The sequence below is a fragment of the Sturnira hondurensis genome, unplaced genomic scaffold (genome assembly GCF_014824575.4).
Source record: "Sturnira hondurensis isolate 20B ecotype Veracruz unplaced genomic scaffold, ASM1482457v3 Scaffold0012541, whole genome shotgun sequence".
Lineage (NCBI taxonomy): Eukaryota > Metazoa > Chordata > Mammalia > Chiroptera > Phyllostomidae > Sturnira > Sturnira hondurensis.
The window spans coordinates 2,437,021-2,725,378 of NW_028085172.1; positions in this window are offsets into that span (position 1 = coordinate 2,437,021).

A 288,358-nucleotide genomic window follows, 5' to 3' on the forward strand; every position below is an offset into this window, starting at 1 on the left:
GAAGCAGAGACAAGCTTTGTCTCCTTAGTGGCTCACATTCCAGAAGTTGTTTGCTCAGCCTTAGCCATGGGGGGCAGTTACAACTCCTGAAACAAGGCATATCAGTTCCCAACACCTGGTGCCATAAGTACTTGTCCAGCTACTCTGGTAACCCAAAACTACACAGCATATGAAGCTTACATAGAGGTTAATTCTTCTTCTTCTTCTTCTTTTTTTATTACTTTTTAATTGTTGTTCTAGTAGAGTTGTCTCCATTTCCCCCTACCACTTTCCCCACTCCAGACCTCCCCATTTTCTACTCTTGATTCTACCCTCCTTTGCTTTTGTCCATGTGTCCTTTATAAATGTTCTAGATGGTAATTCTTCACAATACCATGTTCTGTACAACACATGAGAGATTTTATAGGGAAAGTTGGGGACTTGTAGAAGCTCACCAGAGACAAAGGAGATTCTCTAGGGTCAAAGGAGCCAGGAAACATCATTGTTTCCATTCCTATTCACTTCCATAGGGTGGTTGGGGGCTCTTCCTACGTGTTCTGGCCTGCTTGCAAGGTCACTGCAGCATGTACCCAGACACTTTCAGAACCCATTTTGTTGCCAAACAAAGGGAATAAACAGAGTCAACAGGACATTACTGCACATATCTGGCTTTCTCATCCAGAGCTGCTCTGGCTATATAGGCCAGTGTCCCAAACACCTCAGGCACCCATTTGGCAACAAATAAACTGCCAAAACCACCTGGCACACACAACCTACACAGAAGCTGCTTCTATGTGGGGGCTACTTTTTCTAGACTAGAAGAAAAAGCGATTTTGTCTGAGTTAAACAAAAAACATAGGTCAAACAAAGTGAAATGATAAAGAATATCTCAAATGAAGGAATAAGAAAAGTACACAGGAAGAAAAAAAGCAACCTAAGGAATTTGCCTTATAAATAATTCTGCCCAGATTCAATCATAGTGATGCTTACCTAAGTCAGAGTGGAATAGAGGAATTTAGCGAGAACTTCAACAAAGTGTTACAAAGTGAGAAAATATCACACCTGAAGAATACAATAACTGAAATAAAACAGATTAGATGAATTGACAGCAGATTAGCTAATACAAAAAAAATGTATCAGTGACCTGGAGGATGGACTAGTAGAAATCAACCACTCAGAATAAAAATAAAATAAAACAAAAAGAGAGGATAATTTAAGGCACCTCTGGGATAACATCGAGTAGTCAAACACTCACATTATATGGATCCTACTTAAAAAGAGAAAGAAGCAGGAAATTTGTTTGAAGAAATAATGTCTCAAAATGTCTTGGACCTGGGAAAGGAAACAGATATAGAGGTCCATTAAGCATAAAGAGTTCCAAGTAATATGAACCCCAAACAATCCACACAAAGACATTTAAAAGGTGTAATATTTAGAATAGCAAAGGTTAAGTTAAAGAGACTGTAACCGTGACATAACATTACCAATGTAATGTTCAAAGTTATATATTCTGTGTTTTCTAAAAGCATACAATCCACCCTGTGTTTTCTTAGTGGGTGAATCACTCCTGTGCTTTCTTTTCTGGCCAGATCTCATTATACCTGAGCAGCCTGTTCTATAAAGGAAGCTGATGTCTTAGTAAAACCACAGGTGTCTGCAATAAAATCACAGATGGTCTTTTGAAGCATATTGAAAGATAATGCCTACAAGAAGGGAGTGAGCCTGAGCAGGAGCTGTATGACTCCCTTTCAACCTCCTCCCCTTCAGCCTTCTCCCCTTACTCCCACTTTCCTTTCTCAAGAAAAACTGCATGCATGTCTATATTCTCCCAAGTAACTCCCCCTCCCTTATTCCCACCAACTTCCTGTGAGAATCGCTGGCTTGACCAGAGATGTTAAGATGGGATTTTGTAATCTGGAGTACCCCTATCTTTTCAATGTGCCAGAACTTATCACAATTTTATTTATTTATTTTTAGAGAAGTTCAGGGAGGGAGAACAAAAAAGGGAGAGAGACATGGATCAGTAGCTTTTCTCACATAGCTAAATCGGGAATGAACCCACAACCCAGACATGTACCCTGACTGAAAGTCGAACCAGAGACCTTTCTCTTTGAGGTACAATGACCCAACAAACTTAGCCACATCAGTAAGGGCATAGATACTGGAACTTAAATGTACCATTTACCCTCCTACCAGCACCTATTTCACCAGTTTGGCTTCCATGAGCCAGGCAGATGAACTTGGAGTTCAGTTTCAAGAGAATCCTGAAGCATTCAAAACAAAACAAAACTAAACAAAACAAAAAACTCTAAGAGTTTACAAAGAAACCTCATAAGGCTATCAGATGATTTTTCAGTAGCAATTTTACAGGCCAGAGGGAGAAACAGAAAATTATTATAAAAATAGAAAACTACAACCTAGGTTAATTTAGTTAGCAAAATACTCATTCAGAATTGAAAGAGTAACACACAGTCTCTCAGTCGAGCAAAAACTGAAGGTATTTATCACCATTTAATCAGTTTGAAAAATATTTTCTTAAATTTTTAAAAATATTTTTCTAAATTTTATTTATTTTTAGATAGAGGAGAAGAAAGAGAGAAAGAGAAGGGGAGAAACATTGATCTGTGAGATACATTGATCAGTTGCTTCCCACATGTCCCCAAATGGAGACCTGGCTGGCAACTCAGACATGCACCCTGACTGGGAATCAAACCAGTGACCTTTTGGTTCTCAGGCTGGTTTTCAATCCAAGGCCACATAAGCCAGGTCCTAAAACAAATCGTAAAGGTTTTTATATAAGCAGAAAAGAAAAGACCATAATTAGAAATTAGAAAAATTGAGAAAAAAATATCTCACATGTAAAGCCAAATATGTATGTATATATGTATGTATTTATCTAATTTAAATGTTTTATTTATTTATTTTTAGAGAGGAGAAGGGAAGGAGAAAAAGAGGGAGAAAAACATCAGTGTGTGGTTGTCCCTTACATACATCCTGATGCAGACCTGGCTGGCAACCCAGGCATATGCCCTAGACTGGTAATCAAATCAGTGACCCTTTGGTTTTCAGGCCAGCACTCAGTCAAGTGAGTCACACCAGCCGGGGCTAAAGCCAAATATTTAATAAATACAAAGACTCAGACATTTAAATAGCTAATACAAAGATCAAAATAAAAAGTATCAATCTCAACTCAAACTACAATAAGTAGCTAGGAGAAAGACATAATATGAAAAGTTCTAAAACATGATATCAATAACATAAAACATAAAATAATTAAAAAAAACTTTTATAATATATTTAAATTTAAATCTCTTTCAGCTTAAAATAGACTGTTAGCAATAAAAAGAAAGAAGGAGCTCTTACCCTTTGCAACAGCATGGATGGAACTGGAGAGCACAATACTAAGTGAAATAAGCCAGGCAGTGGAAGACAAATGCCATATGATCTCACCTAAAAGTGGAACCTAATTAACAAAATAATCAAGCAAGTAAATATAACAGAGACATTGAAATTAAGAACAAATTGACAGTAACCAGAGGGGATGTGGGAGGTGATAATGGGGGGGGGGGAAGCATTTTCAGGAACAACTATAAAGGACACATGGACAAAACCAAGTAGGGATGGAACCAGGGGAGGGAGTTGGGGATGGCTGGAGCGGGGGGGAGTGGTGGGGAGAAAATGGAGACAACTGTACTTGAACAACAATAAAAAAATAAAACTGAATATTTTAAAAAATTAAAGGAACAAGTTTATGTGCAAAAAATAAAAATAAATAAAACGAGGTACATAAATCTAATGGTAACTACACGCTAAAAAACTACAAAAGATATACAAAGAACAAAAAGATAGAAAACCTAACAAAACACTAAAGAAAAATGACAAACCAACCGGGGCTGGGAGGAAGAGGGCAAAGGAGTAGGATGGAGTGGATTCCAGTTTCCTCTACACACAGGAGAAAAACCTGACCAATCTGTGGAGGAGCAGAACAAATAGCCAACAGTACCCCAGAATATATGAAAATAAGAAACCAGAAATTGTAGTGGACACTGAAAGACCAGAGAGTAAGGAGACAGCTACAGGACAATAAGGACCCAGGGACCTGCTTGGAGACAGTCGGCAGCCTAGGACCACACCTGGTGCCAATCACCTAGTGCCCAGTCTACCATGGACTCTTTGGGAGCAGAGAGCTGGCTGCAGGGTCCTTGGGAGAGAGCCAGGTCATCAGCTCCCTCCCTCCCCAGCCAAGCTGGGTTTCAGCAACACCAGGAGAGACATGTTTGGTTGAAGTTGCAGAGAGGGGATTAAGGACAGTGAGGCAAACATAAAGGCAGTGATCACCTGCAGAGTCTGTGGTCACTGGCTCAGGAGAATTGAGAGTGGCAGTGTCTGGCTCTGACCCTGATAGTCACCGGTGTGGCTGGAGAATTGGGCTGTGTTGAGTGGCAGGATTGAGTGGGAGGAATCTCTCAAATAGTAAACTGTTTGGGATCCTCCTGCCACAGGAGCTTAGCCTATTCCCCACCCAGCCTGGCAGTGATCCCAAGGCTGGGTGGAGGTCCTTACGTTCTCCTACAGCACTGGGAAGGGTTCATGCCCAAACCTAAAGGACTCAGGCAGCCTGGCTAGGCATGCACACTTGCACCCTAGCATACAGCGATGATTCCCATGGAAAGAGTTTTCTGAAGACCCGGATTCCCTGAGTGGGGTGCTGGGGAGAGGTGACAGACTAGCTCTTGGGAGAGTGCTCACGAAACTGGCTGAGTACTCATGGGAAGGGAGAAAGGCCACACCAATGGCCCTTGAGCCAGCTGAAGAAAGCAAGACCATAAAAACCAGTCTGGCCAGCTTGAAACAAACAAAAAAAATGAAGTGATTTTTAAAAAATTTTTAAATTTTATTATTGTTTTACCTTTCTATACCTTTTCCTCTCTTTCCTTCTTTCTTGTTTCATTCCTTCTTCCTTTCCTTCCAGACATTTTGCTTCTTCTTCCCTTTTCCTGCTTTTTTTCCCCCACAAGTGAGACAAAAAACTTGGAACTGTGAAAAGAGCAGAGCTGGTCACAAAGAGGGGGCATCCCAACAATAGAGACAGAGAGACAGATTTCACTTCGCTATAGCAGAGAAACTACAAGTTGCCACATATTTGTATTTTTTTATTTTTTCATTATTCTTACATCTTTTATTTTAATAGCACTTTTGTATCCTTCTTTGTTCTGTATAGTCTCCTTTACTTCACAGGTTATATTGTATCATTTGACAGGTTTCCCCTGTTCTATCTTTCACAGGTTATTGCTAATTTACAGTCCTTCACTTCATTTGTGTTCCTTTAGCACACTACTCAAACTCCTATAGCCCCTATTCTTGTTATCCAGATCACAAAGATTCTGTAATATGATTGTTGCTCTAATGTTATTGTAAATGATAGCTGTTATGTAAAATTTTAAATACTTCATGACACCGCTCTGGGATCTTAGCCCAGTTCACAGTTTCTTGAATTCTATTACTATAGAGTTGTAGAGTTCTATTACACACCACATCTACTTATTATCCTTTGCTCTCACCTTACCTCAAAATCTGACCTCCCACAACCTCACTGCTTTTTAGATCCAACTGACAAGCCTTTTCTCCCCAACGAGAGTCTTATCATCTGTCTGTCCTTTCTAAAAAGTGTCCAGTTGTGTTGAAGATTATGGTTAACACTATACATAGCCTAAAGATCTCCTATTTCTTCTCTACTTGCTGCTACTATGAACATCATAAAATACTCTCTTGCTGCAATAAACCATTTTGCCTTCCCCTCCAACTGATCACACTCACAAAAAAAGAGTAGGTGGAAGTAGTGAACACCAGGGTACCCACTGGAAGAGAAAACCCAACAACAAAGGAACCACCAACAGATAACAACAAAAGAACCTGAAGGAGGGAGTGGAAACCACACAAACTTTAATCCAAGACTATTCTGGAAATACAACTAAACAGTGGAGAAACTACCCAGTGCAAACAAGTGAACAAGAGAAAAAGAGAATCTTCAAAACATTGTACGCATGGAAGAACTAGCTTTGAAACAAGCTTCCCTCACAAGAATAACAAATTAAAACAGGCAGTGGACAAAAGGACCATCAATTATTCAGCTGGTAGGAAGGACCCACAAAAGAAAGAACTAAAACCAACCAAAAATCTAAGACAAACATAGAGGCAGCTTAAAGAATAGCCCAAGACCAGTGAGCTGGGGAGATCAAGGAGACTACACCGCTGAATCTCACACATATTATACCACAGAAGATCATACCATAAACCCAGGAAACCAGAACACAACAATTTAAGAAGTTGAAGCTAACAAGAAGAGTCTCACAAACAATGGAAACACAAATAAACAATCCCCAAAAGAAAGAAAGGAGGAAGCCTAAGAAAGAATGCTAGATGGAACAAAGGAAAGTCAACTATCAGATATTGAATTCAAAGCACTGGTTATCAAGAATTTCAAAGAGCTCACAATGAGCTACCAGAAATTACAGGGGAACTACAATGAACTCACTGCAAACTATATTGACATGAAAAAGGAAATAGAAAGTATCAGCAAGGACCAAGAGGAAATGAAGAATAAAATTTCTGAACTGAAGAACTCAGTAGAAGGAATGAAAAGCAGGATCAATGAGGCAGAAGATCGGGTGAGCAAGCTGGAGGAAAAAGTAGAAAGAAACTCTCAGAAAGACCAAGAAAAGGAAAAGAGGCTCAGAAAGAATGAAGAGGGATTAAGAGAAATGCAAGACAATATGTAACATAATAATTTCTGTATAATAGGAATACCAGAAGGGGAAGAAGAACAAGGGATAAAAAACCTATTTGAAAGAGTAATGATGAAAAATTTCCCTAATTTGATGAGAGAAAAAGTCACACAAATCCAGGAATCACAGAGAGTCCCATTCAAGAGGAACCCAAAGAGGCCCACTTCAAGACACATCGTCATTAAAATGGCAAAATTCCAAGACAAAGAGAGAATCTTAAAGGGAGAAAAAGGAAGTAACATACAAGGGAGCACCAATAAGGTTAGCTGCTGACTTCTCAATGGAAACACTCCAAGCAAGAAGAGAATATCAAGAAATGTTCCAAGTAATGAGAACCAGAGGCCTGCAACTGAGGTTACTGTGCCCAGCAAGGCTCTAAATCAAGAAAGAAGACCAAATAAAAAGTTTCAAAGAAAAAAAAATCTGAAAAAAATACAGCTCCACCAAACAAGCTCTGCATGAGATGCTAAAAATCCTGCTTTAAAGAAAGAAAGGAAAAGAGAGAGAGGAAGAGAGAGAAAATGCAGGTACAAAAATGGCAATGAATGACCTATCAATAATGACTTTAAATGTAAATGAGTTAAATGCTCCAATTAAAAGACATAAAATAACTGAATGGGTTAAAAAGCATGATCCACACCTATGCTGCCTACACGAGACACTTCTGAGGACAAAAGACCCACAGAGACTAAAAGTAAAGGGCTGGGAACAATTTTCCCAAGCAAACAGCCAGGAAAAATCAGCCAAGGTAGCAATACTCATATCATACAAAATAGACTTCACAAAAAGGGCCATAAAGAGAGACCCAGAAGGTCACTTCATAATACTCAAGCGAAGAATCCACCATGAAGAAATAAACATTGTAAATATATATACACCCAACATAGGAGCACCTAAATATATAAAGAAAATCTTAGAGGACTTCAAGAAAGATATTGACAGCAACACAATTATAGCAGGAAATTTAAATACCCCGCTGTCAAAAAAGGACAGGTCTTCCAAACAAAATATCAATGAAGATATTGTAGCATTGAACAATGTCCTAGATGAAATGGACTTCACTGATATATATAAAGCTCTCCATCCCAAAGAAACTAAATACACATTCTTTTCAAATGCACATAGAACATTTTCAAAGATAGACAACATGATAGGACACAAAACAAGCCTCAATAAATCCAGAAAAATTGAAATTATCCAGAGCATTTTCTCTGACCAAATAGGACTGAAACTGGAAAACCAATCCCAAAGGAAAAAAAAAAAACCTAAACACTTAAAATTATGGAGATTGCATAGCATGCTATTAAATAATGAATGGGTCAGGAACAAAATTAGGAAAGAAATAAAAAAGTTTCTGGAAACAAATAAAAATAAACTCACGGCAACAAAACTTATGAGACAAAGCAAAGGAAGTCCTGAGAGGGAAGTTCATAGCAATACAAACCTACCTAAAAAAGATAGAAACATTTCAAACAACCAAACCCTAAACTACAAGAACTTGAAGAACAACAACAAAGAGAGCCCACAGCAAGTAGAAGAAAGGGAATAACCAAGATGAGAGCTGAATTAAATGACGTTGAGATTAAAAGCACACTTCTAAGAGTCAATGAATCCAGGGGCTATTTTTTCAAAAGACAAACAAAATTGAAAAGCCTTTAAGCAGGCTAATCAAGAAAAGGAGAGAGAGGACCCAAATAAACACAATCAGAAATGAAAGATGAGAGATTACAGCTGGCACCAGACAAATATAGAGGATTGTAAGAAATTACTCTGAAGAATTGTATGCCAAGAAATTTGAAAACCTAGGTGAAATGGACAAATTCCTAGAAAAATATAGTCTTCCAAAACTCAATGAAGAAGAAGCAGAAAGCCTGAACAGACCAATAACAACAGATGAAATTGAAGTAGTAATAAAAAATCTCCCAACACACAAGATCCCTGGACCAGATGGTTTCACAGGAGAACGTTTTAAAAAAAAAATTAAGGAAGAGCTAACCCCTATTCCTCACAGACTATTCCAAATAATCCAAAATATTGGAAGACTTCCAAATGTTTTTTATGAAGCCATCATCATCCTAATCCCAAAACCATATAAATATAAAACAACAACAACAACAAAACTGTAGGCCAATATCGCTGATGAACTTAGACACTAAAATCCTCAACAAAATATTGGAAAACTGCACATCCAACAATACATTAAAAAGATCAGACACCATGACCAAGTTAATCTCAGGGATGCAAGGATGGTTCAATATTCACAAATCAGTAAATGTAATACATCACATAAACAAAAGCAAAGACAAAAACCACATGATCACATCAATAAATGCAGATAAAGCTGTTGATAAGGTACAACACCTATTTATGATAAAAACACTTAGCAAAGTGGGAATAGAGAGAGCATTCCTCAATATAATAAAGACCATGTATGAGAGACCTACAGAAACATCACACTCAATGTGCAAAAACTAAAAGCTTTTCCACTAAGACCAGGAACAAGGTTATCCATTTTCATCACTTCTGTTCAATATAGTATTGGAAGTTTTAGCCACAGTGATCAGACAAGGAAAGAAAATGAAAGACATCCAAATGGAAAAAGAGGAAACAATACTGTCACTGTTTGCAGAGGACTCGATAGTGTACATGGAAAATTCTATAGACTCTACCCTAAAACTTCTCAACCTAATAAATGAATTTAGCAAAACAGCAGAATACAAAGTCAATATCCAGAAATAAAAGGCATTTTTGTATACTAACGATGAAGCAGCAGGAGCAAAAATTAAGACAAAAATCCCATTCGATATAGCAAAAATAAAAATAAAATACCTAGAAATGAACCTAACCTAGGAGGTAAAAGACCTATATACAAAAAGCTACACAACACTGAAGAAATAAATCAAGAAAGACACAAACAAATGGAAACGTATACCGTGATCATGGATTGGAAGAATTAACATCATCAAAATATCCATACTACCTAAAGCAATTTACAGATTCAATAAAATACCTATTAAAGTACCAATGGTGTATTTCACAGACATAAAACAAATACTTCAAAAATTTATATGGAACCATAAACAACCCTGAATAGCAGCTGCATTTTTGAGAAAGAAGAACAAAGTAGGAGGGATCACAATACCTGATATCAAACTGTATTACAAGGCCACTGTAATCAAAACGGCCTGGTACTGGCATAAAAACAGGGCATATAGACCAATGGAACAGAACAGAGAACTCAGAATTAAACTCAAGTTTCTATAGTTGATTAATATTTGACAAAGGGAGCAGGAACATAAAATTAAGTAAAAATAGCCTCTTGAACAAATGGTGTTGGTATAACTGGACAGCTACATGCCAAAAAAAAAAAAAAAAAAAAAGAACAAGAAAAAGAAACTCAAGCACCAACTTACACCACACACCAAAATAGATTCAAGGTAGATAAAACACTTAAATATAAGCTGTAACACCATTAAAGTCCTAGAGGAGAACATTGGCAGGAAAATCTCATATATTTCATGCAGCAACATTTTTACTGATATGTCCCCTAGAGCAAGGGACATAAAGAAAAGAATAAACAAATGGGATCTCATGAAAATTAAAAGCTTCTGCATGGCTAAAGAAAACAGCATTAAAATAGAAAGACAACCAACTGTATGGGAAAACATATGTGCTAATGATACCTTAGACAAAGGTTGAATCTCCAAAATATACAAAGAACTTACACTACTCCACTGTAAGAAGACAAGCAACCCAATTAAAAAATGGCAAAACACTTGAAAAGACAATTCTCCACTGAGAACATAAACAGGATCCAGAAACACATGGTAAAATGCTCAATATTGCTAGCTATCAGAGAGATGCAAATTAAAACCACAATGAGATAGCACTTTACACTGGTTAGAATGCCCATTATAAACAAAACAACAAATAACAAATGTTGGAGAGGTTGTGGGATAAAGGGAACCATAGTTCACTGTTGGTGGGACTGCAGACTGGTACAACCACTATGGAAAACAGTATGGTATTTTCTAAGAAAACTAAAAATGAACGTGCCTATTGACCCAGCAATTCCACTGTTAGGAGTATATCCTCAGAACCCTGAAACACCAATCCAAAAGAATCTATGCACCCCAATATTCATAGCAGCACAATTTACAATAGCTAAGAGCTGGAAGCCACCTAGGTGCTCATTGGTAAATGAATGGATCAAAAAACTATGGTACATGTACACAATAGAATTTTATGCAGCAGAAAGGAAGAAGGAGCTCCTACCCTTTGCAAGATCATAGTTGAAACTGGAAAACATTATGCTGAATGAAATAAACCAGGTGGTGAAAGACAAATACCATATGATCTCACCTTTAACAGTAACCTAAAGAACAAAACAAGCAAGCAAGCAAAATATAACCAAAGACACTGAAATACAGAACAGGCTGATAGGGACCAGAGGGGAGAGTGGAGAGAATCACAGAGGAAAAGTGAAGGATTCACAGGAACAAGTATAAAGAACACATGGACAATAACTAAGGTGGGGGGTGGAAATGGGAGGGAGGTGGGTAGTACTGGGGGGTGGGCAAGGCTGGGAATATAAGACAGAAAACTATACTTGAGTAATAGTTAAATTTTTAAAAAAAGTAAAAAAAAATTAAGAGCTTCTTCACTGCTTAAAAAACAGTATTAAAATAAAAAGAGAATGAACTGTATGGGAAAATATATTTGCCCATGATACCTCAGACAAGGGTTTGATCTCCAAAATATTTAAAGAACTTACACGGCTCCACTCTGAGAAGACAAGTAGCCCAATTAAAAAGAGTGTAAAGGACTGGAACAGACAATTCTCCAAGGAGGACATATAGAGGATCCAGAAACACATGAAATGATGCTTAGTATTGATAGCTATCAGAGATATAAAATTTAAAACAACAATGAGATAGCACTTCACACCTGTCAGAATGGCCATAATAAACAAAGCAACAAACAGTAAGTGTTGGAGAGATTGTGGGGTAAATGGAACCATAGTTCACTGTTGGTTGGATTTTAGACTGGCACAACCATTATGGAAAATAGTATGGAATTTTCTCAGAAAAATAAAAATGGACCTGCCTTTTGACCTAGCAATTTCTTTGCTGGGATTACATCCTAAGAACCCTGAAACACCAATCCAAAAGAATCTATGCACCCCAATGTTCCTAGCAGCACAATTTACAATAGCCAAGAGCTGGAAGCAACCTAGCTGCCTGTCAGTAAATGAATGGATCAAAAAACTATGGTACATTTACACGATGGAATTCTATGCAGCAGAAAGAGAAAAGGAGATCCTGCATTTTGCAACAGCATGGATGATACTGGAAGGCATTATGCTTACTGAAATAAGCCAGGCATTGAAAGACAAATAACATATGATCTCACCTTTAACAGGAAGCTAAAGAACAAAGCATAGAAGCAAGCAAATTGTAACCAAAGACACTGAAATAGAGAACAGGCTGACAGTGACCAGAAAGGAGAGGGGAGGGAATTTGAGGAGAACAGGGGAAGGATTTACATGAAGTAGCATAAAGGATACATGGACAAAGACTAAGGGGAGTGGAAATGGGAGGGAGGTGGAGAGGACTGGGGAGGCAGGCCGGGATGGGAATAAAAGATAGAAAACTATACTTGAACAACAATTAAATAAAAAATATTACATAAACACACACACACACACACACACACACGGAAGAAAAACCATAAAACCATCAAGGGAAAATATCAAGATAAGAAAGGAAGAAAAGAGAACTATAAAAAGAACCAAAAAGCAATTAACAAAGTAGCCATCCTGGTAAGTACATACTTATAATTACTTTTAATGTAAATGGATTTAATGCTTCAGCAAAAAGACCAAGGTGTTTGAGTGAATTAAAAATATGTCCTATCTATATCATTATGCTGTTTTTAACAGATCACTCCATGCTATTGCTAAAGGTAGGAGTTCCTTTTCTCTTTCTGCTGTGTATTTTTTTACTGTGTAAATGTAGCACACTTTTTCAACCACTAATTTACTAATTTTCACTTAAATTGTTTCCAGCACTTGGCTGTTGTAAATAACATTGCGGGAACTAAAGAGGATTATGCTGTGTAATAAGTCAGGAAGTGAAAGACAAGTACCATATGATCTTACCTATAAGTGGAACCTAGTCAACAAAATAGAACCAGAGACAAGGAAACAAAGAACAAACTGACAGTGAGTAGAGAAGGTGGGGAGGATACCAGGGCAAAGAAGGGTAAGTTTCAAGTGAAGGAACGGGTATGAAGGGCCCATGGACAAGGACAACAGCAAAGGGGGGAGATTTAAATGTGGAAGTTGGGGGTGGGTAGGGCAGGGGAGAATAATAGGGGAAAATACAGGCAACTGTAATTGAACAATATATATATTTTTAAAGTAACACATGAAATCAAAAGATATTTACAGACTAACAGTGAAAAGATGGAAAAATATATTTCATGCAAAAACAAAAACAAAAAGAAAGCTGTGGTCACAATATTCATATCAGATCAGGTATATCTTTGAAAAAGACACAAAGACCATTACATAATCATAAATGGGGTTAGTCCAAGAAGAGGATAAAATAATCACAAATATCTATGTACCAGCTAAATATAAGAAGCAATTACTAATGTACATAAAAGGAGAAATCATTAATAATTCATTTATAGTAGGGGATTTTAATACCCATGTAAGTCAATGTATAGATCAATTAGACAGAAAAGTAATAAGAAAATAATGGGTATGATGAGATACATTAAAACAGATTTAATAGGCATTTATAGAACATTTCATCCAAAAACTGTTGAATACCTTTTTTTCCAAATGTACATAGACCATTCTCTAAGACAGATAATAGCATTTCAGGCCACAAAACAAACCTTAATACATTTAAGATTATCAAAATCATATGAAGTATATTTTTTTGACCACAATGGCATAAAACAAGAAATTAACCACAGAAAGAAAAGTGACAACACAAATGTGTAGAGACCAAACAACATACCATTGAACAACCAATAGATCAAACAGGAAATCAAATAGAAAACCGTAAACTATCTTGAAAGAAATTAAAGTAAAAACACAGCTTTTCAAAATTTACAAAATTCAGCAAAATCATTTCTAAGAGAAACATTTATAGCTATACAGGCCACCTCAAAAAATAAGAAAAATTCCAATTAAACAATCTAAATCTACATCTGAAGGAACTACATAGTAAGAATAAATATGATCCAAAGTAAAAAGAAGAAAGGAAATAAAATTAGAGTGCAAATAAATAAAATATTCTACAAAACGGTAGAAAAGATCAGCATTCTTTATGATAAAAACTCTCAATAAAGTGTGTGTAGAAGGACATATTTCAATATAAAACACATATAAACATACATTTATACATATAAATATATTTATATATTTAAATATACATTTATATATAATAAGTAAATATACACACATTTATACATAAATACATAAATATATATTCACATATATGAATATATTCATATATATATATATTTGTTTATATATATATAAACAAACCGACAGTTAATACCATACCCACTGGTGAAAAGCTAAAAGCTTTTACTCTAAGTTCAGAAACAAGACAGGAAGGTGTACAATTACCACTTCTAATCAACATGGTACTGAAAAACTAGAAACAACAATCAAACAATAAAAAGAAATAATAAGTGTCCAAATATGAGAGAAAGAAAATTCTCGGTATATGCAGATGATGATACAATATATAGAAAACCCTGAAGATCCCACCAAAAAAACCCTGTTAGAAATAATATATGAATTAATTAAAGTTACCATAAACAGAACAAATATAAGTAAATCCAGTATGTTTCTATACACCAATAATGAGCAATCACAAGGAGAAATTAAGAAAACACTCTCAGTTACAATTGCATCAAAAGCATAAAAGACCTAAGTGTAAATTTAAGCAAGAGTTAAAACACCTGTGCTTTTAAAACTATTCCATTAAAGAAAGAAACTGAATAAGATGCAAATAAATTGAAGGGTAGGCCATTTTCATGGATTGGGAGGATTGATATTGTTAAAATATTCTTACCCACCTAAATTAATATACTGATTTAATGCAATTCCTATTAAAATGCCAATTATATTCTTCTCAGAACTACAACTAATCCTAAAGTTTATGTGCAACCATAAAATGATTCAGGGTGCAGCCAAGAGGTGGGCCCAAAAAAGGGATTTGAAACGGGGTCCAGAACTCAAGGTATCTAAGAAATATTGGAGAGACATACAAGATGTCCTCACCCCTTCCCCCCACAGGTATGAGTTGGGGGAAGGGACACATGAAGCAAGAACATTCAGGGCTGTTTCGTACAGCTGCAGACTTGCAGCTAATCCATGGCATGGTCATTTAATGTATCTATAGCCTGCCGCAGGTCACTTGGATATGTTAAATAGCTGTGGCCATGCTTGGAGCCAGGGGAATGGAAGTCATTCCCCTGCAAGATGTAACTGGGGGGCAGGTCCCCTGAGTTACAGCACCTGCGTAGGAGCTTGGAGAAGATTGGCTCCAGGACATGGGGCCATGATTGCTCAGACTCATGATGGCAGCCCAGTAAATTTGAAATAATATAAGAATGTTAGCAGGTGTAACTGATTATGAGAAGAGTCATAAATGGGGGTACAGAGGAAGATTGGTGTGGGGATTTAAACCCAGACATGGCACCAATTGGCAGAGAAACCTTGAGGCTTAGCCAGAGTGGGGACCCCCGCAACCATGTAAGAAAAAAAAGAGTTATGAGGCTTTTCCAGAGTGAGGACCCCCTCTTGGCTCTGGTGGAAGAAAAGAGATCCACGTGGTTTGGCCAGAGTGCAGACCCCTGTAGCTCTGGTGGAAGAGAGAGCCATGCACTTTTGGTGGAGTACAGACCCCTTTGCAGCTTTAGTGAAGAAAGGGGAGTGCCACGTGGCTTTGCCAGAGTGAGGACACCCTCTTGCCTTGGCCAGAAAAAGAGATCCATGTGGTCTGGCCAGAATGCAGACCTCTGCAGCTTTGGTAGAAGAGGTTTATGAGGCTTTGGGGTGTTCCCTTTGGCCACATGGCCTGGGAAGCAGGAGAGACTTTTCCTGGAGAAATGGGTACAAAGAACTCTTACCAGTAAACCATGAAAAGGTGCCACATGGCTTTGGATTAATTAAAGATCCTGCCTGGATGGTGACAAGCTGATGGTGCCAGCGACCTAGAAACATGGACTTTTGCTTTGTTTCCTGAGTTATGGTACCCTGAATTAGGGCAGTGGGGGAAGGAAGCGCTGTGTGCATCTGTGGATATCCTAAAGGACTTTGATATTTTAATGAAGATGTTAGGTCACTACTTTAAGTCTGTATAGCATTAAATAAATATTTCATTTCCTTTTCAAACATCTCTGGCATCAAGAGATATCTTTCCAATTGGCGGCAGACAATGGAGCCCAGTAGGGGGTCCAGATGGTATTAGTATACCATTCTTGGGGGGTCCCTGTTTTGTTCTGTAACAGGTTTTGGCCTCCCTAGATGGGCCAAATATTGCCCTCCACTTGGACCTCTGTTCTGTAACAAAAATACAAAAAATTCTAGAGAAAGAATAAACTAGGAGGTATTATGCTCCTTAATATCAAACTCTAGTACCAAGGTACAATAATGAAAACAGTGTGGAGACATTGCCAGCCAAGATGGAGGCATAGGTAGACACACTGTGCCTCCTGTACAACCAAAATAAGGACAACAGAAATTTAGAAGAAAAATAACAACCAGAACTGATAGAAAATTGAACTGTATGGAAATCCCACAGTCAAGGTGCTGAAATAGACACATTCACCCAGACTGGTAGGTAGGGTCGAGTCAGGAGGCTGAGCGGAAAGAGGTCGAGGCACAAGAAGTGGTGACACCAGGCAGACAAGGAACTCTGGGTGTACAGATGGCAGCAGGCAGACCCTGGGCATGCAGGCAGCGGTTGGAAGACCCCAAGCATGGGATGGCAAGAGGCAGACCAGACAGTCTCACATTTGCATACAGATAACTGGGGAGCGAGACAGACCATGCAACCCTGGGTCGCAGTGCCAGAAAAATAAAGCCTCAAAACACTGATTGAAAATATCTGTGGAGGTTAAAGCACAGGGAGAGACTCCCAGCCTCACAGGAGAGTTTGATGGAGAGACCTACAGGGTCCTAGAACATACACAAGTCCACATACCCAGGAAATAGCACCAGAAGGGCTCCGTTTGCTTGGGGGAAGCAGCAGAAGTGACTTAGGTTCTACAGAGAGTAGAGTAAGCACCACTGCTCCCTCTTGGACACTGCCCCCACATACGGTGTCACAACCCAGTGACTGTGTTGACACAACCTGGTGAACACCTAAGGCTCCACCCCTCACTACATAGCAGGTGCTACAAGACAAAAAAAAAAATGGCCAAAGCAGAAGAACAGATCAAAGCTCCAGAAATAATACAACTAAGTGACAAAGAGACAGCCAAACTATCAGATGCACAGTTCAAAGCACTGGTGATCAGGATGCTCACAGAATTGGTTGAGTTTGGTTGCAAATTAGATGAAAAAATAAAGGCTATGCTAAGTGAAACAAAGGAAAATGCACAGGGAACCAATAGTGATGGAAAGAAAACTGGGACTCAAATCAATGGAGTGGACCAGAAGGAAGAAAGAAACAACCAAACAGAAAAGAATGAAGAAACAGGAATTAAAAAAAAAATGAGGAGAGGCTTAGGGACCTCCAGGACATCTTTAAACCTTCCTACATCAGAATTATAGGGGTACCAGAAGGGGAAGAGGAAGAGAAACAAGCAGAAAACTTATTTGAACAAATAATAAAGAAGAACTTCCCCAATCTGGCAAAGGCAATAGACTTCCAGGAAGTCCAGGAAGCTCAGAGAGTCCCAAAGAAGTTGGACACAGGAGGAACACACCAAGGCACATTATTTAGCCAAGATAAAAAATGAAGGAGAGAATCCTAGAAGCATCGAGAGATAAGGAAACAATTACTCACAAAGGATTTCCCATCAGGCTGTCAGCTGATTTTTCAAAAGAGACCTTACAGGCAAGAAAGGGCTGGAAAGAAATATTCCAAGTCATGAAAGACAAGAACCTACATCCAAGATTGGTCTATTCAGCAAAGCTTTCATTTAGAATGGAAGGACAGATAAAGAGTTTCTCACACGAGGTTAAGTTAAAGGAGTTCATCATGACCAAACCCTTATTTTATGAAATGTTAAAGGGACTTGTCTAAGAAAAAGAAGATAAAAAACATGTATAGTAAAATGACAGCAAGCTCACAATTATTACAACCACACCTAAAACAAAAACAAACTAAGCAAACAACTAGAACAGAGACAGAACCACAGAAATGGAGTTCACATGGAGGTTTAGCAACAGAGGAGTAGGACGAGAGGAGAGGAGGAAAAGGTACAAAGCGTAAGTAGCATGGATGGTATGTAGAAAATAGACAGAGGGAGGGCAAGAATAGTATGGGGAATGTAGAAGCTAAAGAACTTGTGACACATGGGTATGGACTAAAGGGGGGATGTGGATGGGAGAGGGTGTGCAGGGTGGAAGGGAATGAAGGGGGGAAATGGGACAACTGTCATAGTATAATCAATAAAATATATTTTAAAAAACAGGTGGTACTGAAATTAAAGCAGATATATAAAACCAATGGAATAGAATGGAGAGCTCAGAATTAAGCCTAGATTTATACAGTCGATTAATCTATGACAAACATGAGAAAGATACTGTGGGGTATAAAATCTCTTCAATAAATGGTATTGGAAAAAACTGGACACTTCCCTGGCTGGTGTAGCTCAGTGGATTGAGTATGGACTGTGAACCAAATAGTTGCCAGTTTGATTCCCAGTCATGGCACACACCTGGGTTGCAGACCAAATCCCCAAGTAGAGGCCACATGAGAGGCAACCACACGCTGATGTCCCTCTCCCTTTTTCCCTCTCTCTAAATAAATAAATAAAATTAAAAAAGAAACTTGGACAGATACATGCAGAAACTAAATTGGACCACTTTCTTATTACATATACAAAAGTAAAAGCAGGTATAAAGTAGATAAATGGTATCGAGGAAAAATATAATGAAAAAATTAACCATTACCTCCAAAATGTATAAAAAATGCATGCAACTCAACAGTAAGAAGACAAACAATCCAATAAAAATAAGTAAAGGAGCTGAATAGATAACTCTCCAAGGAAGATACACAGAGGGCCCACAAACCCATGAAAAGATACTCAACATCACTAGCCAACAAAGAGATGCAAATTAAAACTGGTGTGAAGAGATACCACTTCACAGCAGTCAGAATGACCATGATAAAAAAATCAACAAATAACAAATGCTGATGAGGTTGTGGAGAAAAGGAAACCCTTATACAATGTTGATGAGAATGCAGACTGGTGTAGCAACTTGGAAAAACATTATGGAATTTCCTCAAACATCTAAACATGAAACTGCCTTTTGACCCAGCCATTTCACTATTTTGACTATACCCCAAAAATCTTGGAACACCAATTCAAAATAACCTATGCACCCTAGTGTTCATAGCAGCATTATTCACAATGGCCAAATGCTGGAAACATCCTAAGTGCCACCAGTAAATGAGTGGATAAAAAAATAAAAAAAACATGGTACATTTACACAATGGAATACTACACAGCAGAAAGAAAGAAGGAGCTCCTGCCCTTTGAGACAGCATGGATGGAACTGGAGAACACAATGCTAAGTGAAATAAGTCAGGTGCTGAAAGACAAACACCAAATGGTCTCACCCATAAAGGAACCTAATGAACAAAACAGACAAATGAGCAAAATAGAACCAGAGGCATGGAAATAAGAAATAGACTGACAGCAACCAGAGGGACAAGGCCAGTAAGATAAGAGTGGAAAGAAGAGGAAGGGTGTCAAGGAACATGGGTAAATGACTCATGAACATGGACAACAAGTGGTTATTAACTCTAAGAGCAGGGACTAGGCTGGGAGAAGAGCAAAGGGGGAATGATTTGGGTAACTGTAATACAGTAGCAATACAATATTTAATAAAAATAAAATTTAAAAAAATATTAAAATTAATTAAATGTAAGATCTGATATAAAAGTTCTAGAAGAAAACATAAACAGCAAACTTTTTGATATTACTCTTAGCAATATATTTTGGAACATAGCTCCTTGGGTAAGGGCAACAAAAATAAAAGATAAAAAGCTATATCAAACTAAAGATTTTGTGCAGCAAAGAAAGCCATTAACAAGGTGAAAAGGCAACCTCTTGAATAGCAGATGTTTGCAAATAATACACATGGTAGGGGTTAATATCTAAACTATATAAAGAGTCCATACAACTTACCAACAAAACAAACAAACAATCCAATTAAAATATGTGCAGATTACTAGAATAGCCATTACTCCACAGAGGACATACAGATGAGCATAAGACATATAAAAAGATGTTCAACATTACTAATCATCAGGGAAATTATAATCAATGCCACGATGAGCTATCAGCACATACCTGTCAGAATGGTTGTCATCAATCAACAAACAACAATTGTTGTAAAGGATGCAGAAGGCAAAGGATTCTTGGGCACTGTTGGCAGGATTCTAAATTGGTGCAGCCATTGAGAAAACAGTATGGAGGTTCCTCAAAAATTAAAAATAGAGCTGACACACAACCCAGCAACTCTACTGCTGTGTATTAATCCCCCCACAAAAAAATGCTAATTGGAAAAGACATGCATCCCTATGTTCATTACAGCACTAGTGGCAATAACTAAAGATATGGAAACAATCTAGGTGTCTACTGATGGATAAATGGATAAAAAAGTGTGCATAAATAAAATACAATAAAACTCTGCAACAAAAAGAATGAAATATTTTCATTTACAACAACTTGGATGAACTTAGAATGTAATATGCTAAATGAAGTAAGGCATATAGAGAAAGACAAATACCACATGATTACACTTATATGTGGACTCTAAAAAAATAAGTGAATAAACAAAACAAAATAGAAAAACACTCATAAGTGCAAAGAACAAGCTGATGATTGCCAAAATGGGGGAGTGGGCAATGGGAAAAGCATAAAAACATATTTTATTGGGCTGACATGTAGTGATTAAAATAAAGGAAAACACATTGCCCAATTTGATTAGCCAATACTAAATAACAAAGTCAATAAAATAATTTTAAAAAATAAATAAAGTAAAATGAAAGGAGGCTAGTGTGCAAGAAAGAATCAGACATACATGATCTGGAGGACAGTATTCCAGGGAGAGGAAGAGCAAATTCCAAGGCCTTGCTGCAGGACTGAGTTGCATGTTCCAGTTACAGATAAAGGGTCCATTCTTGGAGTGTAGAAAGATTTCCTCTCTTCTTAGCTGGTCACTAATAAGAACTGATACTATTTAAAGCAGAGTGAGGCTAGAGCCCTGTACAAGAAGGACACAATCTTATCTGGAGTCCTGATACTATCATTCGATCTGGGAGGCAGGACCGCCAACCCTGCTCGACAAAAGTCAGTTCTGCAAACCCAGACTAGTTTAGGACCTCACATCCTGGAGGTTCTATATAACCCAAAGAGCAGTTTGTAGTTTTTTTTTTTTTTTTTTTAAATCACAGAGGTTGTCTTTTAATGCATAGATTCTAAGCAAAATTCATTCAATTGATAAAAAATTGATTACCACAATGACTCAGAATTTTCCAGAGGGCACTAAAAATAAAGAAAGAAAAAAAAAAGAGTAAAAGAGCAAAGCATTTCAATTGATGTTAAGCTGACTTTTATTTATTTCCATAGGTCACATTCAAAATTCTTTGCATTTGAATAGTTTACAATGGTTGGGTGTTCGTTATGGAAAAATTACCACCTTTTCACTACTCTTCCAGTTAACTCAGTGCAATTGATGACAATAAGGGAGGCAAATGCAAAACCCATCTGAAGTCCTGCTCCATGGAAAAGCACAGGGTCTCATACATATCAAATGCAAGCATACAGGGTGTCCTTTAATTCCAACGAAATGATTGGCTCCTTCCTTTGCCTTTAATATCCATAATCCCTGCCCCAGGAGGGTAATGGCTAAGTGATATGTGTTGATATTGAAGGCAATACAAACCATAGTATTTCAGGTAAACTTTACACTTGGGAGAGTCATTCATTTTAAGTCAGAAAACAGTTGATCAAATTCTAAAGTGGTGTTCAGGTACTGCAGTTGTCAGTGATGCTTTGTTTTTGTTTCTATTTCATAGAAATATAAATATATAAAGAAATATATAAATATATAAAGAAAGTTATGTATACAATATGTGGCTTATATGATAATATTAGAAATGCCCCACCAGATAGCTACTTGGAGAATTGGGGTATCTCATGTACAGTGACATATTTACTCACTATTTAAAAGTATTGTTTTTTAAATAATTTTATTGTATTTTTATTACCATTTAGTCCCATTATAACCCTTCCCCACACAATCACCACACTGTTGTCCATGAGTCACTTTTCATTTTTGCCCAGTTCCTTCACCCTTTGCCTTCTCCCCACTTAGCTGTCATCCTGCAATCTATGAGTCTCTATTTTTCTTGTTAGTTCAGTTTGTTCATTAGATTCCACATATGAGTGCAATCACATGGTGTTTATCTTTCTCTGATGGCTTATTTCACTTAGCACCATACTCTCCAGGTCCATCCATACTATTTCACAAAAGGCAAAACTTTCTTCTTTTTTATAGCCAAGTAGTATTTTATTGTGTAAATGTCCCATGGTTGTTTTATCCATTCATCTACTGATGAACTCTTGGGTTGTTTCCACATTGATGATTGTAAATAATGCTGCAGTGAATATTGGGGTGCTTATCATCTTCCAAATTAATATTTTGGATTTCTTTGGTTATATTCCCAGAAATGGGATAACTGGGTTAAAAGCCAAATAAGCACTTTTTTCACAGAAAAAAAAAAAACCACCAACAAAATAAAAAGACAACCCACAGAATGGGAGAACATATTCACTGCTACATCTGATAAGGACTTAATATTCAGAATTTATAAAGAAGTTACAAAACTCAACATCAAAAAATGGGCAAAAGACCTGAATAGACACATACAAAGAGGATATACAGATGGCCAATGGACATGGACATATGAAAAGATGCTCACTGTCACTAATCATCAGGAAAATGCAAATTAAAACCATAATGAGATACCATCTTGCAACTGTCAGAATGACTATCATCAGTAAATCAACAAACAAGGGCTGGTGAGAATGTGAAGAAAAGGGAACACTTTTGCACTGTTGGTGGGAATGCAGATGGGTGCAGCCCCTGTGGAAAGTAGTATGGAGATACCTCAAAATATTAAAAAAGTACTATGTTTTTTATCTTTTTAAAGTACTATCTTTTTTAAAGATTGTATTTATTCATTTTAGAGGGGAAGGAAACATTAATGTATGATTGCTTCTTCTGTGTCCCCACTGGGGACCTGGCCTGCAACCCAGGTGTGTGGCCTGATTGGAGATATAACCAGTGGCCCCTTGCTTCAAGGCTGGCACTCAATCCCCTGAGCCACATCAACCAGTACAAAGAAGTACTATGTTTCTTGAAGAAACATTCACTCTTACTCATATATTTTTCCTGCTAGGGTCTGGGGAAATATATGGATACAAGAGATTGAAGTCAGCATCTCAACTGGTTTATACTGAAGAACAACACCTGCAGGTAAATCTGAATCTAGTTAGAGTGGGTTGGGGAAAGGAGCCACAGAGAATTGTTCAGTGCACATACTCATCATCTGTCACTAAAAGAAAACATTTTTGTCATTTTGCATATACATTCAATCGATCATTTAATATTTTCTAGTTGGGTTTTCTAAACCATTTTCAGTTCATGCTTGCCCTCAGACTGCTCCCACTGCCTTAGTCCATGGCTGAAACTGCAAAGATACCCAGGACACCCTTTCTTCTTTCAGGGACTCACAGTCTCCATTAAGAAACAGGGCATTCCTGGGCAGGGAATGGGATGGGTGGTCTCCTCCTGCCTGATGGTCACTGAGTTGTCCATAGTGGATAGGGTTAAGAATCAAAGCTACTCTGACTCACACAGATGCTACAGATGCTATGCTGAGACAATAACATTCTGTTACATACTCAAAAGGATGATAAGAACAAAGAGAATGAGAAAGTTATAATACTGTGGAAACTATGAAAACTGTCAGTAGAAGTGCAAGACTGGAAGTAAGAGAGTATGTTGGGTAGATGTCAGACTGAACACCTGGGGTGCCTGAAAAGGAGGAGAAATACCATGTTAGATATCCAAGTTTCTACATGGCTAAAGAAAACAGCATCAAAATGAAAAGAGAACCAACCCTATGGAAAAATATATTTGCCAATGATACCTCAGACAAGGGTTTAATCTCCAAAATATATAAAGAAGTCACGGGAATCCACTCCAGGAAGACAAACAACCCAATTAAAAAGTGGGCAAAAGACCTGAACAGACACTTCTCCAAGGAGGACATACAGAGGGTCCAGAGATGAATGAAAAGATGCTCAGCATTGCTAGCCATGAGAGAAATGCTAATTAAAGCCACGATGAGATACCACTTTATACCGATGAGAATGGCCATTGCAAACAAAGCAACAAACAACAAGTGTTGGAGAAGTTGTGGAGAAAACAAAACCCTAGTGCACTGTTCATGGGATTGTAGACTGCTGCAGCCATGGTGGAAAACAGTATAGAATTTCCTCAGAAAACTGAAAATGGAACTGCCTTTTGACCCAGCAATTTCACTGCTAGGATTATATCCCAAGAACCGTGAATCACCAATCCAAAAGAACCTATGCACCCCAATGTTCATAGCAGCACAATTTATAATGCCCAAGTGCTGGAGGCAACCTAAGTTCCCATCAGTAAGTGAATAGATCCAAAAACTATGGTACATTTACACAATGGAATTCTATGCAGCAGAAAGAAAGAAGGAGCTCCTACCTTTTGGGACAGCATGGATAGAACTGGAGAACATTATGCTAAGGGAAATAAGCCAGGCAATGAAAGGCAACTACCATATGATGTCATCATTAATAGGAACCTAATAAACAAAATGAGCAAACAAGCAAAGTATAGCCAAAGACAATGAAATTGAGAACAGGCTGACAGTGACCAGAGGGGAGAGGGGAGGGGATAATGGGGGGAAAGGGTGAAGGCTTTACAAGAACAATTATAAAGGACACATAAATAATAACAAGGGGTGGTGGAAACAGGGGAGGGAGGTGGGGAGGGCTGGAGTGGTGATGAGGGGTGGGTAGAAAAGGCAGAAAACTGTAGTTGAACAACAGTAATAAATATGCTGTAAAATAAACTGTAATGTAAACTTCTTTTTTTAAATATGCTCTATTGATTATGCCATTACAGTTATCCCATTTCCTCTCCTTCATTCCCCTCCACCCTGCAAACCCCCTCCTCCCAATTCTTCCCCCCCCACTTTAGTTCATGTCCATGTGTCACAAGTTCTTTAGCTTCTAACAGAATATTATACAGCCATGGTTGAGACTGTATTTTTTATTTTAATATTTATTTTATTTTTTCCATTTCTATTTAGTCCTTTTATACACCCCTCCCCTCAGAAATCACCACACTTTTGTCCATGACCATGAGCCCCTTTTTTCTTTTTGCTCAATCCCTCCACACCCCAACCTCTCCCTAATAGCTATCATCCTACACTCCATCTATGACTCTGTTGCCATTTTCTTTGTTAATTCAGTTCATTCACTATATCCAAAATATGAATGAAATCAGACAGTATTTATCTTTCTCTGACTTGTTTATTTCATTAGTATAATGCTCTCCAGGTCCACCCATACTGTCACAAAAAGTACATTTTTTCTTATTTTTTATGGCCAAGTAGTATTCCATTGTGTAAATGTCCCAGAGTTGATTTATCTACTCATTTACTGATGGATACTTGAGCTGTTTCCATATCATTGCAATTGTAAGTAACTGCAATAAACAAAGGGGTGCTTATGTTCTTTCAAATTAGTATTTTGGGTTCCTTCAGATATATTCCCAAAAGTGATGTAGCTGGGTTGAAAAGCAGATCTATTTTTATTTTTTTTTGAGGTATCCGCATACCACTTTCCACAGTAGTTGTAACCAGTCTGCATTCCTACCAACATGGCAAAAGCGTTCCCCTCTTTCTGTATCCTCACCAGCACCTGTCATTTGTTGACTTATTGGTGACAGTCATTCTGACAGGCGTGAGATGGTAAATTCACAATTCACTCATTGTGAATTTTATTTGCATTTTGCTGATGATTAGTCATGTTGAGCATTTTTCCATATGTCTATTATACATCTGTATGTCTTCTTTTGTTAATGTCTATTCAGGTCATTTCCCCATTTTATAATTGGGTTTTTGTGTTTGTGTGTGTTAGGTTTTGTAAGTTTTTTTGTAAATTTTAGATATTAACCACTTATCAGATGCAGCAGTGCATTGTCTAACAGAAAAGGAAATCATCAACAAAATAAAAAGAGACTATTTAGTAAGAATTTTTAGATATACCTGAAAATGCTCATGAGATACTGAGAAATAGAAAAAAAAAACAGTATGTAAAATTTATTTGCAATATGATATTAACTCTGATTTTTGCTGCATTTTCTAAATTGCAAATAAATAAAATGTATATTTTTGTAATAAAAATAAGGGAATTTTATTGTAATAAGAGATTAGCTTTGGAGAGTTATACTGAGCTTGGAAAACTTTTCTATACATTACTCTGGGAATCTCAGAATAAAATCTAAAGTAGTTTGAAAGCTTTTGGAATACTATAGTAAGTTTTTAATTCATTTGTAAATATGTGTGTGGAATATTTTGTTTTATTCAATAATGTATTGATTTTAATAAGAAAATTGTATTTATGTTCAGAAAAGTAATTATAACAGAAAAGTCCATATACATCATTTCTAATCATTTATTACACGCACAAATAGTCTATTCTTCCAGGCTTTGCAAAATCCATATTTGTCAATGTGAAAATCCTATTATATTAGGTGGTGCATGAGTAGCACAAAGTTTTTAGGATTCAAAATTAAAGGATTCTTAACTCAATGTTTCATTCAAAAGAAAGTATAACTCTAGGAATGTACTTATGTATATCCTGTGGCATTTGTGCCCTTTGACATGTCTGTGATTGTCTTGGTGTAGACTCTGGGGGAGCTTTGTCCAGAGGAGAATAAGTCTACCAAGACACAATCCTCTTGGAGTGGAAAGGTGGATAATCTCTCAAAAGAGAAGTGCCTTGAGTCTGTTCCTCAATGGGCTTTTATTTGGTTTAGTTTGCATAGGAATACAGAGTATATATGTAAAGCTCATCAGTCATTGTCTGGCAGTAATGATAAAGCAACAGATAACAGTCTAAGAACTACGAGGGCTTATTCTGAGTCAGGGTCAGATAGAGTATTGTCAAAAGGCCACAAAATGTTGGCAAACAAACTCATTTTATGCTTGGACACTTATGATTTAAAATGAGGCCATTCTTTGCAAACAGATTTCATAGGATTTTATGCATTTTTTCTTAGGCCTGATTGCCTCAGAAACCACCCATTCCACCACAGGGCCACACCTGCCTCCAGCATTTTTCTTTATTTATTTATTTATTTTTATTTTTTAATTTAATTATTGTTCAAGTACAGTTTTCTGTCTTATATTCCCAGCCCTGCCCCACCCCCAGTGCTCCCCACCTTCCTCCCATTTCCGCCCCCCTCCTTAGTTATTGTGGATGTGTCCTTTATGCTTGTTCATGTGAGTCCTTCCCCTTTTCCCCTATGATTCTCTCCCCTCTCCCCTCTGGTCACTGTCAGCCTGTTCCGTATTTGAGTGTCATTGGTCATATTTTGCTTGCTTGTTTGTTTTGTTGTTTAGATTCCTGTTAATGGTGATATCATATGGTATTTGTCTTTCACCGCCTGGCTTATTTCGCTCAGCATAACGCTTTCCAGTTCCATCCATGATGTTGCAAAGGGTAGGAGTTCCTTCTTCCTTTCCGCAGCATAGAATTCCATTGTGTAAATGTACCATAGCTTTTTGATCCAGACATTTACTGATGGGCATCTAGGTTGCTTCCAACCCTTGGCTATCGTGAATTGTGCTGCTATGAACATCGGGGTGCATATGTTCTTTTGGACTGGTGTTTAAGGGTTATTAGGATGTACTCCTAATGGTGAAATTTCTGGGTCAAAAAGCACGTTCATTTTTAGTTTTCTTAGAAAATTCCATACTGTTTTCCATAGTGGTTGTACCAGTCGGCCATTTTTTCAAGTTTAAAATCAGGTTGGGGGATATTGACAGCCAAGCGGTTAGGATACTTCTTGTAGATAGAATGAGAACACAGGCTATAACAAAACCAAGGGGTAAAGGTCCATCACCCCTTTTCTATAGTCCCCTAAGTCCTTCCCTGATGGCCCCTTCATGACCATGCCTATCTTAGGTTGTCCCTCCCTCGAGGAATCTTACCCATGATTGGCCAACCAGTCATCCACCCGGGCCAAACAGTGTGAAATAAAGGGGGCAGAGGCTTCACCCCTGCTGGAAGGATAAGATTTGTCTCCTTAGTGACTTATGGTCCCTGTGCGTTTTTACTCAGCCTTAGCCATGGGGGTTTACAGCTTCCGAAACCATGCAGGGCAGTTCCCAACAACAGGCACATGTCCCTCTTTGATGAATACGGTCTCCTTAAATTCTACATTTTAATAGAGACACATAGAAGAGTTCACATGTTCTTTCTTGTAATTTCTAAAATTAGAGAACAGCTTGTCAATTGGCTTGTCATATCTATAGAAAAATTTGGGGTGAAGGTAAGGGGAAAAAGCCAACCAAACTAACAGCATTGCTTACAAATTAAAGAACCAAACTTCCTGTGCCTCAATATAATTAAGCAGAAGCCATATAACATCTGAGAAAGACACTCAGCACTGGATAGAAGTGTGGCTAAAGTGACTGACTTGAGTCTCATTTTTATTTTAAAATGGCTTAGCAGATGCATCCATAGATGTTTCATGATCCTGAAATGACCAGGGGCTGTGTGCATCACCACAGCCTTCATTATAGTTACATCTTTTGCTCTGCTACATTTTTTCTCCCCCTAATAGTTCCTTTTCCTCCCATGGCAAAGATTTTAATACTGTATTCAATTTCCCAGTGTACTACCCCACTCTTACCCATATCCTTTTCCTGAGGACTCAGTCATTACCTGGTAGGACAGCTGTTCTGCTCCAGATGTTCAGACCCATTTCCTCTTTGTGGTATATGAGTTAAGTATTATTTGTCTAGTTTCTGTCACGCATATCACCTGACATGCCCTTCTAAATACCATTTTTATTCACACCTGGAACTCATTCAGATAATTGGCTTTAAAAAATGTTTATTTTAGCTATTGCATGAATTGTACTCTTGTAAATAATGTCATGGCCAGACTGGTTTTACAATGTTATCTGATCATGATGACAAGTGTTGTCACTAGAAGATGACATAGGAGTAATGGTTGGGAATAGCAATTTTCATTTCAGTGAATGAAATTGGTTTAGTTTGCATAGGAATACAGGGTATATATGTAAAGCTCAGGATAGACTTATCCTGAGGGAGTGACTAAGAATGGGCACTCCAGACACAATCTGAAAGAGATGAGGGACACAGAGGAGAGTGGCATAGAGAAGGTCATGCAATATAGTCCCTGAGAAATAAGACCACTGCAACAACTAAGTTCTCAACAATTTACCTGCAAGAGAAGGACGTGATAAGGCATCCTGGAGTCATCAGACTGGAGTTTGTGTTCTTGCTGTAACTTTACTTTGTTGTATAAAATTGAGCAAGGTTAGGGTCTGAAGTGCAGGGTTTCTTGGGGACTGATGGAGGAGTGGGGTGAGGATGGAGGAGATATGTCTTCTGACAGCATATAGTGTTAAATTATGAAGAACTCTATGAGTTAAAATAAAATTGTGATTTTATTAGTGGCACCATTTGTCAGAGGTGCCAGAGAATTTATAAGATGACTAAGAAACAACTTGGGGAACAATTTAGGTTAGTCCAGCAGCCTAGGGCCTAGAATGAGACTGTAACAGTGGTAGTTACAGAGAGACAGGTGAAACAACTAAGGAAAATAAATTATATTTAGTTGTTTAGAACAAAGGTGAACTGATGGTGTCAATCATAACATCAGAAAAGGATGCAGTTTGCCCTGGCTGGTGTAGCTCCGTGGATTGAGTGTGGGCCTGTGAAGCAAAGGGTCGTGGTTCAATTCCCAATCAGGGCACATGCCTGGGTTGCAGACCAGTTCCCAGTGGGGGACACATAAGAGGCAAACACACATTGATATTTCTCTCCCTATCTCCTTTCCTTCCCCTCTCGCTGAAAATAAATAAATAAAATATTTTTAAAAAGAAAAGGATGCAGTTTATTTAAAAGACAATAAGAAAGTCTCTTGAAGTCATTTTGGCTCAAAAGGCTTTTGTATCATACAGATGGACATGATCTTCGGATGGTCATATTTGGATCTGGAATCCAACTGCAGGCAGCAATTAGGAGTCATCCTTTGCACAAGAATATAGCTCTGCCTTTAGATATGGACTGTGGATACTTCAGATGAGATGCAGGTAAAGACAAGAGGTCATTGGTGATTATCATGGTGACTAATATTTCAATGGTGCACTTCAGATTTCATTTACTTCAATACACATTTACTTCATTCCACCATAATAAGTGACATATAAATGATTAACATCATGTACATTTTTCCAAGTACAACAGAAAGCTCTCAAGTTTATACATTTTCACATTAAAAATATAGCATAGAGTAATAGATCTAATGACTCTTTGCTATCCTGATTCTGAGCTGCCCAACCATAAAAAATAGGAGACCCTAGAGTTAGCTATTAGAACATCTGCAAAACCAAAACAATCTTCGACACTGTGGATTATGGTTCAATTCCTCTCTTGCCACTCACTTGAGATTCTGGCTATTGGCTTTCTTAAATTTAAATACTCACTCTCTATTTAAAATAATACTTTTACTGTGTCTATATTATAAATATTTGGTTCCTTAATATTTGACAGTAATTCTTACCATGACTTGATCCTTGGGAAGAACCTATCCACCAAATTTTACCTAGCTTTCTGAGCAAGGGGTACAAAACTCTAGTTCTTTGTCTCTCAAAAAATAATCTGTGTTTTTGTTTTAAAAATTATGTTCATTTTAAATGAAAATATTCTAATTATTGGAGTGATTGGCTCGATTACTTAGGAGAACCAAGAAAATCTCTTTAAATTTTCGGGGTAAAAATTGAGATTAAGAAAAAAATATCAGGCTGTGGCTGCATGCTGTCCTTCAAATCAAAGAGTTGCAGGTTCAATTCCCAGTCAGAGCACATGCCTAGGTTGCAGCTTGAATCCATGGTTGGGGCACATACAAGAGGTGACCAAATGATGGTTTTCTTTCACATTGATGTTTCTCTTCTTTTTTTCTCCCTCTCTTTCCCTCTCTCTGAATTCAGTGAAAAAAGAAAAATATATCAAGCTTGGAACATAAAAGTTTAGTGATGGTAGGTAACATGTTTCTGTCTCACGAAAAGGAAATAAACATGAAAGTTATCAGACCAAGCCTCCTGGTCATCTGATTGACTGGCCTCAGTCAAATGACTTAGCTGTGATCAGAATAACTTTTTGTTTTTAAATTGGTGGGTTTTTTTAAAGATTTTTTTATTTATTTATCTTTAGAGGGGAAGGGAAGGAGAGAGGGAGAGAAATATCAATGTGTGGTTGCCTCTCATGTTTCCCCTGCTGGAAACTGGCCTGCAATCCAGGCTTATGCCCTGACTGGGAATCGAATCACAATCCTCTGGTTTGCAGGCCCAAGCTCAATCCACTGAGCTCAGAATTACTTTTAACAAGTATGGCTTCCAGGTGTTCCTTCAGTCTAACTAAGAGATGGGAGAGACCTTCTTTCTTTCAAATCCAGTGTTTTTAACATCTGTTATATGTCCATTACAAAGGCAAACTTTTCCAATATTACAGTCGGTATTATATCAAGAAGGAAAAAAGTTAGTGTTATAAAACTAAATTATATGCTCATTGTTTTTTAAAGACAGTTGGGAAGTTGTTGGTTTTTTTCCCCTTAAATTTCAGGAAACTGTTCAATTTAAGAAATATTTATAGGATATCACCTACCGTGTTTTAGGAGGTGCACTCAGCACCTCCTCTCTGCTAAATCCCTAGGGAAATGATGGTGATACAAATGTAAAGCATCAGTATTCATCAAAGACTTATAGTCAGAAGTAAAGACAAGAGAATGTGGAATGTCAGAATTAGCTATCATTCTTGCCTTTGTCTGTTTAATATTTCTTGTATCCCCGGAATGCGTTTCAGTTGAGCTGCTTTTTGGGGGGCAGGAAAAAACTTTTTAGTACCATAGGAATCTTGAGTTAATACACAGAAACATATATGCATGTGCAAGCACAATGTAGACTGAACAGATAAAACAATAGGCTTGCCCAAGGTGTCACAGGTAGGCACAGGTAACCAGGTTCTTGGTGATCACAGACAAAGAATTGAATAGACCACACAGAGTTTATAGCATAAAGATAGAGCAGAATTATTAAGTCATAGTACACTCCACAGAACATGGCAGCAGGCAATTGCTAAGCAGAGAGTGATCTCATGGGATTGAGGGATTCTATTCTTATAGGGCGGAAGTTTCCTCGATAATTTTTTTTGGTGGGCTTCTATTGCGAATGTACAAGTAGTTGCATTTCAAAGCTACTGTGCATATGGTCTCCCATGATTTTTCTTAGTTGGCCACTGGAGAAGGAGGTCCCACAATGTTAATTTATTATAATGAAGCAGGGGTCCTGTAGCATCTTCTGCGTAGGTTCATTCATGAGTCACCATGATTCAAAGCTTTTCCAGAAAGCAGGAACAACCAGTCTCAGGGGGTCTTTGTCTCATATGGATGTCCTTTATCTTACCTCTGGAGTTTCCTCCTTCCTGACTATCTCCTGCCTCAAAGGCAGTTTCAGAGGTGAATATTTAGATGAACAGGAACTTCTGAGAAAGTTAACCATGGAAAGGTTGAAAAGAAGAAAAAGATACATTGTTAGTCATGGATATCCTTGATCTTTATTATATCTCCTCTTCTGAGTTCTGTATCAAACTTTCTGGTATTTTAAATTATAGCTTCATCTTTGTTTCCCCTGGGATACATTGTTTCACAGTAAAATTAGCTTTATAAATAATGTGACACTATATTTCTTTTACTATATGAGTTACCATATAAGTTTTGCTAGCCTATTCTAAGAATTAACTCTGGCTTGTATGTTGTAAATGTACAACCTATCCTACATTAAGGAGAAGGATCCCTGGAATACTCTACAACTGAAAATTCATTATGTCTGGTAGTCATAAGATGATTCCCAGCCCTCATTGGCAGAGGCACTGATTCCTTTTCATTTATTTTAGATTTTGTTATTGCTTTATTCACTTCCTTTTTTACTTGAGAATATAATAAAAGGACAAGAGAAATATTAAAACTGAGGTTGCCCAGATACACTCCAAGACAAAGAAAGGAGCCCCACCCCATAGCAACCAACCAAATATATACTATGGGGATAAATGGGGAGTGGTTGAAGCCAACTGACAGATGACCAATTTATTTATTTATTTATTTTATTATTTTTTTGAATTTAATTCTTGTTCAAGTACAGTTTTCTGTCTTATATTCCCAGCCCTGCCTCCCCACCCCCAGTGCAAATGACCAATTTGTAAAGACTCATTAAATTCTGGGAACTGAAGCTACAGGTGATGATGTTGACAGGAGAGACCTGGTTCTCCTTGCTGATGCATGTAAAGAATTACATATCGGCAAATCTAGTAGTATGTCATCAGTTTATTAGTGATCTGTTCCCCTGAAAGAGGATAGGACTGGGTAGAATAGGGGGTACAAGGCAAAGTTTCAGGGGAAAGCAGGGTGACAAAAGCAGGAGTGGCTGAAGACCAAGGTGGCAAACCCCTGGGTAGCCTGAGGTCCAGTGGCCAGAGGTCCAGTGGCCAGAGGCCCAGTGGCCCTAGAGCCAAAAGCACTCAGAGCTCCCGAGAGAGAGAGAGAGAGAGAGAGAGACAGACAGACAGACAGACCTTTGTTCTGAGGACTTATATAGATGGTGGGAAAGGAGGGGAAAAGTTACATATTGACTAACGGGTAAATGAGGTGCCAGTTTTACTGAAGGAATGTGACTACCCAAACTTAGGTATCTGTGAGGATCTGTTAACCCAAATACTTATCTCACTCCAGACCCCATGTGTTCATCTTGTTGTAAAACAAATACGTAACAGGAGGCAGTTAATTAAAATTGGGGCACTTAACAAAGTTATTTATGGGCTCTTTGTGTAAGCATCAGGGACTCCCCCATAAAACAGATAGTGACAAGGGGTAGGCAATTGACCAAAGTTGTTTCATGGGCTGTTCTTTGGGCACCAGGGACCCTCTTCCAACATTCAGGCCTTGGGATGAAAGCACAGTTTCAAGGTTTTCTTTCCCATATAGTGGAAATGCTACATAGAATTTCAAGGATTTCCCTTCTTCCTTGCTAACATAGTGTTTCTTGTGATGTCGGGATACCTGACAATGGTATCAGACCAAGTTCAGGACTGCTGAGTTAGCATGTAAGACTTGTCTCCTTCCTCCTCCCTGCCTTGGTTTACTCTTTATTCTATTTAATTGGTAAAAGGTGTTTCCTGGCAACCAGGATGCTAAATGCTGGCCATTAACAGTATTGCAATCTCAGAGTTTTTCCTATGCTGTCTCCTGCCTCAATGCTTCTTTTTCCAATTCACACTTTATTAAGTTTTCCATTTCTAAAACACTGTAGTATTTATTGTCTGGACTCTGATCTGTCACTTACCACAAAGTTAACTGTGAGAATCTATGCACAGATCTTTAATTGGATGTTACATTCTGGAAGGCAGAGACAGACCTTGGCCTTTGCTTCGTTACCCACAGAGCACAGTTCAACGCCTGGTACATGGCTTAGGAAGTGAATGCAGCTGAATGAATGCACTTTCCAGAAGCTACTATAGTTTCTGAAATATTTTATTTGGTTTTCCAGTTATTCCAGGGGTAATTTCCAAAGTCCAAAACTCCAAGTAAAATTTCATGCTTTACACAACCAGTCAGTGAAAACACTTATTATTATGAACCATCAAAGAGTTGAGAACATTTTGTAGCTGGAAAAGCATGAATAAATTAGCTCCACTTTGGGGAACCACTCTGCCTGGTTTCAGGAGTTGTAACTGCCTTCCATGGCGAAGACTGAGTGAGTGACCTCCGGAATTTGAGCCACAAGGAAACAAAGCTTGTCTCTGCTTTCTCCCCTGCCCCCAAAGCATGGTCAGTCAGAGATGGGTATGACTCCTCAGAGGAGAGGCAACCTAAGCCAGACACAATCACTTGGGAGGCCATCATGGAAGGACTTGGGGGGCTGCAACAAAAAGTAAGTGATGGAATCTTGCCCCCTGGCTATTCTGACATAGCCCGAGTCCCCATGTCCTCTGGGAGAAGCTCTTCCAGGCTCTGATCCACTTAAGCCTGAAAACCTGTGATTGAGGAGGTGGTACAGCCTCTTGCTGGCTAGAGCGGGATCTGGACTGATCAGGCATAAGAAAGAATTCCTAAAAGCCCTGTGAGGCCTGCTTTGCTAAGAGTGCTTTCATTAATATGTTAAGGGTCCGAGCAGGAAATGAGTATGTCTCCTAAAGTTTCTGCAACCCCTTTCCTGTCAGACACTGACTCAGACTAAGCCCTCAGATTTCTTTGAAATATTATCTACTGTGTATTACAACCTGATAAAAGCTGTTGAGGAAGGGGCTCCTGGCCTTACTCCTCTGAGAGACTGGCCACCTCTCCTTCCCAAGAAGATCATGTCTTGATAGTGTTTACTTTCATTCATGGCCAACAGGGGGACTTGCAGGCAAAGTTGCCCCCATACTCCACATTAGAAAAGACCCCACTTTGTTTTTGTTTTAATGGACATAAAGAAATGTCTTTCAAGGACTAGTGGGATAATAGGCTTTTAGGGGACAGTGGGGGTGATAATTTGGGAGGTAGAGCTGATCCTTAAAAAGGCATAAGGGGAGAAATTACAAAAATGAGAAATAAGACTAGAAAGGGATACACATGTATTCCTATTCTTTAAGAGCAAAAGGAAGCTGAGATAAAGCTGACAGCATTGACAGAGGCTCAGATTCCTGATAGGTGAAACAGTAGCAGTGGAAGCATTCAGAAATGTAGAATATAGGTGGCATGCTCTGCATGCATACTTTCAAGTGGAGGCACCCCTTAGAAGGCCAAAAATCACAGCAACAGAAATAAAAAAAAGGAAATTTGCCAGCTTTGTCCAAGCCTCTGAAATATCATGAAATTATATGCTTTGATGGTTAAACATGTTAATTTTAAACTGTGACAATAGTGCATATAAGAAACTTGCCTCAAATATGACTATCACCTGAATCTCTAAAACATTATTACATATAGCAATGCACAGTTAGCCATTCCTTCTTTCAATCCTGATTTAATACAAATAGATGGATGTTTAAAAGGATGTATGATTTTACTCACCCAATACCAGTTTTTCTCAACCAATGGGAGGGAAATAACCCAAAGGAGATCAGCATTACAAGGGTGAAATCTGCACAGATAAACTCAATACTTGGCTATGATCTTGTATTTGTAAATAAATGCATGTCATTTTCATACTGCAAACTGTGAAAACTGTTTTCAACATTCTTCTTGATTGGAGCCCTGGCTGATGTGGCTCAGCTGGTTAGAGTGTCATCCCACAGATTGAAAGACCGTGGGCTTGATTCCCTGTCAGAGCAGATACCCAGATTGCATGTTCAATTCTCCAGTCAGGCTGTGAATTAGAAAGCAACTGACTGATCTCTCTCTCTCTCTCTCTCTCTCACCCTGCTCTTCTCTCTCTAAAAGCAAAAAAAAAAAAATTATCTTTGAAAAAAGATTTTAAAAAAGTTTATGTTTGCAGAAACGGTGGATAAGAATAGTTGAGAAACACTAAAATAGACTGAGTTTCTAGTGTGCAGAGCACACTTCTAGTCATTTTTCTCTTCTCACCTTAGTTTACACACTTTCAGCTCCTGGTCACTGCAGAGTGAACTCTCTGTTGTTGTGAGTTATTACACGTAGGCTCCCTCATGCTTCAGTCTCAGGCTCTAGGCAAGATTTTGAAGAAATAAAGATAACTAATGATAAGCCTCTAGCTTCAAGATGCTCGGACTCCAGTAGAAAATGCAGTAAAATACAGTTGAAACACAATGAAATAACTTTTAATCATAGGTTGATGTGCACGGTTATAAGGACAGATACTAAACCTGCACTTGAGTTAAAAGTAAAAATGAAACAGCTGGTAAAATACCTTTAAAAATACTCAGCAAGACAATTACTTCAGCAAACATAGATAAGTAAAGACCACCTCTCCTCAGAGGTTGTCTCATAGGGAACTTTAAGTCATGATTACATCATTTTTTTCTGTTCCTCTTTTACTGGAAACAAATGCTTTCTTCTCAAACCACACATTAGCTTCATCAGAATTTATTGCTGGAAATTCAGCAAAATAATTTATAGGTGAGATGTTTTTAAGTGTTTGATTGAAATTAAACATTGTTGATTTTTGAAACAAAAATAAAAGTTGAAACATAAGAACTGTCATTTTTACTTTTACTACATAGAATGTGGACACACTATTTAAAACCTTTTCAAGAAAAAATCTAAATTAGTTTAATGAAGTGAGATTTTTCTTTCACATGAATAAACATCTCAGTTGAGATGTAGAAAATCATTTATATCCCTATTTATCTCTGTTTTACAAATGGATAGTGGTTTCTCTTCTCCACATGAGTCTGAGAACATTGGTGTGTGACATGGGCTTACCGCACTAGCAAAAAGGAGGCTTATGGTTCAGTTTCTTTTCCTTTCCTCAGCAGTGTTGCCAATGGTCCCAGAAATCAGTGAACTACATTGTGGTTAAAAACAATAGTGTTTCATCAGAAACTGATTTCCAAGAATTAGCCTTTTTTTTTCTTCCTTAAATTATTTAGGCTCATCGATTAAACAGGGCAGCAGGGCACAGTGGTTAAATCTGTCCCTGGACTAAGACTGCTTCTCTAGTACCATCATCAAGAGTGCATACCTATTACCAGGCTTCTCTGAACATCTTCTCCTCTGTGAAATGCAAGCCATAATAAGCTTCCGACATAGGGTTCAGTGAGGATTGAATAATGGACCTTCAGTGCTGAGAACAGTGCCTGGCCAAGAACACATAGGTTTTGGGAAAATTCTCTCAGCTTTCTTGGCAGACCAATAGCTATAAAATTAAAAAAAAAAAGAATAGTACTTATATGAAAATATTGTGGCAATAAGATAAGTTAATATATACACATAACTAAAAGTTTCTATAGGCACTAGATGATATTTTCATTAAACAAATGCTAGACTATGGTATTTATTATATGTCTTGAATTACTTGTGTGGGCTATATATTTTTTAAATTTTCTTTAATTTTATTTTCACAATGATCTTGTGAAGTATTAGTATTTGTTTTACTTATTATGAAACTGAGGATGAAGTTCAGTGGAATTCAGTTACATTGAATCAGTGAGTCAGTAGCTGAAAGAGAATATACTTCAAGATGACTAACAGCAACGTTGTGTTTTATTTTGAGCAACTGGAGTAATTCCAGAAAATTCTAGTTTCAGTAATTTTAAAAAATGAAGTTTTTAGCTATTGCTTGGAAAACATTTCTTGAAGTTAAACAAACCTAATCAAATAATTTTCACTTAAACATGATAATGATATGGCCAACAGAAGCAAATATACAAACGAGTCAACCATAAGACTGACAGAAGAAGTGGGTGTCCTAGCCAACAAAAATAGTGCTTCTTCATTCTTTAGCCACAAGGGCAGTTGGCTTGCGTTGTTTTCCAGAATAACTCACTTTTTTTTAAGGACCCTGCCTTATCCCCTAGAACATATGGGGAAGGCTAATAGATCACTACATTTAACAAAGAGAATAAGGAAGTTTATGGGTCCAGAATTCATCCACTGAAGCAAAGAACAGAAAGCAGGGTTTTGCAACATTTACCACAAGTTTTATGTTAAATATCACCCAGAACTTTCTGAAAGATAACTATAGTAATATATAAGGGAGGGCAAAAGTAGGTTTACACTTGTTAATCATATAAAACACAGAGTTTATTCTTATATTTTTATTTGTTAATCATTTTATTATTTTCCATATAAACAATTATAAACCTACTTCCACCCCACCTTGTATTGGACTACATTTGTAACAGAGAAAAAGGGATATTCAACCTTTACTGTGGATTGTGAGCTCTGATATACGACTGGTGCCAGAGAAACCAAAACACCATCCCAATCTTCCATCTAGTGAGAGCCCTACTGAGGCCACCCATAAATAGAATTCTAGGCCAAGTCATTTCTCAAGTGATTCAGTCTTTCTACAGACCTTTCCTACTGTCATTTCCTTAGTCTCCAACTATATAATTAGAATAAATATATTTAGAATCTGGCAGAATCTCATTTTGGTTCCATGATTTATGCACTAAGAGCCATGATAGTAAGAACTATGTGAAGTTCTTAAAATAGTCATTTGTGACAAACTCCACCCTCAGCAATGGTAGTAAATAGAAGCAATGCATTCTACAGAAGTTGTGGCGATTCAAGCCACCATTAAAAATTTAAAGTTTTAGGGGATGCTATAGTGGTGCTTCCCATTGCAATCATATTTAATTAGCTTGGCTCCCGCAATCACTCTTGGAAAATTTCAGGAGACTACTCTGAACTTAGCCAAATGATAACTATGGTTGCAACTACATATACAATGTGATACTTCTGTTAGATCAGATTAACGTGGCCTTGGCACTGACTATCTGTCTATTACTCTAGTTAGCAGACTCTTCTTAAAACTTATCAGTAAAAAGGGACAGAAGAAACCCCCACCAGGTTTATTGACATACAACACTATATAAGTTTAAGGTGTATGATGTGATGACTTGCTACACATATATATTGTGTAAGGTCAACTACAATAAGATGAATGAACACACACTTTATCTCACATAATTCCCATCTTGTTATTGTTGTTATGATGAGACTATTAATGCTCTACACTCAAAGCAACATATGAGTATAAAATACAATATTGTTAACTACTGTAGTAACCATGCTATACCTTAAATCTTTGGAACTTACTTATCTCATAAATGAAAGTTTGTGTTCTTTGAACAATCTCCCTATTTTCCTCACCCCTTGTTTTCTGGCAACCATCATTCTTCTCTCTTTCTTTGAGTTGAATATTTTTTAGATTCCATATATAGGTGAGAGAACATAGAGTGTTTGTCTTTTTTCAGTTTGCCTTATTTCACTTAGCATGATGCCCTTAAGGCTCATCCATGCCATCACAGATGACAGGATTTGTTTTATTTCTGTGCTTAAATAATAATTCAATGTGCATGTGTAGCATATTTTCTTAATGTATTTATCCATCAATGGACACTGAGGTTGTTTCCATGTCTCAGTAATTGTTTCCATAAACATGAAAACAGAAATGTCTCTTTAAGATTATGATTTCATTATCTATATGGAATTGCTGGATTATAAAGTAGTTCTATTTTTATTTTATTAGGAACCCCCATACTATTTTCCATAGTGGTTGTACTAATTTATATTCACACAAATAGTCAACCTGACTTTTATTTTCTCCGTATCTTCCCCACCAGTTTTTACCTTTTGTTTTTTTTTTTTATGATAAACTTTCAAACAGTGTGAAGTGATAGCTCATTGTGGTTTTGATTTGCATTTACATGATGATTAGTAATGTTCAGTACATTTCTACTACAATTGTTGTCCATTTGTATATCTTTTTTGGAAAATATCTATTTAGTTCCTCTGCTCATTTTTAAATGAGGTTGTTAGTTTCTTGCTATTGAGTTGTATGGGTTTCTTATAATAACCCATCAACAAATATACAGTGTGGAATTCGTTTATTTTTACCATTTGATATGATTTTGTCATTGCTGCTGCTGTTAATTATTTCTTCTTTTGTGCAAGAAGTTTTATTTTTTAATTTGATATAGTTTTACATACTAATTTTTTTCTTTTATTGTTGGTGCTTTTAGTTTCATGTCCCAAAAAAAATATTATCAAGGCCAATGTCAGGGAGCATTTTGCTGATTTTTTTCTAGTATTTTCTGACTGTACAACTCATATTTAAGTCATTAATGTTCAGTAAATTTTGTGAGTAGTATAAAGGAGGGACTATTCAGGTTCTCTCTGTGGTCTCTTATGAATATTTTTATTGTTTTTTTATTTTTGTGAAAATTGTATTGGAATTTTGATAGGAATTGCATTGAATCTACACTCAACTTTAGATACTATGGACATTTTAATATTAACTCTTTTATCCATCAAGAGAAGGTATTTTTTTCCATTTATTATTTCAATTCTTTTCATCAGTATCTTATTATTTTCAGTGTATAGATCTTTCACTTCTTTGTTTAAACTTATTAAGTATTTTCTGGTTTGATGATATCACAAATGTGATTTTGTTTACTTTATTTCTTTTTTGGATAGTTTATTGATATTGGACAAAAATGCAATTAATTTTTACATATTAATTTGTATCCTGCAACTTTTAAAAAGTTGTTTATTATCTCTAACATGTTGTGAGATGAATCTTTAAGATTTTTATATGCAAGATTATGCCATCAAACAAAGAGAGATAAAATTATTCACATAACTGTTATTTTTTTTACTAATATCACTGGGTAAAAATTGCAGTACTATTTTGAATAGAACTAATGAGCATGGACATGCTTGTCTTATTCCTGGGTTAGAGAAAAAGTTTTCAACTTTTCTCACTTGAATATAATGTTTACAGTGTGCTTATCATATATGGCCTTTATTATGTTGAGGTATATTTCTATACCTAATTTGTTTAGAGTTACTATCATGAAAGAATGTAAAATGTATATTCATTTTATAAAATGCTTTTTATGTATGAATAATGATGATTATTTCATTGTGTTTTTCATTCTCTTAATGTGATGTACCACATTTGTTGATTTGCATATGTTGAACAAATTTTGCATCTCAGGAGTAAATTATACTTCATCATGATGTTATAATCTTTTTAATGTGCAGTTCAATTCTGTTCACTAATAATTTGTTGAAGATCTGTGCATTTATGTTTATCAGGGAGCTTTGACTCTGTTTTTTATTATTCTTGAATTCTTATCTGTTATATTCTAATCTGACTGTGGAATCAGGGTAATGCTGAAGCATTTATTTTATGAGGTCATAAACAAATTAGACTGTGTCCTCCTCTTCAAATTTTTGAAAATTTGAGAATGAGTTACATTAATTCTTTTTTTTAATGTTTGTAACATTTACCTGTAAGGCCATCTGGTCCTACCTCATTGTTGGGCAGTTTTTGATTACTGATTCAATTGTCTTACTTCTTACTGGTTTGCTTGAATTTGTATGTCTTTATGATTCAGACTTAGTAGGTTATATATCTCCAGGAATTTAACCATTTTTCTAGGCTGTTTAATTTGTTGGTGCATAATGTTTCATAGTAATCTCTTACGATACTTTGCATTTATGTGGTATTAGTTGTAATAGCTCTACTTTCATTTATAATTTTATTTATATGAATCTTCCCTTTTCCTGATTAAGCAAATTCTGTCAGATCTAGAAGGAATAATGAACAATAGAGAAATAGTGGGGACATTAGTGACCCACTATTAGTGGTAAAAGACATCCAAACAGAAATCATCCAGATATAAAGTCAATAAGGAAATGCTAGACCTGAACTACACTTTAAACCAAATGTTCTGAAAAGACATATATAGAAGATTTCATCCAACAGCAGTATATACACATTCTTCTGAAATGCACATGTAATATTCTCCAGATAATGTGTTAGGTCACAGAATAACTCTCAGGAAGTTTTTGAAATATTAATATTATAGTAAGTATATTTTCTGACCACAATTCTATGAAACCAGAAATCAGTCACAGGAGGAAAACTGAAAATTCCACAAATATGTGGAAACATATTCCTATGTTTCCTATGATTCCACACTCCTAAACAATCTATGGGTGAAAGATGAAATCAAAAGTGTAATCGAAAATATACTGGAGCAAATGAAAATAGAAGCACAGCATACCAAAACTTATGGGATGCAGCAAAAGCCATGCTGAGAGAAATTTATGATAAATGCCTACATTAAAAAAAATCTCAAATAAACAACTTACCTTTACACCTCAAGGAATATGTGTCTCTGGACCCTCTGTGTGTCCTCCTTGAAGAAGTGTCGGTTCAGGTTATTTGCCCACTTTTAAATTGTATTTTTTTTGTCTTCCTGGAGTTGACTCCTCTGAGTTCCTTATATATTTTGGAGATCAAACGTTTGTCCAAGGTATCATCAGAAAATATGTTTATCCACAGGGTTGGCTCTCTTTTCATTTTAATGCTGTTTTCTTTTTTATGCTTAATAAAATATTTAATGCAAGTTTCATAACATTCTGATAGAAAACGTTTTGTGAAAAAGAATTTGAAACACTTGATAAGCTTGGAGATTGGAAAGTAAGAGGAGTTACATCTAGTGAAACCAACAGTCTAAATTATGATATGTGCAACTTCATCACATTGAAATTTTCAAAGATATGTTATTACTTTTTATATTGTTTTCTGTTTTTTAATTTTCCAATTACAGTTGACATACATTATTATATCAGTTTTAGTTGTACAAGTAATTAGACATTTATATAACATAAATGTCTAAATGATCAGCCCAATTAGTCTAGTATTAAAGTTATTTCTAACCTTAGAAAACAAATGTAACAAGAGCCACATTCTGCTATTAAACAGAAATTATGGAAATCATCTTAAATCTCCTGCTCTCTCTTACATGGAATATGAACTCTCTTATATGGAATATGGTCCTAATTTGTGCATAACAGCAGACCAGCTAGAGCTGAAGCTGATGGGGCACAGTGGCAATTCATATTTGCATGCCCAAATATCAGCCTAGTAGGTTACTTCAAGTTACTAGTAAGAAGCAAAATGTTTACTCTCTTTTAGCTTATTCTTCAAAGATAAATCTGAATGCATTCTTTGTCTGAATATTATCAAGACTTGAAGATGTAAATCAAAGAGTTTGGTAAAAGATTGAGCTACTGCGTATGGGATGTTGGCAATTTAGGGGTGTTGCCTCTGGAAGAAACAGTTCTCAAAGTGATCAGAGGCATGAACTCGAGTCAGACTGCCTGAATTAAAATCTCATTTCTGCCCCTAACTTTGTCTTAAACTGGTAATAGGGAGTGATCTTATGTGCTTTCTAACTTACTCTGCATTGTGTGAGCTTGATTAAATGTGAACTGGGTTTCTTCAGGGTGACAAAAACCATTGTACTTCTTCCTTTGATTATATCACTTTTAAAAAATTGTCATGATTGCTAATGTTTATATGATACTAATTATCATCCAGACACTGCTCTAAATGCTCTCTCTATATATTAATGCTGTTTTCTTTAGCCATGCAGATGCTTTTTATTTTGATGATGTCCCATTTGTTTATTTTTTATGTCTCCTGCTCTAGGGGACATAGTGGTGAAAATATTGCTGCATGGAATATCTGAGATTATTCTTTCTATGTTTTACTCTAGGGCTTTTATGGTGTCACAACTTATATTTAAGTCTTTTATACACCTTGAATTCATTTTTTGTGTATGGTGTAAGTTGGTGATAGAGGTCTGGTTTTTGTTTTTTTGTTTTTTGTTTTTGTTTTTTTTTTTTTTTGCATGTAGCCATCTAGATCTCTCAACACCATTTGTTGAAAAGACTATTTTTACTCTAATTTTTGCTGCTGCTCACTTTGTCAAATACTAATTTACCGTAGAGACTTCGGTTTATTTCTGGGCTCTTTCTTCTGTTCCATTGGTCTATGTGTCTGTTCTTATGCCAGTACTAGGCTGTTTTGATTACAGTGATATGAGGTATTGTGATCCCTTCTACTTTGCTCTTCTTTCTCAAAATTACTGCAGCCATTCGGGGTCATTTATTGTTCCATATAAATTTTTGAAGTCATTGGTTCTTTAGGAAATGGTCTTTTTTAGTATTTTATTTATTTTTTAGAGAGAGGGAAAGGGAAGGAGAAAGTGGGAGAGAAACATCAATGTGTGGTTGCCTCTCACGTATCCCCTACTGGGGACCTGGTCTGCAACCTACGCATGTGCCCTGAGTGGGAATCGAACCGGTGACTCTCTGCTTCACAGGCCCACACTCAATCCACTGAGCTACACCAGCCAGGGCAGGAAATGGTCTTTTTACTTGCTGTATCCTATTCCCTTCTCCCCAGCTTTTTAGCATCCTTAAAATACAACACTGCAATTATTGGAGGACAAAGACTAGACTAAACTTCTGTATTATGAAGCACTTTCTATGTGCATTTACCTTGTAAGACTTAAGAATAAAGAAAGGGTATTTAGTCATTTCAATCACACATTCAACAACCTAGCAAGAGGTAGGCTGTTTGGGTGCTAGTTCTGTGTTAAACACTACCTGTTTAGAGTGTCTGCTACAAAACCCAGTTTAAAATAGGTCATCCACAGGTAGATATGGACACATTTTAAAGAAGGGAAATGTGAAAAAAAATTTCAAGGAGTAAAAATCTTAGGTGATATTAGCATCATGACTATGTGGATATAAAGACAAAGTCTTTATATCCAAAGAAAAGAAAAATGGAGAAGTAGAATTTGGGACAAAAAAAGTCCAATTGGGTTTATGATTTCTGAATATTTTTTAATTTTTTACATTTTAATTGTCTTTATATCTTTGCTGTTAAAATTAAATTTATTACCTGTCTTATATTTATCATGTTTTAGGCACTTGTGAGCAGTTTCTTAGTTAATATGGGTATTTGCCACATTTCCAAAGATGAAAATTTAATTACTATTATACTTTGTCCCTTCACTCTGCCAGAAATAATTCATTTTCCTAAAATGAGTCTTCATCTCATGCAATGTAGAACAATCTACTGCCAGCTCATATACCTTCTTTCCTTTTGATGACTGGCTGGCTGGCCCAAGAATTTAACTCAATCTTTCCTCAGAAATTCTCACCCACCCAATGGGGAATGAGCTTTGCAAAAACCTCTGTTGTTTAATCACCATAACTCATGAGGCAATTTAATAGCAACATTTCTTGACCCTGTCTTTATGCAATCCTTTCATGTCATCCTTTAATTTTCTGTATTTTCCCTTGGGAAAACCCTTCATAGTTATGACCACATACCTATTGTTCCGATTGTATACATATTATACATATTATGTATACAATCATGAGTTCAGTTATGGGCTGCAGTTATTACTGAATTGTAATTGTGGCTCTTCTGCCACCCCCCCCCCACACACACACACACACACATCCTCTAGGCAAAATTCCAGAGGAAAAAGCTTGGTGATTAAGGAAAGAGTCTTTATTCAAAAGCAGTCACTTAAGTCTATCAAATCAAAACTTTAATGACTTAAAGTTATAAATTAAGGCTAACCTCTAACACCTGGGTTCCCAAACTGTCACTCCCATGTTAGTTTTTAGCTCTTTTATTTCTCTAGGGTTAGTTTACAAATTAAAACAACACAGTATACAAAAGTTACACAATTTTGGAAGAATAGCTGGCTTCTTCCTCGGAGCCTGTTTCCTCTAGAACACTCAAATAATAATCCTACCACCTTCTGCTAGGTCAGCCTGATCCTAGACTATGCCCAGATTTCCTTCCCATCCAAAATACTGTGGTTTGGAAAACACAGGCATCTTCAGCACGACCTTCTAGGCTTGGTCAAGGAACAGATCCCAAGAGCCAGAGAGAGCTCAACCAAGAACCCAAGAGTATTCCTTTTATTTCTAATTTCCTTGCCCATAATTCCATGTGTTCTGGAGGCATTCAGCTTCTAAGCCAATCCCATCCTAGATTGTTTATCATTGCCTGAAAAGCTCCTCCTACAGACTCTTCTTACTTTTCTCCACTGATTTGGTAAGCTCTCCCTGCATCATTTCCCATTTAACACTTCTGTACATTTAAATTCTTACAGAGGCAAATGGGTGAAGGTTTCATTCTTCTGTAGTTACTTCCTGCTCACCATGGATGTCCTACCTATTCCCTAGTCCAGAGATCCCTAACAGAAAAGGGATCTGGAGTGAAGGGAGGCCTTCATTTGAGGGAGAAGGATCTTACAAAGCCGAGGTCAGTTGACTATCCCTGGGAAGTAGCTTATGCAATGCCCAAAGAATAGACTTGCTGGACAAGTTGGGATCCTTGTCATACTCTGGAGGTGACAAATGGCAAGGTGTCGTGGACCTCTCTGCCTGGTTCTAGGAATTGTAACTCTATCTGCTGTGGCTAAGAGTGAGTCAGTCACCTCTGAAATGTGAGCCACAGGAGACAAAGCTTGTCTCTGATAACAAATGCTGCCTCAGTTTCCTCTCCCTGCCCCCCAAACATGGTCAGAAGTCCTTGATGGATAAGACCCATCAGAGAAGGGGTGACCTAGGCCAGACACAATCACTTCGGAGGCCTTCATAGAAGGACTCGGGGGGCTGTAACAAAGAGCAATGGACTCTAGCCCCCTGGCTTTGACAAGGCCTGAGTCCCCACATCCTCTGGGAGAAGCACTTCCTGCCTCTAATCCCCTTAAGCCTGAATACCTGATGGGGAGGGGTGCAGCTCCTTGCCTTGCTAGAGTGTGTCCCAGGAAAAATCTGGCATCACAAAGAATTCCTGATAAACCTGTGAAATCTGCTCTGCTAAGAGTGCTTTCATTCATCCGTTAAGGGTTCCAGCAGGAAACCCTAAAACTCTGTTGCTGACAGACTCTGACTCGGACTAAGCCCTCAGATTTCTTTGAAATGTTATCTACTGTTTGATCCTTGCTGTCCTGTATTCCTGTGTATTACAACCCAATAAAAGCCCTTGGAGGAAGGGTCTCAACGCCTTTTTCCCATGAGAAACTGGCCACTGCTCAAGGCCTTTTTTCCCCTGGGAAACTGGCCATCTCTCCTCCCCAAGCAGAGCACATCATGTCTCTGTCATGTTTACTCTCATCGGTGGCACACGGGGTGACTTGTGAGGAGAGTCACCTCCTGTGGCTAAGGATGAGTCAGTGACCTTTGGAATGTGAGCCACAGGAGACAAAGCTTGTCTCTGGTAGCAAATGCTGCCTCAGTTTCCTCCCTGCCCCCAAAGCATGGTCAGAAGTCCTTGATGGGTAAGACCCCTCAGAGGAGGGGCCCCCACAGCAAGGGAGATAGAAGGCACAATAAGAACCATCACCAGTGAATGACAAAGGTAGGAACCAATTCCATAATATCTTTGATTAAGAAAAAGTGTCTTTCTTGTAGGAATGTGTGCAAAGCATGTCATTTCTGTCAGAGCCATTTTACCCAGTATAATTAACTCACGGTGAGAAGAAATATTCTAGAATGCCCCCCTTTAACACCACTGGGCCCTTTTTGTTCAAGCTATTAAGGCTGAAAAGAAAACCAGTTTTAAATAAAGCCCAAAGACCACCCCATGATTCAGCAACCCAACCAATTACTCCAGCCAAACCATTGAGTCACAGGAGGTAGTGATGAAGATGGGCTTCTCACGTGAGGCCTATGTTGTGTAAACAACTACCCAGGCACTGAGGTCATAGGCATATGCCCTATAAAAACAAAAATGAGAATACACAGGTTAATTTGTCTAGCAACTCAAAAATCAGTCTCTGAGTCTACAAAACTGTCATTTGAGAAGACATCTATCTAGTTTCCAGAACTTTGCTGAATTACATCAGTGACAATTTTGACAACTACTTCTTGTAAACTGAACATCACTGATGATGTCACAAATCCAGTTTAATTTACAAGTGAAAGCAAAACTTTGAAGACAGTTAGCTGCCCTAGAACAATGTCCACCACTGAGCATTGTGATTTTTTTGCACCATAATTTTTCTCCTTAAAATCACCCTCATTGTCATCAAAGGGTGACAATGGACTTCATTAAGTCCAGTTTTAACTTTTTTGCCTGCTCATTTGCACAAACATAACAAGAACAGCAAATGATCATATAGGATATTTAAGTCTGCTTTGCTGGAACTCTAGAAAGGAACATTTGGACTTATCCTTCAGTCAGCCCTTCAAGGCATAGAAGCCAAGCCACACAACTGCCATACAACTTTGTCTGTGGTTCCTGATTCCCTCAGTTCCTTGAAGTTTCTGTCATGTCTTAAGATTCCTCCTTGCCATCTTTCAGGAAAGCAGTCTTTCTTCCTTTCCTGGAAAGACTGCCATGAACTACATGGCCAGACAATGTACCAGTCCATTTTCCAGGGGGCTTTAATTAGCTTTAAAAGTCAATCTCAGTTCCTCAAGGTTTTCTGGTAACAACAAGAGTCCAGTCATTACCTCTTCGGGCATAACATTCCAGTCAAAGTCCTGATTAATATAACCACCAATGGCAACTGATTTTGTTGGTTTTATGCAAGGAAATCTTACGTCATCACTCATGCTTTCAGAATGCCAAATTCTGGAGGGATCAGGTAGGGAGAAAAATACAAAAGTGTGAAGAAAAATTATTGTCTTAATATTCCCTGAAATTGCATTTCTATGTCTTATACCGTTTATTGCTTACTTTCCCATTTAATGTGAAGTTTTAACTGTCCTTGGGAAACCTTAGTTTTATCTCAGAACAGAAACAAAGCAAAATCAAGATCAAAGAAAAAGTTCCAAAGGAAGAAGGGGGATGGAATAAGCCTTTGAATCAAGTCTCATCTCCCACAGGTCCCACTAACTGGTCATGCAGGTGACGTTTCCTAGGTCTCAAGTGTCCCAAAACATCACTGGTAGTGTAACTCTGTCATCTACCAGTGTGTCCACTGGTCCCTTGACAGAGACATGACCTCTCAGCACCTAGTGTGATGGCAAAAACATGCTTTCTTGCCCCAAACTGGATTCCACCGGTACCAAACAACCCTTCCTAGGTCCCAAATGGCGAAGGCAGTCTAACCAGTTTCACAGATGACCTCTCCTAGGTCCCAATGGCCAAACAGCAGAGACAGAGGATTCTCCATATATCCAAAACAGTAAAGTTTAAACTAGGACCCCATAAGATCAGAAAATAAGCACAGAAACTAAGCAAGCAAAGAATAATGGTACACAAGAGTGAGGTTTTTTCCTCCAGGTTTAAAACTTTCTCAACCTTTCTATATGTCTTTACTCATTCAGGAATAGCTATAACTTACTTTTGATCCTTATTTTTTTTCTTTTTTCTACACTATGAAGAATCATACTCAGACTCAGTATCTGGCAGCTAAGAGTCCCTAGCTTTACAAGTACATTAAGTAAAAGAGATATGCCTCCACTGTGTTGGGGTCACTGTCCTTTTCCAGAAGAGGAATTTTAAATCTCCTTCTGGAGTGCAAGTCCAACTTTCATTTCCAGCATTAACCACAGCAGCAGGGTTTGCATCCTCCACAGATTGTGCCCTTTTTACTTGTGTGTGGTGGATCCAGGGTTTGATTCCCATTAGCTTTAGGGAAGAATATGTTATCAACAGGATGTCACAGAAACTGGTCCACTGTCCTGCTAACTACTGTTCTTGACCTGGAGTCTTCCAGATCTTTCATCTGTCTTTGGTTGTGGAGGCACTAATTGGATTTCTGTCTGTTTCCCTTAGTAGTGTGATTTAAGCCATTTACCCTCTGGTTGGGGAGGATAAGTGTAAACCATTCACTCTTTAGCATCTTTGTTTTAGGGAAGACAGGATTTTCTTCCCTTAATTTTAGGAAGATAGCAATTTACTAGATGGCGATAAACTCTTGGCCATTTAACAATCTACTCAGTTTCCCTGTTCCACTTGCTCTGGTTTACTGGTTTGTCATATATTTATACAACTGATACAATGGCATGAACAAATCCACAAAATATTTTTCTGACCAAAATAAGCCAGGCACAAGATAGTACATACTGTATGATTTCATTTATACAAAACTGTAAAAAAATTCAGACCTAATCTTCTATTTCCCTCATTTTAGCTTTGGGTGTTCCCTTCTCCAGGGGCCCTCTCCTTGCAATAGGCACATTGATTGGCACCTAGTGGGCCTCTCCTCCTTCCTTTAGTGTGCTGTTTCTTCCTTTGGCCTTATCACCCTGTTTCTAAGGACATCATGGCCCGCTTTACCTTCCTTGCTTCCCATGCATTGTGAACTTCGAAAGCTGTGCCCACCAACTGGAAGAGATTTGTCCCCATTGCTCCATCTAACTTCTTGAATTTCCTTCTAATGTCTGTGGCAATTTGCCCAATAAAAGTAATGTTTACCATTCACACATTCTTTTGTGCCTCTGGGTAAGCATTAGTGTGCTTCCTATAGGCCTGATAGATCCTCTAGAAAAATTCTAAAGGATCCTCATCTGATCTTTGTTATACAGCCAGTATTATATTTAGGCTATTTTGCTTGGGGATGTTTAGCTTAAGCCCTTCCAGTATACACTTTCTGTGATATTTCAGGAAGGCTAGGCCTCCACCATTTGGATACCAGTTTGACTCTGTCAAGGAAATTGCCCCAGTTGGGTTGGGCTTCCTATCAAGATTCTCTTGGTAAATATGTTGGTCCTCTTCATTAGCTTCATTTATAACCAGCTATTTCTCATTTGCAGTTAACAGAGCATTTAGGAGAGCCTATACATCAGCCCAGTTTGAATGATGTTTGGCATAAATGAGGGCAATATGATCTGCCATTCTCTAAGGATCATCCCTATGAGGGAAGTTTAAATTCTTTCAATTCAGTAAGTCTGAAGTGGAGAATGGAGTATGAGCCCAATAGTAACCAGCATGTCAGCCTTGCTGATTTACTCCACCTATAGGATATTGCCTCAAAGAAAATTGCCTTGCTCCAGATACAGATGCTCCATGGCCAAATTGGGTACTCTGATTGGTCTTTGATAGGGAGGCCCACTCCTCATCATACAGGAGTGGAGCCATTGCCTCTGTGGTCTCTACTTCAGTGGCAGCTTGCAAAGAGAGTGGTAGTGAGGAAGTTTCTTCTGCCACCAATCCTGGATCTCCTGGGTTCAAAATATTGGTTTATTTTATTCTTCTCCTTTTCTTCCTGTGTCTTACTAACAGGAAGAGGTTTTGAGGCCTCCTCCCTTCTCTGTACCTTCAAGTGATTCTCAGTCTGTGGAATAACCCTATTATACAATGACATAAATGTGTTGATGTAACTAATTTCATCCCATCAGTCTGTTGACAATACTGTTTCAATTGCATGATGGTGTAACTTAGGGAGCCATGCATGGGCCAGCTTTCCTCGTGATCCAAAACATATGTAGGCCACACAGCATTATAACAATTAATCAATACCTCTTTGGACATCAGATAATAGCAGTACATACTTCAGTTATCCAAAATCCTAACCAGTGGCCTCCCTCTAGGAGCCAGCACCGAACTGCCCTTATTGGCCTGGGCATAAAGGCCAAAAGATATAACTGGAAAAAAACAAGAAACCTGAGAACATATGAAGAAAACTAGTATCTGTGACTCCATTATTTCAGAGTACCCACAAGCAAATCTTCTACTAACCCATATTACAAACCATAGTTCCCATACAATGATTTTCTAAAGCTTTCCCAAAGCAGTCCTCATCTGTGACTTGTTTCATGGCCTTTTCCCAGATCCATTTCCTTTTCACTAGTTAGGCATGTTTAGGTTGCCAGCATCTCAAAAGGGTGTGCAGAGGAACTCCCAGAGACTGGCTAACCCACGGTCCCACTCTTGGGGTTGATGAGCCACAGGCAGCTAGGTTCCCACCAGAAGTGCCATTGTTGTTCAGTAACAAAGTGTTGTCTTTTACCTAGTGCCACACATGTCTTTGACTTCCATGCCTGATTACATAGTGGTCGGTCTCTCCAGCTTTAAACCAATAAAGGGCACAGTCAAAATTACTATATTTAACTAATTTGTGTATTCCATCTTATTCACAGGAATAAATACAAGTACAGATTTTAATTGCAAAATATAGACTTTAATCTTTTTTGCAATGAAATATCTCATTCCACCTGGCTGGTGTAGCTCAGTGGATTGAGCGCGGGCCTGCGAACCAGAGGATCGAGGTTCCATTCCCAGTCAGGGCACATGCCTGGGTTGCAGGCTGGTTCCTTGCAGGCCAACTCCCAGCAGGGGACACACAAAAGGCAACCATACATTGATGTTTCTCTCTCTCTCTCCTTCCCCTCTAAAGATAAATAAATAAATAAAATTAAAAAAAAAGAAATATCTCATTCCAATGAACTCTGTATTTTCTCACACATTAATAATGAAGGCCCAATGTGACCTAAATGTTTTCAAGCATAATTGATATTGTCAGCTTTCTCCTCACATGGATTCATTGCTTATGGTGCTTGTTCTGATCAACTTTGCTATAGCTCTTATTGTGTCAGACTCCAGCCAGCAGAGTCTGCCTGTTGTGACTGAAGATGAGAATAAATGCACAGGTGACAGCAATCCTGTGGAGAAAAGGGGGATGGCATAGCCACTCTCTCAAGAGGAGAGCCCCCCGACCCTTGCCTAGACAGGCTTTTATTGTTTTTCTTGGGTCTTACATCAAAGAAGGATTTATTATATATTACATAGAATATTATTGTCCACATTTTAGGTACAATCAAGGAAATTAACAAATGCCTTCAGAAAGGGAAAGGTGGCAAGCTGATTATCTGTGTCATTGAGAAAATTTACACAGGCTTTGAAATTACCTTGAAGATAAACAATACACATCTACTTTTTCAGACCAGGGTGAGGGATTTTTAGCAAGAGGAAGCCATAATTGTCTGTATGCATTTTCTAGGCCTCTTTCTCATGGGAAAACTCGGTTTGAAAGGTCTGGCTCCGGCCTATCACCACCTTTCTGTAGGTTTTTCATATGAATCTGAGTCACATTTGCCAGACCAAAACAAATTGGTCCCCTACACATATTGCTATTATTACTAAATACATTCATTCTTTTTAATTTTTAATTTGGTAACAATATTCTTCTATTTGGATGAGGTATATTCTTCACAGAGGCATAATACTCTTCTTAATAGTGTTATCTCTCTCTACAGAAAGATTGTATACCTCTCTCTACTAGCAAGGATTGTATACCATTTATGAGGATCACATTTCAATTGGAACTGGCTAAAACATTTTCTATGGTTCAAAGTACAGTCTCAAGACAAATGGTATAATAACCATATCCCTTGAGTTTCCTCTGAATCTTCCCCTCCAATGACTTGGTTCAGATTCCTTTACCAAAGACTCTTGTCAAACTGGCCTTCTTCCTGCATGTCTAATCTAGTACGATTTATCCTCCTAATTATGGCAAAATAGATAACTGCCTAAAATATTTCCTTTGATCTTTTTTCTTTCATGATAGCAAAGTGATGAATTTTCTCATTTCTTTCCCTGTGATTGGAGAACATGAGTTATATTATTTGCATACTTTTAAATTTATAAATGTTTGGTTTATGACTTAGGACATGTTTTATCCTTCAGAATTTTTCATGTACACTTGAGACGCATGTGTTGTTTTTTTGTTTTGTTTTGTTTTTATTGTTGGATGGAATGTTCTATAGATGTTTATTAGGACTCAGTGATCTGCAGTTTCACTCAAAACTTCTCTTTTGGTGTTCTAATTGTTCTTTTTATTGTTGTCACAAAATATCAACCATTCTAATTGTTATCATTGAATATTCTATTTCTCCATTTATTTAGGTTAGTTTTACTTTATGTTATTTTGGGGTAGGTTTACATATGTTTAAAATTAGTATATCTTCCCTAATAGATTGGACTTTTATTATTATAATAAGTTTTTCTTTATAATGTTTAAAAATGCCATAAACTCTATTTAATTCTCTTTTAAAACGATTACTTGTTTTAAAGTCTACTGTGTTTGATAGTACTGACACCCCTGCTTTTCTGTTGTTGTTTGTATGGTACATGGTTTTCTATCATTTTATTCTCAATCTGTGTGCTTTTGATTCTAAAGTCTATCTCTTATGGACAGCATACAGTTGGATTGTGTTTTATGCAATCCAAAAGTCTCTGACTTAATTAGATTGTTTAATACCATCACTTTAATGTAGTATTGATATAGTTGAATTTATGTATGCTTTTAAATTTTTTTTCTGTTTATGTCACATTTTCCCTTTCTCATTTATTGTGTTTTTTACACTAAGTTGACATATTACATTGTAGCATTTTAATTTCATTAAAATCATTTTGCAATATTTTTGAGTTTTTTATTAGCTGTGATACAGAGAGATCTGATTAGATTATTGGGGAGGACTAAGGAGAAGCCTTAGCAGGAGGTTGACTGAGGCAATGGTAAACAGTCTAGGACAGGATTAGCCAATAATATGAAAACTTCCAGAATGCATGAGATTGTGGGCCAAAATATTTAAAATAAAAGAAGGACAGAGACTGGCTCTCTTGCTCTCTTCTGTGAGGATGCCTGGATGATTGTGCTGCAGTTGCCTGAATTTCTCAAAGAGTAGTATTTTGGATGGAAGAAGAAACTCTGGGCACACCAAGGATTGGGCTGGCCTGGCAGAGGGTGGCAGGGTTATTTTGGGGGTGTTCTAGAGGGCGCAGGCTCTGAGACAGAAGCCTGCCATTCTTCCAAGATTGTGCAGCTTTTGTATCTTATGTTGTTTTACTTTCTAAATTAATTCTATAGAAATAAGATAATTAATAAATAATTAGAATGATAAGGGAACTCCGGAGTTAAAAAGTTTAGCCTTGCCCTGGCTGGTGTAGCTCAGTGGATTGAGCACGGGCCTGCGAACCACATGATCAAGGTTCGATTCCCAGTCAGGGCACATGCCTGGGTTGCAGGCCAGTTCCCAGCAGGGGACTCACGAGAGGCAACCATACATTGATATTTCTCTCCTCTCCTTCCCTTCCCCTCTAAAGATAAATAAATAAAATCTTTAAAAAAAGGTTAGCCTTAATTGATAGGCTTAAGTGACTATTGCAAATGGAAAGTTGTTATAAAAATTGTGTAGCTTTTGAATAAAGAGTTATTTTCTTTCTCTTAAAAGCTGTGCTTCCAGAATTTTGCCTAGAGGATGGCAGTAGGTAGCAGAATCCCACTTGCTATTTGGTAACAGTTGTGATAGGGTTGACTCTGTATGAAATCAACTTCAAATTTATACTTGCTTGATTCAGGTAACATATAGAAATATTGCTCCTCCGCAGTTCTGTTTTTTTTTTTAATCTTTTTTGTGGCATTATTGTTACTTAGTCCAAGAAAATTCCAGCCATTGTGAATACAGGGTCCAGCACAAATAGCATCACTGCTTTGTGACAAAATCATAAGCATGCAATTCTGTAACATGTCACACTCAAGCACATCATATCACCTTTTAGGTGAAATGTTCACATTAAAACTACAAATTATTACACCCACATTATTACCCTACTAACCACATCAAGCAGATGTTACTTCGGCCCAACCCTGTATAATGAAAACATACTTCCTGACTCAATGTAACTTGGCAGCTGAGGAGAGTAGACTGAAATGTACATGCATAAACAATGGTGACTTCACTGTACTAGTCAGTGGGGACCATAGATGCCATTGTGTGAACCTGTGTACTATGTGGTCATTGCATTCAAAATGATTGAGCAAGTAGAGCAACAAACTGCATCAAATTTTATGGTAAGCTTGAACATTCCTCTGCATAAACTATTCAGGTGATTCAGAAGGGCACAGCTGTGGGCAACTGGTGATTTGCAGCTTCATCATGACAATGTGACTGCTTATGCATAGCATTTTGTGCAGGGGTTTTTTTTTTTTTTTTTTTTTTGGCAAAATGTCATATGTACAGGGGTGGCTCAGCCCCTCTACAGCTCAGATTTGGTGTTCTGTGACTTCTGGCTTTTCCCAAAACTAAAATTACCTTTCAAAGGGAGGAGATTTTAGACCATCCATGACACTCAGTAAAATATGATGGGGCAGGTAATGGCAGTGGGAGAACTATATGAGGTCCCAAGGTGTCTACTTTGAAGGGGACTGAGGCATCATTGTCCTATATGTACAATGTTCCTTGTATCTTTTATCTTCCTCAGTAAATGTCTCTATTTTTCATATTACATGGCTGGGCACCTTCTGGACAGACATTGTATACATTGAATCCATTAATGTTGTGAACACAATAATAAATTCTTAAAATTATTACTTTACAATGTGTCATATATACTTAGCACATTATAGCTTTGCTTTCACTTACCTCCTTTGTGCTATTTTTGGCAAGTACATTACATGTATAGTACATTTCTAAACAGCATTGTCCCATCAATACATTATATACAGCCCTGGCTGGTGTGGCTTAGTGGGTTGAGCACCAGCCTGTGAAACAAAGGGTTATCAGTTGGATTCCCAAATAGGACACATGCCTGGGTTGTAGGCCAGGTCTCCAGTAGGGGGCACACAAGAGGAAACCACACATTGATGTTTCTCTACCTCTCTTTCTCCCTCTCCTTCCCTCTCTCTAAAAATAAATAAATAAATAATCTTTAAAAATACATTATATACATATCATTTTATATTTTTGTTATTAGATCAATTAAGAAAGGAGTTGAGAAAATATACATTTATAATGTCTTATTGTGAAATAACTCTAGAATTTCTACTTGTTTTTTTTTAAATAATGTGTATTGCTTGTTCTTAATCTCTATTTGATATGACCAAAGTTATTTAGGTCAGTATAGTGGTTTTGGAAGTGCTGGAAGTCAGAAGACAGGATGCTAGTCCTTGTTTTGCCAACATGTTCTGTACACAGATTTTGGGTTCTCCTCTGTTAAGAAAAAAAATAGGAAAGTTTTATTATATGATAAAAGTTGCAATTAGCTTAAGATATTAAACAATACAACTTTTACAGATCCAATAATCTAAAATACAAATTGAGACATAACTCTCTAACTTACATCCCAATTCTTGAAGATAGGGAGCAATTTTGTCTTTTCTACTAGCTTATTAAAAATCTCAAGGTAAGTTATTCACATTGCAAAATCATGTTTACAAATTCTTTGCAGGAGGTAATCTTAGATTTTTCTTGAGTTAACTTTACATGTAGCCTATGAGAAATTATTTTTTTGAGCATGGACAGGATCTGAGAGGGCAGAGGGAATGTAGTTGTTTGCTTCAGACCAAACAAATAGTCTAAAAGATATTGATGATAGCTGCTTATGCATATCTCTTCTCAACTCATTGTATAATGATGTTGTATTGGTAGCTTGAAATTGTACTTTGTGAACACATTTATAAATATTTATATCACATAAATCAACAATGCACATTTTCAGTCTTATTTTATCATACCCTGAAGTATTTTATACCATTATTTGGAACAAAGAGAATTGTGTTATCTCTGATAAAGAGATGGAAGTACTTCTCAGCAGCAATCAAATGACACTTTTCCTCTTAGGGTATCACAGTTTGCTGCCCTGAGATTCAGGATCTAAGTTCTTATTGTGGTTTTCCTCTCTGTCAGCTGATATAAACCACTTTATTTTCTTGAATTCCGTATTATAAATTTTAAAATGAAGGGACTAAAATAAATGGAGTCCTGGAAGCTCCCAGTTCTACTGATTGTGATCTCAAGTAGAAGAACTACATGCTGCAGGCTACTTGTCTGACAACACATGCAAAATTATTTAATAGAAAAAGCCTGCCCAGAGAAGATAGCTTCATTGTTTAGAGCATCATCCTATACACCCAAATGTTGCGAGTCTGATTCCCAGTCAGGGCATGTAAGATCCTGAGTCAGGGTACATATAGGAAGCAAACGATCAATGTTTCTCTCACATCAATGTTTCTCTCTTTTTCTTTCCATCTCTCTCTCTTCACTCCTCTGTCTTTAAAATTAACAAATATATCCTCTGGCGAGGGTTAAAAAGAAAAAAAGAAGAAACTGGTTAAGGTCTCTTAAGAGAACAGATATTGGCCTATGTTGTTGTAAACAAACTCCTTTTAGTAGACCTAGGTATCTGTACTGGTAAGAAGTTCGTTTTGTTTTGTTTTGTTTTGTTTTCATTTTTGTACATAAACCTTTTATCTATCTTGGTGCTTTTGAAATTATTTTGAAATTTACAGTCCTCTTTTCCATTTCTTCACATGCTTCCTTTGCAGATGGCCTGGATTAATGATAATCTGAATTTAAAATAATGAATAATCACTTATACTCTAATCCTCATTATCAAATTTTTGTTATCACTTAAATTTATTTTTCTTATTCCTCCACTTTTTCTTTCAGGTACAAATTTGCAAAAATTATAGACAATTTATCCACTTATTTTTGTTGAACTACTGATGCTAAGAAATATCCTCTTTATTTTAAATTGGCAAGAAGGCTGTCCCTAGGCAAGTTATAGAGTACGTGAATCTCACCTTTATCATTCTTTCTATTTTCTATTTCTGATAATAACTGTACTAAAAACAATAGGAAAAAATGCTAAGCAGCCACTACATTTTGAGTTTTTACTATTGCAAGGCACTATCTCATGATGATATAGTATCAACTTCTTTCTCACCCCAGAAAGGCAGGTTACTCTATTCTGATCCTGGTATCCCCTAGTCTAGATCCCTGTTATTTCCACACCCAGAGAGTGACCATATTTCTGATCTCCTTACTCCTTTGAGGCCTTTGTGATTTCACAGCTTTCTAGTCCCTCAAATAATCTCTATTTCCTGTCCCAACCTTTCAATGCTCTCATCTCAGCTGCCTCTCACACAGAAAATCACCTGACATATTCATAGATAAATGTTGTAAATGAAAGTTGTTTTATTCACTATGGGTGATTGAATAAAAGAGAAAGCAGAGATAATACCACGTAGCAACAGATACTTTCCTACATAGCAGAGTATAGCTAAAAGGCAGCCATCACCTATCCTCCTCGTTGCAGTAAGAGCTTTCCAAGAGCATACACTGACACAGTGTGAAGTGTAAGTTGCATAGGAATCAACACCTGTGGAATAAAGTCAAATTGTAATGCAGGCTCACATATTGTCAGCCAGATTAGTGGGAAACTCTGGTGAGAATATTGGCTGATAGCGTTATCTCATGTTGGGTCAAAGGACTTGGATTCTCCCAACTTGCTCAATTAGCATGGATGGGCTACCCCAGAAAAATTGTCTCTTCAGGAGAGGCTATACCCTGCAGCTGAGACTCTAGAATGACTGACATCTGAATGCTATCTGCTGATGGCACATCTACAGGAAGGCAGTGAGTAATTCTTTAACTGGAGACTAGGCAGTATGTCTTCTTCATGTTGACCATACCTCATACACATTTTTATTGTTAATTTCCTCAGTTCAGTGACAGAAGAATTAAAGTTAAGTACATTATGAGCCAACTCATCTTCAGAAAAGTGGTGAATTGAAAAGTTTATATATCCAAAATGTTTTCCATTGTATATCTCTGAGATTTTAGAGTGCTTGAGATCTCTTTCTAGAATTTTTAAGTGACCCAACCCCTAGATCCTTCAAACCAAATATAGAATCAGTTGTCCCTGGATACTTGTTTGGATACTTGTCCCTGGAGATAGTTGTTGACACTCAAAGGTAAAACTCTGAAACTTGGACTTTCTTCTAATTTAACTCTTCTGACATAATTAGTAATTTGTGCCTCAATATTGTCACCAGGTTATGAGGTGCTCAAGTCTGAGGCTATGCCTGAGATATAGGAATGTCACAGGTTTCTATAGGAATGAACAGATGGCAATAAACAGAAACATACATATTAGAATACATATATCTGAAATTATGTATATCAAGAAACAAAAGAAATCCCAAGTGCTTTGTTTAGCAAATCCCAGTACTATTCTTTCACATTTTCTAATTTTCTGTATCCCTTGTCTTCATGGATTCCTCCAAAGCACAACTGTCAGTGGTATCAGAGAGTGTCAGGCACTGCTGGAAAAGACATTAAAAAAAAACTGAAGAAAGTCACACCAGAAGGGCCACTGTCTTCAGAAAAATTCTGATATATGAGCTATTGGCATGCAGCAAGCCATGTGAAGCAAAGCACCTAGGTTCTCCTCCAGAAATATTTTTTTTTTACTATTGCCACTTAAATAAATTAGGGTACTTTGTGATTTGCACCTTGCTTTCAGTGTACTCTTTTAAACTGTCCCAACTACTCTGTCTGGAATCTCAATTTCTTTGCATCTCCCTGGTATCATGAACATTGTAAAGGCACAGGGTATAGTGTGCAGTGGACAGAGGAGAATGGCTAGAGCAATGTTTAGTCCAATTTATTGTTCTTTAAATTATTCTGCTTGTCCTCAACACAGGGAGATGATTACTCCTCTCTCTACTCAATGTGAAGAAACTCCACTGATGCAGCACAGTATTATTCCTGTTTATTTTTAAGGCCAAACCTACTATCCCAAAACTGATCCCCTCTCATCTACCCAATAACTCTATTTCTATAATTACCTGCTTCTTTCATATGGTTTGTTTTTCTCATTGTTTTAGGGCAACATAATTACCTTTAAACATAATATAAGATCTTCCATCTTAAAACAAAATCTCTCTCTTTCTTGATACACACCTCATTTGTATATTTTCATCTCCCTAATGATAAAACCTCTCAAAATGGTTAACTTCTGTGACTCTACTTCTTCATCTACTATTTTCTTTGAGACACTCTAAGTAGGCTTTTTTTTTCTCTGCCTGTTCCATGGAACTGCTCATGTCCTTGTCAACATCAGTAGTGGCTTACATTTTACCACGACCAATGACCAGTCTGCAGTTTCAATCTTATTTGAGCTTTCAGCAACATTTCACCCACTTGATTATTTCATTCTTCTGTAAGCACTTTATCTGGCTTCAAGATACTAATTTCTCCATTTAAAAAAATATGATAGAGGACCCTTCTTTGGTTTTCTTTGTTAGTCCTTAAGGTATCTCATATAACCATATGGTTTAAAATGCTATTTGTATGCTTAAAAGGTTCAAATATGTCCAGCAACAATCAGAAAGACATTTATATAGCAAAGGACTAACAATGCACAGTATATAATTCAAGTCATAACAATATGAACAGCTGTGACTAAGTTTGCCCAATGTCAGACAAACAATAACTACATCACTACCACCTGAGCACCAGTGATTGAAGAGAATATCAGATGTGTGAGGTGATTCTATTTTACCGAGATGTTAAAGTGTAAAAGAAAAATGAGCATTGGAATCAATGAAATATGGCTTAGTCTGTATCCTTATTTGCATGACTGAAACAATGCAAACCTTCCATGCCCCACACAGAATTCTTCCCTTAATTAACCCTCAAATCTACTCTTTCTGCTCTTCTCCCCAGATAACTTATTAGATAAACCATTTTCCCAGTTGTTTAGACAAAAAAAAAAAAAAAAAAAAACAAGCAAGAGTAAAAATTAGCTATTTTTTGGTTTGAACAAATGAATGGATCTGGCCAAATCTTTAGATATATAAATAAATGTACTGCTCCCAGCTCCTCTCCACAGCTGCCCTTGTGTCAGCAGCATTTTCTCTTTTCTAAAGACTCTCCCAATGTTTCTGTACCAAAACCATATTTTTTAACTTAAATATTATCTTATCTCCAGAGTTCACAACTTTCCAGTGGCTTATCTCACAGTTTAAATTAAAGACTAAAGCCTTACTTTGGAATTTAAAACCCAAACTTGTCTAGACTTGCAAGTCCTCCTTTCTCACTTCCTGTCCTGACCCAGCGATAGCAACTTTCTTGCTCTTCCTCAAATAATACAGGATAATTGCTTCTTCAGGCTCTAGGATCTCTGCTTTTACTGTTACCTCTGGTAAAACACCACTTAGACAAACTCCCTTCACTTGTACTCAAATTTCTGCATAAATACCTTCTTGGTCAAAGAAGTTTTATTGACCACTTTAGTTTCTGATTTTTTCTGTATTATTTGTTAACATTTTAATATATGAATATATTATAAAATTCTGCTTTTTATTTTTATTCCTCAAGAATATGAGCTACCCAAGTGAAGTGAAGAATTTAGTCTGTTCTGTACGTGTCCATATGTCTATTTATTTATTTATTTATTTATTTAACTTTTATTCAAGTACAATTTTCTTTCTTGTATTCCCAGCCCTGCACCCCCCCAGTGATCCCCACCCCCTCCCATCTCCGCCCCCCATCTTAGTTATTGTCCATGTGTCCTTCATACTTATTCATGTGAGTCCATCCCCTTTTACTCTGTGCTTCTCTCCCCTCTACCCTCTGGACCCTGTCTGCACGTTCTGTATTTCAGTGTCTTTGGTTACATTTTGCTTGCTTGCTTGTTTTGTTGTTTACATTCCTGTTAAAGGTGATATTATATGGTATTTGACTTTCACTGCCTGCCTTATTTCGCTCAGCATAATGCTTTCCAGCTCCATCCATGATGTTGCAAAGGGTAGGAGCTCCTTCTTCCTTTCTGCAGCATAAAATTCCATTGTGTAAATGTACCATCGTTTTTTGATCCAGTCATTGACCGATGGGCATTTAGGTTGCTTCCAACTCTTGGCTATTGTAAATTGGGCTGCTATGAACATCGGGGCGCATAGGTTCTTTTGGATTGGTGTTTCAGGGTTCTTAGGATATACTCCTAGCAGTGGAATTGCTGGGTCAAAAGGCACGTCCATTTTTAGTTTTCTTAAAAAATTCCATACTGCTTTCCATAGTGGTTGTACCAGACTGCAATCCCACCAACAGTGAACTAGGGTCCCCTTTTCCCCACAACCTCTCCAGCACTTGTTGTTTGTTTCTTTGTTTATGATAGCCACTCTGACTGGTGTTAAGTGGTATCTCACTGTGGCTTTAATTTGCAACTCTCTGATAGCTAGTGATATCGAGCATCTTTTCATGTGTCTCAGGATCCTCTGTATTTCCTCCTTGGTGAAATGTCTGTTCAAGTCCTCTGCCCATTTTTTAATCGGGTTGCTTGACTTCTTTGAGTGGAGTCGAGTGAGTTCTTTGTATATTTTGGAGATTAAACCTTTGTCTGAGGTATCATTAGCAAATATGTTTTCCCAAACAGTTGCTTCTCTTTGTATCTTGATACTGTTTTCCTTAGCCATGCAGAAGCTTTTAATTTTGATGAGATCCCATTTGTGTATTCTTTCCTTTATATCCCTTGCTCTAGGGGACGAATCAGTAAAAATATTGCTGCGTGGAATGTCTGAGATATTCCTGCCAATGCTCTCCTCTATAACTTTAATGGTTTCCTGGCTTATATTTAAGTCTTCTATCCACCTTGAATTTATTTCGGTGTATGGTGTAAGTTGGTGCTTGAGTTTCATTTTTTTGCATGTGGCTGTCCAGTTTTCCCAACACCGTTTGTTGAAGAGGCTATCTTTACTCCATTTTATGTTACTGCCCCCTTTGTCGAATATTAATTGACTGTAGAGGTTTGGGTTTATTTCTGGGCTCTCTGTTCTATTTCATTGGTCTATGTGCCTGTTTTTATCCCAGTACCAGGCTGTTTTGATTACAGTGGCCTTGTAATACAGTTTGATATCAGGTATTGTAATCCCTCCTACTTTGCTCTTCTTTCTCAAAATTAGAGCTGCTATTCGTGGTCTTTTGTGGTTCCATATGAATTTTTGAAGTGTTTGTTCTATGTCTGTGAAATATGCCATTGGTTTTTAATAGGTATTGCATTAAATCTGTAAATTGCTTTCGGTAGTATGGACATTTTGATGATGTTAATTCTTCCAATCCATGAACACGGAATATGTTTCCATTTGCTTGTGTCTTCCTTGATTTCTGTCTTCAGTGTTGTGTAGTTTTCTGCATACAGGTCTTTAACCTCCTTGGTTAGGTTTATTCCCAGATATTTTATTTTTCTTTTTGCTATATCGAATGGGATTTTTTTCTTGATTTCTGCTTCTGCTGTTTCATTGCTAGTATACAAAAATGCCTTTGATTTGTGGATATTGACTTTGTAACCCACTGTTTTGCCAAATTCATTTACTGGTTCCAGCAGTTTTTTGGTAGAGTCTATAGGATTTTCCATGTACACTATCATGTCAACGGCAGACAATGACAGTTTTGCTTCCTCCTTTCCGATTTGGATGCCTTTTATTTCCTTTTCTTGTCTGATTCCTGTCGCTAGAACTTCCAATACTATATTGAACAGAAGTGGTGAAAGTGGACAACCTTTTCTTGTTCCCAATCTTAGTGGAAAAGCTTTTAGTTTTTGCCCATTGAGTATGATGTTGGCTGTAGGTTTTTCATATACGGCCTTTATTATATTGAGGAATGCTCCCTCTATTCCCACTTTGCTGAGAACCTTTATCATAAATGGGTGTTGGACCTTATCAAAAGCTTTTTCCGCATCTATTGATATGATCATGTGGTTTTTGTGCTTGCTTTTGTTTATGCGGTGTATTACACTTACTGATTTACAAATGTTGAACCATCCTTGCATCCCTGGGATGAATCCCACTTAGTCATGGTGTATGATCTTTTTGACATATTGTTGGGTGCGATTTGCCAATATTTTATTGAGATTTTAGCATCTATGTTCATCAGCGATATTGGCCTGAAGTTTTCTTTCTTTGTTGTGTCTCTGTCTGATTTTGGAATTAGGATGATGCTGGCTTCATAAAAAGAGTTGGGGAGTTTTCCCTCCTTTTGGATTTTTTGAAATAGTCTGTGAAGAATCGGGGTTAGTTCTTCCTTAAAGGCTTTGTAGAATTCTCCTATGAAACCATCTGGTCCAGGGCTTTTGTTCAATGGGAGTTTTTTGATTACTTCTTCAATTTCCGCTGCTGTTATTGACCTGTTCAGGTTTTCTACTTCTTTTTCAGTGAGTTTTGGAAGATTATATTTTTCTAGAAATTTGTCCATTTCATCTAGGTTTTCAAATTTCTTGGCATACAGCTCTGCATAGTAATTCCTTACAATCTCTTCTATTTTTGTGGTATCAGTTGTAATCTTACCTCTTTCATTTCTGGTTGTGTTTATTTGGGTCCTCTCTCTTTTTTTTCTTGATGAGCCTACTTAAAGGTTTATCTATTTTGTTTATCTTTTCAGAAAACAACTCCTGGATCCATTGATCCTTAGAATTGTACTTTTAGTTTCTATGTCATTTAATTCTGGTCTGATCTTGGTTATTTCCTTCCTTCTACTTGCTCTGGGATGTCTCTTTTGTTGTTCCTCAAGTTCTTGGAGGTGTCGGGTTAGGTTGTTTGTTTGAAATGTTTCTATTTTCTTTAGGTAAGCCTGTAATGCTATGAACTTCCCTCTCAGGACTGCCTTGGCCATGTCCCATAAGTTTTGGGTTGTGGTGAGTTCATTTTCATTTGTTTCCAGAAAATTTTTATTTCTTCCCTGATTTCTATCTTGATCCATTTGTTGTTTAATAGCATACCATTCAGTCTCCATGATTTTGGTTGTTTTTGTTTTTTCCTGTGGGGTTAGATTCCAATTTCAGTCCCTTGTAATCAGAGAAAATGCTTGGTATGATTTCTATTTTCCTAAATTTTTTGAGACTCGTTTTGTGTCCTATCATGTGATCTATCTTGGAAAATATTCCGTGTGCATTTGAAAAGAATGTGTATTTAGGTTCTTTAGGGTGAAGGGCTCTCTATATATATCAATTAGGTCCATTTCATCTAGAGTGTCATTTAATGCTGCAATATCTTTGTTGATATTTTGTTTGGAAGATCTGTCCATTTTTGACAGTGGGGTGTTAAAATACCCTACTATAATTGTGTTGCTGTCAATATCATTTTTGAGGTCCTCTAGGATTTTCTTTATATATTTGGGTGCTCCTATGTTGGCTGCATATGTATTTACGATGTTAATGTCTTCTTGCTGGATTCTTCCCTTGAGCAATATGAAGTGACCTTCTGGGTCTTTCTTTATGGCCCTGTGTTTGAAGTCTATTTTGTCTGATATGAGAATTGCTACCCCGGCTTTTTTTTTCTTGTCCATTTGCTTGGAAAATTTGTTTCCATCCTTTCACCTTTAGTCTGTGATGGTCTTTTGACCTGAGGTGGGTCTCTTGTAGGCAGCATATGTGTGGGTCATGCTTTCTTATCCATTCCGCTATTCTGTGTCTTGTAATTGGTGCATTAAATCCATTTACATTTAAGGTTATTATTGAAAGGCGCTTATTCATTGCCATTTATGTACCTGTGTTCCTGTCTGTCTCTTTCTTTTCCTTCCTTTCCTTAAAGTAGCCCTTTTAGTAATTCTTGTAGAGTTGGTTTGCTGGAAGCATATTCTTTTAGACTTCTTTTTTCTTGGAAGCTCTTTATTTGGCCTTCTATCTTGATTGAGAGCCTTGCTGGGTACAGTAGCCTTGGTTGTAGGCCTCTGTTTCTCATTACTTGGAATATTTCTTGCCATTCTCTTCTTGCTTGGAATGTTTCCATTGAGAAGTCAGTAGCCAGCCTTATTGGGACCCCCTTGTATGTCACTTCTTTTTTCTCCCTTGCTGCCTTTAGGATTTTCTCTTTGTCTTGGAGGTTTGCCATTTTAATGATGATGTGTCTTGCAGTAGGCCTCTTTGGGTTCCACCTGCTGGGGACTCTCTGTGATTCCTGGATTCGTGCGACTTTATCTCTCCTCAACTTAGGAAAATTTTCAGTTATTACTCTTTCAAGTAGGTTTTCTATCCCTTGTTCCTCTTCCTCCCCTTCTGGAATTCCTATTATTCGGATATTATTACATTTCATGTTGTCTTGCATTTCACTTAAATTCTCCTCATTTTTTTCTGATTCTCTTTTCCCTTACTTCTTCCGTCTGGGAGTTTTTTTCTAATCTGTCTTCAATCTCACTTATGCGATCTTCCGCCATATTGATTCTATTCTTCATACCTTCTCCTGTGTTCTTCAGTTCAGAAATTGTATTCTTCATTTCCTCTTGGCTTTTACTGATGGTTTCTATTTCCTTTTTCATGTTGGTATAGTTTGCAGAGAGTTCATTGTAGTTCCCCTGTAGTTTCTGGTAGCTCGTTGTAAGCTCTTTGAATTTCCTGATAACCAGTGTTTTGAATTCCGCATGTGATAGTTGACTTGCCTCTATTTCATCTAATATTCTTTCTGAGGCTTCCTCCTTTTCTTTCATTTGGGGATTGTTTCTTTTTCTTCCCATTGTTTGTGATACTCTTCTTGTTGTCCTCCGCTTCTTAAATTGATCTGTTCTGGTTCGCTGGGTTTATGGTGTGAACTTCTTTGGTAGGATACCTGTGAAAGTCACTGGTGCAGTCTTCTGCAGGTATCTTGTTGTTCTCCGCTTCCACCTACTCCTTTCTTTATTGTGCGTGTGTGATCAGTTGTGGGGGAGGCAAAATGGTTTATGATAGCAGAGGGTTATTTTATGTTATTTACAGACACGGTGGGCAGAGAAGAAATAGACCATCTCTAGGCTATCTATAGAGGTAACCATTTTCTTCAACCCAGCTTATCACTTTTAGGAAAGGGCGGGCACAAGTTAAGTGTCTTGTTAAGAAGGGGGGCTTGTGAGTTGTATCTAGAAAGCAATGTGGTTGCGGGTGGTCAGATTTGAGGTAATGTGACAGTACAGGTTAGTAACTGGGTGTAGCCCGTCAGTAAATAGAGTAATAGAAGTCAGGCACCTGTAAGGTGGTCTAAGGTCCGAGAGATGTGTTATGAAGTATTACTGTTGTACAGAACAGCCCTTATTTACACTAATATTAGAAGAATACTCAAGTGATAAATTCTATGTGATCTGTCTAAATGGGGGTTATAGAGCTTGGGTAGTATATCAAAGGAAAGCATGTGAAGTATAGAAAATCAGCAAAACACTGTGGAGGAAGGAGCAGTGGGAACCTGTCAGGTAGTACAGTATACCCAGGCAGGAGTAAAAAACGCTCCACCAGAGTTTGCCTGCCCTGGGAGCGCCCGGGCCCGGGCGCGCAGCCGCTTTTGTCTTCACTGGCCTTCTGTATTCCTTGCCGACCTGCCACTGTTTGGTTCCTCCGTTACACTCTTTGGTCTCCTATTTTCATAAATGTTGGGGAACTGTTGGTTGATTATGCTGTTCTTTGGTAGATCTGCCCAGATTTTCCACCAGATGCACGAGAGCTGGGTTCCCTCCGTGCTACTCTGTCGCCATCTTAACCCTCCTGTACTGCCGCGCCATGGACCGCACCTCCTATGCCGTGGAAACTGGCCACCAGCCCGGCCTGAAGCAATCCAGGATGTCCTGGCCCTCGTCGTTCCAGGGACTCAGGCGGTGAGTGGAGAGCATCCCCTTCCCCAGTCCAGCAAGGGATCACCTCTCAAATTCTCCTTCTTGGTCTATTTATCATCAGCAATCCTGGACCCGGGGTCAAATTCTATTCTGGGAATTGGGGGAGGCGAGCAGGTGCGTGTCTGTCCCTTACCAGAGAGGTTAAGATTCAGGTGTGTGTGCGAGACCCTGAAAGTGGAGCTTAAAGGGTGTGTGTGCGTGCGTGTGTGTGTGTGTGTGTGAGAGAGAGAGAGATTCCCAGTTATCTATACCACTCACCACCCCCTTCCCCACCCACTTTCATTCCACACTGGTAAGCGGGACTAAACAGGCCTCCATATCTCTCTTTTTATTAATTTATTTAAAAATATTTTCAAGAGAGACTTCAGAGAAATGGTGGAAAGAAAAATCTCCTTGTTCTTTTCCCTTGAAGTTTCAACCATTTGAGCAGCTATAAATCAACAACAGATTTCCTGCTTAATGCATAAAACACTTAAAGCAATTTGCATATTGAGGATTTTTGAAGAAAATGGCTGCGGAGTAGGAAAGAGCGACATCAGTTCTCATTCCCCTGGGAGAAAATCCTGGCAGATCTTCTGAGGAACAGCACAATCAATTCCCCAACCAACAATTCCCCAGTATTTATGAAAATAAGAGACCAGAGATAGTGACAGACCAGACAGCTACAGGTCGGTGGGGTCTCAGGGATCTGAGTAAGGACTGAGGCAACCCGGCCAGCAGCCCTCAGCCAGCGCATAATGGCCACCGAGCCTCTGCTGCCACAGAGGGGCCCAGAGGGCTTCCATCTGCACTCAGCAACAGGGAATCTGCCAGAGAAGACTCATCAGTAGCCAGGCACCCCAGAGTAAAGTCAAAAGCAGCAGCAGTGGGACTGGTGGCCCTAGGCTGGCACCTAACTGCCTCAGCAGTAGGGGTGTAGAAGCTTTTCTCTATGACCAGCATTGGGGGCTTCTGCCACAGAGGACTCATTAGGAGCCCAGCAACCGGCCGAGCCTTGGGCCGGATGCAGGGTCCTGGGAATAAACTTGGCTCCCTCCCTCCCCATCTAGGTGGGGCTGGGTGGCAGCGGATAGAGACCTGTCTGCCTAGGTTTGCAGGGAGGATGGAAAGGACAGGGGGCTGTGTTCAGTTGCGATCTCTATGGTCGCCAGCCCACCAGCACAACAGCCTGCGAGATCACCAGCCTGGGAGATTTGAGAGGAGCATTGCCCTAACTGGTTGAGTTGGGGATTGGACTGGGCTGAGAGGCAGGCTTTCTGGAGAAGTTTTTATTGGAAAGTGGACTGAGATGTTCTCCTGCGAAAGCAGCTTGCCTTGCTTCTCAACCAGCCACAGGACTGAGAAGAAATAATGCCAGATACCATGGGACCCAGGCACCCTGTCCGGTGGGTGGGCGCCCGCATCCCAGTCTGGTAGCCTGGCTGACACGTGCCGCCGCCCGCGGCAGCAAGGTGTTCGCGAGGTGAGGCGATGGACTTAACTTAATTAAAATAATGGAGAGGTCCAAGTGCTCCTGCCTGGCAAATGGAGAGTTTATTCAAGGAACTGTTGGCTTATATGCAGAACTACAGTGGCCCGAGAACAATGCTGTTTTACAAAAGTTTGTACATTCCCGAAGGCTATCAAGAGGGCAAGATGTTCTCACATCCTGAGAACATTAGCCCACAGATAACAGTGTCCTCAAGATTATCTCTTTCCTGGAACATGACGCACATGCCAAGACCTTGTTCTTTCCTTCAAGGCTAAGAAGGAGAAGGTCCGGAAGATGTCAAGATACCCGCCGGCTCCAGGGACCAGAAACCAAGTCCCACCACCGTTTTCACAGTGGGGGCTCTGTCCGTGGTCCCCTGCGGCCTGGTGGGCTCCCACAGACACGCAGGTGTGAACCTGCGCATACAACCAAGCCCACAGAAAGGTCCTGCTGAAACCAGACAAACCAGATTGGACAGTTTGAAACAAACAAGGGAGGGAGAGGGTTTTTTTTTCTTAACTTTATTTTCAGTAATCATATGTATTTTTAATTTTATTATTGCTTTGTCTTTCAATACTTTGTTCCTCTCCTTTCTTTTTTCCTGTTTTAGTCCTTCTTCCTTTCATCCCAAACTTATCGCTTTTTCCTCCCTTCTCTTGCATTTAAAAAAAAAATATTTGTTTGTTTGTTTGTTTGTTGCTTTCTACACCACTGTAAATACTTCACAACACATATCTCAGGTCTTAGCACACTTTACAGGTTCCTGAATTCTATTACTGAAGTGATTAATTCTACTTGCTCACACGCTACACCTATTTGCTATTCTTTACTCTCACGTTCCCTCAAAATCTGACGGGCTGCAACCTCACTGCTTTCTAGATCCAACTTACAAGCCTTCCCTCACAAATAAGAGACTTATCTTTGATCCATCCTTTCTTAAAAGTGGCAAGTTGGGTTGAAGATTACGGTTAACACTATATGTAGCCTAAAGATTTTCTATCTCTTCATTATTGGCTATGACCATAAATATCATAAAGTACATCCTGCTGTCATAAACCACTTTGCATCCCCCTCCAGCTGATCACACAAACACACAAAGAAAAGAGTAGGTGGAAGCGGAGAACATCAAGATACCTGCAGGAGACTGCACCACTGAATCTCATAGGTATTCTACCACAGAAGTTCACATCATAAACCCAGGGAACCAGAACAGATCAATTTAAGAAGCAAAGGCTAACAAGAAGAGTCTCACAAACAATGGGAAGACAAAAAAAATCTCCCCAAATAAAAGAAAAGGTGGAAGTCTCAGAAAGAATGTTAGATGAAAGAGAGGCAAGTCAACTATCAGATATTGAATTCAAAGCACTAGTTGTCAGAAAATTCAAAGAGCTTACAACGAGCTACCAGAAACTACAGGGGAGCTAAAGTGGACTCTCTGCAAAATATATCAACATGAAAAAGGAAATAGAAACTATCAGCAAAGGCAGAGAGGAAATGAAGAATACAATTTCTAACCTGAAGAACACAGTAGAAGGAATGAAAAGCCGGATCAATTGGATCAGTGAGTTGGAGGACAAAGTAGAAAGAAACTACCAAAAAGGGCAGAAAAAGGAAAAGACGCTCAGAAAGAATGAAGAGGGATTAAGAGAAATGCAAGACAATATGAAACGTAATAATATCTGTATACTAGGAATACCAGAAGGAGAAGAACAAGAACAACGGATACGAAACCTATTTGAAAGACTAATGATGAAAAATTTTCCTACTTTGATGAGAGAAAAAGTCACATGAACCCAGGAATCACAGAGAGTCCCAATCAAGAGGAACCCAAAGAGGCCCACTTCAAGACACATCATCATTAAAATGGCAAAATTCCAAGACAAAGAGAAAATTCTAAATGCAGCAAGGCAGAAAAAAGAAGTAATATACAAGGGAGCCCCACCAAGGTTAGCTACTGAATTGTGAATGGAAACATTCCAAGCAAGTAGAGAATGGCAAGAATTATTTCAAGTAATGTGAACCAACGACCTACAACCAGGGCTACTTTACACAGAAAGGCTCTCAAGTAAGATAGAAGGCCAAATAAAGAGCTTCCAAGACAAAAGAAGTCTAAAAGAATATGCCTCCACCAAACCAGCTCTACAAGAAATACTAAAAGGACTGCTTTAAGGAAAGAAAGGAAAAGAGAAAGACAGAGAGGTACTCAGGTACATAAATGGCAATAAATAAGTACCTATCAATAATAACCTAAAAGTAAATGGATGAATTGCTTCAATCAAAAGACATAGAATAGCTGAATGGATAAGAAAGCATGACCCACACATATGCTGACTACAGGAGACCCACCTCAGGACAAAGGACCATCACAGACTAAAAGTGAAAGGGTGGAAACAAATTTTCCACGCAAACGGACAAGAAAAAAAATCTGGGGTAGCAATTCTAACATCAGACAAAAGAGACTTCAAAAAACGTTCCATAAAGAGAGACCCAGAAGGGCACTTCATAATACTCAAGGAAAGAATCCACCAAGAAGACATTAACATTGTAAATATATATGCACTCAACATAGGAGCACCCAAATATATAAGGAAAATCATAGAGGACTTCAAGAAAGATATGTACAGCAACGCAATTACAGTAGGGGATTTTAACACCCCACCTTAAAAAAGGGACAGATCTTCTGAACAAAATATCAACAATTATAGTGCAGCACTAACCAACACTCTAGATGAAATGGACTTGACTGATATATATATACCTTCATCCCAAAGAAGCTAAATACACATTCTTTTCAAATGCACAAGGAACATTTTCAAAGATAGACCACAGGATAGGACACAAAATGAGCCTCAAAAAATTCAAGAAAATTGAAATCATACCAAGCATTTTCTCTGACCACAAGTGACTGAAATTAGAAACCAACCCCAAAGAAAAAAAACAACCCAATCATGGATACTGAATGGTATGCTATTAAACAACAAATGGATCAAGAATGAAATTAGGAAAGAAATCAAAAAGTTTATGGAAACAAATGAAAATGAACTAAGAACAGCCCAAAACTTATGGGACATGATTAAGGCAGTCCTGAGAGGGAAGTTCATAGCAATGCAGGCTTACCTAAAGAAGACAGAAACACTTCAAACAAACAAACTAATTTTATGCCTGCAAGAACTCGAAGAACAACAACAAAGACAACCCAGAGCAAGTAGAAGGGAGGAAATAACCAATATCAGAGCAGAATCAAATGACTTGGAGACTAAAAGCACAATTCTAAGGATCAAGGAATCCAGGAGTTGTTTTTTTTTAAAGATAAACAAAAATAGACAAGCTTTCAAATAGGCTCATTAAGAAAAGAGGAAAGAACACAAATAAACACAATAAGAAATGAAAGAGGAGAAATTACAACTGATACCACAGAAATAGAAGGGATTATAAGAAATTACTATGCAGAACAGTATGCCACGAAATTTGGAAACCTAGGTGAAATGGACAAATTTCTAGAAAAATGTAATCTTCCAAAACTCAATGAAGAAGAAGTAGAAAGCCTGAACAGACCAATAACAGAAGATGAAATTAAAGCAGTAATCAAAAGACTCCCATCACACAAAAGCCCTGCACCAGATGGTTTCACAGGAGAATTCTACAAAGCATTTAAGGAAGATCAAACCCCTATTCTTCACAGACTATTCCAAAAAATCCAAAATGATGGGAAACTCCCAAACTCTTTTTATGAAGCCAGCATCATCCTAATTCCAAAACCAGATAGAGACACAACAAAGAAAGAAAACTTCAGGCCAATATCGCTGATGAACATAGATGCTAAAATCCTCAACAAAATATTGGCAAATCACATCCAATAATATATCAAATAGATCATATAGCATGACCAAGTGGGATTCATCCCAGGGATGCAAGAATGGTTCAACATCCACAAATCAATAATATAATATACCACACAAATAAAAGCAAGCACAAAAACCACATGACCATACCAACAGGTGCGGAAAAGCTTTTGATAAAGTACAATACCGATTTATGATAAAGACACTCAGCAAAGTGGGAATAGAGGGAGCATTCCTCAATATAATAAAGGCCATATACGAAAGACCTACAGCCAACATCGTACTCAATGGGCAAAAACTAAAATCTTTTCCACTAAGATCAGGAACAAGACAAGGTTGTCCAGTTTCACCACTTCTATTTAATATAGTATTGCAAGTTTGAACCTCAGAGATCAGACAAGAAATGGAAATAACAGGCATTCAACTCGGAGAAAAGGAAACGAATTGTCATTGTTTGCAGATGAAATGATAGTTTACATAGAAAATCATATAGACTCTACCAAAAACTACTCAACTAATAAATGAATTTGGCAAAACAGTGGGTTACAAAGTCAATATCTAGAAACCAAAGGCATTTTTTCCCAAATTTTTAATTTAATTATTTTTCAAGTACAGTTTTCTGTCTATTACTCCCATCCCCTACCACCCCTCGTGCTCCCCCCTCTGTCCCATTTCCACACTTCTCAGTTGTTGTCCATGTATCCTTTATATATGTTCCTCTAAATCCCTCCTCTATTTCCCCTGAAATTCCCCCCCCCTCTCCCCTCTGGTCACTGTCAGCCAAAGGCATTTTGTATACTAACAATGAATCAGCAGAGGCAGAAATCAAGAAAAAAATCCCATTTNATTTCCCCTGAAATTCCCCCCCCCCTCCCCTCTGGTCACTGTCAGCCAAAGGCATTTTGTATACTAACAATGAATCAGCAGAGGCAGAAATCAAGAAAAAAATCCCATTTGATATACAAAAAACAAAAATAAAATATCTGGGAATAAATCTAACCAAGGAAGTAAAAGACCTGTATGCAGAAACCTACACAATACTGAAGAAAGAAATCAAGGGAGACACAAACAAATGGAAACATATACCATGTTCATGGATTGGAAGAATTAACATCATCAAACTGTCCATACTACTCAAAGCAATTTACAGATTCAATGTGACACCTATTGAAGTACCAATGGCATATTTCACAGACATAGAGCAAATAATTTATATGGAACCATATAAATTATGGTTCTATATAAATTCAGAAATACATTCAAAAATTCTAAAAAATCCATAAATTCATAAGTTCATAAATTTGAATTCCATAATTTCAAAAATTTATATGGAACCATAAACGACCCCGAATAGCAGCCGCAATTTTGAGAAAGAAGAACAAAGTGTGTGTGGGGGGGAATCATAATACCTGATGTTACACTGTATTACAAGGCCACTGTAATCAAAACAGCCTGGTGCTTGCACAAAATCAGGCACATAGACCAATGGAACAGAACGGAGAGCCCAGAAATAAACCCAAATCTCTACAGGCAATTAATATTCGACAAAGGGGGCAGATAAAATGGGGTAAAGATAGCCTCTTCAACAAATGGTGTTGGGAGAACTGGACAGCTTGTGCCAAAATATGAAACCTGAACATCAACTTACACTATACACCAATATAAATTCAAGGTGGATAAATTACTTAAATATAAGCTGTGACACCATTAAAGTCCTAGAGGAGAACATTGGCAGGAAAATATCACATATTTCACACAGCAACATTTTTACTAATATATCCCCTAGAGCAAGGAATATAAAGGAAAGAATAAATAAATGGGATCTCATCAAAATAAAAAAAGCTTATGTGTGGCTAAAGAAAACAGTATTAAAATGAAAAGACAACTAAATGTATGGGAAAACATATTTGCCAATGATACCTCAGACAAAGGTTTAATCTCCAAAATATACAAAGAGCTCACAGGACTACACCCGAAGAAGACAACTAACCCAATTAAAAAATGGGGAAAGGACTTGAATAGACACTTCTCCAAGGAGGATATACAGAGGATCCAGAGACACATGAAAATATGCTCAATATCACTTGCTATCTGAGAGATGCAAATTAAAACCACAGTGAGTTACCACTTTACACCAGTGAGAATGGCTATCATAAACAAAGCAATAAACAATAAATGTTGGAGAGGGTGTGGGGAAAGGGTGACTCTAGTCTACTGTTGGTGAGATTGCAGACTGGTACAGCCATTATGGAAAACAGTATGAAATTTTCTCAGAAAACTAAAATTGGATCGGTCTTTTGACCCAGCAATTTCACTGCTGGGATTGTACCCTAAGAATCCTAAAACACCAATCCCAAAGAACATATTCACCCCAATGTCCATAGCAGCACAATTTACAATAGCCAAGAGTTGGAAGCAACCTAGGTGCCCATCAGTAAATGAATGGATCAAAAAACTATGGTACATATACACAATGAAATTCTATGCAGCAGAAAGAAAGAAGGAGCTCCTACCTTTTGCAACAGGATGGATGGAATTGGAAAGCATTATTCTGAGTGAAATAAGCCAGTTGTTGAAAGACAAATACCATATGATCTCACCTTTAACAGGAGGCTAAACAACAAAACAAACAAGCAAGCAAAATATAACCAAAGATGCTGAAATAGAGAACAGGGGGACAGTGACCAGAGGGGAGAGTATTTCAGGAGAAATGAGGGGGGTGGGTTTAGAAGAACAAATAAAAGGGGTGCATGGACGACAACTAGGAAGGGTGGAAATTGGAGGGAGGGGGGAGCCCGGAGGATGGGTTGGGTTGGGAGTAATAGACAGAAAACTGTACTTGAAAAATAATTAAATAAATTTAACAAAAATAAATTTGCACACTGACCCACCTAAAGTTGAGTAAATGGGAGCAAAAGGAAGTGCTTCAAAAGAAAAAGACTCAGAGGAACCTCAGAAGCAACCCTGTAGCAGAAAGCTCACGGCAGGGCTCAACTTGGAGATGGGAAGAATCTGGTCATGGTTAACATCCCCTTCAGTCAGGATGAGTAACGATATCTGGTGGGCATTCTTGGTGCAATTGAACAGTAAAAACAGCCTAGGGACCTTGGCAAGTATATAACACAGGGTTGTGGCCATAGTTGTTAGACAACATTTCAGGCAGTGAGAAGGTGCCACAGAGGCCTGCTTCCCATAGCATCTCAAAACTCTCTTCCCTTCATCCTTGTTATAAGGTTGGGTAGCACATTATCTATACACCTGAGAACTGGTACTACAGAAGTGCTTTTTTCTCCTGAGCTAAGGGACACCCTGGATATCGGAAGTCACCATTACCAGGATGGCAATACAAAACAACAAGAACAACAAACTGGCTGGTTACTCTAACCCGACCCACTCCACACATAACAGCTACAATGAAGACAGCATCTGGGCGCATAGGACAGCACTGGATTTCACAGAAATAATTTAAAAAACAAACAAACTTGTGATTCAGTGCTACCTATTGGACAGTAAGAGAAAGACCTTTTTGTATTAATCTGTAGAAGGGCGAATCCTTTATAGATGTCTAGACAGAGAAGGAACCCATGTGAATAACCAAGGTAGCAAGGTGGCTCAGGAAAAAAAAATCCAAAAAACAACTTTAAAAACATGGAAATATGTGGTAGAAATAACAGAGAATTTAAAATTGCAGTTCTGGAACTATTCAATGAGATGAACAAAAGTACAACAGGAAATATAGTGCACTCAGGCAACAAATCAACAAACAAAATGAATACTTTGCCAAAGATATTAGGACATTAAAAAAAGAACCAAACAATTCTGGAGATGAATAACTCAGTAAAAGACATCAAAAATAAACTAGCAAGCATAATAAATAGAGCAAATTGGATAGAGAAAAGGGTTAGTGATATCAAATATAGAAATTTAGAAGTGACACAGAGGTATGAAGAAAGATACTTGAGTATAAAAAGAAATTTTAAAAACTCTTTGAGAACTATTTGACATCATCAGAAAGAACAATATAAGAAAATAGGCATACCAGAAAATGAAAAGAGGGAGAAGAGAACAGAGAACGTATTCAGAAAAAATAGCTGATTAGAACTCCCCAAACCCATGGAAAAAGCTATATCCTTAAATCCAAAATTCAAACAGAGCACCAAGTTACCTCATTCCAAAGAGACTTTCTCCAAGACACAGTGTATTAAAACTGTCAAAAATTAATGAGAAAGGAAGAATTCTCAAAAAGTTATGAAAAAGAAGAAACTGACCTATAAAGGAAGGCCCATTAATTTACCATTGGTCTTCTAAATAAGATACTCTACAAGCTGGAAGAGAGCAGAGCTAAACATTCAAACTACTGAAAGAGAAATTACCAGCCAAGAATAACACAGGGAAAAGAGTTATTCTTTAAATATGAAGAAGAAATAAATATATTTTAGACATGCAGAAGCTGAAGGAATTTATCAGCAGAACACTTCCATGACAGGAAATACTCAAGGAGGGGGGGGGAGTTTCTACTTGAAACAAAAAGCAAATGTCACAAAATTATGAGCAAGGTCACTAACAAACATGCAGTATAAACAAGGATAACATAACAATAAGCACAAAAGGGGAAGACATAAATTTATGAAATTGCAAAAGAGAGTGGAGATCAGATACAATCACATGAAAAAGAAATACAGTCTATATGAAAACATATCTTTCATAAACCTAATGGTAACCACACAAAAAGCCCCCAACCAGAAACACATGTTAAACACATGTTAAAATAACAAACTACAGGGGAAAGAAATATAGAATGCTACAAACAAAAATAACATACAGAAACATAAAGGAAAGTAAAAAAAATAAATGCACAAAACTACATGAAAACAAGATAAAATAGTTATGGAAAACCCTCATACACCAATAACTATTCTAAAAGTAGAGGGACTAAATTCAACAATAAAGAGATATACGGGGAAAATCTGATTTTTTGAAAGCATATGGTGCCTTCAGGAGACATGTATAAGTTGCAAAAAAATGCAGAGTCAAAATGAAAGGGTAAAAAATAATTTTTCAAGCAAATAGCATCCACAGAAAAGCAGGTGCAGTCATATATATATATATATATATATATATATATATATATATATGTACACACACAACCTTTTTCTCACTAGAAAGAGAATAAAATAAAGCAAAAACAAAATCAGCAAAAGAAATAATTAATCTAAATTAGAGCAGAATTTAATATAGAACAAAAAGACCGTACAAAAATTAATACAACAAAGATTTGGTTCTTTGAAAATATTAATAATATTGCCAAATCTCTGGTAGACTCATTAAGAAAAAAGAGAAAATACATATAATAAACAAAATCAGAAATGAAAGCAGAGAAGTCACCACAGACATCACAGATATACAAAGGATCATACTAGAATACTATGAAAGACTACATTCCACCAAATTCAATAACCTACAAGAAACAGGTAAGTTCCTAGAAATATAGAACTTTCCTAGATTGAATCATGAAGATTTGGAAAAATCTAAATAGATCAACAGTCAGGACATTAAAACAATCATAAAAAATTCCTCAAAAAATAAAAGTTCAGGACCAGATTGAATCACTAGTGAATTTTACCAAACATTCAAAAAAATTGATCTCTATCCTTCTAAGAATCTTTAAAAAATTGAAGAGGCAATACCTTCTAATACATTTTATGAGGCCAACATAACCATGATACAAAATTCTGGTAAGGATAATATACACACCCACTCACACAAAAAGAACTATGGACCAATATCTGTGATGAATACAGTTGAAAAAGTACTAATCAAAAATACTAGCAAATCAAATGCAATACATTGAAAAATAATACATTGCCTTCCAGTGGGGTTCATCCCAGGGGCACAAGGATGGTTCAACATACATGAATCAATCAATGTAATATATCATATTATCAAAACAAAGGACAAAGAACATATGATCTTATCATATGTTTACAGTAAAAATACTCAATAAAATAGGTATAGAAGAAAAGTATCTCAACATAATAAAGGCCATATATGACACAACCTCAACCAATATCGTACTCAATAGTGAAAAACTAAAAATATTTTTTCTAATGTAAAAAAACAAGACACAAATGCCCACTCTTACCACTATATTCAGCATATTTCTAGAAGTGATAGCCAGAGCAATCAAGGAAGAGAAAAAAACAATAAAAGGCAACCAAACTAAACATACCACCAAAAAACTATTAGAAACAATAATCAAATACAGTGAAGTTGCAGGATAAAAAAATCAATGTACACAAACTTACTGCTTTCCTATATACTAACAAAAACTTCAGAAAAAAATAAAATTTTTAAAGAATTTATTTTGCAATTGCAACTGAAGAGTAAAATATGTGTGAATAAACTTAAGAAAGAAGGTGAAGGACTTAATACATATTGAAAAGTATAAAGCATTATTAAAAGACTTTTAAAACCACACAATGAAATGGAAAGATACTCCATGTTCACTGATTGGAAGAAACAGCATAGTTAAAATGGACACATTACCCAAAGCCATATACAGATTTAGTACAATCCCCATCAAAATTCCAATGTCGATTTTTAAAGAAATAGAACAAAATAATCACCAGATTCATATGGAACCTCAAAAGAACCTGAAAGTCAAAGTAATCTTGTGAAAAAATAATAAAACTGGAGGTGTTGCACTACTTGACTTCAAATTATATTACAGAGCTGCAATAATCAATACAGCATGGTACTGGCTGAAGAACAGACACATAGACCAATGGAATAGACTTGAGAACCCAGAAATAAAACCATATATACATGTACAAAATAATTTTTGGCAAAAGAGTAAAAAACACACAATGAAGAAAAGAAAGCCTCTTGAATAAACGGTGGTGGGAAAATTGAAAGGCCACATGAAAATGAATGAAATTAGATTACAGAGTGTTTGTGTGTACAAAAATTAATTGAAAATGATCCAAAGACCTAAATATAATATCTAAAATAATAAATTACAAGGAAGAAAACAGATATTAAACCTATGGACCTTGGTTGTAAGAACATTTTATAAATTTGAGCCCAAAGGCAAGGGAAGTAAAGACAGAAATAAATGGATAGGACAGTAACAAACTAAAACACTTCTGCACAGTAACAAAACCAAAAATCTATGGAATAAGAAAAATATTTGCAAATCACATATATTTTTGGTTTGCAAATAATAGCATCAAGACAGTGAAAAGACAACCACCAGATGAAAGTATTTGAAAATCATATATGTGACAAGAAACTAGTATCTAAAGTAGGGAAATTACTTTTTAATTCAAAAACAACAAAAGAATAACCAGATTAAAATGTGAAAAGAATTTGAGTAGGTATTTTTATAAAAATGCATAATGGGTGATAAGAACATAAAAAATATATTCCACACATTAACCATTAAAAATGCAAATCAAATTTGTGAGATACCACCTCATATGTACTGGTATGACTATAATCAAGAACACAAATAATAACAAATATTAAAGGGTATGTAAAGATACTGGTATCCTCATGCATTACTTGTGGAAACATACATGACAGTAGTATACTTTGAGAAAATGTCTGTCAGTTTCACAAATGGTTAAATAATGCAGTTACCACACAACTAATCAGTTCCACTCAAGCATATACCCATGATAAATGAGAGCATGTCCTCCTCTATTTTTAAGGAAAATTTTGGTTTTTAAATGAACTAATTTAATACCTTTTTAAAAATCTGAACCAGATTGTACCATGGTAGACTACAAAGTTTGTAAGAGCAAAGACTGTTTCTTACTCATTTCCGATTCTCTAGAAAGTAGTAATATTAAGTAGACATAGTATTGGTATAAAGTATAAAGTAAGCTCCTGACATAAAAGTGCAGAAAAGGTATCTCATATAAAGTAAGCACTAGTAATGCTTTTGCCCAGAGGGGTTTCAAAAACCTCTGTTAGTTAATACTTTAGTAAAATTGGTTTAGGATTATTTCATACTTCTACGGGTGAACTTTGAGTTAAGCAGATAGTTTTAGAAAGATTAGGAAAAAGAGAAGTCAGAAAGCTTAAAGGATTTTAGCTTCTCAATTTTCCTGATTCTAGTTAAGACTTTCATAGTAAATTTTGAGTGTCATCAGCTACTCATTTGCCATGTGAGACTGCCTAAATTTCACAAATACCTATTGAAATTAGAATTTTCAAGTGCCCCCAGGTCTATAAAAATATTTCTCAACTTCTAGTTTTTTCTACCAAACTCTTCAAGCTAAAGCCCTCAATATACATTTTTTTAAAAGGTGTATGTATTAAATTCAATAGAATTGGTTGAATTAGAAGAAGCTGGTGGGGGGGAAGGTAATGGAGAAAACAAAGACAGAAGTAGAGGGATGCTTAAAATGCTGAGGCTGGAGAAGAAATCATGCTTTGAACACCATGCAGTTTTGGACCCAGTGTCTCAGGACATGATGCACAATGAGACAGTGTTTGTCTAGAAGTCAAAAGAGAGGCTAATAATTCTTCTCACAACCACTAAATAATATATAAAGATATGATTGTCTCCTGAAGGTCACAGAAGGACCATGAAAATTAGGAGTAATGTATTTAAAATTTTTACTTTAATATATACACATCATCAGGTGTGTAATACATGTTTGTCTTCTTATCAGAAGACTTTTGCTTGAGATGAGGAATTCTACCCTTTTGGGTATAGAACTGTCAGAGATTGGTACTCAGTGCCTGAATATGATACCTCATTATCACAAACATGAGAACAGTTCAACAGTCATCCATCTGCTTTACAAGATTTTTGTCCATTACTCCTCCACTGCAAAGGTCAGCTGCATTTAAGCACGTGGACTACTTGTCACTGTAGTCTTGTAATGCAAGTAGGAACTTCCTGAATATTGATTGCCAGAACTCTTTCATATCTCTACAAAATGCCTTACTGAGGGAGTTAAGAGTGTGCTTTGTCAAAGATGACTGAAGATAACTGATATGTATAAGATCTTAGAATTCATTTAAAAATTAAAATTGTGGGAAGGACTTGGTCTTAAGGCTACTCCTTTGAGCAGAGCTAGGAATTATTTTTACTTGATCTTAAAAATAATATTGTGAACATTATTTATATGTGTGTATATCTCATTAATTTAAAAATTAATATGCACATATTTGAGGCAAAGACTTAAAAATGTTTAACAGTGTTTTTAAGAATAAAGAGCTTCTGCCCTGGCTGGTGTAGCTCAGTGCATTGATTAATGTGGGGGGTGGGCTGGGATGGGAGTGGGGGATGGAAAAATGTACTTGAACAATAATTAAATAAAAAAATAAAAAATAATTAATGTGAATGGACAATATCGAGATATCTAAAGTAAATTCCAAAGTGTTTTTTATATGTGGCTTTCCATGATAAGAATAGAAACAAGCTTTGCTTTTTTTTTAATTTATTTAACTTTTGTTCAAGTACAGTTTGCTTTTGAAAAGTATTGTGTCTCCAGCACCCAGTATTGCTCATGAATTAACTTGTTTTTGTTTTTGTTGTTATTTCTGCCTTGTTCTCTATGACATTTTTTTGTAAATACATACATTTCATACTCTGAAGTACAAGCCATACATCAGAGAAATATGTGTAAAAAAATAGAAACCTTTAAAAAACATGCCTCAAGTGACAGTGTTTTTCATCTTCTTAGTCTGAATTTGTGTCTCAGAATTCAAGGTCCTGTGGGCAAAGTATGAGCTGTTTTGCCACCATTGCTTTTAATATAGTCAAATCAGCCTGGGGAGTTTGTTTTCACTAATAACCAAAATAGAGATCTTCACCCATAAATTTACAATAGTCATGCCTAGATTTCTTGGGTTTTTGTTTTGTTTTGTACACATGTATTTGCCCTTAACATTTAGTTAGGGAAAATTTCTTGCTGTCAAATAATAATTGTTTGTCTTTAATTCTCATTATCACTTTGATTATGTCAGAGGAGGTTTTTTTTATCCTTCATCATCTCCTCTCTTTTTTTCACCTGTAGTCATTTTAAAGAAAGTTGATTGATAGTCACTTGCATTGAATAAACTTGAGTCATTGTGTTTATGAGTTAAGACTGGACTTTGTAGATGCCTTTTCAAACATAATCCCAGACTTCATCAAAGAACAGTAGAAAAATTGAGGGTCAATGTTTCTAAAATGTTACTATGAGTGCCATATCTTTGTTTAATCATAATAGTGATTCATACCCTTCTCATAATTCTAAGTATACTTTCTTCAAACATCCAACATATCAGAGATCTTCTGGGTAGAGCTAATAAGCACAAATCAACAAAAATATTCAGAAGAGGGAAGTAGAAATACTTGTCTTCATGAGACCAATGCCTGATTTCCAGTAGGCACACAGCTTGAGGATTTCTAAATCTATGGCCCATGGAATGTGATTTACTCTTTACCTTGTGACAAGCAGTATATGAAATTTTCTGTTCATCCTGTTTGACTTGTATACATGTGTTTTCATAGTAAATCTTGTGCTAATTTGCTCAACCTCCAAAATCTCACCCTAATTTTAAACTTTTATGGGCATAAGCAATGACCAATTATAAAAAAATCAAACAAAATAATAGTAAAACATTTTTAAACCAGCTTGATTTGTTCTCTATTGTTTTACATCCATCATTTTTTCTCAGAAGTATGATATTAAAGGCTGGCTAATCCCCATACACTTTTTTTAGAATGAAGATACTGTGGTTCTAGTTCTTGGAATTGTGCACATAGCAGGGAATCCTTTGGTGGATATATCCTCTTCATATTTATTTTCTGCAGTCTGCAGTTTTCAGCGAGCTTGTTTATGATTGTCAGCTCCAAAATGCCATGCACTGACAGAATGATCTATGCATTTTTATGTGAGCAGAATGGTGTCTACAGAAAACATCCAATCTGTCCATATACACAGCGATTCTGACACAGACATCTCTTTCTCTCACTTGATTATTTTATAGAGACTCATGTTGTTTGTTTTAGGTAATCACTATGTCAATAAGGGCTTAAACACTTTGAAAGAAAAAAACAAAACAAAGTACCAGAGACTTATTGATATGAAAGCTGGTGTCTTAAAGTAGAAGAATAAATATTAGTAGTGAGGCCTGGCTGGTGTAGCTCAGTGGATTGAGTGCGGGCCTGCAAACCACAGGATCGCGGTTAAATTCCCAGTGAGGCCACATACCTGGGTTGCAGGCCAGTTCCCAGCAGGGGACTCACAAGAAGGAACCATACATTGATATTTCTCTCCTTCTCTCCTTCCCTTCCTCTCTAAAGACAAAGAAGTAAAATCTTAAAAAAATAAATATTAGTGTTGATATGGGGATCAACTGAGGCAGTGAGTAAAATTATTTGATCTGATACTGATTAGAGAGAACATAATAGCTATCATATATAAAGCAACTATGGTGGGTTTAGCTTTGTACTAAGAACTTGTGCAATATAAATCATCCCTGAACCATTTGCTAAGTACCATTTACTAAGAGCCTCATATGCATGTGGCCCTGACCTAGATACCACTCACCATCTCTATTTGTGTAAGAATAGTCTTTATTTTATACATATCGCACTGCACAGCTGCCATGTATTCAATGTCAGTCAGACATCTGGTGTTCTGATTATCTATACCTAATTCAAAGATAAAATAGTGATAATGATAAGACAACACTAAACTTTATTTGTTAAATAATATTTATGTATGGAACACTATGCTAAAGTTTTTTATTACAAAAATACAATGATATTGACCACCATATGATATAGACACATGGATGCTGATGATATTAGCCACTGTATGACAAACAGCTCTACTTGCTAGAGAAGGTGCCAGTGTTATTCAAAGTGGTACACTAAATGTATACAAATTTTGAAGGCAAGGAAAGGGAGGATTAGAGATCGTTAATGTATCACCAAAGTCACACAACTAGTAAATTCAAAGACTTTGTATTGAATCTGGGTTAGGCTAATCCAGCAGCACTATCTCCTTCCATTCTGCTACACAGTGTGTGTGTGTGTAGGTGTGTTCATGAACACTACAAAATCACTCATTTTATGCTTTTCTACAAATCTGAAATAAAGTCTGTTGAAAAAAGACTCATAACTCACAGCTGATTTTTGAAGAACTGACATTACACATTATTTAGAGCAAAAAAAGTCTTTAAAATGAAATCTCATTTATTCAAACCATGATTAAGGTAATAGATTTTATTTGTATTTTAAAATATATAATGTATTCTCCTCATTCAAAAAAACAATATTTTCTATGAACACTGGGATGCATAGGTTATTTTTGGTATAAACCAGACAATGAGGGACAAATACCATATGTTCTCACATTTAATCGGAGCATAATCAACAAAAGAAAAAAATCAAACAAAATATAACTCGAGACATTGAAATTAAGAACAATCTAACAATAGCCAGAGGGGAGGGTAGAGGGGACAATGGAGGGATGGTTGTTTAGGAACTGCTATAAAGGACATATAGGCAAAACCAAGAAGGAGGGTGAAAGCAAGGAAGGGAGGTGGGTTTGGCCCTGGTGGGGGGAAGTGGTGAGGGGAAAAGGCAGACAACTATAATTGAACAACAATAAAGTAATTTTTAAAAGGGATATTTTCTTACTTCATTTATAGAATGTATTGATCAGAATTGAGAAGCCAAGAATGTAGTAATTATATCTATTGGTAGTAAAAATCTAACAATGAAACAATAAAACCAAACTGAGTTTCTGTAAAGCAAGGCTACTAAACAGGGATCACCATTACCTATAGTCAGAATGAAAACAAAATAAATAAAAGGCCACACACATCTGTGGCTGCTTCTGGCACTGATACACTAATCACTATCCTTCTGTTTTGTGAACCCAGATTTAACTAACAACTTCATTACTTATGGTTGACATGTCTGTGATAATTATGATGGCAGCTTTTAGTCTGGCCATACATATAATTCAGTTTCTAAGTCATGAAAAAAATGAGTTTCAGTGAAAGGGTATAAGCAGTTTATCTAGCACATACTTTTGGTCGTGGCCAACATAGGGTATTTTTTTAAATTTTGTGGGGATTTTTTGTTTGTTTGTTTTTTAATCTGACTGTAACTTCGAGAATCTAACATCCCATACCAATATTCCATCATCCATTGGCAATGTGGTCTACCACCGCCGCTCTGGACCTTTCATTTCATATTAACATCTGCTTTCTGACTTTTCCTATGATCCCATGGCTCTCAGCTGTGCCGCCGCCCGCGGCAGCAAGGGTGGTCACGAGGTGAGGCGAGGGACTTAAAGAATGGAGAGGACCATGAGCTCTGCTGGCAAATGGCGACTTTATTCAAGGAACTGCTGGCTTATATGCAGAACTGCAGTGGCCTGAGAACAATGCTGTTTACAAAAGTTTGTACACTCCCGAAGGCTATCAAGAGGGCAAGATGTTCTCATATCCTGAGAACATGAGCCCAAAGATAGCAGTGTCCTCATTACTATCACTTCCTTGGAACATGACGCATATGCCAAGATCTTGTTCTTTCCTTCAAGGCTGAGAAGGAGAAGGTCCGGAAGATGTCAAGATACCCGCCGGCTCCAGGGACCAGAAACCAAGTCCCGCCACCATTTTCACAGTGGGGGCTCTGTCCTTGGTCCCCTGCGGCCTGGCGGACTCCCACACAGGTGATTGCCTTATTTAGGCAAATGCCCTGCCATACCTCTTGTGCCCTGACTCATGATTTTCCTCCAGTAATTAAAAAAGTCTATTTCAATTAAAATAAATCTTTTTCAAAAATATTTTTTCTTTCCCTTTGGATCAGTGATCTCTCTCTATAGCTATTGTTCTATTTATCTATCTATCTATCATCTATCTATCTATATAGGTACATACATATACATTTTATGAAATCACCTTTTCATGCCAATTAAATATGGATAGATCTAGTCCACACTAGTAGATAAATATTTCAGGTTTTTCTGGGGACTTCCTAAATAAAATGAAATGATTCTCTTTCCTCTTTACCACCACTCCATTTCTGAAGTGGAGAGTAACAGAGGAAGTTGCATGCAGAAGCATCCTTTCTGGGTTGATCTTCTCTGGGTCATCAGTGTGTGAGTCACACCCCCACATTAGCATTGTCTTCTTTCACTTTTGTTTTACACTTTTTGGTAATTCATTCCACTCTCACAGAGAAATGAGATTTGAGAAATTACTGAGAAGGGATTATACATAATTACAGTGAGCTTGAAGGGATGCTTGCAGAGGAAACTATTTTGATTCCCTTTGAATAACAATTCATAGACACCCATTTATTCCTAGACCAGGGTTTGAATGAAAAGAAACAAGAGTTATTAAAGAGTTATCTGTAGATGTAAAATGTTCATGAATAATATTTTAGTTATTAGGGAGGAAATGAAGTTATTGTACATAAATGTGCTCACCATTTTAGTATATTATTTCACTTAATTTTTATTTTAAGCCTTTGAAGTAAATGTTAGAATTACTTTTATTTATTTATTTATTTAAATATTTTATTTATTTATCTTTAGAGGGGAAGGGAAGGAGAGAGGGAGAGAAATATCAATGCATGGTTGCCTATTGTGTGTCCCCTACTGGGAACTGGTCTGCAACCCAGGCATGTGCCCTGACTGGGAATCAAACCATGATACTCTGGTTCACAGGCCTGTGCTCAATCCACTGAGCTACACCAGCCAGGGCTTAGAATTACTTTTATTTTTTAAAGGAGGAGATTACATAATAATAAGTTTGTAATTACTTTCAGTTCAGATAACAACTAGGTGGATGAGCATGAACTTGTAACCAGGTATATTTATCTTCAAAGATAACATTTCTATCACACTACACATTTCTTAGGAATGATATTAGAAAAAATGTAAGTTAGCAAAAACTATGTTTTTGTTGCTGATGAATATTCCCCTAGCTCCATTTTTCTCTATACAAAATCACCCCCTTTTACCTTATTAGGTGCTTCATTCATTTGCCAATAATCAAATAGTGCCTATGCCTTTAACATTTGATTTTAAAGAATTGCATGCCCCCCCCACCAAGAAACTGTGAGAAGATAAATTCCATTTATGCTTAAATTTTTTTGAGGCACCAATGATCTCTGAGTGAATGAAAAGTAATTTAAGAGGAGAGGGGACTAGAAGTTACTTCATGTAGAAAAACAATCATCATCTAAGCATGTATCATGAAATAGAGTTTCTTAAAAACTAGAACCCCCACTTTTGGCAGTGCCAGGTAGTGAGGGTACGATCTGCTTCATGCTAACCACATCTATATTATAGGAGTAACATACTAAATACTAGACAAGACTCTTTAAATGGACTAGGGTAGACTGGGAATGAAAAGGTTGGAAGAGGCCCAGAAAATGGTGAGAATACAATTGAGGGCATATTAACAGAAAAGTTGAAAAAAGAAAGAAAATTTAGTTTATGTAAAATTTAAGTTTAAATCCTTTCAAATATTTAGTAGAATAAATTATATGGAATTGTTGGGCTTCTTTTGAACTAGATTTGAGCTTAATGGAAGAAAGGACTTTTAGGTAATTAAAGTTGTCCTGAAATGAAATGAACTGCCTGGTGAAGCAGTAAATTCCCCATTTCTGAAAGTGTGAAATAAGGCACTACATGACCACTTATTTGGAATTTATACATCTATTAGGAAGGGTAACATAGATTACTTAATCGCACTTTCTATTCTGAGATCCTATAATTCAATACTTGGCTATGTCTCTTCCAAGAGTATTTTAACTTGATCACTGTAGCTTGAGCCAACACAATTTGGTGGATCTATGACCAACTCAACAGACTTTTGATTTCCTTTGTCTTCTGACTCTTGAGTTCCTTCTTATTTGTTATATACCTTTTTTTGTATTGACTCCAACTCTATTACAGTTGGAGTCAATACACTGTTTCCCTTATATTGACTGGTAGCTTTTTTCCCAGCTCAGTTTCTTCTTCCACAGAGAGGGAAAAAGGGGGCTATCAACAAGAATATGTACTGAGATGAGAGCCAGTCACTATTTTGAAGAATCATTTTTATTACTTCACCCCTAAATTTTTCTACTTTCTCCTTTACTATTAACAGTTTGAGAAATCATAAAAATTATTGTATAAACCAAAGACTTGAAAGTTAGGACTACATAAAGCTGTTTCTGAAATGAGTCTACAATGTTGTTAGATTTTGAATTCATGGGAAGTGAGCACACATGCATATACAATAAATCTCAATTTATTTAGTCTAGAATATAGTACTGAATAAATACGATGCTCTACAAAGCAAAAGCAGGCATGGCATATTTCATGGGCATTTTATTTACTTCTCATGTCCACAAGAGGCACAGTGCTACTGCTGACTCCACACTGCTAGGGTCTGGAAAGAAGGTTATAAACTAGTTAAGTAATTGTTAAGTCCCTGTAATTTTTACTTTAGTTTAAATAATGCTTTCAGAAAATGCTCAATACCAATCCATATGTTTCTATTTAAATAAACACAATAATCATGAAAACATTAATGGTGCATGGCAACAGGATGAAGTAAAGCAAAGGAGTAGTACCTAGAGTATATTATTAAGAGATTCCAGGCTACTTGAACACATGAAACACATAAATGATTTATTTTGGGCCTTTATTTTAACTTGATGCTTTCATGTTTTTCATTTTTTTATTTGAATACCTTATTTGTTTTATATGTGCTTTGTTATTTTCTGGTTTAAAGATTTCTTTGTCATCTATTGAGCACATTATGGACTCTCAGCTTGCTTTAGGCCCCATGATTGTATTACACTGGCATGCAAATCTTCCCAATCTTCAACTGGCTGCTCATTTAACTTGTCTGTTATTTATCTCTGTTCCAAATCATTAATACAAATGACAAATTAAATGCAACTAACTCTCATATTCATGGAACCTTGCAGGAAGCCTTCTGGCTGAGTAAGCTTCTATTTATCATTGGACTTGAAGCCTGAGGCCTGGCCATTTTTCTTTCCTTTTCTTTTTCTTTAAATTAATTGTTGCTCAAGTACAGTTATCTGTCTTTTACTCCCATCCCAGCCTACCCCGTTCCCAGTGCTCTCCACCTCCCTCCCATTTCCACCCTCCCCTTAGTTTTTTGTTCATGTATTCTTTATACTAGTTCCTGTAAATCCTTCTCCTTTTCCCCTGAAATTCCCTCCCCTCTCCCCTCTGGTCACTGTCAGCTTGTTCTGTATTTCAGTGTCTTTGGTTATATTTTGCTTGCTTGTTTGCTTTGTTGTTTAGGTTCCTGTTAAAGGTGAGATCATATGGTATTTGTCTTTCACATCTGGTCTATTTCTCTCAGCCTAATGTTTTCCAGGATTATCCATGCTGTTGCAAAAGGTAGGAGCCCCTGATTTCTTTCTGCTGCATAGAATTCCATTGTGTGGATGTACCATAGTTTTTGGATCCATTCATTTACTGGTGGGCACCTTGGTTGCTTCCAACTCTTGGCTATGATAAATTGTACTGCTATGAACATTGGTGTGCATAGGTTCTTTTGGATTGGTGTTTCAGGGTTCTTAGGATATAATCCTAGTGGTGGAATTGCTGGGTCAAAAGGCATATTCATTTTTAGTTTTCTTAGCAAATTCCATACTGTTTTCCACAGTGGTTGTACCAGTCTGCAATCCCACCAGCAGTGAACTAGGGTCCCCTTTTCTCCACAAGGTCTCCAACACTTGTTCTTTATTGCTTTGTTTATGATTGTTGGACATTTTTCAATCCAAGAAAAGTGCTTCAAATATAATCCAGATTAAATTCATGGTTTCCAAGTATCTAATAGAATTCAAAGATTGTTGGATATTTTTACTCATTGATCTGTACCAAATTACACCTTCATCTTAAATGCATTATATTCTTGAATCGAATATACTTATTTTTTGTTTTAGTTATAGGTCAAGTTGTTGATATTAAATATGACAGATAATAATGAGCATCCGATGTTATTTCTGCAACTTGAAAGTAGATACCCCAACAAACTCCCCATGCTATCTTTTTAGTGCTTTTCAAATTAGAGATATTCTACAACAAATAACCGTGGCTTGAGAAACGCATCAGTCACAGCCTTTTAAGATACTCAGTCACCTGTCCATTGTCCAGCTCCCTGAACATTTATCTGAAATTTATCAATGCATTTGGTTAGTGAGTCTTAATTGTAGAATGTTTAATATTTACAGAAAGGAAAATTTCTCTTTACAAAAGTCATTTTGAGATATCTCTTTGTAAAACTATTACTTTTCTTTGACAAATCAAAATTAGAATCTTCCATTATATTTTTCTAACATCATTTAATTTTTTATGATTCAAAGATTATTTTTTATTATTTTTGATTATTTTTGTAACATCCTTTAAAATTTTTATATGATTCAAAGATTTACTTAGAAAATTAAGTTTTACATAGATCTTTCTGTATTCTCAGTTAGACAAAATTAAAATTTTCTTGGGCATGTTATTCTTTGATTACTGTCATTTGTTATAATATCAAAATTCAGAAGACCATATAACTTATAGAATTTTGTAATGTTTCAAGATGCTTAGAAATGCAAAAAGACATTAATAAATTTAATATCATTTGTCCATAACTTAGACCTAAACTGGATGTTAAAAAGGAAACTTGTTTGAATTGTATGAAATATTGGGATACATTAACATGAAAGTTGAGAAAAGATGTATACAATAACAGTAAATCATGTTATTAATATATAGTTTTAGATAAATCCTAGACAGAAAATAAGACCTTGCTCTCTGTGATTATTTTAAAATTATTTTGGATTGAGAAGATTGCAGTGAGGTAGGTGGGAATGGAGCCCAGTTCTCCCTGTGCCCAGTTGAAATACCTAGCCCATCTTCTGAAGAACAAAGTGAACAGCCAATGGAATCCCAGCTTAGATGAAATTTCATTAATACGAGAGGCCTGGTTATTCTTGCAGATGCAAGTAAAGAATTACAGTTCAGCAAATCTATTAGCATGCAATCAGTTTATTGGTGACCCATTTCCATGGAGGAAGACAGAACTGGGTAGAGCATGGAGGTACAAGGCAAAGTTTCAGGGCAAAGCAGGGTGGCAAAAGTAAGAGTGGCTGAAGACCAGGGTGGCAAGCTCCAGGGCAGCCTGAAGCCAGGTAGCCAGAGGCCCAGTGGCCCAAGAGTCAAGAGTGTCAACAGTACCCTGAGCCTCCAAAAGAGAGCATTCTTTGTTTGGAGGACTTGTATAGGAGAAAAAAGGGATAGGAGAAAAAAGTTACATATTGACTAATGGGTAAATGTGGTACCAACTTTCCTGGGGGAATGTGACTACCCAAACTTAGGTGTGTGGGGGGGTCTGTTAGCCTGAATCCTTATCTTGCTCCAGACACCATTTGTTCATCTGGTTGTAAAATAAATACATGACAGGAGGCAGTTAATTAAAATCAGGGCACTTTCCAAAGTTATTTATGGCCTCTTTGTGTAAGCATCAGGGACTCTCTTGTAAAACAGAGAATGACCAAGGGTAGGCAATTGACCAAAGTTGTTTTTTTTTTTTTTTTATGGGCTGTTCTTTGGGTACCAGACCTTCTCCTGCATTCCAGATCTTGGGATGAGAGCACAGTTTTAAGGCTTTTTTTCCCAGATAGTGGAAATGCTACATAGAATTTCAAGGATTTCCCTTATGTCTTGCTAATCCAGCGTTTCTTGTGCTATTGGAACACCTGGGAAGTTATTAGACCACACTCAGGACTGCTGAGTTAGCATATGAGACATGCCTCCTTCCTCCCCCCTGCCTCAGTTTACTATTTAATCTACCTAATTGGTACAAGGACTTTCTTGGCAATCAGGGTAGTAGATGCTGGCCAATAACAGTATTGCAGTCTCAGAATTCTTCCTATGCTGTCTCCTGCCTCAGTTTGGAGATCAAAAATTGCAGAGGATATTGAAAAACATAAGGCGAGGATATTGTGCTGGGACAGTAAGGTCCCTGGGATCTGCCTGGGGACTAAAGCTGTTGTGTACCCTGGCCTGGTGCCTGCCACAGGATACTGGGAGGAAGTTAGAGCACCAGCTCCCTCACCTACCAGAGCAGGAGGGCAGCCTGGCACCAGGAGGGACCTGGGTGCTGGAAGTTGCTGGGGACGGGGCAATAGAGATGAAGTGGGAGACACACAGAGGTGGTACACATCCACTGGGATTGTGGACAGCAGCACCAGAGAAACTGAGGTGCCAGGAAACATCTGGAGAATAGAAGAGTTGGTCAGTGTCAGACCCTGACTTTGATAGTCACTGAGCTGGTTGGAAAGTTGGGTTGTGTAAGAAGCCATGTGCTTGTTAATAATGGCAGGCAGCTGCTTTACATGAAACTCTGGAGCAGAGGCTGGCTCACCTTGAGATTGATTTGAGCTGTGCTCTCCAAGAGGCTGGTGGCCAAGTGGAAATGTGTGTCCCTCTTGCTGTGTGCCCAAAGGCTGATTGGAGCTGTAGGACCAAGACTGAGTGGCTGAGTAAAATAGTGTGCCCAAAATTGACTCACAGTGTATGCAGCTGAATGGCTGATTTAAGTCTCACAGAGGACCTGGACCAGAGGCCAGGAAATTGTGAATGTTGTGGCCCAGACACTATCCTCATCCTGTCAAAACCATAGGAAGGGAGAAAATTTAATCTCAGCCTCCCTCTTCCTGTGGCATCCAGGAAGACCAGCAGAACTCACTGAATGGGTTTAAATTCAGCAGGAGGCTTATTTTTTTCTTTCCTCTTTTTTTTTCCTTTTTTTCTTCCCCTAAGTGAGACAATAAAAAATGGAGTTACAAAGGGTCCAGAGACAGATCGAAAGGGGGAGCACAAGGCTAACCACAAAAACTGAGACAGAGACAAATGTCACTTTGCTATCCCATAGAGCTGAAATTTTATTGTGTATGTGTACTATTATTTTGTCATTATTTTTATGACTTTCATTTTATTAGTATTTTTTAAATTTCTCTTTCTTATGGTTAGCTTCATTTATTTATATTTAATTGCAGTGTTTGACTGCTTTTCCTTATTCTCTCTTTATTGTACTTTGATTTTCTTCTTTCACTTTACCCACATTCCAACCACACACAACTCCTTTTTAAACATATTTTATTGATTATGCTATTACAGTTCTCCCATTTTCCCTCTTCACTACCCTCCACACTGCACACACTCTCCCAACCACATCCCCTGCCTTTAGTTCATGTCCATGTGTCATACTTGTAAGTTCGTTAGCTTCTACATACTATTAAGCTTCTCATACTATTCTCGCCCTCCCTCTTTGTAGCTACCATCTATGCTACCTATTCTCTGTGCCTTTTCCCCTTCTCTCCTCCTCTCACTCCCTTGCTGCTAACCATCCTTGTGATCTCCATTTCCTTGGTTCTGTTCCTGGTCTAGTTGTTTGCTTAGTTTGTTTTTGTTTTAGATGTGGTTGTTAATAATTGTGAGTTTGCTGTCATTTTACTATATTTTTTATCTTCTTTTGTCTTAGACAAGTCCCTTTAACATTTCATATAATAAGGGCTTGGTGATGATGAACTCATTTAACTTGACCTCATCTGAGAAGCACTTTATCTGTTCTTCTATTCTAAACAAAAGCTTTGCTGGATAAAGCAATCTTGGATGTAGGCCCTTGCTTTTCATGACTTCAAATACTTGTCTCTAGTCCCTTCTTGTTTGACAGGTGTCTTTTGAGAAATCGGCTGAGTCTGATGGGAGCTCCTTTGTAGGTGACTGTCCCCTTATCTCTTGCTGCTTCTAGGATTCTCTCCTTCATTTTAATCTTGGCTAATGTAATTATGATGTGCCTTGGTGTGTTCCTCCTTGGGTCTAGCTTCTTTGGGACTCTCTGAGCTTCCTGGACTTCCTGGAAGTCTATTTTCTTTGCAAGATTGAGGAGGTTCCTCTTTATTAGTTCAAATAGGTTTTCTACTTGTTCTTCCTCCTCCTCTTCTGGCACCCTTACAATTTGAATTTTGGAATGTTTAAAGATGTCCTAGAGGTTCCTAAGCCTCTCCTCATTTTCCTTTGAATTCTTGTTTCTTCATTCTTTTCTGTTTGGTTGTTTCTTTTCTCCTTCTGGTCCACTCCATTGATTTGAGTCCCAGTTTTCTTCCCATCACTACTGATTTCCTGTACATTTTCCTTTATTTCACTTAGAGTAGCCTTCATTTTTTAAATTTAATTTGCAACCAGATTCAACCAATTCTGTGAGTATCCTTATCACCAGTGCTTTGAACTGTGCATCTGATAGGTTGGCTATCTCTTTGTCACTTAGTTGTATTTGTTTTGGTGTATTGATCTGTTCTTTCCTTTGGGCATTTTCTTTTTGCCTCGACAGACCTATTTTGTATGAGGAGTGGGTCCTTAGGTGTTCATCGGGGCGGGTCAACCCAGTTGCTTGATTGTGATGCTGCATGTGGGGCAGGGGTCAGAGAGGGAACAACGGCACTTGCTCCACTCTCTGCCAGATTTCAATCCCTTCTGCTGCTTCCCCCAAGCAAACTGGGCCCTTCTGGTGCTAATTTCCATGTGGGTGGGCTTGTGTACATTCTAGAACCCTGTGGGTATCTCCAATGAACTGTCCTGTGAGGCTGGGAGTCTCTCCTGGCACCTCAATCTCCACAGGTGTTTTTAATTGGTATTTTGAGGCTTTATTTCTCTGAGCTGGAGTCCTGGGTTGCACGGTCTCTCTCGCTCCTCAGTTTTGCTGGTTTATCTTTGCGTGAATGTGGGACCACCGGGTTAACCAGCTGCCTTGTGCACTGTGCCCCTCCACAATCCGTGGCCTCATTGGATCTGCCCATTGCCACCACGCACCTTGGGTCTGCCAGCCACAGCTTTTTTTGCCATGACCTTTCTCCACCTGACTCCACCCTTCTTACTGGTCTGGATGAATGTGTATATTTTAACTCCTTGGTTGTCAGACTTCCATACTGTTCAATTTTCTGTCAGTACTGGTTGGTTTTTTGTTTGTTTGTTTCTATATTTTTGTTGTCCTTGTTTTGGTTGTGTGAGGAGGCACAGTGTGTCTTTCTACACCTCCATCTTGGCCAGTCTTATAACACACAACTCTTAATCGAGTTCTTTCTATTCTGACTATCCAAATCATATATTTCGTGTCATATTATTGTTGTTCCAGTACTATTGTAGATAATTGTTGTTCCATACAATTTTACATACTACAAAACAATCCTCCCTGATCTTAGCCCATTTCACTTTAACCCTGAGCCTTATTATTGTTGTGGTTAATTCTAGTCTCGCTCATACTACGCCTATTTCTATCCTTTACTCTCACTACATCTCATCATCTAACCTTGTATAAGTGCTCTGTTTTCTAGATTCAACTCGCAATCCTCCCTTCTAACAAGAGTCTTATCTCTGTTTTATCTTTTATAAAAAGTGGCTAGTTGGGAGAAATATCACAGTTAATGCTATACTTATCCAAAAGGATCTCCTATCTCTTCTTTACTTGCTGGTACTTTAAATGTCATGAAATACTCTCCTGATGTCTTAATCTATGTTGCCTATTCTCTGCCACTGATCAACTGCCAACTAGGTGGGAGCTGTGAACATCAGTATACCCAATGGAGGAGAGAGCCTAACAACAAAGGAACAACCAAGAGGTAAAAGCCCAAGTACAACAAGAAAGCCCCCACACACAGAAGAAAGGGAAAACTTAGGCCATCCAGACTAGGAGATGAAAGAGACCACATCAATGAACCCCATAGAATTCCTACTTTAGAAGTTCACCCTACAAACGCAGCTAGCAAAGCAAAACACCAGGAAGTACGGAAACAAACAAAAAGAGTCATCTAAAATGAAGAGACAAAAAAATAACATGCAAGCAAGGGAATGGAAAACTACTCACTGAAAGAGTTACACAAAATAGAGATAACCGAACTGTTGTTACAGAACAGACCTGAGGTGGTATGAATGATATACTACTACAAAATGGACCTTCCTCTGTGCTCTGGAGCCCCCCCACGCCCACCTATTAGGTTTACCTTGCCTGTCACTGGGGAGAGACATCTCTCAAGGACAAAGATTGGTGAAAATAAAATAAATTATTTAAATGGAATTCTATGCTGCAGAAAGGAAGAAAGAGATCCTACCTTTTGCAACATCATGGATGGAACTAGAGAGCATTATGCTGAGTGAAATAAGCCAGGTGGTGAAAGACAAATACCATATGATCTCACCTTTAACAGGAATCTAAACAACAAAACAAACAAGCAAGCAAAATATGACCAATGCCACTCAAATATGGAACAGGCTGACAGGGTCCAGAGGGGAGAGGGGAGATAATCATAGAGGAAAAGGGGATGGACTCACATGAACAAATATAAAGGACACATGGACAATAACTAAGGTGGGGGGCGGAAATGGAAGGGAGGTGGGGAGCACTGGGGGGGCAGGGCTGGGAATATAAAACAGAAAACTGTACTTGAATAAGAATTAAATAAAAAATAAAGAAAAAAAAGTTATACAGACTTAGAGCAATGACTTAATGTCTTCATTAAAATACTAAAGTTCTGCCCTGGCTGGTGTAGCTCAGTGGATTGAGCACGGGCCTGCGAACTACACAATCATGGTTTGATTCCCACTCAGGGCACATGCCTGGGTTGCAGGCCAGTTCCCAACAGGGGACTCATGAGAGGCAACCATACATTGATATTTCTCTTCTTCTCTTCCCCTCTATAGATAAATAAATAAAATCTTGAAAAAATACTAAAGTTTTTTCGAATACCTACAGACACATATGGTCCTTTCTTCTCCTTCTGCCTAGTCTGGAATATTATATCTCAGGAAAAGGAGTAGAAGTCCATGATTCTGGCTCCTGGCACCATCAAGTGTGTTACCATCATGATCTAAAGTGAATCCAAAGATATGTGGCACCATCTCATGGCCCACCAGCAAGATTTCTTTCACTCCTTTTCTTCCTGGCAAAGTGACTTTTGCTTCCTAAGCCACATGGCAAAAAGGAGCAGCCCAAACCCACATGGTTCTGACTCTTGCCCAAGTTATGGGGTCCTTACTGTCAAAGCCTCATGGTCCCCCACGGGCATGGCTGCTATGCCTGGGTTTAAATCCCAATCTTCCTCTGCAGCCCCATTTCTGACTTCCCCCACCTGCCAGCATCCCCGTATTTTTCCACCTTTATTGGGCTGCCATAGTAAGTCTGGGTAGGTGTGGCCCCATGGCATGGGACCAATCATCTCCAAGCTCTTACACAGGCACTGTACCAGTGGGGGTTGCCTCCCAGTTACATCCTGGGTGGAAGTCACTTTCACCCCCCTGTATCAAATCACTGCCACAGCTATTTAACATATCTATGAAAACAGTTAAAGGTTATAGATATGTTAAATAATCATGCCAGAGGTTAGTTGAAATGCTGTTGCTATGCAAAACAGCTCTCAATGGCCCTGCTCCATGTGTCCAGCTCAGACTGGTAGGGGTAAAGACATCATACATATTCTAACATTTCCTGGAATCCTTGAGCTCCAGACCCCATTAAAAAACCTTACCTGCCCCCCCACTCTTGTCTGCACCCTGTTACTCTATCAGATATAGAATTCAAAACAATGGTTATAAAGGTGCTTAAGGAACTCAGACAATTACAAGAAACTGAGTGAGAAATACATCAGCATGAAAACGGAAATAGAAACTATAAACAAAAAACAAGAAGAAATGAACAAATAATTTCAGAAATAAAAAACACACTATAGGGACTGGGAAAGATAGTGATGGAGTAAGATGAAGCAGATTCCATTTCCCATACACATGGGAGAAAATCCTGGCTGATCTATGGAGGAACAGCACGAACAGCCAACAGATCCCTATCATATATGAAAATAAGAGACCAGGGATTGTGATGGACACTGAAGGACCAGATGGTAAGGAGACAGCCGCAGGTCAGTGGGGTCTTGGGGGCCGGAGCAAAGACAAGACCAGCAGTGGCCTCGGTCAGTGCCCAGTGGCCTTGGCCTGTGACCAGAGCCTGGTGCATCTGCCAAGGACTCTTCAGGAGCCCTGGCACCTGGTGGATCTATGGCAGATTCTTTGGGAGCCTCTGGCCTACTTCAGGATCCTTGGGAGAGAGCCCAGTCATCATCTCCCTCCCTCCCCATGTAAAAAAGCTTGGGAAACATCAGAGAGAGACCTTACTGCTTCAGTTTACAGAGTGGGTAATGAGGACAAAAAGCTGTGTTCAACCATGGACTCTGATTGCCAGCCTGGGAGAACTGAGAGGCCCATTTTCAGGCTCTGACTCTGATAGCCACCGGTCTGGCTGGGGGATTAGGCTGTGCTGAGAGGCAGGCTTTCTTGAGAAATGTTTTTGGAAAGTAAATTGAAGGATTCTCCTGCAACAGCTACTCGACCTGCTCTTCACCCAGCCTGGCAGCAATCTAGAGGATGGGCGGAAGCCCTTGAGTTCCCCAACAGAACTGGGAAGGAACATGACAGATCCCGCAGGACCCAGACAGCCTGGCTGGTCACTGTGCCCACACCCCAGCCCACAGCAAGGACCCCTGGGAAAAGTGCTCTGAAAAGAACCCAGATCTCCTTCTTGTGGCTCTGGGGAGAGGAAGTGGGCTAGCTCTTGGGAGAGCGCTCACAGAAAGACCACACGTATTGCCCCTCAGCCTGCTGCAGCCAGAAAAAATGGATTGGCCAGTTTGGAACCAACAAGATATTTTTTTAAAGTAATCTTAATCTGACCATCTGCAAACTCACTGCTTTCTAGATCCAACTCACAAGCCTTCCCTCCCCACAGAAGAGACTTATCTTTTCTCCATGTTTTCCTAAAAATGACAAGTTGGGTTGAAGATTACAGTTAACACTATATACAGTCTAACATCTTCCATCTCTTCTCTATTGGCTGAGACTGTAAATATAAAAAAAAAAGACTCTTCTGCTGTCATAAACCATTTTTTCCTCCCTTTCCACCTGATCACACACACAAAAAAGGAGTAGGTGGAAGCAGAGAACATCAGGATACCTGAAGGAGACTGCACCACTGAATTTCACAGGTGTTCTACCACAGAAGTCCACACCATAAACCCAGAAAGTCAGAATAGACCAATTTAAGAAGCTGAGGCTAAAGAGTCACACAAACAATGGAAGACAAAGAAACAATCCCCAAATGGAAGAAAAGGAGGAAGCCCCAGAAAGAATGTTAATGAAATAGAGGCAAGTCAACAATCAGATAATGAATTAAAAGCACTGGTTATCAGGAAGTTTAAAGAGCCCACAAAGAACTACCAGAAACTACAGGGAAATTACAATGAACTCACTGCGAACTATATCAACATGAAAAAGAAAATAGAAGCTATCATCAAGGGACAAAAGTAAATGAACAATACAATTTCAGAAGTGAAGAACACAGTAGAAGGAATCAAAAGCAGGATCGATGAAGCAGAAGATCGGATCAGTGAGTTGGAAGACAAAGCTAAAAAAAAGAAACTTTCAGGAAGAACAAGAAAGAAAAATAGGCTTAGAAAGAATGAAGAGGGATTAAGGGAAATGCAAGACAATGTGAAATATAATAATATCTGAAAAATAGGAATACCAGAAGGAGAAGAAGAACAAGGGATAGAAAACCTATTTAAAAAAGTAGTGAGGGAAAACTTTCCTAATTTGATGAGAGAAAAGTCACACAAATCCAGGAATCACAGAGAGTCCCATTCAAGACGAATCCAAAGAGACACATCATCATTAAAATGGCAAAATTCCAAGACAAAGAGAGAATCTTAAAGGCAGCAAGAGAGAAAAAAGAAGTAACATACAAGGGAGCCCCAAGAAGATTAGCTGTTCTCTCTCAATGGAAACACTCCAAGAAAAAAGAGAAGGGAAATAAATATTTCAAGTAATGAGAACCAGAGGCCTGCAACCAAAGGCTAATTTACCCAGCGAGGCTCTCAATCAAGAAAGGAGGCAAAATAAAGAGCTTCCAAGACAAAAGAAGTCTAAAACAATGTACCTCCACCAAACCAGCTCCAGATGAGATGCTAAAAGGACTGTTTTAAGGAAAGGAAAGGAAATAAAAGAAAGAGGAAGAGAGAAACACAGGCAAAAAATGGCAATGAATAAGTATCTAACAATAATAACCTTAAACATAAATGGATGAAATGCTCCAATCAAAAGACATAGAATAGCTGAATGGATAAGAAAGCATAACCCATACATATACTGCCTACAAGAGACTCACCTCAGGACAAAAGACCATCACAGACTAAAAGTGAAAGGCTGAAAACAAATTTTCCAAGCAAAGGGACAGAAAAAAAATAGCTGGGGTAGCAATATTCATATCAGACAAAACAGACTTTGAAAAAAAAAAAAGGCCATTAAGAGAGACGGAGAAGGTCACTTCATAATACTCAGGGGATGAATCCACCAAGAAGACATTAACATCGCAAATATATATGCAACCAAAATAGGAGCACCCAAATATATAAAGAAAATCTTAGATGACTTCAAGAAAGATATTGACAGCACCACAATTATACCTGAGGATTTTAACACCCCAGTGTCAAAAATGGACAGATCTTCCAAAAAAATATCAACAAAGATATTGTGGCATTGAACAATGCCCTATATGAAATGGACTTAACTAATATATATGGAGCCCTTCATCTCAAAGAAGCTAAATAAACATTTTTTTTTCAAATGCACTTGGAACATTTTCACAGATAGACCAAATGGTACGTCACAACATGAGCCTCAACAAATTCAAGAAAATTGAAATCATACCAAGCATTTTCTCTGACCACAAGGGACTGAAATTAGAAACCAACCTCAAAGGAAAAAACCCCAAAGCACCCAAAATCATGGAGATTGAATGGCATGCTATTAAACAACAAATGGGTCAAGATTGAAATTAGGGAAGAAATCAGAAAGCTTCTGGAAACAAATGAAAATGAACTCACAACAACCCAAAACTTATGGGACACTGAAGACAATGCTGAGAGGGAAGTTCATAGCGATGCAGGCCTATCTAAAAAAGATAGGAAAATTTCAAACAACCTAACCCTAGACCTAAAAGAACACGAGGAACAACAACAAAGACAGTGCAGAGCAAGTAGAAGGAAGGAAATAATGAAGATCAGAGCACAATTAAATGACAGAGAGACAAAAATCACAACTCTAAGGATCAATGAATCAAGGAGCTGGATTTTTGAAAAGATAAACAAAATAGACAAGCCTTTAAACAGGCTCATTAAGAAAAGAAAAGAGAGGACCCAAATAAACACAATAAGAAATGAAAGAGGAGAGATCACATCTTATACAACACAAATAGAAGGGATCATAAGAAATCACTATGAAGAACTGTATGTCAAGAAATTTGAAAACCTAGGTGAAATGGACAAATTTCTAGAAAATAGAATCTTCCAAAACTCAATGAAGAAGCAGAAAGCCTGAACACACCAATAACAGCAGATGAAATTGAAGCAGTAATCAAAAAACTCCCATCACACAAAAGCCCTGCACCAGATGGTTTCACAGGAGAATTCTACAAAGCATTTAAGGAAGAGCAAACCCCTATTCTTCACAGACTATTCCAAATAATTCAGAATGATGGAAGAATCCCTAAATCTTTTTAGGAAGCCAGCATCATCCTAATTCCAAAACCAGATAAAGACACAACAAGGAAACTCTAGGCCAATATCGCTGATGAACATAGACGCTAAAATCCTCAACAAAATATTGGCAAACTGCACATCCAATAATACATTAGAAAGATCATACACCATGACCAAGTGGGATTCATCCCAGGTATGCAAGAATGGTTCAACATTCACAAATCATTAAATGTAATACATCACAAAAACAAAAGCAAAGACAAAAATCACACGATCATATCAACAGATACAATAAATATTTTGATAAGGTACAACACCCATTTATGATAAAAACACTCAGCAAAGTGGGGATTGAGGGAGCATTCCTCAATACAATAAAGGCCATATATGAGAGACTGATAGCCAACATTATATCAGTGAGTAAAAATAAAAATTTTTTTCACTAAGATGAGGAACAAGACAAGGTTGTCCACGTTCACCACTTCTATTCAATATAGTATTGAATGCTTTAGCCACAGCAATCAGAGAAGAAAAGAAAAGAAAAGGTATCCAAATCAGAAAGAAGGAAATAAAACTGTCATTCTTTGCAGGTAACGTGATAGTGTACATGGAAAATCCTATGAACCCTACTCCAAAACTGCTTGACCTAATAAATGAATTTGCCAAAACAGCGGGATACAAAGTCAATATCCAGAAATCAAAGGCATTTTTGTATGCCAACAATGAAACGGCAGAAGGAGAAACAAGAAAAATATCTCATTCAGTACAGCAAAAAGAGAAATAAAATATCTGGGAATAAACCTAACCAAGGGAGGTAAAAGAGCTGTATACATGAAACTACAGAACTGAAGAAAGGAATCAAGGAAGACACAAACAAATGGAAACATACACCGTGTTCATGGATTGGAAGAATTAACATTATCAAAATGTCCATACTACCCAAAGCAATTTACAGATTCAATGCCTCACCTATTGAAGTACTAATGGCATATTTCACAGACATAGAACAAACACTTCAAAAATTTATATGGATAGCAACTACAGTTTTGAGAGAGAAGAACAAAGCAGGAGGGATCAGAATACCTGACACCAAACTGTATCACAAGGCCACTGTAATCAAAATAGCATTGTACTGGCATTAAAACAGACATATAAACCAATGAAACAGAACAGAGAGCCCAGAAATAAACTCAAGTTTCTACAGGCAATTAATATTCGACAAAGATGGCAGTAACATCAAATGGAGTACACATAGCCTCTTCAACAAATGGTGCTGACAGAACTGAACAGCTACATGCAAAAAATGAAACTTGAATGAAAACTTACACCACACACCAAATTAAATTCAAGATGGCTAAAAGACTTCAATATATGTGGTGACACCATAAAAATCCTAGAGGAGAACATTGGCAGGAAAATATCGGATATTTCACGCAGCAACATTTTTACTAATGTGTCCCCTAGAGCAAGGGATATAAAGGAAAGAATAAACAAATGAAATCTCATCAAAATAAAAAGCTTGTGCATGACTAAAGAAAACAGTATTAAGATAAAAAAGGAACCAACTCTATGGGGAAATATATCTACCAATGATATTTCAGACAAAGATTTAATCTCGAAAATATACAAAGAACTCACAGGACTCCATTCTAAGAAGACAAGCAACCCAATTAAAAAATGGGCAAAGGACTTGAACAGACACTTCTCCAAGGAACACATACAGAGGGTCAAGAGACACATGAAAAGATGCTCAATATTGCTAGCTATCAGAGAGATGCAAATTAAAAACACAGCAAGATACCACTTTACACTGGTCAGAATGGCCATCATAAACAAAACAACAAACGGAAAATGTTGGAGAGGTTGTGGGGAAAGGGGGACACTAGTTCACTGTTGGTGGGATTGCAGACTAGCACAACCATTATGGAAAATAGTATGAAATTTTCTAAGAAAACTAAAAACGAACATGGCTTTTGACCCAGCAATTCCACTGTTAGGAGTATTTCCTAAGAACCCTGAAACACCAATCCAAAGAACCTATGCACACCAATGTTCATAGCAGCACAATTTACAATAGCCAAGAGTTGGAAGCAACCTAGGTGCCCATCAATAAGTGAATGGATGCAAAAACTATGGTGCATTTAGAGAATGGAATTCTGTGCAGCAGAAAGAAAGCAGGAGCGCCTACACTTTTCAACAGCATGGATGGAATAGGAAAGCATTATGTTGAGTGAAATAGGCCAGGCGTTGGAAGACAAATACCATATGATCTCACCTTTAACAGGAAGCTAAACAACAAAACAAACAAGCAAGCAAAATATAAGCAAAGACACTAAAATACAGAACAGGCTGACAGGGACCAGAAAGGAGAGTGGAGAAAAATTCAGGGGAAAGGGGGAAGGATTCACAGAAACAAGTATAAAGTACACATGGACAAAAACTAAGGGGGGGATTGGGAGGTAGTTGGGGAGCACTGGGGTGGTGGGCTGGGATGTGAGTAAAAACAGTAAACTGTACTTGAACAATACTAAAATAAAATAAAATAAAATATAAAAATAAAAAAACAACACTACTTGAGATAAGCAGGTTGGATAAAACACAGGAAGAAATCAGTGGTGTGGAGGACAAGGTAGAAAAAAAAACAGACAGAACAAGAAAAGAAAAAGAGTCTCAGAAAGAACTAACAGGTGGTGAGGGAACTGCAACACAACATGAAACATAATAATATCTATCTAGTAGGAAAACCTGAAGGAGAAGAAGCAGAGCAAGGGATATAAAACCTGTTTGAAAGAGTAATGATGGAAAACAGTGAAATTCAGAATGGGCTGACCATGATCTGAGGGGGGATAGGAGGGGGTTATAGGGGAAAAGGGTGAAAGATTTGCAGGAATCATTATAAAGCACACAGAGACAATAACAAGGGGGAGGGTAGAAAGAAAAAAGGGAGAAAGGGATGAGGTGGTGGAGAATGTTGGGGTGAAAGGCAGAAAAATATACTTGAAAAATAATTGTAAAATGTTAAAAATAAAATAAAATAAATAAAAGTTGGAAAAAATAAAACTTCCCTAATTTGATGAGAGAAAAAGTCACAAAAATTCAGGAAACACAGAGCATCCCAATCAACAGGTACCAAAAGAAGCACAATTCAAGACATATCATAATTAAAATGACAAAATTCTAAGATAAAGACAAAATTTTAAAGGTGGCAAGGGAGAAACAGGTAATAAAATACAAAGGAGCCCCGATAAGGCTAACAGCTGACTTCTCAATGATAATGATTCAAGCCAGAAGGAAATGGCAAGCAATATTCCAAGTAACAAAAACCAGAGGCCTGCAACCAAGACTACTTTGCCCAGCAAGATTCTCAATTACAATGGAAGTCCAAATAAGGACCTTCCCAGACAAAATAAGTCTAAAAAAATACACCTTCATAAAACCAGCTCTTTTGGATTGGTGTTTCAGGGTTTTAGGATATACTCCTAGCAGTGGAATTGCTGGGTAAAAAGGCACATCCATTTTTAGTTTTCTTAGCAAATTCCATACTGCTTTCCATAGTGGTTGTACCAGTTTGCAATCCCACCAACAGTGAACTAGGGTCCCCTTTTCCCCACAACCTCTCCAACACTTGTTGTTTGTTTCTTTGTTCATGGTAGCCATTCTGACTGGTGTTAAGTGGTATCTCATTGTGGTTTTGATTTGCATCTCTCTGATAGCTAGTGATATCGAGCATCTTTTCATGTGTCTCTGGATCCTCTGTATTTCCTCCTTGGTGAAATGTCTGTTCAAGTCCTTTGCCCATTTTTTTTTATTGGGTTGCTTGTCTTCTTTGAGTAGAGTTGAGTGAGTTCTTTGTATATTTTGGAGATTAAACCTTTGTCTGAGGTGTCATTGGCAAATATGTATTCCCAAACTGTTGCTTCTCTTTTTATCTTGTTTCTGTTTTCCTTGGCCATGCAGAAGCTTTTAAGTTTGATGAGATCCCATTCGTTTATTCTTTCCGTTATGTCCCTAGTTATAGGGGATGTATCAGTAAAAATATTGCTGCGTGGAATGTCTGAAATTTTCCTGCCAATGTTCTCCTCTAGGACTTTAATGGTTTCCCAGCTTATATTTAAGTCTTCTATCCACCTTGAATTTATTTTGGTGTATGGTGTAAGTTGGTGCTCGAGTTTCATTTTTTTGCATGTGGCTATCCAGTTCTCCCAACACCATTTGTTGAAGAGGCTATCTTTACTCCATTTTATGTTGCTGCCCCCTTTGTCGAATACTAATTGACTGCAGAGATTTGGGTTTATTTCTGGACTCTCTGTTCTATTCCATTGGTCTATGTGCCTGTTTTTATGCCAGTACCAGGCTGTTTTGATTACAGTGGCCTTGTAATACAGTTTGATATCAGGTATTGTAATCCCTCCTACTTTGTTCTTCTTTCTCAAAATTCCAGCTGCTATTCGTGGTCTTTTGTGATTCCATATGAATTTTTGAAGCGTTTGTTCTATGTCTGTGAAATATGCCATTGGCACTTTAATAGATATTGCATTGAATCTGTAAATTGCTTTCGGTAGTATGGACATTTTGATGATATTAATTCTTCCAATCCATGAACACGGTATATGTTTCCATTTGTTTGTGTCTTCCTTGATTTCTGTCTTCAGTGTTGTGTAGTTTTCTGCATACAGGTCTTTAACCTCCTTGGTTAGGTTTATTCCCAGATATTTTATTTTTCTTTTTGCTATATCGAGTGGGATATTTTTCTTGATTTCTGCTTCTGCTGTTTCATTGTTAGTATACAAAAATGCCTTTGATTTCTGGATATTGACTTTGTATCCCGCTGTTTTGCCAAATTAATTTATTACTTCCCGCACTTTTTTTGGTAGAGTCTATAGGATTTTCCATGTACACTCTCATGTCATCTGCAAACAATGACAGTTTTGTTTCCTCCTTTCCGATTTGGATGCCTTTTATTTCCTTTTCTTGTCTGATTGCAATGGCTAGAACTTCCAATAGTATATTGAATAGAAGTGGTGAAAGTGGACAACCTTGTCTTGTTCCCGATCTTAGTGGAAAAGTGTTTAGTTTTTGTCCATTGAGTATGATGTTGGCTGTAGGTCTTTCATATATGGCCTTTATTATATTGAGGAATGTTCCCTCTATTCCCAGTTGGAAAAGCCAGAAACATTTACTCCAAGAAAAAGGACAGGAGAAAAAAAGCCAGGGTAGAAGTACTCATATCAGACAAAATAGACTTAAAAAAAGGACAATAAAAAGAGACCCAGAAGATCACTTCATAATAATCAAAGGAAGAATCAATCAAGAAAACATAAACATTGTAAGTATATATGCACCTAACATAGCTGCACCAAAATATATAAAGAGAATCTTGGAAGACTTCAAGAAAGATATTGACAGCAGCACAAGTATAGTAGGGGATTTTAACACCTGCGAGTCAAAAATGGACAGATCTTCCAAATAACATATCAACAAATATTTTGTGTCATTAAACAACACCCTAGATAAAATGGACTTAACTGACATTATATATATATATATATATATATATATATATATATATATATATATAGAGAGAGAGAGAGAGAGAGAGAGAGAGAGTGAGAGAGAGAGAGAGAGAGAGAGAGAGAGAGAGAGACAGAGAGAGAGAGACTTTTATCCCAAAGAAGAAAAATACACATTCTTTTCAAATATACATGAAACATTTTCAAAGATCGACAACATAATAGGACACTAAATGAGCCTCAAAAAGATCAAGAAGAATGAAATCATATCATTTCAATTAATCATTTCTCTGACCTAAAGGAACTGAAACCAGAAATCAACCTCAAGAAAAAAAAACCTAAAAAACATTCAAACTCATGGAGACTGAATAGCATGCTATTAAACAATTAGTGGGTTAAGAAGGAGATCAAGGAAGAAATCAAAATGTTTCTGGAAACAGATGAAAATGAATTCACAATAACCCAAAACTTATGGGACACAGTGAAGGCAGTTCTGGGAGGGACGTTCATAAGACTGCAGGTCTAACTAAAAAAAAAAAAAAAAAAAAAAAATTGAAACGTTTCAATAAGCAACCTAATCCTACATCTACAAGAAATTGAAGAACGGCAACTATACAGCCTAGAGCAAGTAGAAGGAAGGAAACAACCAAGATTAGAGCAGAATTATTAGAGACTAAAAGCACAATTCTAAGGATCAATAAATTCAGAAGCTGGTTCTTTGAAAAAGGGACACAAAATAGACAAGACTTGAAACATAGTCATCAAGAAAAAAGGAGAAAAGTCCCAAATAAACACAATCAGAGAGGAAGAGGAGGGGTTACAATTGACACCACAGAAATAGAAGGGATTTTAAGAAATTACTATGAAGAACTATCTGCCAAGAAATTTGAAAACCTAGGTGAAATGGACAAATTTCTAGAAAAAAATATGATCTTCCAAAACTCAATGAAGAAGAAACAGAAAGCCTGAATAGACCAATAACAGCTGACAAAAATTTCAGTAATAATCAAACACTCCCAACACACCAAAGCCCTTGACCAGATAGTTTCACAGAATTCAACAAAGCATTTAAGGAAGAGTTAACCCCTATTCTTCAAAGACTATTCAAAAAAATCCAGGAAGAGGGAAGACTCCTAATCTCTTTTAATGAAGCCAGCATCATCCCAATCACAAGACCAGATAAAAAACACAACAAAGAAAGAAAACTTCAGGTCAATATTGCTGATGAACATAGATGCTAAAACCCTCAACAAAATATTTGCAAACTGCATGCAGCAATACATTAAAAAGATCACGCACCATGACCAAATGGGAGTCATCCCATGGATGCAAGGATGGTATAATATTCAGAAATGAATAAATGCAATACATCACATAATCAAATGGACAGCCAGAAAACACATGATCATATTAATACATGCAGAAAACGCATTTGGTAAGTTATAGCTTCCATGTATAAAAAAACAATCAGCAAAATGGGAATAGAGGGATCATTCCTGAAATAATAAAGGCCATATACCACATACCTACAACTAACATCATACTCAATGGACAAAAATTAAAAACTTTGCCACTAAGTTCAAGAACAAAGCAAGGTTGTCCACTTTCTTCACTTCTATTCAACATAATATTGGAAGTCCTAGCCACAGCAATCAGACAAGAAAATGAAATAAAATACATCCATTTGGAAAGGAGGAAACAAAACTGTCATTGTTTAGAGATGACGTAATAGTGTACATAGAAAAGAATCTTATAGAATCTTATAGACTCCACCAAGTAACTGCTAGACCTAATAAATGAATTTGGCAAAACAGTGGGATATGAAGTCAACACTCAGAAAGCAAAGTTATTTTTGTATACTAAAAATAAAATATCAGAAACAGAAACCAGGAAAAAATCCCATTTGATATAGCAAAAAGAAAAACAAAATACCTAGGAATAAACCCAATCAAGGAGGTTAAAAAACCTTTATTAAAAAAAAAAACTTCATTACAATGAAGAAAGAAATTAAGGAGGACATAAACAAATGAAAACATATACTGTGTGTATGAATTGGAAAAATTAGCATCATCAAAATGCCCATACTACCCAAAGCAATTTATAAATTCAGTTCAATACCTATTAAAGTACCACTGGAATATTTCACAGATAAATAACAAACACTTCAAAAATTTATATGAAACCATAAATGACCCTGAATATCTTCAGCAATTTTGAGAAAGATTAAGAAAGTTGTAGGCATCACAATGCCTGATATCAAACTGTATTACAAGGCCATTTTAATCAATACAGGCTAGTACTGTCATAAGAATAGACACATGGACCAATGGAATGGAATAGAAAACCCAGAAATGAACCCAAGTCTCTAAAGTCAATTAATATTTGACAAAGGGGAAAGCAGCTCCCTTTGTAAAATACTTGTAAAAAAATAGAGCAAAAATAGCCTCTTCAATAAATGTTGTTTGGGGTGCTAGACAGATACATGCAAACAAATAAAACTTGAGCACTAACTTACACCATACACAAAAATAAATTTGAAATAAATAAAATACTTAAATACAAGTCATGACACCATGAAAGTCAAAGATGAGAACATGGGAAGGAAAATCTCAGATATTCCACTCAGCAATATTTTCACTGATATGTCCTCTACAACAACAAACATATAGGAAAGATAAGCAAATGAGACCTCATCAAATTAAAAAGCTCTGTGTGGCTAAAAAAACAGCATTAAAATGAAAAAAAAACAACTATATGAAAAAACATTTCCAATGATACCTCAGAGAAGGTATTGATCTCCAAAATATATAAAGAACTCACAAGATTCCACCCCAAGAAGACAAGCAACCTAATTAAAAAATAGTCAAAGTACTTGAACAGACACTTCTCCAAGGAAGACATACAGAGGGTCAAGAGACATATAAAAAGATGCTCAGCATCACTAGCCATCAGAGAAATGCAAATTAAAACCACAATGAGATACTGCTTTACACTGGTGAGAATGGCCATCATAAACAAAGCAACAAACAATAAGTGTTGGAGAGGTTGTGGAGAAAAGGGAACCCTAGTGCACTGTTGGTGGGATTGAAGACTGATGCAACCACTATGGAAAACAGTGTGGAATTTCCTCACAAAAGTGAAAATGGAACTGCCTTTTGACACAGAAATTCCACTGCTAGAATTATATCTTAAGAACCCTAAAACACCAATTCAAAAGAACCTATGCACCCCAATGTTCATAGCAGCACAATTTACAATACCCAAGTGCTGGAAGCAACCTAAGTGCTGATCATTAAATGAATAGATCCGCAATCTACGGTACATTTACAAAATGGAATTCTATGCAGCAGAAAAAAAGATGGAACTCCTACCATTTGGGATGGCGTGGATGGAACTGGAGAGCCTTAAGCTAGGTAAAATAAGTCAGGTGGTGAAAGACAAATACCACATGATATCATCTTTAATTGGAATCTAATCAACAAAACAAATAAGTAAGCAAAAGATAACCAGAGACATTGAAATTGAGAACAGGCTGTCAGTGACCAGAGGTAAGTGGGGAGGGAATGATGGGTGAAAAGGCTGGAGGATTTACAGGAACAATTATAAAGAACACATGAACAATAACAAGTGGGGAATGAAACAGGGGAAGGAGGTGGGGAGAGCTGGGGTGGTAGAGAGGGTTGGGGGGAAAGGCAGAAAACTGTACTTGAACAACAATAAAAATAAGAAAGAAGATATAAAGTGATTCTGTGATTACATGGTCTAGTCATATCAATTTGTGTCTGATATCCTTATTCTCATAAAACATTAAAACAATGTACCTTCATAAAACATACCTTGTGAAAAATATGTCTTATTTTCTACATGGAAATTGGTAAATTGTCCAATTTAGTCTAAGATTATTAATAACTTTCATATTATTTAAAACCTGTATTGAGAGTGGTGTTATTCTGGACATGTAAGGAGTCCATATAACCAGTTTTTAATGATAATAATTTGGTTTCTTATAAATTTTTATGCTTATATTTCTCTTCAATATTATGTGGAATTGATAGTGTTTTAATAATAGAGATACTTATACACTAAGCCAATTTGAAAAGTTAAGATGAAAATGGATTGTATATATGGGTTGTATATATGAACATTGGTTGTAGATATGTATATCTGAAAAAATTGTAATGAACTACAATATAAAAATCTTCATGTTTAAATTATTCATTTTATTTTCTGGTACTTTTATTAAACTATTTGGGAATATGTTTTTTATGTATTAGTGACAAAATGAGATCAGTTAATCAAATTTATATGTAAATAACCTTTACAGTAAGGATGAGAAGTATAGATTGTTGTACAAGAAAATAGGGAAAATTGAATGACTTTTGATAAGACAGACAAGAATTTTTAAAAAAGAGGTCAGAAGGATAAGTAAGTTTGAAAGAATTTGGGTGTAATGCTTAACAACCTGATTTATTTTATTTTATTTTTTTTTTTACTTTTTGGTTAGGGATGGTGATCTAACTCAGACTTTGGTGAAATACAAATGAAAGCTAATTATCAGGATTTAGTCAAATTTCTGACAGCCAAAACAACAGATAAAATAGCAGCAACAGGCACAAGGCATAATGGCACCACAAACTTATAAAGATTGACTATAAAAAGATCATGATTCAAAGAGTATTTTGAACTTTGACCTAAACAAGTTAAAAAATCATCATCAGAAGTGAACAGACTCAGTTATTTTAGGTTTTGACAAAAATTTTGGTGTCATCTATGTGTAAATTATTATGATGAGGAGGTATGTAATTATATGAAAGAAATTGTTATAGAGAATAATAGTCAACATGATTTGTTTATCTTAAAGTCACTGACTTAAAGTCTTTATTTGTATTAATTCATTTAATCTTTCTATTATCTTTAAGAGACACATTGTATTATTATTCCCATTTAATAGATGACAAAACAAAGGTACTTGGGGCTAACATAATCTCCCCCAATGATATAGCTTGGGATTCAAACCCAGAAAGTCTAACTCATGAGCCTATTTATTTTATCACGGAATTGCAAACACTGGCCTAGTATTTTAATAGGAAAACATATCTAGAAAAAGAGCGAAAGCCAAGGCTCTGGTGAAGTAACTGCAAAGACAGGTAGTATGGTTTCTGTTATATTGTGCTGGTCAGAGTAGTCATAGGCCTGCCCAAGTGAGGGGAAATGAACTGCCTCTTGACGGGTATTGACAAAATTCTCAAAGAGCTTGGATGACTAGAAATATTGCTGTGGCTATTTTTGGAAAATGTAATATGCCACAAATGATAGCATAAGACATGTTTAAAAGAATGGTAAGGTGAGTGATTGTGGGAGCCCGCCAGGCCACAGGGGATCAAGGACAGAGTTCTCCACTGTGAAAATGGTGGCGGAACTTGGTTTCTGGTCCCTGGAGCCGGCGGGTGTCTTGACATTTCCCTGACCGTTTTATCATCTTGTTCCCAGCCTTGAAGGAAATAACAAGACCTTGGCATATGCGTCATGTTCCAAGGATATGAGAACATCTTGCCCTTTAGATAACTCAAGGGTGTGTACAAACTTTGAAAAACAACACTGTTTCCAGTTCCTTGCGGCCTTGCTTCAGGCCTCAGCAGTTTGTATATAAGACAACTGTTCCTTGAATAAAGTTGCCATTTGCCAGCAGAGCATTTGGTCCTCTCCTTTCTTTCAGTCCCTCGCCTCACCTCGCGACCACCCTTGCTGCAGCGGGCTGAGGCAAGTGATGGTCAGGATGGGTAATTTGGTGTTGTATTTGAATTGAATTTTCTTAGGATAGAATGTGTAGACAGTGCATACTTAAGAAGGTTTATGAAAAAGCAATGCACACTGGTCACTCACTTGAGGATTTGGGTAGTTAGAGAAATAAATAAAGAGAATATTAGTTGGGAAGAGCAAGATCAAGTGAGATGTTTCTGAAACATCATCAAAAAGTCCTCAATGCTACAGAAGCCTGAAGAATTGTGCCAAGCATTTCCTGAGCTAAGAGCTGGCTACGGCTTTGCGATAGTACACCTGGATATAAAACTCATCCCAGAATATAGTGAATGCTGCTATACCATTTTGTGAAACATCCTGGCAAATAGGACCTGGACATATAAAGATGAAGAAAACCCCACCTGATTCTTCAGCAACACGAGTCTAATAGAGAAGCAGACATAAGAAGAAACACATAGGGCACAGTGGATAGCTCGAGTACCATGGCGCGAGGCACAGCAAGAGCACTTCTCGCCCAGGAGCTGCCGCACTAGTCCTATTTTCTGCGGCTGTATAAGGAGTAGTGCTTCAGCAGCCAGGGATCTGGAGGAGAACCTGATTTGAGATCAATTCTTGGAGAACCCAAAGAAGTGTGGTGGCAAGTTCCAAGTGGATAGAACCTGAAACCAAGGAAATGGAAGAAAATGGCGGCAGAGTAGGACTGAGCAACTCCAGTTCTCATACGCCTGGAAGAAAATCCTGGCAGATCTAATGAGGAACAGCACAATCAATTTTCCATCATCAATTCCCCAGCATTTATGAAAATAAGAGACAAGAGATAGTGATGGACCAGACAGCTACAGGTCAGTGGGATCTTAGGGAAATGAGTAAGGACAGAGGCAGCTGGGCCGGCAGCCCTCGGCCACCTCCTAACGGTCTCTAAGCCGTGGCTGCTGCAGTGGTCAGGGCCCAGAGGCTTTTGTCTTCGGCCAGCGTCAGGGGCGTTTACCACAGAGGGCTCATCGGGATCACAGCACCTGTGAGTAAAGACAAAAGCAGCATTGGCAAGGCAGTGGCCCTCAGCCAGAGCCTAGCCGCCTTGGAGCTGATGCTGCTGCCACGGTAAGGGTGTACAGGCTTCTGTCTGCAGCCAGCATTGAGGGTGTCTGCTACGGAGGACTCATCAGGAGCCTGGCACCCGGCTGAGCCTTGGGCCTGCTGCAGGGTCCTTGGAAGAAAGCTGGCTCCCTCCCTCCCCATCTAAACTGGGCTGGGTGGCAGAGACCTGTCTGACTAGGTTTGCAGGGAGGGTGGCAAGGACAGGAGGCCGTGTTCAGTTTCGATCTCTGTGGCTGCCAGCCCGCCAGCCCGCCAGCCCCAGGGATTTGAGAGGAGCATTCTCCTAACCATTCGGGATGAGGATTGGGCTGGGCTGAGAGGCAGGCTTTCTGGGGAAGTTTTTATTGGAAAGTCAACTGAGGTGTTCTCCAATGAAGGCAACTTCACTTGCTTCTTACTCAGCCCCAGGACTGGGAAGGACCAGTATCAGATCCCGTGAGACCGAGGAACCATTTCGGGTGGGCAGGCGCCTGCACCCCACTTTCGTAGCCTGGCTGGCACGCAGGTGTGCACCTGCACCTACAACCCAGGCCACAGACGGGTCCAGATGCAACAATACAAACCGAATTGGACAGTTTGAAACCAACAAGGGAGGAAGGGTTTTTTTTCACCTTTTTAAAAAAAACTTTTTTTCCAGTAATCTCTCTCTCTCTCTCTCTCTCTCTCTCTCTCTCTCTATATATATATATATATATATATATATATATATATATATATATAAATTTTATTATTGCTTTATCTTTCAATACTTTGTTCCTCTCCTTTATTTTTTCCTGTCTTTGTCTTTCTTCCTTTCATCCCAAACTTATCTCTTTTTCCTTTCTTCTCCTTCCCTTTTTTAAATTATTTTGTTTGTTCCTTGCTATACCACTGTAAAAATATTTCCCAACACATCTCTCGGGTCTTAGCCCACTTTACAGGTTCCTGAATTCTATTACTGTAGTGATTAACTCTACTTGCTAACACACTATGCCTACTTACTATTCTTTACTCTCACCTTACCTCAAAATCTGACCACCCACAACCTCGCTGCTTTCTAGATACAACTCACAAGCCTTCCCTCCTCAACAAGAGACTTATCTTTGGTCTATCCTTTAGTAAAATTGGCAAATTGGGTTGAAGATTACAGTTAGCACTATATATAGCCTAAAGATCTTCTACTTCTTTTCCACTGGCTGTGACTGTAAATATCATAAAGTACTCTCCTGCTGTCATAAACCATTTTGCCTCCCCCTCCAGCTGATCACACACACACACAAAGAAAGGAGTAGGTGGAAGCGGAGAGCATCAAGATACTGCAGGAGATACACTACTAAATCTCACAGATATTCTACCACAGAAGTTCACACTATAAACCCAGGGGGTCAGAAGAGATTAATTTAAGAAGCTGAGGCTAACAAGAAGAGGCTCACAAACAAGGGGAAGAAAAAGAAACAATCCCCAAATGAAAGAAAAGGTGGAAGTCTCAGAAAGAATGTTAGATGAAAGAGAGACAAGTCAACTATCAGATATTGAATTCAAAGCACTGGTTATCAGGAAATTTGCAGAGCTCACAATGAGCTACCAATGAGACTAGAAACTAGAAGGGAGCTACAATGAACTCTCTGAAAACTATATCAACATGAAGAAGAAAACAGAAACTATCAGCAAAGGCCAAGAGGAAATGAAGAATACAATTTCAGAACTGAAGAACACAGGAGAAGGAATGAAAAGCAGGATGGATGAGGCAGAAGATCAGATCAGCGAGTTGGAGGACACAGGAGAAAAAATTTCCCAGAAAGAGGAAGAAAAAGAAAAGGGGGTAAGAAAAAATGAAATGGGATTAAGAGAATTGCAAGGCAATATGAAATGTAATAATATCCGAATAATAGAAGCACTAGAGGGAGAAGAAGAAAAACAAGGGATAGGAAACCTATTTGAAAGAGGAATTATGGAAAATTTTCCTGATTTTATGAGAGAAAAAGTCACATGAACCCAGGAATCACAGAGAGTCCCAATCAAGAGGAACCCAAAGAGGCCCACTTCAAGACACATCATCATTAAAATGGCAAAATTCCAAGACAAAGAGACAATACTAAAGGCAGCAAAGCAGAAAAAGGAACTAACATACAAGGGAGCCCCAACAAGGTTAGCTACTGAATTGTGAATGTAAACACTCCAAGCAAGAAGAGAATGCCAAGAATTATTTCAAGTAATGAGAACCAGAGGCCTGCAACCAAGGATACCTTACACAGCAAAGCTCTCAATCAAGATAGAAGGCCAAATAAAGAGCTTCCCAGGCAAAAGAAGTCTAAAAGAATATGCCTCCACCAAACCAGCTCTACAAGAAATACTAAAAGGAATGCTTTAAGGAAAGGAAGGAAAAGAGAGAGACAGAGAGGAACTATGGTACAAAAATGGCAATGAATAAGTACCTATCAATAATAACCTTAAATGTGAATGGATTAAATGCTACAATCAAAAGACATAAAATAGCTGAATGGATAAGAAAGCATGACCCACAAATATGCTGCCTACAGGAGAACCACCTAAGGACAAAGACCATCACAGACTAAAAGTGAAAGGCTGGAAACAAATTTTTCAAGCAAACAGTCAAGAAAAAAAAGCCGGGCTAGCAATTCTAATATCAAACAAAATAGATTTCAAAAATAGAGAAATAATGAGAGACACCGAAGGTCACTCCATAATACTCAAGGGAAGAATCCACCAAGAAGACATTAACATTGTAAATATATATGCACCCAAAATAGGAGCACTCATATATAAAAGAAAAATCCTAGAGGACTTCAAGAAAGATGTTGACAGCAACACAATTATACCTGAGGATTTTAACACCCCAGTGTCCAAAATGGACAGATCATACAAACAAAATATCAACCAAGATATAGCTACACTAAACAACATTTTAGATGAAATGGACTTGACTGATGGATATAGAGCCCTTCATTCCCAAAGAAGCTAAATACACATTCTTTTCAAATGCACATGGAATATTTTCAAAGATAGACCACATGATAGGACACAAAACGAGCCTAAACAAATTCAAGAAAATTGAAATAATACCAAGCATTTTCTCTGACCACAAGTGACTGAAATTGGAAACCAAACCCAAAGGAAAAAACCCAAAACACCCCAAATTATGGAGATTGAATGGTATGCTACTAAACAACAAATGGGTCAAGATTGAAATTAGGGAAGAAATAAGAAAGCTTCTGGAAACAAATGAAAATGAACTCACAACAACCCAAAACTTATGGGACACAGTAAAGACAATGCTGAGAGGGAAGTTCATAGTGATACAGGCCTATCTAAAAAAGATAGGAAATTTTCAAACAACCTAACCCTAGACCTAAAAGAACACGAGAAACAACAACAAAGACAGCCCAGAGCAAGTAGAAGGGAGGAAATAACCAAGATCAGAGTAGAATTAAATGACATAGAGACTAAATTCACAACTCTAAGGATCATTGAATACAAGAGTTGTTTTTTTAAAAAGATAAAGAAAATAGACAAGCATTTAAGAAGGCTCATTAAGAAAAGAAGAGAGAGAACCCAAATAAACACAATAAGAAATGAAAGAGGAGAGATCACATCTTATACCACACAAATCAAAGGGATCATAAGAAATCACTATAAAGAACTGTATGTCAAGAAATTTGAAAACCTAGGTGAAATCAACAAATTTCTAGAAAATAGAATCTCCCAAAACTCAACGAAGAAGAAGTAGAAAGCCTGAACAGACCAATAACAGCAGATGAAATTGAAGCAGTAATCAAAAAACTCCCATCACACAAAAGCCCTGGACCAGATGGTTTCACAGGAGAATTTTACAAAACATTTAAGGAAGAGCAAACCCCTATTCTTCACAGACTATTCCAAAAAATCCAAAAGGATGGGAAACTCCCAAACTCTTTTTATGAAGCCAGCATCATCTTAATTCCAAAACCAGACAGAGACACAACAAAGAAAGAAAACTTCAGGCCAATATTGCTGATGAACATAGACGCTAAAATCCTGAATAAAATATTGGCAAATCGCATCCAACAATACATCAAAAAGATCATACACCACAACCAAGTGGGATTCATCCCAGGGATGCAAGGATGGTTCAATATCCACAAATCAGTAAATGTAATATACCACATAAACAAAAGCAAGGAAAAAAACCACATGATCCTATCAATAGATGCAGAAAAAGCTTTTGATAAGGTCCAACACCCATTTATGATAAAGGCACTCAGCAAAGTGGGAATAGAGGGAGCATTCCTCAATATAATAAAGGCCATATGTGAAAGACCTACAGCCAACATCCGACTCAATGGGAAAAAACTAAAGTATTTTCCACTAAGATCAGGAACAAGACAAGGTTGTCCACTTTCACAACTTCTATTTAATATAGCATTGGAAGTTTTAGCCTCAGCGATCAGGCAAGAAAAGGAAATAAAGGGCATTCAAATTGGAAAGGAGGAAACAAATGTGTCATTGTCTGCAGATGACATGATAGTGTACATGGAAAATCCTATACACTCTACCAAAGAACTGCTCGAACTAATAAATTCATTTGGCAAAACAATGGGTTTCACAGTCAATACCCAGAAATTAAAGGTGGTTTTGTATACTAACAATGAATCAGCAGAGGCAGAAATCAAGCAAAAAATCCCATTCAATATAACAAAAACAAAAATAAAATATCTGGGAATAAATCTAACCAAGGAGGTTAAAGACCTGCATGCACTAAATGACACAACACTGAAGAAAGAAATAAAGGAAGACACAAACGAATGGAAACATATACTGTCTTCATGGATTGGAAGAATTAACATCATCAAAATGTCCATACTACCCAAAACAATTTACAGATTCAATGCAATATCTATTAAAGTACCAATGGCATATTTCACAGACATAGAATAAACACTTCAAAAATTTATATGGAACCATAAAAGACCCCGAATAGCAGCTGCAATGTTAAGAAAGAAGAACAAAGTAGGAGATATCACAATACCTGATATCAAACTGTATAACAAGGCCACTGTAATCAAAACAGCCTGGTACTGGCATAAAAACAGGCACATAGACCAAAAGAACAGAACAGAGAACCCATAAATAAACCCAACTCTCTATAGTCAATTAATATTCAACAAAGGGGGCAGTAACATAAAATGGGATAAAGATAGCCTCTTCAACAAATGGTGTTGGGAGAACTGGACAGTCACGTGCAAAAAAAATGAAACTTGAGGACCAACTTACACCATACACCAAAATAAATTCTAGGTGGATAAAAGACTTAAATATAAGCTGTGACACCATTAAAGCCTAGAGGAGAACATTGGCAGGAAAATATCAGATATTTCACACAGCAACATTTTTACTGATATGTACCCTAGTGCAAGGAATATAAAGGAAAGAAGAAACAAATGGGATTTCATCAAAATAAAAAGCTTCTGCACGGGTAAAGAAAACAGCATTAAAATAAAAAGACAACCAACAGTATGGGAAAACATATTTGCCAATGATACCTCAGACAAAGCTTTAATCTCCCAAATATACAAAGAACTCACAGGACTTCACTCTAAGACAACTAAACCAATTAAAAAATGGGGAAAGGACGTGAACAGACACTTCTCCAAGGAGGACATAGACAGGATCCAGAGACACATGAAAAGATGCTCAATATTGCTAGCTATGAGAGAGATGCAAATTAAAACCACAATGAGATGCCACTTTACACCAGTCAGAACAGCTATCATAAACAAAGAAAGAAACAACAAGTTCTAGAGAGGTTGTGGTGAAAAGGGGACCCTAGTTCCCTGTTGGTGGGTTTGCAGACTGGTACAACTACTATGGAAAACAGTATGGAATTTTCTCAGGAAACTAAAATTGAACCTGCCTTTTGACCGACCCAGCAATTCCAGTGCTAGGATTGTATCCTAAGAACCCTAAAACACCAATCCCAAAGAACATATGCACCCTAACGTTCATAGCAGGACAATTTACAATAGCCAAGAGTGTGAAGCAACCTAGGTGCCCATCATCAGTAAATGAATGGATCAAAAAACTATGGTATATATACACAATGGAATTCTATGCTGCAAAAAGGAAGCAGGAGCTCCTACCTTTTGCAACAGCATTGATGGAACTGGAAAGCATTATGCTGAATGAAATAAGCCAGGTGTTGAAGGACAAATACCATATGATTTCACCTTTAACAGGAAGCTAAACAACAAAACAAACAAGCAAGCAAAATATAACCAAGGACACTGAAATAGAGAACAGGGGAACAGTGACCAGAAGGGAGAGGGGAGAGAATTTCAGGGGAAATAGGGGAGGGATTTAGAGGAACAAATATAAAGGATACATGGCCAACAACTGAGAAGGGTGGAAATGGGAGGGGGGAAGCACGGGGGGAGTGGGTTAGGATGGGAGTAATAGACAGAAAACTGTACTTGAATAATCATTAAATAAATTTAAAAAAATAAAATAAAAGTTTTCTGAATCCTTCTTATTTTTTCCCTGTTTTTTAGAAAATGAATAGCCAATAATTCTTTAACATAAAATTCATTACCATATTTAACAATATGCTCATGTGACTTGAAGAAAATGGCAATATAAGAAAATTCACTGACAAATATGGATGCTGTAATCAGTTTTGGCAGCAGAAAATCCAGATGCCTTATTACATCAATGTTTAAGCATAGGCTGGAAAGGAACATTTTAAATTAACGCAGCTACACTAGGAACTTAGTTATGTGAATACTAGAAAATGCATCAATATTTTATTATATTTTCATTTTTCTTTTTTTACTTGTGCAGTTAACGTTGTCCCCATTTCCCCCCAATATTCAGCCAACCCTACCCAATCCCACCTCCATTTCTTCCCACCGTGTTTTTGTCCATAGGTCCATAGGTCACTTATATATGTTCCCTGACCACCTTTCTCCTTCTTTGTCCCGTTATCCCCCCTCACTCCTCTCCTCTCGTTACTCTCAGTTTGTTCCCTGTTTCCATGCCTCTGTTATATTTTGCTCACTTGTATGTTTTGCTGATTAGACTCCACTTTTTAGAAATTATATGGTATTTGTCTTTCACCTCCTGGATTATTTTGTTCAGCATAATGCTTTCAGTTCCATCCATGATGTTGCAAAGTGTAGGAGCTCCTTCTTCCTTTCTGCAGCATACAATTCCATTGTGTAAATGTACCATAGCTTTTTGATCCAGTCATTTACCGATGGGCATCTAGGTTGTTTCCAAAGCTTGGCTATTGTAAATTGTGTTGCTATGAACATCAGGGTGCATAGGTTCTTTTGGATTGGTGTTTCGGGATTCTTAAGATATACCCCTAATAGTGTAATTTCTGGGTCAAAAGGCACGTTCATTTTTAGTTTTCTTAGAAAATTCCATGCTGTTTTCCATAGTAGTTGTATCAGTCTGCAATCCCACCAACAGTGAACTAGGGTCCCCTTTTCCCCACAACCTCTCCAGCACTCCTTGTTTGCTTCTTTGTTTATGATAGTCATTCTGACTGGTGTAAAGTGGTATCTCCTTGTGGTTTTAATTTGCATCTCTCTGATAGCTAGCAATATTGAGCATCTTTTCATTTGTCTCTGGATCCTCTGTATGTCCTCCTTGGAGAAATGTCTGTTCAAGTCCTTTTCCCATTTTTTAATTGGGTTGCTCATCTTCTTGAGTAGAGTTGAGTGAGTTCTTTGTATATTTTGGAGATTAAACCTTTGTCTGAGGTATCATTGGCAAATATGTTTTCCCAAGCTTTTGCTTCTCTTTTTATCCTGATACTGTTTTCCTTAGCCATACAAGGGACATAAAGGAAAAAATAAACAAATGGGATCTCATCAAAATTAAAAGGTTCTCTTTTTATCTTAATACTGTTTTCTTTACCCATGCAGAAGCTTTTTATTTTGATGAGATCCTATTTTTTATTCTTTTCTTTCTGTTCCTTTCTCTAGGGGATATATCAGTAAAAATGTTGCCATGTGAAATATCTGAGATTTCCTTGCCAGTGTTCTCCTCCAGGATTTTAAGGGTGTCATGGCTTATATTTTAGCCTTTTATCCACCTTGAATTTGTTTTTGTGTATAGTGTAAGTTGGTGCTCATCTTTCATTTTTTTGTACATAACTGCATTATGCATTATGCATGAATATATTAAAAAGTACTTTTGTATATACACACTGTTTATGTACATCCAATCCTAATACAAAACATGTTTAAAAAATTGCCACATCTATGTAACACATAACTAAATTTTTGTTGCTGAAAGGAAAAAAAATAAATGTATGTCTTAATATGTTTTGATATATTTCTTTACCATCTTTTCTTATAAAGAATTTTGGTTTCTGTTTTTTCCCTCTGGTAATTTAAGTGCAATTAGGCCACATTTTGTCATTCAGCTCAATTGATAGGTTGCACAGAAGAGAAATTATAATTGTTGCTACCCTGGCAGATGCCCCCACTCCAATAAGCAATTGGCTTCAAGCTGACAGATTCACAGCCTCGCATCTCTCATGTTTGGCTCCCCTTTACCTTGCCAGAGTTATGTTTTAAGATTAAACCCTCAATATCCACCTCACAATGAAGTCATGACTTGGCCTGTCTCAGTAGTGCCTTTCAGTTATCATGATGAACACCTGTCATTTTAGATCAAAATAATTTAAACCACTGTTGTTGTTGTCATTGTCTTAATTTTCTTCCTCTCTCCCTTTCTAAATAAAAGTCAAATGACTTCCCAGTACCCAATACTGTGCTGCCCACACTCCACTACCAGGAAAGGCACACGAAAAACAGAAATGCATAAGTTTATTTATGGTCTCTCTGTTTTGTACCATTCATCCATATGTCTATTTTTATACCAACACCATCCTTTTTGGTTACAGTAACTATAATGATATTTGAAATCAGGAAGTGTGAAACCTTCAGCTATGTTCTTTCTCAATATTTGCTTTGGCTATTCAGAATATTTTGATTCTGTTAAGAATATTCAGATTCATTGAACAGAATATTTCATTTCTGTTCAACGAATTTATTAAAACTATTCAAGAATATACAATGGAGAAGAATAATCTCTTTAATAAATGTTGCTGACAAAGCTAGAAATACACATATGCAAAATGAAACTGAATGTTTATCTTACACCACACACAAAAATCAATTCAAAACAGATGAAAGCCATGAATATAAGAATGAAACCACAAAACTCTTAGCAGAAAACATGGGATTCAACTATATGACATTGATTGGTCTTGGCAATAAATTTTTTTTGGATATGGCACCAAAATCAATATTTTGTGGTTGTATACAAATTTTATATTTATTATTGTTATTATTATTTGCTTCATGTGAAAAATATTACTGAGATTTTGATAAGTGCATTGATAGATTACTTTAGGTAACATAAACATTTTAAGCATGTTAATTCTTCCAATTATGATTATGAGATATCTTTTCATTTATTCATGCTTTTTTCTATTTTTTCATTATTGTTTTATAGTTTTTAGTGTATATACTTTTCACCTTAATGATTAAATTTATTCTGAGGCATTTTATTCTTTTTGATATAATGGAAAATGTGATTGTTTCTTTTTAATTTCTCTTTCCCATTTTAATTATTAGTGTTTGAAAAGAGAACTTATATATTTATTTTGTATCCTGAAACTTTACTTAATTCATTTATTGGTTTTAAAACTTTTGAGAGGTGGAGTCCTTGGTGTTTTCTACATAAAATGTCAACTACAAGGAGAGGTTTTACTCTTTTGTGTTATACTTTGGATGCATTTATTTATTTTTTTGCTTAATTGCTTTCTGTAATATGTAAAATGATAAGATGAACATCATTTTTTTTCTGATATTTGAAGAAAATTTCCAACTTTTGACCTTTGACTAAAATGTTAGCTGTGGGTTTTCATATATGGTCTTTATTATGTGGAGGTTTGTTCCCTCTATCTCCACCTTGCTGAAAGCTTAATCATAAATGGTAGCTGAATTTCTTTTTAAAGATTTCATTTATTTATTATTTTAGAGAGAGGGGAAGGAAAGGGGAAAGAGAGGGAGAGGAACATGAATGTATGTTTGTCTCTTACGTACCCCATGCTCTGAACCTGCCTTTTAATCCAGGCATGTGCCCTGACTGGGAACCAAACTGGTGATGCTTTAGTTTGCAGGCCCTCACTCACTTTGCTGAGCTACACTAGCTAGGGTGGCAATTGAATGTTTGATGTGCTTTTTCTGCATTTATTCAAATAATTATTTTTTTAATATTTTTTATTTAATTCTTGTTCAAGTACAGCTTTCTGTCTTCTATTCCCAACCCTGCCTGCCCCCTGCCCCGTGCTCCCCACCTCCCTCCCATTTCCACCCCCCACCATTAGTTATTGTCCATGTGGCCTTTATACTTGTTCATGTGAGTCCATCCCCTTTTCCCCTATGATTCTCTCTCCTCTCCCCTCTGGACCCTGTCAGCCTTTTCCCTATTTCAGTGTCTTTGGTCATATTTTGCTTGCTTGTTTGTTTTGTTTAGATCCCTGTTAACGGTGAGATCATATGGTATTTGCCTTTCACCGCCTGGCTTATTTCACTCAGCATAATGCTTTCCAGTTGCAAAGGGTAGGAGCTCCTTCTTCCTTTCTGCAGCATAGAATTCCATTGTGTAAATGTACCATAGTTTTTTGATCCAGTCATTGACCGATGGACATCTAGGTTGCTTCCAACTCTTGGCTATCATGAATTGTGCTGCTATGAACATTGGGGTGCATAGGTTCTTTTGGATTGGTGTTTCAGGAGTCTTAGGATATACTCCTAAGAGTGGAATTTCTGGGTCAAAAGGCACGTCCATTTTTAGTTTTCTTAGAAAATTCCATACTGTTTTCCATAGTGGTTGTACCAGTCTCTCCACTCAAAGAAGACAAGCAACCCGATTAAAAAATGGGCAGAGGACTTGAACAGACATTTCTCCAAGGAGGACATACAGAGGATCCAGACACACATGAAAAGATGCTCGATATCGCTAGCTATCAGAGAGATGCAAATTAAAACCACAATGAGATACCACTTAACACCAGTCAGAATGGCTATCATAAACAAAGAAACAAACAACAAGTGCTGGAGAGGCTGTGGGGAAAAGGGAACCCTAGTTCAAATAATTATTTTTATTCTTTACTTTTTTGTGGTGCATCACACTGATTCACAGATGTTGATTCTTGCTTCACTGGAATAAATCCCTCATAATCGTGATACATAATCCTTTGAATGTATGGAAATTTAGTTTGCTATTTTTTGAGGATTTTTGTATCTATATTCTTTTGAAATATTGACATATAATTTTATTTTCTTGTATGTTCTTATGTGGTTTTGGTATCAAGTTAATGATGGCCTCAGACAAAAAGTTTAGAAGTATTCCCTCTTTTTTTTAAGTTTTTTTAAAGATTTTATTTATTTATCTTTAGAGGGGAAAGGAAGGAGAGAAGGAGAGAAATATCAATGTATGGTTGCTTCTCTTGAGTCCCCTGCTGGGAACTGGCCTGCAACCCAGGCATGTGCCCTGACTGGGAATTGAACTGCGATCATGTGGTTCGCAGGCCCATGCTCAATCCACTGAGCTACACCAGCCAGGGCAGAAGTATTCCCTCTTCTATTTTTTAAAAGAGTTTGGGAGGATTGGTATTAATTTTTAAAAAATGCTATGCAAACAAGCAAGCAAAATATAACCAGAGACATTGAAATAAAGAACAAACTGACAATAACCAGAGGAGAGAGGGATAATGGAGGAAAATAAGGAAGGGCTAACAGGGAACATGTATAAAGGACACGTGGACAAAATCAAAGGGGGTAGGTTCAAGGGTGGGAGGTGGGGATGGGTGAGTCCAGAGGGAGTCAAATGGGGGAAATAGAGACAACTGTACTTGAACAACATAAAAATAAATAAATAAACAAACAAACAAACAAAAATAAAATAAATGCTAAGTAGAATTCACTAGTGAGCCTTTAAAGCTCTGTAAATTCTTATTTGGAAGGTTTTTATTGTTGATTTAATCTTATTTCTATTACTTACTCTATTCAGATTTTTTATTTCTTTATTCAAACATGGTTGTAGTACATTTTAAGGTATTTATTTGTGTTTTAAAATTGTCAATTTGTTGACACATAATTGTTTATTATAGGTTCTTAAAATCCATTATGCTTGTGTACTTGTAAGATATCTGTAGTCTCTTTCATTTTTAATTTTATTTACAGGATTCCCTTATTTTCTTAGTTATGCTATTAAAGATTTGTCTATTTTGTTTACTTAAAAATAAGAAAAACTCTTAGTTTTCTTGATCTTCTACATTGTCTGTTTTTCATTTATTTCCTCTGATCTCCTTATTTCCTTTTTATTTACTAATGTTTTACTTACTCGTTTCCTTTTTTTCAAGTTATTTTGAGGTATAAAGTTAATTTGAGGTATAAAGTTAATTTGAGGTTTTTCTTTGTTCTTAAGGTAAGCCCTTACTGATACAAACTTCCATTTCAAAACTGATTTTGCAGTATATATATATTTTGGTACATTGAATTTTTATTTACATTTACATAAGTTCTATTTTTTTTACTTTGATTTTTTTCCTTTTTGACATATTATGACCCAATGTTTGTTTAGACGTGAGTTGTTTAATTTCTATGTATTTGTACACTTTCCAGTTTTCTTTCAGCTGTTGATTTTTACTTTCATGGAATTGTGGTAGAAAAGATGCTAGATGGAATTTAATGTTCTAAATTTATTAAGACTTTTCTAGTTTAAAATATGATCTGTCCTGAATAATGTCCTCAGTAAGTCTCAGAATAATGTGTGTTCTGGTGCAGTTGGATACAATATTCTGTAAATGTTAAGTCAATCATGTGTAACATGTTTTTAAGGTCTGTTGTTTTCCTTTTGATGTTTTGTTCAGATGATTTTTCGATTGTTAAAAGTGGGTTATTATACTCTAGTAGTAGTTTATTTATCTCATTTTCCCCTCAGATCTATTGGTATTTGCTTTATTTATGTATGTGTTTTTATGTTGATTACATTAATATTTACAAGTGTTATATCATCTTGTGAATTGACTCCTTTTTCATTTTATAAATAACCTTGTTTCTTTTAGCCTTCAACTTGAACTCTTTTATCTGATATAAGTGTATGTGCTCCTGCTTTCTCTTGTTCTCATTTTTCTGGAATATCTTTTCCCATCCTTTTACTTTCAGTATGTGTGTGTCTTTAAATATGATGTGAATTTCTCATAAGTAGCATATTGTTATTTTTCAGCTATTCAGCTAGTCTATGTTTTTTGATTGTGTCATTTAGTTCATTTACACAAAGTAAATTTGATAGGTAAGCTTATGCAATTTTGGTATTTGTTTTCCATCTGATTTGTAATTACTTTGTTTATTCTTTTTTTTTTTTTTGCTCTTTTCCTTTGTGATTTTATTACTAAACCAAAAAAGTAAGGTTCATCTGCTTGTCACAACAAAAGCCAAATTCATGAAACAGTTCCTGGTGACAAAAGAACAAGGATTTATACAGATGCTGCACAATGTGGGAGAATAGTGGACTCCCCATCTCAAAGCTCATCTCCACAAAACCAATACAAATCCAACCATCTTCTGCAAGACAAAAACAAAAGGTAGTGTTCAGAGTTCCTGCTTCACTTTAAAGTACCATCATTTGGAGCCGGAGGTGGCTGCTGAGCAATCATCCAGGTAACTTAGCTTGTTCCCAGTTACTGCTTGGTTCATGCTCCCTCCTGGAGGCCATGGGTGATGCCACTGCTAAGGTCACAAGATCATGTGCTCCAAATGAGAAAGCGTGCAAATGCACTGGTGAATGCATAACGAGGTCAGCAAGAGAGAGTGAGTCTCCCTCCTGGAGGTCAAGGGCCATGTCACTGCTGAGGTCACATGGCCCATGGAGAGAACAAGCAACTACACCTATGTGTGTACAGGTCACAAGCAAGAGCCACTAGCAAAGAAGTGCTCTTTGTTTCCCTGGGACTACATTACTTTTGATGTGGGACAGACCAAGTGCTTTCCAAAAATTAATAATCTACTTTTAAAACTTCTATGTTTTATCTGGGTCCATCTCCCAACCAATCCCTTCTTTCCCCAGGCAGGATTGACAGGCCTTTTTGGTATTGTGCTCCCCCCTGAGCCATTTTGATTTCTATTGCCTATGTACCTGTTTCTCCTCAATCCAATTTATAGTATATTACCAGAGGAGTGGGAGGATGGATTTTCCACATGCTCCAAGTAAGAACTTTCACCTGCCACCATCCCAGCTGTTGGGAGAGACTACCCAGGCTCCACTGCATCCCAGGGCTGCATGGCTTCCTTGCTTTGGGGACCGAGGGCTGCATGGCAGAAACTGTACCATGTCTGAGCAGATATTCAGCTACAGCAGAGCCCAACTACCTCTCCCACAGTCTGGAGGAGGGGCACCCTGCTGTCACATGACCTCCTTTAGGGTTTCCCATGCCTCTGGGCCAGGCAGTCACACAGATGAGCAGCCAGAGCACAAGATGGTACTCTGCAGCAAACAGCTGAGCCTCGTCCTCTAAGATGGTTGGCTCTGAGCTCCATGTGCAGAGGGGTACTCCCTTCTCCCTGCAGCTTGGCATAGTATGCCAAGCCTTGAAAGCTTTATCTCCCTGAGAATGGGTGGCCTAAGGGTCCAGGCTCATCCACAGGTAACAATTTGATGATTTTCTATAGTGGTATGCTTAGATCCTTTTCTCTTTATCTTTTTATATTTACTTCAGTTTTTACTTTGTCTTTAATTTTTGACAATTTAGTTATAATTTGTATTGGACAAATCTCTTTGGATTTGTCTATTAACAAACTGTCTTGGCTCTATGGATCTAGCTGTCATTCTTTTCGGAAAGCACAGAAATTTTCAGCCATTATGTTTTTGAATAAATACTCTTCCTCCTCTCTCAATCTTGATTCTCTTTCTGACCCCTTTTTCATTTATGGATCCCTATAATGAATGTATTGGTCATACTGATAGAGTTCAACTCTATCCTTAAGCAATCTTTACTCTTTTTTCATTTTTTAAAAAAAGTTTTTCACCTTGATTGAATAAATTCCACTGATTTGTTGAACTCCTTATTTATTTTTTTTTTAGTTTATTATATTATTTAATTTTGTGACATCTCTTTGGTACATTTTTATATTATGTGTTGTTGAATGCTCACTTTGTTCATGCATTTGTCTCCTACTCAAGTGAGCATCTTTATGACCATTACTTTGAAGTTTTTATCAGGTAAGTCACTTGTCTCTGTTTCATTAAGAATTATTTTTGGAGTGTTTTTTTTTTTTTTTTGAGGGGAGGACATAATCTTTAAATCCTTCCTTTTTTGTGACTCTCTGGTTTTTCTGAACATTGGATAGAACACTCACCTCTCTTAGTCTTAATAGAGTGGTTTCTTGTAGGAGATGACCTTATCATTTAACTTGGTTTGAGCCCTTGGTGGTTTCTCATACCTGTGTGATTTTTCATATTGCCTTCCTTGTTTATTGTTAGTGGCTTCCAGTAGCTGATGGTCTGTCAAGATCTGTCAGTATCCCAAAGGGAATGACTTAGGTGGATATAGGACTACCTAAAAATATCCTTAATGGCAGCCAGACACTCAGGCAGTATTCAAAAATTTGTTTCAAGGAATGATTAGACATCAGTCACTTGTTTGATTCCTCTCCATGAGCCTTGGATAGTTTGCCAGTTAAGAACTTTTGTTTTATGTAAAAAACGTTTTATTACTAAAAAGATTGCATAAAGGAAAGTGCGTACAAACTTAACAAATGTGGCAAGGTTAATATTTACGGCATTTTTATTTAATTTTTAAAATATTTTATTTATTTGTCTTTAGAGGGTAAGGGAAGGAGAGAGGGAGAGAAATATCAATGTATGGTTGCCTCACATGCGTCCCCCGCTGGGAACTGGCCTGCAACCCATGCATGTGCCCTGACTGGGAGTCGAACTGCGATCCTTTGGTTCGCAGGCCCATGCCCAATCCACTGAGCCACACCAGCTAGGGCTTATTTACAGCATTTTTCAATACAGTGCATGCTAATTTTCTTTTTATGCTTCAACAGAATGCTAAAAAAGAGAGAGAAAAAAACAAAAGCATCAGAAAACCTGTTCAAGGAATAATGCTTAATTGGAAACAAAATTAAGAAAATTCTTTAGTCTTTTTTTTCAGAGAAAACCAAAATAAAATATGTTTTGAAAAAATGAATATATAGATACACTGAAGAATATAAATAAATACCAATGGAAAAAATCCAACAAACTTTCAGAGTGTAAACACAAGGTATGTATTGAGGAATAGGTAGTGTTGATAATAGATTTTTGCTTGTTATAGTCTTGTGGGACCTGTGAATGCAAACCCCAGTGTCAGGTAATCAAGGAGTGTGTTCACTGGGTAGCAGCCACAAAATCCAGGGGTGCCAGAAATGTGCATAAGCTCCTTCCAAGGAGGCAGTGTTGACCAGGGAGCAGGTCAGATGGAGAATATGGAGAACAGAACATTTCCACTGACAACCATAGTCTCTAACAAGGCCTGTAGTAATAAGCCAGTCACTTAGACAGTAGCTTTTAAAGTATGCATATAGGCATCTTTTAGGGAAAGACTGGGAGATGGGCAGTTTATTTTGCTCATTTTGTGCTGAGCCCTGGGGGATAACCATAGGGAGTCTTTGTAGACCTTTTAGGAAAATTTTCTAATATTTGATATCATCTTGTGGGTTTGGTGAATGCAAGTCTTGCTGAATTTCAGACCTTGCTGTTTTGTGGACCCATCATTTAGTTAAAAATCTTAAAAGTTTGGGCACTAGATGATGGCCCCAAACACTTCATTCCTTAAAGAGAAAAAAAGGAGTTGTGAGTTTTCTTCCATTTTAATGGCGCTATGTCAGGGGTAGGGTTCATGGTAAGAGTGTGTCTCAGCCTTTCCTTCTCATTTTGAGGTGAACATTTTCTCATTTGCTTAATGTGTAGGAGTCTCTAAGCTAATTTCTGGATTTCTGTTAGAAGTAATTACTTTACATGTAGCTCTAGATTTAGTATGTCTATGGGAAGTTGTAAATTAGGAGACCCCTATAACACCAATTAGGTGGTGATCTCATATTATTATTATTATTAAATATATTTATTTATTTTTAGAGAGAGGGGAAGGGATGGAGAAAGCATGGGAGAGAAACATCAATGTGTGGTTGCCTCTAATGTGTCTCCTACTGGGGCACTGGCCTGCAACCCAGGCATGTGCCCTCACTAGAAATCAAACCAGTGATCCTTTGCTTCACGGGCCCATGCTTAATTCACTGAGCTAAACCAGCCAAGACTATTATTATTATTGTTATAATAATAATAATTATTATTATTATTACTAAGGTAAATGAAATCAGAGTGTTTACCTGAACTATGAAATATACTCTAGCCCCAGCACCTATGCAATGCTTGCCACAAACTTGCACTCAGACTTATATAATAATAAAAGAACTTTTACTCTTTTCCCCTTTTCTTCTTATTTTTCTTTACCTAAATACATGTTTATTAATAATTCACTGGTGCATTAGAAGTGTGTAAAAGCAGATATTATGTTTCTATTCAGAAGTTCTATAGAAGGGAGCAGCTGTAAACAAAATTAATTTAGACTGTGGCAAAGACTAAAAAACATTTATTAAAACTAAAAGAAGCTGCATCCCAGGAGACATAGATTCAATAGCAACCTGAATTTTGTTCTGCCAAGACAAAGGGGATGCCATCTTTTATAACAAAAGTTTCTGCCCAAGTTACCAATTAGGCTAATTTTATGTAAATGAGGTATTCAAAACTATGCATTTTTTATTTAATAGGGAAGGTCTCAGTCTATTGTGAGAAAAATAAAAAGTTTCCCTGCAGTGGCTGACTCAGATGTTTTAAACAAGTGAGCATAGTGTGGGTAGCTGAAAGTTCAGTGTGAGGTTCTTCTCAGTAAGCAGAGTGCATGAGGAGTCCTTGTCAACAAATGGCTACTAGGATGTAATTATTCATAAATCCTTGGCTCTCAGTTAACTATGAGGAATCTATCTCAGCCAATAAATTCATTTTCGGAGTCCACATTGAATGAGTATTTATTCTTGGTGTCCACATAGCTTTGAGCAAAAGCTTTGTTCAGATTATTTAGAAAGCAGGTCATTCTACATGTTGATCCACAGACATGGACCAGCCTAGCACGACCAAGACCTTAATTAAAATTACTTTAAATTATACTTATAATGATTAGGGTGAAATCTGGAGATACATACTTTTAATATTCTCTTTTTGACTTAAGTGATTTGTCACATTTATCTACCATTCTTCTCAAAGTTCAGTGAAATATTAAAGAAAATACACAAAGAAAAATAAGGAACAGGGCAAGGAAAGGAAGAGCACCGGGGATGTTGATGTCATTCTGAAAGACAGAATGGGAATAGGACCTTACAACAGCAGTGAAAATTCAGCTCACAGAACTTAAAGGGGTTTGGAGATTTTGTCTGTCCTTACAGGAGAGAAGTTCTGGTGGGCACAGACAGCCAAAGCAGGAAGAGGGCAGAGATCAGATGAAAACATATATTAGTGGCAGAAATCTAAAAATTTATTAGATTTCCTCTTTCCCTTGGAACTCATTTAGAGTCATCTTATTCATTGTTTGAGCTGTACAGACATACTGGTGATGGACAACACCTTCCCAATAAAAAAAAAAAATACAGTTAACATGACCTTGCCACAACTTTGCTGCACCTTCTTTTGGCAAGGAGAACCAGGCGACCTCCATTGGCACAACTGGGTTTTAGTTTCTGGATCATAGCTACATACCTACCAATCATCTCTTTTTTATGACCTTTTTGAGGAAATCTGGTTCATTGGTAGCGATTTAAATCAAATCATTAGCAAATACAGCATGATGTTTCTTCTGCCGGGGTAGCAGAAGTTTAAGAATGAATTTTGACATGGCACATTTTATGCCAAGATTGTGCAGCAAAGTCTTAGATACAGTAGTTTTTGGAATCCCCAGATCAACTTCTCATTCTTGCATTGTTAGCCACTCATCTTTGTTGACTATAGACCATACACACTCAACATTCACATGTGTTATGCTTGTTTCAGGCATTCCAGAAAGTGTATCAGTTTCAATAGGTTCTTGACCATCTTTGAAGCATTTGTGACACACATTTGTTGGTGCTGCACCCATTGCATCAACTTCAAGAGATTTCTGAATCATCTGAATAGTTCCCATAGAGGAATGTCAAGCTTATTTTGTAAATTTTTTAAAGATTTTACTTATTTATCTTTAGAGGGGAAGGGAAGGAGAGAGGGGGAGAAATATTTGGCTGTTGTGAACTGCACTGCAATGAACACTGGTGTGCAGTTTCTTTTGAATCGATGTTTCAGGATTGTTAGGATATAATCATAGAAGCAGATTTGCCAAGCAAAAGGCAGATCCATTCTTAGTTTTCTGAGGAAATTTCAAACAGTTTTACACAGTGGTTGCACTTGTCTGCACTTCCACCAATAGTACACTAGGATTTTCCTTTCTCTGCAACCTCTCCAACACTTGTAGTTGTTTCATTTGTTTATGATGGCCATTCTAACTACAGTGAAGTCATACCTCATTGTGGTTTTAATTTCCATCTCTCTGATAGCTAGTGCTTCTGAGCATCTATTCATATATCCCTGGGCCCTTTTTTGGATAAGTGTCTGTTCAACCCCTTTACCCATTTTTAAATTGTTCTCTTTTTTGATTGTTTGTTCCTGGAGTGGAGTCATGGGAGTTCTTTATATATTTTGGAGATCAAATCTTTGTTTTAGGTATCATTGGCAGATACATTTCCCCATACAGTTGGTTCCCTTTTCATTTTACTGCCCCCACTTTTTTCTGTGAATCTTTTTATTTTGATGAAGTCCCATTTGTTTATTCTTTCTTTTATATCCCCTGCCCTAGGAGACATATTGGTCAAAGTATTGATGCATGGAATATCTGAAATTTTCTAGCCTACATTCTCCTCTAGAACTTTCATGGAGTCACAACTTATATTTAAGTCTCAAATGCACCTTGAATTTATTTATTTGTATGGTAAGTTGGTGTAAGTTGGTGACTGAGTTGCATTTTCTTGCATGTAGCTCTCCAGATCTCCCAACATCATTTGCTGTAGAGGCAATTTTTACTCCATTTAATGCTTCTTCTTCATTTCTCAAATCTAAATAACCATAGAGACCTGGGATTATTTCTGAGCTTTCTACTCTTTTCTACTGGTCTTTGTGTCTGTGCACACTATGCACACTATCGTATCATCTGCAAACAGTGAGAGTTTTACTTACAGCTTCCCAATTTTTATGCTTTTCATTTATTTTTCTTGTCTGATTACTGTTGCTGGGACTTCAACACTATGTTGAATAGAAGTGGTGAGAGCAGAAATCTGTCTTTTTCCTGATCTTAGAGGAAAAACCTCCTATTAAGTATGATAATGGCTGTACATTTATGCTATATAGTCTTTATTTTCTTAATTTAAAATTATTTTATTGTTGTTCAATTAGAGTTGTCTGCACTTCTTCACCACCACTCTCCCCAACCCCAGCCAAACCCACCTCCCTCTCCTGCTTCCAACTCCCTCTTGGTTTTGTCCATGTGTTCTTACAGTAGTTCCTGACTGCTTTTCCCACCATTGTTGCCTCCCTCGTCCCCTCTGGCTATTGCTAGAAAGTTCTCAATTTCAATGTCTTTGAGTATATTTTGTTTGCTTTTTCCTTTTATTGATTATGTTCCAATTAAAGGTGGCATAATATGGTATTTGTCCTTTACCACCTGGCTTATTTCACTTAGCATAACGCTTTCTAGTTCCATCCATCCTGTAGAAAAGGGTATGAGGTCCTTCTTTCTCTCTGCTGTATAAAATTACACTGTGTAAATGTACCATTGTTTTGATTTACTCATTTACTGATGAGCACTTAGGTTGCTTTCAGCACTTGGCTATTGTAAATTGTGCTGCTATGAACAGTGAGGAGCATAGGTTTTTTTGGAGTGGTGTTTCAGGGCTCTTAGGATATAGTCCCAGAAGTGGAATTGCTGGGTCAAAAGGCATTCCTATTTTTAGTGTTTTGAGAAAATTCCACACTGTTTTCCACAATGGCTACACCAGTCTGCATTTCCAACAACAGCACACAATGTTCCCTTTTCTCCACATCTTCTCCAAAACTTGTGTGTTGATGTTTAGGCTAGCCATTCTGACAACTGTGATATGGTATCTCATTGTGGGTTTACTTTTCATCTCTCTGATGGCTAGTGATGTTGAGCATCGTTTCATATATGTCTCTTGGCCCACTCTATGTCCTCCTTGGAAAAGTGTCTGTTCAAGTCTTTAGCCCGTTTTTAATTGTTTTTTTTTGTTTTGTTTTGTTTTTGTTTTATTTTATGTATTTATTGTTTGTTTATTTGTTTGTATTTCTGGAGTGGAGTTGTCTAAGTTCTTTATATATTTTGGAGATCAAACTCTTGCCCATGGTAGCATTGACAAATATGTTTTCCCATATAGTTGATTATCTTTTCATTTTAATGTCATTTTCTTTAGCCATGTAGAAGCTTTTTAATTTGATGAGGTGTGATTTGTTTATTCTTTCCTTTTTGTCACTTGTTCAAGAGGACATATCAATGAAAATATTGTTCCATGGAATATCTGAGATTTTTCTGTAGATGTTTACCTCCAGGATTTCTATGGTATCACAATTTATATGTAAGTCTTTTATCCGCCTTGAATTTATTTTTGTGTATATTACAGGTTGGTGATCGAGTTTCATTTTGGGGCATGTAGCTGCCCAGTTCTCCCAACACCATTTGTAAAAAAGGCTATTTTTACTCCATTTTATGTAACTTCCCACTTTGTCAAATACTAATTAACCACAGAGACAGGTTTATTTCTGGGCTCTCTCTTCTGTTCATTGGTCTATGTATCTGTTCATATGCCAGTAGCAGGCTGTTTTGATTTCATTGGCCTTGTAATACAGTTTAATATCTGGTATTGTGTTCTTCTTTCTCAAAATTTCTTCAGCTATTCAACATCATTTATGGTTCCATATACATTTCTGAAATGTTTGTTCTATATTTGCCAAATATATCATTTGTACTTTAAAAAGATTGTGTTAAAATTGTTTTGGGTAGTATGGCCATTTTGATGATGTTAGTTCTTCCAAACGATGAACACAGTACATGCTTTCATTTGTTTGTGTCTTTCTAAATTTATTTCTTCAGTGTTGTGTAGTTTTGTGAGTACAATCTTTTACCTCCTTCATTAGGTTTATCTCTAGGTACTTTATTTTTCTTGTTGTTATAACAAATGGGATTTTATTTTTTGATTTCTGAATATTGACTTGTATTCTGCTCTTTTGCCAAATTCATTTGTTTGAATTTGGTAGAATTTTGAGGTCCACTAGGTTTTTAGTGGAGTCTATAGGATATTCTATGTACACTATCATGTCATCTACATACAATGACAGTTTTGTTTCCTCTTTTTTACCTTGGATGCCTTTTATTTCTTTTTCTTCTTTAATTGCTGAGACTAGGACTTCCAATACTATGTTGAATAGGAGTTATGAAAGCAGGCACCCTTGTCTTGTTCCTGATCTTAATGGGAAACCTCTATGCTTTTGCCCATTGAGTATGATGTTGGCTGTATATCTCACATATATGCCCTTTGTTGTGTTGAGGAATGCTCTCACTATTCCCACTTTGCTGAGTGTTTTTGTCATAAATGGGTTCTGTATGATGTCAAATGCTTTCTCCACATCTACTGATGTGATCATGTTATTTTTGTCTTTTCTTTTGTTCATGTGATGTATTATGTTTATGGATTTGAAAATATTGTTCCAACCTTGAATCCCTGGGATGAATCCCACTTGGTTACAGTGTATGATATTTTTAATGTATTTCTGGATGTGATTTACCAATATATTTTTTTTTTAGGATTTTAGCATCTATGTTTACCTGTGACACTGGCCTGGCGTTTTCTTTATTTGTTATGTCTTTATCTTGTTTGGGGATTAAGATGATGCTGGCTTCATAAAAAAAAAGTTTGGGAGTCTTCCATCTTCTTGAATTATTTGGAATAACATATGAAGAATAATGGGGGTTGGCTCTACCTTAAATACTTTGCAGAATTCTCCTGTGAAACTGTTTGGTCCAGGGCTTTTGTGGGGGGAGGTTTTTTGTTGTTGTTGTTGTTGTTTTGTTTTAGTTTTTTTTTTTTAATTACAGCTTCAATTCCATTAGCCGTTATTGGTTTGTTTAGGCTTTCTGCTTCTACTTCATTCAGTTTTGGAAGATTATATTTGTCTAGAAATTTATCCATTTCACATTGCTTTTCAGATTTCTTGGCATATAGTTTTTCATAGTAATTTCCTATGATCCTTTGTATTTCTGTGGTGTCAGTTGTAATTTCTCCTCTTTTATTTCTGATTGTGTTTATTTGGGCCCTCTCTCTTTTTTCTTCATGAGTTTGTTTAAAGGCTTGTCAATTACATTTATCTTTTCAAAGAACAAACTCTTGGATTTATTGATCCTTAGAATTGTAATTTTAGCCTCTATGTCATTTAATTCTGCTCTGGTCTTGGTTATTTTCTTCCTTCTACTTGCCCTGGGCTGACTTTGTTTATCATTGCTACAGTTCTTGTAGATGTGGGGTTAGGTTATCTATGTGAAATGGTTCTCTTTTTGATGTAGGCCTGTACTGCTATGAACTTCCCTCTCAAGACTTTGTTTGCTGTGTCCCATACATTGTGGATTGTTGTCAGTTCATTTTCATTTGTTTCAGGAATATTTTGATTTCTTCCTTAAACTTATTGTCAATCCATTCATTGTTTAATAGCATGCTACTCAATCTTCATGAGTTTGAGGGTTTGGGGATTTTTCCTTGAGGTTGGTTTCTAGTTTCAGTCCCTTGTGGTCAGAGATAATGCTTGAGATGATTTCAATTTTCTTGAATTTGTTGAAGCTTGTTTTGTGGTTTATCATGTGGTCTATCTTTGAAAACGTTCCATGTGCATTTGAAAAGAATGTGTATTTAGCTTCTTTGGGATGAAGGGTCATATATATATTAAGTCCATTTCATCTAGGGCATTGTTCAATGCCACAATATCTTTGTTGATATTTTGTTTGAAAGATCTGTCCATTTTTGACAGTGGGGTATTAAAATCCCCTACTATAATTGTATTACTGTCAATATCTTTCTTAAAATCCTCTAAGGTTTTCTGTATATATTTGTGTGCTCTTATGTTGGGTACATATATATTTAGAATGTTGATGTCTTCTTGATGGATTCTTCCCTTGAGTATTGTGAAGTAACCTTCTAGGCCTCTCTTTATAGCCCTTTTTTGAAATCTATTTTGTTTTATATGAGTATTGCTACCCTGGCTTTTTTTCCTGTCTGTTTGCTTTGAATGCTTGTTTCCAGCCCTTTACCTTCAGTCTGTGTAAGTCTTTTGCTCTGAGGTGGGTCTCTTGTAGGCAGCATATGTGTGGGTCTTGACTTCTCATCCATTCAGCTATTCTATGTCTTTTGATTAGGGCATTTAATTCATCCTAATTTGTGGTTATTATTGATAGGTTCTTATTTATTGCCATTTTTCATACCTATGTTCCTCTCTCACTGTTTTTCTTTTTGTTCTTAAGTCAGACTCTTTAACATCTCTTGTTTGGAAAATCCATCCATTTTTGACAGTGGGATGTTAAACTCACCTACTATAACGGTTTGGGTGTCTATATATTTCTTGAAACCTCCAAAATTTTTAATATATTTGAGTGCTCCTATGTTAGATACATATATATTTATAATGTATATGTCTTCTTGATGGATTCTTCCTGTGAGTATTATGAAGTGTCTTTCAGGGTCTCTTTTTATGGTCCCTTTTGTTTTGAAGTCCATTTTGTGTGATATAAGTTTTTCTATCCTAGCTCTTTTTCCTGTCCATTTGATTGGAATATTTTTTTGGAACCCTTCACTTTCAGTCTATGTAAGTCTTTTATCCTGAATTGGGTGTCTTGTAGGCAGCATTTGTGCAGGTCATGTTTTCTTGCCCATTCAGGTACTTATGTCTTTTGACTGGAGCATTTAACCATTAGCATTTTAGGTTATTATTGATAGGTACTTGTTCATTTTTCCTTGATTGTATCTATGTTCTTTCCCCTCTCACTCTTATTCTTCATATTCTTATAGCAGCCCTTTTAACATATGTCCCAGTGGTGGTTTGAAGAAGGTGTATTCTTGTCTGGGAAACTCCTTATTTTGCCTTCCATTTTAATTGAGAGACTCACAAGAGTAGTCCTGGTTGCAGGTCTTTGCTTTTCATTATTTGGAATATTTCTTGCTATTCTATCCTACCTTGCAGTGTTTCTGTTGAGAAATCAGTTGCTAGTATATTAGACCTCATTTTTTATGTTACTTCTTGTTTCTCCCTTGCTGCATTTAAAATTCTCTCTTTGTCTTGAAATTAGGCATTTTATTTTATTTAAAATTTTGTTTTATTTTTAGAGAAAGGGGAAGGAGAGAGAAAGAGAGGGAAACATTAATACGTGTTTGCCTCTTGTGAGCACCCTACAGAAAATCTGGCCTGTAATCCAAGTTTGTGACCTGACTGGCAATGGAACCAGTGACCCCTCGGTTCTCAGGCCGGTAGTCAATCCACTGAGCCATACCAGCCAGGGTCAAAAATTGGCATTTTAATTATCATGTGTCTTGGAGTAGCCCTTTTGGGGATCATCTTGATTGAGACCCTCTGCACTTCCTGAACTTTTGTTGTTTTTCTCATTGCCAAATTTGGAAAGTTTTCTGTTATTACCTTTTCAAACACGATTTCTATACCCTGCTCTTTTTCTTCTCCTTTCTGGTATTCCTGTGTTTTGAGTGTTGTTGTACTTCATGCTGACCTTCAGTTCCCTAAAGCTATCTTCATATTTTTTGTGTTTTTTTTTTCATGCAACTGATCTACCTGCATATTTTTTAACTTTGTCTTCTAGCACACTAATTCAGTCCCCTGCTTCATTCAGTCTGCTAGTAAGTCCTTCTAGTGTGATTTTATTTCAGAAATTGCATTCTCCATTTCTTTCTGGTTCTTGTTAATAGTTTTTATTTTGTTTTTATTACTGTTTTTCCCCTGTTTTTTTGTAGTCCTCTGTGATTTCCTTGAGCATCCTTATAACCATCCTTTTGAATTATGGATCTGATAGTGTACTTGCCTCCATTTCATTTAGCCCTTTTAGTGGGGAGCCTTCCATTCCTTTTGATTTCAGGTTCTTTCTTTCTCTCCCCATTTCAGGTGAGTCTTTTTACTTATATCTGTGATTCCTGATGCTCTGCTTTCCTAGCTGTCTTTGTAGGTTGAACTTCTATGGCATGAGTTCTGTGGGACTCAGTGGTGCAATTCCTTTTATCTCTTTGTCTGGGTGCTCTAGGGCTGCCCTGTTTTCTATTTGAGAGAGCTCTCTTGTACTTGGGTTTTACCTTTTGAAGCTTCTTCTTTGGTGGATTCTTTCCTCCAGCAGTTTACCAGTATTCACAACTTTCACCTTATCTTTTATGTGATGTGGGTGGGACAGGCTGAAGGTGGAATGGAATGTGACAATGGGAGAATATTGTATAGGATTTAATATGCCACAAAGTGCAGAACATTTAGGAGATTATTTGGAGAAGTATAGCAATAACTATGATATTTCACCCATCTAGCCACTTTTTTATTAAAAGGTAAAAAAGAGATAAGATTCTTGTTAGAGAGGAAATCTTTTTATGAGATGACCCCAGAAAGCAGAGTGCTTATGCAAGCTTAGATGGTGAAATATAGTGAGAGGAACAGATAGAAACTTGGCATAGTTTGCAAGAGAATGAAGTTAACCACGACAGTAATAAAGCTCAGAAAGATAGTAAATTGAACCAAGACTAGTAAAGGGTTCTGTGTGGGAATGGGAAAAACAATAATATGAGAAGAAACATATGATCTGAATAAAAAGTAAAACGGCCAAAATTAGTGTATTATAGGGATATGAGTGAGGTGGGGAAGAGAAATTAAAATGCAATATGAAAGGGAGAACAAAGAAAACAAGCCAGAAATGAAATCAAACAAACAAAACTACATGGAAGGAAGAGAAATTTAAAAAATAATAATAACAAAAATAAAAGTAAAAAATAAAATGCAAGTTCTGTAAGATACTGAAGTGTATTTTGACTCAGTTGTTGTTGTTATTCTTCTGATCTCTCTCTGGATCTGTCTTACATTCTTTCACAGCTCCAGGTCTCATTGTCTTACACTTGGAAGAAAAAGAAAACAAGCAAACAAACAAACAAACAAAACAAAAACAGCTTTCTGCTGAGTTTAAACTCACCAAGTGGTTCAGCTATTCTTCCTGGATGCTGCAGTCAGAAGGGGGCCAAGTTCCTTTTTTCCCCCCTTTTCTGTAGTTCTTCATTGGATCCTCAGTATGGACTCCAATATTTACAAGTGTCCAGCCTCCAGTCCAAGCCCTGAAGCCACTGTGTAGCTCCCACTGTCCATATGTGCCAGACCAGCATCTTTAATCCATCTTGTTGTGCCACCCTTTTATTAGTTCATGAGGTGCACCAACTAGTAGCAATTTGCACTCCTTCTCCCTCTTTACTGGTCTGGGCACTGCATGTTTGCAAAGTTCCTTTGGGGCAGTTTTTTCCTCCTGTTAAATTAAGTCTCTCTGGGAACTGCTACCCCTCTGAACCCCTGCTGCTCCACTCTGATTTGGAGCATGTCATGCCCCTCCTTCTCCCTCTTCACTGACCTAGCCAAGAGGCATGAGAGTTTTTTAAATAGTGGCTGAGCATCTTTTTTTTTAAGCAAATTCCCCATTTGCTCCAGCCATTCTGAACAAGTGCCCAGCTTTTCACACAGCCCAACTTTCTGAACTAGTCCCAAGACTTTCTGGCTCAGGGTCCACTGTGGCCCAACTTTTCTCCCATCTCCAGGTGCCACCTAGCTCCCTAATTTCTCTGATACTGTCCCAGCTGGCAACCACAGTCCACCTCTGTGAAGACACACAGACCACCTCTGAGTGTCTCCTATTCTGACTTTATCTCCAATGACTGCAAGCATCCGGTGCTCTCCTGGTGTGGTACTGGCTTTCCTACTCTGGGAGATGAGGAAGCTGTGAAGTTCCAATTACTGATTCAGCTCTCCTCCAAAGGTCCTCCAGCAGGCACCATCCTTGGCACCAGACGGGGCAACAGCAGCTGAAGTCCCAGGTACCTTACCCTCACTAAGCAATTGTCTTATCATCTATTTTTCAACATCCTCTGCAATCATTGACTTCCTACAAGCTGGGATTCCATTTTATGTTCACTTTGTTCTTCAGAAGACAGGCTAGGTGTTTCAGTCAAGTGCACAAGGGAGTGGGTTCATCTCTCACTTAAATCATCACCATATTTGATTTTCCTTCTCTCTTTTTTTCCTGAGTCTGGTTAAAGATTAGTCAATCTTCATTATCTCTTTAAAACTATCTATTGATTTCATTAATCTTTTGTATTTTTGTTAGTCTTTATGCCATTAATTTTATTCTAATCTTTATTATTTCCTTTTTCTACTTTCTTTGGGTTATGTTTGTTGTTCTTTTTGTACCTATTTTATATGTAAGGTTAGAGTATTTATATTACATTTTTCCTATTTCTTGAAGTAGGCTTATAATGCTATGGCCTTCCCTCTCAGGACTACTTTGTTGTGTTCCATAAATTTTGGGTTGTTTAGTATTCATTTTTATTTCTTTGTAGGTAAACATTTTTTCCTTGATCTCATTGTTATTGAGATCAAGGAAATTCATTGATCTCAATATTTCCTATCCATTGTTTAATAACATGCTATTTAGCCTCCATGTGTCTGAATAATTTTTTAAGTTTTTTTAAATTGTAGTTGATTTCTACTTTTATGCCTTTGTGATCCAAGAAGATCCTTGATATTATTTCAATCTTCTGAAATTTATTGAGACTGGCTTTGTTTTCTGACATGAGGTCTAAGCTAGAAAATGTTGCATGTGCACTTGAAAATGATGTATGTTCTGTTACTTTGGAGTGAAATGCTCTGAAGATACAATTAATTAATTTGATTCATTGTGTCATTTAAGTATGCCTTTTCTCTGTTGATTTTCTGTCTGCAAGATCTATCCATTGATGCCAATGGGGTGATAAAATTCCCTGCTATGACTTTATTGTTGTTGATATTTTCCTTTATCTTCATCAGAATTTCATTATATATTTAGGTGCTCCTATACTGGAATCATTAATGTTTACAAAAGTTATATTCCATTGTTGGTTTGCTCTTTTTATCATTATGTAGTGTCTTTCTTTGTCTCTTTATCTAACTTATGTTTTGAAGTCTACTTTTTTTAATACATGTATTGATTGCTATGCCAGTTTTTTTTCATTTCTATTTACATGAAATAATTTTTTATTCTCTTCATGTGTTTTCTCGTGTGTGCTTTTTTGTTCTGAGGTGCATCTCCAATACTCTGCATGTTTGTGGGTAATTTTTCATATTTATTAGCCACATTATAATTTTTATTGATATATTTAATCATTTTATATTTAAAGTTAAAATTAATAATTACCTTTTTTAAAAAGTAATCTTCACCTGCAGATACATTTGTTTGTATTTATTGATTTCTCTTTTTAATGATTTTTTAGAGTTTACTTATTTTTCAAGTACAGTTTTCTGTCTGTTACTCCCATTCCATCACACCCTCCCATGCTCCGCCCTCCCTCCCATTTCAACCCTTCTTAATTGTTGTCCGTGTATACTTTATATTTGTTCCTCTAAATCCCTCCCCTATTTCCCCTGAAATTCCCTCCCCTCTCCCCTCTGGTCACTGTCAGCCTGTTCTCTATTTCAGTGTCTTTGGTTATATTTTCTTGCTTGTTTGTTTTGTTGTTTAGCTTGCTGTTAAAGGTGAAATCATATGGTATTTGACTTTCAACAACTGGCTTATTTCACTCAGCATAATGGTTTTCAGTTCCATCCATGTTGTTGCAAAAGGTGGGAGCTCCTGCTTTCTTTCTGCAGCATAGAATTCCATTGCATATATGTACCACAGTTTTTGAATCCATTCATTTACTGACGGGCACCTAGGTTGCTTCTAACTCTTGACTATTGTAAATTGTGCTCCTATGAACATTGGGGTGCATAGGTTCTTTGGGATTGGTGTTTTAGGCTTCTTAGAATACACTCCTAGCAGTGGAATTGCTGGGTCAAAAGGCAGGTTCAATTTTAGTTTCCTGAGAAAATTCCATACTGTTTTTAATAATGGTTGTACCATCCTGCAATCCCACCAACAGTGGACTAGAGTCCTGTTTTCTCCACACCCTCTCCAACATTTGTTGTTTATTGCTTTGTTTATGATAGCCATTCTCACCGGTGTAAAGTGGTATCTCATTGTGGTTTTAATTTGCATCTCTCTGATAGCAAGCGATATTGAGCATCTCTTCATGTGTCTCTGGATCCTGTGTATGTCCTCCTTGGGGACGTGTCTGTACACGTCCTTTCCCCATTTTTAAATTGGGTTAGTTGTCTTCTTAGAGTTAAGTTGTGTGAGTTCTTTGTATATTTTGGAGATTAAATCTTTGTCTGAGGTATCATTGCCAAATATGTTTTCCCATCCAGTTGGTTGTCTTTGTATTTTAATCCTGTTTTCTTTACCCGTGCAGAAGCTTTTTATTTTGATGAGATCCCATTTGTTTGCTCTTTCCTTTATATTCCTTGCACTAGGGTACATATCAGTAAAAATGTTGCTGTGTGAAATATCTGATATTTTCCTGCCAATGTTCTCCTCTAGGACTTTAATGGTGTCACATGGCTTATATTTAAGTCTTTTACCCACCTTGAATGTATCCACCTCTTGCCCACCTTGAATGTATTTTGGTGTATTTTGTAAGCCGATGCTCAAGTTTCATTTTTTTGCACGTAGCTGTCCAGTTCTCCCAACACCATTTGATGAAGAGGCTATCTTTACCCCATTTTATGTTACTGCCCCCTTTGTCAAATATTAATTGACTGTAGAAAGTTGGGTTTATTTATGGGCTCTCTGTTTTGTCCCATTGGCCGATGTGCCTGCTTCTATGCCAGTACCAGGCTGTTTTGATTATAGTGGTCGTGTAATACAGTTTGATATCAGGTATTGTGATCCCTCCTACTTTGTTCTTCTTTCTCAATATCGTGGCTATTCTTCTGAGTCTTTTATGGTTCCATTTAAATTTTTGAAGTGTCTGTTCTATGTCTGTGAAATATGCCATTGGTACTTTAATAGGTATTGCATTAAATTTGTAAATTGTTTTGGGTACTATGGACATTTTGATGATGTTAATTCTTCCAATCCATGAACATGTTATATGTTTCCATTTGTTTGTGTCTTCCTTGATTTCTTTCTTCAGTGTTGTGTAGTTTTCTGCATACAGGTCTTTTACCTCCTTGGTTAGGTTTATTCCCAGATATTTTATTTTTGTTTTTGCTATATCGAATGGGAATTTTCTTGATTTCTGGGTCTGCTGATTCAGTGTTAGTATAAAAAATGCCTTTGATTTCTGGATATTGACTTTGTAACCCACTGTTTTGCCAAATTAATTTATTAGTTCAAGCGGTTTTTTCGTTGAGTCTATAGGATTTTCCATGTACACTCTCATGTCATCTGCAAACAATGACAGTTTTTTTTCTCCTTTCCGATTCGGATGCCTTTTATTTCCTTTTCTTGCCTGATTGCTGATGCCAAAATTTCCAATAATATATTAAATATAAGTTGTGAAAGTGGACTACCTTGTCTTGCTCCCGATCTTAGTGGAAAAGCTTTTAATTTTTTTCCCATTGAGTCTGATGTTGGTTGTAGGTCTTTCATATATGGCCTTTATTACATTGAGGAAGGCTCCCTTTATTCCCATTTTTCTGAGCTTTTCCTGCACCTATTGGTATGATCATGTGGTCTTTGTCTTTGTTTCTGTTTATGTGATATATTACATTTACTGATTTGCGGATATTGAACAATCCTTGCACCCCTGGGGTGAATCCCACTTGGTCGTGGTGTATGATCTTTTTGATGTATTGTTGGATCAGATTTGCCAGTATTTTGATGAGGATTTTAGGATCTATGTTCATCAGCGATATTGGCCTGAAGTTTTCTTTCTTTGTTGTGTCATTGTCTGGTTTTTGGATGAGGATGCTGTTGATCTCATTAAAAGAGTTTAGAATATTCCATCTTGTTGGATTTTTATTTAGTACTCTGAGAAGAATCAGGGTTAGCTCTTAATTAAATGCTTTGTAGAATTCTCCTGTGAAATCATCTTGGCCAGGGCTTTTGTGTGCCTGGAGTTTGTTGATCACTGCTTCAATTTCATCTGCTCTTATTTGGGCTCTTCAGTCTTTCTACTTCTTCTTTATTGAGTTTTGAAATACTATATATTTTCTAGAAATTTGTTCATTTCACCTAGGTTTTCAAATATCTTGGCATACAGTTATGCATAGTAATTTCTTACAATCTCTTCTATTTCTGTGGTATCCGTTGTATTCTCTCTTCTTTCATGTCTGATTGTGCTTATTGAGTCCTCTATCTTCTTTTCTTGATGAGCCTGTTTAAAGGCTTGTCTATTTTGTTTATCTTTTAAAAAATCCAGCTCCTGGATTCATTGATCCTTAGAGTTGTGCTTTTTGTCTCTATGTCATTTAATTCTGCTCTGATCTTGGTTATTTCCATCCTTCTACTTGCTCTGGGTTCTTTGTTGTTGTTCCTTGAGTCCTTTTAGGCGTAGGGTTAGGTTGTTTGAAATGTTTCTATCTTCTTTAGGTAAGCCTGTATTGCTATGAACTTCCCTCTCGGGACTGCCTTCACTGTGTCCCATAAGTTTTGGGTTGTGAGTTCATTTTCATTTGTTTCCTGAAACTTTTTGATTTCTTCCCTAATTTCATTCTTGACCCATTCGTTGTTTAATAGCATACCATTCAGTCCCTGTGATTTGGGGTGTTTTGCATTTTTTCCTTTGGGGTTGGTTTCTAATTTCAGTTTCTTCTGGTGACAGAAAATGCTTGGTATGATTTCAAATTTCTTGAATTTGTTGAGTCTCGTTTTGTGTCCTATGATGTGGTCTATCTTTCAAAATGTTCCATGTGCATTACAAAAGAATGTGTTTTTAACTTCTTTGGGATGAAGGGCTTTATATATATATATATATATATATATATATATATATATATATATATATATATATATATAATCAGTGTAGTCCTTTTGAACTAGGGCATTATTCAATGCCACAAAATCTATGTTGGTATATTCTTTGGACGATCTGTCCATTTTTGACAGTGGAGTGCTAAAATCCTCTACTATAATTGTGTTGCTGTCAATATCTTTCTTGAAGTCCTCTAAGATTTTCTGTATATATTTGGGTGCTCCTTTGTTGGGTGCATCTATATTTATTATGTTAATGTGTTCTTTGTGGATTCTCCCCTTGAGTATTATGAAGTGACCTTCTGGGTCCTTTTTATGGCCCCTATTTTGAAGTCTATTTTGTCTGATATGAGAATTGCTACCTCAGGTTTTTTTTTTCTTGTCCATTTGCTTGGAAAATTCATTTTCGTCCTTTCACTTTTAGTTCGTGATGGTCTTTTGTCCTGAGGTGGGTCTCCTGTGGCAGCATATGTGTGGGTCATGCTTTCTTATCCATTCATCTATTCTGTGTCTTTTGATTGAAGCAATTCATCCATTTACGTTTTAGGTTATTATTGATAATTACTTATTTATTGCCATTTTTGTACCTGAGTTCCTCTCTGTCTCTATCTTTTCCTTTATTTTCTTAAAGCAGTCTTTTTAGTATTTCTTGTAGAGCTGGTTTGGTGGAGGCATATTCTTTTAGACTTCTTTTGTCTTGGAAGCTCTTTATTTGGCCTTGTATCTTGATTGAGTGCCTTGCTGGGCAAAGTAGCCCTGATTGTAGGCCTCTAGTTCTCATTACTCAGAATATTTCTCAAATTCTCTTCTTGCTTGAAGTGTTTGCATTGAGAAGTCAGTAGCCAACCTTATTGGGGCTCCCTTGTGTTACTTCCTTTTCCTTACTTGCTGCCTTTAAGATTTTCTCCTTGTTTGGAATTTTGCCATTTTATTTTTTTTTATATTTTATTCATTTATTTTTAGAGAGGAAGAGAAGGAGAGAAATATCAATGTGCAGTTGCCTCTCGCGAGTCCCCTGCTGGGAACTCGCCTGCAACCCAGGCATGTGCCCTGACTGGGAATCGAACCGCGATCATGTGGTTTGCAGGCCCGCTCTCAATCCACTGAGCTACACCAGCCAGGGTGGAATTTTGTCATTTTAATGATGATGTGCCTTGAAGTGTGCCTCTTTGTGTTTCTCTTGAATGGGACTCTCTGTGATTCCTGGTTTTACGTGACTTTTTCTCTCATCAAATTAGAGAAATTTCCATCATTACTCTTTCAAATAGGTTTTCTATCCCTTGTTCTTCTTCTCCTTTTTCTGGTATTCATATTATTCGGATAATATTGCATTTCATATTGTCTTGCATATCTCTTAATCCCTCTTCATTCTTTCTGAGCCTCTTTTCTTGCTCTTTCTGGGAGATTCTTTCTACTGTGTCTTCCAGTTCACTGATCTGGTCTTCTGCCTCATTGATCCTGCTTTTCATTCCTTCTACTGTGTTCTTCAGTTCCAAAACTTTATTCTTCATTTCCTCTTGGCCTTTGCTGATAGTATCTATTTCCTTTTTCATGTTGATATAGTTTGTGGAAAGTTCATTGTAGCTCCCCTCTAGTTTCTGGTAGCTCATTGTTAGCTGTTTGAATTTCCTGATAAGCAGTGCTGTGATTTCAATATCTGATAATTGACTTGCCTCTCTTTCATGTAACATTCTTTCTGTGACTTCCTCCTTTTTTTTTTTTTCATTTGGGGATTGTTTCTTTGTCCTCCCATTGTTTGTAGGACTCTTCTTGTTATCCTGAGCTTCTTAAATTGATCCGTTCTGACTCCCTGGGTTTATGTTTTGAACTCCTGTGGTAGAATACTTGTGAGATTCAGTGGTGCAGTCTCCTGCAGGTATCTTGATGTTCTCCTCTTCCATCTACTCCTTTCTTTGTGTGTGTATTGTCAGTTGGAGGGGGAGGCAAAATGGTTTATGATAACAGAAGAGTACTTCATGATATTTACAAACACAGTGAATAGACAAGAGATAGAATATCTTTAGGCTATATATAGTGTTAACCATCATCTTCAACCCATCTTGCCAATTTTATGAAAGGGTAGACCAATATAAGTCTCTTGTTGGGGAGGGAAGGCTTGTGAGCTGTATCTAGAAAGCAGTGAGGTTGCGGGCAGTCAGATTTTGAGGTAAGGTGAGAGTAAAGAATAGTAAATAGTTGTAGTGTGTGAGCAAATAGTGTTAATTACTCCTGTAATAGAATTCAGGAATATGTAAAGTGGGCTAAGGCCCGAGAGATGTGTTGTGAAGTATTTACAGTGGCAGAGAAAGCAACAAAGAAACAAACAAACATGTTTTTTAAAAGTGCAGGAGAAGGGAGGAAATAGCGATAAGTTTGGGGATGAAAGGAAGAAGGACTAAATCAGGAAAAAAGAAAGGAGAAGAACAAAAGATTGAGAAATAAAGAAATCATAAATTTAAAAATTCTATATGATTACTGAAAAAAAAGTTTAAAAAAACCACACACCCTTTCTTGTTTGTTTCAAACTGTCCAATCTGGTTTGTATGGTTTCAGTGGGAACCCTCCACGGGCTGGGTTGCAGGCCTGTGCCAGCCAGGCTATCAGACGGGTGTGGGCACCAGTCCACCCGACAGGCTGCCTGTGTCCCATGGGATCTGGTAAGGGTCCTTCCCAGTCCTGTGGCTGGGTGAGAAGCAAGGTAAGCTGCCTTCCCAGGAGACCACCTCTGCCCACTTTCCAATAAAAACTTCTCCAGAAAGCCTGCCTTTCAGCCCAGCACAATCCCCAACCCGACAGGTTAGGACAATGCTCCTCTAAAATCTTCCCGGCTGGCGACCACAGAGATCGCAACTGAACATGGTCCCCTGTCCTTGACACCCTCCCTGCCAACCTAGGCCGACAGGTCTCTGTCTGGTGTCACCCAGCCCCACCTAGATAGGGAGGAAGGGAGCCAGCTCTCTTCCAAGTACCCTGCAGCCTGCCCAATGCTACGCCAGTGCCGGGCTCCCAATGAGTCCTCCGTGGCCGACACCCCCAGCCCTGGTGTAGCCGGAAGCCTCTCTACCCCTACCGTGGTGGCAGTGGCAACTCCGAGGGCAGTAGGTATCGGCTGAGGGCCACCGGCACCGCCGCTGCCACTTTTGTCTTTACTCACAGGTGCTGGGCTCCTGATGAGTACTCTGTGGCAGATGCCCGTGTCACTGGGTGCAGAGGGAAGCCTCTGTGCCCAGACCACTTGGGCAGTAGCGGCTCCAAGGCCCTTAGGTGCTGGCTGAGGGGTTCCGGCCCGGCTGCCTCTATCCTTACTCAGGTCCCTGAGACTCCACCGATCTGTAGCTGTCTGGTCTGTCACTATCTCTGGTCTCTTAATTTCATAAATGCTGGGGAATTGTTGGTTGGGGAATGGATTACGCTGTTCCACAGTAGATCCGCCTGGATTTTCTACCAGGAGCTGGATTTCCTCCGTGCTACTCTGTTGCCATCTTTATTGAAAATAAAGAAAGAAGCTTTATTGATTTCTTTTAGGAAACTAAAATGGAAGAGAGAGAGAGAGCATTGATGTAAGAGACACATCAATGGGTTGCCTCCCATATGCACCCCAACCAGTGATCAAAAGCACAACCAAGTTATGTACCTTGACTAGGAATCAAACCCACTGCCTTTTGGTGTACAGGGAAATGCTCCAAGCAACTGAGTCACATGCTAGAGTGGTGGTTATTTGTTTATTATCATTTTATTCTTTATACTTATGTTCTTCTCTCTTTTTTCTTCTTCTTAAAGAAATTACTTTAATATTTCTTGTAATACTGTTTTGGTGGTAAAATTCTTCCTTAGCTATTTTATTTTAGCCTGGGACACTCTTTACTTCGTCTTCAATTTTAAATGATAGACTTTCGATATAGTACAGTCTTGGTTGAAATTCTTTCTTTACATCACTTTGAATATTTTATGACAATCCTTTCTGATCTAAAACATTTCTCTTTAGAAATCATATGAAAACCTATGAGAGTTCCCTTATAGGTAACTATTTTTCTCTTATGGCTTTTAAGATTATCTCTTTGCCCTGTAACTTTGCCATTTTAATTATGATGTGTCTTGGTGTGGGCCTCTTTGGTTGCATCTTGATTGGAACTCTCTGAGTTTACCGAATTTGTGTAGCTTATTCCTTCACCATGTTAAGCAAATTTTCAGCCATTATTTTTTCAAATTATCAATCCTTTGCTCACTTTATTCTAATTTGGTACCCCTGTGAGGCAATGTCGTTATGCTTGTTATTGTTCCAAATGTCCTTTAGACTTTTCTCATTTTTTAAATTCTTTTGTTGTCATTGTTATTGTTGTCAATCTTTTTTGGTGCTTACTGTTATCTTGTTCTCTAAATCATTGATTCAATCTTCTGCTTCATCTCACTTCCTGTTGATTCCTTCTTGTATATTCTTCATTTTAGATATCCCATTCTTCATTTATGGCTGGCTATTTTTATGGTTTCTATGTCATTTTTATTGCTTGCTGTATTGTTTTACGTCATCACTGATATTACCCATTCTTCCCCTAAGATCTTTGAGCATCATTATAACAATTGTTTTAAAATCTGTGTCTGGTATTTTAATTACTTCTATTTCATTTAATTATTTTTCATAGAATTATTTTCATTCAATGCATGTTTCTTTGTCTCCTCATTTGTGTGTGTGTGTGTGTGTGTGTGTTTCACTGTGTATTAGGTAGATCTTTTGTTTGGTGGTTTTGTGTGGTAGATGTCTTATTGGTCTCAGTATTATAGAGTCCCTGGTCACTCAAGTAAATTACTCCAAGAATGTCCCTTGTTTGGGTTATATGTGCCTTCTTATTGTATTTGAGTCTTGAATGCTGTTGGCCCACTCTGAACTGGGGACAAATCAAAAAAATTCCAAGACACCCTGAGGTTGGCATCTACCTGTTTGCGACTCTGCTACCTCCTGAGATTGCCTGGACATCTTCTAGAGTCTAATGAAGAAAGTTTGTAAGGTGGCCCTAAACAGGTTGGGCCCCACCGACCCTTCCACATGGCTCAAGCTTAGCAGGGTGGAATAACAGGTTCAGGAGGATGGGGCTACTGGGTTTCCTACTTGGGGGCAACATGATCAGGTGCTCAATAAAGACTATACCCCTTACTCTAGAGCTATACCACTCAGTCTTTTCTAGGATCTCCAATTTTAGCTCCCTCAGAAGAAGTGCACCACAGATTCAGATTGCATGCAGCTACCTGTTGCCATTGCAGGAGCAAGCAGAGCAGGGAATGGCCACTGGATCTTGGTCAAGGAGATCAAGAAAGCCTTCAATTGGCACCTGCTGGACCATTGGAGGAGGGCAAGCTAAACACCTTCCCTTAACTCTTTAGACATGCCTGATCAAGCCCCAGACTGAAGCCTTGGAGGGAGACATGCTCCAAATATTCCAGCTTTGAGAGGACCCACCTTTCCCCTGGCAGAACTGCACCCAGCAGAACAGGGTCAACTGGACTTGGGATAACAGATCAAAGAAGACTTATGTTGGGGGTGGCACTAGCCCACAGAAGGGGAGCAAGCTGCTTGCCTCCCTCAGCTCTGCAGCTGCACTTACAACAATCCTGACCCAGCCATTCTCCAAAGGCCCTCATTCTCAGTTACACTCACTTTCCTCTACAGAACTTTAGCCCAGCAGGATGGGGCCAGTGAGGTTTGGGAAAACAGGTCAAGTGAGTCTTGTGTTTGAGGTGAATCCTGCTGAACCCAAGAGGGGGTGGAAGATGGACCTCGTTCAAAAGCCATACAATTCAGTGACTGTCTGAGGGTCTGCTTATACTTTCTCCAGAAAGAAAAGTGCCCATCATAGGTTCCTGATGGGTGCAGCTAAAAGTCCTTATTACTGTACTCAAGCTTGGCAGGGAGGTGTAGCCAGTATTTGGAGAAGCAAGTCAGTGCACTCTTCTGGATGGTGTTATAAGAATAAAAGTGCCTTACCCTGGGGGATGGAGCCTGAGGGCAATGTGGGATATTGACTCAGGACTGGGACTTCGGTAGCTGATCCTCCAAATCTCTCTTTAGGGCCACACCACTCCTGTTTAGCTGCTCTTTAGTTGATAAGCTAGGTTTGATTGCTCTATAATTTAGCTATATATCTGGTTTGGCACAAGGAGGAGCTGTGTATAGTTTTACCTACTCTGCAATCATCTTTGACCACCACTACCATTCTCATTGTAGTGGTCTAGGGCCCGTTGTCTCTGTTCTACCATTTTCTGGGGTAGATTGCTAAATTTTAAACTGGCTTTCTACATGATTATGAATTACGTTATTCCAGGTAGGGAGATAGAATATATTTACTTTATTGGTTTATTTTATAAAAGCTTAATTTATAAACTTCAAATATTTGGTTGGCCAAAAAGTCTGTTTGTTTTTCCATAAAATGGCTTTAGTAGCACTTAGTTCTCTTTAACTTTATTTAAAATAATTTTGTTAGATTGCATTGTGACAGCTGTCATATCAGCATACATTTAAAAATTATGAAAATTGGTGAATTTTTGTGTATCCATTTTAATGTTGAAGATGAAAGAAAATATGCAACATTCTTAGCATACTGTAATTTATTATTTAAGAAAAGTGAAACATAACTAGAATGTAAAAGAAAAATTGTGCAGTGTATGAAGAAGGGGCTGTGATTGAAAACTACTTTTGCAAATGCATCAAAAGTAGTTTTTAACGTTTTGTGATGGAGATTTCTTGCTGGATGATGCTCCACAGTCAGGTAGACCAGTTGAACTTGATAGTGATCTAATCAAGACATTAGTTGAGAACAATTAACATTATACCATGCAGGAGATAGCTGACTTACTCAAAATACCCAAATCAATAGAGCTATTGGTGAATATTCTAAAAACATATATTTTATTTTACAAAATATAATACTGACATTTCGACCAACCTGATGTTCAGACATATAGGGTATGTGGGCTTTTGTTTGTACAATTGCCATGGGACTCACAATTGTTAGAGCTGAGCCTATCAACACCTTTTTTTCTACATAAACTAATTTAAAAATTTAAAAAGGACAAACATATATTTGGAATAAACTCTAAAATGAATATAACAAAGAAAAGGGTACATATGTATTAATTGCAAAAAGTATTCCAAAAATTTGTGAGAAAAAGATAAATTACACAGAATATTTAGCAGAACTTTGTAGCAGGCAATGCATACAGAAAAAGTTATTAGCAATTAATTAATCCTGTCAAGGATTTAGAAAATTGTTGATGTTTGTATTGAGATAATAAATTTTTATAATATTTGGGGAGAAATTTGTCAATATTCATTAAGATTTAAATAAATATAGACTTTTACAAAGTAATCTCACTTGTGTAAATAGTAGTTCATGGAAATCTCAATGGGTACAATTTATTTACAGACTATCTTAAAAAGATATTTTTAAAGCAATAAATATTTACATACATCTGTACCTCCACATGTGGTAATTTGTTCAAAGTAAATAAATAAATTTAATAAGATTTATGCACAAAGAAGTTGTTTATTGAAACATAATATATAATATAAAATAAAAAGGACTGGCAGAAGGATTAACAAATGTCCAGCTATGGAGGAAAGATTAAGGACTCTACAGTGGTGTCATCATCCAATGATATTGTGAAGCCATAAAATTTAGTAATAACACGAGACTCTCAAGTGATATGCAAAAGTACTCTAGTTAAAACTAGATCTCAAAATAGACAGAATATAAAATTATATTTATAATATTATTAAAATAATGACCTATTTGTAACATTGTGCTTAATAATTAGAAGAATATATAAAAATGAAAACATATTGTTTTATATAATTTTGATTTTGACTTTAAAACACTTAACAAGGCTTTGTTTTTTTATCGTCTACCTCATATAACATATTTTGTTGAAAATGCCATATAGGACTTTGTTCTTGAAGAGCTTATAAAGATAGAGCCTCATGTCAAATAAATTGTTACACATATTACATAAATGTAAACTTAAAATTGGAATAGATGTTATTAAACAAAAGCATAGGCTTTATGAAAGTGATGCTAAGGTTCAGGAGCACCTCCCAACAAAAGTGGCCAATATTAGATTGTCAAGATACTGGGCCAAATTTGAGTGGTGGGGGTGACAGTAGTATAAGGAACATATTTCAGACAGATTATAGAAAGTCATCAGAGAAGGAGACAAACAGACAGAAACAGAGAGAGAGAGAAAGGGACAGAGTGATACAAAAATATATTAGTAACATTTCATCAGAGTCATCAAACAAGTCTTCAATGTGTTCTATCATTTCTGTTTAAGAGAGTAAGTAATACTATAATATTATACCTCATTCTGGAGATATTTGTCTTTAGTTTGGCAGCAGTCCCTCAGGAAAGCCAGAGAGATGTGGTAAAATTCTTAGGTTGTAGTCAAGTTTGGATCCTATTCTTGTTCTATGATCTTGACTAATTTAAGTGGATATAGAAATGTACACATATATACACAGTGTACATCCTCATTTTGAAAAAAAAAAACATGAACAAAACCAAATATTTCCAGCTGCCTTATTCCTCTTTTAAGGTGAATGCTCCTCAAAATGGAGTCAACTACCTTTCTCTACTAATATTCAAACATCAGTGGGAGATAATCTAGTGTTGAATGTACAAGGTCTGTCCAGAATGTATCCAGCTGTGTACTATGAAAGATAGAGACATTTATTGAACAAGATACAAGATCCGAGAGACATTGTACATAGGACAAAGTCCCCTTCAAAGTAAGCACTTTGGTACCTCACACAGTTCTCTCAATCACAATCAGCTGCCCCATTGTATTTTCCTGAATCTCATTGACAGCCTGAAATCTTTTCCCTTTCAAAGGCAATTTTAGTTTTGGGAAAAGCCAGAAGTGTCAAGATGCCAAATCTGGATGTAGGAGGCTAAGTCACCTGGGTCATTTTTTTTTTTTTTGCCAAAAAATCTCTGCACAAGATGTAATGAATGAGTAGGAGGAATGTTCAAGGTTTGTTGGGATGAAGCTACCAATCATCAGTTTCCCATACTTGTGGCTTTCTGAATCATCAAAATAGTTTCCAGGGAGGAACACTCAAGCTCAGTGCAAAATTTGATGCACATTTATTTCTCTATTCATCCCATTTTGAATAGAATGGCCACACAGTACACATGCTCACTCAACAGCATTACTACCCCCCACCTCTAGTACAAGTATGTCATCATTGTTCATGTATGTGCATCCCACTTCACTCTCCTTGGCTTCATAGATTACATCAATGCTGCACATACCATTCTTGTTATATTAACAGTGGTTGGGCCTCCTACATTAAACACCCTTCCTTCACATTCTGAAGTGTTTTTGCCCATGCAGTGCACAGACTCACAGAGCATAAGAAATGGAAATGACCAACTTAATGCTACAGCATTTAATAATTATATCATCACCACAATTACAACCAGCTATGTCTAGACAATGGATTAGATGGAGAGTGAGTCACTTTGAAATGATTTGAAGCTGCTTTGAAATGTAAGGGGACTGAACTTTATCATTGTGTCAGTGGAGACAGGAACTTGATGGCTTAAATGAGAATTTAAAGGCAGGGATCACACAGTCATAGTATCAAAATCCTAGGAAAAACAGGCAGTTTTTACCAGGAGAGTCTTTTTTTTTTTCTTTAAATTTGCTGGTAGGGATATAGCACAGGAAATGTGATTTGGAAAAGATTAGAGGTTTTGTAGAGCCCTTTGTAAGGAAAGTTTCAAAATCTCTAAAAGCATCAGTATTCTTATATGGAAAATGGAGGCAATATACTCTGTTAGTGTTATAGCAGTGATTATCAACGCTCTGCACATATTCCCTTGGTCTGCTTTTAGGTTAGTTTCAGTTTCTTTGCTCACTCATGTTTTTCTTGGTTTCTCTGGGAAACATTATTTAACCTGGAGACAGTGCTTGACCTGGCAAGAGCAGGGCAGGAGAGTAGTGTTTGAGTTAACTCTTAAGGGGCAAACAGCAATGAATAATGGATGGAAGCTAGATAATATGGTGAAAAATTACACTGCCTGCCTTGTTTTTTTTACAGGACAGTTTGAAGGTATAAAGCACACAGTTTCTCAGCGGTTCTCAATGGAATAGCATGTCGGTTGCCCACAGTGGTAAATAATTGGCTTTTAGCTCCTCCCTGCTTCAATTCCTCATACCCTCATAATGATTCCTGGGCTCATTTTCCAAATGAAGCACATGCACCCATATTCTTACTCAGACTCTATTTCAGGACAACTTTAGTTTTCAGAATGAATATTCCATGATAACTGCAGAGTGAAATGATTCTCTATTTGTTAATCATAGAGCTCTTGCAACTGCTAGCATCGTAGTGTCCTGAAACTCAGAGAATTCAGCAATAAATTAAAAAAGGAAACAATCACATAAACCTCACGTATTAAATATTTCCTTTTCTATAGTAATAGATTCTTCAAATGTTGCTGGAAATATACCTATCAAGTACAGATAGTAGTTTCCCCAGGTTCATCTCAGCTAGTCTTCCTTATGATTACCAGTAAGATGTGCAGGCACTTGGTTGGTAGCTTCCTGTTTTCTTAAATAGTTAAGAGTTGTGCTTTTCATTTTATCTTTCTCTTCTGTGTTAAAGGAATGTGGATGCAATGGAGAGTTTCTCTGGACCACACAGATAAGAGAAGCATTGTCCCTACAGTGTGGAAGTAATATGATACTAAGAGTGTGGCTGACACTGAGGAACTGCCAAACTGGCCTTGAGCTGCTATGCCTTACATTTAAGTCTCTGTTATTTTGAGTCTCAATTACAACATATTTACCCATAATCTGCTAATATTCACCAAAACCTAAGATCAAAGACATCCAAGCTAACAGCTATGAGAACCTCTAATATCTTTAATAGATAGGATGAATACACTTGAAAAAGCAAAACTGTAGCAATACAAATCCTTATGGATTTCTATCATAGTGTATGAAATATTCCATGTGCCTTTGCTTTTCTTCCCACAAAACAATGACTTCCCTTAAGATTAAAGAGTTTCAAATTAAATTGTGATTATAGCTCCAGTGTTTACTGATTATTATTAATACTTCTACTGCAAATTATATATGTGTAAACTATTTCTGAGAATATTGTGTACCTTCCAATTCAAAAGCAAACAGCAATACATGACAAGGAAATATAAACTATATTATATGTAAAAATTAGTTTTTAAGGTATTGAAGTAGGAAACACTACAAACTCTCAGAATAAGCATGTCAAAACAAATGAATTTTGAAAGCCTGAAACTGGAAGATGAATAGTAATGCAAAATACAAAATTCAGAGTAACACTAACACAAAACACTTAAATAAGCACTGTATTCTGGTAAGTGAACATTGGACAAGGGGCAAGAAAGTCACTGGGTATTTGAGGTCTATGGCAGAGACCGCCGTGATCTCAGGTCAATTGTCCAACAATGTTCAGAATAATTAATTTAGATACTTAGGATTTTTGAAGATTAGTATTAAGCAAATGTCATCTCACAAATAAAATCACCATATCTAAGGGAAATAAAACACTGTGAACAGGTGTCAACAGTGGAAACTAAAATCAGTCTAAAAATTCAAAAGTGTTCAGATATTGAAATTATTAGACATATTTTTAAATGGGTTTATGAAATTAACATGTTAGTAAGCAACAGATAAAATATGATTAAAATACGAATGCCCATTTCAAAATAACCGACAATTAAAAATAATAAATATAAATTTATATTACTCAAATATAATAAGTGGTCTAAATAGCAAATTGATACAGCTTAATAAAAAAATAAATAAGAAAAAATATCAAGACTTTTAATTTTGGTACCTGACATGTTTGCCTGTATGAAAAAGTTAAAATAATTTACAAATTTTTAAAACTTCAGGACATGCATGTCCTCTGCAACTGTACTTGAACAACAATAAAATAATTTAAAAAACAAACAAACAACTCAATAAAAATGTGTAAACAAGTATTACACAGAAGAGAAAATGAGAATGGCCCACAGGCATAATAAAAGGTGCTCATCTTTTTAAATAATCAGAAAAGTAGAAATTAAGATTATAATTAGATATAATTTAACATCTATCAGATTGCTTATTATTATATAATCCAGCAACACCACACATTAAAAGAGATACCTGTCAAAAATTTACATAATATACACATAATAAACACACTTGTGTGTTTTGGTATAGCCCTTTCAGGAAATGTTTATCATTTTCTTGCATCATTAGATAGTAATATATATATATATATATAATTACAATATATATGATAATATAATTAATTATATATAATTATATAGTATATAATTATAATGATAATATAAAATAATATAATATATAATATATTTATTATATTATATTTTATTATATATTATAATATATAATATGATATAATCATATGTAATATAATATAATATAATTATATGATATACCATTATATAATTATAATTATAATATATAATTATATATAATTATAATTATATATAATTATATATATATTTACTTAACACTTCACCACTAATTATGTATGTTAAAACAACTCTTATACATGTGTGGAAGACGGTGAAAGGTGGCGTCAAAGCTAAGGCTGAATGCTTGTCAAAGCCTCACTTGACTGCTTGCATCTGCAAAGTGGATCCAAGCCTGTGGTGACAGCAGCCGGAACTGGTGAAGGTTGAAAATGAACTAGATAACTGCAAGCTACGGCTGAATGAGACTGTAAATTTTGCAGAAGACATATTTATCATTTAGATAGCCTGGGAATAGAACAGTCTTTGCTCGCAGCATCTCGCTAAGTCTGCAAAATTCCTTTAGCTTTAGATAACCAACCCCTATAAAATAAATGGGAAGACCATGTTCAGGGTCATTGTCTCTCTATCAGAGGACAATGCACCACCTGGCCCCTGCTTTTCCTTAAATTGTTGTCTTGTGTCTTTCTTAATTTTCCGTCACCCCCACTCAGAGACCTCCACTCCGTGCCGGTCACAGCATACATGAACACAGGAATGAGAAAGTCTACAGGAACCTCCATATGTATATGTCTGTATTTGTATGCATGCTTTTTGTATAATAAAAATAAAAATAAAAACAATAAATGCTCATTGTCAAAAACAGTGGATAAAGTATTGTACATTTATTCAATTGAAACTTATAAAGAAATAAATAAATTACATATACCAGCAATGGTGCATATGAATTACAGAAATTTAAGTCAAATCAGACCATTATAGTAAAACTAATGATCAATATAAAACGGTATGTTCCATAGGCTAACATACATTCTAAAATGTAATGAAGAAAAGCTTTTGTCTGAGATGAAAACTGGGGAAATGGGACAGAGGTAAGTCACACTCTTAATATTGTTTTGCTACTATTTAGATCTCAACATGTAATTTTAATTTTCATATTGCCAACTTCAGATAGGCACTGCACATATTCATCAATATATATTAAATATAAACAACATTTAAACCCATGTGCATATGACTATGGCACCACACTTGAGGCATGCTGAAGTATAGTGGGATGGCTCCAGAGGACATGCATGCCCTGGTTCTAACCCTGCATCTCCACTGACCACACTGTGGCCCAACAAAGTACTTTTTAAATCTACTTTAGTTCCATTATTTGTAAGATAAAAATATTACATGCTAATTAGGAGAGCAAAATTAGTGTATGCCTTAACACATATATTGAAAGAGACTGTGATAATTACTGCATTAGAAATGTTTTTTCACCAACTACTACCTTGCATATATTGGTGCACTATTTTTCCATGGGCCAACATGATAGTGGAGTCATTAGAAGTGAGAGCTAAAATGGCAGAAAAATGCCATAAAAATGGAGTTTCTTTTTTATTTTTTAAGAGATGAGATTTCTCAATGTTTTTCAAAGTTAAACAATGATATCTGGAATTGTAAGCCCTTGAGCTGCCAAAGTATATATGCAGATACAAACTAAAGACAGAAGGGGCATCACTTCGATCCTCTGAATAATTTCATTCCCTAGGAAGAAATGAGTGATATCTTTATTTTTCCCATCAATGTAATAAACATGTGTCAAGTACCTCTGTATGCCTCACAACATTAGACATTTATCAGGCACTTGGATCTGTTTTTTAACAAATAAATGAATGTACAGATCTTAGTATACAATATAACCAATATTTGCCATTAAAACTTTTTAATTTAGTTCAACTAGGGAAGTTTTATCACTTTTATATATATATACAAAACTTTTATAATGGAAAGTTATAAGGTATTTGATTTAAATATATTTTACAGTGTATAGCTTTTACAGTAATTTTTTCTTTAATAGAAAATCTAGTCATTTAGGATATAGCAAATGAATTAAAGCTGAAGACCATAAAACAATAACATTCCAACACCAAGAAATAACAACTGGTAATTTTTAAAGCATTTTCTGTCCCTTCTTACATGCATATTATTCTATAGTTATCAAACTAATGAATAAACATTATTTCATCTTTTATTTTTAGTATCTGCATGCCTTTCTGGAAGGCATATTTTCTGTTAAATGCAGAATACTTCCAGACATAAGGAAAATTTATCAGAGTTTTAAAAATTGGTGTAACCAGAGTGGGGGGAAGGGGATAATGGAAAAGAAGGGGAAGGGTAGTCAAGGAACAAGTAAAAAGGACCCAGGGACAAAGACAATGGGGGGAGGATTGAATGTAAGAGGTGGGGGTAGATAGAGCAGGAGGAGACTAATGGGAGAAAAATAAGGACAAATTTAAGAAAAACAATACAAAAATAAAATAAAAATTGGTGTCGAAATATGTGGTACCCTTTTTATATAGGGCCAATGGTAGAGAAAGTTGGTGAAAAGTAAAAAGGTTAGTCAATGTTAGAAAACTTCAGCCTCATTTCAAATCTCAATCTGAGGAAGAAGCACACTGGAGTAAATACAGTGTGTGTGTGGGAAAACGTCACTCATCCCTTAACAGGCACCTCAGATACTAGTTTCTGGACACAAAGCATGCTAGTTTCAAAAATATGGAGAGAACCCCTTTAAATGGAAAGAATGTGGTAATGCCTTATCTACAGTGATTTGAAAAACACTAAACAAAATCACAATGGAGAGAAAAACTATAAAAGTAAGGAATGCAGAAAGTCTTCAGTTGTTCAAGTTCATTCAATTACATGAAAGAATCTACATTGGAGAGAAACCGAATGAAAAGAAGGAATTTGAAAAAAGCCTTCATTTATCACACAACCTTTTGAAGATATATGACAATGTACACTTGGAAGAAACCATAGAAATGTGCAGAATTTGGGAAAGGCTTCAGCTATTCTGGTTCCTTTAAAAAAACATGAAAGGTCTCACTGGATAAAACCTCTTGAATATAAACTGTGTGGGAGAGTTGAACTGGCCCACACCATTACATATGTATGAAAACTCCCACAATACCCTGGCCAGGTGGCTCAGTTAGTTGGAGCATTGTCCCAGTACACCAGGGTTGTGGGTTCAATTTCTGATTAGGGCACATACAAGAAGCAGCCAATGAATGCATAAATAAACAGATCAACAAATTAGTATTTCTCTCTCTCTTTCCCCTCTGTCTCCCTCTCTCTAAAATGAATTTTAAAACCCCATAGAAGAGAAATAAAGATGTAAGTAATATGAGAAAGCTTAATAAAAATTAATTCATGTAAATTAATTAATTCATGCATAGTATGAAAAAAACTTTCAAACTGAAGAGTTCTTATTAAAGTTGTAAATGCAAAAATAAGTTATGAACATTAAAAAATTATTGCCACCTGTAATTTCTGTTTTACTTTTATATGTGTTTTAGATTGGGGAAATTAACTGATTAACTCATAAATTTCCTGCCAGCCTGTAGATTTTGCCATGTCCAGGGGTACAAGTGTTTGTCTCAGCAAACTGATAAGTAGAAATCCTTCTCATAGACACATTTGGGAAATTGAAGATGACAGTAAGTTTGTGGAGAATTTCTAACCTTGAGTTTCAGGGTTTGCCAATTTGTCAGTGAACACTAGGTTATGCCAAATTAAATAGACTAACAATAAAGAAGATGGGTAAAGAGAAAAAAAAACATTTAACAGCATTTCATTGTTTTATAGGACAGTAATAGCAGCAGAATAAAAGCAAGAAAAATATAAAATAACATGTGACTTGAAAAGGTAACAGTTCATAAATGAAGATAAAAAAATACAATATAACAACTTATCCCATAAAGAGGCAGACCAAGTTTAAGATTGTCTTTTGATGGTACTTTTTTCATTCTCCACATAACTGTAACTTTCTTTGTGGTCTATTTTCTTTCCCCCAAATGTTATTTTAGTCTCTTTTGATATAGCCAAAATGTTGAATGTAAGAAGGGAGAAAAAAATTCACAATTTGCATAATACACCAAGCTAATATCCTTTTGAGGGTGAACTGAATTGGGAAAATTACATTTCCTTAAGGAAACTTTGGATCTCATAAAGTCTTTATCTGCTTTAGAGGAACAAACTCTTGCCCTAAAGACATGCCTGTGCCTTGCCATAGAGATGGCGAGAAAGACAGGGAGATGGCTTATAGACCGAAACATCTCTACAAAGTGCAAAGCCAAACATTTTAATTCCATGATTTTCCAAGTATTTCTTGCTTGATCAGCCATAGGTCCCAAGCAAATTCTAATTTATTTGTTTTGTTTGTGCCTCTGTCTATGCAAATTACAAGCTGCTTTTAATTATACCTGGCCTACTCTCACCATTTGAAGATATTGGAGTGAAAATAGAAAAAGCATTAAGCAGCTTCAGTGGGATTTTATATGCACTGTAGTGACCTTTCAATACGCATTCTTAGCAATTAAAAATAATTTATATTTTTTATATTCTACAGGAATTTGTTTTTTGTTATGTTACTTGCAATCTTTAGTGACATTTGACTAGAGGTGTAAAAATGTTGTATTTTCCCTTGACAGACCAAGTCTGTTCTCTCTTATTAGGGGATAAGGGGTTTTTCAGGCATTGCATGACAGCTCAAGATGTTCCTTCATTTGGGTCTTCTTTTCTTCAGTTATTAAATATTCAGATGTTCATCATGCATTCCAGCCTGAATAATAAAAGACTAGTGGACAACCTATGCAGGAGTTTTTATTATTATTAATATTAATCAGGTATGACACATTCATTCCTCTACTTTGAAAATTCAAATGTCAATAGGACAAGGAACTGCATTTCCAAACCACCCAAAAGACAAAAAACTTCAAAGTGAAAGTAAGAAAATTATATTAGTTTTTAAAACAATAGGAGAGTGAACAACAGCTTATCTTCACAATTTCTCTTGCTGAATAAAACAATTTGGCAGGTGGAAAAGTTAAATTTTAAGAAGTGAAAGAAAATTCTCAAGAAAACACAGACTGGAAGTGGAAGACATAGTGCTAAAACTGAAGGCTTTCTCTCCTGTTTTTCTGTTTTACTGATATATAATTCATATAAAACCCAAGACCTTCTTATTTTAAGGTCCAGAGACCTCTCACTACTTTGCACTGCCTTGTAGAGATAAACAAATAAAACTTTTGTGTGAGCTGCTAAGTTAAAATTGTGTTATGGATGGGTACTCTTGTAGGTGACTGTCCCCTTATCCCTTGCTGCTTCTAGAATTCTCTCCTTCATTTTAGTCTTAGTTAATGTAATTATGATGTGCCTTGGTGTGTTCCTTCTTGGGTCCAACTTCTTTGGCACTCTCTGAGCTTCCTGGATTTCCTGGAAGTCTATTTCCTTTGCCAGACTGGGGAAGTTCTCCTTTATTATTTGTTCAAATATGTTTTCCACTCTTGGCTGTTTCTTTCCCCCTTCTGGTACCCCTATAATCCGGATGTTGGAACATTTAAAGGTGTCCTGGAGGTTCCTAAGCCTCTCCTCATTTTTTTGAATTCTCATTTCTTCATTCCTTTCTGGTCGGATGTTTTGTTCTTCCTTCTGGTCCATTCCATTGATTTGAGTCCCAGTTTCCTTTCCATCGCTATTGGTTTCCTGGATTTCTCAAAAGAGACCTTACAGGCAAGAAGGGGCTGGAAAGAAGTCTTCCAAGTCATGAAATCCAAAGACCTACAGCCAAGATTGCTTTATCCAGCAAAACTTTCATTTAGAATGGAAGGACAGATAAAGTGCTTCTCAGATAAGGTCAAGTTCAAAGAGTTCATCATCACCAAGCCCTTATTACATGAAATGCTAAAGGGACTTATATAAGAAAGAGATGATGAAAAATATTAACAGTGGAAGGACAGCAAACACACAGTTATTAACAACCACACCTAAAACAAAAGCAAACCAAGAGGACAGCTAGATCAGGAGTGGAACCATAGAAATGAAGAACACATGGAGGGTTAGAAACAGGGGGGTGGGAGGAGGAGAAGGGGGGAGAAGGCACAGAAAATAGCATAGATGGTAGGTAGAAAATAGGGGAGGGCGAGAATAATGAGGGAAATATAGAATCTAAAGAAATTGAGACACGTGGTTATAAACTAAGGGGGGGAGAGTGGTGGGGGAGGGAGTGTGTGTGTGGAGGGGAATGAAGGGGGGGAATAGAACAACTGTAATGGTATAATCAATAAAATATATTTAAAAAAATAAAATAAAATTGTGTTATGGAATACCAGTAACCACATTCAAAATTTATATTACTCAGGATTCAAACCATGGTATTATCATATAAAAGTGTACCATATAACTAGAAATAAGAACTACCTTCCTTACTTGCATAGAATCAAAATAATAACTAATATATGTAGTAAATTCTTCAGTTTAACAAGATCCTCACATAAATTTTTACTATAGCATCTGTTAAATGCATGCATGAATAAATGAATAGAAGCTATAATTAAATTATCAAAATTCTTTGTGAGTCATATACCAATGGTGTATCTGTATAGTGTGCAATAACAAAACTCAGTATGACATAGAAGAGCTTTTTTTTAAATCTAGAACATTCTTATTTTTCTGTTCTCATCTCCATATATCATACATTGCTTAACAATGGAATATATTCTGAGAAATTTGTTGTTAGGTGAATTTGCATTTGGGAACACTATACAGTGCAAATATACAAACCTAACTTGTATAGCCTAACACATACATAGGGTATATGGCATAGCTTAATTCTTCTAGCTTCAAACCTGTACAGCAGATCACTGTAGTGAATACTGTAGACAATTGTAACACAATGGTAAGTATTTGTGTACCTAACATAGAAAAGATAAAGTAAAAATATAGTATAAAAGATAAAAAATGGTACTATAAATAGACTTAAAGGACTGAAGTTTCTCTAGGTGAATCAGTGAGTGGTGAGAATATGGAAGGCCTAGGGCATTAGTGTATATTATTGTAGACTTTACAAACACTGCATAGTTATATTACACTAAATTTATTAAAATGTTTTTCTTAAATAATAAATTAAACTTAGCTTACTATAACTTTAAATCTTAAACCTTAAAAAATATTTTTGCCTTTTCAAGTCATATATAAGATTACATATATAACCAAGTTATATATTATATATAATTTATATAATCTGTAATGTATATATGTATATATATAACTAAGTTATATATAAATTTTTATACATATAACTTTTTAAACTTTATTATTAAAACTAAGACACAAAAACATGCTAGCTTAGGCCTACACAAAATTACAATAGTTAATATCACTGTTTTTCACCTTTGCCTCTTGTCTTACTGGCAGGTCTTCAGGGACAATCACATGCATAAAACTATCATCACCTCTGATAACAATCCATTCTTTTAAAAAGGTGTCCTGAGAGGTCTACTGGAGGTTCTTCTTGAGGAGATGTCACTCTTTTCAAAAACATTACCATGGTAGATTTTTCTTTCTTCTGTTTTTTAAATCATAGATTTGATTGTTAACAAAAAAAAATGAACCATACATTTTCTTTCTATTAATGAAAATCTTTAATGTTGGGGTGCATGTTTTCAAACTTTTTAAGGAGCTAGTAGAGATGGAAATACATCTGCTGAACCTACTACTGGGAATTGTCTTGGGGGTTCTTCTCCTGCACTTTTTTTTACTCTTGATTGTTCTTTCTTATTTTGCACTTTTTATTGTTTTTCAAGTACATTTTTTCCATATTCCTGCCATCACTTTCTAAAGCTATGTGATCCTTTCATAGTTTTAACAGTTCCTCATTAGTAAATTTCTCAGGACATACCTTTAGGAAGTCCTCAATGTCATCCTTATACACATCCAGGTTAAACTTGTTTGCTCTCTCAACCGCAGCCTTGTTGATTTTTCAACCTTCTCATTTTTTAGTAAAGTTTTGATGTGATAAATGAAATTCTTAAGTATATATTTTCAGATGCCATTTGTTCTTGGTGACATCCTTCCAGGTGAAAGAAAAGATCTTGATGTAGTCATAGACACTATAATCACTCCAGAATTGCATCAGTGTTTTCATGGTAGTTTCAGTTGTAGCAATAGCAGACCTTAAAATCTGATAACTCGTTGATCCACTGGTTGGATCAAAGATGTGGTGTTTGGAAGGAGAAACATCATTTTGATATTGAGATAAAAATTATCGATAAAAGTATAAGGTCTGGGAACATTACTAACAATAGCAAACTTTTGACAAATCTGTTATACAGATTACTTTTTCATTTTCTGGGCATAGAAATTCAAGAGAATACCTTGGAAAAGAACCTAGGTTGTTCAAGATTTTATTGTTTTATAAATTAATGGTAATATACACTTATTGATAAGCTTGAGGATCTAAGGTTCTCACTCTGCTGGATCACAGAGAATATTAAATTGTAGCATGAATATTGCTCACAAGCAAGACTGTTATCCCATCCTTAAAAAAATTGAAACCTGTCATCAAATTGACCTATTTTTTGAATAGAAGTCCTTTCAGGCACCTATTTCCAGAATAAGGAGGTTTTATCCATAGTGGATATTTTCTCTGAAAAAATTCTTACATCATTAACTTCACTAAAGTTTCCTAAAGTTCTTCAGCTACCTTCACCTGAACACATGCAGACTCATCAATAATTTTCACATTATGTAATGAATAACAAACCTTTAATTGTTTAAACAATACATAGGTAGCAGTAAACTAAAGATTTTACTCAAGTCTAGGCTTTTCTGACAACATTATGAACACACTTTTTTCCCTTTGGCCATGATCACCATAGCACTGAGAGATACATTTCTGTGCTGGGTCTTAAATACAGGTTTAGAAGAGTCTTTTGTTTTCTCTTGTTTGTTTTAATACATCAAATTTTTGTTAGTTTCCTTGCTTGCAGTGGAGCATATGCTTTGACAGATTTCATCACTTCGTTCTTTAAGGTCTTATTCTTCAAGGCCATAGCTGTGATAGAATAGGTCATGCTTGACTGGCAAGCAATAACCATCACAGGTTTTCCACATTTGTAGTCCTTAGTAGTTTTCCACATTTGTAGCCCTTAGTCACTTTTATTTTTATTTAGGTTAATTACTCATATTAACAGTAACATATTAACTGGTAACATTAACAGTTGTTTTTTATGTGTTTAGGGCTCATTACAATAAAGAAAATACCATATAATCTCTCCTATAGGTGGGGAAAAAAAGCAAGTAAAATAAAACCAGAGACATTGAAATAAAGAACAAACTGACAGTAAATATCGGAAGGGCCATCAACAAACATATATAAAGGACACATGGACAAAGCCAAAGGGGGTAGGATTGAGGGTGGGAGATGGGAATGAGTGGGGAAAGGGAGAATAGAGGGAGAGTAAGGAGACAACAGTACTAGAACAGTTGTTCAACAGTTGTATTTGAACAACAGTAAAAAATACAAAATAATAATAAATAAAATATGTAACAGTAAAAATTTAAATAAAAAAAACAACAACATGAGATTAAATCATGCACAAAAGGTATAATCCAGTCAAAAGACATGGTAAATAAAAAAATGTATAAAGTTGTCGCTGCTGTAACACAACAAACTGTTTTACAGAAAAACTTTTTATTGTAAGTAGAAAAAGTGCACTCTAAAATAAAAGTATAATATATACAGAAATCAGTAGCAGTCATTTTTGTCATTATGAAGTATTATGTGTATACATAATTGTATATGCTATACTTTTATATGACTAGCAAGATAGATTTTTTATGACAATATCATCAAAAACATGTGAATAATGTATTATGCTCTGATGTTATGATAGCTGTGAAGTCACTAGGCAATAGAAATTTTTAATCTCCATTATAGTGTTTTGGGACAATCTTCATATATGTAGTCCATTGTCAACTAAAATTATGTTATGTGGCACATGATTGTATTTATTTTTGCCAAATTACCATGAATCCACAACACACTGCTCATCCTATTTTTATCTTCTAAGAACATACTCTATGGCTCTTCATGAAAAATATGCTCTCTTGTCCAAATCTATACTTTAGTTCATATAATATAATTCCATTCTTTTAAGAAGTCACCTCTGATAATTCTCAAATATGTTTTTAATCTCCCTGAGAGCTATTTTCACTTTCTTTTGTAACTAGGTATCTCTTTGTTCCTCATACAATTTAAGAATAACTTTATTTGTATTATTATTTTACCCAAAACACCTAGTAGATTACCCAGTGCCTATAGATACTCAATAAAGATTTTTGGTATAAGTAAAAGTTAAATTAATGGCTCAAAATAACAAAAGTAATAAAAATACATCTCTAAAAATTTTAACTCTAAGTCTTTTTATTTTGAATAATATAGTGTGATGGAAAGGTAGTAATTTTGGAATAACACTAAGACATTAACTTTTACTGGCATTGAGAACTAATATGCTATGTAACTAATACAATCCCTTAATCAGTCAAATGGAGATTATAAATTCTATCTGATGGAGTTAATAGAATTATGAAATGCAATAATGCATATAAACTTCCTAGCACAGTGAATGTTCCATACATATTAACAATTATAAATCTAATCTTTACCTGTTCCTCAAATCTTGACACACTTTAGCTTTATGACACAAGTCCTCTTTTTTGCTGCATGCACAGCGTGCACAATGACCTGGAATAATTTTTTCCATCTCATGCCTGAATGACCATCCTTCTACTCATAGTTCTCAGATTTACCACTGAATTTTATAACTGTGTATTTCACTTCTCCCTGGATGCTTTTCCTTGGATGTCCCAAAAAACATTCAAGCCTTTGAGGTTATTGTAACCTAGAGGTTAAAAGTATCTGTATCTTGCTCAGTATAAACACATATGGATATATGTTCCTGCAAAAAGTGTTAATATATTTATTAGTGGGATATTGAATTAGATTATGAGGGCATGATATAATAAATATACTAAATGTATGTACAATTATGAGAATGATTTTGAAAAAGCATCATGAATATAATACCTTTTCACTAAGTTCTTCACACTAAGTCAAGAATGATCTTTCTATGACAGAATTAAGAGAGAGTGTAGGTGGTGGAATCCAAGAAGGCAGAGTACTAGTTGGAAGCTACTCTTTCTCCTTCAAGAAAAATCTGGAACTATAACTAAACTATAGAATAATTATCATGAATAACAAACTGAATAGTAGCAGAAGAGAAGTCTTAAAACCAAGGAATTATAGAAGAAGCCACATCAAGACTGGTAGGGAAGACAGAGAGGAGAAAATAGCTGGTCTTACTTCCAGAAATGGTGGCTAAAGTTCTGGAAGGATATCTCAACTACCAAATTTCAAAATGAGAAGAATAGGTCATAAACCCAAAGCTGATTACAACTACTCAGGGCATAAAAACCTGGAAGAAGTGCCAACATAATATTTCACAGTGAAAAACAGCAGGGATTCTCTCTTCCAGGGAGAGACAAGCGTCCTCTAGAGACACAGAAACACTCTCGGAGAAACAATGCACAATTTCTTTTTTACTCCTCAACCTGGGCACCAAAGTCACGTGATCAAGGAGACTGCGCCATTGAGCCCTATAGTGCACCTACTACATAATGCCAACTCACAAAGACTGGACTCATAAAAAAACTATCTAACACATAGAAACAAACACAAAGAAGCAGCAAAATGGGGAAATAAAAAAAACCTGAAGTAAAATACAGGAGAAATCTCTAGAAAAAGAACTAAATGAAATGGAGGTAAGCAATTTATCAGAAATGGAGTTCAAAACAATAAAGATAAAGATGATCAATAACACAAGAAAACCATAAAAGCAATAAAAAAGGATGAGTCAGAAAAAAGAACACACTGGAAAGAATATATGGTAGGTTGGATGAAACAAAGAATCAAAACAGTGAGTTGAAAGACAAAATATGATAAAACACCCAATTAGAGCAGGAAGTAGAAAAAAAACTTTAAAAAATGAAAATAGTTTAAGGGACCTTCAGGAAAACATGAAGAATAAAAATATTTGCATCATAGGAGTACAAGAAGAAAATAGAGAGCAAAGGATCAATAAGATATATGAATAAATAATTATTTAAAAACTTTCCTTAATTTGGTGAATAAAAAGACAGACAAGATCAGAAATTTCAGAGAGTCACAAACAAGATGAACCCAAAGAGGTCCATGGCAAGACACATTATAACTAAAATGACAAAGGTTAAAGACAAAAAGAGATTCTGAGAAGCTAAAAACAGAAAGACAATTACCTCTAATGGAACTCTCTTAAGCCTGTCAGCTGATTTTTCAACAGAAAGATTTTAAGCCATAAGGAATTGACAATAAATATTCAAAGTGATGAAAATCAAGGACCTATAACCATAACTATTTTACCCAACAAGGTTATCATTTGAAATATTAAAAAAAAAAACAGTTTCCAAGGTCCCCAGAAAAAAAAAATGTAAGGAAGTTTGTTACTACCAAATCAGTATTATAAGAAATGTTAAGATTCTTTAAAATGAAGAAGAAGAAAAAAAAGAAGATGAAGATGATGATGAGGATGATGACGAAAAGGAGAAAGAGGAGGAGGAAGAGTAAAGCAGAAGAACAGAGGGAAAAATAAAATGGCAATAATATATACCTATCAATAATCACATTATATGTAAATGATTTAAATGCCCAAGCATTTAAATGCATAAAATAGCTGAATGTATAAGGAAACAAGAACCATATATGTGCTGTGTACAAGACGCTTATCTCAGAACAAAAGATTCACACAGACTAAAAGTAAAGGAATGAAAAAAGATATTTCATGTAAATATCAAAGATATTTCATGTAAATAGAAAAAAATCTGGGATAGCAATACTTATATCTGACAAAATAGATGTTACAAAAGCTAATTTGGCAGCCTAGAAATATAGGATAAATTTTATACACATATAATCTATTAAGACTGTATCATAAAGAGCTCTGGCCAGGCTGACTTAAGGGGAAACTGAGGCCCAGAGCTGGCTATGGACTATGGTTGTTACCACAGAGGGAGAAACTCACATTCTCACAAAAGAATTTGTTGGAAAGTGGACTAGAGATGAGCAGGGGAGCTGCATTGTTCCTCTCTGTCTCCTCCCCCACAAGCAGCACCCAGCACAGCAAGGAGGGTTGCCCTGTCCAGATGAATACCTAAGGCCCCACCCACTTACAACTTAACATGTGACCTGAACAAAGAAATAGGTCCAAAATGAAAGAACAGAGAAAAACCTCAGAAAGAGAGTTAAGTGATGAGGAGATGGCCAGCCTCTCTGATTGAGAATGTAAAGTTCTGCTAATTAAAATGCTCACATTTTGAACTGATTGAGCTTGGTCAAAAAATAAAAAAGCAAATGAAAGATACCAAAAATGAAATAAAGCAAAACATTCAGAAAGGTCAATATTAAGGGAAGTAACAGTGACAGGAAGGAAACCTGGACTCGAATCAATGATTTGGAACAAAAGAAAGAAAGAAATATCCAACCCGAACAAAATGAAGAAATAAGAATTTTTAAAAAATGAAGAGAGGTGTAGGAACCTCTGGGACAACTTGAAACATTCCAATATCCAAATTACAGGGATGCCAGAAGAAGAACAACAGCAATAAATTGAAAATTTATTTGAACAAATAATAAAGGAAAAATTCCCCAACCTGGTAAAAGAAATAGACTTCCAGGAAGTCCAGGATACACAGACAGTGCCAAAGAAGTTGTACCCAAAGAGGAACACACCAAGGCACATCATCATTAAGTTACCCAAGATTAAATATAAAGAGAAAATCCTAAAAACATCAAGAGAAAAGGAGACAGTTAACTACAAAGGAGTCCCCATAAGGCTATCAACTGATTAAGTATCTGAAGTCATGAAAAGAAAGTACTTACATCCAAGATTACTTTACCCAGCAAAGCTTTCATTTAGAAAGGAAGGGCAGATAAAGTGCTTTCCAGATAAGGTCAAGTTAAAGGAGTTCATCATCACCAAGCCCTTATTATATGAAACATTAAAGGGACTTACTGAAGAAAAAGAAAATAAAAAATATGAACAGTGAAATGACAACAAACTCACAACTATCAACAAATTAATCTAAAGAAAGAAAGAAAAACAACAAAAACTAAGCAAACAACTAGAACAGGAACAGAATCAGAGAAATGCGCATCACACAGAGGGAGTTCAGTGGGGAAGGAGAAGGGAGGAATAGCAGGGAAAAGGTACAAGGAAGAAAAAGCATAATTAGTAGGCATAAAATAAGTGGGGAAAGATAAAAATGGTATAGGAAATAGGAGACTCAAATAACTTATATATACAATACATGGACATGAACTAATGTGAAGGCAGTGGTGGAGGATTGGGTGCAGGATGGAGGAGGAATAAAAGGAAAAAACTGCAATAGCATAATCAATAAACATACTTTTTAAAAAGCAGGCAAAGTTGTATTACATTTATTGATTTGAAAATAATGTATGTAAATAATACAAAGGATAAAAACACATAAACATATCAATAGATGCAGAAAAAAGCATTTGATAAAATCCAACATACATTTATGGTAAAAACCTAGATAAAGTGGAAATAGAGGGAACATATCTAAACATACTAAAGGCCATATACAAGAAACTGATTACCAACATCATACTCAATGGGCAAAACCAAAAATTATTCCCATTAACTTCAGAAATAAGACAGGGATGTCTGCTTTCAGTCTCTTACTCAACATAGTACTGGAAGTCCTAGTGATAGCAATCAGACATGAAGAAAAAATAAAACACACCCAAATCAAAAAGGAAGAAGTAACATTGTCATTTGCAGATGACACGATAATATAAATAAAAATCCCTAAAGATTCCATGAACAAAATACAAAAACTGGTAAATGAATTCAGCAAAGTATCAGGATACAAAATGAATATCCAGAAATTAGTTTCAATTTTTTTAATATTTTATTTATTTATCTTTCGAGGGGAAAGGAAGGAGAGAGGAAGGAAACGTCAATATATGGTTGCTTCTCATGCATCCCCTGCAGGGAACTGGACCCTGCCAGAAACTGGCCTGCAACCCAAGCATGTGCCGTGACTGGGAATCGAACCGCAATCATGTGGTTCGCAGGCCCGAGCTCAATCCACTGAGCTACACCAGCCAGGGCCTAGTTTCAATTTTTATATGCCAAAAATGAACTATCAAAAAGGGAAATTTAAAAAAAAACAATCCCATTCACAACTGCTTCAAAAAGAATAAAATACCTAGGAATAAATCTAACCAAGGATATTAAAGACTTGTACTCAGAAAAGTATAATACACTGAAGAAAGAAATTAAAGAAGATTAAATAAAATAAAGTGCTATAAAAATTAACAAATTATTTGTGGACTTGAAGATAGCAATGGAGTAGGCGGGAGCAGATTCCACTTCCCCCTACGCATGGGAGAAAAACCTGGCAGATCTACAGAGCAACAGAGCAAAGAGCCAATAGTACTGTAGCATATATAAAAACAAGAGACCAAATTTTGTACTGTACACTGAAAATCCAGACGGTAAGGAGACTGTTGAAGGACAATAAGGTCCCAGGGACCAGTGGGAAGACCCTGGCAGCTGTAGCCTCTAGCCCACACCCGGCGCTCGAGCTGGGTCTACCACAGACTCTTTGGGAGCTGTGGGCCTCCCACAGAGATCCCGAGAGAGAGCCAGATCAACTGCTCCCTCCCTCCCTGGCCAAGCAAGGTTTTAGAAGCACCAGGAGAGACCTGCTTGCATGAAGTTGCAGAGAGGGGAATAAGGACAAAGAGGCAAAAACACAAGGGCCATGATCACCTGTGGAGTCTATGGTTTCTGGCTTGGGAGAGTTGAGAGTCAGTGACCCTGATAGTCACCAGTCTGGCTGGAGAATTGGGTTGTACTGAGCAGCAGGCTTGAGTAGGGAGTAGGGGAAATTTATCAAAACACAAAGTTGTTTGGGGGATTCTCCTGTGACAGCTGCTCGACCTACTTCCCACCCAAGTGGGCAGCGATCTTGAGGTTGGGTGGAAGGCCTTGTGTACCCCCATAGCACTGGGAAGGGTTTGCACCCAAATCTGCTGGACTGAGGCAGCCTAGCCAGGCACTTGTGACTGCACCCCAGCAACAGCGATAACCTCTGAGGAAAGACCACTCTGAAGAAGACCTGGATCCCTTACCTAAGGTTCTGGGGAGAGGCTCCAGACTAGTTCTTGCAAGAGTGCTCACAAGACCACCTGAGTACACATCCAGAAGGGAGAAAGGCCACAGCAATCACCCCTCAGCCTGCTGCAGCCAGCAAGACCAGAAAAAAAAAAAAAAAAAAAAAAAAAAAAAAAAAAAAAAAAAACGTTTGGTCAATTTGAAATCAACAAGAGGTGCTTTTTTTTTAGTATTTTTTTATTTTTTTAATTTTTATTACTGTTTTATCCTTCAATGCCTTTTTCTCTCTTTCCTTCTTTCTTGTTTTATTCCGTCTTCCTTTCTTTCCAATCTTATCTCTTCTTTCTCTCTTCTCCTGCCCCTTTTTTTAATACCCACAAGTGAAACAAAATCTTGGAACCATGAAAAGACCAGAGTTGGACCAAAAAAAAGGAGCGTCCCAACAGATGAGACAGTGAGACAACTTTATTTGCTATTGCAGAGAAAGTACAAGTTACTGCATATTTGTATTATTATGTTTCCATTATTTTTACATCTATTATTTTAATAGTATTTTTTTGTATTTCTCTTCTTTCTGTATAGTCTTCTCTGCTTGGCTGGTTATATTGTATCATTTCACAGATTTCCCCTCTTCTCTCTTTCACAGCATATTGATAATTTACTGTCCTTCACATCACTTGTGTTCCTTCAGCATACTACTAAAGGTCCTATACTTCCTCTTCTTATTATCCAGATCACATACATTCTGTCATGTGATTGTTGCTCCATTATTACTGCAAGTAATAGCTGTTTCATACAATTGTAACACTCCTCCTGGATCTTAGCCCACTTCATATTTTCCTGAATGCTATTACTGTACTGGTTAACTCTATTCTCTCACACACCACACCTACTTACTATCCTTTACTCTCACCTTACCTCAAAACCTGACCACCAGACTTCTGGCCAAGATGGAGGCGAAGGTGGAAACACTATGCCTCCTGGCACAACCAAGTTTAAAGACAACAAAGTTTTATTAACACAAATACAACCAAAACACAGAAAATTGAACAGTATGGAAGTCTGAAAACAAAGAAGGCCTTTCAGCTAGACTGGTAAGAGGGGAGGAGTCAGTGGCTGGAGGAGCTGGGCTGCACAGGAAAAAGTGGCCAGCTGACCTATGCATGCAGATGGCTGTTGGTAGATCCCAGGTGTGGAGTGGCAAGATCCCAGTGAGGGCAAAAGGTGACTGACTGATCACAGCCACACATTTGCGCACAGATAAACAAGGCAAAGAGCGAGCAGTGAAATAGACTGTGCAGGCTAGAATCCCAGCTACGAAAATTAAAGCCTAAAAGCTCCAATTGGAAGAACTTTCCAGGTTGAGGGGCTAGGAGGAGCTCCCAGGCTCACAGAGGGTTTGTAAGAGACACCCACAGAGTTCTGGAAGGTGCACAGGCCCACATATCCTGGAGCTGGCACAAGCAGGACAGGTTTGCTTGCGGGAAGCAGCAGAGGGGACCAAAATATGAGAGAGAGCTTGGAACAAACGCCATTGCCCTTTCTGGCCCTGCCCCCACATACAGGGGCACAACCCAGTGACTGGGTCAACCCACCCTGGTGAACACCTAAGGCTCCACCCCGCATACATAACAGGCGTAAACAGACCAAAACATTATGGCTCAAGAACAGCTCAAAGCCCCAGAGGCAATAATTCAAAGTGAGCAACAGATAGCCAACCTACCAGATGCACATTTCAAAATAATGGTGATCAGGATGCTCACAAAACTGGTTGATTTTGGTCATAAATTAGAGGAATAAATGAAGGCTAAACTAAGTGAAATTAAGAGAAATGCAAAGAAACCAATAGTGATGGAAAGGAAACTGGGACTCAAATCAAGGGAGTGGACAAGAAGGAAGAAAAAAACAACCAAACACAAAAGAAGGAAGAAACAAGAATTAAAAAAAAAAAAATGAGGAGAGGCTTAGGAACCTCCAGGGCATCTTTAAATCTTCCAACATCTGAATCATAGGGGTACCAGAAAGGGAAGAAGAACAGCCACGAGTGGAAAACTTATTTGAACAAATAATAAAGGAGAGCTTCCCCAATCTGGCAAAGGAAATAGACTTCCAGGAAGTCCAGGAAGCTCAGAGAGTCCCAAAGAAGTTGGACCCAAGAAGGAACACACCAAGGCACATCATAATTACACTAGCCAAGATTAAAATGAAGGAGGGAATCCTAGAAGTAGCAAGGGATAAGGCGACAGTCACCTACAAAGGAGTGCCTATCAGACTGTCAGTGGATTTCTCAAAAGAGACCTTAGAGGCAAGAAAGGGCTGGAAAGAAGTATTCCAAGTCATGAAATCCAAAGACCTACAGCCAAGATTGCTTTATCCAGCAAAGCTTTCATTTAGAATGGAATGACAGATAAAGTGCTTTTCAGATAAGATCAAATTTAAGGAGTTCATCATCACCAAGCCTTTATTATAGGAAATGTTAAAGGGACTTATCTAAGAAAAATAAGATAAAAACATGAACAGTGAAAGGACAGCAAACTCACAGTTATTAACAACCACACCTAAAACAAAAGCAAACTAAGAGGACAGATAGATCAGGAGTGGAGCCACGGAAGGGGAGATCACATGGAGGGTTAGCAACAGGGGAGTGGGAGGGGGAGAAGGTATAGAAAATAAGTACCCTAAACAGTAGGTAGAAAATAGACAGGGGAGAATAAGAATAGTATCAGAAATATGTAATTTGAAGAACTTGTGTGCATGGACATAAAATAAGGTGGGAGGGAATGGTAAGGAAGGGTGTTTGCTGGGTGGAGGGGAATGAAGGGGTGAATAGGACAACTGTAATGGCCTAATCAATAAATTATATATTTTTAAAAATCAACAAAGGGGGCAATAACATAAAATTGAGTAAAGTTAGCCTCTTGAACAAATGGTGTTGGGAGAACTGGACAGCTACATGCAAAAAAATGAAACTCAAGCACCAACTTACACCATACACCAAAATTAATTTGAGGTGGATAAAAGACTTAAATATAAGCCAGGAAACCATTAAAGACCTAGAGGAGAACATTGGCAGGGAAATCTCAGATATTCCACGCAGCAATGCTTTTACTGATACATCCCCTAGAGCAAGGGGCATAAAGGAAAGAATACACAAATGGAATCTCATCAAAATTAAAAGCTTCTGCATGGCTAAGGAAAACAGTATCAAGATACAAAGAGAAGTAACTATTTGGGAAAACATATTTGCCAATGATACCTCAGACAAAGGTTTAATCTCCAAAATATACAAAGAACTCACTCGACTCCACTCAACGAAGTCAAGCAACCTGATTAAAAAATGGGCAGAGGACTTGAACAGACATTTCTCCAAGGAGGACATACAGAGGATCCAGAGACACGTGAAAAGATGCTCGATATCGCTAGCTATCAGAGAGATGCAAATTAAAACCACAATGAGATACCACTTAACACCAGTCAGAATGGCTATCATAAACAAAGAAACAAACAAGAAGTGCTGGTGAGGTTGTGGGGAAAAGGGGACCCTAGTTCACTGTTGGTGGGATTGCAGACTGGTACAACCATTATGGAAAACAGTATGGAACTTCCTAAGAAAACTAAAAATGGACGTGCCTTTTGACCCAGCAATTCCACTGTTAAGAGTATATCCTAAGAACCCTGAAACACCAATCCAAAAGAACCTATGCACCCCGATGTTCATAGAAGCACAATTTAAAAGAGCCAAGAGTTGGAAGCAACCTAGATGCCCATTGGTAAATGACTGGATCAAAAAAAGCTGTGGTACATTTACACATGGAATACTACGCAGCAGAAAGAAGGAGCTCCTACCTTTTGCAACATCATGGGTGGAACTGGAGAGCATTATGCTGAGCGAAATAAGCCAGATGGTGAAAGACAAATACAATATGATCCCACCTTTAACATGAATCCAAATAACAAAACAAGCAAGCAAGCAAAATATGACCAATGACACTCAAATACGGAACAGGCTGACAAGGTCCAGAGGAGAGAGGGGAGAGAATCATAGGGGAAAAGGGGAGGCACTCACATGAATAAGTATAAAGGACATATGGACAATAATTAAGGTGCAGGGCGGAAATGGGAGGGAGGTGGGGAGCACTGGGGGGGGCAGGGTAGGGAATATAAAACAGAAAACTGTACTTGAATACAAATTAAATAAAAAATGAATTTTAAAAAATGAGCTATTTTATCAGTATCCTTGCCAAGATTATTTTTTCAAACTAAACTAAAAAAAGAATCAGTTGAAACTGTCCATAATACCATATGCATCAATTCTGTTTCTTAAAACCAGGAAATGTTAAAATAAAATGTAACACTTTTCCTAAAACACTTAAAAAATAAAAATAAAAAAAATCTAACCACCCACAACCTCACTGCTTTACACATCCAACTCACAATCTGTCCTTCCCCAATAAGAGTCTTATCTTCTTTCCATCCTTTCTTAAAAGTGGCTGCTTGATTTTAAGATCATGGTTAACACTATAGATAGCCAAATGATCTCCTATCTCTTCTCTACAGGCTGCTACTGTAAATACCATAGAATACTCTCCTGTTTCATGAACTGTTTTGCCTTCCCCTCCAACTGATCACACACAAAAAAAATAGTAGGTGGAAGCTGTGAACACCAGAACAGCCACTGGAACAAGAAAACCAACAATAAAGAAACCACCAACAGATAACAACAACAACAAAAAAAAAGGTGAAGAAGGAAGTGGAAACCACACAAACCACAATCCAGAACCTATCTGGTAATACAACAAAATAGTGGAGAAACTACCCAGTACAAAAAATAAATAAAACTGAACAAGAGAAAAAGAGAATACTCAAAACCATGCACACACAGAAGAACTAGCTTTAACACAAACTGTCCTCACCAGAACAATAACTTACAACAGGTGGTTCACAGAGTGACCATCAGTTAAACAGCTGATGAGAAGCAACCACAAAAGAAAAAAACCCAAACAATCAAAACCCAAATAAAAACACAGAGCCATTGTAAAGGACGGCCCAAGACCAGTGAGCTTGGGAGATGAAGGACACTGCATCACTGAATCAGACAGGTATTCTACCACACAGGTTCACACCATAAACCCAGGGAGCCAGAGGAAACCAATTTAAGAAGGTGAAGCTAACAAGAAGAGTCTCACAAACAATGGGAAGAAAAAGAAACAATCCCCAAAGGAAAAAAGAATGAAGCATCAGAAAAAAATGATAAACAAAATAGAGGCAATTCAAATATCAGGAACCTCAATAAGCTCACAATGAGCTACCAGAAGCCACAGGGAAATTACAATGAATTCACTGAAAATTATATTGATATGAAAAAGGAAACAGAAATTATCAGCAAGGGCCAAGGGGAAATGAAAAATACAATTTCTGAAATGAAGAACACAATGGAAGGAATCAAAAGCAGGATTGATGAAGCAGAAGATCAGATCAGTGAGCTGGAGGACAAAGTAGAAAAAAAACACCCACAGACAAAGAATAGAAAAAGAGGCTCAGAAAGAATGAAGAGGGGTTAAGAGAACTGCAGGACCATAGAAGCATAATAATATCCACATAATAGGGATATCACAAGGAGAAGAAGAATAGCAAGGAATAGAAAAACTATTTGAAAAAGTGATGATGGAAAACTTCCCTAATTTGATGAGAGAAAAAGTCACACAAATTCAGGAAAAACAGAGAGTCCCAAACGAGAGGAACCCAAAGAGGCCCACTTCAAGACACATCATCATTGAAATGGCAAAATTCTAAGACAAAGAGAGAATCTTATGGGCAGTCAGGGAGAAACAAGAAGTAACATACAGGTGAGTGGCACTAAGGTTAGCTGCTGTCTTCCCAATGGAAGTACCCCAAGCAAGAAATGAAAGACAAGAAATATTTCAAGTAATGGAAACCAGATGCCTACAACCAAGGCTATTTTACCCAGCAAGGGTCTCAATCAAGGTAAAAAAGCCACACGAAGAGCTTCCAAGTGAAAAGAAGTCTAAAAGAATACATCTCCAACAAACCAACTCTGCAAGAAATGCTAAATGGACTGCTGTAAGGAAAGGAAAGAAAACAAAGAGACAGAAAGGAACATAGGTACAAAAATGGCAATGAATAAGTACCTATCAATAATAACCTTAAATGTAAATGAATTAAAAGCATCAATCAAAAAATATAGAATAGCTGAATGGATAAGAAAGCATGACCCACGCATATGCTACCTACAAGAGACCCACCTCAAGACAAAATACTTATACAGACTAAAAATGAAGGGCTGGAAACAAATTTTCCAAGCAAATGTGCTGGGGAAAAAGAGACAGGGTATCAATACCCATATTACACAAAATAGACTTCAAAAAAAGGGGGGCCATAAAGAGAGACCCAGAAGGTCACTTCATAATACTCAAGGGAAGAATCCACCAAGAACACATTAACATTGTAAATATATATGCACCCAATATAGGAGCACCCAAATATATAAAGAAAATCTTAGAGCACTTCAGGAAAAATATTGACAGCAACACAATTATAGTAGAGAATTTTCACACCCCACTGTCAAAAAGGGATAGATCTTCCAAACAAAAGATCAACAAAGATATTGTGGAATTGAAAAATGCCCTGGATGAAATGGACTTAACTGACATATGTATATAGCTCTTCATCCCAGAGAAGATAAATACACTTTTTTTTTTTCAAGTGCACATGGAACTTTTTCAAAAGTAGACCATATGATAGGCCACAAAACAAGCTTCAACAAATTTAAGAAAATTAAAATCATATCAAGCATTTTCTCTAACCACAAGCTACTGAAACCAAAAACCAACCTGAAGGAAAAAAAAAATCCAAAACACTCAAAATCATGAAGATTGAATAGCATACTATGAAACAATGAATGGATCAAGAATGAAATTAGAGAAGAAAGCAAAAAGTTCCTGGAAACAAACAAAAATGAATTCTTGACAATCCAAAATTTATGGGACACAGCAAAGGCAGTCCTGGGAGGGAAGTTCATAACAATGCATGCCTACCTAAAAAAGACAGAAACATTTCAAACAAACAACCTAACTCTATGCCTACAAGAACTCGAGGAACAACAATAACAGTCCAGAACAAGTAGGAAGAAGGAAATAACCAAGATCAGAGTAGAATTAAATGACATAGAGATGAAAAGCACAATTCTAAGGATCAATGAATCCAGGAACTTATTTTTTTTAAAGAAAAACAAAAGCAAAAAGCCTTTAATTAGGCTCATCAAGAAAAGAAAGAGAGGACCCAAATAAACACAATCAGAAATGGAAGAAGAGAATTACAACTGACACCACAGAAATACAAAGAATTGTAAGAAATTACTATGAAGAACTGTATCCAAGAAATTTGAAAACTTAGGTGAAATCGACAAATTTCTGCAAAAATATAATCTTCCAAAATTCAGTGAAGAAGAACCAGAAAGCCTGAACATACCAATAACAGCAGATGAAATTGAAGCAGTAATCAAAAAACTCCTGTCACACAAAAGCACTGGACTAGATGCTTTCACAAGAGAATTCTACAAAGCATTGAAGGAAGAGCTAACCCCTATCCTTCACAGACTATTCCAAATAATCCAAAATGATGTAAGACTCACAAACTCTTTTTGTGAAGTCAGCATCATTTTAATCCCCCAAACAGAAAAAGACACAACAAAGAAAGAAAACTTCAGGCCAATATCACTGATGAACATAGATGCTAAAATCCTTAGCAAAATATTTACCAACCGCATCCAACAATACATTAAAAAGATCACACACCATGATCAAGTGGGATTTGTCCCAGGGATGCAAAAATGGTTCAATATTTGCAAATCAGTAAATATAATACATCACATAAACAAAAGCAAAGACAAAAATCATATGGTCATAGCAATAGATATTGAAAAAGCATTTGATACGGTACTGCACCCATTTATGATTAAAACACTCATCAAAGTGGAATAGATGGAGCATTCCTCAACATAATAAAGGCCATATGTGACAGACCTAGAGCAACATCACACTAAATGGGCAAAAACTAAAAGCATTTCCAAGATGATCAGGAACAAGACAAAGTTGTCCACTTTCACCACTTCTATTCAACAGAGTATTGGAAGTTTTAGCCACAGTGATCAGACAACAGAAGGAAATAAAAGGCATCAAAATTGGAAAGAAGGAAACAAAACCGTCACTATTTTCAGATGACGTGATAGTGTACATGAAAAATTCTATACACTCCACTCCAAAATTGCTCAATCTAATAAATGAATTTGGCAAAACTGTGGGGTACAAAGTAAATATCCAGAAATCAAAAGCATTTTTGTATACCAACAATGAAACTGCAGAATCAGAAATAAAAAATAATCCCATTTAATATAAGAAAAAGAAAAATAAAATACCTAGGAATAAACCTAACCAAGGAGGTAAAAGACCTAGAAGCAGAAAACTACACAACATTGAAGGAAAAAAATCAAGAAAAACACAAACAAATGGAAACATATACCATGTTCATGGATTGGAAGGAATAATATCATCAAAATGTCCATACTACCCAAAGCAATTTACAGATTCAATGCAATGCCAATTGAAGTACCAACGGCATATTTCACAGACATAGAACAAAACTTCAAAAATGTATATGGAACCATTAAATGACCCCAAATAGCAGCTGCAATTTTAAGAGAGTACAAAGTAGGAAGGATCACAACACCTGATACCAAACAGTATTACAAGGCCACTGTAATCAGAACAGCCTGGTACTGGCACAAAAACAGGCACATAGAGCAATGGAACAGAACAGAGAGCCCAGAAATAAGCCCAAGTCTCAGCGGTCAATTAATATTTGACAAAACAGGCATCAACTAAAATGGAGTAAGCATAGCCTCTTTAACAAATGGTGTTGGGAGAACTGGACAGCTACATAGAAAAGAAATGAAACTCAAGCACCAACTTACACCATACACCAAATAAACTCCAGGTGGATAAAAGAGTTAAATATAAGCTGTGACACCATTAAAGTCCTAGAGGAGTAACGGGTGCACTAACCTGCAGTGCCTGTGGCATTATGGATGGAAAATCAAGGCAAATTCACACAGACTACCAAGTCCTGTGGAGGAAAAGGGATTTCATGGCTACTCTCTCAAGGAGGGGGCTTTTTCAAGCAGCCTAGCAACTCTCTCAAGGGGAGATGGTGTTGACCCTTGCCAAGACAGTCTTTTATTGTCCCCCTGTCCAGGAGTTTAGGTACAACTTATTAATCATTGTCAGGTAGTAAACAGTAAATAGCACACAAAAAAACTACTAAGGTTTCTTCTAAGTCAGGGTCTATCAGCTAAAAGGCTACAAAACTTTGGGAAAACAAACTCATTTTCTGCCTGGTCCTTAATCATTTAACTAAGAGCATTCTTAGAAAAGCATGCTTCACAGGATTTTATATATTCTTTCTCAGGCCTGATTACTCAGGGAGCCTGCCATTCCCAGTACATGGCTGTACCAGCCTCAGTCATTGTTTTCAGGCTTGAGTCAGGCAGAAGGAGGCAGATAGCCAAGGAATTCTCAGAGACTTCTCAAAGACAGACTGTGGACTCAGACTTTGTCAAAGTCGAGGGGTGAGGGTCTATTACCCCCTTTCTCCATAGACTCCCAAGTTCTTTTCTGGGGCACCTACATGATCATGCCTGTCTTAGGTGGTTCCCCCCACCCACCGGGAACTAACATACCAAGTGTTGAGGGCCAAAGATAAGTGAAGCAGAAGCAGTGTCCCTGCCAGGGAGATAAGCTCCTTAGTGGCTTATGGTCTGAAGGTCGCTCACTCAGCCTTAGCCAGAGGAGGGGGTGGGGGGCGGGTTACAGCTCCTGAAACCAGGTAGGGTGGGTCCCAACAGAGAACATTGGCAGGAAAATCTGATATTCATGCAGCAACATTTTTACTGATGTGTCCCCTAGAGCAAGGGGCATAGAGGAAAGAATAAACAAATGGGATCTCATCAAAATTAAAAGCTTCTGCATGGCTAAAGAAAATCGTATTAAAATAAAAAGAGAACCAACTGTATGGGAGAACATATTTGCCAATGATACCTCAGACAAGAGTTTAATCTCCAAAATATTCAAAGGATTTACATGACTCCACTCTAAGAAGACAAGCAACCCAATTCAAAAATGGGCAAAGGACTTGAACAGAGACTTCTCTAAGGAGGACATACAGAGGATCCAGAGACACATGAAAAGATGCATTTTGTCCAAACAAAACATACAAATTGGCCAACAGATACAAGAAAGGATTCTCAATCTCGCTATTCATCCGGGCACCACAAATCACAACCAAAATGAGATCGCATTTCATACTTTTGAGAATGAAAATTATAAAAAAACATATCATATGTTAACTATGTAGGGAAAACATAACTCTTGCCCACTGTTCATGAGAATATACATTAGTGCAGCAACTATGAAAGACAGTATGGAGGTTCCTCTAAAAAAATAGAATTACCATGTATCCTGTAATTCTACTCTGGGCATTTACCCAAAGTAAACAGTCACAATCTTATGAAGATATATGCACCCTATATTCATTGCAGTATTTTTTATTTTATTTTTAATTAATTTATTCATTAATTTTTGAATCAGATACATTATTTTATTTTATTTATTTTTGAGAGAGGCAATGCATCTTTTTTTATTGTTGTTCAGATACAGTTTTCTGCCTTTTCCCTCCACCCTTCCGCACCACTCCAAACCTCCTCACCTCCCTCCTCCATTTCCACCCCTTCTTGTTGTTTGCCATATGTCCTTTATCATTGTTTCTGTAAATCATTCATCCTTTCCTCCCATTACCTCTCTTCTGATCACAGTCAGCTTGTTCCCAATTTCAACATCTTTGGCTATTCTATACTTGCTTGTATGTTTTGTCGATTAGATTTCTGTTAATGTTGAGATCATATGGAATATTCTAAGAATCCCAAAACGGCAGTCCAAAAGAATCTATGCAATTCAGTGTTATTAGCAGCACAATTTACAATAGCCAAGTGCTGGAAGCAACCCAAGTGACCATCAGTTTTCTTTTTAATCATTTTATTTATTTATCTTTAGAGGGAAAGGGAAGGAAAGAGGGAAAGAAATACTAATGTATGGTTGCCTCTTCTGCGTCTCCTGCTGGGAACTGGCCTGCAAACCAGGCATGTGCCCTGACTGGGAATCAAACCATGAAGCTTTGGTTCACAGACTCACACTCAATCCACTGAGCTACACCAGCCAGGGCAGGATGTAGATTTAATCATTCCTCAGGACACTCATCTAGGTTGTGGGTTGGATTCTCAGTCAAGGCACATTCAGAAGGTAACTGATTGATCGATTTGACTCTCTCACATCTCTCTCGATCTGTCCCTTCTGCTCTCTTCAAAATCAATAAGCATATCCTCAGGTGATTATTTATTTTTTTAAAAAATGGCCTTCTTTTTTCAAAGATAGACCATATGACAGGACACAAAACGAGCCTCAACAAATTCAAGAAAATTGAAATCATACCAAGTATTTTCTCTGACCACAAGGGACTGAAATTAGAAACCAACCCCAAAGAAAAAAACCCAAACACCAAAAATCATGGAGACTGAATGGTATGCTATTAAACAATGAATGGGTCAAGATTGGAATTAGGGAAGAAATCAAAAAGTTTCTGGAAACAAATGAAAATGGACTCACAACAACCCAAAACTTATGGGACACGGCAAAGGCAGTCCTGAGAGGGAAGTTCATAGCAATACAGGCTTACCTAAAAAAGATAGAAACATTTCAAACAGATAACCTAACCCTATGCCTGCAAGAACTCAAAAAAACAACAACAAATACAGCCCAGAGAAAGTACAAGGAAAGAAATAACCAAGATCAGAGAAGAATTAAATGGCATAGAGACTAAAAGCACAATTCTAAGGATCAATGAATTCGAGAGTTGGATTTTTGAAAAGATATACAAAATAGACAAGCTTTTAAGTAGGCTCATTAAGAAAAGGAGAGGACACAAATAAACACCATAAGAAATGAAAGAGGATAAATTACAACTGATACCACAGAAATAGAAGGGATTGTAAGAAATTACTATGAAGAACTGTATGCCAAGAAATTTGAAAACCTAGGTGAAATGGACACATTTCTACAAAAAATAGAATCTTCCAAAACTCAATGAAGAAGAAGTAGAAAGCCTGAACAGACCAATAACAGCAGATGAAATTGAAGCAGTAATCAAAAGAATCCCATCACACAAAAGCCCCAGAACAGATGGTTTCACGGGAGAATTCTACAAAGCATTTAAAGAAGAGGTAACCCCTATTCTTCACAGACTTCCAAAAAATCCAAAATGATGGGAAACTCCCTAACTCTTTTTATGAAGCCAGGATCATCCTAATTCCAAAACCAGATAGAGACACAACAAAGAAAGAAAACTTCAGACCAATATCGCTGATGAACATAGTTGCTAAAATCCTCAACAAAATATTAGCAAATCCCATCCAACAATACATCAAAAAGATCATACACCACAACCAAATTGGATTCATCCAAGGGATGCAAGGATGGTTCAATATCCACAAATCAGTAAATGCAATACATCACATAAACAAAAGCAAAGACAAAAACCACATGATCATAGCAACAGATGCAGAAAAAGCTTTTGATAAGGTCCAACACCCATTTATGATAAAGGTACTCAGCAAAGTGGGAATAGAGGGAGCATTCCTCAATATAATAAAGACCATATATGAAGGACCTACAGCCAACATCATACTCAATGGGAAAACCTAAAATATTTTCCACTAAGATCAGGAGCAAGACAAGGTTTCCCACTATCACCACTTCTATTTAATATAGTATTGGAAGTTTTATCCTCAGAGACCAGGCAAGAAAAGGAAATAAAGGGCATTCAAATTGGAAAGGAGGACACAAAACTGTCATTGTCTGCAGCTGACATGATATTGTACATGGAAAATCCTATACACTCTACCAAAAAAACTGCTCAAACTAATAAATGAATTTGGCAAAGCAGCAGGTTGCAGAGTCAATATCCAGAAATCAAAGGCATTTTTGTATACTAACAATGAATCAGCAGAAGCAGAAATCAAGCAAAAAATCCCATTCCATATAGCAAAAACAAAAATAAAATACCTAGGAATAAACCTAATCAAGGAAGTAAAAGACTGGTATGCAGAAAGCTACACAACACTGAAGAAAGAAATCAAGGGAGACACAAACAAATGGAAACATATACCATGTTCATGGATTGGAAAAATTGACATCATCAAAATGTCCATACTACCCAAAGCAATTTACAGATTCAATGCAATACCTATTAAAGTACCAATGGCATATTTCACAGACATAGAACAAACACTTCAAAAATTTATATGGATCCATAAAGGACCCTGAATAGCAGCTGCAATATTGAGAAAGAAGAATAAAGTAGTAGGGATCACAATACTTGGTATCAAACTGTATTACAAGGCCACTGTAATCAAAACAGCCTGGTATTGGCACAAAAACAGGGACATTGACCAATGGAACAGAACAGAGAGCCCAGATATAAACCCAACTCTCTATAATCAATTAATATTCGACAAAGGGGGCAGTAACATAAAATGGGGTAAAGATAGCCTCTTCAAGAAATGGTGCTGGGAGAACAGGACAGCTACATGCAAAAAAAAATGAAACTCGAGCACCAACTTACATCATACACCAAAATAAATTCAAGGTGGATAAAAGACTTAAATATAAGCCCTGAAACCATTAAAGCCCTAGAGGAGAGCATTGGCAGGAAAATATTGGATATTTCACGCAGCAACATTTTTTACTAATGTGTCCCCTAGAGCAAGGGATATAAAGGAAAGAATAAACAAATGGGATCTCATCAAAATAAAAAGCTTCTGCGCAGCTAAAGAAAACAGCATTAAAATAAAAAGACAACCAACTGTATGGGAAAACATATTTGCCAATGATACCTCAGACAAAGGTTTAATCTCCAAAATATACAAAGAAGTCACACGACTCCACTCTAAGAAGACAAGCAACCCAATTAAAAAATGGGGAAAGGACGTGAACAGACACTTCTCCAAGGAGGACATACACAGGATCCAGAGACACATGAAGAGATGCTCAATATCGCTTGCTATCAGAGATATGCAAATTAAAACCACAATGAGATACCACTTTACACCGGTGAGAATGGCTATCATAAACAAAGCAATAAACAACAAATGTTGGATAGGGTGTGGGGAAAAGGGGACTCTAGTCCACTGTTGGTGGGATTGCAGACTGGTATAACCACTACGGAAAACAGTATGAAATTTTCTCAGAAAACTAAAATTGGACCTGCCTTTTGACCCAGCAATTCCACTGCTACGATTGTATCCTAAGAACCCTAAAACACCAATCCCAAAGAACATATGCACCCCAATGTTCATAGCAGCACAATTTACAATAGCCAAGAGTTGGAAGCAACCTAGTTGCCCTTCAGGAAATGAATGGATCAAAAAACTATGGTACATATACACAATGAGATTTTATGCTGCAGGAAGTAAGAAGGAGCTCCTACCTTTGGAACAACATGGATGGAATTGGAAAGCATTATGCTGAGTGAAATAAACCAGGTGTTGAAAGACAAATACCATATGATCTCACCTTTAACAGGAAGCTAAACAACAAAACAAACAAGCAAGCAAAATATAACCAAAGACACTGAAATAGAGGACAGGCTGACAGTTACCAGAGGGAAGAGGGGAGGGAATTTCAAGGGAAATAGGGGAGGGATTTAGAGGAACATATATAAAGGATACATGGAAAACAACTGAGAAGGGTGGAAATGGGAGGGAGCAGGGGAGGATGGGGGGTGGGATGGAATGGGAGTATCAGACAGAAAACTGTACTTGAAAAATAATTAAATAAATTTAAAAAATTTAAAATTTGGCCTTTCTGACAATGTGGATATCCCTCAGAGTATCGTGTTAAGTGAAATGGACCGAACATTAAAAGACAAATAGCATATGATTTCACGTATGTCAATTCTAAACAATTCTTTAAAAATAACAAAACTAACAAATTAATAGATACAAATATTAGATCGGTGGTTGCCAGAGGTGGACAGAGGTTCTGTATAAAATAGGTTGTCAAAGAGTATACATTTTCATTTATTTAAATTTCAACATGTAGTATCAGAACTAGTTAATCCTTTATATTATATTTGAGAGTTGCTAAGACAGGGGATCTTTAAAGTTCTCATCTTAACTAAAAAGGAAACAGTACTTGTGATGGATGATTATAGACCTATCTTGGTGATTATTTCACTATATATATCAACATGAAATAATTATGTTCTACAACTAAACTAATATGCTATTTGTCATTTATATTTTAATTTTTAAAGTTTGTGATCCATGACAAAAAATTGAAATCCCTTTAAGTCTGTACCAAAATATTCTGAATTTATGTAATAGTTATAAAACTTTTGGAACTTTTTAAATTAGGAAGCATAATCAAAGAAAAAACTAAGAAAGCAATTTCATGGTAGTGTGGAGGAGCAACAATTCACAGATACAAAAACAAAGAAAAATAATGAGAATATGAAAAGATGGAGAGAAATAAGTAGTATTTTGGAAGAGCTAAATTAGTTTTAAAAGGCTGTTTTGTGAATTATTCTTTAATTATGAACAAAAGTTTCCATTGGAATAACAGAAGGCTAATGTAACTTAAATAAAGTACCAATGCTGACTTATTTACCTAATTCACATAATAAGAGGATCAATTTTCTATGGAAAAAAAAAACAAAAACAAAACTCAAAATGTACACCTGAATTAAATGGCACATTTTAAAAAAATATACACAATGGAATACTGTACAACAGAAAGAATGAAGAAACCACTACATTTTGCAACAGAATGATGGAACTGGAGAATACTATGCTAAGTGAAATAAGCCAGTTGGTAAAAGACAAATGCCATATGATCTCACATATAAGAAGACTATAGTGAACAAAATAGAACCATAGGCATGGAAACATGGAACAGACTGAAAGTTACCAGAGGGGATGGGGGAAGGGGATAATGGTAGAAAGAAGAGGAAGAAACTAGACAAAGAATATGTGTGAATGACCCATGGACATAAGACAACATTTTGGGAATTGATTGTTTTTCAGGGATGGGATGGGCAGAGGAAGGCAAAGATGGGAAAACTGGAATATCTGAAATAAAATAGCAATAAAAATTGTTTAATAAAAAAGTTATTTTATAATTGAGAAACCTATATTTGAATCTCGAGTCTCCTACTTTGAACTTTGTACCCAAGCACAGTTAATTAAGGCACTTAAAAACTTAAAAAAAAATTAGTCAGATCTGTTTTAAGTTTTTGAAGTATCTGCTACTGCTTTCCATAGTGGCTGCATCAGTCTGCATCCCCACTAGCAGTGAAAAAGTGTTCCCCTTTCTACCACATGCTCTCCAGCACTTGCTGATTGTTGACTTGTTAATGGTGGACATTCTGACTGGTGAGAAATGGTATCTCATTGTAGTTTTAATTTACATCTCTCTGTATGCCCTTTTTTGAGAAGAGTCTATTCAGGTGCTTTGCCCATTTATTAATTGGATTGTATGAAGTTTTTGACAATCAAATCCCCTATTGGGAATTTATCTGAAGATAGGAGAAACACTAATACAAAAGAACATAAGCACCTCTATGTTCATTGAAGCATTATTTACAATCACCAAAATATGGAAATAGCTGACAGTTGATTGAGTAGATAAAACAGCTATGGGACATTTACACAATGAAATTAGCTGTTCTACTTGGTCATAAAAAATAAGAAAATTTTACCACTTGCACCAGCATGGTTTGACATGGAGAACATTATGCTAAGTGAAATAAGCAGTCATAGAGATATAAATACCATGTGATTTCACTCATATGTGGAATCTAATAAGCAAATTCAGCTAACAAGCAAAATAGAGACAGACTCTTGGATAGTGAGCAGGCTGACAGATCTGGTAGGAGAATTAAGGGGTGGAGGGATTGAGAAAAAGGAAACATGACTCATGGACATGGACAACAGTGTGATGATTGTTGTGGGAGAATGGATATAAGAGGGGTAAATGGTAATGGAAAAATATAATGACATTTAAAATAGGAAAAATTAATTACCTGTATCATCAGCACAGTAGAGGTTTATTGCTTGCATCACTTAGATTACTTTAAATTTAACATAATTTATTTTTGTTCATATGTTAACAATTTTTTAATAATTTTAGATTTTTATTTATTTTTTAGAGAGAGAAGAAAGGAAAGAGAAAGAAAGGGAGAGAAACATCAATGTTTGGTTGTCTCTTGTGTCCCCCACTGGGGACCTGGCCCACAACCCAGGCACATTCATTCCCCTACTGGAAATCAAACTGGCAACCATTTGGTTTTCAGGCTTGTGCTCAATATACTTACTGAGCTACACAGCCAAGGATATTTTTGTTTGTATTTTATTTTTAAATTTTGTTTTTGTTATTTTGTTAGTTAACACTTTTTCTCCTTTTCCTCACTTCCACCCAGACCCTCCCTCTTTCTTCACCAAGCCAACCTCCATATTGTTGTCTGTGTCCATAGGTTGTGTATGCATGCTCTTTGGATAATACTGTCACCATCTTTCATTCCATCCCCCTCCCTGCATCCTTTCAGTCTCTTTTATGTATCCAAATACAAAAGTTTCTTTCACTATTTTGTTCATTAGTTCAACATAATACTACAATAAAAAACATTAATGGAACTCTGACTAAAAATATATACACATACATTTAAATAAAAAGTAGCACTTCTTACGACAATGTCTTATATGCTATAATCTAGCAGTTCCCAACCTTTCTGGCACCAGGAACTGGTTTTGTGGAAGAAAAATTTTCCACACACTGTAGTGAGTGTTGGTATTATAGCCTGCTATCAAATGCATCTTAATTGTCACTTGCTATTCTGGTAGGGTTTTGGTATGAGTCTGCAATCAATTGATTTATTATGATCTCTGTGCAGTCAAATCTCTCTGCTGATAATAATCTAGATTTTTCAGCCACTCCCTAGTGCTAGCATCACCGCTTCAGCTCCATCTCAGATCATCAGACATTAGATTCTCATAAGGAGCATGTAACCTAGATCCTTCACATGCATAGTTCACTGTAGGGGTTGTGCTTCCATGAGAATCTAATGCTGCCACTGATCTGACAGGAGGTGGAGCTCAGGTGATAATGCAAATAATGGGGAGCAGCTGTAAATACAGATGAAGCTTCATTCACTCATTCACCACTTATCTCCTGCTTTGGGGCCTGGATCCTAACAATCCATGGATTGCTACCAGTCCATGGCCCAGGGGTTGGGGCATCCTGCTCTAATCTATGTAAAACAAGGTAGATGTAGCCAACTACCTTTTAGGAAAAGATTATTATTCTACCATTTGGATTTTGCTGATTGCTGTTAAGATAGGATGATAATTTACACTTATAAAACTCACACTAAAAGTACTCAAAATAGAATGGCTATAATTACACATGCCAAACAATTAATTAACTCTGAGTAGTAAAAATTGAAAGAGAGCCAGAACCTTGGGTAAACCTAATCAGAAATATTTTTTCTATCAAAAATGTTTAGAAATATTAATAATGTTGAGTTGCTAAGTAAAAATTAAATCAAAGAAGATAATGTAAATATGTGTCTCATGTATTTAATCAACTACATTTACATACATATATGGATTGATTTACATCACAAATTCTGGAAATAGACATTTGCTACTTAATTCTGATCAGGCTACTAAAAATTGTGTATAATCCTAAGTAAATCCAACTGTTAGTAGAGATATGGGTTTGGTTGCCCCCTGAAACAAAAGCCAAACTTGTGAGAGAGGTGCTAGTGCAAAAGGAAAGCGGTTTATTCTCACATGACCTGTGAGAATGGTGAACAACTGTCTCAAGTACTGTTACCCCTTCCTGCTCAAGCTTGAGGTTCTTACAGGGATAAGAGGGCTTTTTTTCTATCCAATTATCTTGCTAACTTTTGATGTGCTTGGATCCTGTCCACTTATCTTCTTAACTCTAGGCACACTTAGGCCTTATCCATTCATCTTTTTAGTATTTGGCATGATCGGTGTAAGATCTTCCCCTGCACCATCTTAGTCAATGATGGAGAGACACCCAGTGATCCCTATCTACTGTAACAATTGTACACTTCAAAACTCAAAACCCTTATAATCTTACAATGACAAATGAATAGAAGTCTCATCTTCTTCTCATCTGTTGTCAAGGGGTGTAGTCTTACCTATCCCCATGTCAAGAATGGAGGGAAGCCATTATATGAGAGAGGATTGCTAATGAAATTAGCAATTTTGGGGGAGGAGGCATATACAGTGTCTGTATATGGCACTGCTATATAAACAAAGCTGATAGACTGCTTTATATAAGAGGCAGTGTTGCAGATGGCTTTTAAGGTATGACCTATCATGTACACAAGCAATTAAGTAGTCACTGAGAAGTATGTCTAGTAGTGAGGGGAAGTTGTAATGAAACCAGAAACTAGAGAGACTAAAGTATCTCCATAATCTAATCCTGAGTGAGGCTTTTGGTGATACACTTAATGGCATGATATTTTTGCCAAGAAAGCCACTTTTTGGGGACAGGCAAACAAAGACTTTCAGTCTAAGCAAGGACATAAAATACAGCAATTGTCAAAAATAATAATGCAATTAATATCATTGTCAGCCCTGGCTAGGTGGTTCAGTTGTCTGAAATACACTAAAAGGCTGCAGACTTGATTCCCAAACAGGGCATATACCTAGGTTGTGAGTTTATTCCTGGTTGGGGCACATATGGGAGGCAACTTATTGATGTTTCTCTTTCACATTGATGTTTTTAATTCTCTCTCTCTTTCTGTCTTACTAACTGCCTCTCTCATATATGTGTGTACGTATGCATGTATGTATGTATGTGTGTGTGTACTCAAGTGAGGGTGAAAAATAGTAACACTGTCACTTAGCTTTGGGAGGTGCTGTCCCTTTCAGAAAAAAAGAGGTTTAAATCTTTTTCAAGAGTGCAATTTCAACCTTTTCTTGCCATATCAATAGCAGTAGCAAGATCCATGTCCTTCTCTAGTGGTACCCACTTTATCCATGTATGGACTTAAGAATTTATGGATTTATCCATTTATGGACTCTTGTGAGCTTTAATTTAGAGAAGTTTTGTCAGCAAGACATCATAAGGAAGGGCCCATTGCTTGGCTAACTGCTGTCCAGGACCTTGTGTTTTCCAGACATTTAGTAAGGCTTGGTCTCCCAGCTGGAACTGGTATAAGGACTCATCAAACAGGTAGATAGACCTGAAATGAGCAAACTTGTGTCAGTTTGTTAGTGTTTGCCAATATATATATATATATATATATATATATATATATATATAGAGAGAGAGAGAGAGAGAGAGAGAGANCGGCTATATATATATATATATATATATATATATATATATATATAGATAGATAGATAGATAGATATAGAGATATATATAGATATATATTGATATATATATATATAGTTTGATTTTTTATTTATGTTCTAAATCTAAAGAGGATATTCCTAAAATAGAAACTTAAAAGGGTCTCTCATAAAGTCTTTTAAAAGGGCTTAATTTCAGCCGGTTTCATGTTCTACCCTAGTCCAGAGCAAGGCAGTAGGGAATGCCTGGTCCCATTTCAAATGTGTTTCCCAGAATATTTTCACCAGGATCTTTTTTACTCTGTGGAAGAGCCCTCTTTCTTTCTATATTGCTTCATGGGCATGCACTACCATTAAAGCATGTTTAGAGTCAGTGTAGATGCTAACTTTCTTTCCCTGGGATAATTCTAAAGCTCTGACGAGGTCTATCATCTCAGCCCTTTGTGCTGAGGTTTCTGCAACAAGAGATTGGGCTTCTATTACCTTGTCTATGGTTACTACTGCATATCTGTCTCAGTGCTGACCAGTCTCCATGACGCTGCTCCCATCTATACATACTTTCTAGTAAAGTTTTGTCAGTGGCTAGTCCAATAGATCCAGTCTTATAGAATGAACTCTGTCAATGTTTTCTAAGCAACTATATTGGTGGTTTAAGCTTCCCTCTGCATTTGGGAGTAGGGTGGTCAGATTTAAAGTAGTGGAGATTTATAAGGTAATATTTGGGTTGTCTAAAAAAAATGGTCTCATTTTTTTCATGCACCCTGCCATCAGCCAGTACCCTTCTTTCTGTTTAAATAAAGTTAGGGACTGAAATGATACAAATATTATAGTAGGTTGCCTCAGAATGAATTTCTGTGCTTCCTGTAAAATGCCACAGGTAGATGATATTGTCCCAAAATATGATACCCATTCTGCTGTCATGTGATCTAGTTTTTTTGAGAAAAGTCTATGGTTTTGGAGGTATTTCTTAGGGTCTAGGATAGTACCCAAAGCCCCATTCCTTGCTTTTCATGAGTGTATAGTTTGAAAGATTCCTGTAAACTGGGCAATCTTAGTTCAGAGGTTGAAACTTTGAAGTGTCAAATGCCACTTGACAGTCTCTAGTCCATTATAAAGTTCCAGAGTCTATTTTTTTTCAAAGAATTTTTATAATACAATAGTTTTGCTATAAGGCCAAAGTTTAAAATCCAAATTCCCCAAATTTCTGTAATTTCTAAGAATCCATAAAACTTCCTCCAGTCTCTGGGATTTTTATTGCAGCACTGCCTTGGGTTTGATCATTCATCATGCTCTTGTCCTTTTCAGTTGTAATCCCAGGTATGCTACCTCGTGTTCACAAATCTGCATCTTGAGATGTAATACTTTATATTCTATTTTTGCCAAATTATTAAAAATATGATAGTTTGAGTAAATAGTCTTTGTAAGTAGTGATAACTAGTAGTAAGTCATTCATATATTTTACAATAATTCTCTATATCAAGTAAATATTTTAAAATATTTTTACTAGTATTTCTCCAAATATGGCCAGGACTTCTTAAATCATTATGGCAAAACAGCCAAACAGTATTGGAGTGTGGCTATTCAAAGTCAAATAATAGTTGAGCCTGTTCATCTATTGGGATGCAGAAAAAAGCATCCTTCAGTTCTGGGGCTAAAAACCATTTTCTATCCTTGGGCATTGTGGCCAACAAAGTATAAGGATTGGGCACCATAGAGTGTATGTCCTGAATAACATCATATAGGGTTCTAAGATCCTGTACAAACTAATATTTATCAGAGTGAGGCTTTTTGACTTACAAAATGGGGGTGCTGTAGGGTGACTAGCATGGGCAAATTATCCAGATTTTAGGAATTTCTGCAGTATTTGTTAAATTTCTTCAAATCCTTTTTAAAGGGGTTTTTGTGCTCTTTATGGGTTCTGTGCCCTTTCTTTTACATCAATTTTTATGGGTTGTATGTTAGCTACCCTATCTAAGGTTCCAATGGCCCAAACAACTCAATTGACTATCACATAGATTTCAGGGAACACTTGGTTCTGCCTGAGAAGTCAGGAGCACCTGGAGCTGGAGAGCTTATCGCAACAAGACTTTGAAACATAGTTTCTGCATATTGAGTAAAAAAGTTATTTGAACATGCAATTTACAAAGAAAATCTTGGCCCAAGAAGGAAACTGGGCAGTTTTGGCATGTAGAGAAAATCACTTACAAGTTTTTGATTCCCAACCTGGCATTCTAGAAGTTAAAGGAGGTCTTTTTTCCTAATTGTCCAGTCACTTTAGTAACTGACATTGCAGCTGAACTTTTTTGGCTATTGTTTTATTCCTCTTAGTATATAGCTCCTGTATGTAAAAAGAAGTCAATTAGTTTGCTTGGAATTGTCAGTTGTATCTCGTGTTCCAGTGAAGAAATAGTAATAGGTAGAGATGTGTATAAGGAAGCCCCTGGGCTTCCTCATTTGTCATCAGATTCAGTATTCCTTTCTAACATTTCTCATAGAGGGTTTCTCTTCTTTTATATTATTATCATTATTGTTAAATTTCTGAGCAGTAGTTTCTCCAGTGGTCTTGCTTGTTGCAATAGGTGCATTGATTGGTTCCTAGTGGGTCTTTCCATTTTCCTTTTGTGCCCCGCCTGTTCTTCTGCTTCCTTCACATTGAAGATAACAATGACCTGAATTAATTTTCTTGATTATCAGGCAAGGTAAATTTTAAAGACTATGCCCACCAGCTAAGAAGGAATTATTACCAATGCCCTATCTAAGTATTAGAGCTTTCTTCTCATATCTAGAGCATGTTTACCATAAAAGTCATGTGTACCTTCTGGACACTTTCTGGTACTTGTGGGTTAGCATCAGTGTGCCTTTGATAGACCTTATAAATCCTTTCTTAAAATTCAAAAGGACCTTTGTTTGGTTTCTATTCAATGGCCTGTACCATACTCAGGCTCTTTTTGTTTAGACACCCCTTTCTTAAGTCTTTCCCACATTCACCTTTTGTAATGTCCCAGGAAGGCTAGGTTTCTGCCATTTGAGTCCCATTTTGGGTCTATAGTGGATTGCCTTGACTGTGTTGGGGTCCCTTTTAGATTCTCCTGATGGAGGCAATGAGCCTTTTCCTTAGCTTTGTATATGACTAGCTGCCTTCATTCTGCTGTTAGCTGAATGTTAAGGATAGCCTCTATGTCTACATAGTATGGAGGGTAATTGGCAAAAATTATGGTCACAAGATCTACCATTTTTTTCTGAGAATTCTCCCTATTTAAGGGGTTGGAATTATCCCAATTCAATAAATCTAAATGTGGGTCCAGTGGTGACCAGTGAGTTTGACCTTCCCTGTTTATTCCACCTATAGGGTGTTGATTCAAAAGGAATTGTCTCATGGGATGCTCTCTGGACAAATTGAGTGCCTTGTTGGTTCTTTGAGGAGGAGACCATTGTTTCATCATACAGGGGTAGGACTATTACCACTCTGGGCCCTTCTTTTGGGGTAGCTAGCAGTGGGAGTAGTGGCTGGGAAAATCTTCCTGCTGCTAACCCTTGGCCCTCTTAGTTCAGGGCATTAAAGACACTCATCTCATTTATCTTTTCTTCTTGCATCTTAATCTCAGAGAAAAGTTTGAAGCCAATTCCCTCCTTTGTATTATTAATTCATTTCCTTTCTTTGCCAACTATTTATTGTGTAAAGACATAAACTCCTTGGCATATGGAATTTTGTATCTTTTCCCTGGACATTGGCGAAAAAATTCCAATTGTATGATGGTGTGATAATTTAGGAAACAATTTAGGGAGCATTTTTCTCTATAACAAAGTATGAATAGGCCAAAGAGTGTTACAATAAAAAATCAATTCCTCCTTGGTCATTGAATCAGAGCTGTATGTGAACTGGTGTGTTAAAACTAGGCCTAGTGGACTCCTTTAGGAGTCAAAACAGAACTTTTGATGGCATGAGAGTTTAAACCCAAATCCACAACAGTAGAAATATCCCAGAGAAAGTGGCAGCAGATAAACAAATTTGGATCCATGAGACCAAACAAGTACTCACAAGCAACTCCTATTATCTTATCACCTGCCAACTGATACTGAAGTGTTTTTGACTGGACTCAGATGGCATGAAATCCACGTAATACAAAGCCCAAGTGGCATAAAGCCCAAGTGGCAGAAATAGTCTGCCAACAGGTACCACACATAGTCCTAATCGTATCCAGGTAGCATAATACTAAAGTGCCACAAAGACCATGTGGCTAGGATAGAGTGCCCCGGGTATGCATGCTTGTTCAAATTACAAAATCTTGGAGTACATCTGTTCCCCTCAAACTTGTTCCCTTTCACTTTGCCAAGCATTTCATTCTATGAAAAAAATGCAGAGATTCACCAAGAAAAGCTCTCAGCAGCTGCTTGGAATTCCCCATAGTGCTGATCCCAAGGTCACCCTGCCACAGGAAACTTGAACCACAGCCTGGGCCCTCCAGGATTTACTAAGTTCCATGCTATCCTGATGGAGTAACTAAAAAACTAACCAAAAACACTGGATTGGGTGCCTCCTGCAATAAAAGCCAAACTTGTGAGACAGGTGCTTGTGCAAAATGAACGTTTATTCAGGTTTCACGACCTGGGAGAATGGTGGACTCACATCTCAAAGACAGTGGTCCCTCTCACTCAAGCCTGTGGTTCTTATAGGAGTAGGGAAGGGAGGACTTTTTTTCTATTCAATTGTCTGGTTAGGCTTTGGCATCTTTGAGCCCTATCTATCCATCCTTTTAGCTTTTAGGCACACTCCTTGTAAGAAAGTTCCCTGTGCCACATTGGCCAATGGAGGATCCTCCACAGCATTCCCTGTCTATGACAATTCACTGTTTCAAGTCTAAAAAAATTACATGTTGTCATCTGTAAAATAAGCATGACAAAACCTTTTCCTTTGTAGAGATAGAAGGATTAAATAAGAAAGGGCATATATAATGTTTAATCCAGGGTTTGGTATATTTCTTGTGAGCAAAAAATTATTATTTCCGCTGGTCATCAACAAATTGATATTAAAGCTCAGAAAGGTCAAATATTTTTTTCAAAATGCATGTCAACACTAAGACTAGAAAATTTTTCTCTGTTTCTATATCTAGGAATTATCTCTGCTCTCTTAAACAAACTAGGGCAATGGGGGATTTGGGGTTCTCTGTGGAGAGATAATTTGTCAATATAGCAAATGTGCTAAAACAAGAAACAAAGATTTTTATGAAAAGTCCCAACACTTATTATCACAGGGATTGACAATTTGATCAGTACTCTTTATTTCGCTATGCCAAAACAGTTTGGGATTTAAAAAAAAATTAGTTCACTTGACTCTAAAACTCAAATGTACATTTCAAAATAAGTTTTATTTATCCTTAATGAGAGAAGATACAAAATAAATCTAAAAAATTACTCCACCATTTTAAGCACAAGGAAAAAGAATTCTATATCCCAACTTATATAAATAGGTTTTAGATAATATGTACAAAAATGAAATTCTATGTTTAATCATGTAAAAATGAAACAAATATTATAAATAAAGCTAAAATATTGTCATATTCTTAAGCAGAAACAAAATATGTAGGGAAATTTTCTTTTCCTTTCTCCACATAATCTGGGTGTTGTTTGGAAATCTGAGCTGTATGTACTATACAGATAGTAAGATAACAAGAAACCCATTCATCACTATGTAATGGCGTGTGTTGGGAACAAGAAAAATGGTCTCAGCCCCAAGGAGTCTGCATCCCTAGCAAACATCCTGTAAGTTGATTGCAATCTGTTTAGTTTCAAAATTTTCCTTTCAGTTGAGACAGACCCCACCATGTTCCCGAGCGGGCTCTGTAAGCCAATAGTTAACTGCCACATCATCTGTGTAATGCTTGCTTGCTTGCCTCTATATAAGGACTTAGCTGTAAGCGCTGTGTGTGACCCTCATTTTCAGCCCTTGTGGGCACTGTGTCGCTGGACACTTTGAGAGTTCACCCCTGCGCAGTTTAAACTTGGCCAATAAAGTAACATCTTTGGAACCCTGAAAGTCTCTGACATTTGTTCTCGTGGTTGGTGGATTCAACAGTGTGCACAAAAGAGGGGGGCAAATAGGAATTTGTAGTGGGGTCCAGAGCTAAGTGTCCAGGAAATATTAGAAAAAAATATATATAGGATGTCCTCACCCCCACAAGTCTGAGCTGGGAGATGGGATGCATGGAGCTGGGCCATTGAGAGTTATTTTGAATAGCAACAATTTTGCAGATAACTTCTAGAAAGGTCATTTAACATATCTATAACCTTTAACTGGTTTCATAGATATGTTAAACAGCTGTGTCCATGCTTTGAGCCAGGGGGATGGGAGTGACTTCAATGGACGTTGTAACTGGGAGGCAACTCTCCCTGGTAACAAAGCCTGCGTAAGAGCTTGGAGATGATTGGCTCCACACTACAGGGCCATGCCTGCTCAGTAAAGCTGGAAAAATATGAGAATGATGGCAACTGTGGCCAATTGGGGAGGAGTCAGAAATTGTGTGGCAGAGGAAGATTGGCACTGGGATTTAAGCCCAGATGTTGCAGCCATGTGGCAATTTTTGGGGACGACTTGGTTTGGGCAGAGAAGAACCACAGACTTCTATTTCTTTTTCTGAGATACGGTACCCCAGACAAGGCAGAGAGGGAAGGAAACATTGGACATTTGTGGGTATTCTAAAGTACTTTGAGATCTCAATGAAGACATTAAGTCATTATTGTTAGGTTTGTATAACTCATTAAATAAATAATCCTTTTCCTTTTCACCAACCACTGGCATTGAGAGACATCTTCCCTGGTGGTGGGCAAGGCTAATCTAGTATGGGTTGGGGAACCCCCAGAGCACAAGGGTGGGTCCATTCAGGAATAGTATATCATTCACCACCCCTGTCTGTTCTGTAACAACTATTGTGCCTGTTTCACTTTATCTGTATGTAGAATTCCACTGCTTGCATAGACTTTCTCTTTCTCACTCTTATAACCAATGCTTCAACTGAACTTATGTTCTTATTTTTTATAGTCAAGTTTCAGAGAGCCATATTGTTATTCATGTATACCAGAAAAAGTAAGTTTTCAATTCAATAATACAATTTTATCATAACCAAATGCCATAAGCATAACAACCCAGTGGATTAGCTATTTAAACATTTCATTGTTAGAATCTATTATTTATTTGTACAGGAAGTATGTTAATACATACATGCCTGTGAAAACATACATATGTACATACATACAAATATTGAACAACATTGAATGTAAGATATTTAAGAGCAGTGTTGCTTATAGAACTTTCTGCTATAATAAAAATGTTCTATATCTTCACTGTTAAATATATTCACTGTTCACTAGCTAAATTTGTCTTTGAGCATTGATATGTGGTTAGTATGACAAAAGAACTGAAATTTTAAGTTAATTTAATTAGAGTATCTTCAATTTATGTACTTTCCCATTATTTGTTTGTGGATTAATATTAAAGAGAAAGAAAGGGACTGAGAGAGAAATGTGAAATTTGTTATTCTGATAAGGGAAAGCCCCCTACCACTAGCCTAAGAATGTCACAGGGAAATCTAATTTCCACATCTGCTTCTGTAACCTGCTTCTGCCACGTAGCCATAGAGTGACACAGCACCTCAGATATCCCCAAATAAAGAAACAGACATAACTTCCGCATTTGCTTCTGTAGCCTGCTTCTGCCACGTAGCCTAAGAAGAAAAGACAGGAGTATAAAAGGAAGACATCTGCCATTACTCAGGGCTCAGAATTTGGAGATACTCTCTGCTGGGCCTGTGCACATAATAAAGATCGTGCTCCTGAACACTCGGTATCTGGACACTTCATTTTCTGTAACAGTTCCACTTATTTATGCATTCATTGGTTTCTTCTTGTATGTGCCCTGACTGGGGATTGAACACACAAGCTTGGCATATCAGGATGATGCTCTAACTAAATGAGCTACCTGAATAAGAAAGAATTATTTCAATTTAAGTAGCCCTGTGTAACTGACTAGTGACTATTATATTACTCAGTGAATTTCTAAAGAAGTGACTAAGTCACTTGACCTCAAATTAACTCATCTTCCCACAAAGTTGGATATGTCCACTTATATAATTATGTTATAAATCATTTAATGTAAAACCAAAAGATACATTAGCTAGAGTATATACTCATGTTTAGGAAGGATAATATGAATTTGAGACATATTCTTAATCTGCTAATTATTGTTTTATTTGAAATCCTCAAAATTGCAATATAGAAATAATCTCAAAGGGAAAAAAACTAATGGGAGCTATTTTACTATTTTTGGAAAAGTTATCTTTTAAAAAATTAGTATCTGCGTAGTGAATTTTCTAAAAAGAGGTATGTTTTTATTCCATTTAGTGATATGCAAAACTTGTGACAGTTTTTGGAAATTGCCAAATTCTTACTGTGATGTTATTTCAATTATGTATACTTCCAACATATATAATTAATGTTATCATTATCATCCATACCTTCAAGTTTGGTCATTCTGATGTATTTTTAATGCCTAAATATTCACTTCTAATATAGATAAAGATTCTAAATATAACTCAAAATTTTTTATTACTGTTTATTTTTGGCAGTGTGTATTTGAAATAATATACATATTAATATAGATGTATATATACTTATTATTTTAAGAATAATGTCAAAAATAATAATTTGTTATGAGAACTGCTGGTTTCACACAGAGAATATTACTACCATATTTAATATAGTGTAGTCAGTTGAATAGTGACCCACCAAAATCCCCATCAAGCTGGAATTTCAGAATGTGACTTTATTTTGAAATCAAGTTTTGTACATATAATTAATACAAAGAACAAGATATTATACTGGGTTGAGCTGACTCCTAAATTCAATGAGAGTATCCTTACAAGAAACGGAAAGTAATCCACAGTCATATACAGAAGAAAGTGATGTGGCCATGTAGGAGAGATTGAAGTGATGTTTTTACAAGTGAAGAAACACCAAGGATTTCTGATAAGAAACAGAAATTGGAAAGATGCATTGGAAATTTCTCCTCTACAGCCTCCAGGTTTAGTAAACATGTCTGTTGCTTGATTTTGAACCTTTGTTCTCCAGAACTGGGAGAAAACAAATTTCTGTGGTTTTTTTGTTGTGGCCACTGGATTTGTGTTAATTTGGTATAGAATCTGTGTCAGTTAATTTTGTGTGATAACTTGAGTAGGGTAACTAATGCCTGGATAGCTGGTAAAAGAGTATTTGTGGATGTGTGGAAGAGATTAGCACTTGAACCAATAGACTAAGATGTCTTCTTTCAATGTCAGCATCATTCAAAATTTTGAGGGTGTGAATAGAGAAAAATAAACAGAGAAGGGCAGATTTATTTTTTTCTGTCTGAGCTGAGCCATCTAGCTTTTTCTTCCCTCAAACATTGATTCTTGGACTTTCAAACTCAGACCTGAATTTATAGCATTACTTCCAACCCTCCCTGATTCTCACATCTTTAGACTCAGACTAAATTTTACCTCTAACTTTTCTGGTTCTCCAGGTTAGACCTGACAAACTGTGGAACTTCTTAAACTGTATAACTGTGTGTATGTGTGTGTATTTTCCTGTTTTTCTTTTTGCTGTTTAATCAATTTACTGGAGATCCCTGAATAATACAGATTTTGTTTCTTGGAAATGCGGAGCTGCTGTAATAAATACATAAAATGTGGAGATGACTTTACAATTGGGTAATGGAAAAAGGCTAGGAGTATTTTGAGAAGCATGACAGAGAAAAAGCTTAGATCATCTTAAGGAGATTGTTGGTAGAAAAATAGATGTTAAGTATAATTCTGGAGAAGTCTCAGAAGAAAATGTACTAAGATGATACAGAAAGTGTCTTTCATTTTAGGAAATATGTCATAATAAACATATGTTATAATAAACAGAATATTGGTAGAAATATAAACACTAAAATTGCCTCTCATAAAATATTAGAAGGAAAGAAGATACATATCATTGGTCACTGAAAAAAGGAAAATCCTTGTTGTCGAATACCAGAAAATGTGGATAAATTGTTTTTTACTGTTGGACAGAAAGTAGAACTGGTCAGTAATGAACTTGTATATTTAGCTAATGAGATGTCCTAAAAAAGACAGCCTAGTTTCTCCATTTTTCTTAATTATAAGATGTAAAGAAAGAAAGAAATTGATAAATGAGCTACTTAATAGAAAAAAAAGCCTCAGAACTTTGTCATTTGGAAAATCTTAGCTTATGCAGATTGGAAACAAATGCTAAAATATGTTCTGGAAAAAGAGCTAAGGATGTAATGGAAAAAATTTTGCTGCAAAAATTAGTTATATGCTAAAAAATTCATCTCAGCTAAATTTCAGTCATAGATGTGGAGTTATGTATGAATAATCTGTTAGAACCTTCATGCCTAATAGCATAAAACCTTTGACATATATATGATATCATAAGATTTTCAAAAAAATTATTCCAGCAGAAACACTTCTAGCTTTGGCTGAAAAGCACAGTGACTATACAAAATAAAAGACTCCCAAAACTATACAAACAGAAAATGGACTGATAGACTTCCCAGTTGGAAGCATGAGCTACCCTCCAAGGAAAAAATAAGGATACAAAGAGCAGAGCTGCAGATATAGAGACAGAATGGGCCTGTGGGAGAGAGAAGCAAGTCCCATTTTATTTTTCTTCAGCCTTAAAACTTCAAAGAATTTTTCTTGCTTCATTTCAAACATGTTTGGTGTCATTGTCCCATGTACAATGTTTCTTGTCTGTTGTATCTTCTTTAATAAATGCCTTTAGTTTTCATATTACAAGGCTGGATACCTTCCTGACAGACCTCATATGTATGGAAAAGTAAGTAAACTACCAACTTTGACAACTCAAAATTTCATGTTATTGAAAAAAAAATAGTTCAAATAATATTCATGATTAAACATCTAATAGAGAATAAATGTTTAAAGAAATAAAATATAATAAATAATAATGTAGTCTCCACAAAATATTTCCTCAATGAATCTCATTATGACTTCACAGTTAATTATAAGAAGTGCCATCTGACTATAGCAGGTGCTGAAAAAATGTTGTCTTGACACAAATAAATCATTTAGGAATCCTTTATAATTTTATAAATGATAAAATTTATAGTCATAAAATGGTTACAGGAATCACTATCTAAAACAATATTCATTCACATAACCTGTTAGTTAATTTTGTGAAATTATAGCTTAGCTTCAACCTTGGATTTAGTCAAATAACTAATTGAAAGTCTTTGATATTTAATTAAAGTATGCATTTACTGAATTCTAGTATAGGTGATACGTAAAATTTCAAAAAAAGGCTTTCAGTTAACTCTTTTAAAGTGTTTAATATTTTAAACCTGAGATATGCGTTTTTTTACATGTATTTATTCTTAGAGACAGGGGAAGGGAGGGAGAGAGAGAGGGAGAGGAACATCAGTGTGTGGTTGCCTGTCATGCACCCCTTACTGTGGGCCTGGCCTGCAACCCAGGCATGTGCCCTGAGTGGGAATTGAGCCAGTGACCTTTTGGTTCACAGGCTGGCCCTCGATCCAGTGAGCCACACCAGCCAGAGCTAAGATATACATTTTTTAAAAAACATTGTGGATTTTAGCCATCTTTAACAAATAATATTATATATTAAATATGAAGTGTATTAAACAGTATTATTCAACTTTTACTTGATAGATATTTAAATTTTGCTTGATTTTTCACTGTAGAGTTTAGTAATTGTACTTGGCCAGACATACCAAAGAAAATACAGGAGTAAATAAACTTTTATCCTAGGAATAGTCAGAAGTTTGCTTTAAGAAATAGAACATCTTTAATGTATATGTGTGTGTGTATGTATATATATACATACAATATATACAATGTATATATATATATATATATATATATATATAACATTGGCGTGTTTATTGCTTAACATTGGTAAGACTAAAATCCATTTTAGTGTTATTGTTACCACAAAGCAAAAATTGTTGTTGTCATCATCATCATAATATATTCTAAAGTGAAATGGATATTTTTGCATCTAGATAAAACTAAAAACTAATGGCAACTTTTAAGCTACGAATATCTTATTTAGAAAATTAAAAATATCCAACTTTCAAAGTAATCCATTTCATACAGTAAGGTAGCAGTAAAAAAAGTGGTAGATAGCTATAAAATAGGAAAGTTAATTTTTTGTAATATTTAGAGAATACCTATGAATAGTCCATTTCATGATCAAGGATATGCCAAGTTTTTATGTATTCCCCATGTTTTGGATTTGAAGAAATAAAATAGAACTGCCTGGAGGCATTGTTTTAAGGGGGCTATTTGATGGAATTTCTCAGAAATGTTTAGGTTATCTGTGTTTTATTCAATAGAAAAGTCATTTTCAATTTAAACTGCAGGAAGGCAGAGCCTGTTCCTTTTAAAACATTATTTAAAAATCACTGAAATTGTCACAGTGGACAGAGAATTTTTATTTGTGGACAAGAGATGTGTAAGTTTTCACATTAGATGGGGCGAGGGTTAGAGGTTTAGAGTCATATATAGCATTTGATAACATGGCAAATGGAAGCCAGAGCTTTTGTAAAAATCACGTAAGAGTTTTGGGAGTCATATCTCTGCACTGAATAAGCAAACAAATAGTAAAATTAGTGCTTAAAATTAATATATAGAAACTATATGTGACTTATATTTTTCTTATTTTCTTTAAAATAACACAAAACATATATGATAATTAGCTGCTTGGTCTTTATCAAGAGTTTTTCCTTCATATAAATCTCTGATTGAGGTAAATTTCCTGGGTTTTTTTTTTAGCATAAACTGAATCTGTGATGCATCTTTTGCTGTCTCTGCTTTTATTTAAAACAATAGCATGAAGTAGAAGCAAAAAAAGCAGACTTTTTTCTTAAAGATAATTTTCTCTTATTATCTCATCCATACCTCAAATGAGCAATTTATGTTTTTGTATACTCTTTTTTATTAATTATTTTCAAGACATTACTTATGTGTTATGGGCTAGATATAATTTTTCACACTTATACATTGGCTTATAAAAATTAAATTATGTTATTAAATTTACATATACAATTGGAATAATTAGTTTGTGGACAAGACTAAACTGACTTCTGATAAACATACAACAATAGAATGGAAAGCCTAAATTTAAGAAGATCTATACCACATACCCTGAGCATATATTAGTGTATTCTGCACAAAACATAGAAGTAATCAGTCCTTTTGGGCAGTGGATATCATTGAAGAGCACTTATGTCACACTGATATTTGGAAATAAAGAATATAAAAGTTGTAAATTGTGTAATTCTCTGTCAGGGATTATTGTGTGGGTGCCTACAGCTTGAAGGAGATACTACCTTCTCAGTTTCTCAGCTAAAAGGAATTTCTTTCTGTTAGGTCTTTTTAAAACACAGTAAGATAATTTATATTATGGGTTCTAAAAAAAAATGCAGTGTTTGCCTTTCCCTAAAATATGGCTTGGATACTGGCTTAAAATAGAAACACATGGAGAGACTAACATACAACTGTAATGTTAAGCTATGTAAAAGAAAATTCAATAAAATTTTCATTTTAAATAGCCTGAAATACCCATTTTAACCAAATTAATATAAAAATGCAATGAATTTCCAATGAAAATCTAGATATTATTTTAATTTTTAAAATTTCACAGTTGATTCTAAAATCTATATGAAAGAACTAAAGCTACAAGTAACTAAAGTGAGTTTAAAGAACTTGAAAGATGTCCTACCAGACATCACAACTTATATAGCTCTATGAATTAAAATAGAAGGGTATTAAAATTGAACTGGATGAGTAATTCAATGGAATCAAACAAATCAGAAAGATAACTCTTACTTGGATTACTCATATAAGAAAGGAATTATAAAACTAATTAGGTCAAAAAATTCAAAAAACATAAGATGAAGAAGCCCTGGCTGGTTGGTTCAGTTGGTTGGAGCATTGTCCCAATCTCTGTCTTTCTCTCTCTCTCCCTTCCCACCTAAAATCAATAAAAACATATGTATTCTCAGGGAGTATTAAAAATTATGGTGAAGTGTTGAGAACTGCTCTGCCTGGTTTCAGGAGTTGTAACCTCCCCCCATGGATAAGGCTGAGTGACTGACCTTCGCACTGAGATCAACTAAGGAAACAAAGCTTATCTCCCTGGCAGAAACACTGCTTCTGCTTCATCCATCTCTAGCCCCCAATGCTTGGTTGGTTAGTCAATGACAGGTACAACCCCTCAGAGGACAGGCAACCTAAGCCAGACACGATCATTTGGGAGGACCTCAAGGAAGGACTTGGGGGGCTGCAACAAACATGGGGTGATGGATCCTGGCCCCCTGGCTATTCTGACATAGCCTGAATCTCCATTTCCATCTGGGTGAAGCGCTTCCTGGCTCTAATCCACTGAAGCCTAGAAACCTATGACTGGGAAGGCAGTTCAGCCCTTTGCTTGCTAGAGCATGTTCCAGGGTGATCGGGCATAAGAAAAAAATCAGAAAGTCCTGGGAAGCTTGCTTTGCTAAGAGTGCTTTCATTTATATGATAAGGGTCTGAGGAGGAAATGAATATGTCTCCCAAAGTTTTTGCAACCCCCTTATCTGACAGACAGACTCAGATTAAGCCCTCAGATTTCATTGAAATGTTATCTACTGTCTGATCCTTAGCACCTGACATCGATTGATGAGCTTTACCTGTATTCCTGTGTGTTACAAACCTAATAAAAGCCCTTGAGGAAGGGGCTCTTGGTCTTTCTCCTGTGAGAGATCGACCACCTCTCCTCCCCAAGCAATTCATGTCTTGGCAGTTTCATTTTCATCCATGGTGAATGGGGGGACTTATGGGCAAAGTTGCCCCCACTGAAAGAAGTAATACACATAGAAGATTGCTTGTAATTCCAAATAGTATTATCCCATTTTCTGTCTCTAGCCAAGCTACTGCACATATATGCATACAAAAACACACATCATTTCACAGTTAATTAAAAAAAAATACTAAATGAAGAAAACAAATCTTTCAAAGACTTAAAGAAAGTATAGGAGTATATGCTTATAGTATGTTACAGAAGATATTTATTATTTTTAATATTTATTGTTGTTCAGTTATAGTTGTTCCTCTTTTTTCCACCATGTTCACCCCAACCCTGCCCCCCAACTCCCACACTTAGTCCCCCCATTAATCATGCCCATGAGTCCTCTATTAATACTCATTTGCTTGCCCCTTCCCCTTCTTTCCCTCATTATCTCCTTTCCCCATCCTCTCTGGCCACTGCCAGTTAATTCTTTATTTCCAAGTCTCTGGTTCTATTTTCCTTATTTGTTTCTTTTGTTGATTATGTTCCAGATATACATGAGATCATATAGTATTTCACTTTCCCTGCCTTGATTATTTCATTTAACATAATATTCTCCAGATCCATCCATGCTGTCTTTCTTTTTTTTAATTTGTTTTAAAATTTTAATTGTGGTTCAAGTACACTTTCCTGGCTTTTACTCCAATCCCAGCCCACCCACCCAGCCCTACCTTCTCCCATTTCAACCTCCCTACTTTTTATCCATGTGTCTTTTACACTTGTTCCTGTAAACCCTTCCCCTTTCCCCCTGAAATTCCCTCCCCTCTCCCCTCTGGACACTGTCAGCCTTTTCTCTATTTCACTGCCTTCTTTATATTTTGCTTGTTTGTTTGTATTGCTATTTAGGTTCCAGTTAAAGGTGAGATCATATGGTATTTGCCTATTACTACCTGTCTTATTTTCCTTAGCATAATGCTTTCCAGTTCCAGCCATGCTGGCAAAAAGGGTAGGAGCTCCTTCTTTCTTTCTGCTACATAGAATTCCATTGTGTAAATGTACCATAGTTTTTGGATCCATTTGTTTACTGATGGGCACCAAGGTTGCTTCCAACATTTGGCTATTGTAAATTGTGCTGCTATAAATATTGGAGTGCATAGGTTCCTTTGGATTGGTGATTCAGGGTTCTTAGGGTATAGTCCTAGCATTGGAATGCTGGGTCACAAGGCAGATCCATTTTCACTTTTCTGAGAAAATTCCATACTGTTTTCCATAGTGGTTGTACCAGTCTGCTATCCCACCAAGAGTGCACTAGGATTCCATTTTCTCCACAACTTCTCCAGCACTTGTTGTTTGTTGGTTTCTTTATGATGTCCATTCTGGCTAGTATCTCATTGTGGTTTTAATTTACATTTTCTCTGATAGCTAGTGGTACTGAGCATCTTTCCATGTGTCACTGGATCCTTTGTATGTCCTCCTTGAAGAAGTGTCTCTTTAAGTCTTTTGCCCATTTTTTAATTGGGTTGCTTATCTTTTTAGAGTGGAGTCCTGGAAGTTTGTTATATATTTTGGAGATTAAACCCTTGTGTGAGGTAACATTGGCAAATATGTTTTTTTTTTTTTCATACAGTTGGTTCTCTTTTTATTTTAATACTGTTTTATTTAGTTGTGCACAAGCTTTTTATTTTGATGAGATTCAATTTCCTTACGCTTTCCTTTATGTTCCTTGCTCTAGGGGACATGTCAGTAAAAATGGTGCTGAGTGAAATATCTGAGATTTTCCTGCCTATGCTGTCCTCTAGGACTATAATGATGTTACTGCTCATATTTCAATCTTTTATCCACTTTGAATTTATTTTGGTGTATGGTGTAAGTTGGTGCTTGACTTTCATTTTTTTTTTTTGCACATAGCTGTCCAGTTTTCCCAACACCATTTGTTGTAGAGGCTATGTGTAATCCATTTTATATTGCTGCCCACTTTCTCAAATATTAATTAACTGTAGATACTTGGATTTATTTCTGGGCTCTCAGTTCTATTCCACTGATCCATGTGTCTGTTTTTATGTCATTACCAGGGTGTTTTGATTACAGCGGCCTTGTAATACAGTTTGGTATCATGTATTGTGATCCCTTCTAATTTGCTCTTTTTCTCAAAATTGCAGCAGCTATCCAAGGTCATTTATGGTTACATATAAATTTTTGAAGTGTTTATTCTATGTCTGTTAAATATGCCATTTGCACTTTAATAGGTATTGCATTGAAACTGTAAGTTACTTTGGATAGTATGGACATTTTGATAATGTTAATTCTTCCAGTCCATGAACAGGGTATATGTTTCCATTTGTTTGTGTCTTCTTTGATATTATTCTTCAGTGTTGTATAGTTTTCTGCGTGCATATCTTTTACCTCCTGGGTTAGGTTTATTCCTTGGTATTTTATTCCTAGATATTTATTTTTCTTCTCACTATATCAAATGGAATTTTAATGATTTCTCATTCTGCTGTATCATTGTTGGTGTACAAAAATGCCTTTGATTTCTGTATATTTACTTTGTATTCCACTGTTTTGCCAAATTCACTTATTAGACTGAGCAGTTTTTGGGTGGAGTCTATACAATTTTCTATGTGTACTATCATGTCATCTACAAACAATGACAGTTTTGTTTCCTCCTTTTTTATTTGATTGCCTTTTATTTCCTTTTCTTGTCTGATTGCTGTGGCTAGGACTTCCCACAGTATATTGAGTAGAAGTGGTGCAAGTGATCAACCTTGTCGTATTCTTGATTTTAATGGAAAAGATTTTAGTTTTTGCCCATTGAGCATGATGTAGGCTGTAGGTCTCTCATACATGGCCTTCATTATGTTGAGGAATGCTCCCTCTATTTCCCACTTGGCTGAGTGTTTTTATCATAAATGGGTGCTGTACCTGATAAAATGCTTTTATCTCATCTATTGATATGAGCACATTATTTTTGGCTTTGCTTTTCTTTATATGGTGTATTGCATTTACTGATTATTGTTGAGCCATCCTTTCATTCCTTAGATGAGCCCTACTTAGTCACGGTGTATGATGTTCTTAATGTATTGTTGGATGTATGGTTTGCCAATATTTCCTTGTAGATTTTAGCATTTATGTGCATCAGAGATGTTGGCCTGAAGTTTTCTTTCTTTGTTGTGTCATTGTCTGGTTTTTGGATGAGGATGCTGCTGACCTCATTAAAAGAGTTTAGAATATTCCATCTTGTTGGATTTTTATTTAGTAGTCTGAGAAGGATCAGGGTTAGTTCTTCCTTAAATGCTTTGTAGAATTCTCCTATGAAATCATCTTATCTGAGGCTTTTGTGCGTCTGGAGTTTGTTGATTACTGCTTCAATTTCATCTGCTGTTATTGGCCTGTTCAGGCTTTCTGCATCATTTTCATTGAGTTTTGGAAGATTATATTTTTCTAGAAATTTGTCTGTTTCATCTAGGTTTTCAAGTTTCTTGGCATACAGTTCTGCATAGTAATTTCTTACAATCCCTTCTATTTCTGTGGTATCAGTTGTAATCTCTCCTCTTTCATTTCTGATTGTGTTTATTTGGGTCCTCTCTCTTCTTTTCTTGATGAGCCTACTTAAAGGTTTGTCTATTTTGCTTATCTTTTCAAAAAACCAGCTCCTGGATTCATTGATCCTTAGAATTGTGCTTTTAGTCTCTATGTCATTTAATTCTGCTCCAATCTTGTTTATTTTCTTTCTTCTACTAGCTCTGGGCTGTCTTTATTGTTGTTCCTTGAGTTCTTGTAGGCGTAGAGTTAGGTTGTTTGTGTGAAATGTTTCTATCTTTTTTAGGTAGTCCTATATTGCTATGAACTTTCCTCTCAGGACTGCCTTCACTGTGCCCCAAATTTTGGGGTTGTCTTGAGTTTATTTTCATTTGTTTTCAGAAACTTTTTCATTTCTTCCCTGATTTCAGTCTTGACCCATTCATTGTTTAATAGCATGCTATTCCATCTCCATGATTTTGAGTTTTTTTCCCCCCTCTGGTTGATTTCTAGTTTCAGTCCCTTGTGGTCAGAGAAAATTCTTGGTATTATTTTAATTTTTCTTAAATTTGTTGAGGCTTGTTCTGTGTCCTATCCTGTGGTCTGTCTTTGAAAATGCTCCATGTGCATTTGAAAAGAATGTGTATTTAGCTTCTTTTGGATGAAGGGCTCTCTCGCCCCCATATATATGTAATATTTAGAGAATATTTATGAATAGTCCATTTCATGATCAAGGATATGCCAAGTTTTTATGTATTCCCCATGTTTTGGATTTGAAGAAATAAAATAGAACTGCCTGGAGGCATTGTTTTAAGGGGGCTATTTGATGGGATTTCTCAGAAATGTTTAGGTTATCTGTGTTTTATTCAATAGAAAAGTCATTTTCAATTTAAACTGCAAGAAGGCAGAGTCTATATATCCCCATATATATATGAGGATATATGTATATTCATATATATATATATATATATATATAATNCACACACATATATATATATATATATATATATATATATGCTATATATATATATATATATATATATATGCCCTCCATTTCATCTAGGGAATTGTTCAATGCCACAATATCTTTGTTGATACTTTGTTTGGAAGATCTGTCAGTTTTTGACACTGGGGTATTAAAATCCCCAACTAGATTTGTGTTGCTGTCAATATCTTTCTTGAAGTCCTCTAAGATTTTCTTTATATATTTGGGTGCTCCTATGTTGGATGCATATATATTTATAATGTTAATGTCTTCTTGGCGGGTTCTTCCCTTGAGTATTATGAAGTGATTTTCTTGGTCTCTCTTCATGGCCCTTTTTTTAAGTCTATTTTGTCTGATATTAGTGTTGCTACCCTGTTTTGTTTTGTTTTTTTTCTGTCAATTTGCTTGGAGAATTCGTTTCCAGTCCTTCACTTTCAGACTTTGTAGGTCTTTTGTCCTGAGGTAGGTCTCTTGTAGGCATCATATGTGTTGGTCATGCTTTCTTATCCATTCAGCTATTCTATATCTTTTGATCATTTAATCCATTTATGTTTAAGGTTATTATTGATAGATACTTATTCATTGGCATTGTTTTGTACCTGTGTTCCTTTCTCTCTCTTTGTTTTCCTTTTCTTAAAGCAGTCTCTTTAGCATGTCTCGCAGAGCTGGTTTGTTAGAGGTGTATTCCTTTAGACATTTTTTTTTTTTTTTTGTCTGAAGAGCTCCTTATTTGGCCTTCTATCTTGATTGAGAGCCTTAATGGGTAAAGTGTCCTTGGTTGCAGGCCTCTGCTTCTCATTACTTGAAATATTTCTTGCCATTCTCTTCTGGCTTGGAGAGTTTTCACTGAGAAATGGTCAGTTGCTAACCTTATCAAGAATCCCTTGTTTGTTACTTCCTTTTTCTCCCTTGCTGCCTTTAAGATTCTTTCTTTTTGTTGAAATTTTATCATTTTAGTTATGATGTGTCTTGAAGTGGACCTCTTAGTGGGACTTTTGATTGGGGCTCTCTATTTTTCCTGGATTTTTGTGACTTTTTCTCTCATCAAATTAGGGAATTTTTCCATCATTACTTTTTCAAACAGGTTTTCTAGCTCTTGATCATCTTTTTCTCCTTCTGGTATCACTATTAGACAGATATTATTATGTTTCATGTTCTTTTGCATTTCTCTCAATCCCTTTTCATTCTTTCTGAGCCTCATTTTCTTTTCTTGCTCTTTCTGGGTGGCTTTTCCTACTATGTCCTCCAGCTCTCTGATACAATCTTCTGCTTCATCTATCCTGCTTTGATTCCTTCAACTTTGTTCTTCAGATCAAATATTGTATTCTTCATTTCTTCTTGGCCCTTGTTGATAGTTTCTATTTCCTTTTTCATGTGAATAGTTTGCAGCTAGTTCATTGTAGTTTCCCTGTAATGGCTGGTAATTTGCTGTGAGCTCATGGAGCTTCCTGATAAGCATTGCTTTGAACTTAATATCTGATAGTTCACTTGCCTCTATTTCATTTACCAGTCTTTCTGAGGCTTCCTCTTTTCTTTTCATTTGGTGATTGTTTCTTTATCTCCCCACTGTTTGTGAGTCTCTTCTTGTTAACATCTGCCTCTTAAATTGATTTGTTCTGACTTGCTGGGTTTATGGTGTGAACTTCTGTGGTAGAATACCTTTGAAATTCAATGGTACAGTCTCCTTTGGGTATCCTAGTGTTCACTGCTCCCACCTACTTTTTTTGTGATCAGTTGGAGGAGTAAAACAAAATGGTAAGACAGAAAGATAGTATTCTATGCTATTTACAGTAGTAGTCGGTATAGAAGAGATAGGAGATCCTTTGTCTATGTATAGTGTTAACTGTGATCTTCCACCCAACTAGCCACCTTTTAGAAAGGCTGGAAAGAAGGTAAGGCTCTAGTTTGGGAAGGCTCTTTGGGAAGAATTGTGAGTTGGATCTAGAAAGCAGTGCACTTGTGGGAGGTCAGATTCTGAGGTGAGGTTAGAATAATGAATAGCAAATAGGTCTAGTGTGTGAGAGAATAGAGGTAACCACTACACTAATAGAGTTCAGGAAACTGTGAAGTGAGTTAAGATCTGGGAGGGGTGTGGTGTAGTATTTTAATAGTATGGAACAGCTATTGTGTACAATAATAGTAGAGCAACGATCATATGACAGAATATATGAGATCTAGATAACAAGAATAGGGAGTATAGGACCTTCAGTTGTGTGCTAATAAAACACAGGTGAAGTGAAGGATAATAAATTAGCAGTATACTATGTATGAGAAAACAAGGGAAACCTGTCAAATGATACAATATAACCAGCCAAGCAAAGAAGACTGTACAGAAGGAAGAGGATTACAAAAATATTATTCAAATAAAATATGTAGGTATAATGAAAAATAATAATACAAATATGCAATAACTTGCAGGTTCTCTATAATAGCAAATTGAAATTGTTCCCTCTGTCTCAGCTGTTGGGATGCCCCTTCTTTGGATCCAACTCTGTTTTTTTCACAGTCCCAGGTGTTTTTGTATCACCTATGGGCATTTCAAAAAGAGAGAGAGAGAGAGAGAGAGATGTCTGTTTTTTCAATTTCTGCTACAATTTTTGATCTACTGTTTTCATATATGTTGTGGTACTGGTGGCTGTCTGCTCTGTTTCTCTGTTGATAGGTCAGGTTTTTCTTGCATGAATAGGGGGAAGTGGAATCCAATCCCTCTTAACTAGCTGCCATCTTTTCCATCTATGCTGTCTTGAAAAGTAGGAGCTCCTTCTTTCTTTCTTCTCTGTAGTATTTCACTATGTAAATGCACCAGAGTTTTGTTTGTTTGTTTGTTTGTTTTTCTACTTAGTTTTAATTTTTTTATTGTTGTTCAAGTACACTGTCTCCATTTCCCCCCACCACTCTACCCTGACTTACCCACCCCACCTCCCACCTTTAATCCTACCCACCTTTGGATTTGTCAATGGATCCTTTATACATGTTTCTTGATGATCCTTCCTTTTCTTTCCCCCTCTTTTTCTATGTCCCCTTCCCTCTTGTTACTGTGAGTTTGTTCTTTATTTTAATATCTTTGGTTCTATTTTGTGTGCTTGCTTGTTTTCTGGATTAGGTTCCACTTATAGGTGATATCATGTGGTATTTGTCTTTAACTATCTGGTTTATTTCACTTAGCATAATGCTCTCCAGCTCCATCCACACTTCCAGAGATCATAGGAGCTCCTTCTTGCTTTCCGATGAGTAATATTCCATTGTGTAAATGTACCAAAATTTTTGGAACCACTCATTTACCGATGGACACTTAGGTTGTTTTCAGCACTTGCCTATTGCAAATAATTCTATGACCATTGGTGTGTTATGCAGAATATTTAAAGAGCATAAATAAATGAATAAGTTTGACTACATTAAAATTTTAAAATTTTGATCAATAAAAGTCACTATGAAAATACATATATAAGCCCTGGCTGGTGTGTCCTCCCATAAACTGAGAGGCTTTCGGTTCAATTCCTGGTCAGAGCACATACACAGGTCATGATTTAGTGTGTGGGAGACACAACCAATCAATGATTCTTTTTTGCATTGATTATTCCCTCCCCTTTCTCTTGTTCCCCTCCCCCTCTCTTTAAAATAAATGAGTGCCAGGGATGGACTTCCGCCAAGATGGAGGCATAGGTGGAAACACTGTGCCTTCTCCCACAACCAAGTTTGAATACAACAAAGGTTTGGAGAACAAAGACACAGCCAAAGAACAGAAAATTGAATTATATGGAAGTCCAACAACAACTAACCATTCAACTGGGACGCATCACAACCCAGCGACTGAGTTGCCCTGCTCTGGTGAACACCTAGGGCTCCAATCCTGCTACATAACAGGCACAAACAGCCCAAAAGATGGCTCAAGAAGAACTCAAAGTACCAGAGCCGATAACTCTAAGCGACCAAGAGATTGCCAGCCTCTCAGAAGCACAGTTCAAGACACTGTATATCAGGATGCTCACAGAACTGGTTGATTATAGTCATAAATTAGAGGAACATATGAAGGCTAAACTAATTGAAATGAAGGGAGATGTCCAGGAAACAAATAGTGATGGAAAGGAAACTGGGACTCAGATCAATGGAATGGACCAGAAGGAAGAAAAACACATCCCACCAGAAAGGAATGAAGAAATGAGAATTCAAAACAATGAGGAGAGGCTTAGGAACCTCCAGGACATCTTTAAATGTTCCAACATTGGATTATAGGGGTACCAGAAGGGGGAAAGAAACAGCCATGGGTGGAAAACATATTTGAACAAATAATAAAGGAGAACTTCCCCAGTCTGGCAAAGGGAATAGACTTCCAGGAAGCTCAGAGAGTCCCAAAGAAGCTGGACCCAAGAAGGAACACACCAAAGCACATCATAATTACACTAGCCAAGATTAAAATGAAGGAGAGAATCCTAGAAGCAGCAAGAGATAAGGGGTCAGTCACCTACAAAGGAGTACCCATCAGACTGTCAGCAGATTTCTCAAAAGAGGCCTTAAAGGCAAGAAAGGGCTGGAAAGAAGTATTCCAAGTCATGAAATCCAAAGACCTACAGCCAAGATTGCTTTATCCAGCAAAGCTTTCATTTAGAATGGAAGGACAGATAAAGTGCTTCTCAGATAAGGTCAAGTTCAAGAGTTCATCATCACCAAGCCCTTATTATATGAAATGCTAAAGGGACTTATCTAAGAAAAATAAGATAAAAATATGGACAGTGAAAGGAAAGCAAACTCACAGTTATTAACAATCACACCTAAAACAAAAGCAAACCAAGAGGACAGCTAGATCAGGAGTGGAACCATAGAAATGAAGAACACATGGAGGGTTAGCAACAGGGGAGTGGGAGGAGGAGAAGGGGGGAGAAGGTACAGAAAATAGCATAGACAGTAGGTAGAAAATAGATAGGGGGAGGGCAAGAATAGTGGGGGCAATATAGAATCTAAAGAACTTGAGACATGTGGTTATAAACTAAGGGGGAGAGAATGGTGGGGGAGGGAGTGTGCGTGTGGAGGGGAATGAAGGGGGGGAATAGAACAACTGTAATGGTATAATCAATAAAATATATTAAAAAATAAAAAAAATAAAATAAATGAGTGTCAAAAAACAAAATGAAAGTTAAATGATAAGCTATAGGTTGCAAAAGAATATTTGCAAAGCATATTATTTACAGAGTTTCAGTATCCAAAATATACAAAGCACTTAAAATCAGCAAGCTAATAGAAAATTGGCAGTGAATTTAAAAAGGTGATTTAAAAGGAGGGAACCAACATAGTCAATAAACACTTAAAAAGATGCTCGAACTAATTAGAAATAAGATAAATACTTAATAAAACCATAATGTGATTCTATTTCCTGTCCATTGTGTTGGTGAGGTTTAAGAAGGTGGAAAACACCATCAGAGGGAAGTATAACTGTTGGGACTGTTGTGGGAATATACATTTAGGAAACCACTGTGGAGAACAATGACGCAATATAACATAAAATTGAATATATACATTTTCTTCACAATTTCTTCTTTAGATATAAACCATGAAAGTGCCCTTGTTCACATGCCCAAGGAAATAAGAAATTTTTCTACAACTTGAATATCATAGAAAATAAGTGTAGAAACTTCAGTGCTTACCCAGAAATAAATGAATAAATATAATATGCTATGTTTTTAAATGTGTAAAACTGTAGATTAATGATAATATATGAAATAGAATATTGGGTCTGAAGATGAATAATTTTTCAAAATGTAATTTCAAGAAAATGAAAACAACTTAATTAATGACAGGTAACATTTATTTAAACAATAAATCATTTATTAAAACAATAATTAAGGTGGGGAAGGAATGGGAGGGAGGTGGGGAGCACTGGGGGGGCAAGGCAGGGAATATCAAACAGAAAACTGTATTTGAATAAGAATTAAATTAAAAAATAAATAAATAAGTAAATAAAAGAAAAAAACAATATACTTGTTGAAAAATATAAGCTTAGCAAACTAATATTGAAATACATAGGAATAGTTATTGCTCTTGTTATTTTATACTTTCTGTTGCAATTGCAAGAGAGATTTTTTAAGTTTATTTTTCTGAAATGTCATTGTTACTATACAGGAGAGCAGTAGATTTTGGTGTTGATTTTGTATCCTTCAATTTTACTTATTTGTTTATTGTTTATAACAATTTTATTGGATAATTTAGGGCTTTCTATGTACAGAATTATGTCATCTGCAAAAAAAGTGACACTTTTACTTCTTCCTTCCTAGTTTGGATGTTTTTTTCTTTGTTGTTGTTTTTTTTGAGTGATTGTTCTGGCTATCACTTCCAGAACTATTCTGAATAAGAATGTTGATAGTGGGCGTTTTTGCTTTGTTTCTGAATGTGGAGGAAGAGCATTCAGTTTTTCACTACTGAGTATGATATTAGTTAAGGGTTGGTCATATATGGCCTTTATTATGTTGAAGCACTTCTCTGATCATTTTATTCTGTGCTTTAATCATAAATGGATGTTTCATCTTATCAAATGTTTTTTCTGTGTCTATTAATAAGATAATACACATTTTAGCCTTTATTTTGTTAATATAGTATATTACAATGATTGATTTGTGTATATTGAACCATCCTTCTTCCTCCTGGAAAAAATACACTTGATTGTGATATATTATTTTGTTAATGTATTGAATTTGATTTGATAGTATTTTGTTTAGGAATTTTTGCATCTGTAATCATCAGATATACCAGTTTGTGCTTTTGTGTGTATGTGTGTTATCTTTGCCAGATTTTGGTATCAGGATTATCCTGGTCTCATAAGTGTTCTAGGAAGTATTTCCTTTCAATATTTTTTAACAGTTTGAGAAAAATTGGTATCAAATATTTTTAAATGATTGGTAGTATTCACTACCAATCTGAAGGCATCTGGTCCTGGACTCTTACTTTTTGAAGGGTTTTTGATAGTTATTTTAATATCTTTACTATTGAAAGCTTATTTAGATTTTCCACTTCCTTAAGTTTCAGTTTAGAAAGGCAATTTGTTTCTTTAATATTGTTTTTTAATTTAAATTACATTTTATTTTTATGCTATTACAGTTGTCCCAATTTTCCCCTTTGCCATTCTCCACCCACACCCCCACTGCTCCCTCAGGAAATACTCACACTGTTGTTCATGGCTCATGCATATATATTTTTTTGGTATATATATTCCCAATGCTGTATTTAATATTCCCATGGCTATTCTGTAACAATCAATTTATGCTACTTAATCCCTTCACTAATTTAGCCCATCCTCTGACCCCACTCCCAAATGGCAGCCATCAAATTCTTATCCATATCTCTGATTCTGTTTGCCTGCTTGTTTCTTTTTTTTTAGGTTTAATTATTCACATATATGCATCTATTGCCATTTTATCATTCTCCTCCTCCTCCTCCTCCTCCTCCTCCTCCTCCTCTTCTTCTTCTTCTTCTTCTTCTTCTTCTTCTTCTTCTTCTTCTTCTTCTTCTTCTTCTTCTTCTTTTTCTTCTTCTTCCTTCAAGATGATTCTTTAACATGTCATATAATACTTCTTTGAAGGTTTTAAAGTCCTTTAGTTATTCTTGTCTGGGGACATTTTTACCCATTCTTAATTCTGAAGGATAGCCTTTCTGAGTAGAGTAATCTTGGTTGTAGGTCCTTGCATTTCTTCATTTTGAATATTTTTTTGCCAATCCTTTCTACCCTGCAAGTTTCTTTTGAGAAATCAGCTGACTGTGTTTAGGAGCTCCTTTGTAGGTAACTAAGTACTTTACTCTCCATGCTTTTAAGATTCTCTCTTTATCTTCAGTCTTTGGCATTTTAATTATGATGTTTCTTGGTGTGGATCTCTTTCAGTTCATCTTGTTTGGAATTCTCTGAACTTCCTAGAATTGTATGTATATTTCCTTTACTAAATTAGGAAGGCTTTCTGTCATTTTTAAAAACATTTTATTTATTTATATTTAGAGGGGAAGGAAAGGAGAGAGGGAGAGAAATACCAATGTATGGTTGCCTCTCCTGCATCTCTTGCAGGGAACTGGCCTACAACCCAGGTATGTGCTCTGACTGGGAACTGGACCACGATCCCTTGGTTCACAGGCCCATGCTCAATCCACTGAGCTACACCAGCCAGGGCAGGCTTTCTGTCATTTTTTTTTCAAGTAAGTATTCCATTTCCCAGGGCTCTGTATACCATGTATACTACATTCATTTGTTGCATTCCTTTTTTTTTGGCTGCTCTATTTGGATATTTTTTGCTTCCTTATATTCTGAATCACTGATATAATTTTCAGATTCATCTAGTCTACTATTGATTCCTTTTAAATTGTTATTCATTTAAGTTAGTGTATTCTTCACTTCTGATCAATTCTTTGTTATGGTTTTCATGCCACTTTTTATGTTGTTTAAATTATCTCTGGGCTCATCTTCTTATCCTCTAAGTTCTTTGAGTATCATTCTAGCCAGTGCTTTGAACTTTTTCTATAATAGATTGCTTGTCTCCATTTTGTTTTGCTCTTTTCCTGGAGTTGTGTTATATTGTTTATTTGGGCCATGTTTCTTTGTCTTTTAATTTTGGCAGCCTTCCTGTGTTTGTTCCTATATATTAGGTAGAGCTGCTATGACTCTCTGTCTTGGTAGAGTGGCCTAATGAGGTAAGTGTCTTGAAAGGTCCAGTGAACATAGCCTCCAATGCACATCAAGTACACTACACTCAAGCTTTGTACTTGATGTGCATTCATTGGGTGAGGAGGCTGTGGGCTTTGTACACCCTCCTCTTGTAGTTGAGGCTTGATTGCTCTTGTCAAGTCAATTGAAGGGATTTACCCACTGATCAGCTGCAAGAACTATCTGTGATCCCTGATGACCAACCTCTGAGCATTGTGGACATTCAGATGTACAGTGCCCACTCCACAGACCAGGACTTAATTCAACAGGGCTCTGGTGCTTGCTGAGCCTGCACATTGAGTGTGTTTTTTATGGTGCTTTGACATGGTGTGTAGCTTTTCATTGAGTGTACAGGCCCTGGGGCTCCCAGGAGTGCATGCCAAATTCAACCACCACCTTTGTTCTGTCATGGGACATTAACATAAGTCACAAAGTGTCCTGACAGGGTTTATACTATTACTTGAATTAGAACCACTTAATAAGAGGTATGGGGCTTACCGATTCCAGATGTTGCTAGTTTGAGAGCATTTATGAAAACCTGAAGCCTGAGCCAAAACAAGCCATTCACATGAAAGAACCACTGGAAGGAACTTGGGTGGGACCAAAACTTGGCTAGGGTGTAACTTCATGGAATCATCACTATGGGGCAAACAGCGTAGGACAGGTTGATGGAGTCTCAGACATGATGCCTGCCTGCTGGCTTTTGGGGGAGGACTTATAAAAAAAAAACAATGGCCTCTTCCAGCACTTCTGTCTAGGAGAATGCTGCCCCCCAGCTCTCACCCTGATGCTAGACATTTTAATTGCTCCCCATATGCTTCTGGTACATTTTAAGTTGCTGCTCCAGTGCTGGAGCTCAGAGGGAATGAATACAAGTAAGTCCATGTCTGGGACTCCAGATGTATATGTCAATCCACAGCCTCAATTTGCACTGCTTTTTTTTTTTTTCTTCATCCAGAAGTTATGGAGACTTATCTTCCTGGCACTGAAAACTGGGGCCAAGGGTCTGGTGTGTGGTTGAGACCTTTGCCCCCAAGATATCCCTCTCAATTTTTATTTGCCACACATTGGTGTGAGATAAGCCAGTTCTACATCTTAGCCCCTCCTACTACACTTGATGTTTTTTTTTTCCTTTAATTTTGTAGTTTAGGACTTCCACTAAGCTTGATATCTATAAGTTCTAAATAATGATTGTTCTGTAATTTAGTTATAATTTGAATGTGGTTGTATGAGGATATAAGCCATGTTTACTTATGGCATCTTCTTGACTGGAAGAGAAAAGAAATGTTACATTTTCCTAAAAAAATATTCCTGTTTTCTAGGTTATTAAAATTGGTCTCATATAGACTTTTATATATTCTTTCTAAAAATAAACTTATCAAGAGATGTGAAGGACCCACATATGGAAAATTACAATTCATTATTAAAACAGATTGAAAAAGACACAACTAAATAGAAAGGTACATTCTGTTGATGGCCTGGAAGAATCAATACATGTACAGGCAAATAATTTTTGACAAAGGAGCCAAAAACACAAGATGTAAAAAAAGAAAGCCTCATGCTGGAAAAATCAGAAACCCAATTGCAATAATAGAACTAGACTCCTCTTTGTTTTCATGTATAAAAGTTAAGTCAAAATGAATCAAAGACCTTAATATAAGATCTCAAACTATAAAATACAAAACAAAAATATAGGTACTAAATTTATATATCTTTATCTCAACATATTTTTGAGTTTTTAAATATTTTTGTTAATTTTTGTATATGATATTACAGTTGTTTCAATTTGAATATTCTATGAATTTGACACCAAAGGCAAGTAAAATAAAGACAAAAATAAGTGAATGGGACAATTTCAAATGAAAAACCCTCTGCACAGCAAAAAAAACAAAACAAAACAAAACAAAAAAAAAACCAAAAAAACAACAAGGGATTAAGCAGCCAAAGAATAAAATATTATATATCCAAATAAAAACACAAGGGGTTAATGATCTAACTATATAAAAAATATAACTCAACACCCCAAAAAATTCAAATAAAAAACAGAGAGAAGACCTGAATGAGCACTTCTACCAAGAAGACATACAAATGGCGAACAGATATATGAAAAGATGTTCAACTTCACCAGCTATTATGAAAATGCAAATCAAAACTACAATGAGATACTCCCTTAGCATTTGTTGGAATGACTACTATCAACAATGGAGGTAATAACAAGTGTCAAAGAGGTTGTGGATGAAAAGGAATCATCATTCACTGCTGGTAGAAATGTAAAGTGGTACAGCCACAGTGGAAAACAGTATTGAGTTTCCTCAAAAAATAATAATAGAGCTACCATATGAGTCTAACAAACCCTCTTCTGGATAACTACCAAAAATATAAAAACATTTATTCTTAAAGACATATGCATTTCTATGTTTATCATGGCATTATTCATGGTGGTCAAAACATGGAAACAAACAAAGTAACCTTCAATAGATGATTGGAAAAAGAAATTGGGGTACATATAATATATACATTGGAATAATAGCTATTTGTTCCAATTTGGGTGGATTTTGAGGATATTATGCTAAGCAAAATAAGTTAAACAAAATAACTGAAAAACTGTATGATTTGGATTCAGTAAGATCGCTGAGGACTGAATGGAAGTCACAATAACCTCCCCTCAGGACAAATCTGGAATTACAACTATCTTGTGGAGAAATCATTCAGAACAAACAACTGAACAGTAGCAAGAGAGAAGTGTTATAACCTCAGACAGACAGAAGAATCATTTTCAGTACAACCTGACTGGTAAGGATTGTGATGGAAACTCAATAAGGCTGGTTGAGCACCCATAAGTGGCAACACCAGAGGGATAATTAAGCATCCAAGTGGATCCCTCTGGGAAGGGTGGGTTCTAACCCTTAAGCTAGGATTCCCAGATTAGCAACAGAGCCTGAAAAGTACACAGATAACAACCAGCAGCAAAAAGCAGCACAGTTGTTCTCTGCCACAGACAGACACCCGGAGACATAAAGAGATCTTTAAAAGGTCAATGTACAAATTTTTTGTCTTCATCCACTTACCATGGAATCCTGTAAAGGCTGGGGCAGAGTGGTCTAGAGATACCTGAGGAAAGACAAAGGAAACTTTGGAGAGAGAACTGAGAGTAGATGACAGGATTCTGGTGCTAAGTCACTCTCATATGGCAGCAGTCATCCTGCTCAGGCAGAACACTTTCCTCAGAGTGGCAGCAGCCTGAGGGGAAACAATAGCTCTGACCTCATAAAAGACTCTGCCCCAGGCCTGTTATGCTTAAGCCCAACTGCAGAGTGACTAGATTAACAACTGTAGGATTCACACAAAGACTTTTAGGAAAGAACTGAGAGAGTAGCCACTAGGGTCTCAGTGCTGAGTCATCCCCCCCCACCCCACCAAAGGCAATAGCCATCCAGCTCAGGCAGACTGCTTTCCTCAGAGTGTCATCAGTATGAGAGGAAACAATAGACTCAACCTCAGGAGTCACTCTGCTCCACCCTATGGTGCTTAACCTGACTGTTGAGTGCAGAGTGACTAGATTAAAAATGGAAGGACTCAGCTACAGACAGTAGATCCCTAGCAGTCTAGAAACAGACTGCCTAAGGTCTGACGGGGCCAACATCTAATATCACTAGAGGTGGATTGAGAAAGAAAAAAACAATGGTAAATACTAGAGGCTACCAAGATAATATCCACAGTGGGCTTCTCCATGATATGCAATATTTTCTTACCTGCATAGCTTTTTAACACGCATTTCTTGCCCTTCAAGTTTGTGCACATTTTGCTTTGTTCATTTCATTTTGCATTCATGATAAAGATTTTACTTTCTCAATTTGCATGCTCTGACTCCCAACTCTTATTAGTGCTCCCCCCTATACTCTCTCAGAATAATTTTTTTATTCAGCAGGTCATCTCATATTCACACTCCTTGCTTATAGTAATCTTGATTTCTATACACTTTTATAAATACTAGCTCATTTTCTGTTAATAATAGGATTAGGGAGGGAAAGTTATTTTTGCAGATGTGGGTTTGTTTCCTGGGCTTTGTGGTTTTGTTCTGGCAGCATACAAGACATTGTGGGTGGAGTGACCTTCAGTAAAGCAAATGGAAGGAAGGACCCACCAAAGAATAGCTCAACAACAACCAAAAGTAAATTACATCTAGAGAGCCTACATAAGCAGCATAAAGAGCAATCCAAGAGCATCTAGTTCAGAAGATCAAGGAAACTGCACCACTGAATCTCACAGGTCTCCCACTGTAGAAGTTTACACTACAAACTCAGGGGGTCAAAACAGATCATTTTAAGAAGCAGAAGTAAAGAAGAAGATTCCCAAAAATAGTGGGAAGAAAAATGAAACAACTCCAAATCAAAAGGAAAGGAAAGAATCCTCAGAAAGGGTGCTGAAATAAAATACAGGAAAGTCAACTATCAGATATTGAGCTCAAAACAATGGTTATAAGAAGAACAATGACCTCAGTGTGAACTACCAAAAATACAGGGAAAGTATGAGGAACTTACGGCAAAATATATCATCATGAACAGGAAATAGAAACTACCAACAGGTACCAAGAGGAAATGAAGAACACAAATTCTCAATTCAAGAACACAGTGATGGAATCAAAAGCAGGCTACATGAAGCAGGGGATTGGATCCACAAGCTGGAGTACAAGGTACAGAAAGAGCAAGAAGAGGAAAAAGACTAAAAAAAAAAATGAAGAGGGGTGAAGGGAACTACAGGACAACATGAAACACAATAACATCAACATAATAAGAACACCAGAAGGAGAAGAAAAAGACCAAGGAATAGAAAACTTGCTATAAACTAAAGATGGAAAACTTTTCTAATTTGATGAGAGAAAAAGTCAGAAATCCAGGAAAGAGAAGGTCACAACAAAGAAGTACCTAAAAAAGCCCATTTCAAGACACATCATAATTAAAATGTCAAAACCCAAGGTAAAGAGAGAACCTTAAAGGCAGCAGGAAAGAAACAGAGAGTAGCATACAAGGGAGACATGATAAGACTAGCAGCTGACTTCTCAACAGAAAAACTGCAAGCCAGAAGGGAATGGCAAGAAATATTTCAAGTAATGAAAAGCAAAGACCTGCAACCAAGACTACTCTATCTAGCAATGTTCTCAATTAAAATGAAAGGCCAAATAAGGAGCTTCCCACACAAAAGAAGTCTAAAAGAACACACCTCCACCAAACCAACATTGCAAAATAAGCTAAAAGGACCACTTTAAGAAGATGAAGAAAAAGACTGAGAAAGAAAGGTACATAATTTCAAAGGGGATACAATGAAAATGAATAAGTATGTATCAAGAGTAACCTTAAATGTAAATGGATTAAATGGTCCAATCAAAAGTACTGGGTAGCCAAATGGATAAGAAAACATGAACCACCCATATGCTGCCTACAAAAGACCAACCTCAAGACAAAAGACCTACACAGACTAAAAGCTAAACATTGGAAAAAATATTCAAAGTAAATAGACAGAATAAAGAAACCAGGGTAGTAATACTTATATCAGACAAAATAGACTTCACACCAAAGGTCATGAAAAGAGACTCTGAAGGACACTTCATAATTCTCAAAGGAAGAATACATCAAGAAGACATAAATGTTGAAAACATATATGCACCCAACATAGGAGTGCACAAATATTTTTAAAAATCTCTTATAAGACTTCAGAAAAAATATAGACAGCAACACACATATACCAAGGAAATTTAACACCCCAGTTTCAAAAATGATTAGATCTTCCAAACAAAATGTGAACAAGGATATAATGGAACTAAATTACAATTAGATCAAATGGACTTAACTAATATATACTGAACCTATCATACCCCAAAATAAAAATAAACATTCTTTTCATATGCACTTGAAACATTTTCAGAGATAGACCACATAATAGGACACAAGAAAAGCCTCAACTAATTCAAGAAAATTGAAATAATATCAAGCATTTTCTTGGACTACAGGGGCTTAAAAATAGAAACCAACTTCAAGGAAAAAAACTAAAATACATTCAAACGCATGGAGACTAAATAGCATACTATTAAATGATGAATGGGTTAAGAATCACATCACAGAAGAAATTTTAAAAAAGTTTCTGGAAAGAAATGAAAATGAACACACAGTAGTCTAAAACTTATGGGACAGCCCTGGCTGGTGTAGCTCAGGGACTGAGCACAGTCTGAGAATCAAAGGGTCACCAGTTCAATTCCCAGTCAAGGCACATGCATGGGTTATGGGCCAGGTCTCCAGTAGGGGACACATGAGAGGCAATCACACACTGATGTTTCTCTCCCATTCTTTCTCCTTTCTGTCCCCTCTCTCTAAAAATAAATAAAATATTTTTTTAAAACTACGGGGCATAGTGAAGCCAGACCTGAGATGGAAGTTCATAGAGATACAGGCCTACCTAAAAATATAGAAGCATTTTAAATAAACGACTTAACCCTACATCTAAAAGAACTGGAGGAACAAAAATAATTGAAGCCCAGTGTTAATAGAAGGAAGTAAATAATCCATATCAGAATTACATGAAATATAGACAAAAAGTACAATGAAAATGGTGAATAACTTCAGGGGCTGGTTCTTTCAAAAGATAAACAAAATGACAAACCTTTAAGAAAACTCATCAAGAAAAAATGAAGAGGACCCAAGGTTCAAATTAGAAATGAAAGAGGAGAAACTACTACTGACTGCTAAGAAATTAGAAAACTTGGGCAAAATAGACAAATTTCTAGAAAAATGTAATATTTCAAAACTTAATCAAGAAGAAGCAGGAAGCCTGGACAGACTTCAGCAGGTGAAATTGAAGCAGTGATATTATTATTATTATTATTATTATTATTATTATATAATATTAATTATTATTATTATTAAAAATTAACTGCACTTGAACAATAATAAAGACAACTCAATGATTTAAAAAAACAAAACAAACAACTCCCACCCCCCACAAACTCCTAGCACAAAAAAAGCCCTGGTCTTGCTGGCTTCACATGAGAATTTCACAAAAAATTTAAGGAAGAGCTAATACTGATTCTTCTCAGACTATTAAAAAAACCAACAAAAGGGAATACTCTAAACTCCCTTTATGATGTCAGCATCATCCTCACCCCAAAACCAAAAAAAGGCACAACAAAGAAAGAAAACTAAAGGCCAATATCACTAAAGAGCATAGACACTGAAATCCTCAACAAAATATTGCTAAATGGCGTACAGCACTACATCAAAAAGGTCATACACTGTGATCAAGTGTGATTCATCCTAGGGATGGAAGGATGGTACAATATTCCCAAATTAATAAATATAATACATCACATAAACAAAAGGAAAGACAAATATTATATGATCATATGATATTTGCAGAAAAAATATGATAATGTATACTGTCCATTTATTTAAAAAAACAGTCAGCAAAGTAAGAGTAGAGGGAGCATATCTCAACATAATAAAGGCCATATATGAGAAAACTATAGCCAACATCATACTTAATGGGCAAAAACTAAAAGTTTTTCCACTAAGATCAGAAACAAGACAAGGATGTCGACTTTCACCACGTCTATTCAACATAGTATTGGAAGTCCTAGCCACATCAATCAGACAAGAAAAATAAATAAGAGATATCCAAACTGGAAATGTGGAAGTAAAACTGCCACGTTTTGCATAGGACATGATAGTGTACAGAGAAAATCCTATGGATTCCACCCAAAAACTACCTGACCTAATAAATGAATTTGGAAAAACAGCAGGCGAGAAAGTCAACATCCAGAAATCAAAGGCATTTTTGTATACCAACAATGAAATATCAGAAATGGACTTATTTTGCTTAGCATAATATTTTCAATGTCCATTAATGTTGTTACAAATGGCATTCTTTCCTCTTCACTCTTAACTTTTCTTAAAGCTAGGTAGTATTCCATTGTATAAGTATTCCATATCTTATTCATCCAAAAGACACTTTGGTTGGTTCCATGTCTTAGCCAATGTGAATAATGCTGCAAGAAACACAGGGGCACATGCATATTTTTGAATACGTATTTTTGAAATTTTTCAGGAAAACACAGAAATGAAGGATTGCTGGTTCATATGGTAAGTCTATTCTTAATGGTTAGAACTGCCATACTATTTTCCATAGTGACTGTAGCAGTTTACATTCCAGTTTATATTCCCACCAGCAGTGAATGAGAGTTTCTTTTAACCACAACTTGTCCAATACTTATTGTTACCTGTCCTGTTAATAATAGCTATTCTAGTAGGTGTAAGGTGGCATTTCATCATAGTTTTGATGTGAATTTCCTTAATATCTAGTGAAGTTAAAATTCTTGCCTTTATATGTTGACCATTTATATGTCTTCTTGGGAGAGGTGTCTGTACAGGTCTTCTGCCTATTTTCTGAACTGGGCTATTTGGTGTTGAGTGTGTTTTAGTTCTTCATATATTTTTCATATTAAACTCTTGTTGAGCTGTTGTTTGAAAACATCACGGTCTAATCTCTTTGTTGCCTTTTTTTGTTTTGATGTCAGCTTTTTTTTTCTTTTTTTGCTATGCAGATATGTTTTTGTTTGTTTGATATAGTCCCATCGATTTATTTTTACTTTTACTTCCATTGCCTTAGGGGTAAAATTCATAAAAAATATTTTCTGCTGCTAAGGTCAATAAGAGTAGTACCTATATTTTATCTATGTATGTTATTGTTTCAGATCTTTTATGTAGGTCTTTGATTCATTTTGAATTAAAATTTCTACAAACAAGCAAATTGAAATTCAGTTTCATTCTTCTGCATGTGGTTTTCTAATATTTCCAGTACCACTTATTGAAGTTCTATTTTCTTCATTGTGTTTTTTTTATTTTTTTGCTCCTTTGCCAAGAATTATTTGCCCATAGTACATATGAATTTATTTCTGGCTTTTCATTTATGTGTGTCTGTTTTTCTGCCATTACCATGCTGTTTTGATTATCATAGCCCCATAGTATAACTTGAAGTTATATGGTAGTATAGTAACTACCATAGTAACGTAGTATGGTAACTCTAGCTTTGTTCTTTTCTTCAGGATTGCTTTGGCCTACTTAGGGTCTTGTGTGGTTCCATATAAATCTACTCATTTTTATCCATTTCTTATTAAAAGACATTGAGATTTTGATGAGAATTGTATTAAATCTGTATATTGCTTTGGGTAATATGACTATGTTAGCTATATTGATTCTTCTAATCCATGAACACAGAATATCTTTCAGTTTCATTGCCTTCTTCAATCTCCTTTAATAATGATTTGTAGTTTTCAATATGTAGGTCCTACATACCATTTGTTAAGTTTATCCCTAGATATTTTATTTTTTGCTTACAATTGCAAAATGAACTTTTAAAATTTACTTTTCTGAAGTTTCATTTTATTATATATAAAAGTAGTGGATTTTTGTACATTAATTTTGTATCTTGTGACTTTATTGTACTTTTTATTTTTTTCTAAAATTTCTTAATGGAATCATTAGGGTTTTCAATATAAAGTATTATGTCATTTACAAAAAGTGACATTTTTGCTTCTCCTTCCTAATTTAGATACCTTTTATTATTTTTTATGTTGTCTAATTGTTCAGACTCTCACTTCCAGAACTATGATGAATAGAAGTGTTGAGAGTGGGATCTTTGCCTTGTACCTGATTTTAAAGGGAAAGCTTTTAGTTTTTCATCAGTGAGTATATTATTGGCTGAGGTTTTGTCATATATATCCATTACATTGAAGTAGTAAGTTCTTTTTTTTTCATCTTAACAGCTTTATTGAGGTATAATTTATGCACCATAAAATTCACTCAGGGTTTATACATATGCAGTATAATAATATTTAGAAAATTAATGGAGTCATGCAACTATGACCATAATCCAATTTTATTTTTTGTATTTTTAATTTTTTAATTTAATTCTTATTCAAGTACAGTTTTCTGTTTTATATTCCCAGCCCTGCCCTCCCCCCCGCCCAGTGCTCCCCACCTCACTCCCATTTCCACCCCCACCCTTAGTTATTGTCCATGTGTCCTTTATACTTGTTCATGTGAGTCCATCCCCTTTTCCCCTATGATTCTGTCCCCTCTTCCCTCTGGACCCTGTCAGCCTGTTCCGTATTTCAGTGTCATTGGTCATATTTTGCTTGCTTGTTGGTTTTGATGTTTAGATTCCTGTTAACGGTGATATCATATGGTATTTGTCTTTCACTGCCTGGCTTATTTTGCTCAGCATAATGCTTTCCAGTTCCATCCATAATGTTGCAAAGGATAGTAGTTCCTTCTTCCTTTCTGCAGCATAGAATTCTGTTGTGTAAATGTACCATAGTTTTTTGATCCAGTCATTTACCGATGGGCATCTTTTCTTCTATACCTATTCTTGAGTGTTTTAATAATTATTGGGTGTTGTGTTTTATCTAATGCTTTTTGTGCATCTATTGGTAAGATCATATGAATTTTATCCTTTATTTTGTTAATGTAGTATATTACATTGTTCAGTTTGCACATGTTGAAACATTCTTGTGTCTAAGGAATGAATTCCACTTGATTGTGATGTATTATTTTTAATGTGTTGTTGTATTTTCATTTGCTAGTATTATGTTTAGGATTTTTGTATCTTTTTTTAATTAGAAAAATTGGGGAGAGGGGAGGAAATTTCAAGGGAAAAAGGGAAAAGATTTATGGGAACTAGTTTAAAGGACACATGGATAACAACTAAGCGGGGTAGAAATTGGAGGGAGGTGGGGAGCACTGGGGAGGGTGGGCTGGGATGGGAGCAAAAGACAGAAAACTGTACTTGAAGAACAATTAATTTTTTAAAAAAGAGAAGAAAAATTTGTCTAAAATAATTGTTATTATCTGTTCTTTATCAGAACAGATAATAATTTGATCTAAAATAATTACTATTGTTTAAAGCCTTATTTTTGCAATGTATTTTTTAATTTTTATTTTTATTTAATTCTTGTTCAAGTAAAGTTTTCTGTCTTATATTTCCAGCAATGTATTTATATCACATTTATGTTGGCCTCCAAAATGTGTTAGAAAATACTGTTTCTTCTATTTTTTGGAAGAGTTTGAGAAGCATACATGTGAAATCTACTTTGAATTTTGATAATTCATTAGTGAAGCCATGTGGTCTAGAACTTTTATCTTTTTGCAGCTTTTATGTAGTTTTGCATATCCTCACCTCTCTATATAAATTTTCCAATTCTTCATGATTAAGTCTAGGAAGGATATGAATTTCCAGGAACATATACATTCTATTCTAGAATTTAGTGGAATGAAGTTTTGCATGGTATGATCCTCTCTCTGTGATGTCTGTAGTAACTTCTCTTCTGATTTCATTCATATGAGTCTTTTTTTTTTCTAGTGAGTAAAGCCAAGGGTGTGTCAATTTTATTAGCCTTTTCTAAAAATCATCTCTTTGTTGTATTAATTTTTCTACAATATTTTTATTTCAGTCAGTTCTACTCTACTTTAGATTAATTCCTTTCTTCTGCTGACTTTGGGTTCCTTTTGTTCTTTTTCTAAATCTTTAATATGTAATGATAGTTTGTTTAATTGGGGATTATCTTGTTTCTTGAGATAGACTTGCAATGATACAAACTTTCTTCTTATTATTGCTTTTGCTGCATTCAGAAGTTTTGAAATGTTGTACTGTCATATTCATTTATCTCTCTATATCTTTTGATCTTACCTTTTATTTATTCTTTGACTTAGTCATTTTTCAGTAGCATATTACTTAATCTCTACATATTTGTGGGTTTCTTCACTTTCTTTTAGCTACTGATTTCTAATTCCAAAGCATTGTGTTTGAGTAGACACTTGGTATAATTTCAGTCTTCTTCAATTTGTTGAGGGTAGACTTATGACACAACATACAGTTTATTCTTGAGAATGTTCTATGTAAACTGGAGAAGAATATATGATATGATGCTCTGGGAAGAATTCCTCCATAAATGTCAATTATATACATTTAGTTTAAAGTGTAATTTAAGTCTAATATTTGTTTATATATTTTCTATTTGAAAAAAAAACTATCTAGAACAGTCAGTGGAATATGAATGTTCCCAAATATTGTGTTTTAATGTTTTTCCCTTTAGTTCTTTTGGTAGTTGCTTTATATATTTGGGTGACCCCTGACTGAATGCATCTATATTAATAAGTGTTATGTATTCTTTTTTGAATGGTTTAATTTTTTATCTATTTTATTATAGTTGTCACAATTTTCCTTATTTGCTACCTTCCATCTATCTGACCTCTCTAGCCCGCATTCTCTATTGCATTATTCACACACGTTGTATGATTAGTCCCTTCTCATTCCTTCCATCATTCACCTCTCCTACCTCCCCTCCTACAATTATCAGCATGATCCATGTTCCCATGACTCTGGTTTTAATTTTCTCATTGGTTTATTTTGTTGATTAAATTTCATTATAAGTGTGGTAATATGGTATTTGTATTTTGCCAACTGGCTTATTTCACATAGCATAATAGTCTCTGGTTCCATCCCTTCTTTCATAAAAGGTAGAACTTCCTTTTTTCTTTCTGTTGGGTAGTATTCCACTGTGTAAGTATACCACAATTTAATATAATCTATGGATGGGCACTTGGGGTGTTTCCAACAATTTTTTATTATAAATAGAGCTATGCTGAACATACAGGTGCATAAAGATCTTTTGGTGTCTCAGGATTCTTAGAATATATTCACAGTAGTAGAATCACTGGGTCATAAGGCAGTTCGATAATTAAATAAAATTTGCTATTGATTTTCACAGTTCCTGCAACAGTCTGAATTCTAACTAAGAGTACACTAGGGAATCCCTCTTCTCCACATCCTCACCAGCACTTGTTGTTTGTTGATTTATTAATAATAACCATTCTTACGAGTGTGTGGTGATACCTCATTGTACTTTTAATTTGCATCTTTCTGATGGCTAGTGATGTTGAGCATTTTTTTATGTATCTATGGGTCATCTGTATGTCCATCTTGCAGAAGTGCTTGTTCAGGTCTTTTGCCTTTTTAAATTAGGTTGTTTGTCTTCCTGGTGTGGAGTCATATGAGTTTTTTATATACACTTTTTTATGTATCCTTTACAAATACATTCTCCTGTATAGTAAATTTTCTTTTCATTTTGGTAATGGTTTATTTAGCTGTGTAGAAAGTTTTTAATTTGATGTAATTCCATTTGCTTGTTTTTTCCTTAATTTCCTTTGCCCTAAGAGATATATCAGCAAAAATATTGTTACATGGAATGTCTGAAATTTTACTGACTATGTTTTTTGCTAGGATTTTTGTGGTATTATGACTTATACTTAAGTCCTATGTCCATTTTTAATTTATTCTAGTGTATTGTGTAATTTGGTGGTCACATTTCCTTTTTTTGCACTTACCAGTCTAGCTCACCAACATCATTTATGAAGATATTGTCTTTACTCAGTTGTATGTCATGTCCACTTTGTGAAATATTAACTATGGAGACATAGGTTTATTTCTGGACTCTCTGTTCTGTTCCATTGACCTATATGTCTGTTCTCATGCCAGTATCAGACTGTCTGGATTACAGTGAGTTTGTAGTATAGTTTAACAACAGGTATAGAAATCCCTCCAATTTTTGTTTTTCTTTTTCAGAATGGCTTATGCTACTTTGTATCATCTTTGGTTCCCTGTACATTTTTGGAATATTTGTTGTAGATCTGTGAAATATGCCATTGGTGTTTTTATAGTAATTTTAATGAGTGTATAGATTGTTTTGAGAGGCATGGACATTTTAGTGATGATAATGCTTCCAATCTAAGAACACTATCTGTTCCATTTATTTGTATTTTCCACAATTTCTTACTTTAGTATTCTACAGTTCAGGAGTACAGGTCTTTTACATCCTTGGTTAGATTTATTCCGGACACTTTATGTTTCTTGTTGCTATAGTACATGGGAGTTTTTCCTAGTTTCTCTTTCTGGGAATTCATTGTTGGTGTATAAGAAGGCCATCAATTTCAGAATATTGACTTTGTATCCTGCTGCTTTGCTGAATTCATTTATTGGGTTGAGCAGATTTTTGGTGGCTATCGGGTTTTCTATGTACAGTATTATGTTGTCTGTACAGATGAAAATAATGACAGTTTTACTTCTTTCTTTCCAATCTTTTATTTCTTTCATTGTCAAATCACTGTGGCTAAAACTTCCAGGATTATGTTGAATAAAAGTGATGAAATTGGGCACTCTTGTCTAGTTCCTGATCTTAAGGAAAACATTCTTATTTTTTGCCCGTTGAGTATGATGTTAGCAGTAGGTTTCCATATATGGTCTTTATTATGTTGAGGCATGCTCCCTCTATTCCCAATTGTTGATTGTTTTATCACAGATGCTGGACTTTGTCAAATGATTTTTCAGCATGTACATGATTGTATAAATTTTGTCATTCATTTTTCTAAAATATATTGTATTGATAATGCTATTACAGTTGTCCCATTTCCCCATTTATTTCCCTCTTCCCTGTACACTCCCACACACCTGCATTTCCCCCACCTTAGTTCATTTCCATGGGTCATGAATATCACTTCTTTGGCTTCTCAGTTTCCTATACTATTTTAACCTCTCCCTGTCTATTTTATACCTACCATTTATACTTATTATTCCCTATACCTTTCCCCGCAATTCTCTCCCCTCCCCTTCCCCACTGATAAACCTCTATGTAATTTCTTTTTCTGTAATTCTATTCTTGCTCTCGTTGTTTGCTAAGTTTGTTTTTGTTTATTTAGGTTTGGCTGTTGGTAATTGTTAGTTTGTTGTTATTTTACTGTTCAGAGCTTTTTCCCCCTGCTTAAGTAAGTCCCTTTAACATTTTGTATGATAAGAGCTTGATGATGATGAACTCCTTTAACTTTACCTTAATGGAGAAGCACTTTATTTTTCCTTCCATTCTAAATGATAACTTTTCTGGATAGAGTAATCTTGGATGTAGCTCCTTGCCTTTCATGATTTAGAATACTTCTGTCCAGCATCTTCTTGCCTGCATGGTTTCTTTTGAGAAATCAACTAATAGTCTTATGGAAACTCCTTACAAAGGAGTTTGAAGGTAACTGTCTCCTTTTCTCTTTCTGCCTTTAAGATTTTCTCCTTATCTTTAATCTTGGGTAATGTAATTATGATGTGCCTTGGTGTGTGCTTTTTTGGGTTCAAATTCAACTCTCTGAACTTCTTGGGTTTCCTGGAAGTACGTTTCCTTTGCCAGATTAAGGAAGTCCTCCTTCATTATGTTTTAAAATAAGTTTTCAATTTCTCACTCTCCCTCTTCTCCTTCTGTTACCCCTATGATTCATATGTTGGAACATTTAAAGTTGTCTCAGAGGTTCTGAAGCCTCTCCTCATATTTTTGAATTCTCGTTTCTTCATTCTGTTATAATCGAATGATTGCTTCTTCCTTCTGATCTAAATCATTGATTTGAGTTTCAGTTTCCTTCCCTTCACTGTTAGTTCCCTGTGCATTTTACTTTCTTTAACTTTTCATAGCCTTCATTCTTTCCTTTATTTTGTGACCATACTGAACCATTTCTGTGAGCATCCTGGTTACCAGTGTTTTGAACTGGCATGTGATAGGTTGGCTATCTCTTCATACTTAGTTGTACTTATTCTAGAGCTTTGATCTGTTCTTTCATTTTGCCATTTGTTTACCTAGGTGTGCCAGTTATATTGTAAAGGGTGGAGCCTTAAGTATTTGCCAGGGCAGGGCCACCCACATGGCTGTGTCATGGTGCTATATGTGGGGAAGGAGTCTGAGAGGTTATAATGCCACTTGCTCAGTTCTTACCAGCTTTTATTCACTTTCTCCTCTACCCACAAGCAAATTAAGCTCTTCTGGTGTTAATTCCTGGGTGGGTGGTTTTGTGTACATTCTAGGACCCTGTCTCTCCAACAAGCTCTCCTGTGAGGATGGGAGTTTCCCCTGTCTCTACAATCCCCACAGATTTTTTCAGTCAGAGGTTTTCAGACTTTAATTCCCTGCACTGAAATCCTGGGTTGTGCAGTCTGTCTCCCTCTCCAGTTTTTCCTCTCATTTTATCTGCAAGCAAATGTGAGATTGCCAGGTTCACCAGCTGTCACCTTGCCCAGTCCATGAGCTGCCACTTTGCCTGCCCTAGTCCTCCAGTAACAACATGGCCTCAAGTCCTTTCTGACCTGGCTACCTGTCCCTGCCCTTTGTACTTGTCTGGATCAATATTTCTTCTTTAATTCCTTGGTTATCAGACTTCCATATAGTTGGATTTTCTGTCAGTTCTGAGTGTCATTTATTTTTAAATGTGTTGCTGTCATTCTTTTGCTTGTGCCAGATGGCACAAAATACCTACCTATGCCTCATTCTTGGCCAGAGGTGTCATTTATTTTGTTCACTTATTATGTTTATTGATTCCCAAGTATTATACCATCCTCGCATCCCTAGAATAAATCCCACTTGATGGGTTTGTATGATCTGTTTAACATATTGCTGGATCTGAATTGCCAATGTTTTGTTGAGGATTTTAACATATTGGTTAATCAGAGATATTGGCCATAATTTTGTTGTGCCTTTACCTAGTTTTGGAATTAGGATAATACTGGCCTTGTGAAAAGAGTTTGTGAGTCTTTCCTTTTCTTGAATCTTTTTGGAATAGGTTCAGAAGAATATATGTTTATTCTTTGAATGCTTGGTAAAATTCACCTGTTAAACCATGTGGTCCAGGTCTTTTGTGTGTGGGGATTTTTTTGTCATTACTGCTTCAATTTCTCAAGTTGTTATCAAACTCTTCAGGCTTTCTGCTTCTTGATTCAGTTTTGGGAGATTTTATATTTCCAGAAATTTGTTCATATTGACTAGGTTTTACGTATAGTTGTACATAGTAATTTCTTCCAATCCTTTATATTTCCGTGGTACTGGTTTTTACTTCTCTTTTTTTGTTTCTGATTTTATTTATTTGGATTATCTCTTTTTTTTCTTGATGAGTCTGGTAAAAGATGTTTATTTTTCATTTTGTTTAATTTTTCAAATAACCAACTCCCAGAATTCATTGATCCTTTGAATTATTATTTTAGACTCTGTATCATTTAATTCTGCTCTGATCTTTATTAATGTCTTCTTTCTCTTTGCTCTTTGCTTTGTTTCTTGTCGTTTTCTTAGCTCTTTTAGTTGTAGGGTTAGGTTGTGCACTTCAGATTTTTCTGTCTTCTTTTAGGTAGGCCTATATTGCTTAAAATTCCCTCTCATGACTGCTTGTATTGTATCCCATAGGTTTTGAGTTGTTATTTGTCCATTTTCACTTTTAAAAAACACTTTTTAATTACTTCTTTGATCTCATTGTTAACCCATTTATTATTTAATAGCATGTTATCCAGTCTCCATTTATTTGAATGTTTTTTTTATTTTTTTCATTGAGATTGGTTTCTAGTTCCAAGCCATTGTGAAGTGAGAAGATACTTTGTATAATTTTAATTTTCTTGAATTTATTAAATCTTGTTTTGTGTCCTACCATGTGGTCTATCTTTGTGAACGATCCATGTGCATTTGAAAAGAATGCATATTTTACTTGTTTGAAGTAAAATATTCTGTAAATATCAATTAAATTTATTTGATCCAGACAGTCATTCAATGCCACAATATCCTTATTGATTCTTTCCTTGGAAGATCTATCTATTGTTGTCACTGGGATGTTTAAATCTCCTACAATGATTGTATTGCTGTCATCTCCTTAAAGTCCTCCAAGATTTCCCTTGTGTATTTAGTTGCTCCTAAGTCGGGAGCATATATGTTACAAGAATTGTATCCTCTTGGACCACTCCCTGAAGTAATATATAGTGACCATCTTTGTATCTTGTTATGAAGTCCCTTTTATCTGATGTCACTATTGTTATCCCCATCTTTTTTTTTCCATCACAGTTTTGCTCGGAATATTTTTTCAGCCTGTGTAGATACTTTGTACATTGTGCATCTCTTTTACATGGCATATGCAGGTCATTTTTTTTTTCATATCCACTCCTCTAACTTGTGGCTTTTGATTGGAGTATTTAAACCATTTATATTTAAAGTTATTATAATAGGTACTTGTTCATTGCCGTTTTTCCCTTTGTGCATCTCCCTCCCTCTCTCTCTCTCTCTCTCTCTCTCTCTCTCTCTCTCTCTCTCCCTCCCTCTCCATTTTTTAAGCAGTCATTTTAGCATCTTTTGCAAAGCTGGTTTGGTGGAGGTGTGTTATTTTAGCTTTATTTTGTTTGGGAAGCTCTTTATTTCACTTCCATTTTAAATGTGAGCCTTGCTGGCTGGAGTAGTCTTGGTTGCATGTTCTTGCTTTTCCTTACTTGGAATACTCTGTGTCAGTCCCTTCTGGTTTGTAGTGTTTCTGTTGAAATACCAGCTCACAGTTTTACTGAAGCTCCATTGTTTATTTGTTGTTTCTCCCTTTCTGCCTTAAGATTTTCCCTTTGTGTTTAAATTTTGCCCTTTTAATTATAATGTGTTTTAGAGTGGCCCTTTTTAACATTATCTTGATTGGGACCTTCTATGCTTCATGAACTTGCATAATATTTCCCCTCACCAGTTAAGAAAATTTTCTGTCATTTTTTTCAAGAAAGTTTTCTATCTTTTGCTCCTTTTCATCCGTTCTGGTATTCTTAGAATATGAATTTTGCCATGTTTCATATTGTCTTGAAGGTCCCTTAAACTATCATCATTTTTTAAGATTTTTTCAATTTATTGCTCTGACTAGCTACGTTTTTCCTATATTGTCTTCCAGCTCACTCAGTCAGCCATCCACTTCATCTAGCCTGCTTTCAATTTCTTCTCGTGTATTCTTCATTTCAGATACTGTATTCTTCATTATTTCCTGGTTCTAATTCTTAGTTTCTATGTACTTTTTCAACCTGCTGTAGTTCCCACAAAGATCTCCATAGCTCCCGTAAAGTTTGTTGTAGTTCTCACTGAAATCCTTGAGCATCCTTACAACCACTATTTCAAACTGGATGTCTGATAGGTTGCTTGCCTCAATTTTATTTAGCTCTTTTTCTGTGAATTTCTCCTTTGGAGGTTATTTGGAGAATTGGAGGTTGTTTCTTGGTCTCCCTAATTTATGTGACTGTTCTTATTTGTTTTAGCATCTCAGATTACTCTGCTTTGACTGCCTGTCTTTTGGGGGTGCGAGTTCTGAAGGTCTCAGTGATGCGGTCTCTTCAATCTCTTGATCTGATTGTTCTAGGGACACACTTTATTCAGTTTGTGTGGGTTCTCTTATTGTAATTTGGCTTTGATTGTTGGTGGCTTATTCATTGTTGGGTCAAAACCTTCACTACATCTTGTATGCTATTGTACAGGTGCTGGCAGAACAAAGCAGAAGTACCAAGAAAATGAAACCTGCATCAGCAAAAATACCTGCCTAGATATGTGTTTCAAGGGAGGGACCAATCTATATAAGAAGGTCAGCTCTTTCCTGCTAGGTGCTGATGCCAGCTCTGTGTGGTGTGCAATCAGGGCCCTGTGACCCCCTCGATGACCTGATTTCTGATCTTTCTGCTTTGCTGGCCTCAGTAAAATAGGGCCCCAGGAACTGTATTTTCTCCCTGAGAAAAGTATAACATGGTCTTCTTTGGCATTTCTCTTTTCATCATTCTCCTGTGGATATGCATCCTACAGGGATTTTTTGAGCCTGTCCTGCCTGTTCTGCAGAGGCTCCCTTCTTTATGCAGTGCTTACAACACTGAAGGTTGTGGGGGCTAGGTTTATCCTTCCATTCCCAGGGGCTTGAACTTTGACAGGGAAGGGATTTCTCCCTGGCTGTAAATAATCTCAGGTGTTCAACTCTTGCCCATTTAATTCTTAGCCCACTGCTCTCAAAGTAGATATGGTCCTAAACTCTCCATTTTGTGAAGCTCCCAACTTGCTAGCCACACTTAGCTAGAAACCAGAATTTCCTTTGCTGTGCAACTTTCTTGTCTCCTTGCCCAGGTGTACTCAGTGGGAGCAAACTGTGCTTTCAATCTTGTTCCTTTGCTTTCAGGGCAGCCTTGCATGGAGTCCTTGCCCAGGACAATTCAGCTTCCCTTTCAAAAGGTCTTTCTGTGACACACCTATTGCAGTACCAAGTCACTGTCTGTTTTTTCACACACACTCCCTTTCTAAAAAAAACAAAAGCCTCTTACAGCCTTGGCTGATCACAGCCTGGTTCCACCCAACCCAGGTGCAGCCCCCAATCCTTTAGGGAGATAGAGTCCCTCTCTGTCTCTGGCAGTCTCTCAGCTGGCATTTGGTGCTGCATCTATGGAAATACTGCTTGTTGTATATGGTTAGCTGGGATCTCCTCAACTCTATGTATCCTCTAAAGTCACTCGTGGCTTGGGTCTGCAGATTTTCTACTCTGGGAGGGGAGGGAGCCAACATGCTGAGATTTCTAACTGGTCTTTCTGTAGCTACAGGTACCACGCATGGGGTATTTTTCGTTCAAATTATAAAATCTCCTTACAGCCTGTTGTGAAGCATCTTCTGTACTCCTTGACTTCCAAACTTCACATCAACTAAGATTCCATTGATTGTTCAGGTTATTTGTTGAAAGATCACCTAAGAATCTGAGTGAGGGGCAAAAGCAAGTAGACTCAGCTTGCACCTACTTGGCTGCCACCTTCTCCTCCTTGTGTTATGTATTGTTGATGTAGTGTTCCCTTTATTCATCTTTGTCTCTTGTCATCTGTGTTATCTTGAAATCTGTTTTGTCAGATATAAGTATGACTGTACCTGCTTGGTCAAAGAACTATTTTTTTTACCCTTTCACTGTGAGTCTAACTTATTTTTTTTATTTATGCATTTTTTGCAGTTCAAATATGTCTCCTGATGGTAGTATATTATTGTGTGTTTTTTTTTAAATCAAGTTTGCTATTCTCTGCCTCTTTATTTGTGAATTCAGTCAATTTATTTCTAGGGTAATTATTGATGTATGATAATTTTCTATAACTATTTTATTTGTTTGTTAGTTTCTTTGTTTGTTTACCTCTGTCCCTTTTTGGTTCTTTTTGTTTATGTTTCTTTTTGTGTTTTTTGTTTGGTGGTATTCTATATTTCCCCCCTCTGTTTTTCTTATTTTAAGCTATATGTTTCAGTTTGGAATTTTTGTGTGTGGTTTTTCTATTATAAAAAAGAAAGTGTCATATATACAGTATTTTTTTATTTGAATGTATCTGATCTCTAATCTTCTTTGCAATTTTATAAGTTTACCACCTCTCTTTTTACATTTTTGTTGTTACACATTATTTTTGTTTATGCTTTAATTTTGTTAGTGACCTTACTCATAGTTTTGTGACCTCTTGTTCTTTGTTTCAAGTGGAATTATCCCCTTGAGCACTTTCTGTAATTTATCCAGTCATAAATTTTCTCAGCTTTTATATGTCTGAAAAAGTTTTTATTTCTCCTTTATATTTAAAGTATGTATTTCATGGCTGTATTACTTTTGGCTGGTAATTTCTCCCTTTCAATAGTTTGAATATTTGGCTCTGCTCTCTTCTAGCTTATAGCATTTCTGATGAGATGGCCAATAATAACCTAATGGGCTTTTATTTATAGGTCATTTTTTTCTTTTTCCTAGTTGCCTTGAGAATTATTTCTTCATCATTAGTTTTTGACAGTTTAACACAACGTTCCTTGAAGTGAGCTTTTTTGGTTTGAGGTAACTAGGTTCTATATTCCATTTTTGGATTCATGGTTCTAGCTCTTTCTATAAGTCTCGAGAGTTCTTATCAACCACTTGCTTAAATAAGCTATTTGTTTCCTTGTCTTTCTTGTGATATGCCTATTTTTTTATATTACTCTTCCTGATGAAATCATATATTTCTTATAGAATTTTATTTATTTTTAAGCATAATTTTATCTTTTTCCCCTGTATTATTTCTAGATTTCTATTTTTTAATATTTTATTTATTTTTAGACAGAGGGGAAGGGAGGAAGAGAGTTAGAGAAACATCACTGTGTGGTTGCCCCTCACGTGTCCCCCACTGGGGACATGGCCTGCAACCCAGGCGTGTGCCCTGACTGGGAATCAAACTGGCAACCCTTTGGTTCACAGCCTGTGCTTGGTCCACTGAGCTACACCAGCCAGGGCTAGATTTCTATTTTTGATATCACTAATTATTTTCTGTATCTAGTATACTCCATTTTCTATAATTGTTTTGTTAATTCTTTATATTTTTTATTATTGTTTAACTACATTGTCTCAATTTTCCCGCCACCACTCTCCCCCTGTTAGTTAACTCTTGATCTTTTTTTACTGAGCTCTTCATCTCCAGAATTTGTCTGGCTTTTTTAAAATGCTTCAATGTTTTTAGTAAAGTACTTATTCTATTTGTTGATCTATTTTCTGAGCTAGATAAATTGCCTGTCTGTATTTTCTTGCATTACATTAATTGTTTTCAAAACAATCTTGATTTTTTTGTTATTGATGTCAAATATTTCTATGTTTTTAAGTTTGTATTCTGAATATTTTTCATGTTCTTTTTGAGCTGCCTTGTTACTTTGGTTATTCACTGTATTTGATCAATTCCTTCTCTGCCTAGGCATCTATGTATGAGGGACAGATTAACACAAAGAGGTCTTTCTTTTATTTCCTGTAGGTGGCCAAATCTTTTTAGCTCTGTGAAGTCCCAGTGCTGTCTCTGGCAGCTAGACATTGTTGTCAGTGGAACTGGATTGTGTGGGGTTGAGATGAACTTGGGGAACTCAACTTCTTTGTTGTTTTCTCATCCCAGTAATGGTGATCACAGGCTTCTGTGGGGTTCCACCTGTACCTCCAATTTGAGAGTGGTTACAGAATGCATCACTTTTTCAGGGGAAAAATACAATTTTCTGGTACCAATTCTCAGGTGTGTAGATAATGTGCTCCACGGCTCAACCTCAAGTATGAAGAAATGTGACCTTTGGGAAGTTACAGGGAGATGAACTCTGTGGCTTTGTTTCTCTTCCCTGACTGCCCAACTGACAATTTCAGCCAATGCCCCTGTGGAGTGCTGTGTCCTTTCCAGGTGTCTGGGCTCAGCTGCAGCTTGTACTCCTCCCCTCTGCAAAGATGTCCATTGAATCTCTTTGTTCTTTCTGGCCCAAGGGGGCACCAGCCACCACTGGATAACTCTTTTCTGCAGGTTGAGCCTTGATGCAATCTTTGAGCTATAAAGTTGTATTTGTAACTTCTCCCAGTCCCTTTCCCTTCTCATTCCCCCCCTTTGTTCCCACTTGCTCTCTTTTAGGTGTTTTGTGTAGAACTTTCAGTCATGCTTTGCATTGAGAATGGAGTTGTTTATTTATAGCTGTCCAAATGGTTGAAATGACAAAGGATGGGGCCAGGGGAATGTGTCATACTGCCATTCCTCTGACATCGCCTATATTTAAATTTTAAATGGAAAAAAATAGTAAGTCCCCTCCCTCTCTGTAAAATTTCTTGAGCCAAGTGAATCATCTTAATAACTTCTTGGATATGCTTTCAAATTTCTGTATATATACACATATACAGGGCATTGAACCAGAACCTCTACCACTATATTGGAAACCTCTTATGTTCCACTGTCATTCTTCTTATTCTCAATTTTCTCCTAGCAACTAAAATGTCAGCATAAACAACTTTATATAGAGAAGGGCCTTTTGCTCCTTTATTATGCCTTGACTTCCTAACTCTCAATTTCTGTCCTTTCTCTTTTCTGTGGATATCTCTGCTTGAGAAATCCATTGGTGCCTTTGAGTTAAAGCACCATATTGAAAGCATTGACCTACTGGACATGGAATATCGACAAAAGTATATTACAGTTATCTGTTGAGATACTATTCTCTGCCTAATATGTTGGCAAGGTTTAAGAAGTCTGCTAACACCATCAGTGAGAAGGTATAACAGTAGACACTATTGTGGGAATATACATTATTATCTGTTTCCATTAGATTGAGCTACTAGGAGAATTTAATGGTGGTGAACTCCACTATGTATCTTTGTACTAATTCTCTATTATTAGTAGAGAATAATAATAGAGAATATCTATTGTAATAATAGAGAATATCTTTGTACTAATTCCCTATGTTATTATTTTAGACTCCGTATCATTTAATTCTTCTCTGATCTTTATTAATGTCTTCTTTCTCTTTGCTCTTGGCTTTGTTTCTTGTTGTTTCTTATCGTTTCTTGTCATTCCTTTTTCCTTTTCTTCTCTTGTCTCTCAAATTACATGGAACACTTACAAATTCAATAGTTGGACATAAGCATATGGTTCAGGTTTCCTTTCTGGAGATCTAAGACTAACATAGAAAACTAATATATAAAAATATAATATAATATAAACCAATATTTATAGTATATATTATATATATTGTTTATACATATAAACAAATCTTCAATTATCACCCCACCAACCAGATCAGGGATATGAAACATACTCAGAGTGTAGAGAGTACTTATAGAGATCCCCATACATTTCTATGGCAAAAGCTCCTACCTTTCTCAGCCAAGAAAGGAGTATTAGGGGAAGATTCTACCTTTTCTACCTTAGGCCTAGAAATATGGGGCTTAAGGGTCCTCTGAGAAACTATTATGGCTTATCAGCAGCTTTGTGACATTGTACCCTGGCTCTACCTATTCTCCCAGAGAAATCTAGATAAAGAAAGCCCCACTGAGTTCTCTCTGCATTAGTGATGGATCCAGAAGAGACCCTCAGAATTGGAATCTGGCTGCATTCCCAAAACATCTGTTAGGATAAAGATTCAGGAGTTTTTCCAGAGGTTTGCCATGAGAAATTCAACAAACACAGAAAGATGGAGAGTATACCAATAATTGGCATGGTCAATTATTATACCAATAATTGACAGAGCTCCCAAGCTCTGTCAAAGTATGTCTACCTAGAGGCAGGAAATGAAATCAATAGAGACCTCCAAGTTAAGTAGTAATTACCAAAAGAAGGAAGAAAGTGCAAACATCTAAAAGACATATACAGGCACCAGTGCAGAGGAGAAGATTTCAGCTGTGAACCTTTCAAAAATCCCTCTGCAGGAAAGCCTTTAAAAAATTCTCCCATGTCCAAAGAGCATGAAAATTGGCCATTATGATATTAGTTCAAGGAGGACCTGGCATTACCATTATCTCATTTTTTTCTCTCTTCTCCCAGTCAATCTGGGGCAAATGGCTAAATATCGACATATATATATATATATATATATATATATATATATATATATATATATCCAACATTCACACATTCAGGTTCATATAACTTTTACTTTTTGTAGAATTAATACATAATAAATACATTCATTTATGTTAATTCACAGCATTTTAGAAACTGTTTCAAACAGAATATATTAAAAATAAACACCCTCAATTCCCTACAATCCTGTTTTGTTTTTGTGTATATTATTGTAGCAAAGAAAATGTATTTTCAGCCTTCAGTTTTTGTAATATTTAAGCCTTACAAGCTACTCTTTACTCCCTATCAAAATTTGAACTCATATGCAGAAATTTTAAGAGCTCTTTTTTTTCTGGTCTTCAAAGATTTAACATTGATGGTTTTAGTGGAAGCTTATGTTCCTAAGATTTCATTACAAGAAAATGTATTGAGTGATGCTATCGTAGTAACGGAAATAAAGAGATGATCAGATTATGTGAGAAATATATTTTTAATGCTGTATAATTTATTTTTGCATTTTATTAAACGAAAGAACTCCCTTATTCATCCATATACTATTGCATTATTTTCCTATTTTTATATTTACAGTAGTAGATTATTTGTGCTTTTTTCTTCGCTGAACTACTACCAATGGCATTTTATGTTCATGAGGGTTCACAAGAGTTCAAGTGCCTTACCCCAGAGAATTCAGGGGAAATGTCTGCCCTTGAGTATGAAAACAACTTAGAACTAGGGAACATGTTGGTAGATGTTAAGCCCTAAAACCTTATTTTTCATTATAATGGAGGAATTGAGATATAGAGGAAGGGTTTATATAGAAAATTTGAATTCCATTGTAGACACATATGCTTGCATTTTTAACTTGTGAGCTCTTATACCATTTTTGGTGTCCTGGACTGCTTTCTCAGCAGCCTACTCAATAGGTAAGTATTTTTTAAAGATATGTTACAAAGCTAGAAGCTGGATACCATTTGTACAATCTCCTCATTTCAGTTTTGAAACTCATTTTCATTTTTCTGTTTCAAACCCTCTTTCTTTTCAATATGTAAAATATGAGCTTTAACACTCTCCAATCCTGTCTTGCCATTTATTGACTTTTAAGTCACCATTCTACTTTCACCATTAAGAGAAGTAGGGGATCACAATTTTGCTCTCCATTGAAATACCTGACATTTGTGTGGTCATCTCATTCTAACACAATGCGCCCCTAATCTTCATCTCTATACCTGTTTCTCCACCCACCTTTACACCATACTGTGGATCTAGCCATATTCAAGAATTGCTGCACCTCCAAATAAGTGGAACAATAAATCAAGCATTCTTTCTCTCCCTCTCTCTCAAATCAATAAAGAAAATTTGAAAAAAAAAAAAAGAATAGCTGCACCTCAGGTATTTTAAACACGGATTCATGTCTCAGGCTTTCATGATGAAATCATTGATAGCAAGTACATTTGCTCATAGAAGCCACTCTATACACATTTACGTTGCCAACCAGCTTCAGCTTCATGCTTAATCCAACATCTGAATTATTCTCTCACCAGAATTACGAACACCCTTGTGATTTGGTCTTTAGCTGCGTTATCCAAAAAGTATAATGGTGAGTCATTCCTAAAATCTTTTTTTCTAGTCTTATTGTGAACTATTGAAAAAATGAAAACTCAGTTATAATTAATTCCTGTGAGCCAATAATATTTATGCACTGAACCATCATACCAAGTTATGTATGAAAAATTTATTTTAACTATTCAAGGTAGGCTAAGAGCTGAAACTAATGTAATCCCTAAAACCCAATAACCTTACAAAATCAAAGCTATTGCTCCCTCAAAAAACTTCCAATACAGATTTCCTCTGCCATTATCATCATTCTTCTGGTAAACAAGCAGTAAAAGAATATGGAGAATCCTAAGCCTGAAGATTATATACTTCTGTCTCTTTTTGCAATCTATGGTAGAGGTTTGGGATGTAGTCCCTCCTAAATATATTGGGTTTAGGATACAAAGGTGTTGATAGTATAGCTGCTTGACAGCAGTAAATCTATACCTGAAGGAGAGCATGAATCTGTTTTAGTCCATTATTTACCAAACTCTCACTTTTTCTTCACTCCAACCCATGTGAACCTACTATTAGTATTCTTATATTTTAAATAGAGAAACTTTATATTTTGGAGTCACTTTTCAAAATTTTTCAATGTGTGGTGGTATAGGAAAACATCAAACCAGAGGCTATATGGATTAAAACTCTTTACTATTATAGCACATTGTCTTTCAGAAATGTATGTCACTGCTGATCCTCTTGAAAGATCCTGATTCAGGCTTCTCAATGTGGTTGTCCTTTTTTTAGGTACCAGACCTAGATAAGTCATTGTAATTTAGCATGGTTTCTATCTCTTCAAAGGCAAGATCCTTGAAAGCCCAGTCCTTCAACTTAAAAATCTAATCTATATTGTTTACATATTTTGAATTTTTGTCAACTAGTGGAAGTACCTGAAAGATAAATCCACAAACTTAAAGAGAATTCTCTTTCACTTCTTTGTAATTTTATTTGTAAATCCCTTCTGCTGTGTATCCTGTAGATCATTATTACAAGAAACTTACTTTTAAAAAGCCTCAGGCAGTCAGTTCATACACAGATTTTTGCTTACCATGTACCACAAATTGTACTTGATGTCAACCACAGAAAAGATAAGACAGATAAAACATACAGTTCTTACCCTAAATTGTAACATGCTAAAGACACTAAATAATTTAGTGTAATTTCCATATATGATAAAAAATTTTCACATGTGATCAAAAGGAGTCTTTAGCTTAGCCAGGGGAGTACAGGAGATGTACCTGTTCTGAGTCCTAAAATGTAAGGGTGGAAGCTAAAAAAGATTATGTTGCTATATTGGCACAAGAAGACAGTCAACAATACTTATTATTTTACCCATGAAAGCCCCTTTAATTTTCCATCATAAATAAAAATCACAGTAGTTAAAATTTAAAATAAATTAATTTTGTATATATTTATCCTCTTCCAAATTTTCTGAAAGTGGGATCACAAAAATTGCCATTTCTGTGGTTTAGGTTCTCTCAGTTGTGAAATGGGACTCATATTTCACCATAATATTTTATAACAATCAAACATATGAACAAAATATAACTGTGACTGTCAATTATGATCAAGACAGAGCAACGAAGTTTACATTTACCCTTTCAGCTAAAACTACATACAGACCTTCAGGACATAGACAACAAAGGATAGAGATATTTGAGAAATATGATTGACACAAGACACTATTGGTGCCTGAAGAGAGTTTGCAGACCACTGCAGAGGGGAAAGTCACTGACTAGAAGAGATAGATCAGAAGGTCTTAGGATATGGAAATAGCTAGGGTTTGCAAGACAACAAACAACTGAAGAGATAACTGAATAATGGAAGAAATACAGTGATTTACAGAGAGGCCCTTGTATACACTCAGCAGATAATTGATCAGCACACACTTGTAGAAAAATGTACCACAGAAGTACAGGTTTTAATTCTTTGAATGTTTGGTAAACTTTTCCTATGAAACCATTTGCTCCAGGACTTTTGATTGCTGAGAGTTTTTGATTACTTCTTCAATATCATATGCTGTTGTCAGTCTTTTCAGGTATTCTGATTCTTTCTGGTTGAGTTTTGGAAAATTGAATGTTTTTTTTATCAATTTTGCCCAGTTTGTGTAATTTGTTTGCATATATTTGTTCATAGTATTTTGTTATAATCCTCTTTATTACTGTGATGTCCATGGTTACTTGGTCTTTTTCATTTCTGATTGCATTTATCTGGGCCTCTTTCTTTGTTTCTTGATGAGTATTTATGTTTAAAAAAACAAGTATTGGTTACATTGATCTTTTATATATTTTTTATTTTTATGTCATTTATGTTAGCTCTAATCATCATTATTTCTTTCCTTCTAATTACTCTGGGCTGTTACTTTTATTAAATTTCTAGTTCACTTAGGTGTAAGGTTAGATTGTTTGAGATTTTTCTTACTTTTTGAGGTAAGCCTTTCATACTACAAGTATGAAAGGCTTACCTCAATAACATCATTTATGAGGTATATTTTGTGTTATTGTGTGTTCATTTTTATTTTGTTTTCAGATTTTTTTTTTAAATTAGTTGGTCTAATTTGGAATCCATTCATTGTTTAATAACATACTATTTAGTCTATATGTGTTTGGACATTTTTTTATTTATTTTTATTTTTATTTATTTATTGATTTTATTTAACTTTTGTTCAAGAAGAGTTTTCTTTCTTGTATTCCCAACCCTGCCCCCCCCAGTGCTCCCCACCCCCTCCCATCCCCGCCCTCCATCTTAGTTATTGTCCATGTGTCCTTCATACTTATTCATGTGAGTCCATCCCCTTTTACTCTGTGCTTCTCTCCCCTCAACCCTCTGGACCCTGTCAGCACGTTCTGTATTTCAGTGTCTTTGGTTACATTTTGCTCGCTTGTTTGTTTTGTTTTTTAGATTCCTGTTAAAGGTGATATCATATGGTATTTCTCTTTCACTGCCTGGCTTACTTCTCTCAGCATAATGCTTTCCAGATCCATCCATGATGTTGCAAAGGGTAGGAGCTCCTTCTTCCTTTCTGCAGCATAGAATTCCATTGTGTAAATGTACTATAGTTTTTTGATCCAGTCATCAACCAATGGGCATTTAGGTTGCTTCCAACTCTTGGCTATTGTAAATTGTGCTGCTATGAACATCGGGATTCATAGGTTCTTTTGGATTGGTGTTTCAGGGTTCTTAGGATATACTCCTAGCAGTGGAATTGCTGGGTCAAAAGGCACATCCATTTTTAGTTTTCTTAGAAAATTCCATACTACTTTCCATAGTGGTTGTACCAGTCTGCAATCCCACCAACAGTGAACTAGGGTCCCCTTTTCCCCACAACCTCACCAGCACTTCTTGTTTGTTTCTTTGTTTATGATAGCCATTCTGACTGGTGTTAAGTGGTATCTCATTGTGGTTTTAATTTGCATCTCTCTGATAGCTAGCGATATCGAGCATCTTTTCACGTGTCTCTGGATCCTCTGTATATCCTCCTTGGAGAAATGTCTGTTCAAGTCCTCTGCCCATTTTTTAATCAGGTTGCTTGACTTCGTTGAGTGGAGTCGACTGAGTTCTTTGTTTATTTTGGAGATTAAACCTTTGTCTGAGGTATCATTGGCAAATATGTTTTCCCAAACAGTTGCTTCTCTTTGTATATTGATACTGTTTTCGTTAGCAATGCAGAAGCTTTTAATTTTGATGAGATCCCATTTGTGTATTCTTTCCTTTATATCCCTTGCCCTAGGGGACGAATCAGTAAAAATATTGCTGTGTGGAATGTCTGAGATTTTCCTGCCAATGCTCTCCTCTAGGACTTTAATGGTTTCCTGGCTTATATTTAAGTCTTTTATCCACCTTGAATTTATTTTGGTGGATGGTGTAAGTTGGCGCTCAAGTTTCGTTTTTTTGCAAATGGCTGTCCAGTTCTCCCAACACCATTTGTTGAAGAGGCTATCTTTACTCCATTTTATCTTCCTGCCCCCTTTGTCAAATATTAATTCCCTGTAGAGGTTTGGGTTTATTTCTGGGCTCTCTGTTCTATTCCATTGGTCTATGTGCCTGTTTTTAATGCCAGTACCAGGCTATTTTGATTACAGTGGTCTTGTAGTACAGTTTGATATCAGGTATTGTAATCCCTCCTACTTTGCTCTTCTTTCTCAAAATTGCAGCTGCTATTCGTGGTCTTTTGTAGTTCCATATAAATTTTTGAAGTGTTTGTTCTATGTCTGTGAAATATGCCATTGGCACTTTAATAGGTATGGCATTAAATCTGTAAATTGCTTTGGGTAATATGGACATTTTGATGATGTTAATTCTTCCAATCCATGAACACGGTATATGTTTCCATTTGTTTGTGTCTTCCTTGATTTCTGTCTTCAGTGTTGTGTAGTTTTCTGCATACAAGTCTTTAACCTCCTTGGTTAGGTTTATTCCCAGATATTTTATTTTTCTTTTTGCTATATCGAATGGGATTTTTTTCTTAATTTCTTCTTCTGCCGTTTCATTGTTAGTATACAAAAAGGCCTTTGATTTCTGAATGTTGACTTTGTAACCCGCTGTTTTGCCAAATTCATTTATTAGTTCCAGCAGTTTTTTGGTAGAGTCTATAGGATTTTCCATGTACACTATCATGTCATCTGCAAACAATGACAGTTTTGTTTCCTCCTTTCCAATTTGGATGCCTTTTATTTCCTTTTCTTGTCTGATTCCTGTCGCGAGAACTTCCAATACTATATTGAACAGAAGTGGTGAAAGTGGACAACCTTGTCTTTTTCCTGATCTTAGTGGAAACGCTCTTAGTTTTTGCCCATGGAGTATGATGTTGGCTGTAGGTCTTTCATATATGGCCTTTATTATACTGAGGAATGCTCCCTCTATTCCCACTTTGCTGAGTACATTTATCATAAATGGGTGTTGTACTTTATCAAAAGCTTTTTCCACATCTATTGATATGATCATGTGGTTTTTGTGTTTGCTTTTGTTTATGTGGTGTATTACATTTACTCATTAACAAATATCAAACCATCCTTGAATCCCTGCGATGAATCCCACTTGGTCATGGTGTATGATCTTTTTGACGTATTATTGGATGCGATTTTTCAATATTTCATTGAGGATTTTAGTGTCTATGTTCATCAGTGATATTGGCCTGAAATTTTCTTTCTTTGTTGTGTCTCTGTCTGGTTTTGGAATTAGGATGATGCTGGCTTCATAAAAAGAGTTGGGGAGTTTTCCCTCCTTTTGGATTTTTTGAAATAATCTGTGAAGAATTGGGGTTAGTTCTCCCTTAAAAGCTTTGTAGAATTCTCCTGTGAAACCATCTGGTCCAGGGCTTTTGTGTGATGGGAGTTTTTTGATTACTTCTTTAATTTCCGCTGCTGTTATTGGCCTGTTCGGGTTTTCTGCTTCTTTTTCAGTGAGTTTTGGAAGATTATATTTTTCTAGAAATTTGTCCATTTCATCTAGGTTTTCAAATTTCTTGGCATACAGCTCTGCATAGTAATTCCTTACAATCCCTTCTATTTCTGTGGTATTAGTTGTAATCTCTCCTCTTTCATTTCTGATTGTGTTTATTTTGGTCCTCTCTCTTTTTTTCTTGATGAGCCTACTTAAAGGTTTATCTATTTTGTTTATCTTTTCAAAAAACCAACTCCTGGATTCATTGATCCTTAGAATTGTGCTTTTAGTCTCTATGTCATTTAATTCTGCTCTGATCTTGGTTATTTCCTTCCTTCTACTTGCTCTGGGCTGTCTTTGTTTTTGTTCTTCAAGTTCTTGTAGGCATTGGGTTAGGTTGTTTGTTTGAAATGTTTCTATTTTCTTTAGGTAAGCCTGTATTGCTATGAACTTCCCTCTCAGGACTGCCTTGGCCATGTCCCATAAATTTTGGGTTGTGGTGAGTTCATTTTCATTTGTTTCCAGAAACTTTTTTATTTCTTCCCTGATTTCTATCTTGACCCATTCATTGTTTAATAGCATACCATTCAGTCTCCATGATTTTGGGTGTTTTTGGTTTTTTCCTGTGGGGTTAGTTTCCAATTTCAGTCCCTTGTGATCAGAGAAAATTCTTGGTATGATTTCTATTTTCCTAAATTGGTTGAGTCTCATTTTGTGTCCTATCATGTGATCTATCTTGGAAAATGTTCCATGTGCATTTGAAAAGAATGTGTATTTAGGTTCTTTAGGGTGAAGATCTCTACATATAACAATTGGGCCCATTTCATCTAGAGTATCATTGAATGCTGCAATATCTTTGTTGATATTTTTTTGGAAGATCTGTCCATTTTTGACAGTGGGTGTTAAAATCCCCTACTATAATTGTGTTGCTTTCAATATCACTTTTGAGGTCCTCCAGGATTTTCTTTATATATTTGGGTGCTCCTATGTTGGGTGCATATAGATTTATGATGTTAATGTCTTCTTGCTGGATTCTTCCCTTGAGTAATATGAAGTTACCTTCTGGGTGTCTCTTTATGGCCCTGTTTTTGAAGTCTATTTTGTCTGATATGAGAATTGCTACCCTGTTTTTTTTTTCTTGTCCATTTGCTTGGAAAATTTGTTTCCATCCTTTCAATTTTAGTCTGTGGTGGTCTTTTGACGTGAGGTGGGTCTCTTGTAGGCAGCATATGTGTGGGTCATGCTTTCTTATCCATTCAGCTATTCTGTGTCTTTTGGTGAATTTAATTGGTGAATTTAATCCATTTACATTTAAGGTTATTATTGAAAGGTACTTATTCATTGCCATTTATGTACCTGTGTTCCTGTCTGTCTCTCTCTTTTCCTTCCTTTCCTTAAAGTAGCCCTTTTAGTAATTCTTGTAGAGCTGGTTTGGTGGAAGCATATTCTTTTAGACTTCTTTTGTCTTGGAAGCTCTTTATTTGGCCTTCTATCTTGATTGAGAGCCTTGCTGGGTACAGTAGCCTTGGTTGTAGGCCTCTGTTTCTCATTACTTGGAATATTTCTTGCCATTCTCTTCTTGCTTGGAATGTTTCCATTGAGAAGTCAGTAGCCAGCCTTATTGGGACCTCCTTGTATGTCACTTCTTTTTTCTCCCTTGCTGCCTTTAGGATTTTCTCTTTGTCTTGGAGGTTTGCCATTTTAATGATGATGTGTCTTGCAGTAGGCCTCTTTGGGTTCCACCTGCTGGGGACTCTCTGTGATTCCTGGATTCGTGCGACTTTATCTCTCCTAAACTAAGGAAATTTTCAGTTATTACTCTTTCAAGTAGGTTTTCTATCCCTTGTTCCTCTTCCTCTCCTTCTGGAATTCCTATTATTCAGATATTATTACGTTTCATGTTGTCTTGCATTTCTCTTAAATTCTCTTCATTTTTTCTGATTCTCTTTTCCCTTACTTGTTCCATCTGGGAGATTTTTTCTAACCTGTCTTCAATCCTCCTTATGCGATCTTCCACCATATCGGTTCTATTCTTCATACCTTCTCCTGTGTTCTTCAGTTCAGAAATTGTATTCTTCATTTTCTCTTGGCCTTTACTGATGGTTTCTATATCCTTTTTCATGTTGGTATAGTTTGCAGAGAGTTCATTGTAGCTTCTGGTAGCTCCTGTAGTTTCTGGTAGCTCGTTGTAAGCTCTTTGAATTTCCTGATAACCAGTGCTTTGAATTCCACATCTGATAGTTTTCTTGCCTCTATTTCATCTAATATTCTTTCTGAGGCTTCCTCCTTTTCTTTCATTTGGGGATTGTTTCTTTTTCTTCCCATTGTTTGTGATACTCTTCTTGTTGTCCTCCACTTCTTAAATTGATCTGTTCTGGTTCGCTGGGTTTATGGTGTGAACTTCTTTGGTAGGATACCTGTGAAAGTCACTGGTGCAGTCTTCTGCAGGTATCTTGTTGTTCTCCCCTTGCACCTACTCCTTTTATTCCTTTGTTGGTTTCAAACTGTCCAAACCGGTTTTTCTGGTTGCTGCTTCTCTGAGGGCAGGTTTGCAGGCAGGCGCTAGAAGGCTGCTGATTGGTCCATGGTCGTGCACAGCCCCTTGAGGCTGCCTGTGTCCCGCAGTATCCGGCATCGTTTTTTTGCGACCGGGGCAGGATGCAGGCGTTCCCAATAGAGACTTCTCCACAAAGCCTGTCTCTCAGCCCAGCCCAATTCCAAAAGACCAGCAATTACAGTGTCCTTCTTAAATCCCTCGGATTGGCAGGCTGGTGGGCTGGCGACTGCAGCATCCGCAGTTGCCACCCTTTACATTAACTTAAGCCCACGGTCTCTGCCTGGTACTAACCTGCCTGCCTAGACCAGGAGGGGAGAGTCAGTTCTCTCCCACGGAGTGTGTTGCCGGTCCATCGGATGCCGGTTCTCCAGCGTTCACTCCGTCACCGGCGCCCCAGCCCTGGATTCAGACGGGGCTCCTGTTTCCCCCTGATGGTGCCAGCCCCCATTTTGCGCCAATTCTTGTTGGTTCTCATGCTCCACCAGAGTTCACCTGCCCTCGGCGTGCCCGGGCTGGGCACAGCCCGCAGCCTGAGAGGCCAGGGGCACGCAGCCGCTTTTGTCTGGATTCCTTGCCAACCTGCTGCTGTTTGGTTCCTCTGTCACACTGTCTGGTCTCCTATTTTCATAAATGTTGGGGAACTATTGGTTGATTATGCTGTTCTTCGGTAGATCTGCCCAGATTTTCCACCAGGTGCACAAGAGCTGGGTTCCCTCGGTGCTACTCTGTCACCATCTTAACCCTCTCCTTGTTTGGACATTTTTGAGTTTTTCTATTGTTGGTGATTCCTAGTTTCATGTCATTGTAATCTGTGACGTTGCTTGCTATTATTTCAATCTTCTTGAATTTTTAAGACTTATTTTGTGTAATAACATGTAGTTCAGTTTTCAGAATATTCCATATGCATTTGAGAAGAATATATTCTGCCACTGTGGGATGAATGTTCCATAAACATCAACTAAATCCATGCAAAGTCTAGCCTTTGTTAATATAACAAGAACAGAATGTGCAACATTTATGCAATCTGGCAGCTAAGGGCAATGGACTGGAATGCACATGCATGAACAACTTCACTCAAAATGAATGAGCAAGTAGAACAAAGAATTTATATCCAATTTTGTACTAAACATTAACATTTCTCTGGAAAAAAAAATGGATAATTCAGAAGACTTTCAGGGATGATGTAATAAGTACAGCACAAAAGAAGTGTGGCACCAATGCTTCAAAGATAATCAAGAATCTGCTGAAAGTGACCCATGTTCTGGAAGGTCTCCAACAAGAAGAATATCTGAGAATGTTGAACATGTATGTGCTGCAATCAGTGAATTTCAGCAACTGACAGTGTGAGAACTAGAAGCTGATCTGGTGATAACAAAAACTACTATGTCTGAGATTTTGATGTAGAATGTTGGTATAAAATGTTTCATGGCAAATTTTGTTCTGTGGGTTCTGCTACTAGAGCAGAAGGAACATCATGCTGCAGTTGGGAGAACTGTTTGAGGTCCCAAGGTACCTACCTTGAGGAGGACTGAAGCATCATTGTCCTTTATACAATGTTTCATGTACCTTCTATCTTCTTTAATGAATGCCTCCATTTTTCATAGCATGTGGCTGGATACTTTCTGGACAGTCCTCATATTTTGTCATTTAAGATTACTGTTTTCTTGTTTATTATTCTGTCTAGAAGATATATTGGTTGATATCAGTGGGGTGTTAAAACCCTTTACATGACTTTATTCCTGTAGATCACTCCCTTAAAGTCCACTGAGAGTATGTATGCATATGTGTATATATACCTATGTGTAATATATAAATATATAAATTATACATATAAATACATATAATGTATTAATACATTAATGTATAAATACATATAATTTAGTTGATCCTATATTTGCTTCATTCATGTTTACCAAGGTTATATATTCTTGTTGGATTAATCCCTTTATTGTTATGCCAGGGGTGTCGAACTCATTTTCATGGAGGGCCACATCAGCCTTCAAAGGGCTGAATATAATTTTAGGACTATAGAAATGGAACCACACCTTAATAGTTAAGTGAGAGCTCATTGCTGCCACCAGGTAGAAACAAGGTTCCAGGATGGATAAAACAAGGCCTGAGGGCTGGAATCAGCCCTCAGGCCTTGTGTTTGCCACCTGTGTGTTACGGAATGATCTTCTTGTCTCTTGTTATGGTTTTTGTTTTGAAGGCTATTTTGTTAAATATAAGTATTATTACCCCAGTGTTTTATTTTCATTTGCCTAATTTTTTTTTTATTCTTTCACTTTCATCCTGCATAAATCTTTGGTTCTGAGGTGGGTCTCTTGTACTGAGCACATATATACATACCTTTTTTAACAAATCAATTCAGCTACCCTATTTCTTTTGACTGGAGCATTTAATTCATATGCATTTAAAGTTACAATCAATAGCTACTTATTTATTGCAACTTTTATTCTTTACACCCATGTTCCCATCTCTCTCTCTCTCTCTCTCTCTCTCTCTCTCTCTCTGTTTCTCTCCCTCTCTCCTCTTCTTGCAGCAGTCATTTTAATATTTTGAAATGCTGGTTTGATAGTAAGTCCTTTAGCTAATTTTGTCCTAGGAGCTCTTTATTTTGCCTTTAATTTTATATGGTAGCTTTGTTGGATAGAGTAACCTTGGTTTCAGATCCTTGTTTTTCCTTTCTTTGTATATTTTATGCCAATCCTTTCTGACATAAAATACTGTTTCTGTTGAGAAATTAGCTGACAGTCTCGTGCAGACTCCCTTGTAGATTGCTAATTGTTTCTCTCTTGTTGCCATTAAGATTCACTATGTCTTTAATCTTTGCAATTTTAATTATGATGTATCTTGTTGTGGATTCCTATGCATTTATCTCAATAGGGACTCTCTGTGCTTCCTGAACTTGTGTGTCCTTTTCATTCACCAGGTTAGGAAAGTTTTCTGTCATTATCTCTTAAAACAGGCTCTCTATATCTTGCCCTCTATCTCTCTCTTCTCCTTCAGGTACCTCTCTGATGTGGATGTTGTTGTTTCATGTTGTTCCAAAGTTACCTTAGACTATCTTCATACTTTTTAATTCTCTTTGTTTCTTTTGCTACTCTAATTTTTTGTTCTATCTTGTCTTCTGATTCCCTGGTTTGTCTGCTTCACCCAACCCAGTAATTATTCTTTTCAGTGTATTCTTTATTTCAGATAAGTTATTATTCACTTCTGACTGGTAATATTTCATGATTTCTATGTCTTTCCTCATGCTGTATAGCATCTTTACAACATTACTTTAGATGCTGCTTCTGATAAATTGCTTACTTCATTTTATTTAGCTTCTTTTGCTGGGGGTTCCTCATGTTCTTTCATTTGAGGCCTTTTTCTTTGCCTCCTATTTTGGCATCTTGGTGTCTTTGTTCCTATGTATTAAATAAAACTGCTCTGACTCCCAAGCTTGGTGGAATGCACTTCTAGAGTATGCATGGGTACCTAGTTTTAATTCAGTTTCCTTGATTTCAAGAGATGATTGCTCATTACTCTATCAATGACCATACTTGGTGTTATGTGGGCCTTCTGTTATAATTGGGTTTTGATTGATGTTGTCCCATTCATGGGTGAGCTTGATCCTTACACTAGTTAACTATAAGGCTCATCCATGACTATGCTGTGTAAAATGGTGTACAGACATTGACAGGACAAGATTAAAAAACAGAAACAAAATAAAAAAAAAAACTAAAAACCCAAAGAAAATAAGAATGGATAAGAAAAGAAAAAAGACAAAAATCAAAGGTTACAAAAATAAAAAAGAATGAAAACAAAGAAAATAATTACAGAAGGAGACTACTTAACAGGTGCACTGAGAGAAAGAAATATAGCCCAAATGAAAGAACAGAGCAAACTCCAGAAAGAGAGCTAAGCAATGAGGAGATAGCCAACCTATCTGACATGAAATTCAAAACATTGGTAATCAAGATGATCACAGAACTGACTCAGCTTAGTCAAAAATGAAAGAACAAATGAAGACTACCCAATGTGAAATAAAGCAAAACATTAAGGGAACCAACAGTGACAGGGAGGAAACCAGGACTCAAATTGATAATTTGAAGCAAAAGGAAGAAATAAAGATCCAACTGGAACAGAATGGATGGATTCTGTTCATCCGGAATTCTTGAAGAAACAAGAATTCAAAAAAAAAATGAAGAGAGGCTTAGGAACCTCTGGGACAAGTTTAAATGTTTCAATATCAGAATTATAGGGATTCTGGGAGGAGAATAACAAGAGAAATAAATTGAAAACTTATTTGAGCGAATAGTGAAGAAAAACTTCCTCAGTCTGGTGAAGGGAATAGACGTCTAGGAAGTCCAGGAAACCCAGGAAGCCCAGAGAGTCCCAAAGAAGTTTAACCAAAAAAAAGCACACACCAAGGCACATCTTAATTACATTACCCAAGATTAAAGATAAGGAGAATCTTGAAAGCAGCAAGAGAAAAGGAGACATTTACCTACAAAGGAGTTCCTATAAGACTATCATCAGCTGATTTCTCAAAAGAAATCTTACAGGCAGAAAGGGGCTGGGAAGAAGTATTCAAAGACACAAAAGGCAATGACCTAAATCCAAGATCACTCTACCCAGCAAAGCTATCAATTAGAATGGAAGGGCAGAGAAAGTGCTTCCCAGTTAAGGTCAAGTTAAAGGAGTACATCATGAACAGGGCCTTACTATATGAAACATTAAAGAAAATTACCTAAAAAAGATGATCAAAAACATGAACAGTAAAGTGACAACAAACACAACAATCAACAACTGAATTAAAACAAAAGCAAACTAAGCAAACAACTAGAAGAGGAAGAGAATCACACAAATTGAGATCACATGGAAGGTTATTTGTCTTTCATGTTCCTGAAAAGACTTACCCCTTTACCTGTCATTATCCCCTATTACCTTCCTTCTGGTTACTGTCAGTTTGTTCTTAATTTCAATGTCTCTGGTTATATTTTGCATTCCTGTTTGTTTTGTTGATTAGATTTCACTTGTAAGTGAGGTTATGTGGTATTTATCTTTCACTGTCTAGCTCATTTCACTTAGCATAAAACTCTCCAGTCCAAAAGGACAGGAGCTTTTTCTTTCTTTCTGCTCTGTAGTATTCCATTGTATAAATGTAACATGGTTCTTTAATTTATTCATTCACTGATGGGCACTTTGGTTGCTCTAGCACCTGGCTATTGTAAATTGTGCTGCTATGAATATTGGTACATAGGTTCTTTTGGATTGGTGTTTCAGGACTCTGAGAGTATAATCCCAGCAGCAGAATTTCTGGGTAAAAAGGCAGTTCTATTTGTAGTTTTCTGAGGAAATTTCATACTGTTTTTCACAGTGGCTGCACAAGTCTGCATTCCAACCAACAGTGCACTAGGGTTCCCTTTCCTCGGCATCTTCTCCAATACTTGTTTGTTGATTTGTTTATGTTGGCCATTCTGACTGGTGTAAAGTGGTATCTCATTGTGATTTTAATTTGCATCTCTCTGATGGCTAGTGATGCTGAGCATGTTTTCATGTGTTTCTGGGCCCTCTGTGTGTCCTCCTTGGAGAAGTTTCAGTTCAAGTATTTTGCCCATTTTATAATTTGGTGCTATGTCTTCCTGACATTGAGTGCTTTAAGATCTTTATATATTTTGGAGATCAAACCCTTGTCCAATGTATCATTTGCAAATTCATTTTACCATAAAGTTGGTTCTCTTTTCATTTTAATTCTGTTTTCTTTAGCCATGCAGAAGCTTTTTTATTTTGATTAGATCCCATTTGTTTATTCTTTTCTTTATGTTCCTTGCTCCAGAGGATATATCAGTGGAAACATTGCTTTGTGGAATGTCGGAGATTTTCCTGCCCATGTTCTCCTTTAGGCTGTTGTGATGTCATGATTTATAGTTAGGTTGTTTTTCCACTGTGAATTTATTTTTGTATATACTGTATGTTGATGATCCAGTTTCACTTTTTTGCATGTTGCTGTTGAGATCTACCAACACCATTTGTTGAAGAGTATATTTTTATTCTATTTTATGCTTCTGCGCCATTTTTAAAAATATTAATTAACTATAGAGACTTGGGGTTATTTCTGGCTCTGTATTATTTTCCACTGATCTATTTGTTTGTTCTTATGCCAGTACCAGGCTGTTTTGAGTAAAGTGGCCTTGTAATACAGATTATAGCGATTGTAATCAGTTATAGCGATTGTAATCAGTTATAGCGATTTCTCCTACTTTGGTCTTACTTCTCAAAATTGCTGAAGCTATTTGGGGTCGTTTATAGCTCCATATAAATTTTTAAAATTTAATTTAATTTTTATATTTTATTTATTTATCTTTAGAAGAGAAGGAAAGGAAAGAGGGAGAGAAATATCAATGTATGGATGCTTCTCATGCGTTCCCTACTGGGAACGGACCTGCAACCCAGGCATGTGTCCTGACTGGGAATCGAACCACAATCCTTTGGTTCACAGGCCCATGCTCAATCCACTGAGCTACACCAGACAGGGCTCCATACAAATTTTTGAAGTGTTAGTTCTCTATCTTTGAATATGTCATTGATAATTTAATAGGGATTGTGTTGAATGTATAAATTGCTTCGGGTAGTATGGGCATTTTTATGGTGTTAATTCTTTAATCCATGAACACAGTATATACTTCTATCGTTTTTCTTACTTCCTTAATTTCTTTCTTCAGTGTTGTGTAGTTTTCTGAGTAGAGGTCTTTTACTTCCTTGGTTAGGTTTATTGCTAGGTATTTTTTTCTTGTTGGTGTAGTAAATGAGAGTATTTTCCTGAATTCTGTTTCTGATATTTCATTGTTGGCATATAAAAATACCTTTGATTTTGAATGTTGACTTTCTACCCTGCTGTTTTACCAAATTCATTTATTAGGTTGAGTAGTTTTTTTGGTGGAATCTATCAGATTTTTTATGTACACTATCATGTCATCTGCAAACAGTGACACTTTTCCTTCTTCCTTTCCAATTCGGATGCCTTTTATTTCTTTTTCTTGTCTGATTGCTATGTCTAGGATTCCCAATACAATGCTGAATAGAAGTGGGGAAAGCAGACACCCTTGCCTTGTTCCTAATCTTAGTGGGAAAGCTTTTAGTTTTTGCACATTGAGTATGGTGTTGGCTGTGTGTATCTTGTATATGGCCTTTATTATTTAGGAATGCTCCCCCTATTCCCACTTTGCTGTGTTTTTTTCATAAATCATTGTTGTACCTTATTAAATGCTTTTTTTGTATCTATTGATATCATTTATTTTTTTTTCTTTTATTTTTTTTTGTGTAATGTATTAGGTGTATTATTGTGAATATTGTATCATCTTTGCATCCCTGGGATGAATCCCACTTGTTCATGGTGTATGATCTTTTAATGTATGGCTGGATGCAGTTTGCCAATATTTTGTTGAAGATTTAAGCATTTATGTTCATCAGCAATATTTGCCTGAAGTTTTCTTTTCTTGTTTGTCTTAATCTGTTTTGGGGATTAGGATGATGCTGGCTTCATAGGAGTTCGTTAGTCTTGCACCTTCTTGTATTTTTTTGCAATAGTCTGTGAAGAATAGGGGTTAGTTCTTCCTTAAGTGCTTTGGAAAATTCTGCTGTGAAACTATCCAATTCAGGGCTTTTGAATGCCAGAATTGTTTTGATTACTGGTTTGATTTCATCAACTGTTTTTGTTTGTTTTTTTTTTTTTGTCTGTTTGGATTTTCTGGTTCTTTTTGTTCAGTTTTGGAATATTGTATTTTTTTCTAGAAATTTATCCATTTCACCTAGGTTTTCAAATATTTTGGTGTATAGTTCTTCAAAGTAATTTCTTGCAGTCCTTTGTACTTCTTTGGTATCTGTTGTAAACTCTCCTCTTTCATTTCTAATTGTATTTATTTGGGTCCTTTCTCTTTTTTTCTTGATTAGACAGCTTAAAAGCTTGTCAATTTTATTTATCTTTTTAAAATACCAGCTCCTGTATTTATTGATCCTTAGAAGTGTTCCTTTAGTCTCTACATCATTTAACTCTGCTCTGATCTTTGTTATTTTCTCCTTTCTCCTTGCTCTGTGCTGTCTTTGTTGTTGTTCCTCCAGTTCACATAGGGTTAGGGTATTTGTTTTAAATATTCTGTCTTTTTTAGGTGGGTCTGTTTTGCTATGAACTTCCCTCTTAGGACTGCCATTGGAGTGTCCAATAAGTTTAGACTGTTCTGAGCTTATTTTCATTTGTTTCCAGAAACTTTTTAAATTTCTTCCTTGATCTCATTCTTAACCTATACATTGTTGAATTGCATGCTATTCAATATCTATGAATTTGAGTGTCTTTGAGTTTTTCCTTGAGGGTGATTTCTAGTTTCAGTCCCTTGTTGTCAGAGAAAATGATTGATATGATTTATATATATATATATATATATATATATATATATATATATATATATATAGTCTATTTTATCTAGGACATTGTTCAATGTTGCAATATCTTTGTTTGTATTTTGTTTGGAAGCAAAATTCATTTTTGACAGCGGGATGTTAAAATCTCCTACTATAATTGTGTTTCTATATGTGTCTTTCTTTAAGTCTTCCAATATTTCCCTCATATATCTGGGTGCTCTTATGTTGGATGCATATATGTTTATAACGTTTTTCTCTTCATGATGGCTGTTTCCTTTGATTATTATGAAGTATCTTTCTGGGCCTTCATGGGCCTTTTTATGTCTATTTTGTCTTTTATGAGTATTGTCACCCTGGCTTTTTTTTCTGTTTACTTGCTTGGATATTTTTTCCAACCCTTCACTTTCAGTTTGTGTAGGTCTTTTATCCTGAGGTAGGTTTCTTGTAGGTAGCCCCACATGTGTAGGTGCTGAATTCTTATCCATTCTGCTACTCTATGTTTTTTTATTGGAAAATTTAATCCATTTACATTTCATGTTGTTATTCATGGGTTCTTATTCTTTGCCATTTTTCATACCTATTTTCCTCTCTCTCTCTCACTTTTTTTCCTTCCTTCTCTAAAGCTGCCCCTTTAACATGTCTTGCAGAGCTAGTTTGTGGAGGTATATTCTTTAAGACTTCTTTTTTTTTTTCGGGAAGTTTTTATTTGCCCTTCCATTTTAAGTGAGAGCCTTGATGGATAAAGTAATCTAGTTGCAGGCCCTTGTTTTCCACTACTTGGAATATTTCTTGCCATTCCCTTATGGCTTCTAGCATTTCCATTGAGAAGTTAGCTGCCAGTCTTATTGGGTTTCATTTGTATTGTACTTCCTATTTCTCCCTTTGTACCTTTAAAATTCCCTCTTTGTCTTGGAATTTTGATATTTTAATTTTGATGTGTCTTGAAGTGGGCCTCATTGGGTTCCTCTTTATTGAGACTCTGTGCTTCCTGGATTTGTGTGACTTTTTGTCTCATCAAATTAGGGATGTTTTTTCCAATTCCCTTACTTTTTTTTAAACAAGTGTTCTATTCCTTGTTTTTTCTCCTTCTTTTATCCCTAGTATATGGATATTATTATATTTCATGTTGTCCTGCCATTCTCAACATCGCCTCATTTTTTCTAAATCTTTTTTCTTTTCTTGCTTTTTCTGGGAGTATTTTTCTATATTGTCCCCCCTGGCTTGCTGTTTCAGTCCTCTGCTGCTTCTAGCTAGCTTTTGATTCCTTCCACTGTGCTCTTTAGTTCAGAAATTGTTTTCTTCATTTTTTCTTGGCCCTTGTTGATAGTTTATATTTCCTTTTTCATATTGATACAGTTTGCAGTGATAACAACATAATTTCCCTTTAATTTTTTGTAATTCTCAGTCAGTTCATTGTGCTTCCTTGCCACCACTCTTTTGAACTCGATATCTGCTAGTTGACTTGCCTCTATTCTATTTAGTATTCTTTCTGAGGCTTCCTCCTTTCCTTTCATTTGGGGATTGTTTCTTTGTCTTCCCATTGTTTGTGAGACTCTTCTTGTTAGCCTCTGCTTCTTAAATCGATCTGCTCTGACTCCCTGAGTTTGTGGTGTATACTTCTATGTCAGAAGACCTGTGAGATTCATTGGTACTGTCTCCTTGATCTCCTGAACTTGCTGCTCTTGGGATGTCTTTTATGTTATCTCTGTGGATGTCTTTGGGTTGTGATTGTTTCGGGGTCTTTATTTTTTGTGTCCTTCCTTTGAGCTGTTTGACTGAGCATCACTCTGCCCACTCTATATTGTTTTGCTGTTGTGTAGATGCTGCCAGAATAAAATCACAAAGCCTGGGGAAAAAATCCACATGTGCAAAAATATCTCTTCCACCACAATGTCAGTATCAACAGCAAATGAACCAGTATCAATAAGGGTTTAAAGAGATCAATACTATTGTAAAGAGAACAATATACTGTAGTATAGATTCTAGTGACTTAATATGTACTAAGTTGCTGGAGAGGAAATAAATGGTAAAAAGCTATGCAGGAAAGAAAATATCATTAATTCTGAAGACCACAGTGGATTTTATGTGTAGTCTTTAGTATTTACCACTCTTTTTTTTTTTTTTTTTCTGGATCTGCCTCTGGTAGTGTCAGATGTTGACACTGTCTGACCTTTGGCAGTGTGCTCTGAAGACTGACAGAAATCTGCTGTCTGTTGTTATTTTTGTCAGTTGTTAATTAGTCACTTTGCACTGAACAGTCAGGCTTCAGCCCCACAAGAAGGCATAGAATTCCTCCTGGGGTTGGAGATATTGTTTCTCCTCAGGGTGCTGCTGCAGGAAGGGGATTGTTCTATCTGACCAGGATGGCTGCTGCAGTATGGGTGATGACTCAACACCAGTATTCCAGTGGACACTCTCTGAGTTCTCTCCTCAAAGCCTTCATTCCCAGTCTCTCCTCTCTCCTCAAGCATTTCTAGTCTACTCTCCCATTCCCTTTGCCAGGGATCTACATATTGGTTGTCTCCTTTAGTTATTAATCTAGTCACTCTGCACTGAGCAGTCAGGCTTAAGCACCACAGAGCCTGCTCAGAATTTATCTTGGGGGCAGGGCTATTGTTTCCCCTCAGGCTGCCTCAGCTTGGAGGGCAGTGGTTTGTCTGAGCACAATGGTTACCTCAGTTTGTTTGATGACTCAGCACCAGGTTCCCTACAGCTAATCTCTTCATTCTCTCCCTAAATTTTCTGTCCCAGGCTCTCCGCAGGCACCTTCAGCCTACTCTGCTCCTGCCTTTGTCAGAATCCTGGCAAATTAAAATTTGTGTGTTGGCCCTTTAAACATCTCTGTGTCTCCAGTTGTCTGTCTCTGGCAGAGAGCAACCATGCTGCTTTTCACTACTGGTTGTTATTTGTGTACTTTTGGGGCTCTAGTGTTCTAGGCTGGGGATCCCAGCTCAGGATTTACATGCCATTCTTCTCTGGGGGATCCAAACTGTGGCTTAATTATTCCTCAAGCACTGTCACTTATTGGAGCCCATCCAGCCTTCACGAGTCCACCACACTCCTTACCAGATAGGTTGTGCCAAAGCTGGTTCTTCTGTCTGTCCAAGATTATAAGGCTTCTTTCTTGCTATTGTTTGGTTGTTTGTTCTGAGTAATTTCTCCACAATTTAGTTGTAATTCCTGATTGGTCCTGGATTGGGGTTAGTGTAGCTTCCACTTGCTCCTCCACCATATTGTCACTTTCGTATAATCATATAATCTCTACATATTTTGGAGATTAAAGTCTTGTCCAATATACTGGTGGCAAATATGTTCTCCCACATGGTGTGTTCTCTTTTCATTTTTATAATGATTTCTTTAGCAGTGCAGAAGCTTTTTAATTTGATGCAGTCCCATTTGTTTATTTTTCCTTTGTTTCCCTTGCCCTGGATAAAAATATTGCTATGATGAAATACATAAAATTTTACTGCGTATATTTCCTCTGGGATTTTTATGGTATCATGTGTTATCTGTTTAAGTCTCTTATTCATTTTGGCTTTATTCTAAGTATGGTGTAAAACAGATGTTATTCTATTTTCATTTTCTTTTTTGCATGTACTAGTCCACTTCTCCAAACATAATTTATTTAAGAGACTGTTTTTACTTCATTGTGTGCTCTCATATCCTTTGTCTAATATTAACTGACTGTAGAGACTTGGGTTCATTTCTGGGCTTCCTATTACATTCCATTGATTTATGTGTTTTTTGTTTCTTTTAACAGTACCAGACTGTTTTGATTACAGTGCCTTTTTAGTATAGTTTGATATCATATATTGTGATCCTTCCAAATTTGTTCTTTTTTTCAAGATTGCAGAGGCTATTTGGGGTATTTTTTTGGTTCCATATAAATTTCTAGGATATTTGTTTATGAACCGTGAAATACGCTCTTGATATTTAATAAGAATTGCACTGAATCTATATATTGCTTTGAGTAGCATGGGCATTTTAATGATGTTAATTCTTCTAATTTGTGAACATGATATATGCTCCCACATATGTGTATCTTCTTCAATTTCTTTCTTTAGTGTTCTATAATTTTCCAAATGCAGGTCTTTTACCACTTTGGTTTAAATTTATTTCTAGGTACATTATTTTGTTGCTGTTTTTGTTACAGTAGTAAATGTGATTGTCTTCTTAGTTTCTATTTCTGTTAATTCATCATTTTTATATGAAAATGCCTTTTATTTCTGAGTATTGACTTTGTACCCTGTTACTTTCCTGAATTCATTTATTAGATCTGGTAGTTTTGGTTTTTTGGGGTTTTTTTTTGGTGGAGACCATAGGGTTTTCTATGCACAGAATGATCTCATCTTCAAATATTAACAGCACTACTTTCTCCTTTGATTTGGATATCTTTTATTTATTCTCTTCTGTTGTTGTGGCTAGGACTTCCAGTACTATGTTGAGTAAGAGTGGTAAAAACAGATATGACCATCTTGCTCATGATGTTAAGGAAAACTTTTTTTAGTTTTTGCCCATTGTGTATGATGCTGGCTGTATGTTTTTGGGATACCGTCATTATTATATTGAGATATGATCATACTATTCCCAGTTTGCTGAGTTTCTTTTTTATCATTAAATGGGTGCTGGATTTTATCAAATGCTTTTCCTGCATCTATTGATATGATCATATGATGTTTATTTATCTTTCTTTTCATTCATGTGATGTATCACATTTATTGATATACACGTATGTACCCCCCTTGCATACTCAGAATAAGTCCTACTTACCATAGTGTATGTTTTTTTAATGTATTGCTCTACCCAGTTTGCTAATATTTTGTTGAGGATTTTAGCATTTATGCTCATCAAGGCTATTGATTTGTAATTTTTATTCTTTGCTCTGTCTTTATCTGGTTGTGGAATTAGAATAATCCTAATATTATGTTGCGGTCTCATAAAAAAGATATTGGACATTTTCTTGGTTCTTGAGACTTTTGGAATAGTTTGAGAAAAATAGATGTTAGTTCTCTTTTGAATGATTGGTGATATTCTCCAGTGAAGCCATCTGGTCTAGGACTCTGGTTTTCTGGAAGATTTTTTATTACTGCTTTAATTTCATTAGTTGTTATTAGTCTATTCACATTTTCTGCTTCTTGTTTATTATGTTTCTCTCTTTCTTTTTGATGAGTCAGGTTAAAGATTCGTAATTTTTAAAAATCTTTTCAAAGAAATGGCTCCTGGATTCATTGAGCTTTTGAATTATATTTGTGCCTCTATGTCATTTATTTCTGCTCTGATATAAATATTTTCCTTACTTCTACTCACCCTGGGCTTTGGAGTTTTTTGTTTATTTGTTTGTTTTTGCTTTTCTAGTTTTTATCTGTAGAGATCGATTGAGTTTTTTCTATCCTCTTTATGTAGAATTGTAATGCCTTGAACTTCCTTCTCAAGGTTGCTTTTGTTCTGTCCTGTAAGTTTGGGGTTGTTGTGTATTCATGTTCATTTGTTTCCAGGTACTTTGTGATTTTATTTCTTGATATCATTGGCCACCCATCCATTATTTAATAATATGCTACTTAGTCTCCATGTACTTGAATGTTTCTGCACCTTTTATTTATTTATTTATTTATTTATTTATTTATTTATTTATCTTTTAATTGTTTTATTTATTTATTTTTAGAGCGAGGGTAAGGGAGGGAGAGAAACATCAACGTGTGACTGCCTTTTGCACACCCCAGTGTCTCTTTTCACCGGGGACCTGGCCCACAATCCAGGTATGTGCTCTGACTAGAAATCAAACTGGCAACCCTTTGGTTCACAGCCTGTGCTCAAGCCACTGATCTACATCAGCCAGGGCTGCACTTTTTATATTAAGGTTAATTTCCCATTTCCTGCCTTTGTGATCTGAGATAATGCTTGATATAATTTTAATTTCCTAGAATGTGTTAAAACACAGTTTTTGTCCTACCATGTGGTCTCTCTTTGAGAATGATCACCATGCCTAGATAAAAATGTGCATTCTGTACCTTTAGAGTGAAATGTTCTATAAATATCAATTACATTCATTTGTTCTAGTGTGTAATTTGATGAAGCTGTATCCTTGTTGATTTTTTTTTTTTTTTTGGTCTGGAAGGTCTATCTATTTGTGACAGTGGAATACTAAAATCTCCTGCAGTGACTGTATTGCTATCATCTATCATTTAAAGTCGTCTAAGATGTTCTTTATATATTTAGTGGCTCCTATACTGGGTACACATATGTTTACAAGGGTTATGTCCTCTTGTTGGATTTATCCCTTTATATTATTTAGTTACCTTTTTTGCTTTTTGTTTTAGCCCCATTTTTTTGGAACTCTATTTTCAGGTGTAAGTATTGCTACTTCAGCTTTTTTGTCTCCATTTGCATGAAATATTTTTTCTATTACTTTATTTTCAGCTTGTATAAATATTTTGTTCTGAGGTGGGTCTCTTGTAGACATCATATATGGAGGTAATGTTTTGTATCCATTCTGCTACCTTGTATTTTATGATTGGAGCATTTAATCCATTTACATTTAAGTTTATTACTGGTATAGCTATTATTAATTGCCATTTTTCCCCTCTGTAACTGTGTTTCTCTCTCTATTTCTTATTCTTCTTATTGTAGTCCTTTAGCATCTCTTGCAATGCTAGTTTGGTAAAAATGTCCTTCTTAGCCTTATTTTTCAGTCAATGAAGATTTTATTTTGCCCCCAATTTTAAAAGATAGCCTGGCTGGATAGAGTAGTCTTTGTTTCAGGGCCTTGCTTCTCATTACTTTGAATAACTCACACCATTCCCAATGTGCTTGCAAGTGTTTTGGTTAAGAAAGCAGCTGTATCGGTGGTCCCTTGTAGGTAACTGTTTCTCTCTTGTTCCCTTTAAGATTCTCTCTTTGTATTTAAACTTTGCCATTTTAATTATGATGTGACTTGACATGTTTTTTTTTGTTTGTTTGTTTCATCTTTATTGGGACTCCTTTTGCTTCCTGAACATTTGTGATTTGTTTTCTTTTTGAAATTAGGGGAGTTTTCTGTCATTATTTATTAAAACAGGTTTTATATCCCTTGCTTACTTTATTTTCTAGCTGTTATCCCTATGATGTGGATGTTGTTACTTTACATGTTGTACCAAAGCTCCCTTAAGTTATCATCAATCTTTTTAAGTCTTTATTTTTTTTATTGCTTTGAATTGACATTTTTTAACTTTGTCTTCGAAATTGATGATTTGATCCTTTGTTTCAGATAACCTGCTTTTAATTCCTTCTAGTGTATTCTTTATTTCAGATATTGCATTCTTCATTTCCTACTTCTTCTTATTATATTTCTATACATTTTTAAAACTGATGTAGTTCCCACTAAGTCCCTGATATTTGTGAGTCTTTGGACATCTTTATAATCATTTATTTGAACTGTCTGATAAATGTTTTGCCTTATTTTATTTAACTCTTTTTCTAGGGGTTCATCCTTTTCTTTTGCTCTGAGTTTTTTTCCCCTTTGTTACATTGTTTTAGCTGTCCCCTTTTATTTGTATCTATGTATTAAATAGATCTGCTTTGACTTGAATTCATGGGGTGGACTTACATTGTAGATGCCCTGTGGGACTCGGTGTAGTTTCCTTTATCTCCTGAGTTGGATGCTCTAGGAATGTCCGTTCTATACATTATCTGGACTTTCCTACTGTATTTAAAGCTTGATTGCTCTTGGCCTTCTCATTGATGTGATCTCTCCTGCAGTTGGCAAACTGAGATGCTCAACCCCCACCATATCTTGTTTGCTAGTGTGCAGTTGCTAAAAAAATAAAAATAAAAATGTTCGAACAATACCCAAAACTACAAAATCAATGGCAAAGAACATAGAATAGTGAAATTGACAAGAGAAATAAAATACTAAAAAACAAAACGAAACATAAGAACACCTAAGGAAAGAAAAGTAATTATGTGAGAAGAAAAAGAAGAGAAATAAAAATAAACGATGAAAGGTGAAAATAGCTAAAAGGAACAAAGAAAAAGCATGAGAAAAATAAAAGAAATAAAGAATAAAAATGGAGTAAGAAAACATGAGTAAATAATAGGTACAAATAAAGGAAAGAAAAAGGAAATAACAATAATAAAAAGGCTATGGTAGGACTAGGGAGGTTTGAGGAGGCCTGGCCCAGGCAGGTGGGGGCAGCTTGCATCCCTCTTATCTGCCTCTGTGGCCACAATTTATTACTCTGTAGTTCAGAAGCCACAAAACTCTTCCTCAGAGTTATTAAGAAGCACAGGCTAATAAGAAGAGTCTCACAAACAATGAGAAGATGAAGAAACAATTCCCCAAACGAAAGGAAAGGAGGAACCCTCAGAAAGAATGATAAATGAAATAGAGGTAATTCAACTATCAAGTATTGAGTTCAAAGCAATGGCTATCAGGAAGCTCAATGAGCTCACAGAGGACTACTAATACCTACAGAGAAACTACAATGAACTCTCTGCAAACTATATCAACATGAAAAAGGAAATAGAACCTATAAACAAGGGCAAAGAGAAAATGAAAAATACAATTTCTGAACTGAAGAACACAGTAGAAGAAATTAAAAGCAGGCTCTATGAAGCACAGGATTGGATCAGCAAATTGGAGGACAAAGTAGAAAAAAATACTGAGAATAATCAAGAAAAGGAAAAGAGGGTCAGAAAGAATGAAGAGTGATTAAGAGAAATGCAGGGCAACATGAAACATAATAATATCTGTATAATAGGGATAACAGAAGGAGAAGAAGATGATCAAGGGCTAGAAAACCTGTTGGAAAAAGTACTGATGGAAAATTTCCCTAATTTGATGAGAGAAAAAGTCACACAAATCCAGGAAACACAGAGTCCAAATCAAGAGGAACCCAAAGAGGCCCACTTCAAGACACATCACAATTAAAATACCAAAATTCCAAGACAGAAAGAGAATCTTAAAGGCAGCAAATGACAAACAAGAAGTAACACACAAAGAAGCCCCGATAAGACCAATGACTGACTTCTCAATGGAAATGCTCCAAGCCAGAAGCGAATGCGAAGAAACATTCCAATTAATGAAAACCAGAATCTTGAAACAAAGACTACTTTATCCAGCAAGGCTCTCAATTAAAATGAAAGGCCAAATAAGGAACTTCCTCGACAAAAGAAACCTCAAAGAATATAACTCCTCCAAACCAGCTCTGCAGGAGATGCAGAGGTACTTAAAGGGTTTGCTTTAAGAACAGGAAGAAAAACAGTGAAAGAGAGATGAAGACAGATACCAAAAAAAGGCAAAGAATAAGTACCTATCAATAATAACCTGAAATGTAAATGAATTAAATGTCCCAATCAAAAGACACAGTAGTGGAATGGATAAAAAACCATGTACCACACAAATGCTGACTTCAGGAGATCCAACTCAGAGTAAAAGACTTGCACAGACTAAAAGTAGAGGGAAGGAAACAAATATTCCAAGCAAATGGAAATAAAAAATAAACAGGGTAGCAATACTCATATCTAACAAAATAGACTTCAAAAAAAGAGCCATAAAAAGAGACCCAGAAAATCACTTCATAATAATCAAGAGAAGAAGACATCAACATTGCAAATATATATGCACCGAACACAGGAGCACCCAAATACAGAAAGGAAATCTTGGAGGACTTTAAGAAAAATATTGACAGCAACACAATTATAGTAAGAGATGTTAACACCCTACTGTCAAAAATGGACAGATCTTCTAAACAAAATATCAGTAAAAATACTGTAGCATTAATCATGCCCTAGGTGAAATGGACTTAACTGATATATATATATATATATATATATATATATATATATNTAACTTATATATATATATATATATATATATATATATATATATATATATATATATATGTCAGTTAAGATATACCACCTGAAAGAACACAAAACAAGCCTCAACAACTTCAAGAAAATTCAAATCATATGAAGCATTTTCTCCGGCAACAAGGGACTGAAACTAGAAACCAACCTCAAGGAAAAAAACCCGGACACTCAAAAGCATGGAGATTGAATAGCATGCTTGAATATAATTCAGATGTTGGAAAGTTTAAAGATGTCCTGGAGGTTTCTAAGCCTCTCCTCATTTTTTTTTGAATTCTTATTTCTTCATACTTGTTTCTCCACTCCTCTGTTGCTAACCCTCCATGTGATCTCCATTTCTATGGTTCCACTCCCGATCTAGTTTTCCTCTTAGTTTGCTTTTGTGTTAGGTGTGGTTGTTATAACTAACTGTGAGTTTGCTGTTCTTTCACTGTTAATATTTTTATCTTCTTTTTCTTAGATAAGTCCCTTTAACATGTCATATAATACCAGCTTGGTGACGATGAAGTCCTTGAATTTGACCTTATCTGAGAAGCACTTTATCTGCCCTTCCATTCTAAATGAAAGCTTTGCTGGATAGAGTAATCTTGGATGTAGGTCTTTGGATTTCATGACTTGGAATACTTCTTTCCAGCCCCTTCTTGCCTCTAAGATCTCTTTTCAGAAATCCGCTGACAGTCTGATGGGCACTCCTTTGTAGGTGATTGTCCCCTTATCTCTTGCTGCTTCTAGGATTCCCCCCTTCAATTTAATCTTGGCTAATGTAATTATGATGTGCCTTGGTGTGTTCCTTCTTGGGTCCAAATTCTTTGGGACTCTCTGAGCTTCCTGGATTTCCTGGAAGTCTATTTCCTTTGCCAGACTGGGGAATTTCTCCTTTATTATTTGTTCAAATAAGTTTTCCACTCGTGGCTGTTCTTCTTCCCCTTCTGGTATCCCTATAATTCGGATGTAGGAAGGTTTAAAGATGTCCTGGAGGTTCCTAAGCCTCTCCTCATTTTTTTTTGAATTCTTGTTTCTTCCTTTTCTGTTTGGTTGTTTCTTTCTTCCTTCTGGTCCACTCCCTTGATTTGAGTCCCAGTTTCCTTTCCATCACTATTGGTTTCTTCTGCATTTCCCTTCATTTCAATCAGTTTAGCCTTCATTCATTCCGCTAATTTGTGGCTAAAATCAACCAATTCTGTGAGCATCTGATCACCAGTATTTTGAACTATGCATCTGATAGGTTGGCTATTTCTTGGTAACTTAGAATTATAGGCTCTGGGGCTTTGAGCTGTTCTTGAGTCATAATGTTTGGTCTGTTCGCACCTGTTATGTTTGAGGGGCGGGCCTTAGGTGTTCACCAGGGCCAGGCGACCCAGTTGCAGGGTTTTGAGGCTGTACGTGGGGGCGGGGTCAAAGAGGGGAAAACATAGCACTTTGCTCCACTCTCTCTCAGATTTCTGTCCCCTCTGTGGCTTCCCACAAGGAAATTGGGCCCTTCTTGTGCTGGTTCCCAGGTGTGTGGGCCCACGTACTCTCCAGGACCCTGTGGGTCTCTCCAACAAACTGTCTGTGGGCCTGGTAGCCTCTCCCAGCACCTCAACCCTGAAAGTCTTTTCAATTGGTGCTTTCAGGCTCTAATTCCCATTGCTGGGGCCCTACCCTGAGCAGTCTGTCTCACTGTTTGCTTCTTTGCTTGATTTATCTGTGTTCGAAAGTGTGATCAAGGTCAGCCAGCTGCCCAGTGCCCTCACTGGGTCCACCCGTTGTCACCCCACACTTGGGGTCCACCAACCACTGCCGCCTATGTTCCTGGGTCAAGACCCAAGTCCACCGCTGACTCCACCCTTCTTACCAGTCTGGCTGAATGGTTCATTGTTGTCCGACTTCCATACAGTTCAATTGTGTTTATGGCTGTGTTTTTATTACTCAAACTTTGTTGTCGTTAAACTTAGTTGTGCGAAGAGGCACAGTGTTTCCACCTACACCTCCATCTTGGCCAGAAGCTCTGTAAAACCATTTTTTAAAAATATGAAATGGAGCCCTGGCTGGCGTAGCTCAGTGGATTGAGCGCGGGCCTGCGAACCAGACGATCGTGGTTCGATTCCCAGTCAGGGCACATGCCTGGGTTGCAGGCCGGTTCCTTGCAGGCTAACTACCAGCAGGGGACGCAGGAAAGGCAACCATACATTGATGTTTCTCTCCCTCTCTCCTTCCCCTCTAAAGATAAATAAATAAATAAAATCTAAAAAAAATATGAAATGTGTTTTTATAAAATCATAGTGACTCAACGGGGTACACAACTGAAGAAAATAAGTTGTTGAGAGTGTTTACCACTAAAATATTAAACATTATGTGTTTTCAGTTTCAAATTCAACAGATTCTAGTTGCTCTTCATTTACACAACTTTTATAAACAAGTTTCTTAAATAATTTTAATTACCACCTCTCCTAGACATACAACTCACTTTTGACAAGAATTTGAAAACAAAACAAAACTGTGCCTTTTCATTTCAACAAGATTCATGGTAAAATACTTCCAACTTGATTTCCAATTTGTGAACATATCACTCTATTTTATGATATCAAAATTAAAGATTAAGTTTAGTTTCAAATTATTCTGTCATTATTACATTTATTTACAATGCTTTGAATCCATGCAATCATAAATTTTTAGCCAAAAAGCTCTCTCTTCTCTATCATCTTCCACATAAATTAACCACCATAGTAACTAGCATAATCTAAAAGCAAAAAGGTAATTTTGTAAATGTGAACAGTGACTGAGCACATGTTGTAGGTAAAAAAAAAATATATAGTAAAAAAGTTCTAGAAAACATCTAAGTGATGCAGCTTTTGAAAAATAATGCATCGTTCATTGAAGCTGAAATATTAGAAAACTACTAAAAAGAAGTTCTTTTAAATTAGCAAATACCCCAACTACTTTGTCTGATTTTTTAGGTATCATTCAAAGTTATTTGTGTCAATAGCAATTATAATTAAATACATAGGTATACTGAATTTGACAGTGTTTGTCAATAGTGATTGTTTTTGAAAAGTTAATTATACTCAATGTATTAATATCAAATGAAGCATAAATGCATTACCTAAAAAGTGCCGAAAGAAATGAAAGAATGTTGTTTATTTGAAACATGACTGCATCAATTCGCTTTGCTAACTAAAATGCCTGTTTTTTGACAAAATGATTAATTGCTTTTACTAAAGAATGTTTACTGTGGTAGAGAGGTAAACATAAACTTATTATTTTTATATAGATTTTTATATTGATAATATTGACCAAATATTATTAATTAATTCAATCAATTGATATTCCTTCAGTTTCCATTATATGCTAAAACCTTGCCAGGTATTGTGGCAGTGAAAATAGTAGAAAAAATCTGTCGCATGGAGATTAAATTCTAGAGAAGGAATAACATTAAAAATTTAATTAATGACTTGATAAGTGAAAAAAAAACAAAGTAAAGAGGATAAAAAAGTATAAGGGTAAAAGATACCCCCTTACCACCCTCTTTGGAGAGGGTGGTAAGGGGGTCCCTCACTGTGAAAGTGATATTTAAGAGCCAGTCTGAGAGAAGTGAAGTAAGCCATGATTCTATCTGGGTGGTATGTGAGTATCCTAGGCAAAAGATAAGGAAGGCCAAGTAAAATATTTCCAATGAAAAAGTATGCCTAGTCTTTTTTTCTTGAGAGATGAGTTGGAGGGAAGAAGAGAGGGAGAAAAAGATTGATGGAAGTGAGAAACATCAATTGGTTGCCCTCTGCATGTATCTCCCAACTGGGTACGGAGCCCACAACCTAGGTATGTGCCCTGACTAGGAACTGAACTTGTGACCTTTTGCTTTGTGGGACATGCATGCCCTACCAACTGAACCACACTGATCAGGGCAAGCCTAGCTCTTCTGAATATGAATGACGATACTCTGCTGCCATGAAGTAGTTGAGAGGGAGGCAAGTGAGTAAATTAGAGTTAACGTGGGTGAAATAGGTCTTGCAGTCCCAGTCAGAATATTAGTTTTATTTCATAAAAGAGAAAGAATCCAGGAAGATTTTGAATATAGAAGCAACATGGCTGGTTTACATTTTAACAAAAAAAATATATAGATGTGTTGAAAACAGAGTGATGAAATCTGTAAGAGGAAAATGAGACAAGAGCAAATAGATGTTTACAACAAACCAGGTAAAGACACCAGTGGACCATAGAGACAGCAGTGGAAGTGTTGAGAAGTCACTACAGTCTCCACCTACTTTGAAGGTAAACTGACAGAATTTATTACTTTTTGGAAAGTGCAGTGTCAGAGATAATAAAGTCAAACTGATAGGAGATTTTTTTCTTGTGCATAAAGATGAAGTTGCAATTAAATATCCTGCCTAACATTGTAAGAAGGGCATTTTGGGGAGTGGAGAGAGGTAACATGACCTCAGTTTAGACATGTTATGTAGATATTTTGAATGAGAATTTAAATATTAGGGATGCAGTTCAAGAGACAAACATGCAATGGAGACATGCATTTGGGAAATATGAACATATACATCATATTTAAACTCATAAGGCTATTAAGAGATTAGTGTACATAGAAGAAGAAAACATAAAATTTTGAGTATTGATTTTTTATTTAATTCTTGTTCAAGTACAGTTTTCTGTCTTATATTCCCAGCCCCACCTGCCCCCCACCCAGTGCTCCCCACCTCCTCCCATTTCCACCCCCACCCTTAGTTATTGTCCATGTGTCCTTTATACTTATTCATGTGAGTCCATCCTCTTTTCCCCTATGATTCTCTCCCCTCTGGACCCTGTCAGCCTGTTCCATATTTGAGTGTCATTGGTCTTTAAATTTCAACTTTTAATTATCAGAGGTGAGAAAGACACTGAAAAGGTGTAGGTAGGCAATGTCAGGGATGTGGGAAGGACCAGCTCATTATTCTATATCAGAAATAAGTGGAAATAAAAGTATTTTAATAGAAAAAATTATGGATAGTGTCAAAGGTGGCTGACAGAGATAAAATTTTAGTTTAGTAATGTGAAAGTCATGGATGTCTTTACAGGAACAGTTTGGTGAAGTGCTGGAGACAACTGCCTAACTGAGCAGGATTCAATAGAGATTGCAGAGATAAAATTGGAAGAAGTATATGAACATCTCCTTGAAGAAACTGCTGAAAGGGAAGAGGAGAAACGGAGTGTTAGTTGGTAGAAGACAAACAGATGGTTATGTTTGATAAATAGGAACAATGAAAAACATGTTTCTATGGGTATTAACATTGCTATTATTTTGGTATGTGTAAATAAAATCACCCTGGCTTTTTTCTTACTCATTAAACAAGCTCAAAGATTAGTTGTGACAGTGATAAATTATGTCTGACCTCTTTTTGCATTATTATATTTGCATCAAATAATTTATGTTTCATAAAGCCTCTTGAATTTAAGATTCCCAAGATTATGCTACTGAAATTATAATTACGTTAAATTTTAACATGCTAAAAACAAAAAAAAGGTTTTATGATGAATAGTCATTAAACATTAATATCAATCTGCCAATTGGATATGAGTGCAAACCTTGTTCTTTCTCAATTGTAATAATCAAATAATATTTTTATAAATTAAAAGTGCTAAATTATTTTAAAGACTGGTGCACATATATTCATATTAAAGTGGGCATTGCTGAGCATAATAGGAGAAATTAATGAAAGGAAAATTTAATTTGGGATACAGGAGGAAAAGGGTTTTAATGAAAACTAGTGAATGGTGAAAAATTTCCCATGAGAAAGTTAGGAAGGGTCTATATTTCATGTATATTATGCAGACTGAGCATGAAGAAGAATTTTTGGAGGCTCACACAAGTTTGCTGGCCTGGAAAGGCACCATAGTGATTAGTATGTGAGTTTAGATATTTATTTTCCAAATTCTCATGTTTTGTAACTTGTAATGAGATGATAGATGTTTTGTGCATGTACCTGTTAACTTCTATGAAAAAATGGTAATTTTAAAAATCTATTTTAGATTGTATTTTATACTGTAGGATGAACCATGTGAAATTATTAGTCTTGCAAGCCAAAAATGGTTGACTAGTCACAATATATTGTTATTTGAGCCCATATCTTGGTTCCTCTAAAACCATCCTCACCTTTGTCCTCATCTCCAAAAAGTCTGCTGGGTTGCCTAGAAGAAAAATGACATTGATACTGCAGGCTACTGATCTATGTGTCTGTTTTTGTGCCAAAACCAAACTGTTTTGATTAGAGTGGCCTTATATACTTTGATATCAGATATTGTAATCCCTCCACTCTGTTCTTATTTCTTAAGATTGTTGAGGCTATTCAGGGACATTTATGGTTCCATATACATTTTTGAAATGTTTGTTCTATATCTGTGAAATATGTCATTGGTATTTTAATATGGATCGTGTTCAATCTATAGATTGCTTTGGGTAGTATGGGCTATTTAATTATGTTAATTCTTCCAATTCATGAACACGGTGTATACTTCCATGCATTGGTATCTTTCTTCATTTTTTTTCTCCAGTGTTTGGTAGTTCTGTAGTTCAGTGTTCTGTAGTTCTGTAGTTTCATCTCATTGCTAGGTTTATGCCTAAATACTTTATTTTTCTTGTTACTATAGTACATGGATTTTTTCCTAATTTCCATTTCTGATAGAACAATGCAACAGAATAGAGAGCCCAGAAATACACCCATGTCTCTATGGTCAATTAATATTTAACAAAGTGTTCAGGAGTATAAAATTGAGTAAAAATAGCCTATTTAATAAATTGTGTTCAGAGATCTGGAAAGGTACATGCAAAAAATGAAAGTAGACCACCAGCATACACAATACACCAAAATAAATCCAAGATAGATAAAAGACTTAGGCAACAGTCATGACATTATAAAAGTCCTAGAGGAAAACATAGGCAATAAAATTCCAGATATCCCACACAGCAATGTTTTCATTGATATATCTCCTAGGAAAAGGGAGATAAAGGGAAAAAGAAACAAATGGGACTACATCAAATTAAAAAGCTTCTGCACAGCTAAAGAAAACATCATCATAATGAAAAGGAATCCAACTGTATGGAAAACCATTTTTACCAATGTTACAATAGACAAGGGTCTGATATCCAAAATTTATAAAGAACTAATATAACTGAACACCAGGAAGACAAACAATCTAACTAAAAAATGGGCAAAGGACCTGAACAGTTAATTATTTAAGGAGGTCATACAGAGGACCCATAGATATGTGAAAGGATGCTCAACATTACTAGTCATTGGAGAGATGCAAATCAAAACCACAATGAGGTACCACCTGCTCCACCTCACATAGATCAGGATTGCCATCAGTTACAAATCAATAAACAATAAGGACTAAAGAGGATGTGGACATAAGGGAACTCTAGTGTGCTGCTGGTGGGAATAGAGAGTAATGTAGCCATTGTGAAAAACAGTATGAAATTTCCTCGAAAAACTAAAAACGGAGCTGCCTTTTTACTCGGCAATTCCACTTTTGGTATTATACCTTAAGAATGCCAAAACATCAATTCAAAGAACATATTTACCCCAATATTCATAGAAATATTATTTATGATAGCCAACTGCTGAAAATAGCCTAAGTCTCCTTCAGGAAATGAGCAGATAAAAAAAAAAGTACTTTTACTCAATGGAATACTACTCAGCAGAAAGAAGGAGCCCCTACCGTTTGTGACAGCATAGATGGACCTGGGGAATATTATGTTAAGTGAATTAATCCAGGTGATGAAAGATAAATACCTTGTGATCTCACCTGTAAGAGGAACCTAATAATCAAAACAAATAAATGAGCAAAATAGAACCAGAAGCAAAGAAAAAAAGAAACACATTGACAGTAACCAGAGGGGAGAGGGAAGGGGGATAAAGATAGAAAAAAGAGGAAGGGACTAGTCAAGGAACAGGTATGAATGACTGATGGACATAGATAACAGGGTGGGATTGCCTGTAAGAGTAGGGAAAGCAAAGGGGCAACAATTTGGATAACTAATTGAATGATAAAATATTTATTAAAAAATGTTCCATATGCTCTTTTATATGATCACTGGGTGATTTCATACCTTGAGCTTCAGAGAATGGAAGACTATTTAAGGCCTATGTAAATACCTTAGCATAAATGTATTATTTAATTTCTATAATTAAAATAGTCATTTGATTCAAATAAAATAAATACTTCAGGCTAAATAGGTACTTGTCATGTTTTGTCCCTCTAATCCTTACTTGGGTCTTCAGTTTCTCTCATGTTGTTCATGATTAAGCCTTTCTTTTTGTCAGCCTTTTCTTTAAGTAAGTCCTAACTGACTCCATTTCATAAAGATCTTTCAGCTTTTATTATAAGGAAGGTCACTGGCAATGCTCTTTTCTCAACACAGACCAAATATACTGTTTCAGGAGGAAAAAGCAGTTTATGGGAAATTATTTTAAATCCCATGTTGTCAAATTAAAAAATTAATGGTACCTAACTCCAAAATATCTTTAGCTTCCCTT